The sequence below is a fragment of the Leptodactylus fuscus genome, chromosome 6, assembly GCF_031893055.1.
Source record: "Leptodactylus fuscus isolate aLepFus1 chromosome 6, aLepFus1.hap2, whole genome shotgun sequence".
NCBI classification, from domain to species: Eukaryota; Metazoa; Chordata; class Amphibia; order Anura; family Leptodactylidae; genus Leptodactylus; species Leptodactylus fuscus.
The window spans coordinates 156,661,250-156,906,196 of record NC_134270.1 but is presented as its reverse complement, the minus strand read 5'-3'; the positions used below and the strand labels follow the sequence as shown (position 1 = coordinate 156,906,196).

At 44.2% G+C, this 244,947-nt stretch overlaps 11 protein-coding genes across 13 annotated transcripts in view; 7 read left to right on the top strand and 4 right to left on the bottom strand.

Moving 5' to 3' along the window:
• The first annotated feature begins 1,807 nt into the window (after positions 1-1,807).
• IFT46 (intraflagellar transport 46) lies at positions 1,808-13,225 on the top strand. Of its 2 annotated transcripts, none has more exons than XM_075278816.1 (12): positions 1,808-1,889; positions 3,716-3,812; positions 5,151-5,230; positions 5,559-5,725; positions 6,403-6,474; positions 6,818-6,911; positions 8,649-8,777; positions 8,934-9,055; positions 9,514-9,580; positions 9,659-9,719; positions 12,187-12,272; positions 12,725-13,225. In XM_075278816.1, the coding sequence occupies exons 1-12, from the start codon at positions 1,860-1,862 to the stop codon at positions 12,818-12,820; spliced, it is 1,101 nt and encodes a 366-aa protein (XP_075134917.1). In that variant the 5' UTR covers positions 1,808-1,859; the 3' UTR covers positions 12,821-13,225. The 2 variants fall into 2 exon arrangements, with proteins under 2 accessions (XP_075134917.1, XP_075134916.1); XM_075278815.1 differs by having other exon boundaries at positions 8,931-9,055.
• A 7,105-nt stretch (positions 13,226-20,330) lies between these two features.
• On the bottom strand, positions 20,331-35,638 carry TMEM25 (transmembrane protein 25). The gene is made up of 9 exons (XM_075278814.1): positions 35,516-35,638; positions 26,746-26,825; positions 23,184-23,417; positions 22,695-22,934; positions 22,472-22,600; positions 22,361-22,388; positions 21,669-21,769; positions 21,460-21,537; positions 20,331-20,452 (listed from the first exon to the last, which is right to left on the bottom strand). The coding sequence occupies exons 2-9, from the start codon at positions 26,792-26,794 to the stop codon at positions 20,379-20,381; spliced, it is 933 nt and encodes a 310-aa protein (XP_075134915.1). The 5' UTR covers positions 26,795-26,825; positions 35,516-35,638; the 3' UTR covers positions 20,331-20,378.
• Positions 35,639-38,512: 2,874 nt separating this feature from the next.
• Positions 38,513-42,996, bottom strand: TTC36 (tetratricopeptide repeat domain 36). The gene is made up of 3 exons (XM_075278813.1): positions 42,842-42,996; positions 38,913-39,101; positions 38,513-38,814 (listed from the first exon to the last, which is right to left on the bottom strand). Exons 1-3 carry the CDS (start codon positions 42,951-42,953, stop codon positions 38,549-38,551), a joined length of 567 nt encoding a protein of 188 aa, XP_075134914.1. The 5' UTR covers positions 42,954-42,996; the 3' UTR covers positions 38,513-38,548.
• A 7,919-nt stretch (positions 42,997-50,915) lies between these two features.
• Positions 50,916-56,735, bottom strand: FOXR1 (forkhead box R1). Its single transcript, XM_075278812.1, has 6 exons — positions 56,615-56,735; positions 54,218-54,307; positions 53,877-54,067; positions 52,813-53,030; positions 51,257-51,489; positions 50,916-50,944 (listed from the first exon to the last, which is right to left on the bottom strand). The coding sequence occupies exons 1-6, from the start codon at positions 56,733-56,735 to the stop codon at positions 50,916-50,918; spliced, it is 882 nt and encodes a 293-aa protein (XP_075134913.1).
• Positions 56,736-58,660: 1,925 nt separating this feature from the next.
• On the top strand, positions 58,661-69,980 carry HMBS (hydroxymethylbilane synthase). Its single transcript, XM_075278810.1, has 14 exons — positions 58,661-58,814; positions 61,282-61,323; positions 61,808-61,880; positions 62,164-62,213; positions 62,501-62,556; positions 62,914-62,991; positions 63,975-64,052; positions 65,341-65,416; positions 66,859-66,972; positions 67,176-67,214; positions 67,391-67,510; positions 68,651-68,704; positions 68,782-68,868; positions 69,259-69,980. Exons 1-14 carry the CDS (start codon positions 58,812-58,814, stop codon positions 69,430-69,432), a joined length of 1,044 nt encoding a protein of 347 aa, XP_075134911.1. The 5' UTR covers positions 58,661-58,811; the 3' UTR covers positions 69,433-69,980.
• Positions 69,981-71,170: 1,190 nt separating this feature from the next.
• Positions 71,171-81,305, bottom strand: DPAGT1 (dolichyl-phosphate N-acetylglucosaminephosphotransferase 1). Its single transcript, XM_075278809.1, has 9 exons — positions 81,119-81,305; positions 79,264-79,384; positions 78,739-78,952; positions 78,399-78,545; positions 74,915-74,999; positions 73,640-73,828; positions 72,687-72,774; positions 72,431-72,583; positions 71,171-71,495 (listed from the first exon to the last, which is right to left on the bottom strand). Exons 1-9 carry the CDS (start codon positions 81,262-81,264, stop codon positions 71,430-71,432), a joined length of 1,209 nt encoding a protein of 402 aa, XP_075134910.1. The 5' UTR covers positions 81,265-81,305; the 3' UTR covers positions 71,171-71,429.
• A 2,425-nt stretch (positions 81,306-83,730) lies between these two features.
• On the top strand, positions 83,731-101,420 carry C2CD2L (C2CD2 like). The gene is made up of 14 exons (XM_075277679.1): positions 83,731-84,089; positions 87,199-87,294; positions 87,963-88,082; positions 89,646-89,753; positions 89,848-89,958; positions 90,041-90,143; positions 91,402-91,522; positions 91,662-91,726; positions 91,815-91,942; positions 92,782-92,953; positions 94,915-95,013; positions 96,258-96,391; positions 96,489-96,750; positions 98,186-101,420. Exons 1-14 carry the CDS (start codon positions 83,838-83,840, stop codon positions 98,392-98,394), a joined length of 1,980 nt encoding a protein of 659 aa, XP_075133780.1. The 5' UTR covers positions 83,731-83,837; the 3' UTR covers positions 98,395-101,420.
• A 14,708-nt stretch (positions 101,421-116,128) lies between these two features.
• HINFP (histone H4 transcription factor) lies at positions 116,129-126,624 on the top strand. The gene is made up of 9 exons (XM_075277678.1): positions 116,129-116,429; positions 117,397-117,623; positions 119,583-119,694; positions 119,785-119,937; positions 120,421-120,498; positions 121,319-121,439; positions 123,544-123,682; positions 124,458-124,582; positions 126,300-126,624. Exons 1-9 carry the CDS (start codon positions 116,252-116,254, stop codon positions 126,517-126,519), a joined length of 1,353 nt encoding a protein of 450 aa, XP_075133779.1. The 5' UTR covers positions 116,129-116,251; the 3' UTR covers positions 126,520-126,624.
• A 20,303-nt stretch (positions 126,625-146,927) lies between these two features.
• Positions 146,928-189,040, top strand: ABCG4 (ATP binding cassette subfamily G member 4). Its single transcript, XM_075277713.1, has 14 exons — positions 146,928-147,166; positions 148,367-148,484; positions 164,625-164,757; positions 165,210-165,260; positions 165,340-165,485; positions 172,098-172,221; positions 172,323-172,437; positions 172,529-172,659; positions 175,541-175,645; positions 176,001-176,169; positions 180,068-180,168; positions 183,265-183,423; positions 185,282-185,400; positions 188,407-189,040. The coding sequence occupies exons 1-14, from the start codon at positions 146,941-146,943 to the stop codon at positions 188,630-188,632; spliced, it is 1,923 nt and encodes a 640-aa protein (XP_075133814.1). The 5' UTR covers positions 146,928-146,940; the 3' UTR covers positions 188,633-189,040.
• Positions 189,041-197,068: 8,028 nt separating this feature from the next.
• Positions 197,069-219,587, top strand: NLRX1 (NLR family member X1). 2 transcript variants are annotated; one of them, XM_075277675.1, is made up of 8 exons: positions 197,069-197,116; positions 203,034-203,229; positions 203,320-203,408; positions 213,115-213,731; positions 214,853-216,243; positions 217,592-217,678; positions 218,075-218,326; positions 219,168-219,587. In XM_075277675.1, the coding sequence occupies exons 2-8, from the start codon at positions 203,075-203,077 to the stop codon at positions 219,472-219,474; spliced, it is 2,898 nt and encodes a 965-aa protein (XP_075133776.1). In that variant the 5' UTR covers positions 197,069-197,116; positions 203,034-203,074; the 3' UTR covers positions 219,475-219,587. The 2 variants fall into 2 exon arrangements, with proteins under 2 accessions (XP_075133776.1, XP_075133778.1); XM_075277677.1 differs by lacking the exon at positions 197,069-197,116 and adding an exon at positions 199,671-199,736.
• A 4,053-nt stretch (positions 219,588-223,640) lies between these two features.
• NHERF4 (NHERF family PDZ scaffold protein 4) overlaps positions 223,641-244,947 on the top strand; it is a 22,328-nt gene continuing 1,021 nt past the window's right edge. The window contains exons 1-10 of the mRNA XM_075278808.1: positions 223,641-223,706; positions 227,105-227,132; positions 228,770-228,834; positions 229,918-230,129; positions 235,253-235,454; positions 236,982-237,118; positions 238,323-238,524; positions 241,100-241,296; positions 241,497-241,598; positions 243,726-244,947. The exon at positions 243,726-244,947 is cut by the window's right edge and continues 1,021 nt beyond it. Of these exons, the coding sequence (XP_075134909.1) occupies positions 223,691-223,706; positions 227,105-227,132; positions 228,770-228,834; positions 229,918-230,129; positions 235,253-235,454; positions 236,982-237,118; positions 238,323-238,524; positions 241,100-241,296; positions 241,497-241,598; positions 243,726-243,794 (1,230 nt within the window). The 5' untranslated portion in view covers positions 223,641-223,690 and the 3' untranslated portion in view covers positions 243,795-244,947. The remainder of the gene's footprint in view (positions 223,707-227,104; positions 227,133-228,769; positions 228,835-229,917; positions 230,130-235,252; positions 235,455-236,981; positions 237,119-238,322; positions 238,525-241,099; positions 241,297-241,496; positions 241,599-243,725) is intronic.

Here is a 244,947-nt window from a genome sequence, read left to right as displayed (position 1 = left end):
GTCCATGGTCATGTGATGGAGAGTCCATGGTCATATGATATACAGTCCATGGTCATGTGATGGAGAGTCCATGGTCATGTGATATATGAGTCCATGGTCATATGATATACAGTCCATGGTCATGTAATGGAGAGTCCATAGTCATGTGATGTAAAGTCCATGGTCATGGTCCATGGTCAATGTGATGGAGAGTCCATGGTCATGTGATAGAGAGACCACGGTCATGTAAGAGCATGCAGATGAATCATGGGAAATGTAGTTTGTCCACAGATTCATTACATGTAAATAACAATGTTACAAGGAGCAGCAAGTAAAATAAAGCCAAGTAAAGTCTGCAGAAGGGAACAGGGAGGATTTAGCACTGCTGGGGATGTATTTGCAAATTATTACTGGAAACTGGATATTTCATTTATTTCGCTTACTTGTATAGCACCAACATATTCCGCAGCGCTTTACAGACATTGTCAGTCACTGTCCCATACAGGGCTCACAATCTACATCCCCTATCTATATGTCTTTGGTGTGTGGGAGGAAACCGGAGTAACCGGAGGAAACCCACCCAAATATGGGGAGAACATACAAACTCCTTGCAGATGTTGCAGTCTCGGCCCCTGTGGTCTACGGGGGTCCCCTACAGATCTAATATTGATAGGCCATGAATCATAGAAACCGGATAACCCCTTTACATTAATGGAGAGTCTCCTGACAAGCTCCTCATTAATATTAGTCATTGATACTACTAATGAGCCGGGTGTAAGAGAATATCCATGGGGTGACCAGGAGACTCCTGAGAATCCCGGGTGAGATGACGTCTGGTGCATTACACTGTGTGTTGTACGCAGCGCCGCACCTCCCATGAGGCAACCTGAAGCGACCGCTTCAGGCGGCACTATGCCAGGGCCCCAGGGAGGGCGGCATTTTTGCTTACCTAAGCCAGTCCAGGACAAGCTGTCCTGGACTGGCTTAGCACCGAGCGGTGGATTGGGGAGGCCGCTGGAGCAGGTCCTTTCCGTACCTGCTCTCTGCCTGCTAACGCCGCTCCGCCATGCCCCCTATGCTCCGCCTCCTCCTCCGGGGGGGGGGGGGGGCACTTTCTGTCGTCCGCCTCAGGCGGCGAAAAAGGCAGGTTCACCCCTGGTTGTACGGTATTATACTGGTCAGCAGCTACATATACAGGTTTTGTCTCCTGATGCGGGTTCAGTGCTGTTTTTTGGGTGTCAAGAGAGGACAAGTCGCTTCTTTAAATAAAAATAAATCCTGAACTCAATGGGACTGTACAGCTATATTCACACTGATGTATTTTAATTTTTTTAAGCAAGGAGGTTTTTTTAGATTTGCTGTAGATTTTGGTGCAGAAATCTGTCTAAAAAATATCTCTGTGTGAACACGCTTTGAGTCTCAGCCACACTTTGGGGGGGAAAACTGCTTTTTTGTTGCAGATTTTGCTGCAGTTCTTTGCTGCAGTGCCCGGAGATGATTCAGCGGTAGAAAAACTTCAATTATAATTCTCATTACTCTCGAAGCCACTCAAAAAACTGCTGCAAAATCTGCACCAAAAACCGCACCTTTTCGCAATGTGTGATCTCAGCCTTGGTGGACCTAAAGCGCAAATATGAACCCTCGCCAATGTCAGAGCAACAGACACTGAGTAATCATAGACTAACGCTGCGTTTTTGCGTATCTGTATTCAGTGCAATCTGCTCCTATCACCAGCAGGTGGCGCTGTTACATCGCAGTTTCCATCTGGCAGAGCCTGACAATTCTGGGCGGAAGTGACCTCAGTGGCCGGAAGCTGTCGCCGTCTCCATAGTGATAGTGTGGTTTACCTGCAGGAGACGGCTCGTGTGTATGAGCCGGGTATGGAGGAGGCAGATTCACAGGGGCTGCAGGTAACTGCTGATCATGACCAGGGGTATAACCAGGAGGGGCAGGGAGGTAACTAGAGATGAGGCCCCGGAGCCTCCAGGAGCTGCTGCTGTTCTGTGTCTAAGCCCCGACCATTGGCTGCTATGTGCTCGGCTCTTATTTATAGCCACAGTCTTCGTTGCCCATTGCAACCAATCACAGCGCAGCTTTCATTCTTGTAAAGCCCTGTTACACTTGGAAGCTGCGCTGTGATTGGTTCCTGTGGCTCCTACTTAGCTATATGGACATTATAGATGGAGGGGTGCCCCTTTATGTGCCGGAGTGATGGGCCACACCAAGGAGCGGCGCCGAGTAATGTAGAACTGACACGACATCATGGTGGTGTGCCAATTACATTATATTGGAGGGACAAGGAGCCGCCATATTAATTCTCCAGCCCTGGTGACACTGGATTATCTTGGATTACAGATGATGGATTCGCTAGTGATCAACCAAGCACCATGGCAGGCTCGTTCCTAGTCACAGACCCCATTAAAAATCTATGGGGTCCTGGGATAACCACTTTTTTAAGCAGATTTCAATGTGTTCCGTGCGTTAAATAGAACCCATTGAAGTCAATGGGAGTCTTTATATCAGCGCTGATTCTACCGCGAGTTATCATGGCCGAATCAGCGCCACTTTACTCTGTGTGAATGCCGCCTTATGTTAACAGATGCTCTTAGTCCCCATACACACAGAGGGATCCGGACCAGAAAATCTGGGCCCCACATCCACTTGATTTTCCATCCTGGACTCTGATGCAGGTCTCTGGTTGAGCTCACACTAGGAGATCCAGCCAATATATGGGCTTAGATATGTCTTTGTAAAATGGGAGGAAATCCACACAAACATGAGGAGAACATACAAACTCCTTGCAGATGTTGTTCCTGGCAGGATTTGAACCCTGGACTTCAGCACTGGAAGGTTACAGTGCTAACTACTGAGCCACAGTGTTGCCAATGGGGTTTGTATTTTCACAAAAATTGGATGCGTTTCCCTGCTGTACAGTCATATCATGGCATACATTGCAGTTACTTGTTTGCGGGATGCCTTTGTATTCCATACAGCAAAAAACAATAGTACGCCATTGTATACACTGTCACACTACAAAGGCAATGTGAAATTAGTCTATGGGTCTGTTCACACTGACATATGTCATAGGTTCTAATTTTTCAATACATATGCTATCCAGTGTCGTTTTATTTATAGGATGCCTCTTATAGAATATCTATTTCCTAAAGTTAAAGACGGTTTCCAGGACTTCATTTTTTTTCTTTTTGTTGTTGTGTTGGGTTTGCTGAACATTTTTGTAATGTACTTTATTAACCTATTGTTCTCAATATTAGCAGAAAAGAAGCTCTAAAGTAATCCCTAGCATAGCTCCAACTCCGCTTTACTATGAGAGCTGCCCAGTATACACCGTGTGCTTCCAGGATATACCACAGTGGGGAGGGGGTAGGTTGGACACGCTGAATACCTGTATCTCTGGGTTATACGACCTAGTTGTTCCGGTGTCCTATGAGAGCTGAGAGTCTCACTATTTATTTGTTACTAATATTGCCGTTCTATAACAGAACCGGGGAAATCACTAGTTATAAACACAGTTGGGAACTGTGATCTTTTGTTATTTTAGGTATAAAAACGTATACATTGGTGCTGTGAATGATTAAATACATTATAGATAAATCTGAATAAATTTACATAAAACAGCTCTTGGTAAAGCAGCAGCATGTGTATGGAGGCCGAGTTATTGTGATATGCAATAAAGTGTAATGTATTACATGTGGTCTTTTCATTTTGCCTCCTCCAGACAAGATTAGTGCAGAACCAGCCGTACGACGAAAGCCTGGAGATAAACGACTCAGAAGAGGTCGCCAGCATCCACTCTCCGACACCAAGAAAACCAGGTCAGAAGAATGGCAAAGGCCTTGGGAATTTAGGGGAGTCTTCCAGGAGATTATATTGATGATTTATCTTTAAGATTGGTTATCAATATCAGATCGTTGGGGGACCAGCACTCAGCGCTCCTACAGATCAGCTGTTTCACTGCTTATCAAGCACAGTGCTGTAATGTATATAGTGGCTGTGCTTGGTATTGCAACTCAACTGCTTGCACTTGAATAGGAAATCTGTATTTAAAGGGATCCTATCATTAAAATCACATTTTTTTCTCACTAACACATAGGAATAGCCTTAAGAAAGGCTATTCTTCTCCTACCTTTAGCTGTCTTCTCCGCGCCGCCGTTCGGTAATAATCCCAGTTTTCGTCTGTATGCAATTGAGTTCTATCGCAGCACTGGGGCCGGTTCCCAGCACTCAAAGTGATGCCTCCATCTTCTTCTGGAATGGCCTCTCTGCGCATCTTCTTCTGGAGCTGGGTTTCAATCTTCTAGTCCTCGGGCAAAGTCGACAGCACATGCCCGCTGGTCACAAGAAAATGGCCACTTACATGCACAGTCACCTTTGCCCGAGGCCTAGAAGTTTGAACCCAGCTCCGGAAGAAGACGCAGGGAGAGAGCGTTCCTGAAGAAGATGGAGGCAGCGCTGGAGAGTTCTCTCGCAACATTGGGGACGCCCAAGAGAACTCACTTGCATACAGATGAAAACCGGGCTTTATACCGAGCGGTGGCGCGGAGAAGACATCTAAAGGAAGTAGAAGGATAGCATTTCCTAAGGCTATTCCTACGTGTTAGTGAGAAAAATGTGATTTTAATGGTAGAATCCCTTTAAGTTCCAGAAAATCCCTTAAGGCTGGGTCCCTACATTGCGAAAATGCGGCGGTGTGGCTGCAGCCGAAGCATTGCGGCAAATAACTGCAGATTCTGGCTAATCTCATCCACACATTGTAGAAGAAAATCTGCAGAGGACATGACACGATGTCAAAAAAATACGCGTTCGCAAATCGCAGCATGTCAGCATTTTCCATATAGGTATAATAGAGGCAGAAAGTGCACAGAGGAGAACACAATACGTTTCTGCCACCGTCTATTCCGCAACATTTTTTGGCTGCGGCTCACTATGTGAAGCTTTCACTACAAAAGAGATGTTCTGGGGCTTCCTGGACCTCACGGCTGGAGCTGAAATCGGACAATGGTGCAACTTCATATAGACATAGTGCTAGGGGACAGTGAGGGATGGCGATGTCTAAGGGCTACTGGATATGTTGGCATAACATAAGCAAGAAATATCAATAATTCAGGATTTCTGGAAGAATTCATATTTCTTTTTTTTTTTTGCTCAATCAGTTCCTTCCAAGCGAACATCAGATAAAGCAAAAGTCATGACAGACCCAAATGTCAGCAGTGAAGATGAGGAAAGTACCACGGTAATGGGGAGGATATCCTACTAATATTATAAATGTGGGGAGGGATGAGGGAGTGATTTATTACCTGTGATATTGGAGAGGAGAGCAGGGAGATACATCATGGGAAATGTAGTTTCCGGATTCAATGATACAAGGAGTCTCAAGTAAAATAAAGCCAAGAAAAGGCTGCACAAGGGAACAGTGAGGATTTATCACTGCTGTGCATGTATTTGCAGCTAGATAACCCCTTTAATGTCCCCAATTCCGCTGACGGGTTTCCTTTCACTTTTTACTGTGTATTATATTCTTCAGAATTTACTTATTTATTTATTTTTATTTTACATCCAAGAAAAAGAGGGAATCTCGTCTTGCCCCTCACCAGAAATTAGGTGATGATGAAAATACAGAAGATTCAGAAGAGGAGGATGATGATGACGACGATGATGATGACGATGATGACGATGATGATGATGAAGAGGATGATGATAATGAAGAAAATGGTGCATCAAATGTCGGGTAAGAGATAAGTATATCAATAGGAAATTTTTTATAGGGTAGGGTGGAGCAAAGGAGCGCCCTAGGGCAGGACAGGAGATGCAATGGGGTAGGACATAAGATGTGGTGGCAGGTACAGAGGAGAGCTGCAGTTTAAAATGGAGGACTCTGGATACCGTGTAGGTTTTTGCTGTCCGCTTGAAAAGTCAGACATCTTTGGGAACGGACACCTAAGGACAGACACATACAGTAAAAGAATGCACCCGATGTCCATTTAAATCAATGCAAAATGTCACGGACACAGCTAGTGTCCGCTGCTAATGTCTGCACAAGATTTTGCACGGATATTAGCAGCGGCCACTGGCTGTCAGACACCGATAGTAGTGTGAACGCCCCCTAAGTGTCATGCTCCAGATTTAGCCACTGGCATTTTCCTGGTAAACCGCTGCAATGATGCCACATGTGTCCCTGTATTAAATAAGTTACTATACGTAGCATAGGGCATGGTTTTTGGTTTAGACTCACTCCTGGTTTTGCCGTACAAATACTTTTGACCTAAAGAGGAGCTCCAGGCAGTATGTTGTATTAGTAGGTGAAGGTTTAGAGGAATGGGCTGTGGTTTTGCAATATTGGAGAGAAGGTCAGGCTTGTAAATGATGTAACACTTTCTTACTAACGTCCTCATTCCTTTCTTACAGTTACGATCCTGCAGATTTTGAGCATCTTCCAGTAACAGCTGAAATTAAAGAATTGTTCCAATATATTACTAGGTGAGACTGATGATTTCATAAGCACATTTATGGCATATGAGCCTCTGGGACCCGCACCAATCTTGACCATGGGGGTCTGTCTTGCACCACCATGAATGTGCAGATTTCTTTATTCACTTCTATGGGAATAGCCAAATGAGCAGACATGGCTGTTCTTGGAGTTCCAAAAAATGTATAGAGAAACCAGCGCCAGTTTTCTGGTCATGGAGGGTATCAGGGGATCTTCATGCTTGAGAATGGGGTAGCCCTTTTGATTAAAGTGTTGGTAAAATTGCCACTCAGTGTATGTATATATAATATAATGTTACAACTGGAGTGAGTGTAACGTCCTGCATTGTTTCAGATACACGCCTCATGCTATTGACTTGGACCACAAGCTGAAACCTTTCATCCCAGACTTTATCCCTGCTGTGGGCGACATTGATGCGTTTCTAAAGGTAAATTTTACTTTAATGACCTTTATTACACCTAGTAAAATGCACATCATGTACATATACTGTTAAGAGGATTTTCACTTCAAGTCCAAAGGATAGACTGTAACTTGCTGATCGGTGGGTTGGGACTCCTACTGATTACAAGAACAATGGTGTTTTACACCCCAGTGTGAATGGAGCAGCAGGTAGAGCAGCAGATGCTACTCCATTCATTTCAATGGGACCGCTGGAGATAGTGAAAACTCAGAACTCCGCTACCTCCAGTCGGCCACTTCATTCAAATTTGTGATGCAAAACTGTTCTCATTAACACCGATGGTTGCAATGGTCGTAGCCCTACCAGTCCACAAAGTAACTTCATGTTACCAGAATATCCCTTTAATGTTTGGTTGCTGCTACATTACCCAGCATGCCTAGCTGACTAGTAAAACTACAATGCCAGTATGCCATGACACTGAAGCTTTTGTGGCATGCTGATGGCAATGACAAGCTACATATATAAATTTATGCATTCCTATTTATCCCCACTTGCTAAAGATTAAAAGGGTTGCCCAGGCAAGAATGGACAACCCCGTTTAGGCATAGAATGGGCAAGAGCAGTGAAACTCCCCCAAAAAAACTATACTCTCCTTTCCATGGTGCTCCGGTGCCAATCAGTGGCCTCAGCAAAGGGCCTGAGATGTCATTACCTGTGACATCACGGGTCTCTTGCTGAGGCCAATCCAGCGACTTTAGTGTAAGGGATCAGTGACATCACAGCCAGTGAAAAGTTTCACTTTGAGAAGACGACAGAGCAGAAGGACCAGAATGCGCCAAGAGGACACTGGAGTATAGAGATCAAAAAGCCAAGCACTGGGCAGCACGGTGGCTCAGTGGTTAGCACTGCAGCCATGCAGCGCTGGAGTCCTGGGTTCGAATCCTGCCTAGACAACATGTTTACGTGGGTTTCCTCCCATACTCCAAAGCCATACAAGCACTGCAGACATAAATCCTGTTAAACATGAGAGTCTTAGAAAGTGTACAGAGTTATTGGTTATCCAAGAGTTTAAAAAATGAATCCAACAGGCAAAAATGGACAACCTGTTTAAGTATAGAATGGGCAGGGGGCAGTGAAAAAAATAAATCCATACTCTCCTTTCCACAGTGCTTCGGTGCCAATCAGTGGCCTCAGCAAAGGGCCTGAAATATCACTACCTGTGACATGACGGCTCTCTTGCTAAGGCCAATCAGTAACTTGAAATGTTATACTACATATCTATGTGTGTGTGTTCTATCCCTCACTGCTATAGCACTGCTGTAATGATGTACCATACACCCACATGATCGCTGCAACGAGTCAGTGATCTCAGTGGTCATGTGATGTATATGCAAGTGTTACTGCAGAGGCCAGCGATTGGCTGAAGTCGTCACGAGGACATGTAGCGTGTCATCACTGCGGTATAATAGCTGTAGGGGAATGGTCAGGTCAGTGCTGGGTACTTTTCATTAATACCACCCCCTGCTGATAGATTTGTTTCTCTATGACAAGCCCATTAAATAGAGCTGCATATTTTTAGGTTCCCTTTTCAGTTGCCTGACAGAGATACTTGCTCCATGTTAGCTAATATGGGCGATGGGAAGAACCTTGTGGCGTAATAACGTCTGGGTTTGAGAGACGGATTGCACACACTTCTACTAATGGCTCATGGCACTCTTTGAATAAGAATATATGTTATTCTGCATCATTTTTACCTCTCGGTAGGTTCCACGACCTGACAATAAACCAGATAAGCTCGGCCTCCTGACTCTTGATGAACCGTCCACAAAACAGTCGGACCCCACAGTGATGGCGCTCTGGCTGTCAGAGAATTCCAAGCAGCACAGCGTTGCAGTAAGTCAATATACTGTGGGTTAGGAGATCCTAAAAGGCGGGAAAGCTATTAGTTCTCTCTTAGCCTGGGAAATGTTATAGACACTGTCTTGCAGATTCTCATATGAATATCTTCTATGGATTTCTTGCACTAGTTACTTGTTCTTTCTCAAGCAGCAGCAAATAAAAGTCAAAAGCTTAGAAAATGCAGAGAAGAATCAGAAAGCCATCGACGCCTGGATCGAAAGTATCAGCGAATTACATCGTTCCAAACCTCCCGCCAGCGTCCACTACACCAGGTATTGACTGGCAGTAAATATCACCAGAAACACATAAGCGCAGATTTTCTATCTAATAGTTAGACAGCATAGACTTGAGTCTAAAGTTGCTCCAGATTTATCACAGTGGTTCACGCTGGGTGGTAAATGTGGTGCAGCTTTAGGGTTAGTTCACACGGGGAGCGTTCAGGCGGATTTTGTTACCGAGAGTTACGCGGTCAAAACCCGCCTGCCATGACTGTCGCCGCTCCCCCCTCCGGAGTCGGCTCAAATGAATGGGCCAACGCCGGAGGTTTCTGCCGCGGACGCCCGCCCTACATATACCACCATTGTGAGGCGGCAGATTATGACGTGGATTACGCGCCATAATCCACCCCTGGGCCCTTAGAAACTTTAGTCTAACTTTATACCATCCATTGGTTGGCCAGAATATGCACAAGGCTTACTATATTGCTAATATTCTATTTTTCATTTTGTAGACCAATGCCTGAAGTGGAAACCCTGATGCAGGAATGGCCTCCGGAGTTTGAGGAACGTCTCGGGAAGGTGAGATTCTGATAATGGAACAATCTATGTGTGAGATTGAAGGAGCAATGCCACTAAACCTTCCTTGTGTCTTACCAGATCAGTCTGCCCACTGCAGATTTGGACTGTGACCTCCCCACTTACATTGATATGATACTGGGTAAGTTGCAATCATAGTGATCTTACAATAAACCATAAAAGTATGGTATCTGCTGAATAACATGGAAAGTCTCATAGAGACCTCAGCAGCCCTATCCTGTGGTCATGGGGTGATGAATGGTGTATATTCTTGTATACAGATTCATGTATAGGCAGTAACACGGGCAGAAATGTAGTGTTTCATGCCTTTGAGCAGATTGTTGTTGGACACCCTCATAAGCCCTGGATCTGTCAAAGTCTATCAGGTAAAGCAAGATGGCTGCCATGGGAGCCATTGTAAGTCCTCCAACTTCCATAGCAGCATATTGGCTCTCCAATGACTTCATTGACATCGACAATTTTTAATTGATGGCCTGTGCTTAGTGTACGTCATCAATTGAAGATCTGTGGGGATCCGATACCCAAGCCCTTGCAGATCAGCTGTTTACAATGGTTGCCCTGAGCACCACGTCACAAAGATGTCACATTCATCAGTCACATGGCCTACTCGTTTCTCAGTCCCATTCAAGTGAGTGAGCTGAGCTGCAATGCCAAGCACAGCCACTGTACAAATGTATGGTGTTGTACTTGGTAAATACCAAAGAAATTGTAACTCGCTTGAAACGGCGCTACAATTTGTACGGCAAGTGAGCGGCACGGCTTGCAATATTACTGAGACCCTGACTGTCTTGGTACAGGTCATCCATGTTGGTCCCCTATAGATATAAAATGAATGGCCTGTCCGTTATACTTGATAGATTGTCAATAGAAACCTTTTTTTTTTTTTTTAATAAATTCTTTATTTAAGTAAGAGCAACAACAATTACAGCACTGGGGTGGGCAAGGCCGGAAACACCGGCCCAGCCAGCCCGAGAAAAAACAACAAAAAACAAATACTAGTAAACAAAACAAACAATGCAAATACAATCACATCGTAAGTTGGACAGAGAAGAAAAGAGGGAACAGAAAAGAGAAAGAAGAGAAGAAAACAGAAAAAGAAAAAAGGAGAAAAAACTCACCATGGGGGGGGGGGGGAGAAGGGATACCAAGACTCTGAAGAAGAGAAAAACAAAAAAACAGAAAAAAAAACCCCGCAACAAGGCAGCCTCCAAGTGGGGACTCAGCCAACCAGGGTTTTGTAAGACTGAGTGCCCTGGAAAAGAAACCATGGCATCCAAGCATCCATGAAAGCCTCATGCGCGTCCCGGAGGGAAGCTGTGAGCTCCTCCATGGTCCGAATGTCCTCCACTTTATGGACCCAGTGATGGAGGGAAGGGGGGTTGGAAGATTTCCACAGGGCCGGAACACAGGCCCTGGCCGCATTTAGCATATGGCGCAGGGAGGACTTGCGGTAGTAGCGTAAGGGAAGATCCAATAAATGAAGTAAGAAAAAGGCTGGGGTGAAGGGCAGAGAGGAGTGGAACACCTGGCAAAGGACCCTGTGTACTCCAGTCCAAAAGTCCTTGAGTGCCGCACAGTCCCAAAACACATGCAAAAGGGTCCCTTCCTCCGAGCCACAGCGCCAGCATGTAGGGGAGGAGGAAGGGAACAGCTTATGCAGCGTAGAGGGCACGAGATACCAACGGGTCAGGAGTTTGTATCCCGCCTCTTGATATTTGCTGGCCACCGAGCACTTGTGGGTGAACTCAAGGATCCTTGCACATTGAGCAGCAGAAAGAGTCAGATGCAAGTCCGCCTCCCACTTAGCAAGAAAGGGAGGTTTATAGTCCGGGGAAGGGGAGATCAGGAGCGAGTACAAATCGGAGAGGGAGTGCCTGATCGGACCCGTCCCCGAGCAAGACACCTCAAATTTCGTGAGGGATCTGTCAAAAACCAAAGGATTCGGCAGTGAGGAAAGGAAATGGGTAAGTTGGAGGACCCGCCATGGACCCAGTGAAGGGAGATCTGGATCCGAGAGGAGGTGTCGATGAGACAGCCAGGAACCCGCGGAACGAAAGTGGACAGCTCTCTCACGACCCGCAGAGCTCCACTGCCTAAATGGACCCAGGGAAAGACTATCCGGGAAGGCCGGATTTCCTAGGATAGGAAAAAGAGGAGAAGGGAAGGGGGGTGAGCTGTTCCTTAGGGAAGAGCACTTTACAAACCCGAATAGTGCGAGCAATGGTGGGGTAAGACCGCAGGACAAGAGGGCAAGGGGAGTCCAGCCAGGGGAGTAGGTGCAGTGGCGTGCTATAGAAGGTAGGTTCCAGGGAGACCCACTGTTTGAGGGAGGAATGACGGCACCAATCCAGTACTCGCTGGAGCATGGAGGCCTCATAATACCTACAGAGATCAGGCCGAACCGGGTAACACTTTTATCTGATGAGCCTTTCCTAAGGATAAATCAACAGTTATTTGATGTGGAAAAGGGGGTTATGGAAGGGGGAGTGAAAGTCAGACATTCTTCCTGCCTCTATTTTTGTCGTACAGGGGGTTTTGTCAATCCTGTACCTGTATCCTGTCTTATATCCCATCACTATCTCTTTCAGCTCTGCTGGACATTCCTGTATACAAGAGCCGCATACAGTCACTACACGTCCTCTTCTCTCTCTATTCAGAGTTTAAGAACTCTCAGGTAAGTACATGGCGCCACCATTGACATGTCCGGGTGGTTGGGTTCATGTTTGATCTAGAAGGTCAAAAGTCATCAGATGTGGGCTATGGTGACTTTGAGCACGACTCCCATTGGATGACCAAGATCGGCTTTTTGCCCTGCAGTTTCATCACTAATGAGTTGTATTGTGACACAGAGGTTGCTGGTTCTTTCTACAAGTAGAAATACAGCACCACAACAATGGGGGTCGTCTAAGTCTCCTTGTGTAGCCCCAGCCTTATATTGCTGTTCTGCGTGGAGAAATATGGGGGTAATATTAAGATCTCTGTAACAAGCAGATCTATTCAGCAGTATGTTATGGTCTGGTGAGTCGGTGTGCTACATATATATCTCTTACATTGTTCTAGCGTGCATGCTTACTGCTGTGATGTAATAAGTATTGGGATCCTGACTGCAGTTTGTTCTCTTACCAGCACTTCAAAGCTTTAGCGGAGGGGGAGAAGGAGCGAATCTCCTCTGGGAAGACTGCAACACCCAGCGCTGATACCGATGGCGTACACTACAGCTGAAGATCTCCTGTCTGCCATCACACTCCATGCTACAGCCCTACACTATGTCTGTAATATTATTGTGTAGCTGGGTACCCAAAGAAACAAGCTTGCCCTATGATTTCCCAAGATGTTGCTAGGTCCATTGTAATGTATCAGTATCACAGAGAGTTGTTGTTAAAGGCGTTGTCCAGTTCTTTATGACTTATCCTCAGGAGAGGTCATCCATAAAAGGTTTGGGGGTCTAGCCCCCATAGTGGCCATGTCATGTAATTACAGTTTCATCCCATTCACTAAGGGATTAGACTGTAGCTGGCACATGAGTCCTACCGCTGACTAAAGCATTGCAGCCCCTTCAAACAGCTGATCAGCGGGGGTCCTGAGGAGAGGTCATCATTAAAAATTGGATAGCTCCATGCTTCTGTACATATATTTTTGTGCATTGTAATATACTTAATATAATTACATTTAATAAACCTTTTTAGTAAATTTTATTAACAGTTTAAATGCCTAGCTGATGTGTCATGTGTAACTGCGAGGCTCTTCCTAGTGTTTGACGCCTGATACTTTATCTTCTTTACGTACCAACAAGCCTTAAAGGGGTTGTTCAGGATAAAAACTAATCCCTAATCTAATCTAAGCACCCTTCCCCCTCAGCTTCTCTCCTCTATCATATAACCCTATATATCACAGAGCTCAGCTTCTCTCCTCTATCATATAACCCTATATATCACAGAGCTCAGCTTCTCTCCTCTATCATATAACCCTATATATCACAGAGCTCAGCTTCTCTCCTCTATCATATACCCTATATATCACAGAGCTCAGCTTCTCTCCCTCTATCATATAACCCTATATATCACAGAGCTCAGCTTCTCTCCTCTATCATATAATCCTATATATCACAGAGCTCAGCTTCTCTCCTCTATCATATAATCCTATACATCACAGAGCTCAGCTTCTCTCCTCTATCATATAACCCTATATATCACAGAGCTCAGCTACTCTCCCTCTATCATATAACCTATATATCACAGAGCTCAGCTTCTCTCCGCTATCATATAATCCTATATATCACAGAGCTCAGCTTCTCTCCTCTATCATATAATCCTATACATCACAGAGCTCAGCTTCTCTCCTCTATCATATAACCCTATATATCACAGAGCTCAGCTTCTCTCCCTCTATCATACAACCCTATATATCACAGAGCTCAGCTTCTCTCCTCTATCATATAATCCTATATATCACAGAGCTCAGCTTCTCTCCCTCTATCATACAACCCTATATATCACAGAGCTCAGCTTCTCTCCTTTATCATATAATCCTATATATCACAGAGCTCAGCTTCTCTCCCTCTATCATATAACCCTATATATCACAGAGCTCAGCTTCTCTCCCTCTATCATATAACCTTATATATCACAGTGCTCAGCTTCTCTCCTCTATCATATAACCCTATATATCACAGAGCTCAGCTTCTCTCCTCTATCATATAACCCTATATATCACAGAGCTCAGCTTTTCTCCTCTATCATATAATCCTATATATCACAGAGCTCAGCTTCTCTCCTCTATCATATAACCCTATATATCACAGAGCTCAGCTTCTCTCCCTCTATCATATAACCCTATATATCACAGAGCTCAGCTTCTCTCCTCTATCATATAATCCTATATATCACAGAGCTCAGCTTCTCTCCTCTATCATATAACCCTATATATCACAGAGCTCAGCTTCTCTCCACTATCATATAATCCTATATATCACAGAGCTCAGCTTCTCTCCTCTATCATATAATCCTATACATCACAGAGCTCAGCTTCTCTCCTCTATCATATAACCCTATATATCACAGAGCTCAGCTTCTCTCCTCTATCATATAATCCTATATATCACAGAGCTCAGCTTCTCTCCCTCTATCATATAACCCTATATATCACAGAGCTCAGCTTCTCTCCCTCTATCATATAACCTTATATATCACCGTGCTCAGCTTCTCTCCTCTATCATATAACCCTATATATCACAGAGCTCAGCTTCTCTCCTCTATCATATAATCCTATATATCACAGAGCTCAGCTTCTCTCCCTCTATCATATAATCCTATATATCACAGAGCTCAGCTTCTCTCCTCTATCATATAACCCTATATATCACAGAGCTCAGCTTCTCTCCTCTATCATATAACCCTATATATCACAGAGCTCAGCTTCTCTCCTCTATCATATAATCCTATATATCACAGCGCTCAGCTTCTCTCCTCTATCGTATAACCCTATATATCACAGAGCTCAGCTTCTCTCCCTCTATCATATAACCCTATATATCACAGAGCTCAGCTTCTCTCCCTCTATCATATAACCCTATATATCACAGAACTCAGCTTCTCTCCTATCATATAACCCTATATATCACAGAGCTCAGCTTCTCTCCTATCATATAACCCTATATATCACAGAGCTCAGCTTCTCTCCCTCTATCATATAACCCTATATATCACAGAGCTCAGCTTCTCTCCCTCTATCATATAACCCTATATATCACAGAACTCAGCTTCTCTCCCTCTATCATATAACCCTATATATCACAGAGCTCAGCTTCTCTCCTATCATATAACCCTATATATCACAGAGCTCAGCTTCTCTCCTCTATCATATAACCCTATATATCACAGCTCAGCTTCTCTCCTCTATCATATAACCCTATATATCACAGCTCAGCTTCTGTCCTCTATCATATAACCCTATATATCACAGAGCTCAGCTTCTCTCCTATCATATAACCCTATATATCACAGAGCTCAGCTTCTCTCCCTCTATCATATAACCCTATATATCACAGAGCTCAGCTTCTCTCCTATCATATAACCCTATATATCACAGAGCTCAGCTTCTCTCCTATCATATAACCCTATATATCACAGAGCTCAGCTTCTCTCCTATCATATAACCCTATATATCACAGAGCTCAGCTTCTCTCCTATCATATAACCCTATATATCACAGAGCTCAGCTTCTCTCCTATCATATAACCCTATATATCACAGAGCTCAGCTTCTCTCCTATCATATAACCCTATATATCACACAGCTCAGCTTCTCTCCTATCATATAACCCTATATATCACACAGCTCAGCTTCTATTAATATGGATTCCGTAGCGAAAAGAGAATTGTCTCAGTTGAATTTCAGAGGAACCATCCCACAGGGTAACCTTGCTGAGGATCCAAATTTCAGCAGCACATCTCTTCTACAGATTATCTTGAAATATCCAAAGCCCAGTGTAGATCATTAGCCCTTATATAGACGGCAGAGTAATATTACAGACATAATACCCTGCATGTGATAATACCTGAGTTATGTGACTTACAGTAATCTCCATATCTGGGATAGTCACATGACTAATAGACAAGTCAAAATGGCCCTGTTTGTGGATGATTTATTATGAGACTGAACTACATTTCTCCTTGGCTTCCATTGAGAAGGGCTTTGAGGTGTGGGCATTTTAAAGGCGTAATCCCATCCGGGACATTTATGGCACGTCCACGGGGTATGGTATGCCGTAACTATCTCATAGATGTGGGTCTCACCTCAGAATATGTGCATACTGTGCAAACACATCCTTAAAGTAACAGCAGAAGAGAGGGCAATGTCATTGCTCTGGGATCTGTACAACGCTAAATGGAGGGGCTACCAGTGTCATCCAGTTACGGAACGAGAAAAGCTGCGCTCCCAGCCAGACCTCCCACTATCAGTTGTATACGCCTGGCAGGTGCCGTATACTGTAGTGATGATAGAAGGTCATGGCAGAAATTGTATGGTGATGTATACTACATATCTGTATATAGGAAGGCCTCATAATACTGCAGTGATGATAATAGATCTTAGTGGAAAGTGTATAGGGTTGTATATACTACATATGTGTATATAGGAAGGACTCAGCAATGATAGTAGGTCATGGTGGAAAGTGTACAGGGATGGTACTATACATATGTGTGTATAGGAAGGACTCATAATACTGCAGCAATGATAGTAGGTCATGGCAGAAATTGTATGGTGATGTATACTACATATCTGTATATAAGAAGGCCTCATAATACTGCAGAAATGATAATAGGTCATGGTGAGAAGTGTACGGGGTTGTATATACTACATATCTGTATACAGGAAGGCCTCAGCGATGATAGTATTTTATGGTGAGAAGTGTACGGTGATGTATACTATATACAGTACAGACCAAAAGTTTGGACACACCTTCTCATTCAAAGAGTTTTCTGTAGTTTCATGACTATGACAATTGTAGATTCACATTAAAGGCATCAAAACTATGAAGTAACACATGTGGAATTATAGACTTAACAAAAAGTGTGACACAACTGAAAATCTGTTTTATATTCTCGGTTCTTCAAAGTAGCCACCTTTTGCTTTGATTCCTGCTTTGTACACTCTTGGCATCTTCTTGATGAGCTTCAGGAGGTAGTCACCGGAAATGGTTTTCACTTCACAGGTGTGACCAGTCAGGTTTAATAAGTGGGATTTCTTGCCTTATAAATGGGGTGGGACCATCAGTTGTGTTGTGCAGAAGTCAGGTGGATACACAGCTGAGAGTCCTACTGAATAGACTGTTAGAATTTGTATTATGGCAAGAAAAAAGCAGCTAAGTAAAGAAAAACGAGTGGCCATCATTACTTTAAGAAATGAAGGTCAGTCAGTCTGAAAAATTGGGAAGACTTTGAAAGTGTCCCCAAGTGCTGTTGCAAAAACCATCAAGCGCTACAAAGAAACTGGCTGACATGAGGACCGCCTCAGGAAAGGAAGACCAAGAGTCACCTCTGCTGCGGAGGATAAGTTCATCCAAGTCATCAGCCTCAGAAATCGCAGGTTAATAGCAGCTCAGATTAGAGACCAGGTGAATGCCACACAGAGTTCTAGCAGCAGACACATCTCTACAACAACTGCTAAGAGAAGACTTTGTGCAGCAGGCCTTCATGGTAAAATAGCTTCTAGAAAACCACTGCTAAGGACAGACAACAAGCAGAAGAGACTTGTTTGGGCTAAAGAACACAAGGAATGGACATTAGACCAGTGGAAATCTGTGCTTTGGTCTGATGAGTCCAAATCTGAGATCTTTGGTTCCAACCACCGTGTCTTTGTGCGATGCAGAAAAGGTGAACGGATGGATTCTACATGCCTGGTTCCCACCGTGAAGCATGGAGGAGGAGGTGTGATGGTGTGTGTGTGGGGGGCCAAGCTGGTGACACTGTTGGGGATTTATTCAAAATTGAAGGCATACTGAACCAGCATGGCTACCACAGCATCTTGCAGCGGCATGCTATTCCATCCGGTTTGCGTTTAGTTGGACCATCATTTATTTTTCAACAGGACAATGACCCCAAACACCTCCAGGCTGTGTAAGGGCTATCAGACCAAGAAGGAGAGTGATGGGGTGCTACGCCAGATGACCTGGCCTCCACAGTCACCAGACCTGAACCCAATCGAGATGGTTTGGGGTGAGCTGAACCGCAGAGTGAAGGCAAAAGGGCCAACAAGTGCTAAGCATCTCTGGGAACTCCTTCCAGACTGTTGGAAGACCATTTCAGGTGACTACCTCTTGAAGCTCATCAAGAGAATACCAAGAGTGTGCAAAGCAGGAATCAAAGCAAAAGGTGGCTACTTAGAACCGAGAATATAAGACAGATTTTTAGTTGTTTCACACTTTTTGGTTATGTATATAATTCCACATGTGTTACTTCATAGTTTTGATGCCTTCAGTGTGAATCTACAATTGTCATAGTCATAAAAATACATAAAACTTGAATGAGAAGGTGTGTCCAAACTTTTGGTCTGTACTGTATGTGTATATAGGAAGGCCTCATAATACTGCAGATAGTAGGTGATGGTGAGACACGTACAGTGATGTATATATTGCATATCTTTATACAGGACGGCCTCATGATACTGGATGTAAACACAATTCACACTGGTGTCTATGACCTGTGAGGTCCGGTTTATTCTCAGTATTTCACACAATGTTTGCATTGAATAAAACATGTCACATAAGTTCTGTAATATCGTGTGTCTTTCATGCAGTCCTGCGTAGCTCTCATATCAGCACCACAAGCTTGCACCGGATTAATAGCCTTCCATTTACCATCACCTTGACTCGGTTACATTTTCCTAGCTGGGTTATACCACTCAGCAAGCAGTTCATTGTTTTATTATCAGAGGCCGTCGTGTCGCTCGTATGCTTGCATTTGCTATATAGACTCACTAAGCTAGTATCTAGGTAAGGACAGATACGGAGCAGCAGCACAGACTATGTTACTATAGGTTTCTAGCGTCTTTACTTGTAAGTTTTTTTTGCTCTTCTTATACTTATATTTCTTATAAAAAATAATTCAGAATACATATAGCATATGTTACACTAGGTTTAGACCGGGTTTGTGTTTCCTTTCAGGTGTATACCTTTAAATGGAACCGGTGATGTTGCACATGGTGTCTGATGTTATAGAGCAGGAGGAGCTGAGCAGATTGATGTATAGGTTTCTTAGAAAACTTACAGTATAATCCATCATTTATTCTTTCTGGGTTTAGGAGTCCAGTGGGCGGGGTTATTTACTGATCGACATCCTTGTCCATATAAGTGTACATACAGAGCTAGCGATCAGTCATGAGTAGGATCGCCCACTTAACTACTAAGCCTATAGTTTGCAAAGATTAACAGTAAGATATCATTCTGCTATAGGTATTGATCATGGCATATAAAAGGTTAAATAGCTGGGACTGTTCTCTCCAATTTTGGAGAGGGATCTACCAGCCCCTTATCCGCATCCCCACTGAGGCCACATCATGTAAGCCTCTCTGCTTCCAGCACAGGAGTGAAAGGGAACTTGGACTAGACGCCTATGCTAGATTTGATTTTTTATTATTTTACGCCCACCCTGGCCAACCGACTCTGCCCTAATCCTGGACAACCCCTTTTTAAGAAATTTGTTCTACCGTAGTTCTATTTTGCGTTGGACCAGATGGGTTATAGCCTTTGTTCTCCACATGTATCACTGAGCCTTGAGCGCCCGTTACTGGTTTTCTTTCCATGGACGTTTTTGTTAGGTACTAACCATGGCATAGGATGAACACCCCACAGGACCTGACCCACTCATCTAGCCGCCATATTATGGTCCTCATCAAAGTCACTCAGATTCGTCTGCTTGCCTATTTTTCCAGCTTCCATTGCTTTGTCTCCTTGACACAAGCCATTGTCATGAAATAGTTAATATTAATTTCAATCAGTGGTTTTAATACTCATTGGTGTAAGTCCAGATGTAAAAATGTGAACTGAGCCCAAGCAGTACCTACAGCAGAACTATCAGTAAATACAGCCATCATATTATATGGCAAGCCTTCGAAATCGTATTACATCGGCCTAGGATTATTGGCGCACACCGCAAGGTGCTGGTCCAGGAAATGCAGAGAGGACTATAAGCTGAATGATTGATGGTACGTGTGGTCAGCGACCGGTCACAGTAGAAGAAACTTCAGCTAGTACTTGGAAGAAAGTTTGTTCGTCAAATAGACCGTCACAGCCAGATCTCATCACTGCTGACACTCGATGCCTTATAGATGTAGCCCACGAGAGGAAATCGATCAAGCCCTGCGGGTCAGAGACAAGATACAGCATTGTGTAAGAAATGATGCAGCTTATTCTAATGGTTCAAAAGGGTTTTGTGGATCTAAATACAAGTAAAATAGGAGATGAGGTGACTGCGCAATATAGCAGAAAATCAGAAGACATGGTATAAAAAAATCCTCTATTTTTCATGCCTAAAAGGGTCATTATAGTTCAGAAGTAGTTTGGGTTCATTTTCATGTTGCTCTGTGCAGCACCTTTGTTTTGATGCTACTAGGGCTTCCTGTGCGATTGATTTCCATGTAAAGGACTACAGTTCCTATGATTTCTATCCCCTTTCCACGTGTTACTTCTATTCTGGGTTTGAAAACTGCCTGCCGGTTTCCGTCTCCTGTCCAGTTTCTCAGGCAGAAAACGGAAACGTCAAAACGGAGACCGGGCGCAGGTGTGAACCCGCCCTTAGGCACTGCATTATTGCATGTTCATGCTGTAGTAACTCTGATATGGGACTTGTAGAGATGGCTGAGAAGACACATAGACACTACATAGAACAGAAGGTGCCTACGTGACAACTACTCCAACCAAACTCCTTTGGCATAGGGGCCAGGGATTGGTGGAGGTCTCAGTGATGGGGCCCCCAGTGATCATATATTTATCACCTACCTTGTGGATAGATAATGTTACTTATGGGATAAACTCTTCACTTTTCAAGGTTGAGGTTATTATTAGAGATTGGCAAACTGGTTTGTACCAAAAGTTTTGAAGTTTTTAGGGTAACCACCCACGATTCACTATTATACTTTGGGGTCTCTTTACACCCTAGAGTATAATAAGTGGAGGTTCAGAAGCATAAACACTGATACTCACTTTCCCTCCTCTCCTGGGCTCACTTGCAGTCCTCTCCGATTGTCTTCCGGCCTCCTCCAGCCTTCTAGGTGATGTTACGAGCCCCAGAGGACCTCTAACCCCCATGATTGGACCTCACCCATCTGTTGATTTTTGCTCCCACGCATGCACTACTTATTACTTACATGAATAGGCGCTGTCGTTAGCTGTCCCACTGGGCGCGGACACGTCCTCCTGTGTGGCACATGTAGAGTTTCCTGACCCTGTTGCACAGAATATATTAAGTATAGGAGGTGCACCAAACATGTCCACTACATGGTCTGAAAGGCTTTTTCATAATGGAAAAAAATCAGGTTTAATGTGCTTGACGAATTAAACAAAATCAGGACCTTACCCTTTGTGTGAGGTCGGAGGTCATTGAGTTGCAGGTTGGATGGCAAGGACATGTGCTCGCGAGGCAGACAACTGTTATTGAGCTTCATGTTATTGGACGTGCTGTAAAATATGTAAAGACACTTGGAAATCCAGAAGAATATTCTATACTAACTCAACATGAGGAAACTTTTTGGTAATGAGCCGGGTTCTTTATGAATTTTTCAAAAATTTCAGGTCTGGCCAAACCCAATATTTTTGGGGTTCGACAGTGACAAATCATTGTACTCTGAGGTCTCTTCAAACCCCAGAGGTCCAGGAAGGGTGCAGAGAAATAATAAACCCTTGCCTCTGCTGGGTTCGCTTGCTGCATCCGGGGGTCCTTCGTGCGCATCTTCCAGTCTTCTGGGTCACATCAATGGTCTTGAAAGACCATTGAAACCTGACATTGGGTATCCTGATGAAGTGCGGTTCATTGACATCATGATGGGGGCCACTTACATCACCCAGAAGGCCAGAAGAGGCCCAAAGAAGTCCACATAGGAGCATTGCATGCCACGAGGGAAGGCTACACTTACAATTCTGTCCAAAAAATTTGGTCCACAATGAAACAAGTTGTACTGAAACTTCCCACCAATCTATATATGAGTCTGCTCAGCTCCTCCTGCTCTATAAATAAGACGGATATGAGATATAAGACATGTCCGTTCTCACCTTAGTGTTAGCTGGGTTCCCAAATCATCTAAAAAAGAAAAAAATTGTAAGTTTCTTACGTCCTGTGTTCTGATTCCCACCCAAATTTTATCTCCTGTGACTTCTCCTTACATTTGCTTCTTCTCTTTTTCAGCACAAGACAACAGACCAAGACGTTAACCAGGAGAATCGCAGCAAGAAGTGCAGACCCCGCCACGATGAGATGCAGCAGGGGGAGCTCGATCTTCATGGAGAGGAGATCTGAGATTTAGAGGAATAAAAGAGCGCCATAATTGTACTACCATATTACCAGAATGTGGCGCTGGGACTACAAACTAGATTTAGTCCATTGTACCTGTTGACGTTACAGAGGTGTGACTGACCCCGCTTTGCTTGGTGCTGACTTTTACCCTCAGAGTACCATTGCTATCTATGTTGCGAGTGTCCAACAGAAGGAAACGGGAAGAGTTGGTGAAGAATCGTCCATCTTGATCTCGAAGATTGAAGCCAGACGGCGGCTGACTTTGGATCACCAGTAAAAGTAGGAGGGATAATCCAGAGAGATGGGGTGTGCTAACTGGGGAGTCTGGGGGGACTGGAGGGCGAGAAAAAAAACAAGCATAGTTACTTCTTTGATCCCCTACCATCGCAACACCACCGCTCCAATAGACGTGGGTTATGGTTGGAGCTGAAGTTAAAGATGTTTTGGGGATTTCCAAAAATTTAGCCCAAATCACTGAATTTGCTGAAAATTTTTTTTTATGGTAAATGGGATTCTCCATTTTGTGACCTTATTGATATCTCGCACTACTTGCCAAGGCTACCTCATATCTCCGCTACTTACAATGAATCCTCAGCAGCTCTTCATCTTTGCTTCTCGAGTCATTACAGTTTTCTCCGACTAGTTCTGAGAGGGACAGACTGCTGGTACTGCCGGGGGCTACAGGGAGCATAAATGGGGGCTCCCTACCAAGCCCGACCTCCTGCTTTACTCCATTCAAGTACCACATGAGGGAAGATCCACTGGACTCACAGGGCACCCCATGGACGTCAGCCTTCAAAACTGGCTTCCCAAAAACTGAAATAATAGGAAAGACATAGGATTCTTAATATGACAACAGCCCCATAAAATATGGATAAGAGTACTGATAATGGGGCTATAATGGGGATACATTGAATAATTAAAGGGATCCTATCACTGGATACCCTTTTTTTCTGACTAACACGTAGGAATAGCCTTAAAGGGATTCTACCACTAAAACACTTTTTTTTCTAGTTACCACGTCTGAATAGCCTTTAAAAAGGCTATTCGTCTCTTACCTGTAGAAGTGCTCTCCGCCGCGCCGTTCGTTCAAAATACCGGTTTGTACCGGTATGCTAATGAGTTCTCTCGCAGCGATGGGGGCGTCCCCATCGCAGGAGCAGCGATGGGGGCGTCCCCATTGCAGCTCGAAAACTCACCGCAGCGCCGCCTCTCCGGTCTTAGGTGTCCTCCCCTTGCCTCTTCAGCGTCTGTCGGACGCCTGCGCAGTATGCTCTCTGTTCGGCGAAGATTGCCGAACGTACTGCGCATGCGCGAAAGTTCGGTGCCCGCACTATGGCTGGGATCGCAATTTCGCGCATGCGCAGTACGTTCGGCAATCTTCGTCGAACAGAGCGTACTGTGCAGGCGTCCGACAGTACGCTGAAGAAGCAAAGGGAGGACACCGAAGACCAGAGAGGCGGCGCTGCGGTCAGTTTTCGAGCTGCAATGGGGACGCCCCCATTGCTGCTCCTGCGATGGGGACGCCCCCATCGCTGCGAGAGAACTCATTAGCATACCGGTACAAACCGGTATTTTGAACGAACGGCGCAGCGGAGAGCACTTCCACAGGTAAGAGACGAATAGCCTTTTTAAAGGCTATTCCGACGTGGTAACTAGAAAAAAAAGTGTTTTAGTGGTAGAATCCCTTTAAGTAAGGCTATTCTTCTCCTACCTTTAGATGTGTTCTCCACGCTGCCGTTCAGTAGAAATCCTGGTTTTCTTCAATATGCAAATGAGTTCTATCACAGCACTGGGGGCATCCCCAATGCTGCGAGAGAACTCTCCAGCACCGCCTCCATCTTCTTCTGGAACACCCTCCCCCTGTGTCTTCTTTCATCCTGGGTTTCAATCTTCTAGGCAAGCGGAGTCGGCTCTGCCATCGGGCCTCAGGCAGAGCCGACTGTGCATGCCCACAGCCGCAAGAAAATGGCCAATTAACATCAGCTTACTATGTAAGCGGCCACAAGAAAATGGCTGCCTACACGCTTAATGTGTAAGCGGCCACAAGAAAATGACCTCTTACACAGCTTACTGTGTAAGCAGCCATTTTCTTGTGGCCGCTTTTATGCACAGTATGCACCCGAGGCCTGATGGCAGAGACGATTGCGCTTGCCTAGAAGATTGAAACCCAGGATGGAAGAAGACACATTGAGAGGGCATTCCAGAAGAAGATGGAGGCGTCGCTGGAGATTTCTCTCGCAGCATTGGGGACACTCCCAGTGCTGTTTGAGTGCTGGGGCCCGCCCCCACTGCTGCGAGAGAACTCATTTGCATACTGAACAAAACCCGTATTTCTACTAAACGGCAGCATGGAGAAGACATCTAAAGGTAGGATAAGAATAGATTTCTTAAGGCTATTCCGACGGTTAGTCAGAAAAGAAGGGTATCCAATGCTAGGATCCCTTTAAAAAAATAAGTAAATAAAAAAATGTCCCCATATAAAATGACAAATAGATCATGTCAGTCAGGATACCATAACAGAATAAAAAATATCCCTTTCAGATATGCAGATAATAATATAACAACCCCTCCCAAATTCCTCTTGTCCCAGAGGTAAAGGTAAAAAAATAAATATAGAATATTTGGGGAATTCACCCTGTAATGGATCAAATCATCGTCTCCGACACCGTGAAATCCTCGCTGATCTGTTGCCTTGCTCTCTGGTATCTTTTAGTAGATATTGATCCAGGCTGAGAGCCGGGTAATATCATCCTGTCGTGTTTTATATTGATCTCTCTCGTCTGCCATCTGGGCCGATCAATCACTATTATCGTTCTATTCCTCTCTTTCCTGACCTTCTAGGAAGTTCTGTGAAGGTTACCAGTATATTTTTTGATTTGTGCCCTCCCCCATGCCCAGTCCCTGGGTTTATGGCTTTTGTCGCACCTCCTTTGTGTTGGTGACTCTCATGTATGTATTTCATTACAGTTTTCACAAATCCGTAACCCCATTATTGATAGTCGGTTGGTTTCACACACTGTATTTTTTTGAAAAGTTCCCGTTTTAACAAAGCCAGGAATGGATCCAGCAGGAAGAAGACGTCCTTCCTTTATATTAAACAGCCAAGGGCCAAGACCGGCCACTGGAGTTGGGAAATACTGCGAATCCAGCAGATTAACTCTCCGGATGATCCGCTCTGTATGTATGATCAAACTTTGGTACCAAGACTAAGTACAACTTGTCCCACAAATAAAGAGCCCCAACATATCTCCGTCAACAGGACAGGAAAAAAGTTATAAGGGTCAAAATACAATGACCCCAGGAAAATCCTTCACTTTCAAAAAGAAAACACATTTCTGTGTATGGATATCACAATAGAAGTGTATGGATATTACAATACACTGCAATGCATTAGCATTGCAGTGTATTGGCATAATCAGACTCCGTGGGAGGTCTCAAAATAAGAGTAAAACCCCCCACAAAAAAAACCCCTCACATATGGAAATGTAAAAAAGGTCCAGGTGTCCAAATCTGGCGACTCAAAGAAAAATGTTCTTTTTTTCAAAGTTTTGGATTTCTTTTTAAGGTTAAAATATAACCTAAACAAAACAAATTTGGTATTGCTATAATTACACAGAATATAGATACCATGTCATTTTGGACATACGGTCAACACCATAAAAACAAAACCCATAAAAAAGTGGTGCAAATGCAGGTTTTCGCTAACTCCACTCAAGTATGATTTTTTTCCCAGGTTCCCAGTACTGTGTATGGAATATTATATGGTACCATTACAAAGTACAATTTGTCCTACAAAAAATAATCCCTCACACTGCTCCCTGAAAAAATAAAAAAGTTGTGGATTTTGGAAGGAGGAGAATAAAACGCAAAAATCGAAAAATGGATGAAAAGAGGAAGGAGTTAATGGCTGTAGACCAGTGGTTCTTAACCTTGTTTGAGGTACCGAACCCACCAGTTTCATCTGCACATTCACCGAACTCTTCTTTAGAACAGATTGCCCTGCAGATATTTCAACTTTTCATGATGGGACATGGAAGAAGGAACGCAGTGGAGGAAACAAGAATGCTATACAATTTGATATACCCCAGATTGGGTTTTGAAGACCCTCATCCTTATGAAGATGAAATCTAATGTCACGTACCTCTTGGAGAGAATTGCTGGGTCAGCAGGAGAGAGAGGCTTAACAACATTTTGCAAAGGTTGGCCAAGGATCCCTCATTCCTGTAGAGAACACATATATGAGATATCAGGAGTAATAAGAACACAGACAACAAGGGTTATGGTCAGGTCAAGAAACACAGAAGATGGAGGTCGGATACAGATGGCTTGAATACGGATGTCCTTGCATTATGGACACAATAACTGGACCTCTGGTGGTCCAGTAGAAGTAGAGTTATTGCACCATAGCTGAACTGGGGATACGGCTTTATAGGTTTCTCATGAACCACTGGTAGGTGAAGGTACGTCTGTGTTACGCCCATCTGAAAGTGGCCTCAAAATCCACCTCAAATTCTGCCTCCCGTTCTTTTCCATGGGAGGAAGAAAAAATAAGCGTCCTGTTAGATCTTCAGACGGATTCCAATTTCAACGGAAATGAATGGGAGGTGGAAAATACCACGCGGAAGCTACGCAATAGAGGTGGATTATCAGCAGCAGAGCAGCGATGGAGAAGAGCACACGCCTGCCGAATTATGGAGGAGCCGTCACCCAGGAAGAGGTGTGGAGGGTAAGTATAATGGGGGGAAGTAGTAGTGACGTTCCATTTCCAGAAATGGGGAAACGGATCGTCACCGGATAATCAGAAAATGCCCCTGGGACGTTCACATGAGCCATGGATATGGGTAAATATACATTTTTGATAAATTATGTTCTTTAGAAAGTAGGAGGGGGAGGGTGTTTAGATTAGTGGACAACCCCTTTAAGGCTATGACTGTGGAAGGCGATGGTTTCCACCCGCCACTTTACATTACCGTAGCTTTTAAGATGTCTGTCTTGAAGTGCATCATTCCGATGACTGATGCATTTTCACTTGGCATATAATAATATGATACAATGCTGTGGAGCAAAGATGGCGGTAAGTTCATCCATATTAATGATTCTCCAGTCACTGGCCACTGCGGTGATATCACGGTGAATGAGTGTATGGAGATCGTCAGCTATTAGTACGGCCATTATGAGATTGTTCTTAGAATCCCTGGCAGAGACTTAACTTGGGATCTTCAAAGTCCCTTATGAGTGTGGAGGTTCCTGGTGAGGACTATTAGAAGGTATTCGGAGGTCAGGAGAGGCAAAACCGCCAACATCCTTACAGTGGGTTATCAGAATATACAGGATGGTGACTACTGGACATGGAAATGGAGGTCTGTAGTGGCTGCCAATGGGTCTGGGGAAATTCACAAGGTCTCTCTCTCCACCAGAGCCCAAATATCTGCCAATATGCAAAAAAACAACACCACTTTCCAAATTCCAGACCCTAAAATTGACACCTGGACTAACTATTTTACCGATTATCCATATAGATGAAAACCCTAAAACTGAGAACCTCTGCTGTGTCCTGTTTTCTGCAGCTCACTTTCCAGCTTTGCTGTGTAGACTGATTCAGAGTCGTGTCATTATCATTACAGGGCTGGAGGCCTAGATGTGCAGGACAGCAATGCAATATATACAGATACAGCTCTGTACGCAACAGTGGCAGACGGGAACAGCGAGGGACCCCTATATAAGAACATTTGGTAGACCAGGTAAACCCCCTCCTCTAAGTATCCATCCAGTATTTGTGAGCCATGTTGCTTTCATCTCAGAATTGGGGGCATAACCAGCAAATTTAGTGTCCAAGACACGAGAAAGGGTTGCAGTGGTATACAGAAAGGTTTTAGTCCTCAGGATTTATCATACTTACCACCATTCCCCATACGTCCAACACAGCAGCACAACAGATGGGGTATTCCTGCCCCTGCGTGCAATCAGGACAGGTGGAACTTTTACTCAATCAAAGAACCTCCCCTATAAGAGGTCACCAGACCTCCCCCTCCTCGTGTTTTTTTCTGTCCTGCGGACAGGGACAGGTGGTGAGGAGGCCTGTGGCCTCCTCCGGGATCGGAAGAAGGTGGCTGTTAGCGCCTTCTTCTTTCCCCTTCTTTCCTTCTCTTTCTTTCCTTCTGAGAGAAAGATTTAGGTTTTGTCTTACCTGCTTTGCAGGGTGTCTGATGGTTCAGCTGTGCACAGCTCATTCACTGCCCAGTAAGGTAAGCTGAGTCCTAGCTTTCCTCTGTGTTTTCTGAAAACTAAAAGCACTGATACTTTTTGCTATGGGCACTCTATTATGTTGATTGTATGTCTATTGCAATGGCCTGTATGTACCTGTCTGTGTTACAGGCAGGCATGGAATTTGTGTGAGAGCCTTGCTTCCCTTCATGCTTGGTGCATAGTGTGAGCACTCATTTCTATTGCAATGGCCTGTCTGTGTTACAGTCAGGCATGGAATTTGTGTGGAGCCTTTGCTCCCTTCATCCTTAGTGCATAGTGTGAGCACTTATGTCTATTACTGTGGCCTGTAGGTGCCTGGCTGTGTTACAGTTCACAGGCATGGAATTTGTGTGTCAGCTTCTGCTCCCTTCTTGCTTAGTGCATAGTTGTGCATGTCTATTGCGATGCCCTGTGCGATTGTTATGGCTTTACCGCACCTATCTGGCCGGGTCTTCCCGCTGCCCTAAAGCGCAGCTAATGGGAACTGCAGCCTATGAGATGGCAGTGAGTTATCCAGCAACTCCCACAGCTCTGGTGAGGTAAGCTAAGGTGCACCAAGACTACTTTTGTGAGTGAACAAGTCCCTTTAAAAAAAAAAAAAAAAAAAAAAAGGGGGAGTTTTTTTCGTGTTGCTGTCTGTAAGGAAACAGACTTTTATGTTAAGTGCACCGGGTCTAGAGTTCTATACTGTTCGTACTCTACCCGAAGGCTAGATCTGCCTTCTCCATCTGTGCCATCTGCCTGTGGGCTGCCTGACTAACGCCTACTGTGTCGGCGTCACTACAAATTTGATCATTGGGGTCCTCCCCCAAGAGTCGATATGGCTGTCTCTAAATTATCGAGGCGCACGTTAGTGCCATCAGAAGATGGCTCAAATCTCTAGGAGGCGATATACAGGCGTGCAGAGGGTTCCCTGCACCGAATTTATACTGCAGCATCTGCGCAGGCCTCCGTGGGAGTTCAACAGGAGAAGTCGTTCAGTTCCTGCGAGGTAATATATCTACTCTGTGTAGAGATATCTATACAGGTGTTCCCTGTGATGATCTTCTGGCGTTCCTATCCTCCACCTCCGTAGCAGTGGATTATTTGGCAGAAGCAGGTTTGTATCAAGTGAAGATTGCGGCGAAGGCTATCTCATTAGCCACGGCCGCAAAACGCCCCCTGTGGATGAAGCCCTGGAGGGCAGATAGTACTTCCAAATACAACTTGTGCGCACTTCCGTTTGAGCCGGGCAGACTCTTTTGGAAAGAGCTGGATACCATTATGGAGGTATAAATTGACACACCATCCGGGAGCCTGAGAAGGAGAAAACTACCTTCTGACGTCTACTCCCCCCTCCCCTTGTATCCGCTTTGCCAGTGGAAGGTCGACTTTCCCACTTCTCGGCGGCATGGAGCCGTCACATTCATGGACCCATGGGGCCTCCAGCTCGTGTATTCGAGCTACAAAATAAAGTTCACATCTCACCCACCCGACAAATTTGTGTAAACCCGCGTTTTGTGTTCAAAAGCAGATCCTTCTGGAGAACGCTGTTCAGGGATACCTGGACAAAGGCGCTCTAGAGCCAGTGCCTGGCAGAGCAATCGACCGGATTTTACTCTCCAGTGTTTTTGGGACCCAAAACATCGGGAGTCAGAGAATGGTGGTCGATTTAAGATTTCTCAACCAATACGTCCTCAAGACCCGTTTCCGGATGGGAACTATCAGGTCAGTGACACCTTTTCTGCACCGAGGAGACAGGTTTGTCACCCTAGATTTAAGGGACGCATATTTACACGTCCCGATATTTCCGCCACACAGAAGGTTCTTGAGGATCGGGGTTGTGCTAAACGGTACTCTGTGTCATCTGCAGTTCACAGCTCTTCCGTTCGGAATGTTCTCGGCCCCCCACACCTTTACAAAGGTCGTGGCCCCGGTCGTTGCAGCTCTTCGGCTCCAAGGTATATTCATCATACCGTACCTAGACGATTGGCTGTTAAAGGCCCACTCAACAGAGGTTCTCGCGGCCCACCTAAGGATCACTATCGCCTTCCTAGAAGAGTTAGGCGGGCTGATCAATGGTCAAAACTCGGCAGTCGTCCCCATCACCAGAATCCAGTTCTTGGGTTCATTGTGGACTCTCCCTCACAGTCAGAAGGAGTAGATTTGTCGGGCATTGCAACATCTGGCGGATACGCGGGAGGTTCGGGTAAGAACCTCAATGAAGGTCCTAGGTTTAATGTCAGCAGCTGCAGATGCAGTTCCATGGGCACTAGAGCATATGCGTCCACTACAGAGCGAGATCCTCAAGGTTTGGAGCCGCAGCCCCTCAGGGCTGAAGAAGCCTATCCAGTTGTCCATCAGTACCCGTCGATCACTGCAATGGTGGTCCCTATTGAAGGACGGGATGTCCACGGTCCAGCCCGACTGGACCCTGTTGACAACGGATGCCTCCTTCCATGGCTGGGGAGCGCATCGGGGGGAGACCCTGGCACAAGGGACATGGAGCCGACTGGAGACTGCTCAGTCATCGAATTGGCACGAGTCTGCGCAGTGTATTGAACCCTGCTATACTTCACCCAGGATCTACGCGGCAAGGCGGTCAGAGTCAGGACGGACAACGTCACGGTGGTCCTCTACCTGAACAAGCAGGGAGGGATGAGGTCCCCTCCCTCTTCAAGCTAACAGATCAGATTTTTTTCCTGGGCTGAGGAAAATCTAAGCCACCTCAGTGCGGTGCACATAAGGGGACATCTGAACGTGCTTGCAGACCAGCTCAGCAGGGGAGAAGCAGTGTCGGGCGAGTGGTCCCTCAACCAGGAGGTCTTTCGTCAGTTGACTCGGATGAGGGGTCTCCCCGAGGTGGATCTGATGGCCACCCAGTACAATGCCAAGGTGGAGAGGGTCTGTTCCCTCTACCAGGAGGACAACCCCTTGGCAGTAGATGCCCTATCAACACCTTGGAGGTTCAGGCTGGCATACATCTTCCCTCCACTTCCCATGGTTTCGAAGGTATTGGCCAAGATCAGTCAAGACCAGGTATGGGTGATTGCCATCATACCGTTCTGGTCAAAAAGGGCATGATTTACCCACCTCATACAGATGAGTCGAGGGAATTACTGGAGGCTTCCACTTCTTCACAACCTGGTAACCCGAAACAAGTGGCTATGCCAGGACCTGAAGAGGTTCAACCTGACAGCCTGGAGGTTGACCGCACCCTATACGGACATGGGGGATTGTCACAGGCCATGCGGACAACACTGGCCTGCTCAAGGGCAGATTCTATGAATAGAAGCTACATGAGGATTGGCAGAATTTACCAGCAATGGTGCACAGAGAATCAACGTGCAATACCAGTTATGGAGACGGTATTGGAGTTTTGGTAAAGCGGGCTGGAGAAAGCCCTCACCCCGGTGACATTAAAAGTGCATGTAGCTGCCCTTTCAGCCGTATTAGGGATAAGATTGTCTCAAGATTCGTTGGTAAATTAATCCTTAAGAGGGGCCGGTGGCTCCGACCCGCAATCCAAGTCCTAATCCCCCAATGGGATTTAGCTATGGTACTGCAGGGGCTCTGTGGGCCCCCCTTTGAACCACTACAAGACATAGGACTAAAGTTCCTCTTCTGCAAAGTGGAATTCCTCTTAGCCGTCACATCAGCTAAGCGTACTGGAGAACTGCAGGCTTTAGCAGCCTCTGAGCCGTATTTACTATTCTTCCAGACAGGGTACAATTAAGATATCTCCCGGGATTTATTCCAAAAAGTCCCGTCGACCCAGAAAACCTTTCTGGTAAGTCTTTTCAGAAAATACAAGGGGTGTAGAGCCTTGAAGGCAACATTGGCGAGATGGATCAAGGAGGCCATCTCTCAAACATTCAGTACTCAGGGCCTACTTCTGCCTGAGTTTTAAGGGCACATTCTAGTTGTGCAGTTGCCACGACATGTGGGGAGAGATATTCCATCTCCCTGGACCAGATTTGTGCGGCAGCAACCTGGAGTTCTCACTTAACTTTGTGAGACATGATAGGTTGGACGATTTTAGCGCGGAGGCGGCTGCCTTCGGTCGCTCGGTATTGACATCAGTTTGTCAGGAAGTCCCACCCTAGGGGGGGTTTCTTGCTACCTCCCCATCTGTTGTGCTGCTGTGTTGGACGTATGGGGAATGGAGGATTATGTAGATAATCTGTTTTCCCATAGTCCAAACAGCAGCACAAAGCTCCCTCCCTGTATGTTTGGCTTGTTAATTTTCTGAAGGGTTTGGAAATCTCTACTTTAGAACTAACACGAGGAGGGGGAGGTCTGGTGACCTCTTATAGGGGAGGTTCTTTGATTGAGTAAAAGTTCCACCTGTCCTGATTGCACGCAGGGGCAGGAATACCCCATCTGTTGTGCTGCTGTTTGGACTATGGGAAAACAGATTATCTACATAATCCTCCATTTCCTTTGGTTATATCTTACTCCAGAACCGGTCATGGCACTGCCCTAAACCAACCCAGATACACCTAGAACCAATAGGTCCAGCCCAAACCATATGGGACCACCCACCTTTGGGCAGGATCTAGCGACATGTCCGAATTTGACAGTATTATTTCTACAACAATAGCGGTATATGGCTGCTGCAGGCAACGGGCAGTGCTACTCAGTGATTGACAGCTATGTCTGTATGCGTGGAGTTCTGTCAATCACTGATAGGACCGCCCCCATGACTATCAGTGATTGAAAGCTATCTCTGTATGCATGGAGTTCTGTCAATCACTGATAGGACCGACCCCATGACTATCAGTGATTGAGAGCTATGTCTGTGTGCGTGGAGTTCTGTCAATCAATGATAGGACCGCCCCCTTGACTATCAGTGATTGAGAGCTATGTCTGTATGCATGGAGTTCTGTCAATCACTGATAGGACCGCCCCCATGACTATCAGTGATTGACAGCTATGTCTGTATGCATGGAGTTCTGTCAATCACTGATAGGACCGCCCCCATGACTAGATAGTATAAAGCAATATTTACACCAGTTATTAGAGTAAACTATAAGAGGGCTAAGACCTACCCACAACGCACACGCTTGTGAATGCAGGACATGATAACAACAAGTTCCAATTTTTGGGGAATTTTTAAAGCGGGGAGATTTCGGATTGGCTCACAGCAGTTACAACAAATAAATGTTATTATTTGTATAATGGGAAGTTTTATAATTTTCCAATATACTTTCTAGATCTCTGCTTACTGTCACTTATTCTGCTTACTACCAGTAGATAAAAATCATGATCATGTGATATACAGTCCTTGGTCATGTGATATACAGTCCATGATCATGTGATATACAGTCCGTAGTCATGTGATGTACAGTCCGTGGTCATGTGATATACAGTCCGTAGTCATGTGATATACAGTCCGTAGTCATGTGATGTACAGTCCGTGGTCATGTGATATACAGTCCGTGGTCATGTGATATACAGTCCGTAGTCATGTGATATACAGTCCGTAGTCATGTGATATACAGTCCGTGGTCATGTGATATACAGTCCGTGGTCATGTGATATACAGTCCGTGGTCATGTGATATACAGTCCGTGGTCATGTGATATACAGTCCGTGGTCATGTGATATACAGTCCGTAGTCATGTGATGTACAGTCCGTAGTCATGTGATGTACAGTCCGTAGTCATGTGATGTACAGTCTGTAGTCATGTGATATACAGTTCTTGGTCATGTGATATACAGTCCGTAGTCATGTGATAGTCAGTCCGTAGTCATGTGATATACAGTCCGTGGTCATGTGATGTACAGTCCGTGGTCATGTGATGTACAGTCCGTGGTCATGTGATGTACAGTCCGTGGTCATGTGATGTACACAGAGGTGCACAGCTCGTTACAGTCACAACACAGTAATCAGACATCTGCCTGGTAACAAGCTCTGCACCTGTGTGTTCATCACATGACCATGGACTCTCTATCACATGACCATGGACTGATCTTTATCCACTGGCAGTAAGCAGAACGAATGACAGCAAGCAGAGATCTAGAAAATCACAAAGAATTTATCTACAAAGTATACTGGAGAATTGTACAACTTTATATCATACAAACAATAACTTTTATTTCTTGAAACCTGACATCCCCTTTAAGAGCAAACAATGTGTCTTTTTTGGATCCCAATGCGGATCTTCACTAACACCTATAAGAGACAGGATTTTATATACAGAAATGTGAAAAAAATTAGACTCTGTTGATGGAATAGGTTATGTATAATATATAATAATAGGAGCAAAAAGCACAAAAAAGTAAAAAAAAAATAAAAATTGTCTGCCCCATGATCACTACTTTATCTCCCCTATCTCCGGTTGTGATTCCCTCCCGGTAATATCTAGATACATATTTGTCCCAGATACGAGCAGACCTTTACTCCTGGTGGACTTATCTAAGCTTTGTACTTTGGGTTTAGTGCCCCTTTAAATGTGTTGGAATATTTAAGTGTCTTGGACGAGGGATCCTTAGTTTTTGGCTATAAGCCCTGCCAGGTCTCTGCTCGCTGAGTTACAGGAGGATCATCTTGCCATATATTATAGGCAGTACGGTTACATATATATATATATATATATATAGTCTGGATTTTGACCTTGTCGGGGAATCCCGGTCGGTATTAATTATGTATCCCCTTCCCAGGACACTCCAGGTACACTCACCTAGGTTGTGCTCACTCCCAGCCTGCAAGTACTACAGAGACCATGTCGTCCTCACTCCTGGGGGGGATCTGCATCCCATCGGTGCACCTGCAGTATCAGCAGCTTCTCTGGCCTGTTCAGCCACTGCAGTATTATTCCAAGTGGCTCATATCCAGCAGATACAGCTCAGTGTATGGCCAGCAGAGGGCACATTTTACATAGCATTGCTTCCTATGGTATTTCCAGTATTCTATAGGCATGGGAATTTGTAGGGATGTCACATCATAAATCATATGTCATAAATAATGCCGGATTTGACCATATTCATTTTTAGAGATTTTTATGGTTATTATGTTGCACATACATGCGGGGGTATCCCAGCTTTGCCCTGATGGAAAATTTCGATATATTCAATTAAAATCCTCTGATTATGGCTCACAACAAAGAGCAACAGTGAGTTAGTTCTGTATATTTATTGTGCAATGGTCTGATAATGGCTGGTAACAGAGAACAACAGTGAGCCAGTGCTGCGTATATACAATCATCTGATACTGACTGATAACAGAGAGAACCATTGAATGTATATATACCGTCTTCTAATAATGGCTGATAACAGAGAATAGTGACGGAGTGCTGTAATATACCATCCACTGGTAATGGCTGATAGCAGGGAGAACCATTGAGTATATATCCTACTAATACTATAAAGGTGAAAGTTTCTGTGTTTGGATGTTTGTTCCTCAATCAGGCAAAAACCGCTTAACCGATTCGCGTGAAATTTTCCACAAACATAGTTCATAGGCAGGATTGAAAGATAGGCTACTTTTCGGAACAATCACAGACATACGTTCTTGGCAGGAGCTGCTGAAAACCAGAACTCATAGCAGCAGGTCTGCAATCCCACACACTTCTTTGCATAGCAAGCCACAAACTCCCGCGCGGAGAAGATGAGGGTGCAGGGGGTGCCGCGGCGGTGTGGCCGGGGCCATGGGAGAGAGAGCTGGGACGTGAAGGGGCATGAGCGCAGGGGACAAGGGTGGCTGCGGGGAGCCAGGAGCAGACAGTAGGTAAAAAGCCCACGGGGACAGGCGAGAAGCAAATGGGACAGGGGCGCGCAGGAGTGGACGTGGCGGCACACGGTGGATCATAACCAGTGGCGAATGCTGAAATATCAGCCGCCCAGCGCCAACTCTAACCTGTGGGCAGGTGCTAATATATATAATACAATCCTCTGGTAATGGCTGATAACAGATGGCTGATACTGTGTTTTTACACGTGTAAAAATACACGTGTAAAATGTAGTTAGCCATTGAGTTCAATGGCTTTTTCGTATAACACACGTCTTTTTGCGCGCGCATCTATGCAAAAAAACCCGCGGAAAAAGACGCGCCTTATACGAAAAAGCCATTGAACTCAATGGCTAACTACATTTTACACGTGTATATTTACACGTGTAAAATGGACAGAATACACGGAGCGTAGACAGAATACGCAGAGCGTAAACTCCGTGTGAAGGCACCCTAATACTTAGGCCCCATGCAGACAACCCAATGTGCTTCTGATGTCAAGTTGGCAGCAAAATGTACTGGGAGTGATATCCAAGTGCATTCCATTATGCATTCACGTCTATGGGGCTCCCGGACCATTCCATTCCAGTGACATGGAGCAGGATAGGACCTGCTGTATAATCATCCATGTCATGGAATGGATTGACAGCCCTCATAGACATGAATGTAGAACAGACTGTAGACAGATGACACTGGGATGTCATCTCCGAGTGCATCAGAAGCACATTCAGTTGTGCGCACGGGGCTTTATTGGACTCGGCTCTGGCATTCCCAGTCCATGCGTATTCCTCTGCTAAAGCCAAGCCCAGCACATCTTGGTTCACCGCGTGCGCACCATATGTCAAGGACATTCGAAGTGAATCAAAGTGCAATGATCTTGACTTCATAGGACAAATGAACATACACTGGAAACCCCAGAGAGGATTGATGGCCCAGGGTTAAGACCCAGTCCACACACCAATTAGCTATTTGGTACTGCTGCCAGGGCCAAAGCAGGTAGTTCTGGCCATTGTGCCATTGCTGCAGTGGGAACTGTAACCACACAGCGCGCCCAATATACAATAGATGGAGCAATCTGTTTCTGGGTCTGTACACTATATCAGAGGTGTACACAAGGGGGCAATTTGACAGTTAAAAAAAACACAGTCTTGTTCACTTGAATGATGTTTCAGGTGAGGCATGGCCTGGTATCCAATAAGCGCTTCCATTGGCAGCAGTGGGGCCCGTGACAGCGGCCGTCAGGTAACGGCTGACATTTACTACTGCCCAATCCCCGACACTTCTCAGATTCCGCACCCCACATTACCTCCTGATGCTGAACAGTCGCATCCTGACATTATCTATGTCTAGGTGTAATATGCAGCGGCAAGCTGGACAGGAGGGGGATGGGTAAATTGTCAATATCGGCCATTACCTGTTAGAATAATCCAAAAGGTAGTGGCCTAATATGTCACTGTATGGGGGTCAATACAGGGGGCAGTAAATTCTGTGGCAGTATACAAAGTGGGAGGGCAATATTCTGTATGGGGACTTGAAAAAGTGGTGTTATACTGAGCGGGGGCACGATTTGCTCCTTCCCCCACTCACTCTCAACAGCCATAACCCAAAAAAAATCACCAAAAACCTTTATAGGCTAGTGGTTTATTGTCTAAAAACCATCTGACAGGTCTCCTTTAAACAGTTAAGAGCCAATGATCTGACAGGGGTTCTCCAGTCGTATTCGTCGGCCGAATCTGACAGTGATACAACTGCATGCTGGGGAGTTGGGTTGTCCAACACTCATTGAGTATCATGTAAAGGCCCCCTTATTACAATGGGACCCATGTATGATACTCGCTGGTCATTGGACTGTGGCCGCAACAACCCAAGTGTCCAGTATGTAGTCATGTCTTCATGCCCAAACTTTCAAAATCGTCCTATTTTGTGGAGCAGGATGATCCTGTATATGAGATATAACCACCAGACCTAAGCCCAGTCTACATGACGGTCAGCAGTCCTGTGTGTCTGGCTCTCGCAGTTTCTGCACCATGTCCCTCAGCATGCGGTTACACAGAGCGGCGTATGGGTTTAGTACAACCAACTGCTGCCTGGCAAAGTCGCTCCCAAGTTGTGCTGCTCTCTGGAAGTCTTCTCTAGCTCCTTCATCGTCTCCATTGAGGCGTAGTATTAGTCCTCTCTGGACCAAGGCCTGACATCCCGCAATGCCCTTTCCATTACTCAACTCCACTGCATGGTTCAGGTCTTGGAGCGCCCCTAGTGGAAGAAAAAAACCTCAATTTAGTATGTTTTTTTACCATTATATAGGGGGCACTAGATGCACACATTGTAAAATAGTGAGGGTCTCCCTTCACCTGTCACATCCCCCTGTAGTCGCAGAGCCTGGGCCCGGTTGTTATATGCAGATGGTCGCTCAGGAAGAAGTGTAATAGCTTCCGTGAACTTCTGTACCGCCGTCTTCACGTCTCCAGATTCTGCTGCGGTTACACCATTTAGCTCTAGTTTAAGAACCGCTTCCAAAAGATCAGCTGGGAATCTGCTGTCTGTAGAAAAGTGCAGACATTAGTTCTCTAGAGACAAAGAAAATATATTCTCTACAATGCATCTACAAGGTGGAACAACTTTGCAATCGTCGTCATTTAGGATCTTGTCCGATTTTCTGTCTACAGCTCTACAGACTTCTCTCTTTGGATAAAACCACTAAAATGTCTGGCCAAAAGGGGATCACAGGACTCCTTTCTTATTGGGGTTCAGAAGTAGGCCCTCGCATATCCAGCATTTTTGCATATATAACATGGATATGCCATATATCTAAGACAGAGACCCCATTTATATAAGCAATATAGTAGCATTTAACCCTGAACCTAGACTTCAGCACAAAGAAAGGAGGGTATTCCTGTCTCAGGATAGGGGATAGCTTGCAGATTGGTGAGAGTCCGCCCACTCAGACCTCCACTCAGACCTTTACCGCTCCATTCATTTCAGTGCCAGATCAGTGTGTGGCGTGGTGTAAGTTCTGGAGTAGCAGCAGTAACAGCGGCCACAGGGCCTGGGACCTTAGGGGGCCACTGATGTACTTTTAATAGGCTGTTACCTGCTGGAGTGACCCCAGCAAGTAACGGGCCCTACTTACTTACCAATCCCCGCTCCTGCTCATGGCAACCTCTGCTTCTCGTGAGCAGATGCGGGGATTGGCAAGTAAGGCCACAGGCCCGCAGCAGTATTTGTTGGACCATTATGGGACATAATACTGTGTACAGGGGCCATTATGGGTCATAATACTGTGTGCAGGGGCCACTATGGGGCATAATACTGTGTACAGGGGTCGCTATGGGGCATAATACTGTGTGCAGGGGCCACTATGGAGAATAATACTGTGTGCAGGGGCCACTATGGGACATAATACTGTGTACAGGGGCCACTATGGGGCATAATACTGTGTGCAGGGACCACTAGAAGGTATAATACTGTGTGCAGGGACCACTAGAAGGTATAATACTGTGTGCAGGGGCCACTATGGGACATAATACTGTGTGCAGGGGCCACTATGGGGATAATACTGTGTGCAGGGCCACTAAGGGACATAATACTGTGTGCAGGGGTCACTATGGGACATAATACTGTGTGCAGGGGCCACTATGGGACATAATACTGTGTGCAGGGGTCACTATGGGACATAATACTATGTGCAGGGGCCACTATGGGGTATAATACTGTGTGCAGGAGCCACTATAGGGGTAATACTGTGTGCAGGGGCCACTATGGGACGTAATACTGTGTGCAGGGGCCACTATGGGACATAATACTGTGTACAGGGGCCACTATGGGGCATAATACTGTTTGCAGGGCCACTATGGAACATAATACTGTGGAGGGGCCACTATGGAACATAATACTGTGGAGGGGTCGTTATGGGACATTATACTGTAGAGGGGTCGCTATGGGACATTATACTGAGGAGGGGTCGTTATGGGACATTATACTGTAGAGGGGTCGTTATGGGACATTATACCGAGGAGGGGTCACTATGGGACATTATACTGTGGAGGGGTCGTTATGGGACATTATACTGTGGAGGGGTCACTATAGGGCATTATACTGTGGAGGGGCCACTATGGGACATTATACTGTGGAGGGGTCACTATAGGGCATTATACTGTGGAGGGGTCACTATAGGGCATTATACTGTGGAGGGGTCACTATGGGACATTATACTGTGGAGGGGTCACTATGGGACATTATACTGTGGAGGGGCCACTATGGGACATTATACTGTGGAGGGGTCACTATGGGACATTATACTGTGGAGGGGTCACTATAGGGCATTATACTGTGGAGGGGTCACTATAGGGCATTATACTGTGGAGGGGTCACTATGGGACATTATACTGTGGAGGGGTCACTATAGGGCATTATACTGTGGAGGGGTCACTATAGGGCATTATACTGTGGAGGGGCCACTATGGGACATTATACTGTGGAGGGGTCACTATAGGGCATTATACTGTGGAGGGGTCACTATAGGGCATTATACTGTGGAGGGGTCACTATAGGGCATTATACTGTGGAGGGGTCACTATGGGACATTATACTGTGGAGGGGTCACTATAGGGCATTATACTGTGGAGGGGTCACTATAGGGCATTATACTGTGGAGGGGTCACTATAGGGCATTATACTGTGGAGGGGTCACTATGGGACATTATACTGTGGAGGGGTCACTATGGGACATTATACTGTGGAGGGGCCACTATGGGACATTATACTGTGGAGGGGCCACTATGGGACATTATACTGTGGAGGGGTCACTATGGGACATTATACTGTGGAGGGGCCACTATGGGACATTATACTGTGGAGGGGCCACTATGGGACATTATACTGTGGAGGGGTCACTATGGGACATTATACTGTGGAGGGGTCACTATGGGACATAATACTATCTGGTGGTCACTTTCGGACATTATAGTGTGTGTAAATAGGGTGTTATACTGTTTGGAGACCTGGAAAGGGGGCAATATGCCATAGGGGGGAGCCCCAAGCCAAAAGTTTGTTGGCGAGCCCAATCTTTGCTAGTTACGCCCCTGAGTGTGTGTACACTGCCCAAGCACCACTACATTCAAAAGGAGGAACAAACCTCTCCCATCCTCCTGAGCGGTGAGGAACTGAGTGGTCGGACCCTTACGATCTACAAGTTGGATAGGGGATCATTTATTGAGATAGCAGGGCTCCTTTTGATACCTTAAAGAGAATACTGCGTAATACTTGGTTGCCGTACATGTATATATTGTGGCCTGTGTTTCCCGGCATACACCGCCTACAAATACAACCACGGACGTGAAGTCCCTGAGGCCTAAACTGATGTTGTAGTCTGAAAGCTGAGCTTCACAGAGCAAATAGCGGGTAACATAATCTGTGTACGCTGGGCAATGAGTAACCCTTTGTTTGCTCAGAATACACCGCCATACTGCTTCATTGTCCGTCATTGTGATCTTCAGCTAAGAACAACGGATGCCAGCTTAACAGATAAAAGAGGATCAGAGCAATGGACACTAAAACGGCAGTGTGACCATGATGGCCGGTCTGTTCACATGTGCTATTTTTACCCGTTTTCCCGGATCCCTGAATACACTCAAACATGTGAGGGATCCATGAGAATGGACGCCCCTTGGACGCATAAAAATGTAAATTTGCAGATCCATTTCATCCATCGGTGGTGTGGATGTAGGCTGAGCTTGTCACCAAGTTGGGTTTTTTTTGTTCTTCGGTAAAGAGGTCTCAAATGTGTTTCCGGGCTAAGAGTAAAACCCAATAGTGGCCTCAGTGGTCACGTGTGTAATATTGGGGACGTATCGGCAATGACATGTGAACACTGAGACCAGTGGTTGGTACTTGACATGGTCATGGAAGCCTCACCACTTCTGATGGGTATCGCAGGAGCAGATACAATATGATACAACCAGGAAAACTTCCCTTTCAGGAAACTGGGAAAGCTTTGTGACCACCCCGTGGGATCTGTAGTGGCGGCTCTATGATTTGTCACCCAGACAATCCAATATGATTTTAATTAAAATTCTAATATAATTTTTTTTTAAGCAGAAATGTCCTCATCGTAACGTTATGCAACTTTTTTTTACTCAAAATGGAATTTTTTTTCAGATTGCAGTCCAATATGTTATCTATACATTCGCTCTGACTCCACCTATGGACTACCACAATACATAAGCAATGAGCTATCTTCTATGTCTAGGTTTCTCTCCACGTATCGTGTATTATAACTCACCTAGATCCGGATCTTCTTGTATGTTGCTGTCTTTATCCTCTCGGATATCCCCGAATGGAGCACTTGGATTAAATATGGCATGGAGGACGGCGGTGTCATTCGGGGTGCACATTGTCCACCTGTAGTAGGAATAACACGGTCGGCTGCTAGGACAGGACTGCTGGTGACCTATGGGCGCTGTTATCTCTCTGAAGTTTAGGGAGTAGCTGCAGCGCCCAATCAGTGAGAGGGGTGGAGGCGGCCGGAGGGGCCAGATGCTGCGCACATCTGTTACTACTAAACATGGGGAGTATTAGGAGGCAGATGAGCCTTGTCCTGGACTATGGGGGCTGACTGCTCCATAGAGATGACACAGAACTAGGAACTTGTCAGCATATACAGAAGTGCTGCCCATTAGGCTATACATAGCTGATAGGGAGATGTCTGCAGACAAAGAGTCCAGACTATATTATAATGTTCTGGTCTGGAAAGGCAGACATGATTTTCCAGAAATGTGCGTCAATGTTATCTTCCTCTGTATGAGCACATAAAGTGATGATATGTTACTAAGAACTGCCGGGGTCCGACCTCTGAGAGTAAAGGGGCCACGGCATTACTCTATTCATATGAATGGGCTGGCAGCAGTTCCCCGCACAGCCAAGTGTCTGGGAGCTTAAGGGTCCATTCACACGGAGGAATTCGGTGCTGAATTAGGTGTGGTATTTTTCCGCACTTAAAAAAATGCCTGGCATTTTTTGGCGCAATGCGGTTTTGGGCGCTTTTTTTGGCGATGCAGATTTTTACGCATCCCATTGACTGCATTGGTCTTTGCAGGCAGAATCCGCCTGAAGGAAGCTTTTTTTTCCGCTAGCGAAAAAAAAAAAAAAAAAGCTAGCAGAATCCATTTTCAGCACTGATTCTGATGCGGATTCTGCGCCAAATTCAGCACCAAATTCCTCCGTGTGAATGGACCCTAAAGTGCAAGGGAAACTCGTAGCTGTGGCCCCTTCATTCTCAGCACTAGTGAGGGTCTAAGAGGTCAGACTCCTGATTATACACAAGTGATGGCACAATATAGTGATCGTCATAATTTTATGTGCGAGGAATAATGTGTAGGTCACTGTGACGATCACATTATGATAGATTGATCAAGACTGTGTACTAGCTCTACTAATCATTGGCTGCCATGACTTATCTGTGTACCCCTACTGACTCTTCCTGTCCTGACTGATACCTGTGTCCCCAAACTGATTGAACTCTGCCTGCCCTGACTGATACTTCTGTGTCTGTACTCATTTATCTCTGCCTGCCCTGACTGACACCCATGTACCTATACTGATCACACTCTGCCTTCATTATCTACAATCATTGTGCAATGTTTTAATTTGTACAAAAAAAAAACCCAAAACTATTTTCTATCATTATAGGAAATGCAGACTTGTTTTGTCATGGCCCCACTGTATGGAGAGAGCGCAGCTCTGGAGGAATCCCGCATGCTGAAGTTGAATCTCTACTTAGGCCCCCTGCAGGGAATCCTCACACAGCTGCTCTGCACGGCTGGGCATTATATGCTCTAAATAATAGTCTATGCATGTGTCTTTCCTATATTTTAGAATAAAAAGTCAGGAAATGTAGGCGCTGCTTCAGTAGTAATAGTACTAGTAGTAGTAAGAGTAGTAGTAATAGTAGTGGTAATAGCAGTGGTAGTAGTAATAGTAGTAATAGCAGTGTCAGTAGTGGTGGTGGTAGTAATAGTAGTAGTGGTAATAATAATAGCAGTAGTAGTAGTAGTAATAATAGTAGTAATAGCAGTGGTAATAGTAGTGGTGGTAGTAGTAATAATAATATTAGTAGTAGTAATTAGAGATGAGCGAGTACTGCTCATGAGAAATGAGAAACTGCCATTTCAAATAACACGCTCCCATAGGAATGAGGGGGTTAAGCAGACGGACACCAGCCCTGGCTACGTCCATTCATACCTATGGGAGCGTGCTATTCGAAACGGCAGTTTTGAATAGTACTCATTCATCTCTAGTAGTAATAGTAATTGTAGTGGTAGTAATAGCAGTAATAGTAATAGCAGTGGTAGTAGTAGTAGTAATAATAGTAGTAATTAGTGGTAGTAGTAGTAATAGTAGCAACAGTAGTAGTGATAATAGTAGTAGCAGCAGTAATAGTGGTAGTATCAGTAGTAATAGTAGTAGCTGCAGTAATAGTGGTAGTAGTACTAATAGTAGTAGTATTAATAATAACAGTAGTAGTGATAATAGTAGTAGCAGCAGTAATAGTGGTAGTATCAGTAGTAATAGTAGTAGCTGCAGTAATAGTGGTAGTAGTACTAATAGTAGTAGTATTAATAATAACAGTAGTAGTGATAATAGTAGTAGCAGCAGTAATAGTGGTAGTATCAGTAGTAATAGTAGTAGCTGCAGTAATAGTGGTAGTAGTACTAATAGTAGTAGTATTAATAATAACAGTAGTAGTGATAATAGTAGTAGCAGCAGTAATAGTGGTAGTATCAGTAGTAATAGTAGTAGCTGCAGTAATAGTGGTAGTAGTACTAATAGTAGTAGTATTAATAATAATAGTAGTAGTGATAGTAGTAGTAGCAGCAGTAATAGTAGTAGTGGTAGTACTAATAATAGTAATAGTAGTAGTAGTATTAATAATAATAGAACTCCATTCAGCAGTTCCTGCAGATTTCAGATCTTTTGCTTCCAGAAAAGATCACCTCTGTATTCTTCCATGGGACTAAGCAGCAGTGACTATATACTTATACATGCCCACATCCCGGCTGTGTTGCAGAATTTCCATCCACAAGATTTCCTGCTGATCTGGGTTGTACTTCCACTCACATCTTACAACACTAAAAACCAGTTTTCATTCTTTTAAAGGCAATTCAATACATGGGCAGTGAATGGGTAAACCGGTTTATCAGCAGACGCCATGTAATACAATTATCATTCAGGCCGAGTCATCACAATAGTAATATACACTGATTGTGTGATCTGGGAACATCTTGCTGCACATAACATGACGTCACAGCTACCGTATACATGGTATAGATTAGGGTGCCTCAAACTTTTTAAACAGGAAACAGGGGCCAGTTCATTGTCCCTCAGACCATTGGAGGGCTGAAATGTAGATTTAAAAAAAAAAAAAAAAAAAAAACTGAACAAATTCCCTCCCACACAGTATTACATGCTCCACAGTATCCCCCCCTCACACACACAATTATACTTACCTGAAGTCCCATGAAGAGTGGCCAGACTTACGTCAGTGTAGGCCGTGGTCGCACAGATATTGGCCTACACTGACAGCCTTCAGCTGTATGTGCGATCTCTTACTAACAGGGAATACTGTAGCAGATTCCCTGTTGGTGAGCGATGTGGACGACCTACTATTCTATCCAGAGGCAGCCTATGGTAATAAATGCCTTCGTATACCTTCCAATGAATATGGCAAATACACTGAACATAATCCTACTTGGTATCGCAGCTCAGTCACATTCATTTGAACTGCAGCACGGCCATGTAAGCAATGGATGTGATGTCACCAGCGAAGTGAAGATCAATAACTATGTTCCAGACAACCCCTTTAAAGGGGTTTTCCGAGAAAAAAGATGTTTTCTTTAAAAGGTGTCTATTAGTGCTATTAAATGTAACCATATACTTATTAGCATGTTTCGAGTTATTTGTGGGTGTCTGTGGGCCCCTGGTGTCTCCTGCTTTTGTTTACAATGAAACCCTCAAAAATGCATTGGATGAGGTTGCTCCCCCCTCCACTCGTAAAGTCCCACATAGGAGGCAGCAACCCTCGCACACGCCACAGACACGATTTCTTCAGCGGTGCTCTAGGTGTGCCGAACGTCTCTGGAGAAAATCACGCTCACCTGCAGATTTCCTCCACTTCAAGTTTATGCTTAAAACATATAGCTCTGCCCTTTACCTCGCCAAGCAAGACTATTTCACCCCCCTCATCTCTTCTCTCTCCAGCAACCCTAAAAGGCTTTTTGAAACCTTTCACTCCTTACTCACACCCAAGGTACAGACGCCATTCACAGACCTTAGTGCTGATGACCTGGCCATGTATTTCCATGATAAAATTGATAAGATCCGTCTGGTAATTACTGCCCAAGCCCCAGTTGGCATTGATCCCACCACCTACGATAGTACTGATCCCCTCACCAGCCGCACTTCAGACTGTCCATTCTCACCTTTTGAACCTGTTACAGAAGAGGAAGTCTCCCAGCTACTTTCTTCATCTCGCCCCACAACCTGCAGTAGTGACCCCTTCCCCTCACACCTTCTCCAATCTCTGTCCCCTGCTGTCACTACTTACCTTACTAAAATCTTTAACCTCTCTCTCTCTTCTGGAATCTTCCCATCCTCCTTCAAGCATGCTGTTATAACCCCGCTATTGAAAAAACCCTCCCTGGACCCATCCTGTGCTGCTAACTATCGACCCGTCTCTAACCTCCCCTTCATCTCTAAACTTTTGGAACATCTGGTTTATTCTCGGTTAATCCGTTATCTCTCTGCTTGACCCCTTACAATCTGGTTTCCGCGCTCTGCACTCTACTGAAACAGCTCTCACAAAAGTCTCGATCTACTAAAGGCTAAATCCAATGGTGACTTCTCTCTTCTTATTCTTCTGGACCTCTCTGCAGCTTTTGACACTGTTGACCATCAACTTCTCCTCACTATGCTCCGCTCAGTCGGCCTCAATGACACTGCGCTCTCCTGGTTCTCCTCTTATCTCTCAGACTGCACTTTCAGTGTATCATTCGCGGGCTCTGTTTCCTCCCCTCTTTCCCTTGCTGTTGGGGTTCCTCAGGGCTCGGTCCTCGGCCCCCTGCTCTTTTCTCTCTACACAGCCCCCATTGGACAAACCATCGCCAGATTTGGCTTCAGTTACCATCTTTATGCTGATGACACCCAATTATACACATCTTCCCGTGACATCACCCCTGCACTCATACAGAACACCAGTGACTGTCTCTCTGCTGTCTCTAATATCATGTCCTCGCTCTATCTGAAACTAAATCTCTCTAAGACTGAACTACTACTTTTTCCACCATCTAACAGATCTGTCCCTGATATATCCATTGCAGTCTCAGGCCTTACTATAACTCCTAGGCAGCATGCCCGCTGCCTCGGGGTCATATTTGACGCAGACCTTTCCTTCACCCCTCATATTGAATCACTCGCACGTTCATGTCACCTCCACCTCAAAAACATTTCCAGAATACACCCTTTCCTCACCAGAGATACACTAAAGACACTTATTGTCTCTCTGATTCATTCTCGCCTTGACTACTGTAACTCCTTACTAATCGGTCTTCCCCTCACTAAACTCTCCCCTCTACAATCTATTCTGAATGCAGCGGCCAGGCTCATCTATCAGGCTAGACGCTACAGCGATGCCTCCGGTCTGTGCCAGTCACTACATTGGCTGCCTATTCATTATAGAATACAATATAAAGTTATCACTCTCATCCACAAGGCGCTCCATAATGCCGCACCTCCCTACATTTCTTCCCTCATCTCTGTCTACCGCCCAATCCGTGCTCTCCGCTCACTCAATGATCTAACACTTACATCCTCTATTAGCAGAACCTCCCACGCTCGTATACAATACTTCTCCCGAGCTGCACCACTTCTCTGGAATGCTCTACCCCGGACAATCAGATTAACTCCCAACTTCTACAGTTTCAAACGCAAACTAAAGACACATCTTTTCAGACAAGCCTATCACAATTCCTAATGCACAAAATTGTCTGAACACTGTATAAGCAATGCCGCCCCTGCTACCTCTTGTGTCACCCCCTCTACCTCATAGATTGTAAGCTCTTTTGAGCAGGGCCCTCAGTCCCATTGTGTGAAATGACGTTCTTTGTTATGTTAGTCTGTATCTGAACCCTATAAATTGTACAGTGCTGCGGAATACGTTGGCGCTATATAAATAAAATGTATTATTATATTATTTACATCCTTCTGCTTTCTACTATGTAACTTGCTTACTCCTCCCTCCTTCCTAACTCCCCCCTTCCATACACCCCCTCCCTGTCTCTCTAGCTATACCGCCCTTCCCTACATAGTCAGCCCAACCCCCGACCCATATTATACACTTAGCCTGCATGCTTCTTCCTGTGAGATGGCCCCTCCTCCTGCGCTGTCTCTGTGTGCGCTTCTTCTCCAATGATGAGCCACCAAGTACTTCTGTGCATGCAGGAACACGCAGTAGAGGTGATTTTCCAGCAGCAGTACACGCACACTGCTTGGAGAAGAGCGCTCACCCCGCCAGTACAGGGAAGCCATAGATAGTAAGTATAATGGAGTGGATGGCAGGGGTTTGAGGTAGTAGTAGTGACGATCCGTTTTCAGAAACGGATTGTCACCGGATAATCAGAAAAAGTCCCTGGGGTGGTCACATGACCCAGGGATATGAGTAAATATACATTTTTTTAAATTAATAATGTTATTTAGAACGTAGGAGGGTGTAGATAAGTGTAGGGATTTCAAATTATCCCAGACAACCCCTTTAAGTCCTCATATATGGCACAGAAGTATACAGTCCAAATTGGACTTCCTGTGTAATCCATCACTGGTGTTTGCTATGGCAGCACCTAACTCGCACAGTGCCTGAATATCAAGAGCTTCCAACCTCTAAGTGAATCAGGTGCACATATATATACCCCCCCCCCTATTATCTCTAGGGAAATCGATCTCTATACAGTGCTTAACAATATATTGTATAGTCATCCCTACCCTTATGATACGTAACGCAAAACTCTCAACCGTCCCAATCGGGACAGTCCCGATATTACACTGCTGTCCAGCCGTCCCAGATAGCTTACGGTTTGTCCCGCTATGCCCCTGAAGTGTTTTGCTCTTAAACTTTGTTAGGGTAGGGTAAAGGATAAAGGGTAGGGTAACGGTAGATGCTAAAACCTAGTGAGCCAAAGGACCTTTGGTAACATCATGACCATGTCGGACTCTTGTGTGGGTGGAGCAATTTTAGATACTACGGGACAGTGCAGTGTTACACAGAAGCTGCTGGGAGGAGACTGATGGAAGGTAAGGAGGATAGAAGAGAAAGCATGTGTGAGCAAGAGGGAGGAACTGGGGGCAGATAAAGGGGGGACATTAAACTGAAAAGCAAATTAAGGGGGCAATTAAACTGGGGGCAGATGAAGGGAAGCGTAATGATCTGGAGGACCACTGATCATGAACTGGCCAAAAACACACTTCAGGTCAGCACTAGAAAATGGTGGTGAGAGAAAGCACTGGAGACTTGTAAAGTGGCAGCAATGAGTCCAGCCCTGAATCCCATAGAACACCTGTGGGGGAGGAGAGATCTCTTGATGGCAGTTTGGAGAAGGCCCCCTTCACATCTCAGGGGAGACCTGGAGCAGTTTGCCAAAGAAGAATGGTCTAAAATTCCAGCAGAGCCTTGTAAGAAACTCATTGCTGGTTACTGGAAGCGGTTGTGCGCAGTTATTGTGTCTAAAGGTTGTGCTACCAAGTATTAGGCTGAGGGGGCCAATACTTTTGTCCGGCCCATTTTTGGAGTTTTGTGTAAAATGATCAATGATTTCACTTTTTTTTTTTTCCCCATTCTCTTCTGTGTTTTTTTCATTGCAAGCAAAATAAATGAAGATATTACCAAAGAGTTTGTGATTGCAATCATTTTCTGGAAGAAACTGAGGATTATCTGACAGAATTGCAGGGGGGCCAATACCTTTGGCCAACACTGTATCTGAAAATGCTAGTTTTAAGATTCCCTATACTTAGACCCTTGCACTCTTACTAGTGTATTGTGTCTTGAAACGGTGGGTGGGTTCTCCCCTGGCCTTTTGTATATCGGCTAGGCCCGCGTGCCTTCTGTTCGTTTATATCACGTTCTTTTTCTCCCTTTATAGTGCATTTCAAAACCCTTTAATAATAAACATAAATTAAACAAAGTGCAACATTAAAGTGGCAAAAAACAACTGAGAACTCCCATAACTCATTCCTTATGTTATTAGGTGCAGCTCATTGTAGAAGGAAATCCAAAGAAAGTGCAGCCAAGACAAGAGGCGAGGGCAGGAACGTCACATCCCAAATATCAATTCCATCAGTGCTAGAAAATGAAGAAAAGATTAGTTAATAATTATCCCGTATTCTCACGATATTCTTCACTGTAGCTGACAAGGAGTTATAGGTTGTATTTTATTCCTGAAAAGTCAGCCATTCACTTGAAAGAAATTCCATGGCAGATATCTGATCTCCGCCGCAACTTACAGTGGAAATACTACACAAGAAAATGGAGTGAAAACCGAGTGTGCATGTGTATATGGAACCGCCTTATAGGCATCAATGTAGAGGTGACCTTCGGTGAAGTAGATCGCTCATACACTGTTTCTAGAATGGCCGTGGCGTTGTACACAATTACCTGGTTTGTACATACTTCTACGTAACACCCGCAGCAGCTCATCGGACAGGGAATGCATTTCTGTTCTGAACTTCCTCCTCCCTTGTCGGGTTAGTTTCCACAGACAAGAACGTCGGTGTCCATCGGCACAGACCCAACCTGCGCTCTTCTCAAAACTGCTGCTGAAGCAGAGGTTGTGCCGGATAGTGTTCTTCCAGCCATCTGGTGCAACCCGGAAGAATGGGAAATGCTCCCTGACAAGAGAAGAACAAACCAAATTACTACATATTACATCATATATTTAACCACCCATCCGCTATGGGACTATTAAAGGATTATCTTAACTTATCTTATCTTATATACCATCATAGGGAGGGGGTGGGAATAATTCTGCAGTGATGGTGCAGGAGCAGTGAGAGAGCTGTCAGGATGTACGACTATGGAAGCCACCATGTTGTGGCTTGCTCCCAGCTCATGTATCACTCACAGTAAGGGTGAATTCACACTGAGTAAACGCTAGCTTATTCTGAACGTAAAACACGTTCAGAATAAGCGGCGTCTAAAGCAGCTCCATTCATTTCTATGGGAGCGGGGATACGAGCGCTCCCCATAGAAATGAATGGGCTGCTTCTTTCACTCCGTGCAGTCCCATTGAAGTGAATGGGGAGTGCCGGCGTATACGGCAAGCTCTGCTCATGCCGGAGCGTACACGCCGGCACTCCCCATTCACTTCAATGGGACTGCACGGAGTGAAAGAAGCAGCCCATTCATTTCTATGGGGAGCGCTCATATCCCCGCTCCCATAGAAATGAATGGAGCTGCTTTAGACGCCGCTTATTCTGAACGTGTTTTACGTTCAGAATAAGCTAGCGTTTACTCAGTGTGAATGCACCCTAATAGAGTAAGGCTGAGGCCCACGTTGCAAAAACGCAACATTTTTCGTTGCAGGTTTTGCTGCGTTTTTTTGAGCATAAGTCAGTAGTGAATTTAACAGAAGCTTACTTTATTTTTTACATTTCTTTTTCAAGCCGCTCCTGTCCTTGGCTCAAAAAACTGCAGCAAAAGAAAAAAAAAATAAAAAAATAAAAAATAGTCGTGTTTCCGCAATATGCTGCCTCAACCTCAGGCCCCATTCACATACAACAATGTGTACGGTCAGTGTGCTAGACATGTTTTTCATGGCTAACAGATGACTCTTTCTATGGCCCAATACCAAGAAAGTTTTTGTATTTTTTTCACAAGTCTGTGTATGGGGCTGTGACCCTGGGCAAGACAGCAGATATCGACCATACAAATGAGATGTATCTGCAGATCACTGGCACATCCAGTTATTTTAGTAGCATCTGTTAATCTTACATGTATGACCATCATATACACGTCAGATCTAACCCAATATGGCTGGATCTGCCAGTGGCACTTCAATAGAGATTGGCCAAAACCCAGTGTACACGAACCTTTCGCAAGGCCACTCTCAAATATACTCAGAGGGGTCAACGTTACCATCTTACCTATGCAACCTACATTAATTAGAAGCTGCTATGAATGCACAAGTAAATGTATAGTTTCCATAGATTTACCTGACAAAGCTGTAAATCTGTTGCACATTCAGACTGCCTTCCTTGCTATTCCGCAGAGCCAGTGATATCAAGTTGCAGTAATTGATAGGAGGTCGAGGCCACAGCTCATATGGAGGAGATTTCTGTACTGGACACTTCTTGTACTTCACCTGACCGGCTGCTCTTTGTAGGCGAGGGGAAGGAGTGCTGGGGATAAAGCAGTGGTCGTCTTCTGTATACTGGGGGAAAGAAAGTAGACATGAAAGAGAGACTGGAATGATGAAGAACCCAAGTGTGCATGTGCTAAGGGGACAACATACGCAGAGGGGATTTATTAAGACTGGCTTGGGAAATACAAGTCTTATTCCATTCCCCAGATAGTGCAAATATCATCAGAAATATTAAGAGGCTCCGGCCTAATAACAATTCTGGTGCACCTCAGGAGGTCCTGTGCACAAGGGCTAAAATCTACTCCAGTGAGCGGAGTTTTCTGGCCTGGATTATAAGAAGTCCGGCAGGGCAAAGTACTCTTACCCTGGCTCACCAAGATTCCTCACCACCACATTTCTTAGGCCGGTTGCTGACGACCGTGTTACAATTGGCCTGCTGTGAATTAAAAACACAGTTGGCACAAGGATATTCCGCGTAAGCCACCTGTGCACAGGCCATGCGTCCGCGGCCCCTTTCATTAAATGAATAGGAGCCACGGAAGCACTGGCCACAAAATAGGACAGCAATAGGACCTGCTCTACATTATGCGGCCCAGAGTGTCAGCCTGCACATGGGACCGTGAAATTCAAAGTCGTGTGACAGTTGTGTTTATGGGCCCATAGAAAAGAATAGGTCAGTGTGCTATCCGTGAAATACACAGATAGCACACGGACCACGGCCACGGTCATCTGCAACGGGCCTTAAAGTGTAGAGAGGGCAAAAAGCGGCTGGTATATTACATGCCCAAGATGTGCCACCATTATGCAAGTGTCGGGCACAGCAGCATTACTAAATTCCCCCCACAAGTCAAGCCCCACATTTGAAGACTCTTCTGCCATTACAGGCAATACGACCTCTCATACAAGTTGTTTTACCATTTCACTGCTGGACGTTAAAGCTTCCTCATCAGAATCGTCTACGCTAGACCGGATCTTGCATTTTGGATTGAAGGTTATGTTGGAAGGGGTCACTTGAGGCTCGGGTGGTGGGGGTGTAGATACCTCAGGGTATGGAATTACAATATTTGGGTCCACAACGAGCCATAGGGTGGGACGGAAAGTGCTTTCTAGAAGGAAAAAGTAAAAGAACAACCGTATACTAGAACGGTGCAGACATCAACACAAAGTAGGGCGCTGGTGGAGTTCCATGCCTGTTATACATAATTTTATAATAATGTCATTGTACACAACTCTATAGATAAAGCGGCTCTACTTACCCTGTGGAGATCCTTCCTCTGATTTGCATGGTGAATCCTCCACACTGTCTTGTCTGTTTAAAGAGGAGTGGTCCACTTTGTCTTCAGCTCCTTACGGGATATAGAAAGGAAATGCAATTACGGTTGAGGTCTATGATTTAACTTCTTAGGGCTGACACTCAGATTAGACATTAGCGGTAACAGAACAATGGACGCAGATAGGAGGCCCCTGCTCCTCCGGTGTCTTCTTTTATAATAGGAGAAAGCTTCCACCCGATCGCTTCTTGAACATTGAAGAACATGGACTGGAAATATAAGGACCGTATTTTGCTAGTCTGAACTCAGTCAGGAGACTGGGACTGCTTGCGTCATAGTGGTCTGCCTTGTTGCAGTTCTCGTACTATGTACACTAAGGCCGGTTGCATTAAATAAATAGGGGCCACGGAAGCAGGGCCACAAAATAGGTCAGGAATAGGACCTGTTCTAGATTTTGTAGCCCACACACATGACCGTGTAATTCATGGTCATGTGTACAGGCCCATAGAAATTAACGGGTCAGGGTGCTATCCAGGCAAAACATGGATAATATACTAAACATGGCCACGGTCGTCTGCAAGAGGCCCCAGAGAGAGAGGAAGAAGGGACTCCTAGCTGCATAGGTCACTGTGATGCAAGTAGTCCTGAACTCTGCATTCACATCCAGTCCAGGAAAAATGGACAATATATGGTTTGGACTTTCTGGACAGTATCTGCCAACGTGCATGGGGCCTAGAGTTGCTCAACATGAATTTGTGTGACCAAGCCTCATGAACACAGAGCCATAATACGTTACTCCTATACGTGCCTGAAGCTTTAATGCAGCTCTATCTGCCCCAAACTTTACCAGAGTATGCCGTTACATAATGCACCTGTACCTGAGGCTTGTACGTTTTGCTGTATTCACAGGTGCCAATATTCTGGCTTTTTTTGCAGCAATTTTTACAAATAAAAATAAAAATTGAATCTATATGTCCACGTATAAGGTACACAATCTAAACTTCCTACTTGGGATAGTATTGACAAGATCTGTAAAGCGCTGCAGAATATGATGGCGCTAGATCACTAAGCAAAATATATATTTTTTAAGGCCAGGGTCATATACCGTTACATTTCCCTGTGGTAAATTCTTTACCATGTTCCTCTACAAACCATTGTAACAAAAAACAAACCCAAACCGTTTTAAAATTATCCCCCGAAAAAAATAAAAAAATAAAATCATGTGCAACAGCATCCTTGGAACGCATGTACACAGAGCAGCTAATCTACACGCTGTTTTGATGCAGTTTTTTATTTTATAGTTGAATCATTAATTAAACATTTCACCTGTAAGTTTAAGGAACCGAAACAAAACCACGTGTAGTTTTTTCTGTTACAGTTGTCACTGGACCTACACCTTCCAGCAGGGTGACAGTAACTACACGCAGATACTGGTTACCCTTTTTTATGGGTGCACTAGCCTCTGCCCGCAACTTACTCTGAGTGTTGTTGGCGTCGATGATCCACCTATATTCAGCAGATTGCTACCGGCAATGGTTTGGCTGCTCTTGCGTTTCGACAGCTCTTAAGCTGACCTGCTGCTGAACTTGTTCCTCACACCATGCCTGTGATTGTTCCGACAACTCAGCAGCTCGCTGGGATGCCATAGAACGAGTGTGTTGGTGTTGATAATCCACCTGCTCTGGCAACTGTCTGGCGCCGATGATCCCCCTCAGCTCCGCTTGAGGAGAACTCTGTGACTTCTTGCTTCCTTCATAGCTCTCGTGGTTTTAGAATTTTGCAACAAATTAGACTTTTTCCCAACATGTTTAAAAGTAGCAAGCTGCCTATTTGGATTAAAGGAGTTTTCCCATCCAGTGTGTCAGCATGTTGCCTGGAGCAGATCAGATAATATGCAAATGCATGTATACAATAGACTGAGGGTTAGCAAAGTATTTACATAGAGAGATAACAGACCTGGCTTTATCAGAACCTGAGATAAGCTGCTGCTGGAGCAGTGTAATATAGTATGTGAACATAAATTCATAACACTTGTGCATCCATGTCATTTACTGGGATAAAAAGTAGCCTATGTTTTAATCAAGGTTACAAACTATGTGCCAAATTTCATTCATATCCGTTTATCCGTAATAAAGACACAAACTTTCACATTTATAATAGTAGGATAGGATTTACACATTCAGGTTTCCTTGATGTAGTTTTTGAAGCCAAAACCAGGTGTGGACCATAATGGGAGAGCAGTATAGAGGCCAGGGGCTAATCCTACTCTTTTTGCAATCCTCTTCTGACTTTGGCTTTAAAAACTGCCCCCCCCCCCAAAAAAAAAACAAAAAAAAAAAAAAAACAAAACTGAACAAGCGAATGTCCCCTATCAAGCCTTACCAATGGAGTACTGGTCAATGGTCATACACTGCTTCATCTCCTCCGCCATGTCCCAGTCCTCCAGGGCAGTCGATAGGTGCAGGTTCTCATATCTAGCTCTGTCTGAGAAGCGCAGGTACATTGTGCCTCTCTCCTCAGGAGGTGCGCATAGTCCTCAGGTGTATGCATTCACCAGGTGATTGGGGAGCCCACCCACTCACATTTAAAGGGTTACTGCCACTTACCCTGTACCTAAAGCTCTATTCACATGACCAGTTATTCTGATGGTGTTCTTTATCAGTCTATCCTATTTTTAGCCATTTTCACCGATCCCGCAATAGACTGTAATCTACAAGGGATCCGTGAAAATGGGAATCTATTGGATATACAACGGAGCATTTTTCAGGATCGTTTTGTACCTCAGGTGTGTGAAAGCGTCCTACAGATGGCCATACACTTAACCCTTAAGTGCTAGCATGGTGTCTATCATACACCACGATCATACAAATATCATTATGATAGACACCATGGGTTAAAGGGGTTGTCCAGGATATACAACTTTTTACAAGGAGGCCATGGAAACAAACAAACAAGACCGCACATACCGATGTGACCCCGGTTCTCCCACTGAGGGCCAGTTTTGCTGCTCCCGTAGCTTCTTCCATTGGAAGTCGTCTTCTCAATCAGTGGCCTCAACGGCCTAAGGAAAAGACACGGGATGTCACAGGTGAAATAAGGTGAGTGACATCCTGATTCCTTTCCTTAGGCTGCTGAGGACTTCCACTTGAAGAAACCCCGAGAGCCGCAGGACCAGACTGGTTAGTATGGTGTTTTTTGTTTTTTTTTATATTTTTCAACTTCCTCAGCCTCCTTGCTGAAAATTGTATATTGTGGACAACCCCTTTAAGAGGGTTATGGACAGTTATGTCCTATCCACAAGACAGGGGATAAGTGTCCAATCACTGTGAGCCCAAACACCAGATCCCCCAGTGATCAGGAGACCGAAAGTCCCCCCCAAATCCTCCTTGTGAGGATTACATTACACTAGTATGACCAGGTGCTCCATTCACTTCTATAGGGCTGCCGGTGCTGTAATCTCAGCCAATAGAAATCAATGGAGCGCTGGTCTGGGCCCCCAACAATCGGGCCCTTATCTCCAGAATGTCAAAAAATGGTCATGAACGTCCCATCAAAATCGGAGGAGAGATTTCTTGATCTTCTGTTCTAATTTTTAAGTGTTAAAAAGTGACTTTTTAATCAAGAGTTACAAAAAAAACTTTGGGCAGAAAACTGGTGTGAATGATACCTCAAAATCTAGAGCGTCTCTGAGCTGGCATAGATTTCAGTGCGTGCGCCTCCTCATAAATCAGGCGCCTCCTCGGCCGCCATTAAAACGTGTTTTATAAACAGCCGTCACGCATCCGGCCATAGATCGTAGACAGCCGAAATAACTGCTTTTAGCCGACGACCGGTTATAAAAATGCCACAAATATCTATTGGAGATGTCTGACTTTTCTGCAAAAAAATAAATAAAAATTCAACAAACATTTTTGGTTATTGGTCATCTAAATTCTGCTAAATATTCGCTATTTTGAGCAAACTCTATACGTTTTATTTTTATATGTCTGGGCTGCTCTCCCGACCCATTCGCTGATGTGTATGGCGGCCTAATATGTTTATAGGATTATTGCATTTTTGTTATTTGTGTTTTTGTTTTTTTACTGTGTTTTAGTATTCAGACTTTTTTGTTCTCTTTTTCAGGTGAGACATTTATTGAACACGATTCACTTCTACAATAAAAAAAATAATAAACGACACAAAAACGCATGCAGTATTAACTGCACTGTCTGAATTCACCCTCAAACCATGAAGTACTAATCACGTGGTATATATCCCCGTATACATATAGTATATGAAACTCCTCCTCACAGGGCAGGCTGTCTACATTCATCTACTTCATATAGATCTAGTACTTGCCCAAATAGAATGAATGCAAACTGTATTAACAAAATTAGTTGATAAAGTTTAAAAAAAAAAAATTTGACAGCTTGAGGGCGGAAGTGACGTCGCAGGCGCCCTCTGCACACTGGAGTAGGTTGCAGCTTGTGGTTGTAGAGGCGCCGGTACCGGCTGTGTACTATGCCGGATGACCGGTCCCCGTCCTGCACCTCACTACAGCCGAGCCCCGAGCAGCCTAGTGCCCGCCTGAGGAGACATCATGGTGAGTGACCCGGAGCGGGGAACCTGAGAAGTTTTCTGCGGGAGTTTGAAGCTTGCTCGTGATTGGCTCCCGTCCTGTCAGAGGGCGTGGCCTCGTGTGAACCTGTGCGGATTATGTGCGCCCCGGGCTGACACCGGCCATAGTAATACCACGTGACTGCCGGGTGACACAAAGTTGCACAACTGATTATGGCCAAGTTACGTGCGACATGTAACCTGCAACCAATAATGGCGACAGTGAAGTCTTAAAGAGACTCCATTAACCCTTATAGTGCCTGGGCTACCTGGAGACTTTGGCTGTGACTACCAAAGACCGCCATGTTGCCTTGTGGCTACTTCACTTATGTAAAGGAATAGAGTCACATGGTGTCCAGTCATATCAGAGGCTGCGTCACCCGCAGGGTTACAAATGTGTCTCCCCTTATGTTCGTCAAGGAGTTGCAGGGTGACAGCGTGATATTTGGTGGCGGCCAAAGTCACCGTGCAGCCCTAGCCCGTCACAGGAGGAATGATGGCCGCACCATGCTACGATCTTGCGTTGTGGTTCTTGGATTTTTGCATTGTGTTATGTGACGCAACTCTCAACACATTCATATTGACGGAGGTGTAACTTAAAGGGGTGCACTTGGCCCAAGGACCCAAAAAGTTGTCTCCTTCCAATATGAGGAAACAAATGCAACTAGCGATACATTCTAGTTGGTGAACCTGGTACAGATTTTACACTGGGGCCCATATTACGCCTCCGCGCGTTGCCACACATTAGGTTCGCCATTGCTGTCTTTGTCATGTGATAAAATTTGGCAATTTTGGACTCGATGCCCGAAATGATCAGGCAGCTCCTGTGCAAATAGAAGACAAATTGTGCGCACATGTAAGTTATAGGGATACACTTATATCCAAGGAGAAGGAATAAGTGTCAGAGCGCTGTGACCCCCAGCAATCAGAAGAATAAGGGGGAGTTCTGACTGCCAGTGCCCTTGTGTAACCAGTGCTCTATTCACTACTATAGGGCTGCGGGCATTGACACAGATTACAGTCCAGCCCTATAGTAGTGAATGGTCACACACGTGCGCTGGAGCTCCTTCCACATTGAGGCTTTAGTGGGACTTTGGTCCCCCGTCCTTATTGCAGGAGCCCCCCAGTGATCTGACACTTATTCCCTATCCTGTCAGTAAGGGGACAAGGGTTTGTTGCAACATAGCAGCAGCTGCTCAGGATATTCTGTAACATGTGGTCTCAGACCTAAAGAGGTTTTCTAGAAGATACGTATCGATGCCCTATAATTAGGAAAGGTCATGAATCTCTGATCAGTGGGGGTCTGATAGCTGTGACCCCCACAGATCACAGGGCAGTGACATTGGATTCATTCATCACCTGACCTGTGAGTGAAATGAATGGGGCTGAGTTGTAGTAGAAAGCACAGACACTATACAGTATGGGGGACCTTGCAGGGTGACAGACCTCCACTGATTGGGTGACGGACTTCCACCGATCGGCTATCCGGGACAGGTCATCAGTATATAACCCCTTTAACAGTGTGACATGGCACATGGGCTCTCAGTATAAGACCCTATACTCTGTAACGTCTCCATTATTATTATGACCAGTAAATGTGTTTCTTAAGAAATGGTAAGAAGCTGCAGAGCGGTCACCAGCTGTATGTACCCTATATCTTTTTATATACATCAGTTTGGTATATAGGGGTCGGATGGGACAGAGCGCTCATTTCTGCAGCTCAGCACTCGCAGGGGAGTCTCCCTTCTGTGCCCAGATAAGATGTCTGCCACACGCATTTAGCTTTGCTTCAGAGACATTTCAGTCCCTCCTGAGCCCCGCTGATAACATACTTCCAGGTTGGAGTATCCAGCGGGGTGGGGTCCTAGTGTCATATCTATCCCACCCCCTGACTTTATTTTATCAGCGGGACCACATTGTCCCTCACAGATCTTAGTAACCGTCGCTGTGGTTAGGTCTGCCACTTAGAGAAGACTCACGTGTAGGGGAGAGCCGACCAGAAGACGGTGGGAAATGGAGACTAGGAATCTGCAGGTAATGCCAAGGGCTGGGGGATTGTAATGTAATATATGTTTCCAGAGCTATAGGTATAGCTCTGTCTGGCAGCCATTGAAAGTGTATGGCCTGGTTGAGATCTACAGTCAATTTCTGTCCTACAATTATTCCTAATAGCTCCTGATATCCCCTACACATGCACACTAAGCTTGGCCGAGCATGCATGTGTTCAGCGGGGAGAAGGCTGTTACTTTGTCAGCTTGTCTCTACCAAGTCTGGGGAGATGCCGGACACCTCCATACCAGCAGATAAGTCGGCCAGCTCTGCTGGGTTCAATGAATAGTTATGGCTGCCGTAACTCTGTGGAGTCAATCACTAGAGCGATGTATCTAGAATATTCTTCTGCTATCCATATTGTATCTATGAGTCTTGGATCATGTGTCTTGTTTTTCTTGCAGGAACGAAGAAATGTCATACGAGTTGGTACACGGAAAAGCCAGGTGAGATAGACCGCACCAGACTGTTAAATAAAATTAGTCCTCTATTTCCATATTTGTCCCTATTTCCTTTGTAATATGTTAAAACTTCCCCTTTACACTGTATCCTCTATGTACCATACAGTAGATAATTACTAAATTGGTGGGGGTCTCAGCGCTGAGGAGTATGGTGATCTCTTGCACTCCCATAAGGACAGTGTGGCTGGTTCTGCTCTCATTCATTGCTATGGGAGGGCTGGTGCTCAGCACAGTCCCATAGAGAATGAATGGAGGTGCATAGGAGGTCACTTAAAGTTACTGGACTATCCCTTTAATAAGGGGTATCGTTTTATTCCCTCCGTCAGTGATTATTACATGTGATCATACTGCTATAGACTTTATGCCAGCTTCTTAGTATAATATTTGCCCTTAGTAAACAGTGTATGATAGATATTCCTATCCAGTAGATGTATTTGCCTAGTGTAATATCTCTGCCCTCTGTATCCAGCTGGCGCGTATCCAGACTGACAGCGTTGTGGAGAAGCTCACCAACAAGTTCCCCCAAGCTGACTTTGAAATAGGTAAGTACATACCGGAGCTTAAAGGGGTTATCCCGTTATGGACACTTATTCCCTATGCGCAGGACAGGGGATCAGTCTCCGATTACTGGGGGGTCCTTAGTGCTCAGTACATTATCCTCTGTCCTATGGTAGGGGTAAGAGTCCGTAACGGGACAACCCCTTTAAAGGGTTATTCCCAATTTATAAAATAATGGGTCAACTCCATGATGACCTTTCACCGTAGCCTGTTGTGGATTTGTCACTACGTGTGCTTATTTTGCCTGTTTTTTTTGCATTTTTCTAGTTGCCATGTCCACAACTGGAGACAAAATATTAGATACGGCTTTATCTAAGGTAAGTGCGCCTGAATTACCTGACCTCTGCCTGAAGGCCCCTAGTACGGCACCGTACCCTGTTACCGCAGTTCAGTTGCTTTCAAGTGAATGGGGCTGGGCTGCAATACCATGCACAACCTTTGGAAAGGTGTGGCGCTGTTTTCCAATCTTTTACAACCCCTTTAAGTTAAGCGCTTCTCTATTTTAGTGTGTTTTTTTTAGGTAGTAGGAGAGAAGACCTGTCCCCATAGGGGTCGCTTGATCGGATGAGATCTCCTATATCTGTCGCTTCTTCTCTTTTCACAGATTGGCGAAAAAAGTCTATTTACAAAGGAGCTGGAGAATGCCCTGGAGAGAAACGAGTAAGCTGTGGTCCATATTGGATGTTTTCCATAGATATATTAGCTTGTACGTGTCTGTCTGTTTCCAAGGGTCCAGTTCTGATGGCTTTATAGTGTCAATTTCACATTCAGTGACAATCCATAGCAGTCGTCAGTCTCAGATTTCAGGTGCACAAATCCAGGTCTATGTGTAGAGGGTTTTTTTCCTATTTGACTGGCAGCACCTGTGTGGGGGGAGGGGACCAAAATCTATTGGACGTCATTATGCATCATTGGGATTAATTTGCATTACAAAACAAATTTTTCTTATGAGCTAGAGGTCATTGTGAGAAGAGTCTATCTGTATGTCATGTATAATGTCTTGTCTGTCTTCTTCAGGGTTGACCTCGTTGTCCATTCCCTAAAGGATTTACCGACCTCTCTACCTCCCGGTTTCACAATTGGAGCAGTATGCAAGTGAGTGAGCCTTTCCTTTATTCTGTACTCTCTTTGTACATGTATGGCGCTTGGTGCCGGGCCTTATGGTGACGCTTACAGTCCCTATAATCTCACAGGAACAGGTCGGACCACCTCATGTAACAGCAGGGACCTGGAGGAGAATATAGAAGATGTTTATTACCACTTCTGTCTTCTGCTTATCACTCTACGCAGCACTCAATGAGCACTATGTACTAGATACAGGAAGCGGAAGAGCCGCCATTGCTGTTGGGCCTGGTGATCACATGATCTCCAGGCAATCATAAGCTGTAGGAGACCCAGACCCGCTCTGCACGCTGCTAGAGACTACTGAAGTTTTCACAGACCCCATTTTCCCCATTGGGGTGAATGGGTCCATGCAAAAAAAACCCCAATAGATTCATTAAACACATTCCCAAGCTTCAGCTTGGCCGTGTGAATAGAATCCTAAAGGGGCGTTCAGGATCAGAAAACATGGCGGATTTCTTCTTACCAGGAAATTACATCACATCCATTGGTCACCTGACCGTACTGTAGCTCAGTCCCATTCATTTTAATGGGACTAAGATGTAACATGTGGCTAACGGATATGAGGCAGAAGAAGTTAGCCATGTTTTCTAATCCTGCCCAGGAAGTGACCTCATATCCGTTAGCCACATGTTACATCTTAGTCCCATTAAAATGAATGGGACTGAGCTACAGTATGGTCAGGTGACCAATGGATGTGATGTCATTTCCTGGTAAGAAGAAATCCGCCATGTTTTGTGATCCTGCACACCCCTTTAAGCTGCCACCAGTGGTGTCCTGGCATTGGCTGACTTATCTCTTATGCATATACACATGTATGGAGGGGTTGGAAGGAAGTAACAAGCTTTTGCTCAGTAGCTATCTATTATGTATAATTGACTTTATTTCTGCAGGTTGTGCGCTCTTTATTTCCTCCCCATTGTGACATATTGTTTTATGTTCTTTTTTTTCCCCAGGCGTGAAAGTCCGTACGATGCCGTTGTTTTTCACCCAAAGAATGTAGGAAATACATTGGAGAGTTTACCCACAAATAGGTGAGAGGAGCTTTGAGTTGGGGTGGTTGTTCACATTAGATATTATATCTTTCGATGGGTTTGGTCGACCATCTGATACGTATGGGGTCCCCCAGACTCCCTATCCCCACCCAAGCATGCATATGTATGGAGGAGTCATATGAGATAGCTATGGGCTCACCGTTATCTAAGGTTATGGCCGACTTTAGAGCACTTGAGGAAGCAGTTTGTTTTTGACTTGGGTCAGGCGTTCCTTTCTGACCCCAGGGAATAGTCCAGCCCTGGGTGAGATCATGGTACTCCAGTTGTCAAACCTCATCTCGCTGCAGCCACCGTATTGGAGTTTTACAGCTTGGGCATCTTCCTGCCGCTTCCTCAAAGACCCAAACCACAAAATGTAATTGACAGTGAGCAGGGAAATAAATTATTCATCACGATGTTGATATTCCACTGCAGGCCTGTGTAACGTTACAGGATTTATTATCATTCTACCATAAACAAAACCAGGTTGTCTATGTTAGGATACTTGGGTGAGTCCTTAAAGGGGTTGATGACGTATTCTTAAGACAGGTCATCAGCTGACTATCAGCAGAGTTTGACACTCCAGGACCCCTACAGATCAGCTGTTGTAATGTCAGCCACATGGCCTGTTCACAGCTGAGTCCCAATCCAGTGAAAGGGGCTGAGCTGAAATACCAAGCACAGCCACTATACAATATATGGAGCTGTGCTTGGTTTTCTGTGGAGAGGTGCTTACCCAAATCCTGCAGTTTCTTCATACAATCACCTATGCGAGTTTATTCCAACCCTGGAAACGTTTTTTTCCTCTGGGTACCCCTACCAAATGTTTACTAAAGGACAAAAAAAAAGCATCCTAAGGATGTAGATAATGTTGCATAAATGCATGTTGTCATCTTCCCAACCAGAGTGTCGCAGCCCCCTTTGGGGCTTTCCAACACACCCCTCTTTGGAATCGCTGACCTATACTAAGGGACCCAGTCTTGCAGGCTCCAAAAATCTAAGATTGCTGTATGGCCACAGTGCAGCTGCAGTTCAGTATTATGGCCATAGGACCTCATGGTTGCAGGCAGCCACTCTCGGTACAGAGCCCTATGGTAGTCTAAGCCTTATTGACTTGATTTGTGGCGGTCTGGAGGCCATATTATGGATGTGCGAATGACCGCCATCACTGACACGCTGGAGAAATAAAATTGCAGTTGTCAGAGTAGACAGATTTTATTTAGGCGTAGTAGAGTTTTCTATGTAATGACATAAGATATTAATGTTTTTTTTTTCTTATTGTTTTTAGTACAATTGGGACGAGTTCTCTTCGTAGAGCGGCTCAGCTGAAGAAGCGATACCCGCATTTACAGTTTAAAGATATTGTATCCTTTTCACTATGGGAAATTTGGCATTTTATGTGTGTGGATTTTTTTTTCTGCTTTTTAAACCTGCACCCGTGTTGTATGTATATTCTGCCAATTGGGTGCGTGTGAAAGATTTGTCTGATATTCTGGTTGGGGGAGAAGTGGTGGTGGTCGTCATCTGGATTAAAGGGAATCTGTCAGGTTTGCTTGGGGCACTAAAGCATTGATGGATCCATATGAACCAATAGTTCAGAGCCCCAAAAGCCCTATTGTAACCTTGTCCATGCCCGCAGTGATTAAAAAACAGAAGCAGTACTAGACATCTAATTAATTATACAATATTAAGAAATGTATTCTATCCTACTAATCAATCACACAAAAACGGCTGAATGGATTTGCATGAAATTTGCCACATACATAGATAGGAACCCCGATTAAAACATAGGCTACTTTTTATCCCGGTAAATAATGTCACTACACGACCACAGTGAAGGAATTTTAGGTTCAGGACCTGTGATGACATCATCACAGGTCCTTGAGCCATTCTCAGATAGGATCATGCTAGGCAGTGGGCGGAGCTACACACTATTTTGTGGGTGGAGCTATATAGGATGAAGCTGGACAGTGAAAGCTGAAGAAAATGAAGTCTCATAGAAGATCATAAGACTACAGAACATGCAGGCTGTGTGTGGGCAAGAGGAGTATATCGGGTGTAGAATTTCAGTGAGTACTACAGGGAATGTGTTGTTCTGCCTCTGATGGGGGAGGGGGGAGACCTTTAGTACATTTCAGCAACATCCATTCAGCCCTTTGTAACACAGAAGCTGCTCAGACAGTGACATAACCAAACCCGTGTAATCACAATTGCCCAATGTAGCAGAGTTTAGGCAGCGCTGTAGTACACCTCTATAGGCTCTCCATATGCAAACATGTACATACAGCTGTGTATCCTTCGCATATGCAGCGATGTAGAAGAGCTGAAACGGGAGAGCAGGCTGATCGAACTGTGACAAAATTCTGTAACATCCATTCAGCCGTTTCCAACACAGAAGCTGCTCAGACACTGACATAAGAACACACCTCTAATCCAAATGGCCAGATGTAGCAGAGCTGAGGCAGCGCTGTAGCACAGCTGAGTACGCTCTCCATATGCAGAGATGTACATACAACTGATTATGCTGCGCATATGCTGCGATGTAGCAGAGCCGAGACGCGGGAGCAGGCGGATCATCCACAACAGCAATTGGCTAAATATAAGCGGCTCAGCGCCAACACCAACCCACAGACGAAGTCATGGGCAGATGCTAGTAATCTAATAAACATTTTAATTTTTGGAACGCTATCCAAAACTGGCCCTGACTCCACAGCCCTGCCTAGAGCATCGCCTGTCAGACACTATACTTCACCTACATCTTCCCTATGAGTGCCAGTTGTGACATCCTTAATTCTGCGCTCCTCAGAGGGGTAACTTAAACACTCGCTTGAAGAAGTTGGATGAACAGAATGATTTCAGTGCCATTATTTTGGCTGCCGCTGGTCTGCGCCGCATGGGCTGGGAGAACCGAATTGATCAGGTAAGTTGTGGAATAGGTTCCTTCTCATCTATACATTGATAATTTGGCTTTCCTACCGCCATGGTTACGTACGTCAGTGGTGCTATACACGTTTTATATGTGGAGCCCATATGGCAGCCTGACATTAGACGACATGTACAGCATTACATTAGAGATAGGGACGTTCTCCATAATTGTGGGCTCATTGTCTTCTCCCCCCACAGATCCTGTCCCCTGAGCAGTGCCTGTATGCGGTGGGTCAGGTATGTATTTGTGGTGTACGTCTTACTATTCTGTTTCAGTGTTGAGGGAGAACCCCTGCCAAAGTACGGGTCACTTACAGTGGTCAGTCACCTGCTCCAAATCAATCATGCATGTGCGCGCTTATTGGCTTTAGGTCTGTGTAATGATTGGAGTCCCCTCATGTTCTCCTTTTTAGGGTGCATTGGCCATAGAGGTTAGAGCCAAAGACCAGGACATTCTGAGCATGGTCAGTGCCTTACAGGACCCGCACACTGTACTACGCTGCGTAGCCGAGCGGGCATTCATGAAGAGACTGGTAAGTCATGTGTGAGTGATGGGAACCAGTCACATCCTCCGACATGTCATAGATATGAGGCCCGATATCTCACTGGTGTAGTCTGACATTTTTGACCACCACTAAGACTTTATAAGGAGCTTATAAGGAAGGGGGGGTTGTCTAAAATAACAACTTTACTCCTACCCACAAAAACAAGACCTCACACAGCAGTGTTAATGGGGAAAATAAGTTACTGCGTTTTATTTTTATCAGTGAATGCCGAAAAAATCTTAAGAATTTCAGTTTTGCATTTCACTCTCAAATAGTTTCTATATACATTGTGTTACTGAAAATGTCCTTATTATAAGGGACAACTCTTCCCGCAAGAAATATTTTGCTCGCTCCACACTTCTCCTGGCTGAATTCTGGCGCCTCCATTCACTTCAGTGGGACTGGCGGAGATATCCGAAGTACGGCATTCAACTATCTCTGGTACTCCCATTGATGGGAATAGGAACGCCGACTATCACAAGCCCTTCCTACATTCAGCCTGGCTTGGTCCTTGTCACTTTACTTTGTGGGACAACCCCTTTAAGGAGTTAAGCTCAGGGGCACATTCCTAGGGGCATTAGCTGTCTGGCGGCTGCTGCTGAGATTTATCCTCCCCTTTCTTATGAAGTAACATATTTTATAAGTTCTGTTAAAGGGGTCTTCCAGGATGTATATACAGTATTATGGAGTGTCCTTGGGATAGGCCATCAGTATCAGAGTGTTGAGGTCTCTCTAAACACTGAAGAGACTGGCATTCATACAAGCACCACATCTGAGGGCCAAGAGTTGGACCCCCATCTATCTGATATTGATAGCTTATGATAAAGGGGTGCTCTGGGGATTTTTATTTTTTTTATGTCCTCTGGGGTTTTTTAGATGCTGCACTGAGGGGTTCTGGGTTGGTTCCGATTAGAAGCAGCACCCAGACCCCGGTTAAGGGGAAATGCAGAGCAATCTGGGGGCCAGGCACTGGTTCTGATCATGTCACCCCTAGGTACTGCTTCTATAACCTCTGAAGGAAGTTTGTATTCCCATAGCCCCAATGTCCATAGGACCAGGTTTTAACCCTTTGTCGTGTCTTGTAAGTGTCTACAATCTGGGCTCTTCTCATTGTGCTCTGTTCTTTAGGAGGGCGGCTGCAGTGTGCCCGTGGCCGTATCCACAAAGATCGAGGATTCTCAGGTAATATTCTTTGATTTCCTTGTTTTATTTCTTGCTAGTTATATTGAGATTCTGACTGTCACTCTTTATTCCCCTAGCTGTATCTTACTGGAGCTGTATACAGCCTGGACGGGTCGGACTCCCTGAAGGAGACTATGCAGACAAATGTTGTGTTCCCAAATGAGGTGAGACCACCGATCCCCATGAAAACCAATACTGCACGTGTAAGGATATTGCTCTTCTATGTATTGTACGCATACATGACATGACGTTATAGGGGTTATCCAGCATTAAAGATTGATGTCGTGTCCTTACAATAGCGTCATAGTCATGTCTGATGCTAGGAATCCTTGCTTGTCCTTGGCTCTACTGTCCCATACTGTATTTGGTAGTTTCAGGACAGTGACAGGGACTCCTAGTATTATACTGTAGATGACTGATGTTGGGATTCCTGGTCCCAGCTCAGTATTCGGTCCAAAAACTTTACTGGACATTCGTTGAGCTGTCCCAGACCAAATCCATCCACGTGCAGCCGGCCTAATACTCAGCACCACTTGTTTTTGTTTCCCCTCCAGGAGGTTGATGGACCAAACGATGACGGTCAGCATGTCGGCATTACAGCCCTTGGTGTGCCACGTAGAGCCTTGGACTCCGCCGAACATTTAGGAATAGAACTTGCCGATCTATTACTGAGCAAAGGTGCCAAGGAAATCCTGACTGTGGCAAGACAGCTCAATGACGCCAGATAATACCCGGCACTGAACATCCCCTTCTCAAATTTATTCCACATAGGCAAAATGTATTTAATTTTTTTTTCATTTTTCTATTTTCCAGGTGTCGCTGTATTGAGAACCCAAATAATGTGATGTGCCAAGGTTCTCCAGACAGCGCAGCCTGCACAATAGGAAGAGTAGAGCTAAGCCCGGCAGTAGGATTTGGTCTGGAAATCAGAATGTACTAACATGTGCAAACCTACCGTAGTATCCTACAATGTGCTGCTACCATGTGGAATGATGGTAACCAATCATGCATTAAGGGTCCTTGTATTAGGATATAGAAGCTGCTATACCAGTTACACAGCTGGAAAAGCTTCTAAAGCAATGTGCTGCAGTATTCAGGATTTTTTCAATTTTATTTCTATGGAGTTGAGAACTGTGTATAATACAGGTAGGGGGCGCTATGTTACACTATGCAGTGTTGTAAGTGTTCAAACAGGTGTAAACAGTTTCTACAGAAGTAAAGGAAATAGATGTATATTTTTGTCTGGCCTTGCCTGAGAATCTTAATAAAATTGACTTGCCTGATTCGATGTGGCTGTCATTATTTAAAGCGTCTCTCACATGTCCGATGACTTTATAGGGTAAGCTGTAGTGTGTGTCCACGAAGAGTGACACAGTCTGGCTATTATAGGACTTAGGGGCCCTTCACACGGCGTAAGCTTGCCGCTCATTTAGACACATAATACATGTGTCTGAGCGTGGCGCTTCAAAACAGAACCCATTGATTTCAATGGGAAGCATGCGTACATCGGCATATACGTGCGCTTCCCATTGAAATCAATGGGCTCTGTTTTGAAGTGCCATGATCGGACACGTGTATACGTGTCTAAATGAGCAGCGCGCTTACGCCGTGTGAAGAGGCTCTTAGATTTAGACGTATTCCATCAGTGACGCCTCGGTATGATGTCCTCCATACGCAACATATGAAGAAAACGAGATTATGCTCCATCACTGAGTCACTCACTCAGAAGCACCATATTGGATATCATAGAGAAGTATTAAACTGTACTGATTTTTATAAAACACTTCAGAGTGAGATTTAAACCTAAAGAGAGGACCTTCCACCGATTTGGGCACAGGCAGTTCTATATACTGCTGGAAAGCAGACAGTGCGCTGAATTCAGTGTACTGTCGGCTTTCCCGATCTGTGCCCCGGGTAAAGCGCTATCGGTCCCGGTACCGTAGCACTTTACAGTCAGAAGGGCGTTCCTGATAGTCTGTTAGGAACGTCCTTCTCCACAGCAGAGCCTATCGTGCTGTACAGTGTGAGCGGGGAGGAACGCCCCCTCCCCTCCTGATAATACTCATCTATGGACGAGTACTGTGAGCAAAGGGAGGGGGCGTTCCTCCCCACTCCACAGTACAGTGCGATAGGCGCTGCTTTGAAGAAGGACGTTCCTGACTGTTAGAAACGCCCTTATGACAATGAAGAGCTACGGTATCGGGACTGATAGCTCTTCACCAGGGGGAACAGATCGGGAAAGCCGACAGTGTGCTGAATTCAGCGCACTGTCTGCTTTCCAGCAGTATATAGAACTACCTGTGCCCCAAACCATGAAAGGTCCTCTTTAAAGGGGTTGGCACTCTATTCTCTTAAAAGCAAACATGGGGGAAAAAATTTTATGAAAGTTTTTTTTTTTTTTGTTGAAGGAATTTCCCTCTTAAAATATCACAAGTCTACATAAAGTGAAATAAAAAGGCAAATAAATTAAAAACATAAACCTTTTAATATCTTACAATTGACAGAATTCCTGCTTTAGTTCCTTCCAAACAGATTGGCCAACAAAACCGCACCGGTCCAGATACATGGAAAAAAAGTTTAGTGCATTGTTGAGAAAAGGAAAGATGGATCCCATAGGGAACAGGGTGATGGCTTCTCTGACAAAATGATGGTCACATCATGTCCTGGGGATGACCTTAAAGCAGCAGCTTATTGGGAACCATTCAAGTATAGTCCATGCTGGAGGTCACACGTCGTAGAAGAGTCGCACCAATTGATACCGGATTAAGAAGGCACAGCAGCTTCCAAGAACCTGCCAAAGCAAGAAACAAGTGCTGGAGTTGTTATTGTATAGTGTAAGGGTACATTCACACTAAGTATACACTGAGCTGATTCTGGACGTAACACACGTTCAGAATCAGCGCGTACAAAGCAGATCCCATTCATTTCAATGGGAGCCGGCATACGAGCGCTCCCCATTGAAATGAATGGGCTTCTTTTTTCCCTATTGGTTTCAATGTGGCATCCAAACCAAAGGGCAGGGGTTCCATAAAATGTAACCCAAAGTGGGCAGACTCTGGGCATTGCAGAAAGGTCAGGTTAGTGCGTAATGCAAATTATAGCGGTACGTTACATAAATGAATGGTACATATGAATAAGGAACTTTGTAATAGATCTTATTATAGAAATCTATTTCCTTCTGCAGTTGTCAGGCCGATCTCCTTCCTCAGTCTATTTATTTATATAGAACTGGTTTCCAGACTTGCCTCAAAACACAGAAGTCTATGGAGTGGAGAGGGGAGTAGGAGGCTGCTACCGACTTAATGGTTTACTGCCTCGATCTGTGCTCAGTCACAGTGTAGCCAATGTAGTGATTTGTGAGTCTGCCAACAGCCACCTCCATAGACTTCATAACTCAGATTAATACATGGAGAAGGAAACAAATTTATTTAATAAGATGTATTACAAAGTTTCATATATTCATCTGCAGTACTCATTTAAATTGTATTTGGAGGTACACGTTACATATGCTGAGCTTCGATGCAAACTATCAGCTTACTTCATTGTATAGCAGAAGATCTTTTATTTGTGTGTCTAACAGCAGCCTCATAGACTTCTATGTAAAAAGTAAGTCAGCCTGCTCTGGGCAGGGCACAATACGATGGACACACACATAAGATGTGGCATTGTCTGTATATACTCAGACATGGTGCTAAGAATACACAGAACCTGCTCTTATTACAGTACCTGGATCAGAAGTAAGAGTATAGTTAGGTTTTTCTCTTTAGTCGGCCCAATAATCTTCAGAACAAAGTTTATGAGGGTCAGGTTACTGATCTCTATGAATTCTGGGTCGCCCTTCTGCTGCTTGACATCAACAACGTGAAGAGCTTCAGCAACCTAGTAATAGACATAAGATAATTCACAGGATTTACAACGCCGTAGTAAAGGTTCCTGTATTTCACGTGTTGTCAGAAAGAAATGAATGGAACGTTGTACTTGCCTTTAGAAATAACGCGCCGATCGGCGACAGATCTTTTGCTTTAAACTTAGAGTAGCTCATATTGAGTTTTCCTGTGCTGGGGTCAAACCTTTAGAAATATACAGAAAACAGAGGGTTAATCATAAAGGACATGTCTTACATTTATACTGTAAAGACTTGGTGTACTCTCTCTCAGCCCTGATCATAGAGATGGGAACAGAGGATAGAGAGAACCGTGCAGCCATAACAGTGTGGTTGCAGAGTTCTCTCTATGACTTAACAAGAAAGCTCAGTTTGTCTATGTGGGTTTATCTTCTGCTTTGAGTATCAGAGTGCAGACAAATCTCATACACATATTCAACAATGCATGTAACTTGTCTACACAGTTTGTTGCTTGTACTACAGAGGCTATACCCAGCAGCATACCTATACTGACGAACTCAAGAAACACAGATGTCTTAAGACACAGAAGCCCTTACAAGTGAGCACCACAAGAGGTTGTTTCATTACAGCAAGCCCTATCCATGTATAGACGTCATAGATGGGATAGCTCTACTTAGTAAAATCAGCTGGGGCTCCAAGTTGATAGTGATGGGACAATCCCTTTAAAAGGGAATCTGTCAGGGTGATTTAGATCACTGAACCACCCACAGGTCCTTATGGACTGGGGAGGGGTTTAATATGTCCCAAATCGCCCTGTAATAAAGCCATCCATTCCGTACTAAAAATAAAATACAGTGTGTTATACTCCTCGTGCTGCTATACACCGAGCGCCAGAAGCCGGGGTGTATGTCCTCAGCGTCACTGAAGAACTGTGCAGGTGATGGGAGCACAGGCGAGTATAGAGGTTTGGTTTTTTTAACTGCAGGCATGGACGGCTTTAATACAAGGCATTTGGGACACTAAACCCCAAGTCTATAAATCAACCTGAAATAGGTCTATTAAATAATAGTGGATAAGTGATGATATGTTACCTTGGTAGGCGATGTCGTGGACATGGGATTATATTCAGTAACTGCGGCAGGGAGTATAAGAAGTTCAATACTTGTGGAATGAAGAATAACAGCATAGTTTTACTGAAGTGTCCGATGATGCCGACCACAGCAAACGTCATACCAGCAAAGTAACAGAAGGTATCACCCACAAAGACTCTGGACGGATACCTGGTGAAGACGAGAAGACATAATAAACCAACACTGAGAGGGAATAATGTTCAGGAGAAGAATACACATCTGTTCTATGTCAGTCTGTATTATATCTAGTACAAGAGTTGTAGTAAGACATGAGAAAGGCAGACATGGGAACCCTAGGGGTACGCTCAGGCAGCGAGCACAGGGTCTGCTGTGTACTCTGTGCCAAAATCCAGGCATACTCCGATTTCAATGCGAGCTCATGTCGCCATTTATGAATAAATCAGAGCAGGAGTCAGAGTTGGATTGTACAGAAACCGATGAGTTGGAGTCAGTGGTTTGGGCTAACAACTCTACAGCCCTGGGCCCAACAGAAGCCATGTTGAGTGAATAGGGGCCTATGGATACTATGAATCCTTAAATTAAAGGGTTAAAGGGATATCGTCACTCCATAGGGTGAGACCACCATTTAGGTGTGTGGAGTCTTATTAAGCCATTTGCGCTCCACTGTGCAAAGGAACATGGGAAGAATATGCAAATCTGACTTCCATAATGTAATTAGGATGCCAGTGCCTCAGTCATGCAGCCCAACAGAGGGCGATCCCTTTAACATCATGCCCAGCCGTTGCTGCTGAGAGACTGTACTTGGTAAAATCCCACATCATTGCAGCAAAGGCCTCTGGGAAGGCCAGGCATGATGTTAAAGGGAAGGCCGGGCATGATGTTAAAGGGAGCGCCCTCTATTGGTGCGCATGCTTGAGGCACTGTCTTCCTAATTACATCATGGAAGACAGATTTGCATAATCTTCCCATGTAAATTAAAGGGGTGTTCCAGAGGAAGTCCTTGCTGAACGAGACTGCTGACGCTAATCTGTTGCCTCAGTGGTGACAGGAGAGGAGACGTCACTTGCGATGACCCAGGTCCTTTCCTGGTCTCAGCAGTCATGCACAGTGAGGACTTCCACCAGAACAAGCCTCCAGGTACCATTGGACCAGAAAGTGGCAGGGACACTGGAACCCCAGGGACAGGAGAGTAAGGCTTCCGGCAATAAAATATCCTGGACAGCCCCTAAAAACATGTAGGTTAGTGCAAATTATAGACAGAAAGCCAGTTCTTACCAGTTATGGTACAGCAAGCCCAACGTGGTGAAGAAGAAAGGAATGATAAGGTAGAGGGAAAAGAGATGATCATCGCTGAAGTCACCTGAAACATAAGAGGTATAAAGCATCATGGAGGAGGCTCTCAGCAGTAACTGCACAGAAACACTGCACAATGCAAGCAAATAAGAAACTGTCCTTCACCACTTATCTGGCTCTTAATCTCCACCACCAGCTACAATGATTTTCAGTCCATCTATCTTGGCCTCCCCAAGACAGACTTAGATGTGAGGTTACTGATCAATTACACACATGGACAAAATTGTTGGTACCCTCGCTTAATGAAAGTAAAACCCACAATGGTCACAGAAATAACTTGAATCAGGGGCAACACGGTGGCACATTGGTTAGCACTGCAGCCTTGCAGCGCTGGAGTCCTGGGTTCAAATCCTGCCAGAGACAAGATCTGTAAGGAGTTTGTATGTTCTCCCCGTGTTTGCGTGGATTTCCTCCCATACACCAAAGACATACTGATAGGACAAAAAAAAAAAAAAGTGGATTGTGAACCCTATATGGGGCTCACTATCTACATAAAAATAAAATAAAAAAATAACGTGAATCTGATAGAAGTAATAATAAATAAAAATTCTGTGAAAATGAACAAATGAAAGTCAAACATTGCTTTTCGCTCCAACAGAATTTTTTAGAAAAGAAACCTCATGACACCGGCCTGGACAGAAATGATGGTTCCTATAACTTAAAGGGGCTCTATCACTGGGAAAAGTCATTTTTAACTAATCACATGCTTGCATAGGCTTTAGAAAGGCTAGTCCACACCTACCTTTAGTATGTAGATTGCCTCAGTGGTTTCTGAATAAGTCCGTTTTTATTCATATGTTATTGAGCTTCCAGCCAGCACAGGAAGTTCCCAGCAGCACTCGTCTCTGCTATTATCTCCTATGTGTGTGTGCAAACAGGAAGCTGAGTCATCATCATTATCAGCAACCTCCCATAGGAAACAATAGCAAAGGGGTGCACGATGTATCGTGCACCAGTCTAATTAGCATATGAATAAAAACAGACTTATTCAGAAACCACTGAGGCAATCTACATACTAAAGGTAGGTGTGGAATACCCTTTCTAAAGCCTATGCAAGGATGTGATTAGTTAAAAATGACTTTTCCCAGTGATAGAGCCTCTTTAATATTTTATTGCACAACCTTTTGAGGCAATCGCTGCGATCACATGATTTCTGTAACTGTCAATGAGACTTCTGCACCTCTCAGCAGGTATTTTGGCCCCCTCCTCATGAGTAAACTGCTCCAGTTGTCTCAGGTGTGAAGGTGCCTTTTCCAGATTTCAGCTCCTTCCAAGGATTTAGGTCAGGGCTCATAGAAGGCCACTTCAGAATAGTCCAATGTTTTCCTGTTAGCCATTCTTGGGTGTTTTTAGCAGTGTGTTTTGGGTCATTATCCTGTTGCAAGACCCATGACCTGCAACTGAGACCAAAGCTTTCTGACACTGGGCAGCACATTTCTCTATAGAATCCATTGATAGTCTTGAGATTTCATTGTACCCTGAACAGATTCAAGACACCCTGTGCCAGATGCAGCAAAGGAGCCCCAGAACATAACAGAGCCTCCTCCATGTTTCACTGTAGGGACAGGTTTTTTTTCAAAATATGCTTCATTTTTCCGTCTGTGTACCAAAAAGTTTGATTTTTGTCTCCTCTGTCCATAGGGCATTCTCCCAGAATATCTCATGTACAGTCCTATGAAAAAGTTTGGGCACCCCTATTAATCGTAATCATTTTTAGTTCTAAATATTTTGGTGTTTGCAGCAGCCATTTCAGTTTGATATATCTAATAACTGATGGACACAGTAATATTTCAGGATTGAAATGAGGTTTATTGTACTAATAGAAAATGTGCAATATGCATTAAACCAAAATTTGACCGGTGCAAAAGTATGGGCACCTCAACAGAAAAATGACATTAATTTTCAGTAGATCCTCCTTTTGCAAAGATAACAGCCTCTAGTCGCCTCCTGTAGCTTTTAATCAGTTCCTGGATCCTGGATGAAGGGATTTTGGACCATTTCTTTCTACAAAACAATTCAAGTTCAGTTAAGTTTGATGGTCGCCGAACATGGACAGCCCGCTCTCAAATGATCTGAAAACAAAGATTGTTCAACATAGTTGTTCAGGGGAAGGATACAAAAAGTTGTCTCAGAGATTTAACCTGTCAGTTTCCACTGTGAGGAACATAGTAAGGAAATGGAAGACCACAGGGACAGTTCTTGTTAAGCCCAGAAGTGGCAGGCCAAGAAAAATATCAGAAAGGCAGAGAAGAAGAATGGTGAGAACAGTCAAGGACAATCCACAGACCACCTCCAAAGAGCTGCAGCATCATCTTGCTGCAGATGGTGTCACTGTGCATCGGTCAACAATACAGCGCACTTTGCACAAGGAGAGGCTGTATGGGAGAGTGATGAGAAAGAAGCCGTTTCTGCACGTACGCCACAAACAGAGTCGCCTGAGGTATGAAAAAGCACATTTGGACAAGCCAGCTTCATTTTGGAAGAAGGTCCTGTGGACTGATGAAGCAAAGATTGAGTTGTTTGGTCATACAAAAAGGCGTTATGCATGGCGTCCAAAAAAAGCAGCATTCCAAGAAAAACACATGCTACCCACTGTAAAATTTGGTGGAGGTTCCATCATGCTTTGGGGCTGTGTGGCCAATGCCGGCATCGGGAATCTTGTTAAAGTTGAGGGTCGCATGGATTCCACTCAGTATCAGCAGATTCTTGAGAATAATGTTCAAGAATCAGTGACGAAGTTGAAGTTACGCCGGGGATGGATATTTCAGCAAGACAATGATCCAAAACACCGCTCCAAATCAACTCAGGCATTCATGCAGAGGAACAAGTACAATGTTCTGGAATGGCCATCCCAGTCCCCAGACCTGAATATCATTGAACATCTGTGGGATGATTTGAAGCGGGCTGTCCATGCTCGGCAACCATCAAACTTAACTGAACTTGTATTGTAAAGAGGAATGGTCCAAAATACCTTCATCCAGGATCCAGGAACTGATTAAAAGCTACAGGAAGCGACTAGAGGCTGTTATCTTTGCAAAAGGAGGATCTACTGAAAATTAATGTCACTTTTCTGTTGAGGTGCCCATACTTTTGCACCGGTCAAATTTTGGTTTAATGCATATTGCACATTTTCTGTTAGTACAATAAACCTCATTTCAATCCTGAAATATTACTGTGTCCATCAGTTATTAGATATATCAAACTGAAATGGCTGTTGCAAACACCAAAATATTTAGAACTAAAAATTATTAAGATTAATAGGGGGGCCCAAACTTTTTCATAGGACTGTATATAAAGCCCCTTCCACTTGCAGAGTTAATGCCTATATAGAGACTATCCTAGGAAGCAAAAATGTAATAAAGCATATAAATCCATGGAGTAGTGTAAGAGATGCACAAGTACTTACCATTCAGCTCTGCAATGTTAAAGATTATTATAGAGCCAGCAATGACCAATGACTGGCCGGCCTCTAGGCCATTGATTCCTGCCAGGATGTTGATGGCGTTGGTACAAAACACGGCCAGCATTCCCATGTACACGTAATAGAGGATACCTATAGATAGAGGGAAGAAGTGATATACACAAGTAAGTGGAGACCCAGACAGTAATTGTATATATATATATATATATATATATATATATATATATATATATATGCAGCAAGAAGCTCCCAGAGTATGTATCACATGTATCCATTAGGTCCCCAGACACTATATATTACATTGAATGCAGCTGAATATACTCACTCAAGTCCACGTGGAGCCCAAGAATTGGCCTGAAGGGTTTGGGCACGACAATAGTGGTGTTGCCAAAGGTGGTGAAGTAGACCATTAGCAGTGGTAGCGAGGCTGCCGTGGGCAATAGAAGTTTATGTCGCCAGCGCAGACTCAGGACATCGTCAGCAAAACCCAAAAAGATCATACAACAGATGGCGAGGAGAGATCCTATAAGAGCCACAAACTGGAAAGAAAAAACCCCACAACAAATTAGTACACAAAGGACAGCGTAACCATCAGACGAACGAGACCTTATGTGTATGGAGGGGTCCCGACTCTCTTCAGTGAGGTAAATGAAGGATCAGGCATGTTGATATCAATCTGCCTGATCCTTTGTTCCTGCAGCAGATAAGCTACGACCCCATAGCACTGGCAGAGGAGGTCATAGATGTGGATTGGTCACCTGCTGAAGTCAAGAGACCCCACACACATTATATTATAGGTTGGCCGATCCCGCTGATGTGTATGGCCAGCTTTAGAGGAGTCAGAACTCACCTCATGATGGGGGAACTCTTTACAATTCTCTTCAATGAAACAGCTCACAAATGGGATGGGAATGAAGCAAAAAAGGATGAGCAGGAACACGGCGCCGCTGATCACACCAAGAGACTCCGGGCTGTGGAGAGAATAGGTGATGAACACCATGAATCCAGGAGTAAGAACCCCAATAGCCTGTATGGCCGCTGAGCCTTATAGTCAGGGCTGCGCTGTCAGTTATGGGGGAAGTCGCAAAAAAGTTACCAACTATTATTAATTCTATTCTACAATGATTAATACTAGATAATTAGATACATAACTCGTTACATAATTACTCTCATAGGAATTCAGTCACTAGTTTTGTGAATTAGAGGAGCGTTACTGTGTCTGTCATTTATGAAGGAGTCGGAGTCAAGCGATTCAGGGCTAGTTCACACGGTATGGCGCATTTTGGTCCTGATTGTGACATGGGAAGCCGCATCACAATAGGGCCAAAATGCGCCTTCCCTCTCCGGAGTAGGCTCAAACGATTGGTCCTAGTCCGGAGGGTGCTGTTGCGAGGAGGACGCCGGGGCTGAATCAGCCGCAGAATCCGCCTGTAGACATGGCAGCTCGCTTATTTTATCCGTGAGAGGGAACATGCCACTCACAGAAAAAAGTAAGCTACTGGTCTACACAGACCTCCATTGTGAGGGGCGGTTTATGATGTTGATTCAGCGCCAAAATCCGCCCCCTTTTGACCCGTGTGAACGAGCCCTTAGAGTACACTTACACTTTCTGTTCTGTAGAGATCACTTACTCACACTCCTCTCATTAGGATTACAATGACAGATATCACTTATATATTGATATCAGTGTTGTAGCCATGTAACTGCTTCAGGGCCACAGTTTGGGGATCCCTATGCTACAGCATGCTGGGAAATGTAATCATTCAACAGCTTTAGGGCCACAGGTTGGAGATCCCTGTGCTAGTGCATGCTGGGAGTTGTAGTCTTGCAACAGCTTTAAGGCCACAGGTTGCGGATCCCTGTGCTATAGAAAGCTGGGAGTTGTAGTCATACATCTGATTTAGGGCTACATATTTAGGATGACTGCATTACTGCCTTAGGGCCAGAGTTTGGTGACCCCTGCTCTGCAGCATGCTGGGAGCTGTAGTCTTACAACAACTTTAGGGCCACAGGTTGGATATCCCGGTGTTAGTGCATGCTGGGAGTTGTAGTCTTATAACTGCTTTAGGGTCACAGTTTGGGGACCACTGCTCTGTGGCATGCAGGGAGTTGTAGTCTTGCAACAACTTTAGGGCCACAGGTTGGGGATCCCTGTTCTACAGCATGTTGGGTGTTGCAGTCATACAAATGATTTAGGGATACATGTTGGGGATGACTGCATTACTGCCTTAGGGCCACATTCTAGTGACCACTGCCCTGCAGCATGCTGGGACTTGTAGTCATACATGTGATTTAGGGCCACAGTTCGGTGACCACTGCCCCGCAGCATGCTGGGACTTGTAGTCTTACAACAGCTTTAGGGCCACTGTTTGGTGACCACTGCTCTGCAGCATGCTGGGACTTGTAGTCATACATCTGATTTAGGGCCACAGTCTAGTGACCACTGCCCCGCAGCATGCTGGGACTTGTAGTCATACATGTGATTTAGGGCCACAGTTCAGTGACCACTGCCCCGCAGCATGCTGGGACTTGTAGTCTTACAACAGCTTTAGGGCCACAGTTCGGTGACCACTGCCCCGCAGCATGCTGGGACTTGTAGTCTTACAACAGCTTTAGGGCCACAGTTCGGTGACCACTGCCCCGCAGCATGCTGGGACTTGTAGTCTTTCCGGACGCTCAGTCAGGTGAGCTGAGCACAGTCTTACATCTCCTTCTTGCTGGGCTTGTTCAGGTCTCTCCCGCACAGTCTGGCCGCGATGAAATGATCCTGGAAGGCCGGGATGAGAGCCGCAGTGGCCAGGCCCCCCAGCACGGAGAAGCCCACATTGACAAGCAGTGCTACAGCCGGCATCTTCCCCCTCTAGCCCAGCACTTCCGGCTTCCCGACAGCCGTCCTGTCCCTGCTGTAGTCTGCAGGAGCGATCCAGGATCTCATTGGCTGACTAGAGGAAAGGGCGTGGTCTATCTCACTACCGCTCCGTCATCACTGAAGCCTGGACGATAGTACCAGGCTCTCATTGGCTGGTGAGAAGAAGAGGCGTGGTCTTCCTGAGCCTTGAATTGCCACCACTATTTTCAGGACACGTGTTCTAGGCCGTCATTGGCTGACAAGACGAAGGGGCGTGGTCAACAATAAAGCTACAGTCGACACGGAAACACGCTTATGCAGAGCTCCCCCTGGTGGTGAGAGGGGGCATGTGTTCATTCTATCCCAGTACTTCCGCTTTCTTCATGGCTGCTCTGTCACATCGGTCGTGTTGACATTTTTTCCCTGCCTGTCATTGGCTGACTGAAAGGAGGGGGCGTGGTTCACGTAATGTTCCATTGTTATTGGAAGAGCGCCTCAGATCAGAGCTCCCTCTAGTGGTCAAAGGTGTCTTTGTCACACTTCTAAATGGAGGATAAAATGATTTATTTCGAGGGGCTGTCCATAAATTGGAGCCAAATATGAATTATATATATAGACCAGGCAGTCCATTGTGTGTGCATGTGTCACAGTTTGTATATGTGTATGTGCTATGCAATATGTCCATTTTCTTGACCCTGGGGGGTCAGTGCTGTGCTGTAAAAGCACATGAACCCCATAAACAAGTGTAAAAATACACGTCAAAATACACGTGTAAAATGTCATTGAAGTCAATGGGAGTCTTATTTTTACACGTGTATTTTGCCAAAATACACGCGCGTTTACTCGGTGTGAACGGGCCCTTACACTGAATAGTAAGGCTCTGTTCACATCTGCATTGGGTTAACCTTTTAATCACAGTACAGTGCTGAATGTGTTACATGAAAGACAAGAACAATGGAGGGAATTTATTAAGAATGGCTTCATTTATTGCCTGACAGGCACAAGACGCACCAGAATGACTAGAAGACCCCGACCTCATAATAAATCTGATGGATGGAGGCGCCTCCACGTTTCCTCTGTCTAGAAAAGAGCCAGCCGGGTGCAGGAGTGGAGATGTTCAATTGGGTGCCGAGCGGAGACCTGTTTTTGGCCACTTCTAGGTGCAGCCCAGTTAGTAAATCTGGGCCAATATCGTAATAATCTGTCAAACGTGAGAGAATCTGCTATGGAGGCTCTTAAAGGGGTTGTCCAGTTTTAGATCAATATTAGGAAACAAATGTTATTATTTGTAAAATGAGAAGTTGTACAATTTTCCTATATACTTAATGTATCTATTCCTCGCGGTTTCTAGATCTCTGCTTGCTGTCATTCATTCTGCTTATCCCAGTGGATCAGTCTCTGGTTATGTGATCTACAGTCCATGGTAATATGATCTATTTATACAGTATATATATATATATATATATATATATATATATATATATATATATTGGCAGGAATGCATCAACCTGTGCAATATTTTTCATATTTTTCCCACTGTTTCTGTAACATGGGGTGTTAGCCTTAGAGCCTATTCACATGATCAAGAACATTGGGCGGGCGAGTAGCACCTGTGATCCTGAGATTTTTTTGCAGGATTTTGATACAGATTACTTACTCGTGGCTGTGTCCGGTATTGCAATTCACCTGACTAGGACTACAGACAGGTGTAATATCAGACCCAGCCACTAACATATATGGCGCTGTCACTGATAAATAATAGAGGTGATGCTAGTGAATTCACTGATGGGGGGGCTGATCCTCCACCGATCTGATATAGATCACATAAAGAGGGTATCTCGGATTAGAAAAACATGGCTGCTTTCTTCTAAATATAGCGCTACACCTACCAAAAGGCTGCGCCTGGTACTGCAACATTGCCCCATTCACTTCAGTTTAGCTGGGCTGCAATACCAAACACAACCCATGGACAGGAGTGGCGCTGTTTCTGCAGGAATGCAGACATTTTTCTAATCTTGGGCATCTCTCCCAACCAACCTGGATTCAGCAAGACAGTCCTGGATTTTGGGTACGCTCCCACTGCCTCATGTAAAGGTGTAGGGGCCACAATGGAGACATATTACTTGTATGGTGGCATTATACAATGCTGGGGGCCAATAAAGGGTCTAGGAGGGATTGCCTGTAAATCTTTTGGTCTTGTGAATGTTGGATGGTATTCACATGGTGCTGTATATGAATTTTTTGCTACAATTTTTGGAATTGCTATAGAGGTGTGTGCAGTTTTTGTAACACAATCGCACTGTGTGACTAAACACCTAGGGTGTATGTATAGTCTATGTGAGGACTTACACGATCATCCTACAAAGCCCCTCAGCAGAGGGCGCCAGCACTCTCCAGCGCCCCCTATGTGCACAGTGCACGTCCTGCAGTGACAGTGTGGGGCGGGGCCTACGCAGGGGGCGTGGTGTAGACTCCTCCAGTGCAGGTGCGGGCAGTGAGGCCGGTGTATTCGGGCTGCCCCCGCCATGTCCTGAGCTCCTGTATCCGGCCTCAGTGTCTGGAGAGCTCCGGTCAGGATGGAGGGTGATCCGGGCTCCCCCGCAGAACTGCCGGCCGGCTCCGGGCTGGGCTTCGCGGCGCTGTTGCTCCTGTTTGCGGCCTCTCTGCTGACAGTGCTGGCCTGGTTACTGCAGGTGACGCGGGGGGCCCGGCCAGCACAGCCCGGGGCCCGGGGGCTTCTCACCGCCCTCTGCAGCTTCCCTTCTATCCGTGACAGCTGGAGCAGAGCCTGGGCACAAGCGCTGAACCGAGAGGCGATCAGGAGCCGGGTGAGTGGGGTGTGCCGGGCGGGGAGGGCGCTGGGCTCACTTGGCTCCTGTGTTCCGTTACACGGTGCTGGATTTGTCTCCTGGCCGCCACTGCAGGGACCACATTGACCTCTATAGGACTGATAATGGGACTGTCATTCTGCACATGTGACCGTCTTACCATAAAGGACTAAACCCCCCCTGTAGGTGCCGGAAAATCTCCAACCTAAATAACAGGTCACGTCCTCATTGACTGTCCCCGATTCCAGCACCGACGCTTGTATCCCCGCCGATATCCGATTAGTTGTCACCGGATTTCACCGCTAAGGAGGTCACATGATGACAAATGTGTCGTTTTCACATGTGACACAGAAGGGGTGGAAGCGGTGACCCTGACATAGGGGCCAGTCTATGGGGGAGTACTGTATGTTATTTAGGTTAAAGGGGTATCCTGGTCATTGCAAGTCATCCCTTGTCTTGTGATTGTTTAGGGTCCCAGTGGTAGACAAGGACTTGGTTGGGTTGGGGCGTGCAGCCCACCCCGGTCATGTTAGCGGGACCACCAGAGATGGCCGAAACCCAGCGCTCAGCTGTCTCCAGTGGCCTCCTTGTGATTGGTTGCATGCTTTCTGTTTAGCGAGGTAACCCATGTTCTTTGTAAACGTTTATATGATTTGGATAATCCCTATAAACGGGGTCTGTGGGCTCCCACTGAGGTATCCATCATTTTGATGGAGCCCCCCGATTGTAGTGTGGCCCACTAGGTGTCTGTTTCCCCTCTGTTTTGGTGTTCACTGCCTCATGTCCGTCCGTCTCTAGCAGTAGAGATACAGAAGTGAGGGGGGGGGGGGGTCTTTCATAGTCCCGGTGTCTATAACGTCACGTGCGGGGATAGAGAGACGGAGCAGCTTTGCCCCATACACGCAGCTTTGCCCCATACACGCAGCTTTGCCCCATACACGCAGCTTTGTCCCCTCGTACATGTGATGTCATAGACAGTAGTAGCAGTAAGGCCAGTGCTCTGTGCCCATCTAGGACACACAGGGTGGTTGTGGCCACAGATCATACTGGTACCTGGTTTTGAATGGGCAGGTTCAGATCTTGGAATCTAATGCAAAACTACTACCGTCCATTTATTTCAGGAATATTTCCATGGTGGATCGTTCTGCAAAATCTACTGTATGGACTCCCCCCTATAGGCTGTGCTTTTACGTAGAGATCTGTTTATCTCATATCCATATTGTATCCCATAAATACCCCTTTAAGGTTCATTGACGTAATTCGGTGATCCGCCATACTGCAGGGTGCAGAGATACTAGGGGGTGATAGACTGTGCGCTGCACCCTTGTATATGGCTGTGCCCGCTATAGGGATCCTTACAATGACATCTACATGAGATGAAGGGATTAGCAGCTCTGTAGGTTCTTGTGTTTCATGATCTCGGGATTATTATCTCCGTACCAGGCTCTGCCAGTCCTATAATCCCGGGTTATCAGAGGCTGCGGAGTCCCCTGAGACCTTCCCCGTGTGGCGGCTGACTACCAGCGTACAGAGTTCTCCCTCCTCTATATCCATTAGGGGTTAATCTTCAGCCCGTTTGTCATTTCTCTTACATTATTGGATGACTGATGACATCACCAAACCGGAATTGTTCTATGTTGTTCTTTGTATTTGTCAGTCTGCGCAAGTGCCTGGGGTTGTCTTAGTGTCGCCACGTAGATTTCCTCCACTTTGGATGACTGTTGAAGGACAATTGCAGAATTTGCAACCAAATCTGCACCTACCCTGGTTGGCCCGGACGGTTGCTGGGGGTCAGTTGTGGATTTACTTTTGTCGGTGATAGTCTTGGCACAGCAAAGTTCATTTATGGGTTTGAGAAATTGTACAATATTGGAAAAACATGGCTGCTTTCTTCCAAAAACAGCGCCACATCTGTGCACAGGTTGTGCATGGTATTGCAGATTAGCCTTAATTACCTTAGTGCAGCAGCAGTCTAAAAATTGTGCCAGTTTGCAGAATCAGGAGGATGCGGCGCCACAACCCAACCCTGAATGTAAATGCAGACCCGGGCGATTTTTAAGGGGCTGTGAGGACGCTCTTGGGACCTATAGAATGTATTATAGTCAGTCAGTCAGTATAGGGACATGTAAGAGGACACGACCAGGGGTCTCCTGATGTGTTACCTGGCGCGCTCGCTCTCTTTTTTTCACTTCAATGAATCTGTTTTTGTTAAGCAAATGACACGGCCGCCGCTTCTACTTTGCCTGCAGTTTCTCGGCGCTTTACATAACAGATCATTCTCTGATCTTTATCAGTAAACCTAGACCCCAGTATCCTGACCAGCAGGGGTCCGATTGCAGGAACCAGTCAGAATGGAGGGGCCCCAATAGTATAATGGCGATCTCTTCTGTCTATGGCGTAGAGGACTAACTTCAGTCCCTGAGTTCTGGGCTCGGCGGGAGCTGCACCAGCCATAGGCAAAACCAGAATGCCCCTTGTACTTGTGCCTATGTTAGAGCCCAGCTTGGGGTAAGCAATTAGGAGGTTTAATGGGGTCCTTCGGATAGGTCATCTGTAGCAGATCAGTAGAGGTCTAACTCCTAGGACACGCACCTGCCGCACCCAGAAACCAAGCACCCTCCAGTCCTTTTTGGCAGGAACCTAATAACCCGTCTGTGACCGTTTTCTGCATAGCTGGGTGTCAGAGGGGCACCTGGCTCTTTTTCGTGCTGAGGGTGGGGCAGAGACCAAAGGGGACCAGGTCAGGAACCCTTTACTATTGCTCCTGACTGGCATGGATTTCATTTGACACATGGCCAGAGCCTGTAAATAATTTTGGCACATCTTGTGCCAGCTGGGGACTGCTTACACTGGCTGGAATCATCATCCCTCCCTGGTTACTGCAGTCCTATTTCATGTAGGGCTGCAGTAGCCAGGTCCAGCCACTATACAGTGTGTGGCGCTGTGTACACTGTGTACTGAGCTGATTCTAGTGCCTGGCGCTCCCTGCTGGATATCAGACCCTCCGCACTATTGACCTGTCCTTAGGACAATATAGCCCTGGATAGCCCCTTTAATGGGACACTTACTTTTTTTCCTAATCTTCTTCTTTTTTTCCTTTCTGCCTCAGAGCTCGGTCCAGATGATGTTTGAAGAGAATATCAGCCTGCAGCCCACCGTGCACATCAGCCAGGTGTCGTGTACGCAGCACTCGGACAGCAGTATGGTAAGGCGGACATAATGGGTAATGGCGCTGCGGCGTGGCTTCATGGTCTTGTCACGGTGCAATGATAAATGAGAGGTGAAGCCACTCAGACTGGATGAGGATACAATATTCCTACTACTGGGCACGATGTAGGGACAAGGAGCCGCGGACCTCACTAAATGGAGGGAGCGGGTGTAATACGGTGCCTCAATGCTAAACAGGGCTCCACCCGACTGTCTATATACTCATCGGGAGGAGATCTACTACTAGGCTTGTACAAATTTCATGGCTTTATTTAGTTTATGGTTCTGGGTGTTCCCTATTTTGCAGGAACAGCATTAGGTTGTGTTCACATGTTCAAGATTTAGGTGCAGATTCTTTTTGTCCCCCTATTAAGGGATCTGGGTAAGAATCTATTAAGGGTAAGACATGAGAACCTGCCCTTTGTGTCTAGAGGGAGATGGTCTGTCTATCTTTTTAGTAGAGGATACGGGTCCTGGATCTTAGTGCACAGTGCCCGGATGGATCCACCAGTCGCATGGTCCTTCTGCAGCTCAGTCCCATTCAGGTGAATGGGACTAACCTGGGATACCAGGCACCGCCCCTGGCTCTGTACTTGGTATACAGTAAATCCCGATATCCCTTTAATCATAGGTTTCCTGTTTTCAGTATTTTCTTGTCTATTCCAGGTTTTCCTCTGCCATCTCTCTGCTGACACCGTGCGATTTCCAGTGTCCGTCACCCAGGAGTCCCATGCTGCTGTCTCCTGTGACACCTACCAGGTCTCCTTGACCATACAGAGTGCACAGGTGAGATTTTACCACCATACTGCTTTATTTTTAGACTTTTTTTTTTTTTGCCAATATTTGTGACACCATTGCAAAAAAAAAAAAAAAAAAAAAAAAAAAAGTCATTCACTTTTTTTTTTTTTTGTGGTGTAAAGTTAAAAATATTGCACACCTATCCTAAGTATAAGTCATCAATTTCAGATTAGTGGGGGTGCGACACCCTGCGTACCCTGTTATCAGCAGAGAATAGAGCAGGGAGCAGACAGTGCTGTTCTCTGTGTGGTGGTTGCCCAGTCTTTGCTGCTTAGCTCCATTTAAGTGAATGGGATCTGATCTACAGTATTCTGGACTGTCCACTACACAGAGAACGGCGCTGTCTGCTTCCTATGCCATTCTCTGTATCCACTACTCAGAACAGAGGATGCATGGTGTCAGACCCCCACCAATCTGATATAATTAGGATAGGTGTTCTGTATTTTTAGCCCAGAAACCCCCTGCAACTTTAGAAAGTCTTCACACCAGTCTCCCTTCCTCTGTGGTGATAGATCACAGTGTAGCCATATGTTTACTATGGGGTAGATTTAAAGGGGGTTTGCAGGACTTTGAAAACAGAGCTGCTTTCTTCTTCCCAGGACGTGACTTCATATCTGTTAGTTACATGGCCATACTGGAGGTGTGGTATTGCCGTGTTACCAATGGATATGCAGTCAGCCATGTTTTCAAAGTCCTGCACAAAGTCCTTTAAAGCCCAGGGTTATTCAACAGACATGCGATGCAGAACTGGAAGGAGTTTTTCCTACATGGACAGGTTAGTCACAGGTTAGCTGATCGCTGGGGACCTCTGGAATCCCCAATGATTAGTAGAACGGGGGTTCACCCCACTAAGTGACAGACTGCATGTGGCAAGTATCTGATTCCTAGGGACTGACCACCCGGACCCCCATTGATCAAGAGAAGGCGGATTACAGAGCACCTTACATGGATGGAACAGTGGTGACCCTACATGACCACTGCTCTGTATGGAGCGACAGCACTCCATTGACCCCATAGATGTGAGTGGAGTTATGATCGTGTATACTCACCACTGCTACATTCACATAGGAGATTTAGGGACCCCTGTCCTTGTGATTTTTGGGATCTTATCCATTGAATTTCCGCTTATCACTTATTCTGTTAATGTTATCGTATTATTCTGAAAACCCCTTTAACATCTACATAACAATTATATACATATGCCTTTTAATTTCTATTGCTAAAGCCTACCAAGTATAGGGCTAATCCAAAGCTGCAAGTGCTCTGAGGGCGGTCCTTCAGGCTGAAGTGCCCTCTGCATTATGGTGCTCCATAGCCCTGGGTGACAGCTGTAATATCCCATAGGGGTGTGTTAAAACTTTTACCCAGAAGAAAGGGGAGAGGATGTGGGGCACTTCAGGGTGAAGGACCGCCCTCAGTGCACTTGCAGGACCTGCAGCATGGGGACTGACTGTTCTCCAGGGCTCCTACTTAGCACAGTCAGCAGTTTTGCAGGGTGACAGCGTCCCTATTATACCAGTAACCTCATATCTACTCCGCTATTGTTTTCAGATAGAAATTCGGCTGCAGGAGTTGCAGCAGGCCGGCCTCCTGGTGTCGTGGAGTTTTAAGGAGTGTCCTGATATGCTTTTTCATGTTCTCCCCAAGCCTTCCCATCAGGTAGGTGCTGATAAGTGTTCTTCCTTCCGTGCTATCATTTGATGATTTGTTGTAGGTCCCAATAATTTTTGGAGACTGTTCTCTGTACCCGCAGAGTAGTGAAGGAGGCGCAGAACTCTGTACGGTTCAAGACCTAGTCCAGAATGCACTGCTGGCAGCCGAGCCCGCCATGATGTTCAACTTAAAGGCTCATGATAGTAATATGGTGAGTCTTGTGCTACTACTGTGCTGGATGCTGTTTGCTTCTGTATATGTCCTCATGTGGTCCTCTCCTCTGTATTCACTAGGGCATCTGTGACCGGCTCATTCAGGGATCCCCCACTAGAACAGACAGCCTGAGACTTCTTGTTCGCCAGCTGCTGCTTCGGGATGTAATACTGCAGGATCCAGGTGGGTTATCATTATATGCTTACGTGTAGATGGAGCAGATTTAGGCCTCTGCACATGGATGTTTTACCATTCAGGCCTCCATATGACTCAGGTTATTGTATATAGGGGAACATCTCCATACATAGGGTCAAAAGGAAATAGTTTGGTACTAGTGCTCCCAACCTGCTCTTGGTTTTCTTATAGAGAGCAATACTACATCCTTGACCTTTGTGCACACGGCCCTACTGCATGCATGAGTCTTTGAAGAGGACCTTTAGGGCTCCTTCGTATGGGCACAGAGGGGACGGATTATGGCGCATAATCCACGTCAAAATCCGCCCCCTCACAATGGTGGGATATATAGACCGCCAGGGTACTTTTTTCTGTGAGCGGCATGTTGCTGCTTACGGAAAAAAGAAGCGGGCTGTCCTTTCTTCAGGTGGATTCCGCGGCTCACGTGTCCACCTGGCAGCAACACTGTCTCCGGAGTCGTCCCATTCATCTGAGCCTGCTCCTGGAGGGGGAAGCCACGACAGTCGTGGCAGGCGGGTTTTGACCCAAGAGTGATACGGCTCCCCACGTCACTCAGTGCCAAAATCTGCATATACGCTCCCCGTGTGAATTTGGCCTAAATGTCCTCGGGAACATGCGGGTTTTATATAGTGCTAGAAAGCTGACAGTGCACTGAATTCTGCATACTGTTATGTGCCCCTGTGCCTTTACCAATAACTCTTCACTCTCAGAAGGGCATCCCTGACAGTCTAGCTGGGAACGCCCTTCCTGACAGTCTGTCCATAACTCTGTACTGTCTGAGGGGGCGTTCCTTACCGCCCAGCCATGGCACTGAGTGGTGAGGAACGCCCCCCCCTTCCCCTGACAGTACTCATCCAAAGACTAGTACTGGGGAGGTGTTCCTCATCCCTTAACGTCATGGCTGGAAGGTAAGGAACGCCCCGTCTGACAGTACACATCTATGGACAGACTGTCAGGAACACCCTTTTGACAGTGAATAAATGCACTGATATCTCTTCCCCCGGGGGACATAATGGGAAAGTCAACCGTCTGCTTTCTAGCTGTATATAAAACCGCATATGCCCGAGGACATGAAAGGTCCTCTTTAATTTAGCAATTGAGCAGCACTCAGCTACATGTCCCTTTAAGTGATAGGTGAAGTTCACAACACCCAGTCCCCACCATCAAAATTTTTGACACCTTACCATTGTGGGTGCTGGTGTCTTTGAACTTTCTCTTCATTCATATTCCATGCCATGTTTCGTAGATATCGAGCTGATATGTGAAGCTGAACTGGACAGCCCTTACCAGCGGAAGAAAACGCGTTGTGCCAGGATCCATAAAACAGGAGAGACCTGGAACGTCTCATGGAGTGAGGAGATGATATTGTGAGCAGGTGTAAGGGGTAACTGGGGTGTGTGGAGTAAGAGCGATTATCTATCTATCTATCTTATACTGGGACAGCTTTGGGGGGGGGGTATATGGCTACTTCTGGTGATCTGATGTAATGGCTGACTCTCCATACAGTGAGCTGACTCCTCAGAGCAAGGAACTGACTTTGAAGGTGTGGCAGACGGGAAGAAGTGCAGACAGTAAGTCATATTTGCAGCCTCTCCTCAGAATGTCCTATTTTCCCCGTCACATCTCAGTTTTCATCTGTCCTTTCTTATTTTCCTGTAGATATTCTCCTGGGTCACACCGCAGTGCCTCTGAGGTCTCCTGAAAAAGACCTGTGCGGGAAGCGGTTGTACCCACTGACCTTGTGCTCCACATTGCCAAAAATCACAGCACCATTCATATCTGTGGAGGTGAGTTGTGAGTTATCGGTAACACTTCTCAAAGGGGTTGTGCTCCAATACCGATCGGGATCCACACCAATCACAAGCACAGGGTCCTGGCTCGGGATCCTTAGGATAGGTCATCGGTAGAGGATTGGTGGGAGTCGAACACCCATGACCCCCTCTCTGGTCAGCACAGCAACCTGTACATTTATATAGCAGCTATGCTTGGTAGCACAATCCAGCCCATTCTCTTGAATGGGACTGAGCTGGACACATCATGTGACCGTTGAATGTGACATCACAGGGTCTGTGAAGCACCGCTTCAAACATCTGATCTACCAGGGTCCTGTGTGTCCGATCTCCACTGATCTTCAATTGCTGACCTATTTTAAAGATAAGACCTCAATTAGCAAAGCCCGTAATACCGCACGCACTGTCTGCAATATTATAGCGCAGCTCCATTCACTTGAGTGACAGCACACTTCTTGTGGATCCATTGCTTTCTATTAAAGACGAAAAATGGCGCTAATATGTGTGTGTATATGGTGTGTTTGTCTCCTAATAATCTATGACTTGGGCAGCACGGTGGCTCAGTGCTTAGCCCTGATACTTTGCAACTCTGGAGTCCTGGGTTCGAATCCGACCAAGGACAACATCTGCAAGGACTTTGTATGTTCGCCCCGTATTTGGGTGGATTTCCTCCGGTTACTCCGGTTTCCTCCCACACACCAAAGACGTAGTGATAGGGAATGTAGATTGTGAGCCCTGTATGGGACAGTGTTGACAGCACTGCAGAACATGTTGGTGCTATATGAGTGAGTAAAATACTAATAGTAATGACTTCTTCTTTTCCTTCCCATTTATAGTTTCACATACCAGAGGGGAATCTACCACGAGCAACCCTGGGGACACCAACTCAGAGAATTAATATTACCCCTACTAAGAAAGTGGAAATGGATCGCACGGTAATGCCAGATGGCACAATAGTGACTACAGTGACAACTATTCAGTCCAGGCCAAAGCTTGATGGTAAAATAGGTAAGTGTATATACAGTGTACTGAGCTATCACTTACTACTAGTAGTAGCCCAAGATATCCAGGATGGAGGAGTGTGAAGCAGACATGGGGAAGTTTAGAAATAATTAAGTAGAATATTTTTTTAACTATTTAAAGGGGTTCTTTGTGAGTTGGCCAAAAATTATGTCCATATGCCTACTTTGGCACCTACCTGCGTTCTCTTAGTAAGATATAGGAGCTTATTTTAGCTCTAGGGATAGGATTGGGGGGGGGGGGAATGGTCGCCTCTCCTTTTCTGGATGTAAAACCAGTCCTGGATGGTTTCCCTGCTGCTGGAGAGAAGCTGTGGTCAGGGCTTGGCATGTCGGTTTTTGCTTAGGCTGTGTGACAGCTGGTTTCTATGGACGGAACTTCTATAGTAACAGGGAGTGAACTGCAAACTGGCTAGAAGAGAGATACCAAGTGGCAGGAACTTATAAGGCAAAAAGCAGCAACATTTTTGATTAACCTTTTCGCTGCCAAGGGTCTCTGGAAATTTTGCACCTCCAGTATCAAGAGCAATTTTCACAGTTTTGAGATGGACAGATCAAACCTAAATTGCAACATTAAAAAAGCATCCAACCCCCCCCCCCATACCTATATATGGGACACCTGCAGCATTGTCAGAATGCCACTTGGTACTGTATACGATCAGGTACCTTCATGCAATTTTGATTTAAAGTGAATGTTTTATGAAAAAATGCAAATAATTGTATATTAGTTGTTAAAAGCGGAAACCAAACAAAAAAATTAAATGCACCAAACTTCCTAAAAATAAGAGTTCAACATGTGCAGAGTTCATACATATCACTATGGCCTGCACCTGCATGCATGTGTCTTCAGAAAATCGCTAGAACTGGTAGGAACAAAAATCTGCTTTGAAGCTGGAAATGTTAAAATAGTATCATCCTGTAAAATGTAGGGATTACACACCATGAAAAGTAAGTGAACCCCTAAACCCTATATATTTTTTTTGAAAGTACAAGACAACCTGAAGATTACAAATATCTTAATGGGTCATCGATAGCCACATCCACCTTCATGCAACTTTGCGACCAACACAAATAATTTTTTGAAAAAATACGCTAAAACACATATTTGCACCTAAAACTCATGTTCAATCTCAGATTCGTATACAAAATACATTTAAAATAATAGCTTAAAGGGATTCTACCATTAAAAAAACTTTTTTTTTTTAAGGTAACACGTCGGAATAGCCTTTAGAAAGGCTATTCGTCTCCTACCTTTGGAAGTGATCTCCACCGCGCCGTTCGTTTGAAATACCGGTTTGTACCGGTATGCTAATTAGTTCTCTCGCAGCGATGGGGGCGTCCCCATTGCTGCTCGAAAACCGACTCCAGCGCCGCCTGTCTTCTGCATACTCCCTCCCTTCTTCGGCTGGACGTCAGACGCCTGCGCAGTAGGGCTCTGTTCGGCGGACAATTTAGAGCTTTATATCTTTGGACTGCATTAACATATCTTGATGCTTTCAATTGCATTTTAAAGAGGAGAATCTCATCTTTAAAATGATTCTTGATGATTGAACTTAAAGTTTTGGAGAAATTCACTGTTGAAACGCTGTCGGGAATTGAGATCTGCAGTTGGATCTCAATGTCAAATAGAGTTTTCAACAGTGAATGGCTCCAAGACTGTAAGTTCAATCATCAATTTCCTAATGTAATTTTAAAGATGAGAGTCTCTTCTTTAAAATGCAATTGAAAGCATCAAGATATGTTGATGCAGTCGAGAGATATGGGCATTAGTAGGGAGGACGTAGTAATTACGTCCTCGGCTACTGAAGTGCCACCTTGGGAGCACGTATAACTACGTGCTTGGCAGCGAAAGGGTTAAAGTCCACTACACATGTTATAAGGAATGGGATTAAGTTGTCTGAAAAGTTAGTGACCATTTGGCTAATCTTCTGTTTGATGTTTTGGCTGCAGATTCTCCGGCCAGGTCACCATCTAAAGTAGAAGTGACTGAGAACAAACCAGTTTTATTTCCTCGAAGTTGCTCGCCTGGTTCTTCTCCAAGTGGCAGTGGTAAGATACCGTTCTATTTTTTTTTTTTTCTTTAAAATTCCTCTCTTATTTTTGTTACTTTTTTTATTGGTTTTAATTCACAACAATTTAATTATTTAGTGTCAGTAAATCCAGTCCTGCCCTGTTTCTCTTTTTTTATTAATTGTAATAAGAAGTAGGATGTCAGCTCACCCGTATGTGATGGTATACTACAGGGTGGGGCTGTGTTTGTCAGAGCACCCAGTGCCACGTGTGATGACCACAGGCAGAGATGCCAGGCCCAGCCACACCCTGGGTACACTGAACACTCCATGTACATTTGTATATGCAGTGTCTGAATAATTTTTGGTTCCTGATATGTTATTTAGACACTGTCATGGGTGCGGTGTCAGAAAAGGGGCGTGACTCTGAGCTCTGACACTGGCTGCCTCTGATTAGGGCTCTCAATCACGCCTCCTGCCTGACCCCGCCCATTTGACTCACAGAGCTTAAATAGCTAATCAGGTACCAAAACTACCTGCACTGGAGCTGTAATCCCTTGCAGTCGCATAGAAGTTAATGGATTGTCGCTCACACAAGCGCACTGGTACACCATTCAAGGAAAGGCTTTAGAGGGACGTTTGGTTTCTTCATCCTCCTGATCCCTGGGGGACCTGGCGATCAGACACTTATCCCCCTCTCCTGAAGCAATGCACCCTCACCGCTGTCATATGTTTTTTTCTGGAAGTATTGCTGCTTTGATGCAAAACGTAATTTAATAGGTCTCGTCGTGGGTTATTGATGGAAAATGAGGAGATAGAAATGCAAATAATTCCTACATCCAGCCTGAATATATTCACCCTGCAGAACTTTCCAGGCCTCCGGATTTGGTTATCTCTAAGCTGGTGCATTTGCAACCAGTTAACCCTCTCAGTGCTACTACATATTACATCTATGCAGCAGTAGGGGATGTGCTTCAGAGCTGACATTCCCTGACTTCAGGGAAGTATAAAGGTGGCCATCCACATATATGTGCCCCAGGGGATGTAGGGGTAGAGGAATGATCAGGCTTGTTGAATTTTAACATGCCTGATCCTCTATTGTCTAGGAGGTAAGTTGAAGCCAGAGCTGCTTGTCCGTGGCTTAGTCTCCTTACATGCATGCTTGGCTCAACTAAGTGTGCATGTGTACGCCTATGGTATTTTAAACAAATGTCTCAAGTGCTCTAGTTTTTTTGCAGCACTTACTCGCTTTCAGGATGCTAAGACTTGACCTTTTATTATCAGGTGGCTCTCCGTCATCCATCAAGCTGGATCCCGTGGCGGAGACGGCTATTAGACAACTAACAGAACCTGGCAACAAGTCATCCAAGAGGACGCCCACCAAACGTAGCACACTGATAATATCCGGAGTGTCAAAGGTATCACTGGACCGGGGGCTCATTTTTTTTTGTCATCTTTTAGTTTTTTTCCTTCCATATTTCAGTTTTTTTGTCATTTTGATCCTTTCCATTGCAGGTACCAATTGGTGAGGATGAGATGGCGCTTTCTCTGGGATATGCCGCTTCCATGGATGCCTCGCTGCAGGGCACTTCCACATGTCTTCAGGAGTCCTTAACAGAGGGCTCTGCCGAGTTTCCTTCTGAGGTGGCGGCTTCTCACAGTCAAGAAGATGATGCCACAAGGTCAGACATCTCAGACCGACCGTCCTTGGATGATGTGGAATCGGAAACTGGCTCTACTGGGGCTTTGGAGACGCGCAGCCTTAAAGACCACAAAGGTACTGATATTGTCAATATTTTATTATAATTTTTATTGGATTTTATTACTTGTTGAAACACATTGCCAAATCCTTTATATAAATACCACAAGCCTGGCATATACTTGGGGGGGGGGGGGGGCAATTTAACTAAGTAGGCCATAGATATCTGATCAGTGGGGGGCGACAGTCGCCACCCCAGATCAGTTGTTTGGGGGGGGGGTGCATCTACCCTGGGAACTACAGTGGCTGGAGGTGTAGTGCCCTGTATCATGGCCAGGTGCTGGTCTGCAGCTCGGCTCCCATTGACTTCGTGTTACTGTTGACCTACATGGAGTTCATACGTTGCAGTAGTATTCTACGTGGCCGAAAAATATTCCACTGCTTCCTCCACACCACTGCGTGTCAATAACTTTAACATATGTGCTAAGGAGATTAAAAAGATTCATTAAAATGGTGGCATCAATCTCCATAAGGATACCGCATTGTGATTGGTACAGAATGAATACTGCATGCAATTCTCAAATTCCAAGTCCTCTGCATGGTATAATAGAGGGGACGCCTAGGAAAAGATCTGACACTAGGATGGATAAAAGTTTGAGTCCCAAAGTAAGTCAGGGTCAGCTATTCAGAGTAGTGGGCAGGTCCTGCATGAATGGAGGGGCTGCCTGCACTTCATTTGAATTGATGGGTTAGCATCATATCAAAGTATTGTTTTGTTATCGAGAACCACTTCGTATCGGTACTGAAGTGAAAGTTCTTTTATTGTGACAAATTTTATTGCCGTGGAGCCAAGACATGTGGTACACTGTTGTTAGATGTGGTATGCTCAGCTTCTCCTCTATGGACGTAATAGGAACAACATGAAATAGCAAAGACCAGCTGGTCACACAAGTTCTACCCTAAGGACCGGGACTTGGGAGCAGCTTTAAAGGGGTTGTCCAGGACCTAAAGGTAATCGATACTGATGAGCTTTTCACAGGATAGGTCATCAGTATCCGATTAGTCACGGTCCCATACTCGGACTCCATCCCAGTCAAGTGTTTCCACCTTTGGAAGCCATATACTATTTATATGGTTGGGAGCAGTCCTACTGATATTGAAGTAAATGGGAGCAGGTCTGCAGTTCCAGGCGCCACCACTGGGGTCCGTATACAGTGTCGGCTCCCATTTGAGCAGGGTTCCTTCAGCCTAGTATATGGCTTCTGGCTGCTGAAACTCCTGCTCAGGCAGAGTCCTGGTGCCAGGCCCTGACCCATCTTATAGTGATGACCTAACCTGTGGATAACTCATCAGTATCCATTACCGTCAGGTCCTGGACAATCCCTTTAAGTGTTTTCCTATATTTTATATGATCTCACTATCGGCCTAATCTGCCTGTGGTTAGTCAGAGACTTCTACGTTTTGTGTGGCGAATATTCTCTATGCGCTGACATTGATTTGTTCTCTATTGCAGTCGGATTCCTTCGGAGCGGCACTAAACTCTTCTTCCGCCGACATCACCGGGAAGCCGGTCTGAGCCAATCTCACGATGACTTGACAAATTCTGCCGCCGCTTCTCGTAAGAAGAGTGGCAGCTTTCCACGGCGCCTGTTTAAGCGGTTTTCTCTTAAGTCCAAATCAAAGCCCAGTGTTAATGGGAGCGCCCAGGCCGGAGAGAAGTGATCGATCGGGAGAGTTTGCTGTTCAGGAGACCATTTGTCTACCTCTGTCCTGTTACTGCATGCCTGCCAAGCTGCCAGCCTGCGACTATGGGTGTGTCGTACAGCGCCCCCCAGGAATCAGGCATTGAGAAAAGCAAGAGCGTCTTGTAACGTATCCTGATTGTGACCGCCAGGTCAGTGTGTCGGCGCATTATATAGGAGTGCTGCTTCTTATAAGGAACTGGGATTGCAAGTTTCTGACTTGTCTTCTGGGATCTTAATACTGAACTGTAATGGGATTCTTTAGCTCTGCGCTTTGGGTGAATTTTCACGTGTCCACTATTATAAAGTACGCCTGTCAGCGGTATGGCGAGCGGGAAGAAAAAAGTCCAGCACTCAAGGAGTCAACGGGAGTCCTCCTTACTTGTCAGCTTGACGTTTTGCCCGCCAACATCTCTGTTTCCGTATGAATAGGGGCAAAGCCAGGAATGATAGACTGGTGGGAAAGCGAGGCTTCCAGTGTGAGAATAAGCCAAATTTTTATTTATTTATTTTTTTCACATTGAATATGAAGGTCTTAGAGATTTTCAAGAATATTGATGGCTCATCCTTAGGATAAGTTATCCATATGAGATCGGTGGTGGTCCAACATATAACTTCTCAACTGGTTGAAGAGATTGCAGCATTTGGTTGAGGACTGAGGTTGCTTCGCTGTATATGAAGCATGGTGACGTTCGCTCGAATTGGGACTGAACCGCGAAAAGGTCACGTGACGAATAAACCTGACCGCACTGGCCTGTGAAGTGGAAGCGGCGCTCATTCGGGTGTCACGGATAGGGCATCAATATTAAATGCTTAGAAAACCCCTTTAGGCCGCGGCCCCACGGACCGGAAACGCGAATCCCATCCCCACTTTGCGGAAAAGATCGCAGCATGTTAATTATATCTACGGAAACGCCGGTGGTTTTCCCGTAGATATAATGTTAAGAGAAAGTCCGCAGAGGAAAACTCCGTGAACTTTCTCTTAAAAGCGCTGCGGAAAGAACCACAATGCGTTCACGCCGCGGTTCTTCCCGCAGCGCTTTAGTGCTGCGGATATGGCCCGTGGGGCCTTAGCCTTAAAGAGGACCTTACACCTTTCCTGGCATGTCTGTAAATAATTGTATTCCCCACAAAATCCGGTAATAATTCTTGAGCAGATGTTCTAGTCATGGCCGTTCCTCAGTTATTCCTCCTAAAACAAAAGGGTGTTACCATTCTGTTTTCCAAAGGGGTGTGTCCCTACATTGAGCGCTGTTGGACAGTATCACTGTGCACACTCTTCATAAGAAGGAATGGTAACTCCCAGTTGTCAGTTCATCTTGTATTTCTAGGAGGAATAATAGAGGAACAGAGTCTTGTCATTCATGCTTGGCCCCTCTGACTCTTTGAGGTCACCACTGAGTGTCAGGATACACTATTTGAACAAGGACCATGGTAACGCCCAGTTGTCTGTTTAGTCATCCATTTCCAGGAGGAGCAACAGAGGAATAACACCGGTCTAGGAAAATAAGGAAAATACAACCATATAATAGACAAACATGTCAGGAGACGTGACATCCTCCGTACCGTAACTTCTAGTATAAAAATGGGAATCCTAACGCGTCGGAGCCCCCCGAATAATGATTGATTGGAGAGAAAATATTCCATCAGGTCACACTGCCTGTAAATGACGACTCCTTCCTCCTTTGCTCTGCTGGCCGGGGCACGCTGTGGGGCCTGACGTTCTAATGTGTGTATGCCTTTTTAATATGAAGTTTTCTTTGTAGTGTATTTAATGCGTAAAGAGATAAAGCTATTTATTTGCCGTATTTATTTTAGGATCTGTCGGCTAGGGGGTAAGCAGCCCGGCAGCAAAGGAACTGGCAAGTGACTAAAGGAGGATGTGCTGTAATAATATATAATGTGAAGGAAGCGGTCGCCTCCCGTATAGGTCTGAGACTGTGCAGAGATCTCCGGTGGTCTCCAGTTTACAATCTTAATGTGCGATCATGTCTGATTCTCTTCTGTGCATGACTGATGGGTTTTATACATTATAACCATTGTGCAATGCTCCTTATTAAAGGGGTTGCCCAACCACAGCAACTTGCCCCCTATACACGATTGAGGTTAACCTGGTCGGTGGGTGTCACCTCTGCTGAGAACTGGGGGTTTTGGGAGTACTTGGTCAGCATTCATTTGACAGGGGACCGCCAAAGATGGCCAAGCTCGTGATCAGCTGTCTCCGCCAGTCTCCATTTAGATGACTGCAGTGACGCACGCTGTCCAACCAAGCGCTCCTTCAGAACTGGGGTGCAAAACGCCCACCGATTAGTGATTTGCCCCCTATCCTGTGTATAGCGGGTGATTTGCTGTGGCCGGACAACCCCCTTAACTGTATCATTGGTTACTATAGGACTGGAATCGCACATGCAGGTTTTCATGCCTCCTTAAGTCTTCCCTGGTTCCTCAGGCTGGTCGGTTTTTTGAGCCCCTTCCAATGACCATGTGACTGATGCAGCCAATCACAGGCTGCTTATGTCATGTGTCAACGTGTCAATGGTGGAGCTGGAAATAAAGGCCCTTGCCGGGCGAACACGGACGTCTCGACATCGATATGGCAGTAAGTGAGTGCACTAGTAGAAAATCCACAACAATATCGGCAAAGCTTGATATGGCTTTCCCTGCAGATTCTGAGTCTGATTTGCTCCTAAATCCGACCAGTGTGAACTGAGCCCAGGACCTCCTGCAGGCCGAGGCTCATCCGATGGGGACTCTGATGCTCAATAAACTGCGCGTTTGCCGTGCAGTTCTGGTACTAGTAGTGGTTGTCACATGGATCTGTATCAAACCCTTCATCTGTATAGAAGATTTCTGATATATATTTTTTATTTATTTTGTCTTTTATGTCCAAAAATTCATGCAAACTTGTGTCCGGATAGGAATGTGCTGAAGAACAATTGTAAAGAATTGGTGAAGTGTGCGATGAAGGTTAATGTGTTGGGTAATAAAATAAAGTGAAGGATCTTTCATTCTTGTTTGATGATTATGGAGTACGTCTGTGTGCTGTTTCTGCATTCAGGGTATTGCCTGGGATCACTTGGGGCTGAGAGGTTACAGGGCATTCAGCCACATGGTCTGTTTGCAGCTCAGTCCCATTCAAGTGATGGGACTGTCCCATTTAGAGATATCTACCACTGCTCATCTCAGAGGTCTCCAACTGAATTAAGGGGGGTTTGGTTCTTCACCAAATTGGATAATATGATTGAGATCAAAAAACAGGAGAGGCATGGAAGACCATATTCAATACCTGAATACTTGGTTGTGCCTTTTGGAGTATGGCAGCGTTACTCCATCTTGTTGAAGCCAAGTACCCCCTCATGAACAGTTCCTACTTAGTACCCCCAACAGATACTGTGGTGTTGGCCATACAGGAAAGAATGGTACGAATACTGCAAAAACTGTACAAGCGTCGCCCTTTGAAGGAGGCCATCTTGTTACCATAAGGCAGCTACTCGGACTAAGGCATCACCAAATGAAAGGGAGAAAATACAAAACATTGTTGCTCTGTTGTAACAAAACCAATGGGCACATAATCCAAAATGCATAGGGAACAAGTAAATGCGTGAATGTGCACCCTACCCCAATTTCCATATTTCATACCCCATATTGAGGATTGGGGATTGGGTCTTCCTCTTAACAGCATTGCATCCAGACATCATGGCAAGATGTTCTCCTAGACCCAAGTAGCTCTACTCTTCTTATTGGACCGCACCATTGGTTTGCTATATAGAAGATTTGGTCTGTCCTTATAGAGACTTATTTCTTAAATCCCCTGCCATTGCGTTCCATACCAGTCTCCTGGATCGTCTTGTAAATGTGATCATTTCCTTTCATACAAGGCTGTTTTTGGGAAGACATTTTTCCATAACCATACACCATTAGAGCATAACGTATGGATATGGGACCGACCTTCAGTGGGTAGTAAAGAGACGCAAACCACAATAGGTAAATGATCCAAAAAAATACAAACCCAATAACCCAGAATTACTAATCGTAAATTTAGACGTATATTCTGGAAATACTCCAGATTTATCGCAGTGACTGAGGCGAGATGATAAATCTGCCGTATCTTTACACTTTCTATTCTGCATTTATACCGCACTTTAGTTGTCTTGGTTTGTACCAGAATTTTTCAACACCATTTTTGGTGCGTTGTAGCAAATTTAAGCCTCACCCCCTTTTTATGAGAATCTACGCCCATTTGTCAGAAAATTCTAGACGCACCATGTTTACACTAGTGTCTGGTCATAGCCACAATGGTAAATTTGGGCCAATGATGGGTGTCAAGTGGCCACAGCTTTATTTAAAACCAAATGATGACTGTTGCAGTAGTAGTCAAGCGAGGTGTTAGGTAAGCATCTATTGGGATTCATAGAGACGGAGAGACATTGGGGCCCAGGAGCGTCTGGTTACATCCCTGGTGCAGAAGTGTGGAAGGGGTTACAGCTGGCCATGGCCAATTCATCCAACATTCGCCCCTTAAAATACCGCAGACAAAATTAGGTCAGCAGTGTTTGGTATTTTTAGCCAGCAATTGGTCGAAAAAAATCCGTGTTTCGCACAATCGGCCAAAAGCAGCCAACCTGAGAGTCCCCATCCAAATCTAATGTGTATGACTGGCCATGAGAAGAAGACTATATGTACTACGGTCTGACCATCTGAAGGCAGTGGAAAGAAGCAGGGTGTGAACGAATAGGAAACTACTCTACAATAGAGATGAGCGAGTACTGTTTGGATCAGCCGATCCGAACAGCACGCTCCATAGAAATGAATGAATGCACCTGGTACTTCTGCTTTGATGGCGGCCGGCCGCTTAACCCCCCTGCGTGCCGGCTACGTCCATTCATTTCTATGCGAGCGTGCTGTTCGGATCGGCTGATCCGAACAGTACTCTCTCATCTCTAGTCTACAACTCTCAACCCTACAACTTCTTCAAACAGCCTATCGGTGGAGTTGCCAATAGATGAACCTCCACAAATCTAATATTGATGACCTATCTTCTATAAAATCCTGCTGATAGCCTTATAGATGACTGCTTTCTCTGAAGAGCTAATACTTTTCTTGGAGCTTGTTTATGAAGTTTTCTTAAAGGGAACCTGTCGGTGGTTTGAAACACTAAACAATCCACAGGTCCATATGGACTGGGGGTTTAGTGCCCCAAATCGCCCTATTGGAAAGTTATCTGCATCTGCTGTAAAAAATATATAAAACCTTTACACTCCCCATGCAGGCAGTGGAGTACAGCTCAGCTTCATTGCGCATGCGCCAGACCTTGGGCAGTGAAGTCATGTGGGGTACGTCCCAGCTTCACAGAAAGATTGTGCGGGCTCCATTAGCACCAAATCATCAGACTCATCTCTAGGTAAGTATAAAGGTTTGTTTTTTGTTTACAATAGGGAGAAATAGGGCACTAAGGCTGAGTTTACACAGGGTTTTATTTTGGTCCGGAACCTGAGGCGAAGGCCGCCTCAGGTTCCGGTCCAAAATACGAGTAGCTGAGATTGGATGCTGCTGCAGTACACCGGCATCCAGTCTGCACTCCGCTCCAGATTAGGCCCAAATGAATGGACCTAGTCGGGAGTGTCTTTAGGTGGACTCGCGAGGCGACTCCGCCTGAAGAATGAGCATGTCCGTTCTTTTTTCCAGGAACCGGAACAAACAGCTCCCAAAAAAAAAGAACCGACTGCCTCCCATTGATTTCAATGGGAGCCATCTTTTTGGTCAGGATTTTGAGGCTGATACGGCCTCAAAATCCTGACCAAGAAACCCTGTGTGAATTCAGTCTGATGCTCTGGTCCTCAAAGACCTGTGGGTAGTTTAGTGTCCCAAACTGACCTGACAGGATCCTTTTAAAGAGGACCTTTCATGAGTTGCGGCACATGCGGTTTTATTTACTGCTGGAAAGCTGACAGTGTGCTTAATTCAGCGCACTGTCAGCTCTCCCGCTCTGTGCCCCAGGTGAAGAGCTATCGATCCCGGTACCGTAGCTCTTCACAGACAGAAGGGTGCTCCTGACAGTCTGTCAGGTACATACATCCTTCTTCACAGCAGCGCCTATAGCGCTGTACAGTGTGAGCGGGGAGGAACACCTCCCTCCCCTCCTGATAGACGCCCCCCCCCCCCCTCCTTGTCCATAGACGAGTACTGGGGGAGGCCTTTTCCCCCGCTCACACTGTACAGCACTATAGGCGCTGCTGTGCAGAAGGACGTTCCTGACAGACTGTCAGGAATGCCTTTCTGACTGTGAAGAGCTATGGTACCGGCACAATAGCGCTTCACTGGGGGCACAGACCGTGAAAGCAGACAGTGTGCTGAATTCCCAGCGGTATATAAAACCGCATGTGCCCCTTAAGGATAGGCCATCAATATTAGATCGCAGGGGTCAGACCCCTGAAACCCCCTACAGATCACCGGTATTGAGGCAGCGTGGGAGAGCGATCCTGTAAAAACTGCAGCATTGACCCATTGAAGTAGGGCCGCTTTAACTATTGTTGCAACTGAAGCGGGCCCTATGGATGCAGGCCCCCCCCCACAGCCGCCCCAGATCAAGCGGGACAGTCCCACATTTTGGGTGTTGTCCTGCAGTTCGGGCGGCACGCAGTGATTTCACCTCCATCCTTAGGATACAGATAGAAGTTGAACACTATAGTGAGATTTTGGCTGATAATGTCTGTGCCAGGGAAGCGCAAGGAGCACCAAGCCGCAGACATTACAGTTGGAGCCTGCAGGTCTGTGGGAACGCGGTTCAGTGAGTAAGATTTCCTTCTTGTGTAGATTCTCCATATAATGTCTGCCCCCTGTACTTCTTAGGAATTATCTCTTCTTTATTTCCTCTTATTTCCAGTAGTTTGTGATTGAGACTGAGAAAATGTCGAGACTCTGCAGATTGTTTACCAATGTAAGTGACAATGAGGGGGACGCGACTTTTTGGGGAGACTGCCAGCAGTGGAGTAGGTTCCTGGTGATGTGAAGAAGCTAATAGTAAAAGGATTACACCATGAAATGACTTCTCCTCTGCCCATACATTGTTATCATGGGGTCTGGGCTGGATGGATAGCAAAGAAGTCATTTTTATGTATAATCCCTTTAACATTGCTTTTCCCACCTGCTTTGCCCCCAAATATCTTCTCCAGCAGGGGGCGTACATAGAACATAGTGGAAGGTGGAGCATGACGGGGTTCGTGTTATATGGTGGGATCTCTGCAGCCTGAGGGTGGTCACCAAGTACTATACGCAGCACATGGTATAGATGTTAGATCAGGGCCCCGAACTGCAGCCATGGTATACAGACCTGATGTTGTTTTCTTCATTTTCAGATTCTATCATTGGATTTCTACACGTTCATTCGGTAAGTACCGTAACTGCATTTTTGGTGACTGTTTCTCATACATAGATCCAAACCCCCTACAGCTACATGAAATAATTCTGGCTCCCTGGAGCCACCACTAGGGGGAGCTGACTGCATATTCATACAGCTAGTATGGACTATATAACAAAGTGAGCTCCCCCTAGAGGTAGAGTTACTAAAACTGTCTTAAAGAAATTGCCTTTGTCACCCATAACAACCAATCCCAGTGCAGCTTTCATCTCATATACCTGGCTTGAAAAGATAAAGCTGTGCTGTGATTGGTTGCTATGGGCAGCAAGAGCAGTTTTCTATCTGCCCTTAGGCATACCTCCCAACTTTTGAAGAACTGAAAGAGGGACAAAATGTGCGGCAAATTTAGCCCCGCCCACTTTTGTGTTGACTCCGCCCACTCATTAATTTTTCATGTGCCCGCACACAGTATAATCCTCCTACAGTCACCCTTAAATTATATGTCCCCCCTCTATCTCTCCCCCAGTTTCATATACACCCTTCATCTGCCCCCAGTTTCATGTCCCTCCATCTCTGCCCCCAGATTCATGTCCCCACATCTCTGCCTCCAGTGTCATGCCGTCCTCTCCTTCATCTGCCCCCAGATTCACGTTCCACCTCCACATTAAACTTACCTTCTCCTCCGCTCCCTCGCCGCTCTCTGCCCGCCTCTCTCGCTGACACATGCGGCTGAAGGAAGGAGCTGACACAGGTCAGCTCCTCGCTTCGCCGCTGCCCGCCTCTCTCCCTGACACATGCGGTTGAAGCTGCTCGCGTGCTCGCTTCGCGTCTCTCTCGCTGACACATGCGGCTGAAGCGAGGAGCTGACCTGTGTCAGCTCCTCGCTTCGCCGCTGCCGCCGGCTCCTGGCTTGTACATCGCGTCTACAAGCCAGGAGCCGGCAGCAGCGGCGAAGCGAGGAGCTGACACAGGTCACCTCCTTGCTTCAGCCACATATGTGTTCAACTCAGATCTGCGTCCTCTGGACGCAGATCTGAGTTGAAATCGGGACATACCTCCCTCCAACCGGGAGGACATACCTCCCTCCAACCGGGACCGCGGGACATGTCACCCAAATCGTGACTGTCCCGCGGAAATCGGGACGGTTGGGAGGTATGCCCTTAGGTATACTGCTAACACAATACTTCTCAGGAAAAACTCAGAAATAATGAAAGGGGATGAATAAAATGGCCGACATATAGGTTAGGGCCACATGGTGACTTTGGCCGCGACTCCCCTCACTCACCAATAGATTGCCATGTTGTCCTGAGACTCCTTCACTCATGTTCATAGTGAATGGAGTCGCATTGTGACCACAAGGGTTCAACTACTTTTTTGCACCTAAAAGTCGCGGTCATCGTATCCTCGGGATCACAAGGCGACTCCATTCACTAATGTGAATGAAAGCTTCCCAGGGCAACACAGCCATCTATGCTTACAGCCAAAGTCACCTTACGGCCCTAGCCTAACCATCATGAGCGCCCCTGAATTCAGACTGCCCACCTTGTCACAAATATGGAGGCATCCTCTGGGAGTTCCTGATCCCAAGCCATCATATATGCCGCAAAAGTACCGAACATAATGGCGATTCTGCTGCAGCCCATAGGAAGACTCACTCCCACTTAGAGAAAACTGGCAAGACTAACAATTGTGAATATTTTAGTACGAAATTGCATGTTTCAAGCGGATTCGGGGATGGAATACGGATACAGGTGTGAATCTAGCCTTCAATGTTGATAAATCTGGACCCTCTCACACTGCCTCCCTACTTAAGTGGCAAAGGGGCGCAAAAGTTAACCGCTGAGTTAACTTAATGCAAAAAAAATGGATGTATTTATGCCTTGTATGCCAGAAAACTGACACACAGGGCATCATAAATATGCCCCATGATGTCTAAAGGTGCTCCAGCAGGAGGCGCTGATATAAAGGGAGTCTGTCACCCCCAATGAGCACATGCAAGTAAACACAAGACACATCAGGGATTTTTTCATTTCCTAATCCGGGCTGCCATTGGGAAGATAACATTATAAATCTGATTATTGAAATGAGCGGTCTGAGGGCAAGGCAGCCAATCAAAACCCAGCCAGTGGGGGCAGTCTGGAGCACCGGAGACGCCCATAATATTAGTAAATATTAGTAAATCTGCTTCGATATTTCTAGATTTATGTCTGAGCTGTTCTTTGTTATGCCTAAAATAGTGAAGAAGATGAAGAGGAGGATGAGGATGAAATAATGGAGGTGGTGGTGGAAAAAGATGAAAAAATGGAGAAGGTGGAAGAAAAGCGAGTTCTGATGTAAGTGGATTGATAAAAGAGGTAATTACTAGAGAGGAATGAAACGGGTTCCTAATGAATTTTCTGTAAATTTTACGTTTGACCAAACCCACAATTTTAGATTCCAGAGTATAATAGGAGGCCCAGTGGAGGTGCGGAGAAATAATGAACAGTCATACCCATCTTCCCACACCTCTTCAGGGCTTCCTGGTAGTGTCCAATGTTGATTCCTGGGCCCAATCTCCAGTCAACAGTCAAATGTCCGAGGTTCGATATTCGTTTCGAGTAGCCCCTCAATATTCGACTACTCGAATCAAATATTGAACCCTATTATAGTCTATGGGGAGAAAATGCTCATTTCAGGGGTAGGCAACGTTCGATCAAATTATACTTACCAAGTCCACGAGTGAGGGTCGGGCTGGATCCTCCGAGCAGTCTTCTCCTTGTAGTGTCCCCGCGGCGTCTTCCGGCTCTGAATTCACTCTGCCAGGCATCGGGCCTGGGCAGAGCCGACTGCACATGCCCGCACTACAAGCAGACAAGCGAAGTCGGCTCTGCCCAGGCCCGATGCCTGGCAGAGTGAATGAAGAGCCGGAAGACGCTGCGGGGAAGCTGCGCGGAGAAGACTTCTAAAGGTAGGGGAAGACCCAGCGTTGATTGGCCAACTGTATAGCATTCGGCCAATCAATGCTGGTTCTGCATCGAACTTTTACAATCGAACAGAGAGTGGTACTCGATCGAGTACGAGTATATCGAATACCGTAGTATTCCATCGAATACCTACTCGATCGAGTACTACTCGCTCATCTCTACTCCTTATCCATTTTCTCTAATGTGATATTTTCTATTGTGTGTCTGACCGTGAGAAAACTGAAGACCAAACACAGGACAAGACAGAGTAAGTCCAAGATCCACCTCGGATGGGGTCTGATGCTTTTTGGGGGGCTCCTCATGTCTTATGGTCTTTGTTTTTTCCTCTTATTTTTAGTAAACCAAAGCCCTGGTATGAATGGCTGGTAGATAACCTGTGAGTGATATATCTTATTACTACCAAACTCCTTTTCTCTTGGGGCCCGCTCATCTCCCTTCTTGTGAATCACTCAGAGTAGACATCGTTGTCACAATGTAATGCCTCATTCACATGTCTGTTTTTGACGTCCGTATGCTCTCAGTGTTTATCATGGATGATATATGGATCCAGATTTGAAGATCGGCATTGACGCTGGTCCTCGTAAACCTCTCTCTATGTCTTTTCTTCTGTACTTGGATATTTCCCTTATGACTAATTGGTTCTCTTTTCACCAAGCAGCAGCTGTATATCTGACGATGAACAACCATCAAGGTAAGTACAAGGCGGATCCTGAAGAACATTCTGATCTTATACATTGTCCTTCCTCGAACCTTATTGAAGTTATCAGAAATCTCTACGAGAAGTAGTTATGGTCGGAGCCTTATGTTCTTGTCTTTGGGATACATCAGGAAGTAGATCTGTTATATTTGGGGGTGGCTCAGCTTTACCTGAAAATGGGAAAAGCTTAAAAATTGGGGTGGTTGGTAATATATATTTACTTGATTCCCATATCCACAGCCATTTGGAGCCCAGCTTTACATCTATACTATACAGACTCCTCCAGCCCGAGGACTTTTATTTATGACAATTTTGGTTGTGGTTCTTCTAACACCAGAAGGCGTCTCTTGTTTTTTAGATTCATGTCCATGTTCTGTTGCTGCTTCTTGACCAAGAAGTAAAACGTGAGTACATAGGGCCCTCCCCCAAGGGGGGCACTAAACCCCACATTCATTTATAGTTGGTGTACTGTATAATCCATACAATGAAGGGAATTTATTAAGACCGATCTTAATACTGTAAGCATTGGTGGCTCCAGCCTCTTAATAATTCTGGCACACCGTGGGGGTCCTGAGTGCCAGAATTGAGATTTACAACTGCTGGACTGGCGTAGATTTCAGGTATAACCCATGCCAGATTTCTGACACTTTATAGTAAATCTGTCAGGCTACTCCATCCACTTTTATCAGAACTGGTGAGAAGGGTGGAAAATGGACAAAGTGGTGCATTTTTGCTCTAAAGAACTATGTGCCAAAAATACACAACTTTTGAGCCAAAAAACTAGTGTTGTAACTTTAATAAATTTGCTCCAATGTGCTGTGACCATCATTTTCAAGAAAGTATCCTGCTCTAAACCTAAAACAACCTCTGGTTAGCATTTCTATTTTTATATATACTTTTATATATATATATTTTTGATGAGGAGCTCGTAATGGGCGGGATTGCGAGGCTAGGGAGACAGGGGAGGGTGGGTGGGTGGGATTGCAAGGCTAGGAAGACAGGGGAGGGTGGGCGGGATTGCAAGGCTAGGGAGACGGGAGGGTGGGTGGTATTGCAAGGCTAGGGAGACGGGAGGGTGGGCGGGATTGCAAGGCTAGGGAGACGGGAGGGTGGGCGGGATTGCAAGGCTAGGGAGACAGGGGAGGGTGGGCGGGATTGCAAGGCTAGGGAGACGGGAGGGTGGTCGGGATTGCAAAGCTAGGGAGACGGTAGGGTGGGTGGGTGGTATTGCAAGGCTAGGGAGACGAGAGGGTGGGCGGGATTGCAAGGCTAGGGAGACGAGAGGGTGGGCGGGATTGCAAGGCTAGGGAGACGGGAGGGTGGGCGGGATTGCAAGGCTAGGGAGACGGGAGGGTGGGCGGAATTGCAAGGCTAGGGAGACGGGAGGGTGGGCGGGATTTGCAAGGCTAGGGAGACAGGGGAGGGTGGGCGGGATTTGCAAGGCTAGGGAGACGGGAGGGTGGGCGGGATTGCAAGGCTAGGGAGACAGGGGAGGGTGGGCGGGATTGCAAGGCTAGGGAGACAGGGGAGGGTGGGCGGGATTGCAAGGCTAGGGAGACAGGGGAGGGTGGGCGGGATTGCAAGGCTAGGGAGACAGGGGAGGGTGGGCGGGATTGCAAGGCTAGGGAGACAGGGGAGGGTGGGCGGGATTGCAAGGCTAGGGAGACAGGGGAGGGTGGGCGGGATTGCAAGGCTAGGGAGACAGGGGAGGGTGGGCGGGATTGCAAGGCTAGGGAGACAGGGGAGGGTGGGCGGGATTGCAAGGCTAGGGAGACAGGGAGGGGGAGTGTAACAGAGTGAGAGGAAACTAATGTAAAATCTACACAGGAAGCTAACACCATGTAAACAAATGCAGAGGATACATCCGCAACCAGAGACACCCAGAAATCACTCCAAACACTGCTAAAGGTATATAGGTGTACTTATTAACCCATTAGTAGCACTAACAGACATTTAAAAAAAAACACAAAAAAAACCCAGAAAACCCCTTTAACAATTACACAGCAGTATCAGATCTGGAGGACAAAATATTGATGGCGAAAACCACACCTTTATTGTAATAAAAATTTATTTCCAGAAAATTAAGATCTCCAAATTACCATAGTAACTAAAACAGGAAACCGTTCCAACAATACTATATTTTTTAACAATGTCATTATTAAACCAAGTATCTGGCCATTTCTCTGCCGACCAGCTGCCATTAAAAAATGCGCCATTGCCAGAGTTACCTGCGGCGTCCGTGAATAAATTCAATGCAAAACCACAAACTCCTGTTCCAACAGCTACAACCATTAAACTTCGTTAAAGATTCTAACCCTATACATAAATCTTCCTTCAAGCGCCTTGTAAATCTAATATGCGGCCTAGGGGATTTCATACCCCTGGTTGCTAAATAAAGCTGTTTTGAAAAAACGCTTCCCATAGGGATAATTCTACATGCAACATTAAGCATGCCCAGCAGGGATTGGATTTCTTTCAAAGTGGTCTTAAGTTTGGGTAACATTGTGATTAGCAGACATTTCATTTTCTCAATCTTTTTTTCTAGACAATCTAAACTCCATACGTTCCGAATCAGTGACCATGACTAGAAACTCTACAACACGACAAGGATATGAACTGTTCTGTCTTGAGCCACGGGAATACCAAATAATTCACATATTTCAAAGAACTTATTTAACAATAAAGAACAATTCGTGGCACCAGCACAACTAATAAACAAAAAAAAAATAATCTAAAGAATGAAGAATTTTTCCCACAGCTATTTCAAACTGAACCTCCTGGTGAAGAAAAGGAGAAAAAGCTTCAAGCTTCACAGTATTGTGAGAAGATGACAGGCAGAGTGCTGGAGTCCTGCTATATCAGCCCCAGGTTTCTGACCTATGTGTGGTCCAGGGCAGGTCTGGAGTAGGCCTCAGCCCAGGTGGGGGTCACAGGCTCATTACTGGCCCATAGACTGAAGAGCTTGCACTTCAGGACACACCCAGGATGTGTGAGGAAGCGTCTGGGTCTGTCCTGATATTCTGAGACCGGTGAGACTGTATTTTGCTTATTTGTTTGTTCATGTGGCTGTTAGTAAGCCACACGTATAGTTAGCTTATTATCACTGTATAGTTAGTTGCTCAGACGAGCAGGATTTTGTTTCTTATTATGTTGCCTGAAGTTAAGGCTGTATTTTATTTTGTTCATTTTGTGCCTGAAGTCAAGGTTTATTTATTTTCCTGATTTTTTTTTTCTAAATAAACCTGTTTCTTGCATATTTTGCGTCCCTGTCTTTGACTGGTTGAGTCAGCACCACTGCTGCTACCCAGTTACCTTTCCCACATATGGTAGAGGATGCAGGCAAACCCAAGTTACACAGTCTTAAAGAGATACACACCTATTTTTTTTCCCTCTCCTATGTCCTGGGTGAAAGCTTCAGGAGAGGTTAAAAAGGAGTCCACCAGCATGGAGGACTTTGTAAAACAGTTTGCGCAGGTCGTCCTACAGCAGCAGCAAATATTGTCACAGCAGCAAAAGGCCCTGATGGAAGCTGAGAGGTGACAGCAGCAAGCCCAGCAGCAGGAGATGAACTTGCGGCTTATGGAGAAGCTGACACTACTCAGCCAGCCTTTGGTTGACCAGAGGATGGCAATGGAGAGTACTGGTGTAAGAAAGACCTAGGTTCAGCGCTGGGTTGGTCTAGCGGGACATATAAAGGTGGACCAGTTGGTGTGTTTGGTGGAACAGTACCGAGCCACTGCAGGCGTCTCCTGGATCTACTAATCCCAAAGCAGGTAAGACTGCACCTACTACTGTGGGGGTCAGAAAGGTTGTGAGGGAGGACGCTCAGGAGGGGAACAGGCAGCTGGGTCAGAAAGTGTTAAGCCCAGGTCTCAAAATGGAGACCCATATCGCCTCAGGTGTTGGCGATGTCATGAACATGGAACTGCATACTGTTCCCTGATCCCATGGACTGCAGTAGTTTCAGGCAGATGTTCCTGTTTGCTCAACCCGCTTGTTTGGCAGAAACTGCGATGGAACCTCACATGTGTACTGTGACTGTGAATGGTCTCTCCTGGACTCTGGGAGCCTAGTAACCCTGTTGCACCATGATCTGGTCGATGCTACACTGTACAATGGACAAACTATTGGGGTGTTGTGCATACATGGTGAAACCAGAGAGTATCCTATTGCAGAGGATCACTATAATAACTACCTTTGGCATCGCCTTCCTCCCAAAAAGTGAACATGGTTATGTCCCTGTTCTATAATGTGATCATAAGGAGAGATTTTCCTCTATTTTGGGATATGTGGAAAAAGCAGCGTTTAACATGTCCTAAAAACGTGAATGTAGATGATATCATGCCTAAGGTTAACCCTGAACCCTTTGATCCTGGCAGGGAAACACGAGCTGTAGGGTTGACCCAAGGTAGTAATAATTTTCCCCTGTCTGTGTTAGCTGATAATGCTGAAGGTCAGGAGGGGGTTTCTGAGATGCCGGAGCTCAAGGTGTCCCGTGACAATTTTGGGACTGCTCAAATGAGAGATCCTAATCTGGCTCATGCCAGAGGAAACGTAAAGGTGGTAAACGGTGAACCCCAATATATAGGGGCTGATAAGGAGTTCCCCTATAGGGGGTATAGGGTTATCCAAATAGGGGGAGAAATTATTGAGCAATTGGTGGTGCCAATTGGTGGCACATAAGCACGTGTTAGGAGGACACCTGGGGTACGAATAGACCAAAGAACACATTCTACAGCGTTTCTATTGGCCAGGAATTGCTAAGCATATCCAAAAGTAGTGTAACTCCTGCCCAGAGTGTCAACTAAGCGCTCCTTCAAGAGTCCTTTGTTACCCCTAACCATTATAGAAGTACCATTTGAAAGAGAGGCCATGGACTTGGTAGGTCCTATTGTAAAGTTTGCTAGGGGGCATCAGTATATAATAGTGGTGTTAGATTACGCTACATGTTACCCCTAAAACAGCAGAGAAATTCCAAAGGCTTGAAGCCAATTATTTAAAGAACGAGGCATAGTACACTTTCTATCATCATCTGAAGTTTTATCTTTTTTGTCACTGCGCACGACACGCTCCTTGGTGGATGGCAACAATGACATACCCTCAACATACTGCTAAGGTGAAACCCCAAAGGAGACTCTTCACAACTAATGGCCTCCTTGACACAGGTTTTCACCACTCCAGTACCCTTATCCAACAATGTAACATTGAAGCAAAAACTCCCACCCGTCCCAGATTCTGTGCGACAGTCCCAGATTGTGGGTCGTGTCCCGCAGTTCCGGTCGGCAGGAGATATGTCCCAAATTCAACTCATCTGCGTCTGGAGGACACAGATGAGTTGACTTCAATGATTAATGAAGCAGGAGCTATACCTCTGGACATCTCCCTCTCCTCTGTGCACTCTGGCCTCGGGAGCTGTAGGCCCGATGTAATGGCGTCATTCACATCGCGCCTACAGCTCCCAGAACACTCTGGGAGGAGACTGCAGACAGAGCGACAGGAGAGCAGGGAGATGTGAGTATCAGTGTTTTTTATGTTAAACTTTGGGCGCAAATTGAGGGGGAATATTAAATGAGGGGCAAATGAAAGGGGGCACATTAAACTGGAGGCTGATGAAGGGGGGGACATGAAACTGAGGGCAGATATAGGGGGGACATGAAACTGAGGGCAGATATAGGGGGGACATGAAACTGAGGGCAGATATAGGGGGGACATGAAACTGAGGGCAGATATAGGGGGACATGAAACTGTTTGCAGTGATGGAGGGGGAGCATTAAACTTGGGGCAGATGAAGGGGATATGAAATTGGGGGAAGATGGAGGGGGAACATTAAATTGGTGGCGGATGAATCGGGGGTTATTAAACTGGTGGAAGATGAAGGGAGGTATTAAGCTGGTGGCAGATGAAGGAGGCCATTAAACTGGTGGCAGATGAAGGGGGTGGGGACATTAAATAAGGGGAAATTAAGAAGGACATTAAATTGTAAGAGGAAGCAAACCCCCTAGGATCTAGTACAGGAGAGAGACTTCCCAACTCTCCCAGAAACTCCGGGAAGCTCCCACAAAAATGGGGTGATCTCCGCGCCCTGAGGCCTGGCGCAGTGCTCCTGCATACACCGGACTCTTGGTAATAATATCTGTTATCTGGACACTTTGTATCCGTCATATTGCAGCACCTTTCATGGCCATGTCACAAAAGGGGGTGTTTTACACAATAAAGGGGCGAGGCTTTTACAAAAGGAACGTGACCAAGTCTATTTTTATTTACATTTTGGATGTGACTCCAGTGCTGACTACAGCTCACTGTGCTAGCTTGTCACATAATACCTGATGGACTCCTTTGTATCTGCACTGTTTCTAGTTCCCTTGCTTTGCTGCTATGATAAAATAGAAAACTTGCAATACCAGTGCCAGTGTGAACCAATCCCTAAACTGGTGCTGCACCTATTCCTATATATTGGAGAGAATATTCTATTAACGATCGTATTCTACTTCCCCTTCTAATCTATTCTGGCATTGTCGCCATTTCTGACGGAACCTTTGTCCGCGCTTCATGTTTCCAAAGGGAATGTTTATGGTTGACGCACCGCTTCCTTGGAGAAGTCGCGATGCTTCCGTGTTATGGTTGTGAAGCGCTCCCTGATTGGCTGGGGCCGCTGTTGTGTCACGTGCCGTACTCTCATGACGGGTACCGTGATTGGACAAACTTATGTAAAAAGCGACTGTCTCATTGCCTATAGTGTTGTTATGAGATCGGTGGAGGGGGGACGAGATTGGTCCGTAGTCGTGCAGTGTACGGATTTGTCGGGGGCCTGTACTGACTAATGGCAGACAGTGGGATGACAGGCAGAGGGGTAAAGCGCAGTGTAAACGTCCTGCTGCAGTGTGAATGGGGCTCCTGCACCTATGTGGCTTCTAAGATGGAAGAATTCTGCGCTCATGTATCTGATCATCTGGGGGCCCGACACCTGGGGCCCGGAGAGGAGAGCATGGACTGTGAGGGTGAGCTCTCCCTGTACAATGCCACTACATCCATAGTCCTAAATCCTTTTTCATATCATTTCCCCCTTAAATAAAATAATCTTCAGCTAAAACATTAGAAGACATGGCTATTGGGTTCCAAAAACAGCGCCACACTGGTCAGCAGGTTATGTCTGGCAGTGCAGCTCATTTGTATCCCCTTCAGTAGAGTTGAGCTGCAATAACAGACACAACCTCTGGACAGATGTGGCGCTGTTTCTGAAAGAAAGCATAATATAAATCCTTGGGTTGTCCCATACCATGCCGGGGTTATGAAAAACTGGTTGCAACGTAGGTAAGGAATGATATGGCAGCCATGTCTCTTGTATCATTCAGCTTCTGAACACATAGATATATAATGGCCGCTTACAATACTGCGTAAGCGGCCATTTTCTTGTGGCCAGAGGGCATGCGCAGTCGGCTTTGCCCTAGGCCTAGAAGTTTGAAGCCAGTCCCTGGAAGAAGATGCGGTGAAGACCCCGTTCCTGAAGAAGATGGAGGCGGCACTGGAGAGTTCTCTCTGTTTGAGCATTGGGGACCGCCCCCAGTGCTGCGAGAGAACTCCTTTGCATACCGGCGGAAAACGGGATTTTAAGTGAACGGAGGGGTGGAGAAGACGTCGAAAAGGTAGAAGAAGAATAGCCTTTCTTAAGGCTATTCCGACGTGTTAGGGAGAAAAAAAAGGGTTTTAATGGTAGAATCCCTTTAAGGGTGACAGATACCTCCAGACCTTATGGACGCTGCAAAGCACAGAGTGAAAAGACTCTTAAAGGGATTTGCATATTGCTGATCTCTGATAGGTCAGGGTCTGACACCTGAGCCTGGCACTGATCCATCAGCGGTTTTCCACCATGGATTTTGAATCTGAACAAAAAAAAAATCTGCAATGTAAAAATCAATGGGTCGCACATGCCTAAACTGCAACTCTGTTCTCTCCCTTCTCTCACAGATGAGTTTTGTTGCCTGTGGCAGGCCTGTGGTTTTTTTACGCTAGAGAGCCAAGTAGAACTGTTCCGCCATGTTTATTTCCACTGTTACCACACGAAGCTGAAGCAACTGGGACTGCAGGCGTTACAGAGTCAGCCAGATCTTATCCCCTGTCAGCTGGACACCCAGAGCCGAAACATCATTCCTGAACTGCAGGAGAGCTTTATATGTATGTGGGACCAGTGTGAGGTGAGGACCCCGGACTACTAATGTGTGGCCCTACAACCATGGCTACCTTGGCAGTCCATCATCACTAACTTCTGGACCATCACTGACTACATGTCTTATCTCTTTATTTACATATTTCCAGGGTCGGTAACATAGATCAGCCATAACACTAAAACCAGGTGACATCAATAACGTTATCTGGTGACCATAGGGGGTGGGATATACAGTATACGACAGCAAGTGAATGATCTAATCATGGAAGCTGGAGAAATGTAGAAACATAAGAATCTGAGGGTCAGACTGGTAACTGGGGCAGAACATCTTGTAAATGGCATATCTTGTGGTGTCTTCCTGATATGCAGTGGTTGGTACCTACCAAAATTGATGCAAGGGAAAATAACTGGTGGCAGGATCATGGCTTGCCCATTTAGTACAAAGTCCAGTCACTGTCATTAATGTGACCACCTGACAGAATCCAGAATAACCCCCTTTGGCAGAGCGGACCGCTGAGAGACGCGCAGGAAGAGAGGGGATGTTGTGGTGATGTCACTGGGATGTTGAGCCATGCCGACTCCAGTGCCGTGGCCAGCTGCGCTAGGTTACGCGGTTGAGCATCCATGGCGCGAACAACCCGATCGAGGTGGTCCCACAGATTCTCAATTGGGTTCAAGTCCGGGGAATTTGCTGGCCAAGGGAGTACGGTAAACTCATCCTGGTGCTCCTTGAACCCCACACGTACACTGTGAGCTTTAAGACACGTCGCATTGTCCTGCTGGTAGATGCCATCATTCTGAGGAAAAACAATTCACATGTAGGGGTGAACATGGTCCGCAAGGATAGATGCATACTTGTGCTGATCCATCGTGCCTTCCACAATGATGAGTGCACCCAGATGGCTGATGACACGTGGCCTTCTGCAACTGGTTATTTAACGTTGATGTCAAAAGTAGGCGCTGGTCACATTAATATGACTGGACTGTGTGTGATCCCGCAGTAGAACTCCTGTGGTTATTATAAAAGGGTTGTCCGTATACTCTGGGCATCACAGCTTCCTGTATATGGAGCCATGTAGTCACAGACCCTGGTGACCCTTGTCTGCAGCTTGTCAGAACTGAACCATCCCACAGTGTAAGAAGTGACCCGGTGTGATAATTCACTTCTTTTACACACATGGACACCCATGTGGGTGAGGAGGAGATGGCACCAGGAGACACTATGGGAAGAAGGAATCATCAGAGGCAGTGTGGGCCATCTTCTGCCTGGAAACTTTAGGATGTTGCTTTGACATGTACCACCTACCTAAACATTGTACAGACCAAGTACCCCGTGGGGGCTTCGTGTTAGTGGTTCAGGAAAGGATGAGGAACATGACAAGGAGTTCAAGGTGTTGACTTGGCCTCCAGATTCTTACCCCATGATGGAGCGTCTCTGGAATGTTCTGGAAGAACAGCCTGACCCATGTAGGCCCCACCTCAGAACTTATACAATTGCCAAGGATCTGCTGCCAACTTCTTATACAATTGTCAGGACACCGTCAGAGGGCTTGTCGAGGCCACACCTTGAAGGGCCACAGTTGTTCTTGTGGCATAAAGGAACCATATGATATTAGGCTAGTGGTTTTAATGCTGTGGCTGATCAGGTTTACGTCTTAGAGATGAGCGAACACTATTCGGAACAGCTGTTCTGAATAGCACGCTCCCATAGAAATGAATGGAAGCGGCCGGCACGCGGGGGGGTTAAGTGGCCGGCCGCCGGCAAAGTCTGCGTGCCGCTATGTCCATTCATTTCTATGGGAGCGTGCTATTCGAAACGGCTGTTCCGAATAGTGTTCGCTCATCTTATATCATGGTTTTCAATGCACTATGTTACTTGTCATGTAACATCGACCATGTGGGAGCTTGTTCTGTTTTTGACAAGTGTCAGTGAATTCTATCCTAGTTTTGAAGCTGCCGATTTAACCCTTTCTCCCCTCCACAACAGAGCTCATTCGACAATGCTGAGTGGTACTACCGCCATGTGGACTCTCACGGTCTGAGCACAGAATATGAAGTAGCTGGTAAAGAGAACCGGGTACTGATGTGCGGCTGGAAAGGTGAGGAGAAAATGTCCCCTAGTGACCCTTGTTTGTGATTCGTACGTCACTATATCTGGTCCTGGTCACGTTTTTCCTCTCCCTCCCCAGACTGTGACTGTTCTTGTAAGAGTCGATGTAAGCTACGCGAGCACCTGCGAAGTCACACACAGGAGAAAGTGGTGTCCTGTCCAAACTGCGGCGGCATGTTTTCCAACAATACAAAATTCTACGATCACCTCAGACGACAAACATCTCTCGATCGTAAGTCTGATGTTTTACGTGCGCTCCTAAATCCTGCTAGAAATAATCCGTACAGTATTGCCATGTTATAAGTTGGTATCTTGGAAATTAAAGGGGTTGTCCAGTTTATTGATATTGATGACCTATTCCCACCAATGACAAAGATGGAAAGAAATGGCTCCGTTAATTCAGAGTTACTGCAGCTCAGCTTCCATTCACATCAGTGAGAGTTGAGCTGCAGTACCACTAAATGGCCACTACACAACAGACAGAACCGTTTACTTCTGGCTCTGTCCACTGTGTAGTTCTAGCGCTGATCTGTGGTAGTGTCAGGTGTCAGACTCCTACCAGTCTGATACCGATAGCAAGCAGGTCATCAATATCAAAGAACTGGACGGCCCTTTTAAAGGAATCTTCCCATCCCATTCCTCTTTTGTACTCTCCCTGGCATTCACTTCTATTATAGATAGATCATTTGTGTCCTGTATGCTTCCTTCCCCACAGAACATAGGTTCCAGTGCACACATTGCTCCAAGAGATTTGCAACAGAGCGCCTGCTGCGAGACCACATGCGAAACCATGGTAAGTGATAGATTTCTATTTATTAGCTGTACCGATATAGATATTGACATAAGAATTGTACCATTATTTCTATCCTATTGTTAGAATCCCCCTTTAGCTGTTTGCCTGTGTCGGTAACTTGCAGTATTGCAGGATCTTCAGTGTATCAGTTGTCAGCAGAATAGAGGTTCTCTTAAAGGGACGTGTCCTGGCAGTCCTATTTGCAAGCAGCATGTTATATAACAGGGGGACTGGGCAGCTGATATATACTTTTTTAAGAGGAGGTGTAATGTATCTTAATTATATACATGTAGACCGCTGCTCATCCTGGGTTTAGGAGTCCAGTGGGCGGTCCTAGTCAGCGACTGACAACTACATCTGTATGCACCCTGATACAAGGAAGACTGTCAATTGCCGAATACTGGCCATGTGATAGGACCGGTGAGGCGCTGTCTTTATTTCCTCCTTCAGTCTTTCACTATCGCCACCTGGTGGTATGGAGTTGTTACCATAATTCTCAGAGGGATGATTGACACTCACTCTATTGGTAGAGCCCCAGGTACATTCACTCGGGGCAGCAATTGGGCAGTGAGGTGGGTGGGAGTATAGTTGACATATTGTAGCAATGCAGAGTTGGTTAGAAGAGCTGGAATTGGCAAAGAAGGAGAAGTCCTGGATGCAAACTAAACAAATTTGTGCTGGTGGGATTTGATATATGGAGGGGGGTTTACAAAATTTTGACAGGTAATCCCCTTTAAGGACGTCATAATTTTTTCAGCACTATTAAGCATGACTCTTTTGTTGCTACATACCCTAATGTGACCTCTACCCTGTTTTGCAGTGAATCACTATAAGTGCCCCTTGTGTGATATGACCTGTCCACTTCCATCCACTTTACGGACTCACATTCGGTTTAGACATAGCGACGAGCGGCCATATAAATGTCAACATTGTGATTACAGGTGAGATATCCAAAGCTAGTCAGAAAAATTACATCTTTTTTATGTAGGTTGTGAGCCTCATATAAGCCTCACAATGTACATTTTCCCCTATCAGTATGTCTTTGGAGTGTGGGAGGAAATCCACACAAACACGGGGAGAACATACAAACTCCTTGCAGATCTTGTCCTTGGCAGGATTCGAACCCAGTGCTGCAAGGCTGTAGAGCTAATCACTGAGCCACCGTGTTGCTCCTAGAAAGATTACATCTACAGTGTTGGCCAAAAGTATTGGCACCCCTGCAATTCTGTCAGATAATCCTCAGTTTCTTCCAGATAATGATTACAAGCACAAACTCTTTGGTAATATCTTCATTTATTTTGCTTGCAATGAAAAAACACAAAAGAGAATGAAAAAAAGTCACATCATTGATCATTTTACACAAAACTCCAAAAATGGGCCGGACAGAAGTATTGGCCCCCTCAGCCTAATACTTGGTAGCACAACCTTTAGACACAATAACTGCGCACAACCGCTTCCGGTAACCAGCAATGCGTTTCTTGCAATGTTCTTCTGGAATTTTAGACCATTCTTCTTTGGCAAACTGCTCCAGGTCCCTGAGATGTGAAGGGGGCCTTCTCCAAACTGCCATCAAGAGATCTCTCCTCCCCCACAGGTGTTCTATGGGATTCAGGTCTGGACTCATTGCTGCCACTTTACAAGTCTCCAGGGCTTTCTCTCACCACCATTTTCTAGTGCTGACCTGAAGTGTGTTTTGGGTCATTGTCCTGCTGGAAGACCCCTGACCTCTGAGGGAGACCCAGCTTTCTCACACTGGGCCCTACATGATGCTGCTGCACAATGTGTTGGTAGTCTTCAGACTTCATAATGCCATGCACACGGTCAAGCAGTCCAGTGCCAGAGGCAGCAAAGCAACCCCAAACCATCAGGGACCTCCGCCATGTCTGACTGTAGGGACCGTCTTCTTTTCTTTGAAAGCCTCTTTTTTTTCCTGTAAACTCTATGTTGATGCCTTTTCCTACTTTTGTCTCATCTGACCAGAGAACATTCTTCCAAAACGTTTTTGGCTTTCTCAGGTTCTCAGTTTTGGCAAACTCCAGCCTGGCTTTTTTCTGTCTCTGGGTAAGAAGTGGGGTCTTCCTGGGTCTCCTACCATACAGTCCCTTTTCATTCAGATGCTGACGGATAGTACGGGGTGACACTGTTGTACCCTCGGACTGCAGGGCAGCTTGAACTTGTTTGGATGTTAGTCGAGGTTCTTTATCCACCATCCGCACAATCTTGCGTTGAAATCTCTCGTCAATTTTTCTTTTACGTCCACATCTAGGGAGGTTAGCCACAGTGCCAGGGGCTTTACACTTCTTGATGACACTGCGCACGGTAGAGACAGGAACATTCAGGTCTTTGGAGATGGACTTGTAGCCTTGAGATTGCTCATGTTTCCTCACAATTTTGCTTCTGAAGTCCTCAGACAGTTCTTTGGTCTTCTTTCTTTTCTCCATGCTCAATGTGGTCACACAAGGACACAGGAAAGAGGTGGAGTCAACTTTAATCTATTTCAACTGGCTGCAAGTGTGATTTAGTTATTGCCACCACCTGTTAGGTGCCTCAGGTAAGTAACAGGTGCTGTTAATTACACAAATTAGAGAAGCATCACATGATTTTTCAAACCGTGCCAATACTTTTGTCCACCCCCTTTTTTATGTTTGCTGTGGAATTATATCCAATTTGGCTTTTTGACAATTCTTTTTGTGGTTTCTCATTGAAGAAAAATTAAATGAAGATAATAATACCAAAGAATTTGTGATTGCAATCATTTTCTGGAAGAAACTGAGTATTATCTGACAGAATTGCAGGGGTGCCAATACTTTTGGCCAACACTGTATGTATGGACACTTCTATAGTAGTGTGTATACATTCCAGGAAAGATCAGGACTTCTTTTTTAGGGTACACTGTGCTATTGGCACACAGAAGTACATGTAGAAGGATCTTTGCAGCACTGACAATAGGGGACATAACCCAGCTGGCGGGCTCGCTGTACAGATAAGCTGTGTATGAACCGCTGCCGTGTGTCTTTTAATACCTTTATATCTGATATTGTATAGCTGCAAGAATCTGGTGGATCTTCGGAAACATTTGGATACCCACAGTAAGTTACCCGCGTATTGTTGTGAGTATGAAGACTGCAGCTTCAGCGCCCGCTCCCTGTGCTCCGTCAAAGCGCATTACAGAAAAGTGCACGAGGTAACACTTATCATTGTATCAGTCACTTACATTTGGCAGATTTTCAGAATTGTTAATGTTCACCTCTTTGTGTATATTTTGTATAATGTTTGAGCCTTTTACAGCAATAAAGGTAAATCTTCCTTCATATTGTGCTTTGTAAGATATTCCAATCGGGACATTTATGGCATATGCAGAGAATCGGCTATAATGTGACATAAATGCAGGTCCAATCCCTTGAATCCTCATCTGTATTGACCTTCCTCACAACACAATGTGGACGTGCCATAAACGTCTAAGATAGGAATACCCCTTTAAGTCTCTCTGCTTTTCTCCGTGACATATACATTGTTTATTTTATTTTTGTGGGATCTACCCTAGTATCAAAACTGGCACCGCTGGCACAGTCAAGTCTGATAGTTTTGTGAACCATGTCAAACCCGCCATCGGCTGCCAGTGAACCTTCCACATATTTAACTGCACCTCCTCTCGGTCCACCCATCCTTAGCTGGCATCTACTGCCGCTCCATGGAGTCATGTCAAGGCTTGTATTCTGCCTATTTTAGGATGCCTATGACTGTTTGATCAACTTTTATTCCACTTTTGGGCAGAAACAGTCATTCTCATAATATAAGAAGAAAGAAAAATCTCAATATAATTTTTTTTTTTTTAATACAATGTCAGAGGACAATTGAAGAATTTCCTTTTTGACACGTAGGTTTAAGGGAGTTTCTCATCCAATACAAGGCTGAAATCTTCTCCATCCATAACCTGATTATTTTTTCCCTTACCTCAGGGGGATTCGGCTCCCAGGTACAAGTGCCATGTGTGTGAGAAATGCTTCACCCGAGGAAACAACCTCACCGTCCACCTGCGTAAGAAGCATCATTTCAAGTGGCCGTCTGGACATCCTCGATTCAGGTATCTTAGGGCTAGTTCACTCTGAGTTTTTTGGTTGCAGATTTTGACGGCTCCCATTGACTTTTTTTTTCGCTAGCTAGTAGCGGAAATAAGAAGCGACATGCCCCTTCTTTGCGTAGGTTCCGTGGCGCGAGACTCCCTCCCAATTAGGCCCATTCATTCAGGCCTAATCTGGAGTGGAATGCCGTGACTGGATGCCGGTGCACTGCATTGGCATACAGTTGCAGCTAGCTGCGCGGTATGTTCATACCTTTATACTATTTACAATACAATTACATCCGTCTACAATATATCTTGCCTGTCCCACATGTCCAGGATAAGGCTTCAGTCACACATCATGGTCATGCTGCAATTTTTCCAAAATAACTTCAAAAACCATGCCATGTGAGTAAACCCGCTACAAAGCGCTACAGGAGAAACCACGCCAGCATCACATTGCGGTTTTTCCTGTAGCACTTTTCACAGAAAGTCCACAGAAGTCTCCACTTTCTGCTTTTATTCTACCTATATGGGAACCGATGGTGTTTCTGTAGGTATACTTGACATGCTGTGATTAACAAAACCACAACGCTTTTCGAAATTTTAGTGTGACGTCATTGCATATTTCCCGCAATATGTGAATGGGATACACTATATCTACATAGCAGGGACTGTAAAACAGTGCAGATATATCACACACAGGAAATTGTCCCTCCAGAAAATATTCTATTTATTGTTGGGAGTCATTAAACAATATTTGCCATTTATACACATTAAAAATCGATCCATTGATAAGTTATTACATTTACCGTATATACTCGAGTATAAGCCGACCCGAATATAATCTGACCCCCTTAATTTTACCACAAAAAACTGAGAAAACTTATTGACTCGAGTATAAGCCGAGGGGGGGAAATGCAGCAGCTACTGGAAAATTTCAAAAATTAAAATGGTTTTTGGGTACAGTAGTTGCTGGGGAAGGGGAGGGGGTGTTTTGGTTGTCTGTGTGCCCCTTCCCTGAGCTTGAGGACTGTTTTTTTTTTTTTTTTTTTTCTCCCCCTACCTTGAATTCAGCCTGGCTGAATATAGGGTATCTGCAGTGCTCCTATTAACCCCTTCCTGACAGAACAGGAGCCCTGCAGATCCCCTATATTCAGTAGACCGGGCACTGTCAGACACAGGGATACCTAATGTGTTTGTGTGTCACAGTCATTTTCTACTTTTATATGTATTTAGGGAAAGGAGGGATTTACAACTTTTATTTTATTTTTTTATTATATTTTTTAAAGCTTTTTTTTTTTTTTCACTATTTTATGGGAGATTCTATACATTACTATTGCAGCTGGTCATAGACCCCCCCTCAAAAAAAAAATATTTTATTTTTTTTTTTTGCTTGACTCGAGTATAAGCCGAGGGGGGCTTTTAGCACAAAAACTGTGCTGAAAAATTAGGCTTATACTCGAGTATATACGAGTGCTTACATGATATGGCGCCACCTTGTGTTCAAAGTGTATATCAATATGCACGTCCACCTATTGAGTTAAATTCTGGTGGACACACATACTCAATCATGCTGGATGCTTTTTCCTATTTTCAGTGATCCTCGTTCTTTAGCAATCCAACCGTCTGGGCATTTACTATAGACGTCAGCTTTTTGATGGCTGTCCAATAAATACACTTGTTGGGTTGACTACATGTATTATTATCTTACAATATATTATTATTATTTCTATGACAGGTACAAAGAACATGATGACGGCTTTCTACGTCTGCAGTTGGTGAGATATGAAAGTGTAGAACTGACAGAACAACTGATGAAGGAACGTGAGAAGCAGGGGGTCCCCCTGGACGACACCCCGACCTGTCTGGTATTGAGTCAAAGCTCAAGCTCAGGATCTGATGGAGCAGATTATGAGAGGACTGTGGTAGACAAGGACTACAGATTGCTGTCCGAATGACTGCTTGCTTAATACAGACGTAAGGCTTAAGAACAATGAAAGAAGAGGCCTGGATCTGGGATTGTACATTTTCTGTAGATATCTTAAACTGAAAGCCTTAAAGGAAAGGTGTCAGACATTTTTTCTTTATTTGTTTTAATTAAAAAAAATATTTATTCATTGACATAATGTATTATTTATCCGTATTTTTCGGACTATAAGACGCACCCAGGTTTTAGAGGAGAAAAATAGGGGAAAAAAATTTTCAGGCAAAAAATGGTAAAATATTTAATATATGGGAGTTGTAGTTTTGGAACAGCTGCAAGGCCACATTGACAGGTGACCCTGCAGCTGTACGGGGACGCATAGAGCGTTTTTTTTGTGGGGCCAGGTGTACTTTTTAGATATACCATTTTGGGAAATGTTTATTGCTTAGATCACCTTTTATTTAATTCAGAGGCAAAACAGAGAGAAAAACCCGGCAGTTTAGCACTTTTGATTTTGACGTTCACTGTACATAAAAATATTAGTAGACCGGGCATTTTCAGACACAGGGATACCTAATGTGTATGTTTCACAGTAATGTTATACTTTTATATGTATTCTAGGGAAAGGAGGTGAACTTTTATTTATTTTATTTTTTATTATATTTTTTTTAAGTGTTTTTTTTTTTTTTTTTTTACTATTTTATTATCCCCCGCCTAGGGGGCTTGAACCTGCAATCATTTGATTGCAAGTCCCATAGACGGCAATACAAGTGTATTGCCGTCTATGGGAGATTCTATACATTACTATCGCGGAGTGTCATAGACCAGCCGCGATAGTAATATATATCTATGACAGGCCTGGGAGCCTTCATTAGGCTCCCGGCTGTCATCGGAACAGGTCGGCTCCTGCGGCCTCGCCGTGCAGGAGCCGGCCTGCATCACTAAAGGTATGGGGCCGGTGGGGACCGGCCCCAGGGCTAACTTTAAACTGCTGGGACCTGCGGAGGAGGAGCGGATTTGCAGCATGGCCGCGCTACTGCCACCGCTGGTTTTCTTTAGCGGCAGGAGCGTGGCAATCTGCAGGCCCCGGCAGCTAAGACAGTCCCCGGCATCTGCTGTAATAGACCGGCGGATGCCGGGGAGTGTCTTAGCTGCCGGGGCCTGCAGTATAGTCATGCTCCTGCCGCTGAAGAAAACCAGCGGTGGCAGTAGCGCGGCCATGCTGCAAACCCACTCCTCCACCCACATTCAGACTATAAGACGCACTTTCATTTTCCTCCGAAATTTTGGGGAAAAAAAGTGCGTCTTATAGTCCGAAAAATATGGTACTTTATTTTGATAATTGTGGGGCTGCCATCTTTACTAGCATCTGTGTATGTGTCGCTGCAGACATGCTATATGGCATACATAGGGTCGGATACTGTACCTATACCCAATCTCCTGTGCTTGTGCCAATGTACAGTGTTGGCAAAAAGTATTGGCACCCCTGCAATTCTGTTAGATAATACTCATTTTCTTTCAGAAAATAATTGCAATCACAAATTCTTTGGTATTATTATCTTCATTTAATTTGTCTTCAATGGAAAACCACAAAAAGAATTGTCAAAAAGCCAAATTGGATATAATTCGACACCAAACATAAAAAAGGGAGTGGAAAAAAAGTATTGGCACTGTTTGAAAAATCATGTGATGCTTCTCTAATTTGTGTGATTAACAGCACCTGTTACTTACCTGAGGCACCTAACAGGTGGTGGCAATAACTAAATCACACTTGCAGCCAGTTGAAATTGATTAAACTTGACTCAACCTCTGTCCTGTGTCCTTGTGTGTACCACATTGAGCATGGAGAAAAGAAACAAGACCAAAGACCTGTCTGAGGACTTGAGAAGCAAAATTGTGAGGAAGCATGAGCAATCTCAAGGCTACAAGTCCATCTCCAAAGACCTGAATGTTCCTGTGTCTACCGTGCGCAGTGTCATCAAGAAGTGTAAAGCCCATGGCACTGTGGCTAACCTCCCTAGATGTGGACGGAAAAGAAAAATTGACGAGAGATTTCAACGCAAGATTGTGCGGATGGTGGATAAAGAACCTCGACTAACATCCAAACAAGTCCAAGCTGCCCTGCAGTCCGAGGGTACAACAGTGTCACCCCGTACTATCCGTCAGCGCCTGAATGAGAAGGGACTGTATGGTAGGAGACCCAGGAAGACCCCACTTCTTACCCAGAGACAGAAAAAAGCTAGGCTGGAGTTTGCCAAAACTGAGAACCTGAGAAAGCCAAAAACGTTTTGGAAGAATGTTCTCTGGTCATATGAGACAAAAGTAGGAAAAGGCATCAACATAGAGTTTACAGGGAAAAAAAGAGGCCTTCAAAGAAAAGAAGACGCCCCCTACAGTCAAACATGGCGGAGGTTCCCTGATGTTTTGGGGTTGCTTTGCTGCCTCTGGCACTGGACTGCTTGACCGTGTGCATGGCATTATGAAGTCTGAAGACGACCAACACATTGTGCAGCATAATGTAGGGCCCAGTGTGAGAAAGCTGGGTCTCCCTCAGAGGTCAGGGGTCTTCCAGCAGGACAATGACCCAAAACACACTTCAGGGCAGCACTAGAAAATGGTGGTGAGAGAAAGCCCTGGAGACTTGTAAAGTGGCAGCAATGAGTCCAGCCCTGAATCCCATAGAACACCTGTGGGGGAGGGGAGATCTCTTGATGGCAGTTTGGAGAAGGCCCCCTTCACATCTCAGGGGGGACCTGGAGCAGTTTGCCAAAGAAGAATGGTCTAAAATTCCAGCAGAGCCTTGTAAGAAACTCATTGCTGGTTACCGGAAGCGGTTGTGCGCAGTTATTGTGTCTAAAGGTTGTGCTACCAAGTATTAGGCTGAGGGGGCCAATACTTCTGTCCGGCCCATTTTTGGAGTTTTGTGTAAAATGATCAATGATTTGACTTTTTTTTTCATTCTCTTTTGTGTTTTTTCATTGCAAGCAAAATAAATGAAGATATTACCAAAGAGTTTGTGCTTGTAATCATTTTCTGGAAGAATACGAGTATTATCTGACAGAATTGCAGGGGTGCCAATACTTTTGGCCAACACTGTATGCTCTGTGGCTGTATTAATATTACCCAGCTTTCTGAGGTACTGAGACCTCATATAACTCAGCAGCTGGATCGATATTACACCTTAATGTAATCAGGTTACCCCTGGTCACATTAACAAGTAGGTCACGTCATGTGACCAGGGGTAACCTCATATTACTAGTGCAGGGACTCATATGTAGCTTTGGAGTCCCTTCACTAGCTTATTCAGTTCCAGCGACCTTTGAGATGAAACGGACTTCTCCTCTCCAAGTCCTCTGCACCAGAATAGTTTCTATTACTTTACGACAGAAGAAAGAAGACAACAGCAGGTGAGTATAATTTTTTTTATTTTTCATACTTTTTTTTTTTTTGTCTTTCAGAATACATTGGATAGCTTGGGTTGGTAATGTCAGGCATTTTTTTTTTTCAATTCTTTATTTTTTTTCTTGTGTTTCAGAAAAAAACAGAGATAACAAACCACAGCCTGATATTCATAGGGTGGGAAGGGCCCCAGTTTTGCCCCTTCCCAGACTAATAATACCAGCCTTTGCTTACCCATCACTTTAGGCAGCTGGGTATTGGCTGATACCAGGCTCTTCCTGGTACCACTGATGGAGTTGTGTATTCAGATAATAGTGGGGTTACTGCTACCCTTTTCACTAACACTTAGTAACAGAGTAATGTATACTGTCAATCAGACAGCAGCGGCCATTACTAAGGTGGCAGGTAATAAAGTATTAGGAAAAAAACAGACACATAAGAAATCATTGACGGAGTCCAACAAATCGGATGTGATTCAAGCGATCCAGCTTAAGCCAAAGATAAAAACACCCAAAAAACAGTATGAAAGTAAAAAAAAAGCTACTCTCCTACAGCAGGCCATAGCGGAAAAAACACTGTGGGAAAAACCACGGCGGCAACGTATCACAGTTTTTCACAAAGGCCGCAGAGGTTATCTGTAAATGCAGCGTTATTTTCTTTGGTGTTTACGCCACTGCCAAACCGCAGTGTTTTCTCCACATAGGGGCCCGGCCTTAAAGGGGCTCTATCATTGCCAAAATGTGTCTTAAGATACTGATATGCCTGAATAGGTGCTGCCATTAGTTTTTCAAAAGACACCCCCCCCCCCCTGTTTTTCTTAAATATCAGTAAATCTCATATGCTAATGAGGCTCATCAAGCAAATCCTGGGCATGCGCAGTAACGCTCCGTTCTGACCGCTACTGCACATGCCCGAGCGCCATTTTCTTGTAGCGCACTATAGAACAGCATACTGAAACACCAGTGTACGAAATGCTAGTCTTAATAAATTTGCACCATGAAATGGTGTATTAAATGGGGCCATTAAAAATACTCATTCCTGCCCGTTCTGCATCAGTATAGTGTCTCTGAGAGTAGTCCAAGACTGTGCATTCATGGCTTGTCCTTAAAGGGGTTTAGCCATTATGGACACTTCTCCCCATTGTGAACACCAGGTCCCCCAGTGATCTGGAAAATGGGAGACCGATATACAGTATGTGTATATTTATATATGTGTGTGTGTGGTTTTTTTTAAATCAAATTCTCATATATCTATATCAATGGAAAAATAAAAAAGTTCTATCTTGGAAGGCAGGGAGGACACAAAACCAGCTGTATGACAAAGGGGTTAATCTATTTACTGGTAAAGCATCCTTATATAGTCTGGACTATACGTCGTGAATTGAATTTTGTGAAAGGCGCAATAAATAATAAAAAAAAAAAAAAAGCACAAAGGATATTAAAGAATTATAGAAATATGAATGTACTGGAGAAAACTGAACTAAATACAGCAAAAAAAAAAAAAAAGGTAAATTTCCTTTGTTTGCCGATGTCCCCTTTAACTTCTCTCCTCAGTTTCTTCCATTTGATGTGAAGGTTATTTGACATGTTCTGGACTAGAACTCAACACCACAAAATCCAAAGCTCTACCGAGGTGGCGAAACTCTTAAAATTGAACTTTCATTTCGGATGGAATCAGACAAAACTTTCCTAATTGAGCATTTACTTGACCTTTTAGCTGTTCTCCACCATTGCTCTGCTCAATTTACGAAGACTTACGATCTTGGGCTACCTTGAAGGTGTCTTGGTTAGGTAGGACTTCATCAGTCAAGATGACTATATAGCCACGTCTACTCTATGCTCTCCACATGCTCCATATGCCAATGCTGGAGCAAAGCCAAAGAGAAATACTTAAGTTTATTTGGGGGGACTAAGGGAAGAGGGGTGTGATGTGGGACATTGTATGCTCCATGCCACAGAAGTGGGTTGGGAGTACCTCATAGGGTACGATATTATCAAACTAGATGGCTCAGTCCTCACACAAAATATGATACCCCATTGAAGCCTCGGTAGTTAACTTTGTGCCTCTTGATCTACCCCCTTGGCTCCTGTCTCCACGTCATCTTATGCCCAATGCTGTCACATACCCTGGCTTTTTGGGGCCGGCTGAAGGTGTGCTACTCTTTGCAATTGATTCATATGCTGGCTGCTTTGATTTTCGAAATCTGAGTTTCCCTCTTGGGATTTGACCTTCGGCATTTGATTGATGGACAAACCAGGGTTTCTTTCAGATATGTAAGTTCACTGGTGGGAACAGGGTTCAGTCTGCGGACTACTTTAGAATGATCCATGTTCTTCTTCCGTCAGGATCAGCAAAGATGAGGACAGCCTCACTGTGTCCACTACATTTGAATCCCTGTGTTTTGGAAGCTCTGTGGGTCAGGGCCTTAATTCCACTGTCTATCCTGCTAAGAATCTTCTGTATATGATGAGGTGGGACATAGGCACCATGCTTGAGCTATCAGGTTGGTCAAAAATGGTGGCAGTAATTGCAAAAGTATCAATCAACATGGCTTTGGTGAGGACAGGTTGGAAGGTCCTTCTATGATGGCCCCAACTGGCCCTGATTATTTCAGAGTTCTCATTGCTGTGCTTCTGGAGATGCGGGGGGTAGAGGGACCATTTACCATATCTGGTGGGAATGTCCACTAGTACAGCGTTTTTGAATTTGGATAAACATAAATTAAAATGGGTGATTTGGGAAATTTGAGGTGGTTTGGTCCCCCTGGGTCTCCTACCTGGAAAGCTCTGCATGAGATTGCCCAACCCATGGTTGCCATTCTGGTGGAGGTGCCACTCAGGGTGTCCTTAATCCCCCTTATTTTAACCCGATCTTTTTTCTGTGTCTGACTCTGTTTGTTCTTAGCATAAGTCCCAAGATCTATACTTGGAAATAATATGCTGAAACGAAAAGTATGGGTCCTCAGAGTAATAATCTGGGTGTAATGGTGGAGGAGGATTACTACTACGGTTAGTAGGATTACTATTATTGAGAACTTACATCATCTTCTCTATGGTATTTACACAGTAAAACTGAACGACAGATAAAATTACTAGGAGATGAGAGAAATTCTACATTAACCCCTTCATGCCAAAGCCAATTTTCGTTTTTCAATTTCCTGTTTTCCCTTCCCCCATTCCAAGAGCCCTAATCTTTTCATTTTTCCATGGTGGCTTATTGTTTGCAGGACATATTGTACTTTGTAACGGCTCCATTCAATACCCTGTACAATGTACTGGAAAGCTGGAAAAAATATTCAGAATGAGATGGAATTGGAAAAAACGCATTTGAGCCAATTTCTTATATGTTTATTTTTACGGTATTCACTAGGTGGTAAAAATGACACGTCGCCTGTATTCTATGGGTCAGTATGAACACGGCAATACCAAATTTACAAGTTTTATTAAAGGACCATACCAAATGTATATAATATTTGAAAAGTTATGATACCTTTTACTAAATTAAAAACTTTGTATAATGAAGACATTTTTTCGTGTCTCCATATGTATGGAGCTGGGTATGGTGTCTTTTTATGCGGGACAAGATGGCGGTTTTATTGATATCATTTTGGGAAGCTCTAATGGTTTGATCACTTTTTATTCCATTTTTTTTATAGGAGGCAAAATGTTGAAAAAACAGGTCTTTGGTAATTATAATTTTTTCCCTTGTTACACCATTCACTGTATGGGATCAATATTTTAATACTGTAATAGTTCAGGCATTGTTGAGCGCGGGGATCCCAAACATATGATATGAGTCAAAGGATGAGGCCGCAGCTCTCGCGAGTGTCGCTATCTCTGCAAATAACGATCGCAGGTATAAGTCATTAATATGTAAGGCCTTGAAAACCCCTTTAAGCACCAAAAAGACCAAAATCTCTTCTAAGAATTCAATAGGAGCCTCTCACCTCTACCAGGTTAGTCTTCTCTACACCGTGCTGACGAGATGCAATAACATCGAAACGGCCGTCCTCGGTTGAGAGACTATAAATGGTAATAATCCCAGCATCATTGCAAAACAAAGGCCTCTTGGAAGGTCGAGCATGACGTTAAAGGGAGCAGCCTTTATTGGGCCATATCACTGAGATTCTGTCTTCCTAATTACATCAGGGAAGACAGGCTTGCACATTCCAGTGAGCGCCCTCTATTGGTTTGCAACACTGAGGTACCTGACTTCCTAATTACATCACGGAAGACAGATTTGCACATTCTTCTCATAGTCCCTTGCAAAGTGGAGTGCTGAAGGCTTAATAAGTCTCCACACACCTATATGGTGGTCTCTCCCCAAGGAGTGACGATACCCCCCTTACCCTAAATATTCAATAGTGATGTTCCACAGAGCTGGCATATAACACATATGGTGCCAATATTTAGAAAGTAGGCCGTAGCCTCTATTGTGGGCAAAATATTTGTGGGGATTCGAAGGCCCCGTTCACACGGGGCTAGGGACCACGTATTTTGTTCCTGATTTTGACGCGGGAAGCCGCGTCAGATAGGACCAAAATGCGACTGTCGCGGCTTCCAACAGTCATGACTTTCCGCTCAAATGAATGGGCCTGGCCCAGAGAGTCTGAATCAGCCGCAGAATCTGCCTGAAGAAAGGGCAGCTCGCTTCTGTTTTTCGTGAGCGGGAACAAACTGCTCACGGAAAAAAGGAAGCTAGCAGTCTACATAGACCTCTATTGTGAGGGGGTGGATTCGGCGTCAAAATCCATCCCCTCTTACCCCGTGTGAACGAGCCCTAAGAGATACTATCCTGGAATATCCCAATGATAATATCCTTATAACAACGTATCAGTATGGGTTTATGAGGGGTCGATCCTATCTATGAAGAGGTGAGTTCTAACTTGGGTAATGTGGTGGACATAAGGTATCTGATAACCTGAATTTATAACACCATGATTCCTATGATGCCACCAGATTAGGTTATTAGACTGGCTGTCGGGATGGGATTGGCTACGCTGGCTGTGATATGAACCATAGAACTGTATTATGGCAGTCTGAATAGGGCATTACATACATTTTTATGTCCATAAGCTTAATATACTTTATATGCGATATAAGTGATATATAGGTAGACCAGTCATATACACATTATAACACAGATTATTACTTGTTTATAGATCTCCAACATATACCTTAACACTATGATATGAAGGGAAACGTCAGTAATCCCATAGACAAAACCCCTAGAATAGAGCGGAGAACCGTAGCTAAATAAAATTACAACCTAAAAGGTTCAAGAGACAAGTGGATGGAAGTGCTGCATAATGTATAATATCTGGAGAGGCAAGATACAGAAATCACAAGCCTTCTAATCCCATGTGTTAAGGAAACCATAGATGTAGTAACACTAGGGTCACACCTGTATTCAGGTTTCCATTCTTAGGATCCGCTTGTGGACCTGACAAACGTAAACCTAATCCGCTTAAAAAAGGGATTGCCCGCACAAACCTGTGGACCCCATAGACTATAATGGAGTCCACCGGGTTTCCACCCGAAAAAGATTCGGGGACAGAAACCCTGTATAGAGCCTGGGTGCAGTTGTGAACCTAGCCTACTATTCATTAAAGGGGTTGTCTAGTACCTGAAATCAATTGATACTGATCCATAGGAATCATACAGGATTGGGTCCGTCACCAGAGCCCCATAAGCTTTATACCGGGTATATGGCTGGAAGCAGTCCTGCTATATGGTGCCACTATATGCTGTATACAGCTTCTGGTCCATACGCTGTATGCCTAGTATATGGCTTCCGACGACTGAAATAGCTTGTCAGGATGGGGTCTGGATGCCGGACCCCAACTGAACTGATATTGATGACCTATCCTGTAGATAAGTCGTCAGTATAAATTATCTTCAGGTCCTGGACAGCAACTTTATCCATGTAGCTGTAATGAGACACCACAGAAGCACCAAGGTCATGCCAGCTAATACAATGGTGTAGATCAGGGCAGCTATCACCCGCTTACCCAGGATAAGTCATCAATATCAGTTCAGTTGGGATCTGATACCCAGACCCCCATCCCAATTAGCTGTTTCACTCGCCGGTGCCCATATTCTAGGCATACAGCACCACCACTAGACTATATCAGGGCAGACAGCTCCCTGCTTACTCTAAGTGCTTCCTAGTGGCCAAATAAGCACTCATACTCTTGCAGGATTTGGGTTTTCGAGATGGGCCACAGTTACAGCATCAGAATCACAAAGCCCACAGAGACATCTGCCACCCAGAGCTATCGCCATGTGTCGTACCACTTGCTTTCAGGAAGGAATTCCAAAGTTTCCAGATTCTGTGGGACTGACTCCCGGACTTCCAAAAGGTGCAGGAATACTCCTATTTATAGTGAGTATTCCCGCCCCAATGTGATGGAAACATCATGCCACTGTGTGTGTAGGTCTGTGCCATGGAAAGTACATAGAACGCAGTCCAAAGCACAACCTATAGGGCAGGGGTGCTCACACTTCTGGGGGAATCATCACACTGATATCCTTCCAAAATATGCTAGAATAGTAAGTAGTGCGGTGACCTGTCAGTGGTATTGGAGCGGTATATGCTTTGTATATCATGGGCAGCCATTCATCTAAATACTATTTCTGAATACTACATTTCCCTACAGAGAACATACCTGATGGCTGTGGCTTCATTCAGCAATTCAACTGTTGCCAGGGGGTTCACTTTGGCACTCAACATGCTGGAAAGCTCCTGGATTCCAATCATAAAAAGTTGCGAGTATACCTTTATTAGGCCCACACTTTTACTATCTTTGTACACCTATTAGGTTCTGCCTTGGGCAGGGCCTAATAGGATGGTTAAACAGTAAATGGGAAGTTGGCACTCCAAATGGTATCCAAGATTAAAACATTTCTTTAATGTCCATTATTAAAATATTTTTCCACAAAAACAGAAGACCAGTGCAAAAACTTCAAAATTTGTAAAAAAACACTTACAGCATGATGAAAAATAGACGTGCTAAGGCATAGATGTACAAGCGTTAGTTGCCTACGCGTTTCGGGGTCTTGACCCCTTCCTCATGGCGAAGTGCAGAATAAGTGAGACACACAGTATATATATATATATATGCGTGTAGCCTCCTCCCATAACAATTGGTGGAAAATTTCCTACACGTGTGTCTCACAGAGTGTGCATACAAACTAAACTAACGTCACTAAACCAACCTACATACTGAACAACACAAACTACTACATAAACAAAAAATCTATTACCTACAACCATATGTGTATGACATAAAAACAATAAAAACTAATATTTATACAGAAATACATGAGGGTGTTGTCATTCCCCCTTTCTTGGCTTTTTCTGTTCTATTTTCTTCTCTTTCCTTTCTTTCCAACTTGTTCCTGCATCGAATGTATTTGCCATTGGATGGATGCCTATGGAATACTCCCGATACTTCTATCTCCAAATATGCGGTGCCCCCATGGGGGCCCGTTTCTCACCGTCACTCGCTAATATTTATATGGCGTGGTGGGAGGAGCTTTTTTTGTATACAGAGACTAACCCGTTTGCATCGCAGATTTGCTGGTACGGCCGCTATATAGACTACCTCCTAATGGTGTGGTCGGGGGATATAGCGGCCGTACCAGCCTTTATACAATATTTAAATAACAACCACCTGAACCTAAAGTTTACTCACAATGTGCACAGTACTACAGTTGACTTTTTGGATATATTAAGGGAGATTGTGTACACAAGAAAGTCAACAGTACTCTCTACAGAAAATCTAATGTGGGCAACACAGTCTTACATGCTAATAGTAACCACCCTTTCCATACAAAAAAGGCCATTCCTATGGGGGAAATGGTGAGGGCTAGACGCACTTGCTCCGATGAAGACAGCTTTGCTTTGGAATCATCAAATATTTACCGGAGATTACAGGATAGGGGATATCCGAAGTGGTCCCTGGATAGGGCCAAAACTTTGGCTAAAAAGAGAGATAGATCAGCTCTTTTAGTTGATAACCCTAACAACAAAAATCAAAATAGATATCAAGGTTCCAATACAGGCATATATTTTTGTACCAATTTCAGCAATAACTATAGCAAAATCACAGAAATTATACGTAGACATTTGCCCATGTTGTATCAAGATGTTGCTCTCCGGGAGATAGTTCAAAAGGGGTGCAATTTTATATCCCGCAAAGGTCAGACCCTTAATAACATTCTTTCTCCCAGCGTCATACCCAAACAGCGAAAACCAATTGCAGGTACGTGGTTAGAATGCCAGGGCTTCCACAAGTGTGGGATGCCACGGTGTCAAACTTGTAAATATGCTAAAAAAACTAAAGAATTTTTCAACGCAGCATCTGATAAAAAATATCTAATACGCAGTTTTTTAAACTGCAGATCAGACCATGTGGTGTACGCAATATGGTGCAGTGTTTGTCAACTGTACTATGTTGGGTGCACCACTCGGGCATTGAAAATAAGAATAGCGGAGCACATTGCAGATTCCATCAAAACTAATCCAGCTAATGTATCGGGTGCATCTAAGCACTTTTCTCAGAAGCATCAGGGTAATACGGACACATTACAATTTTGGGCTATAGAACAGATTAGGAGACCCCTAAGAGGAGGAAATTGGAAACGTAAGTTGCTTAAAAGGGAATTTTATTGGATTCTAGAACTAGACACTAGATTCCCAAAGGATCTTAACTATAGGACAGATCTTTCATACTTCTATTAGAACACCTTAATACCATCCGAGACATGGGCCATGTAGTTTTAGCCCCCCCCCCCTTTCCTTATTATTCTGAGTAAAGGTGGCATATAGCTATGCAGTAAACATTGGTGCCATTGGATTAAGTTAGTAATTCCACTCTTTGTTTTCCAGCCCGGGGTGTGTCGGCACGGCCCGGGGAGGGATACATGACTGTTTTATAGTTGGATCCAAAATCACGGATACAACCTTTTTCCTTAATATAAATGAACTTAAATATTTAGCAGCCTTGAGCCATCTTGGCTAATGTAAAGGGGTTTATTCATAGAATGATATATATTCATGGTAACTTTATTATTATTATTATTATCAATATTAGTTTTTACCTTGCAGTGCCACATTTTCAATGGTCATAGTGCTTTATATGGAATTCTTTATCATCAGAGGTTTCGGGCACAGGTGATCTGCACAGTTTGCTGATTTATTACATCTACGGATGTGTTTGCTGCATACAGTAAGTTATATCATGCTATCATTTGCATATGACTATTGTTATTGGTCTCGCTTATGTCAGAACTATAGTTCATATAGAATCCACGAATGTAGAAGAATATCTCCTCCATTTTAGAATAGCCTATTTAGCCCGTATTTGGTAATTCTGAGATGTGTATAAGGTGCACTATATTTAGTTTACATTTTATGCAACTAGGTAACCTTGCTGTTGTTTTTGTTTACATATTTGCAATTATCATTATCGGGAATATTGCATAGGCATTCATCCAATGGCAAATACATTCGATGCAGGAACAAGTTGGAAAGAAAGGAAAGAGAAGAAAATAGAACAGAAAAAGCCAAGAAAGGGGGAATGACAACACCCTCATGTATTTCTGTATAAATATTAGTTTTTATTGTTTTTATGTCATACACAGATGGTTGTAGGTAATAGATTTTTTGTTTATGTAGTAGTTTGTGTTGTTCAGTATGTAGGTTGGTTTAGTGACGTTAGTTTAGTTTGTATGCACACTCTGTGAGACACACGTGTAGGAAATTTTCCACCAATTGTTATGGGAGGAGGCTACACGCATATATATATATATATATATATATATATACTGTGTGTCTCACTAAGTCTGCACTTCGCCATGAGGAAGGGGTCAAGACCCCGAAACGCGTAGGCAACTAACGCTTGTACATCTATGCCTTAGCACGTCTATTTTTCATCATGCTGTAAGTGTTTTTTTACAAATTTTGAAGTTTTTGCACTGGTCTTCTGTTTTTGTGGAAAAATATTTTAATAATGGACATTAAAGAAATGTTTTAATCTTGGGTACCATTTGGAGTGCCGACTTCCCATTTACTGTTTTTCCATGTGCATTGCCTGGACCGGGAGGTTATGAAGTCTTGAGCACCCAATGAGAGTATCTTTTGAAGCACCACATAAAAGCACATTCACATGGGCTGTGACTATTTTCCTATATGTTTGCTAATAGGATGGTTGTCAATGTTGTCTTGCCAACATTATTACATTACATTACACTGCAACGTATTAGAAAATAGTGGATTTCATACGATGTAGCAGTCAGTGGATTTCCTCGTTAAAATGATCCTATCATTGGATACCCTTTTGTTCTGACTAACACGTAGGAATAGCCTTAAGAAAGGTTATTCTTCTCCTACCTTTAGATGTCTTCTCCACGCTGCTGTTCGGTAGAAATCCCGGTTTTCTTCTATATTCAAATGAGTTCTCTCGCAGCACTGGGGGCGGGCCTCAGCCCTCAAACAGCACTGGAGGCGTCCCCAATGCTGCAAGAGAACTCATTTGCATACTGAAGAAAACCCGGATTTCTACTGGACAGCGGCGTTGGGAAGACATCTAAAGGTAGGAGAAGAATAGCCTTTCTTAAGGCTATTCCTACGTGTTAGTCACAAAAAGGGGTATCCAATGATAGGATCCCTTTAAGCAACCAATGTCCAAATACTTTGCACTCCTTTTATCATCATGTCAATCTTTCTATGAAATCTGGAGCTCCTTTAGATTTCAAATACCCATAAAATTGTCATAGTACGTGGGATGTCAGACCCCTGCATACTTATTATCTTCTCTCATTCCCATTAGACCTCATGCATACAACCCTTCATGGCTCTACTAGCTGTAATAAGGTACCCAAAGAGGTGCATGGGGCCTTCCCTGGTTCCTCATATGTCTTGTATTGCATACACACATGAACACATTTTCTAGAAGTGTTCCAGCGAGTATTGTCTATAGGGAGCTTTTCTACCCAAGAAGTATTAGCATTCACTTACATTATTCATGAATCCCGAAGGGCAGAAAGAAGGGAAAAAGGAGAGAAAAAAGATTAAGGCGATATATGGAGTGACATGTGAGTGCATTAATGTTCTCACCTTTATCAGGGCTTCTACGTTCATCCGAATGGACAATCATGACCTGCTTAGGAGGGGGGGCATTGGATGGCACACTTGTTCGAGTGCATGGGTCCTTATTTACTATGAAAGGCCAATATAATAGTAGATTGCCCCAAGAATATAATGGGCAAAAAGGGTGCCAGAGTTTCATCAAAAGTAAATCTATGTGTAGTAAATATGTGCAGGGTCCTGCTGGTCAGTCTGAGACTGGATAAGACTTTCACTGAAATACAAATGTGCTATCCTAACATCACGTCATAATATATACAATTTTTTATGTGTCTGTTTATATTTATATTATATATTAGATGTATGTAATAAGGTGAATAAACAACTCCTACTAATATTAGTGAATATATAGAGTATATTGAAGTATTTTATGAATACCCATAGACATTATATGCAGCCAGCACACACAATATTCCAATACTTAGCAAGTGAGCTGCGCGGTGGTAAAGGTGCACTATGTCTTTAAGAAGGGCTGTGTAGAAGCCCAGCCTCTATGCTGCCTGCCAGATGATGGATCTGCATCAGGACCAGCCTACAGAGTATGTCTGAGGTCTGAAGATCAGCATCAGCAAAAACAGTCAGTGGGACACCTCTGAATTTCCCTTTAATAAATATGGGTGGGCAAATGGTTATGCAAGGCTATGGCTTCAAGCTGCTCTCTCCTTGCTATTTTGTGTCTTCATTCTTCCCTTCCCCCTAATTCCCACAGGGTGGGCTCAAAGTCTAACTGCAGCTGGAGGAGAAAGATACAGGGGACTCACTGACCTCCCCCCAAATCTGAAGGTGAGACCCTTTGTTATTGCTATCAGTCATTCTTGTCTGTGCCTGTGTGTGATCTGCATAGTGGGACATTGTCAGGGCTGTCGCTATGCTTTATAGGGGAGGGGGACAGGGGATGGCAAATCATTAAGAGTGCAGGGTCTTGGTTGAAGTGATGCTGGATAGCCGTGGCCTGGATACAACCGGAATCTGGTGCTGCTTTATTTCTGCCATGCAGAACATATACCATGGGTGGGACCTGGGGGAGGTGTGCATTTAGTAGAAAGCCAAGAATCCAAAGCCGGAGATGGAGAGATGGTGCAAATGAATGCAGACAGACAGATCTGCGCGAAATCCAGATGGACCACCCAAAATAGACAAATGTGTGCAATACGGGGCGCGTAAGATAGCATAAAACGGAATGTAAACACACGGCGGGGCAAAAAAAAACGCTAAATCTGTTGACATAATATTTAACCCCTGAAGAGCTGGAGTTATTTTTTTAGGCAATTTCTATATTTTTACTCTAATGTATCTACTATATAGTTAGACGAGCGGATTATATTATCTGTTGTGGTTGTTATATGTATTTATTACTCTTGTTATTTGATGTTTTGTTCTATGTATTTTGTAATATGTCATATAATATAATAGGAAATCGATACGTTATGTTATATTTTATATATGAAATCGATACATTATATTATATTTTATATATGAAATCGATACGTTATATCACGTTTTATATAGGAAGGCACACAAGGGGAAAACTTTGGTTATTTGAGCTGGCCATGGGAGACGTTGGGTCGCCCCGAGGATGATGGATTCGACCGATGCCACAGATGTATCCCATATCCTATACATACTATAAGGATGTGATAGGAAATAGCCAATAGTAAATGTCCGACATGGAACAACGCAGATCTCTATATAGATCCTATTCAGTGTAATCTCTCCAGATATACCATTGGTCATGTGATCATATTATAAGCTCCAGGTAATGGCTGACTACCAACCAAGGGATGAAAATGTGAACACATTGGGGGTCATTGACTTCATAAAAGATGGTGGCCAATGGATGGGGAATAGAAGTCAGAATGGGCTATTTCGCCAAGTATTCGTCTCATGTCTATTAACATCTTTAAAGGGAACCTGTCACATTGAATACAAAGAATGACCCGTGGGCACCATGTTATAGAGCAGGAGGACCTGAGAAGACTGATGTATAGGTTTGTGGGTAAAGATTCAGTATAGTTTGTAATATATTGATTAAAATCCCTGATAATTTTGGGTTTAGGTGCCCAGTGGGTGGTCCCTTTTCTGGCATGCAGTTAGAAATAGTGGCCACTGATTAGGACCGCCCACTGGACTCTTAAACCCAGAATCAGCAGGGATTTCAATCAAAATATATTAGAAGTTACACTGAACAGGGTGACTGTATGTGATTTGTCATCCAGTGACATCATTGTGTCCAGTCATGAAATTGAATCACCCAATTTCTCTGGCACGTTGCATTGTTAACCCTTGGCTACTGTAAATATTTCACTTTACTATGTTACCCTAATTAAAAGGGTTTTCTTGTCTCAATCCTAAAGATAGGTCACTCATATCAGATTTAGCACCCCCACCAATGGAAAAAGGAATGGAGCAGGAAGTAGACAGCGCTGTTCTCTGTGTAGTGGCTAATCCAAGATACTTCAGTTTATCTCTCATTCACGTGAATGGAAGCTGATCTGCAGTACCTGGTCTGGCCACTACAGAGAACGGCGCTGTCTGCTTCCTGCTTCAATCTCTGAGGACAGCTGATCAGTGGGGGTGCCAGGTGTTGGACCCCTACTAATCTGATATTGAAGATATATCCTTAGCATAGTTCATCAATATTTTTTAGCCCAGAAACTCCCTTTAAGGGCAATGTAATATAGCTAAACGTCCACGGTGTCCACAAAAAGTATTACAAACAATACAGCAGACTCCCCACCCACATTTAAGGCAGAAAAAGATGGTGGCGATGGCAGCAAGTCCCGGCCCCAAGAGCCTCTTGTATTACTTTTATGGTCATAATCAGAGGCAGCAAATTTTTTGCAGATTTTTGGTGCAAATTCTAAAAATAATTCCAATGCATTTAAAAAATGTAAATTTTAATTTATTGCAAAGGAGTTTAGTTTATTATATCCAGAGCATAGAGAATAACTTGCAGATCGGTGATGGTCCAACTGCTCAGGTCCCCACCAATCCGGAGGAGAGGGGAGTTTTGTGCCCCTATTCTGAATGGAGAAGCGGTCAGGTAGTTCGCGTATCTCTCCATTCATTACAATAGGAGCTGAGATACGAGAAGTTATTTGATGAGGTTATCGCACTGTAGAGCTGTCCTAGCTATATGGGAATAATAATAGCTGTGCAGGATTAGCAAGGCAAACATCGATTTTTTAACCTTGCAGAGTCACAAACAATCAATAATAGATAAGTCGATTTACTACGCGATGCATAAAGTCCTTGAAGGAATCCCATTACCTTTAAGAAGGCTAAACTCTCCAAAGACTAAAATAAGGCAGTGAGCACCACTAAGGTAGACTTGGTCCAGGTCTAGGTCAGTATAGCTAAAGACCGTGCATTATATGGCCACCATTTGGGCAACTTAAAGCGTACCCATTATTTCAACCAAAACTTGTTTAAAGTCTAGAAAGTGCCCCAAATCTCATGGACGTGGGCACTGGCTTCATCCAGTCTGAGCATTCTGCCAGTACCATCCATGTTGGACTTTCCTTGCCCTCACTTCTAAGTGTGTATTCTACATCCTTCGGGATTGTGCACGTGTAATGTTCAATGGGTTAACAGCTTGAGTCTGAAACTGCTCCTCTCCGAATACGCCCAGGCTGTATGTAGGAGACTAGAGAATGCTGATGCCTTCAAGGACCCGCAACTTCCTTCCTGTAATCTGTCTTGGCATTTTGGTGCTAGAGATGGATTTGACTGGACAACAGCCAGACAGAAGGAAATCATTACATTGGTCAGGACATGAACAGAAACTGGTTGAAATGACACGAAACATTTCATTGGTTACTAATTCTTCAACAGACTTTACATGAATCAATAGTACAAGTGAATATAAGAAAGTTTGTAATATATCTTATCAGACAAAAATGCCTCTTACTCCACCTATCTGGCTACTTGTCTTTCTCCCTGCAAGTAAAGTGACATTCACTCTGAAATCCCTGCTAAACATTTCTCAGTCTTCTTAGACTGTCAGCTCATAGAAGGATCAAATTACATGTACCCATAGAAGTCTATGGAGATGGTAGAAGAAGGAGGAGCTGATAGAAAAAGCTAACAATAAGCTTTCTATCTCACCCAAATTACTTTATCCACATCGTGACTATTCCTTACTTCTCTATCACGTCTTATATGGTGCAGCTGCTGCTTCTGAGTGAGTGAGTGTAACAATGAGTTCACATGGGGTTTTTTGGACCGGATTTTGAGGCGGAGGCCGCCTACGGAATCCGGTCCAAAAAACGGCTAGCTGCGACTGGATGCCGGCCCACTGTATTGGCATCCAGTTGTGGCATTCCACTCCAGATTAAGCCCAAATTAATGGACCTAGTTGGGACAGAGTGTCGCGCCGGAGGATTCCTCCAGAATACGCGGCAAGAAAGGGCAGCTCGCTTCTTTTTTCCTGGAGCGGCAAAAGACCACTTGCGGAAAAAATAAGTGAACGGCTCCCATTGAAGTCAATGGGAGGCATTTTTTGGAGCCGTATTCTGAGGCGGATTCCGCATCGAAATCCGGTCCAAAAACCCTGTGTGAACTCAGCCTTAAAGGGATTGTACCATTAAAAACTTTTTTTTTTCTAACTAACACGTTAGAATAGCCTTAAGAAAGGCTATTCTTCTCCTACCTTTAGATGTCTTCCTCGCCCCGCCATTCGGTTAAAAATCCGTTTTTCTTCGGTATGCAAATTAGTTCTCTCACAGCACTGGGGGCGGGCCCCAGCGCTCAAACAGCACTGGGGGCGTCTCCAATGCTGCGAGAGAACTCTCTCCAGCGCTGCCTCCATCTCTGTCAGCAACGGCCTCTTCATCTTCTTCTTCCAGCGCTGGTGGTCACACTTGTGCACCTGCACAGTTGGCTCTGCCATCGGGCCGCAGGCAAAGCCGAGTGCACATGTCGGCGGCCATTTTTTTGTGGCCACTTACGCAAGCATGCTAAAAAAAAATGGCTGCCGGCATGTGCACTCAGCTCTGCCTGCAGCCCATTGGCAGAGCCGACTGCGCAGGCGCACAAGTGTGACCCCTAGCGCCGGAAGAAGAAGATGAAGAGGCCGTTGCTGACGAAGATGGAGGCGGCTCTGGAGTGAGTTATCTCGCAGCATTGTGGATGCCCCCAGTACTGTTTGAGTGCTGGAGCCCGCCCCCAGTGCTGCAAGAGAACTCATTTGCATACCGACGAAAAATTGATTTTTATCCGAACTGCGGGACGAGGAAGACATCTAAAGGTAGGAGAAGAATAGCCTTTCTTAAGGCTATTCCGACAATATTAATCCTTGTAGAGTATAATTAAATAGAATTAATAATATTATTTTGACGCCGGTAACTTTTTTCCAACTCGAACCAAAATTTGTTCCTGACTCTAACTCTGATTCTGTCACCACAGCCCTGGTGCTGTGTATGGGAGACATGATAGCAGCTAATCTTCACCCACCAGCTCAGGGAGAACCGAGGACGACAATGGGGAAACCTGCTAAAAATGCAGGTCACAAATAGTGTTACTCCTCGCCCTTACACAAGGTAGCCCATTCTAAAAAGTTTGGGTGCCCCTTTATTTGAATGCTTTGTGTTAACAGTACAGAATACACACATATTAATATAAACTGGATGCTAATGTAAAGACTGATAATTTATGCACAGAGCTTTATAACAGCGCTAAGTACACCGCCATCAAAAATTAATAAGCCAGACTTCTCAATGATGTTGAGTATCAGGAAACTGATGAATATACTGCACTGTGGGACCATAATGCACCGCGCAGCTTTGCAGTGTTGTTGCAGTGTATTGTGCACGGATCATTATGTGTTAAGCAAGTTCATGCAAAAACCAATACGTCTGCTTTAATGATTTCAGGACTGAAGTAGCGGGAGCCATCCAGCTTACATATGGCAGAGAAGGTACCTACTACAGTCCCGGACTCCAATGCAACCGAGGATGACACCTGCCAGCACCTTCAGGACACCACTCTTCTTGCCACCCACCTGAAGAAGGTGGAAAATCACATTACAGATGCAAGACGCTTCTGCCATCTTCCGAAACGGTCATCTGTGGATATTGAGTTCAAAGACTTGTCTTATTCTGTAAGAGAAGGACCATGTTGGAGGAAGAGAGGTGAGAGAAGAGGGCACGGAAGGAAGTGCTAAATACTAAGGAAAGGTCGGGAAGGAAGTCAAATACAGTGAAACCTCCTTAACACGACCATCCAAAACGGCTTCAAAAAGTGGTCTCCTAAGGGGGTGGTCTTCTCAAAGAAGATATATAAGCTATAGATGTATGCTTATATAGGAAGGAGCTGAAAATATAGGGGGAAAAGGTTGGGAATCCAAGTTGGGAGCCAAGAACACTTTAGCCTTAGGGGCCAACAAGAGGGCAGATGATATACCAAGTCCGAAAAGCCCATTGACATCCATCATCTGATCGGCACCAACATCCTGAGCATTTTAGTGTTTTGTTTATCCAAACCAGTTCAGCTATTCCACAGATATAAGCCCTTCTTTAGGCAAATTAGGGTGTTCTAGCCAAGTGGTTTCTCTGGGGGCAGGGTCCATGTGCTATTTGTCATGTAGTGTTACTGCCCACTTGGCTACTATACCCTAATTTACATCAACACCAAAAGGGCTTATATCTATGGAATAGCGGATTTGAATTAAAAAAAAGCCACCAAAATGTTCAGGGGGACAATGCCGATCAGTGGATTTTTCAGGTCCTCTTCTATTTCCTTCTCGGTGATACGGATACTAAGGTTGTACAAATATTTACACTGAGGGCCTAGCTATTGGCAGTTTTATAAGGAGCGGACTCCCTTTAAAGTAGGGTCTGTTTCTTCCTGTTAAGGACAGTAGTCAATAATGTGCATATCTAAAATGTGCCATCTTCAGTAAGTCAGGATCAAAATATATGCCTCAATATCTTTACATGTCTTCTATATTGATCTCCATCTTATCTGTTGGGTAGCAGTTTAGTTATCGAAATCACATGTCTAATTAAAGGGGTTGTCCAAGGCTGGATATTGATGGTCTCTCCTTAGGATAGGTCAATATCGCATGAGTTGAGGTCCGACAACCAGCATGCCTATTGATCAGCTGGAGGCTATTGTCGGTCAGCTCATATGAATGGAGCTGGTGCCACAATAATACGGCACGGCCACTACGCAGTATACGAGGTATACAAAACCGAGCGCTGAGTGTCCTGATCTCCACCGATCTCATACTGATGACCTATCCTAAGGAGAGGCCATTCATTTCCAGTCTTGGACAGCCCCTTTTAAAGCTTAATATATTCTATTTACAAGGCCTCGTACTGACCTTTCAGGTTACAAGACGCTCCTGAAGTGCTTGTCTGGCATGTTCTGCAATCGAGAACTTATTGGAATTATGGGCCCTTCTGGAGCAGGAAAATCCACACTAATGAACATACTGGCGGGATACAGGTAAGAAGATCAATGTGAACAAGACAAAGCATTATTCAGGTTGGCTATGAACATGGCTGATATTGTTAGGGTGGGTTCACACCTGCGCCCGAACTCCGTTATGCAGGTTTCCGTTTTCTGCCGGAAGAAGACGGAGATCTGCATTTACTGCCTGCCGGTGAGCACCTGCGAGCGTTTTGTTCTCTCCGCAGCGACACCATTTTTTTTCTTTTAATCGGACACAAAGTCCTGCATGTCCGGTTAAAAAAAAAAACGATTTCGCCACGGAGAGCACAAAACGCTCATGGGCGCTCACGGCCGGACACTTTTCAAACCCATTCAAACACAAACCTGCATAACGGAGTTCGGGCGCAGGTGTGAACCCGCCATTACCTGTATAGAAGTGCCAGATTTTTTCTAGTTCCAATCATACCAAACTTACTGATCATTCCAAGCATAGTTCTATATATTTCTTACTGTATAGTTAGAGTCATGTTCTATGTAATCTTTACTGTATAGTCCGGGTCATGTATCATATATACTTTACTGTATAGTTTGGGTCATGTATCATATATTCTTTACTGAATAGTTTGGTTATGTATCGTATATACTTTACTGTACATGTATTGTATATTTTTTACTGTATAGTTCGGGTCATGTATTGTATATTTTTACTGTATAGTCCGAGTCATGTATTGTATATTCTTTACTGTATAGTCTGGGTCATGTATCGTATATTCTTTACTGTATAGTTAGGGTCACATTTTGTATATACTTTACTGTATAGTTCAGGTCATGTTCCATATATTCTTTACTGCATAGTTCGGGTCACGTCCCATATATTCTTTACTGTATAGTTCAAGTCACGTTTAGTATATTCTTTACTGAATAGTTAGGGTCGTGTACCGTATAATCTTTACTGTATAGTTCAGATCACATACCGTATATTCAGGTCACATACCATTTACTCTTTACTGTATAGTTACAGTCATGTTCTGTATATTCTTTACTGTACAGTTCAGGCCACATACTGTATATTCTTTACTGCTTAGGTAGAGTCATGTACTGTATATTCTTTACTGCATAGTTAGGGTCATGTTCCGTTTATTCTTTACTGTATGGTTACAGTCACATTCTGTATATTCTTTACTGTATAATCACGTTCTACAGATTCTTTACTGTATAGTTACGGTCACGTTCCGTATATTCTTTATATATTCTGTACTGTATAGTTAGGGTCGTGTACTGTATAATCTTTACTGTACAGTTCAGATCACATACTGTATAATGAAGTCACGTTCCGTATATTCTTTACTGTATAGTTAGAATCATGTACTATATATTCTTTACTGTATAGTTCAGATCACGTTCCGTATATTCTTTACTGTATAGCTCAGGTCTCCTACCGTATATTCTTTACTGCATAATTAGAGTCACGTTCAGCATATTTTGTTACTGTATATATATACATATATAGTTACAGTCAAATTCCATGTATTCTTTCATGTCATGTTACATCCCTGGTCCATGTACTCTTTCATGTCATGTTGCATCCCTGTTCCATATATTAGGTCATGTATAAGTAGGTCAGTGGGACATGTATTCACTTGCACAACCTACTGCAGCTAAGTGGAGAAAAGCAGATTTAAAGGGGTATCACATTTATTTCAAGCTACTCTCTATTCACAGTTCCAGCGACTGAACCCCACTGATCACAAGAATGGGGGACCCATATATCCCCAGATGAATGGAGCATTGTACTCGGCTATCTCTGGAAATCCCATAGAGATAAATAAGTTGGTGGAGTGATAAAGGACTCAAGTTCTCATGGTCAATAAGGGGCCCAGGGACCCCAGTTCTTATGATCAGTGGGGTCCCAACAGTTGGACCATCACTCCATAGCAAGCTACCTCCTATTCTGTGGATAGGGGATAACTTGAAATAACTAGAATACCCTAAGGCTTACCTGTCCGCTCCCTGCTTCACCATTTGGCCTCTGTTTCTGTTCCCGATGTCTTGGAGCAATAGGCGCAACGTAGTGATGTCAATTACATAGCACCAGTTATGCCCTAAAGGTTCTGGGACCAGAAACAGAAGAGACCAGGGGAAAGGTGAGTATTAGGTTTTTTGTATTTATTTATTTGATCCATTGTACTGGAAGCAACTGGAGGGAGACATTATATACTATGGGGCAACTGGGGGGGGGGGGGACATTATATACTGTGGGGGACAAGAAACTGTGGGAGCAACTAGAAAGAGACAATATATACTGTGGGGCAACTGAGGGGACATTATATACTGTGGGGGGCAAGAAACTGTGGGAGCAACTGGAAAAAGACAATGTATACTGTGGGGCAACTGAGGGGACATTATATACTGTGGGGGGCAGGAAACTGTGGGAGCAACTGGAAAGAGACAATATATACTGTGGGGCAACTGGGGGGGCATTATATACTGTGGGGCAACTGGGGGACATTATATACTGTGTAGGACAAGAAACTGTGGGAGCAACTGGAGAGAGACAATATATACCGTGGGGCAAACTGGAGAGGGACAAGAAACTGTGGGGGCAACTAGAGAGGGACATTATAATATAATATCTGGGGGGTCATTTGTGGGGGATAGGTTAATGTCTGAGGGGCCACTTGGGGAGGGGACAGGTTAAAGATTGAGCAGCCATGTCGGTATACAACTTAATGTCTGAGGGGCCACTGGTGCGGACAGCTTGATGTATGAGTGGCCATTATACTATATGGGGCCACTGCAGGGGCATTTGACTGTGTGATGGGCCACTGAGGGGCATTATATTGTATGGGGCCACTAAGGAGGCATTATACTATTTGGAAGCCACTGAGGGGTCATTATAATTTGTGCAGGTCAGGTTTGTCTGGTGGTGGTGATGTGGGCGGGGATGGGGGGGGTGTCTAACAATGAAACCTTTGCATTGGGCCCACCAACATGTTTAAAGGGCACTGGCTCCATGTAGCTGTCCTCCGTTTGCTGATATACCTAGGCCTGCTTATGGGGCGGACACGTCCTCTTCTCAGCAACTTGAAAATAACAAAAGCCAATGGAAAGTCTTAGACAAAAATCAGTGTTGTTAAGACGATAAAGGGGTTGTCCAGAATTTATAGCAAATTCATGGGTGGCCAGGGTGGATGTAGATCAAAAAAAATACATACCTAACCCAATCACTCCATTCTACAGTCAGTCCACTTTCCATCCAATGCTGGGACTCACATGACAGCTGAGATCACTCAGTGACCTCATCAGTTCTTGGTAAGAATTCGGTGATGTATGTGAGTGACATCACTGGTCCCTCTTTAGTGACCGCAGAAGCTACCGGTTGAGCTTAGAGGTCATGCTTCTGATACGGCGAGTCCCTGTATGGGAAGGAAAGGGGACCAGAAGGAGACAATGGAGCACTGGGGATGGGTATTTTTTCCTCTTTATACCCACACTGTTACCCCTGAATTCACTCAAATTCATAGACAACCCATTTAAGTATACTTTGAAACTTTGCTAACTGTATCTCATGTCTATCAGTTTTGACTCTACTTACAGTCTTGTAATGCAACACCAAGTATCTTCCTTCTAGCAGATATACCAAGATAGTGTTGCAGATCTACCATAAGCCATACCATTCTCCCCTTTGGGGATACAAAATGAATATATTCCCTACAGACAAATGTTTTAGATACCAAAAATACTTGGCTGACATCTATCACTGCTTTTGGAACTGTCCACTTGTAGAAGTCTGTTGGAAAACCTCAAGCACCTCTACCACCACACGCCTCACCATTATGTACCCTAAATCCATCTTGGGCCATTCTTGGCTACATTGTTGTTGAGTAGAATTCTACATGATCTCGGCAGCAGGTTTCACCCTTCATCCCCTCCATTTAGGCATCTTTTATGATGAAAATCGCTTAGGTGGAGGCTTTGGCCAAGAAGGAAACTCATGTAAAGGTTTTTTTTTTTTTTTTTTTTTTTGGAAAGTGTTATTGCCATATTACTTTTACATATACAATTTTCCAAGCAATACTTTGAACCAACTATTTGATTCCAAGAACGAATCTTGACTGGAGACCTGCCAATTGTTTTAGAGTAGTGCTACTTTTAGCTGTCATGGAGCTTAGAAGTCCTGTATCATGGTGGCTTGCCAGAAATGGTCGATCATAGTCCTAAGGGAATCTGCTGGAATTAATGGAAATATACTGGGTCAATTTTGTTTTTGTTAGTATCGTAACACAATTGTTTTGGTTGTCATGTTTGTCTGTCCTTCTCCTTCCCCCTCCTTTTCATTCTTGACAATGGGCAATATCGATTGTTGAACTTTTTTGCTTAGGCAAATTTATTGTCTGATTACTCAAAGACTCGTCTATATGCACAGATTTATATTACTGCCTAGTGATGAGCTTGAGTGTCTTATCATTTTCGACACTATGATTACTTCTTCATTGGTGCCTTCACTTTTCCATTTTTATATGAAAATTTAAACAAAAAATTTAAAGAGGTTGTCTGGATGAAAAAAATTGAAAAAAAAAATCATAATCTGGTGTCCTCCCAGCGCGGTTCGGTCCGGCTGCTCCGGTGTCTTCTCAAACTGAAACTGCTTGCTGGCTGTGATTTCTTAGATCCCTTCCTCTTAAGCCGATGACTGGCCTCAGGAAAAGACCCCGGGATGTCACAGGTAGTGACTTCACGTGCCCTGTGCTGAGGCCGCTGATTGGCCTCAGGAAGAGACCTCGGGATGTCACAGGTAGTGACTTCACGTGCCCTGTGCTGAGGCCGCTGATTGGCCTCAGGAAGAGACCTCGGGATGTCACAGGTAGTGACTTCACGTGCCCTTTGCTGAGGCCGCTGATTGGCCGCAGGAAGAGACCTCGGGATGTCACAGGTAGTGACTTCACGTGCCCTGTGCTGAGGCCGCTGATTGGCCTCAGGAAGAGACCTCAGGATGTCACAGGTAGTGACTTAACGTGCCCTTTGCTGAGGCCTCTGATTGACCTCAGGAAGAGACCTCAGGATGTCACAGATAGTGACTTCACGTGCCCTGTGCTGAGGCCGCTGATTGGCCTCAAGAAGAGATCTCGGGATGTCACAGGTAGTGACTTCACGTGCCCTTTGCTGAGGCCGCTGATTGGCCTCAGGAAGAGATCTCAGGATGTCACAGGTAGTGACTTCACGTGCCCTTTGCTGAGGCCGCTGATTGACCTCAGTGGTCACACCTAGTGGGGACTTCTGCGGAAAGACAAAAAATTGGAAGGACAGGATTGTGCTGGGAGGCACCAGAGCATTGGGGAAAGGTATGATTTTTTTTAGATACATATATTTCACCAGCCTGGCCAGTTTAAAAAATATTTTTTATGCCTGAACATCACCTTTGAAGATAAACTAGGGATCAGGGAAGTAATAAAGATATGGTAGACAATACAGTATTGATAGAGAATAGAAACTTACTTATTAAGAAAAAATAACAACCAAGAACCTACAAATAAAATTGATGAGCTAGAATTAAGGGTATGTTCACATTGTGGAGTTTGGTACTCATTTTGAGGCCTGAAAAACAGCACCAAATTCTGCCCAGAATCTGCCTCCTAGAAATCAAAGAGGATCAAAACAGGATGCTGAAAAAATAAGGGTCCTGCTCGATTTGCCACTGATCTCATGGCTGCAGAATCCGTGATGTGCGCCACTCCACTCCACTCATTCATCAGAGCCTAACCAGTTAGCGAAAGTCACAGTGAGAAGCTGGAGGGAAGAAATGGAAGAGGGATTTGAAGCGTAAAGCCGGGTTCACACAGGATTTTTTTGGACCAAATTTTGACGCAGAGGCCGCCTCAGAATCCAGTCCAAAAATGGCTAGCCGTGATGGATGCCAGTGCAGTGTATACGGTGCACCGGCATACAGTCGCGGTGTTCCACTCCAGATTAGGCCTAAATCAATGGGCCTAGTCAGGAGGAAGTATCACGCCGTGGATGTCCGTGGCTGATTTAGCCGCGGATTCCGCTTCAAGAAAGGGCATGTCGCTTCTTTTTTCCACGAGCGGGAACAAAACTCTCGCGGAAATAGGAACCCATTGAATTCAATGGGAGGCGTTTTTTTGAGCCGGTCCAAAAAACCCAGTGTGAACCCGGCCTAAGTCCACCTCAAATTCCTCTTCTATTTCTGTTGTGTGAACATACCCCAATAATGTTTGAGGACGAGTATAAGGGTAATAACAGGCTTGGCTGGATAACAGCTAAGGCTTAGTGTGGGGAACTGGTGCTGGGTTTACACTAAAACCTGCTGCTCTGCTGCTCTTGTTGGTTGGAGGACCAGGACAATACAGCGGCAAACCGCTAAAATAGCGGTAATACACAAAGCCTGACGAGAACCCATTGACTATAAAGGGGTCCATCAGGTGTCTATTGTTTTAAAACTGAAAGCAGCAAAGGTAAAAGTCCTTTGTACAGGTCTTTTTCGTGATGTGCAGATGACGGATGACCTTGTGACAGGTCCGCCTTATATCTAAGGAGACCCCCTCATTTTGTTGGGTCATGTACCACTTGGAACAAATTGTTCCCTGGGTTGGATCGGTCACGTGACCTAGATTTGGAGTGTCGTCAGAAGAAGCTGTGAGGCGTCCACCACCTTCTTCCCCATACAATGTTGTATATTACTAAGTGTGCTTATACGGTGCAGTGAGTGCACCTAAGCAAGTGTTTATTCCCTACATAACCCCTTTAATTTTCAATAGGATGTTTTGTGCAGTAACTGCAAAAACACTTAAAGTCTGGAAGGTGAAATTCGATCAACTTAGAGACGTTCCTCTGACGGATCAGAACAATGGAAAAACAACAGCAACGTGAATGTAATGTAACTGCGACAATGTCCTCGAAAAGAGAGAACAGACGCTTAATGGGATTTTATAAAAGCATCTTAATGAGATTCTATCAAAAATGTCTCCCACACCAATAATAGTGCAATGCCGAGACCTTTAAAGGGAATGTGTCACTAGAACATGAGATATTTTCTAATACCAGTCTTGATGATTTTATTTTAACTTTCCATCTCACGATCTAGAGTTTAAAAAAGTATTATGCTCTTCAATTTTCACTCTGACCACTAAGCTTAATAATACACTGACACTTGCCAATTCTACAGGGGTTATCTTCTCCGCACAAAATTCATTTACATCACAGAATTAGGGCGGGATCACACCAGCGCCCGGTTTCCACCTTCAGGTTTCAGTCTTCTGCTCAAGAAACTGGACAGGAGATGGAGACTGGCAGTCATTTTTTAAATCCATTCATTTGAATGCGTCTGCAAAGTGTCCGCCCGTGAGCGTTTTATGGTCTCCACGGCGAAACCATTTTTTTAACCGGATACAAAGTCGGACATGCAGGACTTTGTGTCCGGTTAAAAAAAAACAGTTTTGCCGCAGAGACCACGAAACGCTCACGGGCGGACACTGTCTTCCAGGTTTCCATCTCCTGTCGGCAGAAGATGGTAACCTGAAAGCGGAGACCGAGCGCTGGTGTGAACCCGCCCTAATTCTGTGATGTAAAGGAGTTGCAGAAGCTGCGTTTCTCCAACATGGGGCCTTAGTCTTAGTTTATTATATGAATTTGAAAAAATGTGCTTCGTATTAACATATTCTGACATCCGTATCTTCTAACTAGTTACAGACCTGGTCTCTGACGTTCTCAGTATTCAGGGACACTGTGAGAGCAATCGCCCTCTCATACCTGCATCGGGCAGAGACCAATGTGTGTGGTCTGTGGTCAGGTGAATGCTGTGATTTCCTACTTAGTCACACCCACCGTACGAGATCTGACGAAGGGGTACGGTTTGCATTTCTAAAACCTGAAACGTATTATCTTCTTCCAATTACATATCCAAATTTATTATTACCCTTGGCTCCTGTTCATAATCTTGAGGAGTGCGCCGCCTGATTCTTGCTTTTTGGGAATCCTGTATCCCGTATGCTTCAACCCGTTACCCATTACTACTGTTCCTCGTGCCCCTCTCAAGCAGGTCTCTGTATTCTTCCTTGTAATGACAAATATCTCACGGTTCTATATTATTAGTATTCTACTACAGCAATATATTCTCCTTTTTTGCAAGTTCTACTTTCCCCTCGTGTTACTCCAGTGTTAGAAAGATAATAGGTTTTCAAGTTTGTCTCATAATGTTTTTTTTGTTTTTTTTTTGCCGACGAGTCCCCTCTTTTGCCTAAACCTGCAATTTCTTATTATTATAAACTGTAATTTTCTAAAATTATTCCCATAGAAACTTTGGGAAGCTAAAAAAAATGCAAATTGTATGCCCATTCAGTAAATAAAGTCCATATATTGGGTATCCTCATGCACCTGAGAAGTAGCAGAATGTGAGATGACATCAATTTTACCTCTAGTCCATTACTGTGTGTTAAAACATTAGGCATAAAATGCCATATTTACCAATTTTTTTTATTTTGTAAAAAAAAACCCCTAAAACTAGTATACAGTACAGACCAAATGTTTGGACACACCTTCTCATTCAAAGAGTTTTCTGTATTTTCATCTACAATTGTAGATTCACACTGAAGGCATCAAAACTATGAAGTATCACATGTGGAATTATATACTTAACAAAAAAGTGTGACACAACTGAAAATCTGTCTTATATTCTCGGTTCTAAGTAGCCGCCTTTTGCTTTGATTCCTGCTTTGTACACTCTTGGCATTCTCTTGATGAGCTTCAGGAGGTAGTCACCAGAAATGGTTCTCACTTCACAGGTGTGTCCTGTCAGGTTTAATAAGTGGGATTTCTTGCCTTATAAATTGGGTTGGGACCATCAGTTGTGTTGTGCTGAAGTCAGTTGGATACACAGCTGATAGTCCTACTGAATAGACTGTTAGAATTTGTATCATGGCAAGAAAAAGGCAAGAAATCCCACTTATTAAACCTGACAGGGCACACCTGTGAAGTGAAAACCATTTCAGGTGACTACCTCTTGAAGCTCATCAAGAGAATACCAAGAATGTGCAAAGCAGGAATCAAAGCAAAAGGTGGCTACTTTGAAGAACCGAGAATATAAGACTTTTTTGTTAAGTATATAATTCCACATGTGTTACTCCATAGTTTTGATGCCTTCAGTGTGAATCTACAATTTTCATAGCCATGAAAATACAGAAAACTCTTTGAATGAGAAGGTGTGTCCAAACTTTTGGTCTGTACTGTATATAACCATATATTATCGAATTAAAGCCCCATCTGTTATTTAAAAACAATGTGAAACCCAAGGACATAAATTAACCATCTGCAAAGTTATTTCCATCTAAATTAGAAAAACTGCAACATTTTTCTGGTCATTAATTTGATCCTTAACCGGTTAAACTTCTGTCTACAGAGCTTGTTTTTTTGTGGGAGGAGCCGTAGTTTCTATTGGAACCATTACAGGGTACATAGAAAGTTTGGATCACTTTTTATTCCATTTCCTGATGGGAGAGGTGACCAAAAAAACATGGATTTAGTCACTATAATTTTTTTTCCTGTTACTTTTATGTTTTAATAGCTTTGGCATTAAAATACGACATAATGTAATTCTTCTGTACTGCAGAATATTGTAATTTTACTGCCGTTCTGTGACACCCTGTCTATGGCAAGGTATAATAGAACTAGTAGCATGGCAGGTCTGGCAGCCTTGAATAGGCTGTCGGCTGCCATGACAACTGATAGGTGCCCTGTTTTGACATTGCGGGGGCGCTGATTGATGGCAGCCCCTGTGTAATTTAACAACTTAGATCCCGCAGCTGCATCTAAGTGGTTAAAGAGCTGTGATCAGAATAATCGCTTTATAAGATAGGTAGGACCTGGCACATAGAGAATAGGTTCAGGTCCTGAGTCTGCGCCATGTTGCCCCAGAGCACGTACAGTGCAGATGTCGCCAAGGGGTTTAGGCGTATTTTTAGATCCTTTTGGGGTACATAACATTGGAGCAGATTTACTAATATTGTCTAAAAGATAGACAGTGCAAATTTAGACTAGACAGTATTAAAATGTGAAAGATTTATTAGGGTGCATTCACACGGAGTAACGTGCCGCGTGACCTGGCACGTATACGCCGTGTGAGATTTTGAGCGCCATATATGCTCCCATTGATTTCAATGGGAGTCTGGATCGTATACGCCGCGTTATTTTGTGGCCGTGATTTTGCACCCCATATAGAGATCACAATGTACAAATGTACAAACCACCGCCTCAGGTTCCGTACCAAAAAACCCCGTCTGATCTTACCCTTAGTGTAAAAAAAAAAAAGCATTTGTCTGCCTCACATTGAAAACAATAGAAGGCCAGAATTTGGAGCCCAGCCTAAATCTACCACTTCAGAAGACAGTTTGGTCTAACTTTTACTATCAGTATGTCTTTGTAGAATAGGAGGAAATCCTCGCAAACACGGGGAGAACATACAAACTCCTTGCAGATGTTGTTCCTGGCAGGATTCAAACCCAGGACTCCAGCACTGCAAGGCTGCAGTGCTAACCACTGAGCCACTGTGTTGCCCTGACATGCTTGAATTTTAAGAGGAATATGAGGCAATCTTCTTCCTAAGGGTAGGTCCACATGCAGGAATTTGTCGTAGATTTGAGGGAAGAGATTGGAGCAGGACACTGAAAAAATGTGTCCTGCTCAATTTTGAGGTGGATTCCATGATTCAAGACTCCCCATTGAATAGGCCCATTAATGATCCATTCACACGGAGTAACGTGCCGCGTGATCTGGCACATATACGGTATGTGAGACTTTGCGCACCGTAAAAGCTCCCATTGATTTCAATGAGAGCCTGGATCGTATACGCCACGTTATTTTGCGGCCGTGATTTTGCGGCCATCACGCGGCACGTTACTCCGTGTGAATGGACCCTATTCGGGTCTAATCAGCAGCAGAAAGCCACACTGGAATGCCAATGTAAACCGTGGCTGAAAATGACAGAGGAAAATGAAGAGGAATTTCTCTTCATTTTCCGTTGTGTGAACATACCCTTAGATTACTCTCCAAATACAAGCTTTGAGGACCTTGTAGTGGAAAACCAGAGCAAAGCTTTAGCTTACTGATTAGCCCTAGACACAATAGGGCAACTTTAATAAGACTGGCGTATTGTACACTAGTCTTAATAAACAGCCCAACCGGTGCAGGGACCAAGAGATATATGGCACTGGCGTCGATTTCCATTGTAACTCATGGCAGAAAACTGGCGTGAATTATAAAAAATGTTGGACAACTGAATCTGCTACAGAATCCATGTGAAGATCGAGTGGGACGCTTCTTATTTTAGGGTAAGTTCACAAGGAGTTTTTTGGTCAGGATTTTGAGGCCGTATTTGCTTCAAAATCCTGAACAAAAAGACGGCTCTAATTGATTTCAATGGGAGCCACTCAGGATTTTTTTTCTGGGAGCTTGTTCCGGTTCCTGGAAAATAAAGCAGGGTGCTCATTCTTTGGCCTGAAGACACACTCTCCTCCGGACTTGGCCCATTCATTAGGTCTAGTCCTGAACGGAGTACGTGACTGGATGCCAGTGCAGTGCACCAGCTTTCAGTCGTGGCTACCCGGCTTTTGGTCCGGAACCTGAGACGGAGGCCTCCTCAGGTTCCGGACCAAAGAAGCCCGTCTGAACTTACCCTTAGTGTCCTGAAAAAAAAAAAAAAAAAAAAGCATTTGTCTGTCTCACATTCAAAACAATAGAAAGCCAGAATTTTGAGCCCAACCTAAATCTACCACTTCAGAATACGGTCTGGTCTAACTTTACACCTCCTTAGTTTATGCCAAAATTTGGTCTCATTTTTCTCAGTAGATCCCTCAATATATCGTATAACTTCTGCAAATTTTTCTTGTTTGTGCAGGGGGGGATCAGGGGGCAGATGGGATTTTAGGGATAATTTACATAGATACAACTTTTTGATAACTTTTATTCTATTTTCTGGGAGGTGAATGAACAACAATTCTGAAATTGTGATCACTGTGTGGGAGAAATAACGTAGTAATATTATGGTTCAGGTTCTTATGGATTGGTGACACCAATAATGTGCCGATTTTTAAGTGGATTTCTTTTACACTTAAAGTTTAATGCAGAGCCTAAGAGATCCTCCTATTCATCACCAGGGATCCCCACAAGTTAGTTTGGACTCCTCTGATCCCCCCCAAGTCTGGATTCGGCGTGTATTCCCTAATGACTACTGTAACTCCTTACTAATCGGTCTTCCCCTCACTAAACTCTCCCCTCTACAATCTATTCTGAATGCAGCGGCCAGGCTCATCTATTAGGCGAGACGCTACAGCGATGCCTCTGGTCTGTGCCAGTCACTACACTGGCTGCCTATTCATTATAGAATAAAATATAAAGTTATCACTCTCATCCACAAGGCTCTCCATAATGCCGCACCTCCCTACATTTCCTCCCTCATCTCTGTCTACCGCCCAACCCGTGTTCTCCGTTCACTCAATGACCTAACACTTACATCCTCTATTATCAGAACCTCCCACGCTCGTATACAAGAGTTCTCCCGAGCTGCACCACTTCTCTGGAATGCTCTACCCCGGACAATCAGATTAACTCCCAACTTCTACAGTTTCAAACGCAAACTAAAGACACATCTTTTCAGACAGGCCTATCACAATTCCTAATGCAAACCCTTCCGTTCTTGATGCCTTTTCAGCCTAACATAGTTGTCCAAGCTCTATCCACATGTTAAAGGACACGACTAGTGACGGCTCACAAAGTTTTGTATGTGTAATGACTGTAACCTCTATTACAAAATTGTCTGAACACTGTATAAGCAATGCCGCCCCTGCTACCTCTTGTGTCACCCCCTCTACCTCATAGATTGTAAGCTCTTTTGAGCAGGGCCCTCAATCCCATTGTGTGAAATGACGTTCTTTGTTATGTATGTCTGTATCTGAACCCTATAAATTGTACAGTGCTGCGGAATATGTTGGCGCTATATAAATAAAATGTATTATTATTATTATTATTATTAATGGCAGTGACCTCCTTTATTGAGATAATACATCTGCCATACCGTAAAAATTGTTCGGGAATTGTCAAGGCGTTCGTATGGCCTCCAAAATCCCCGGACCTCAGCATCTGTGGGATATGCCGAATAGACAAATCCCACCTATGGAGGCTGCATCTAGCAACTTATAAGTCCTAAAGGATCTGTTTATAAGATTTTAGTTCCAGGTAGCAGAGGATAGCTTCAGTCTTCGGGGGTCCACAGTTCTGAGCAGCCAACATGTCGACAGAGCCGATGTGACGTTACACACCATCTCTATGCAGAAATCAATTCTTATCCCTTATTTATTGACATCATGTCCTGCTGTTCTCACACAAGTTTAGATGCAGCAAATTGCAGCTTAGACTATGCCGGCCTAGCTAAATATAGCTGTGTGAGCAGGGAATGTTATCTTTAACTCCTAAAATACTGCGGAGACACGGGCACGGGATAGTTTATAAGAAATTACAAATTCTAAATCTAAAAACATTTATATAATAAACATATTTAGAATGCTATACATCAGAGAAATAAAGGAAATCTGTAGTTATTAGTTCTGACCTGTATATTGCCCCTGTGATAAGCTAAATGTTGATGTCTGAAGTAATGTTTGCTGTGTCAGAAGTCAGCAGTATATGGGCTAGTTCACAAGGGGCTAGTGACCGCGTATTTTGGTTCTGATTTTGGTCGGTCAGAATAGCACCAAAAAGCGCCTGCCCAACAGTCGCGGCTTCCTACTCCGGAGTAGGCCCAAAGGAATGATTCCGGAGGGTGCTATCACGAGGCGGACACTGCAGCTATATCAGCCTCGGAAACTGCCTGAAGAAAGGGCAGCTCACTTGTTTTTTGTGCGAGCGGGAACACACCGCTAATGTAAAAAAGAATGCTAGCGATGTACATAGACCTCTATTGCGAGGGGGCAGGTTTTGAGGTGGATTCGGCATCAAAATCCACCCCCTCTTGCCCTGTGTGAACGAGCCCTATGAAGGTTACCTTGAAGTAGGATGTAACTACCAGGGTAGTAAGTATAACAGCTGCTATGGTGGCCCACAAGTAAAGGGGTGCTGGTATTTTTTTTACTGACATTGTCTTTGCATAGACATCACTTTGTGCATTGCTCCTGTATTGTGACATGAATATGTGTATTATCCTGTACTGTGACATCACTGTGTGTATTATCCCTGTACAGTGACATCACTGTGTGTATTATCCCTGTACTGTGACATCACTGTGTGTATTATCCCTGTACTGTGACATCACTGTGTGTATTATCCCTGTACAGTGACATCACTGTGTGTATTATCCTGTACTGTGACATCACTGTGTGTATTATCCCTGTACTGTGACATCACTGTGTGTATTATCCTGTACTGTGACATCACTGTGTGTATTATCCTGTACTGTGACATCACTGTGTGTATTATCCCTGTACTGTGACATCACTGTGTGTATTATCCTGTACTGTGACATCACTGTGTGTATTATCCTGTACTGTGACATCACTGTGTGTATTATCCTGTACTGTGACATCACTGTGTGTATTATCCCTGTACTGTGACATCACTGTGTGTATTATCCCTGTACTGTGACATCACTGTGTGTATTATCCTGTACTGTGACATCACTGTGTGTATTATCCCTGTACAGTGACATCACTGTGTGTATTATCCCTGTACTGTGACATCACTGTGTGTATTATCCCTGTACTGTGACATCACTGTGTGTATTATCCTGTACTGTGACATCACTGTGTGTATTATCCCTGTACTGTGACATCACTGTGTGTATTATCCCTGTACTGTGACATCACTGTGTGTATTATCCTGTACTGTGACATCACTGTGTGTATTATCCCTGTACTGTGACATCACTGTGTGTATTATCCCTGTACTGTGACATCACTGTGTGTATTATCCCTGTACTGTGACATCACTGTGTGTATCATCCCTGTACTGTGACATCACTGTGTGTATTATCCTGTACTGTGAGATCACTGTGTGTATTATCCCTGTACTGTGACATCACTGTGTGTATTATCCCTGTACTGTGACATCACTGTGTGTATTATCCCTGTGCTGTGACATCACTGTGTGTATTATCCCTGTACTGTGACATCACTGTGTGTATTATCTCTGTACTGTGACATCACTGTGTGTATTATCCCTGTACTGTGACATCACTGTGTGTATTATCCTTGTACTATGACATCACTGTGTGTATTATCCTTGTACTATGACATCACTGTGTGTATTATCCCTGTGCTGTGACATCACTGTGTGTATTATCTCTGTACTGTGACATCACTGTGTGTATTATCTCTGTACTGTGACATCACTGTGTGTATTATCCCTGTACTGTGACATCACTGTGTGTATTATCCCTGTACTGTGACATCACTGTGTGTATTATCCCTGTACTGTGACATCACTGTGTGTATTATCTCTGTACTGTGACATCACTATGTGTATTATCCCTGTACTGTGACATCACTGTGTGTATTATCTCTGTACTGTGACATCACTGTGTGTATTATCCCTGTACTGTGACATCACTGTGTGTATTATCCTTGTACTATGACATCACTGTGTGTATTATCTCTGTACTGTGACATCACTGTGTGTATTATCTCTGTACTGTGACATCACTGTGTGTATTATCCCTGTACTGTGACATCACTGTGTGTATTATCCCAGTACTGTGACATCACTGTGTGTATTATCTCTGTACTGTGACATCACTGTGTGTATTATCCCTGTACTGTGACATCACTGTGTGTATTATCCCTGTACTGTGACATCACTGTGTGTATTATCCCAGTACTGTGACATCACTGTGTGTATTATCTCTGTACTGTGACATCACTGTGTGTATTATCCCTGTACTGTGACATCATGTCCACTAGAGACACCAAAATAATGATAAGCTTTTTATGAACCTTCTGCACAAGGCGGTCATAGTTCAGTGGGATCCCTTTAAAGGTTTTGCGTCCTCATTAGGTTTTTCTCTTTGTGGATATTGCACATCATTTTCAAAATAAAATAAAGTGACATTTGATTATGGTAAATGATAACAGTATATGTAACAGTGTTCCTCTGTATTTTAGAATGATCCCATTCATCCTCTGTATTTTCTTGTACCAGGGACAGTGGAATGACTGGAGAAATATTGGTAAATGGAAAACAGAGGGAGCTACGAACTTTCCGTAAGATGTCGTGTTACATCATGCAGGATGACATGCTACTGCCACACTTGACTGTCAAAGAAGCCATGATGGTGAGAATATCTCTGTAATAGGATTGGAATAAGATATCAAAGCTGGTGGCTTCTCATGACATAATCATATGTACTCTTTTCATGGCGGGGGTTGTAGGATTTCAGACCGACCCTGACCAAGACCAGACCAAAAATAAGCCCTAAGACTAGACCGCAATATCCATACTTTTCACTTCCACTTACTGCCACACGGTCGACCGCCTGACTCTGGCTATTGTCACTTCACATCACTATCAGGCTAGTGGGGACTGATCTGTTATATGACAGCTATAAGCAGATTCTGATGGAACGCACTGACTATGGTGAGGCCCATTGGGTTTCCTTTATGGCGGCTATCATCTTGCTAGAAGAAATAGTGCATGATTTTTTGACACACTCTACAATGGAGTCTCGTAGCGAAGAAGTGGATGTGAATGTCATCTGACTTGTGTTTTTTATTTCTGATCATACAGGTCTCTGCCAACTTGAAACTCAATGAGAAGATGGCGGTGAAGAGAAAACTGGTTAGAGTTTTTGTGCACTTCTCCATCTTTTATTTCCTCTGTCGTTCTTCACGTATTTACGGACGTGGTTATTTTACAGGTGAATGAGATCTTGACAGCTCTGGGTCTCCTTGAATGCTCTGGAACCCGTACCATGTGCCTGTCGGGGGGTCAACGAAAGCGTTTGGCCATTGCTCTGGAACTAGTCAATAACCCGCCAGTTATGTTCTTTGATGAACCTACCAGGTAAAAAAATTTATATATCTCAGATGTCTATGGTGTATGTCTCCTTTACTGCGACTATGAAGAGCTTAGGTGTGGTGTGGTTGGAAGGCCAACCAGACATGCCTAAGGACACCATATTGCACACCATCACACTGAGGCATGTGGCCAGACTGTGTACACCGATTACATCGTCACTGCTTGTTGATATTGGAGCTTTATGTATTGTAGATATCCTGTTTTTTGGACAAGAAAAACCCACCCAATATCTTCTGACGTGATTGAGACTTTATACTATTATCAAGTCTGTCAGTTCAGACCTCTAAAATCCATTAAGTGGAGCTCAGAGATTTTCATCATGGAAACTGCTAACACCACACTATAGAGAGGAGTCCACATGAATCATAGCTCTGCTTACAGTACATTGCTTCCGGCAATTCCTGAAGGGTTAATCCAATCTATACAGCAGCATTATCTCTTCTGAGAATTCCTGGTGGTCAGATGGCACAATGTGCTTTACTGACGTGTACATGCACATGCATAGCTAAAGCCTCAAGGGCCTTGGTGCAAAAATTCAGCTTGGGCCCCCTGTGCAACTTCTCACAGCTTCGGGGCCATCCACTTTCAGAAGCATGACTGGGTCTCTTAAGTGGGATTAGAAGTAAATGAACCGGTTCATAATAAACTGTATTCATTGCAAATTTTACAAAAATTTCAGTTTTGGCCAAACTGTAAATTTTTGGGGTTTGCCAAAAACCAATCATTCTTATATTGTGTGTTCTCCTCAGACTCCATCGCATAGTAAGAAGTGGTTCAGGGGATGTGCAGGGATACTTTTTGATGTAGAATAATTGCAACATTCGTCTGTCAATTATTAGCCCTGACTTTTTGTTAAATCTGCTTGGAAATCATGAATAGGAAATGAAAAACAGAATGAGATGAGCTGGTTACAGGCCTTGGGTCTACGAGGCCAAAATCAGAGACACTGGTGCAGGTTTACTATTATGGTTACAGATCAACCCTGGCATAAAATACACCAAGTGTGGGCCATTTTGGTACATCTGGCTAGAAAGCAAATTTTTGGGGGGCCTGTGTGAGTGACTTTGGAGAAAAAAAGGGAGTCATTTCATTGTGACAAAATGTGCAAAATTGGAACCAACATTTTTGTATGAAATTTTGCCCCAAAGTAAACTAATAGGTGGTGTAAACTTTTTTAGGAGGTAAATCCTGGCCCTCCATGCACCAGAAACACATATTTAGCATAGATTTGAGCTATAATTTATACTAGTTTTTGTCTCATATAATAATTATAATTTTTGCAGAACGCACCTTCATGTACTCTCCACTAAGCCCTAGCCAACACAACCCCTTTTTGGGAAATTAGGGTCCATTCACATGAAGTCAATGGGAGGCTTTTCTTACAGCGCTGAAATTCCACACCATTTTCCTCCATGTGAATGGACCCTTACAGTGTAGTTTGCAGGTTATAAAAAAAAAAAAAAAAAAAAGGCAAAAAGTCATATTTTCTTTGTTAAATGGTGTGTCAATTTTTAAAAACTTTTTGATGTCAATTTCTGGCATAAAGGCTTTAATAAATTTCCCCTATATTGTCTGGATCACAAGCGAGGTCTGCGTTATGAATCCAGTCACCCGTATAATGTGAAATCACAATCTGACAATGGCCATGGGGAAAAACCACTAAAACAACATGAAATAACCCGGGCCGCCGTAAGACCAGACCTTCATGCTGCTAACTCTTATGTGACAAGTACAGAGCAGTTCACACCGCCAACCTCCCCGAGCAGAACTCTCCTCCTTACTCATCCAATTATAGTGTGTCAGGACCATTGTAAGTGGAGATGAATGGCCGGGGTCACCCGGGGTCAGTCTTACGCTCCGGCCTCTATTCCTTCAAGGTGTCTGCAGTGTGTCCGCACAAACAAGTCTGCTGCATGAATATACCCCTAGCGGTATGACAAGAAACAGGTTTTCTGAGATCATAAACAAAATTTATTAAAAGGGACGAATAGGAATATAATAATAAAAGAAAAACAAAAGTAAACAAAGACCGATAGGAACCCCCAGAACATTGGAGCTGGAGGAGCGAGAGAATTAGAGACTATTTTTTTTATTTACTTATTAAAACCGGAAATATATGAACTATATTAAATATATAAATGAAGGCATGAAGTATATTTAAAAAAAAAAAAAAAAAAAAAGCTAATTTTTTTTTAGGCTACGGCCCCACGTAGTATCTCTCTGAACAAAAGCGCTGCAGGAAAAAAAGTGGTGGCAACGCATCGCAGTTCTTCCCGCAACGCTTTTCACTGAAAGTTTGCTGAATTTTCCTCTGCGGACTCTCTGCTTCAACTATACCTAGCATTTAAATAAATATAATTGACATGCTGAGATTTATAAAACCATTAGAGCCAGTACAACACTTACTGCTCTTCCTCTTTCTTCCATCTATGGGCTTATATATATTGGGCCATATATATATATATATATATATATATATATATATACTGTATATATATATATATATATATATTGTACACATATATATATATATATATATATATATATATATATATATATATATATATATATATAGTTTTAAATATGATGAGTCACTTATGTATCCTTGTGGGATTTATGTCTGTAATTCCAGCACAATTGGAATATTCTAATCTCCACCATTCCCAAGCAAAACAAGTGCAGTTAGTTTTGGTGCCTGTAGAAGGATCACAGTGAAACCACTGCACAGATACACCTGCAGACGCTCGCCTCAAAGCCACAAGTCCGATGATATGGTAAACCACAATAGCTTTATGGATAACATGTTTTAGTTTTGGTGCCTGATGTCCTATTTAAAGGGGTTGTCCACTTTCAGACCAATATTGAGAGAAAAATATTATGGTGTGTATAATAAAAAGTTGTACAATTTTCCAATATACTTTCTGTATCAATTCCTTACAGTTTTCTAGATCTCTGCTTGCTGTCATTCATTCTGTTATTTCTAGTGGATAAATCTCTGACCATGGTCATGTGATTTATGGTCCATGGTCATGTGATGAGCACAAATGATGAGCATAAATCACATGACCATGGTGTAACATCTCTGCCTGTTCGGGCCTCTGCGCCACCCTCTGCTCGCATGCTGTGGCGCCGGAGGCGTGTGTAGTTTGACAATTTGCTTAAGGTTTTTAGTTGCACTGTGTGAACACGGTTCTAGTCCTTAATTGGATTTGCACCACACCCGTCTTCTGCCAAGGTTGCCTCTGTTCATTAAGTGGTTAATCTGTCTTGCCTGCGATTGACAGCTTTTCTTCCTGTCAGGTTCTGGGCGGGTTCTTCCTTCCCTATTTAGTCTTGGCTCACAGTCACACTGGTGCCGGTTATTGCCCTAGCTTTCTGGTTTTTCTTGCTGTTATATTACTTGTATGCTAATCCTTGACCTCTGGCTTTCCTACTGACTATTCTCTTGACTCCGATTTGGCACTGCATCGCTCTCTTGTTACCGAACCCTGGCTACCTGACCTCCCTTTATTGTTGTACGTCTTGTCTGCGTTTTGTGTTTCACGTATTCAGGGAGGGATTGTCCTCGTGGTTGTCGCCTATCACCTAGGATAGGGTCTGGCAATAGGAAGGGAAAGCGGGGGGCTTCAGTTTAGGGCTCACTGTCCCTTGTGCCCCTCCCTCCAGGGTTCACCAGCAGCTTCTGGGGAATTATCATCTGACTATTCCTTAACAGAATAACCGGCCTAAAACCTACATCCATTGCTTCCCTACAGATAAGCATGGATCCTATCCAGTGCTTTGCAGCCAAGTTGGAGGGATTGACAGGCCTGGTAGCTGAACTTGCTAAACAGGTTCAGACCCTAACTGAGGCTGCTGCACCATCCCCAGCTGTTTTGGCACCTTATAAGGTCAAGATGCTACTCCCAGACCGTTTCTCAGGGGACCGTACAAAATTTGAAACTTTCAGGGAGTCTTGTCGCCTGTACTTCCGTGTGAATCCACATGCTACTCAGGCCCAAATGGTGGCAGTGGTTATATCTTTGCTACAGGGGGACCCACAAGCTTGGGCCCTTAAACTCCCTGCTGAGGCTGAGGAGTGGGTTGATCTGGAAAAAATTTTTAAGTCCCTGGGCTCTATTTATGCTGAACCAGACCACATTGCGCTTGCGGAAACTCAACTCCTCACCATGCGGCAGGGCAAACGCTCTGCAGAGGAGTATTGCTCTGAGTTCCGTAAGTACAGTATAACTGCAGGTTGGTGTGAGTCCGCACTAAAGGCTCACTTTAAGCAAGGCTTGTGTGATCGTGTTAAGGAGCTCTGGGTTGGTCACCCAGATCCCCCGACTCTTGAGAAGGCCATGACTTTGGCGGTCCGTATTGACCGCAAGATCCGAGAAAATTTAAAAAAGAGAGTAGGGTCTGTTGCCTCCAAGTTTTCTGTCTCTTCCTCTCTCTCCTCTGAAAAACCTACCTTTCCTCCCATCACTTCTGGTGAGGAACCCATGCAACTGGGAGCTATGGACGCCAAGACACGACGAGAGCATCGTCTCAGGAATAACCTGTGCCTGTACTGTGGTTCCTCTGGTCATGTCATCCGAGACTGCTCTATCAGACCCTGGTCACCTGCGAATAAACTTCAGTGCCTGAGTGGTAATCAGAAGAACCACTCAGGCAACCAGGTATTTGGTGGAAATAACAATAAGATGATGTTATCTGTGTCTCTGTCCTCTGGGGACAGATCTGTTTCTGGCAAGGCCCTAGTTGACTCTGGGTCTGCAGCAAATTTTATTAAATATTCAGTTGTTGAATCTTTGGGCATTGAGCTTTTGCCACTTGACACACCTATGTCTGTTGCTGGAGCGGATTCTACTCCACTGGCCAGGGGTAAAGTCAGTTTGAAAACCCCCTTGATCTCTTTGCAAGTGGGTTCTTCACATTCAGAGGTCATAAGCCTTTTTGTTATGGAGAATCTCTCTGCTGATGTTATTTTGGGGTTCCCCTGGCTGAAGCTCCATAACCCTATTTTTGATTGGGGTAAAAAGGAGTTGGTAAAGTGGGGAGATCAGTGCTCATCCCACTGTATTGCTTTACAGTCTGTTGATTGTGTCAGTGAGGAGAAGGTCTCAGCTACTAAAAGTTGGGAACGCCCCTCTGGTATTAAAACCTGGTGGTATCAGAAGCGCCAGGTGAATAAAAAATGTTTGCCTGGTTCTCAAGCATCTGTGGTTCAAGCAGAACCAAAATACAAGGCAGGGAAAACTCAGAATCCCTCTAGAACTGGTTTGTCTGGTGAGGGTCCGGTGGCCCCTCATAAAAGGGGGGGTACTGTAACATCTCTGCCTGTTCGGGCCTCTGCGCCACCCTCTGCTCGCATGCTGCGGCGCCGGAGGCGTGTGCAGTTTGACAATTTGCTTAAGGTTTTTAGTTGCACTGTGTGAATACGGTTCTAGTCCTTAATTGGATTTGCACCACACCCGTCTTCTGCCAAGGTTGCCTCTGTTCATTAAGTGGTTAATCTGTCTTGCCTGCGATTGACAGCTTTTCTTCCTGTCAGGTTCTGGGCGGGTTCTTCCTTCCCTATTTAGTCTTGGCTCACAGTCACACTGGTGCCGGTTATTGCCCTAGCTTTCTGGTTTTTCTTGCTGTTATATTACTTGTATGCTAATCCTTGACCTCTGGCTTTCCTACTGACTATTCTCTTGACTCCGATTTGGCACTGCATCGCTCTCTTGTTACCGAACCCTGGCTACTTGACCTCCCTTTATTGTTGTACGTCTTGTCTGCGTTTTGTGTTTCACGTATTCAGGGAGGGATTGTCCTCGTGGTTGTCGCCTATCACCTAGGATAGGGTCTGGCAATAGGAAGGGAAAGCGGGGGGCTTCAGTTTAGGGCTCACTGTCCCTTGTGCCCCTCCCTCCAGTGTTCACCAGCAGCTTCTGGGGAATTATCATCTGACTATTCCCTAACACATGGACCATAAATTACATGACCATGGACCATAAATCACATGACCATGGACCATAAATCACATGACCATGGACCATAAATCACATGACCATAGTCAGACTTTTATCCACTAGAAGTAACAGAATCAATGACAGCAAGCAGAGATCTAGAAAACTGTGCGGAATTGATACAGAAAGTATATTGGAAAATTGTACAACTTATTATTGTACAAACCATAAGACTTGTCTCTCAGTATTGGTCTGAAAGTGACCAACCCCTTTAAGCTGTGTAATGTCAGGTGGGCGGTGTCAGACGGGGGAGTGACTCTGAGCTACAATCAGAGGCAGCCAGTGTCAGAGCTCAGAATCATAGCCTTTGTCTGCTCCTGCCTGACACTGCCCTCCTGACACTACAGAGGCTAAATAGTATATTAGGCACCAAAACTAATAGCATTGATTGCTCAGGAATGGTGGGGGCTAGAGAAAAAAATTTCAGAACCAAAGGAGGGGCGGCTATCAATTGTCGTTGGAGGTAGTCAAAGATCCTCTTTAAGGTCATGTGAACAAATCCCATCCAGAGTACCAAGCCATGGTTGTAGAGATGTTGAAAAATCTACATTTCGTATATATCCAGTGTTGTATTCTTAATTCTTCTTTTTGCTTTTCCCAGTGGTTTAGACAGCGCTTCTTGTTTCCAGGTGGTCTCGCTGTTGAACTCTCTGGCACAAGGCGGTCGCACCATTATTTGCACCATACACCAACCGAGCGCAAAACTTTTTGAAATGTTTGACAAGGTCAGTGAGGGTTATTATATATCAGTATTATAATATTATAGCCCCATAGCCGATTATTTTTCTATCTATGACTAAAATGTTGTTCTTTCCTCTGTTTCCAGCTTTATATTCTCAGTCAGGGACAGTGCATATATCGGGGGTCTGTAACTCACCTCATCCCATATCTGAAGAGCTTAGGCTTACACTGTCCGACATATCACAATCCTGCCGATTTCAGTGAGTCGCACCTTCATGAATCCTTATATGTTCTCTGTTTCTTGCAATTCTTGTTGCAGCCTGTATCTCTTATCTCTTTCTGCCTATGTAGTCATTGAAATAGCATCAGGGGAGTATGGAGACCTAAACCCAGTGTTATTCCAGGCAGTGGAAGACGGACTGTGCCCCATCAGTAGGGAAAAAAGCAAGCCAACTATACAAGAGCTAGATCTTTGCCCTCTGGTAAGTATCTAGGCTTGGATAGCCTTCAGTATCTCAACAAAAATTTAATTGGAATAAAGTATGGTGCAGTCAAGGGCCAAATCTAAACGATAAGATAAGATAATCCTTTAATAGTCCCACAGTGGGGAAATTTCAGTATGTTACAGCAGCATAGTAATACAGATACAGGATAATACACAGTAATATATTACAGACGTAGACACACATATGCTGAGAAGAGAAGATATACTAGGAGTCCATAGCAGCTTAGGGAAAGGAAGACAAAGAAGGAAGACTTCATAGTCATAATCATTAGTTCTCTGTGCGGAGTGATCTTCGCTTGGTGTGATGTAGATTATACAGCCTGGTTGCAGTTGGAAGGAAGGACCTGCGATAGCTCCTTCTCACACTTGGGGTGAAGCAGACGGTCACTTACAGAGCTGCCAAGTCCCATCAAGGTCCCATACATGGGGTGGGATTTGTTCACCCGTGTCAGAGCTCAGAATTGCACCCCTTATTTGCTCCTACCTGACACCGCCCTCCTGACAGAGTCTAAATAGTATTTCAGGTACCAAAACTAACAGCACTGATTTCTCAGGAAAGATGGGGGTTAGATAAAAAAATTCCAACTGTTGCAGAAGCACCTATTAAATGATCTAAGGAGCTATGTATGTATGCAAGTGAGATCTTTGGAGCAATGAGACTGTTTTCATTGCTCCAAAGAGCTAAGCAGTTACACTCTCATTGCTTCAAGGAGCTTATTTGCATATTGACAAAAACAGCGATATCTTGTCTATGGAGGCCCCCGATTCACAAGAGGAAAACACCATTTGATTTAGGTGAACCTAACCTATCTATCTGTAAGGCTGGTTGATATGCTAGTTCTGCCAGTGCCGCACCTCCCATGAGGCGACCTGAAGCGACTGCTTCAGGCGGCACTATGCCAGGGCCACGGGGAGGGCGGCATTTTTGCTGACCTAAGCCAGTCCAGGACAAGCTCTCCTGGACTGGCTTAGGGTCACCGTCACTGAGCGGTGGATTGGGGAGGCCACTGGAGCAGCGCTGCTCCAGCGGCCGCCCCTCGCGCTCAGGCAGAGAGCAGGTCCTCTCCCTGCCTGCTCTCTGCCTGCTAAAGCTCAGCTCGGCCCCACCCCCCTTCTGCTAGGCCCCGCCCCCTCCGCTCCGCCCCCTCCTCGGGGGGGGGGGCTTTGTGACATCCGCTTCAGGCGGCAGAAAGCCATGGTTCACCCCTGAGTTCTGCTGACAGACTCCCTTACAGACTTCTATACTCATCCAGGTCCATATATGTTATGCTCTGTCTTAACTTTTGATTCCTTTCCCGGATTCTAAAAAAAATCAAAAAGTTTGTCTAGCTGCCATAATTATTCCTAATCTGGTTTATAAACCTCCTTGTACATGTTCAGTTTCCTGTACCCTGGAGCTATAGCGATATACCGTACAAACATCGTCTTAAAAGCCTCGATCCCCTAAACTGATGAAGCTGCTCTTTTGCTTCCTGTCTTCAGCAGTAGGACACAGGCCTTGAAGGAAAACCTTTTACATTAGGCGCATACAGCGGCATCCTCTTCATGCAAATTGCAAATGTGACCTATGTAGAGAGGAGAGGACGCCTGAAATAGTGCAGGATTTATAGCATGTTCCTCGCTCTATGGTCTCTGTCATCTCTAGAATGAAGACGTCTTAGCTTAGCTACATTATGTCTATCTTGGGGTCCGTGGTGTATGAGATAGATGGCGTGCTCCCTTACGCTCGGCCTTTCTCCTGCAGTGCTCTCTTGTTACCGATCTTCCTCTGCAGTGATAAGAAATTGATCTATTTGTCCTCAACTTCTTTACTGCCTGTCTAATAAATAACCCACATGACTGTCTCCGCCATTGAGGTGCTTAGAAAATACTATTGATTCTGTCCATAAAGAAAATGTATGTTTTTGAGATCAATTTAAAGAGACCCCTCACTGCCCCTGACATGTCAGATTTAGTAAATGCTTGAATTTCCTTTAGGGGGTCATCAGGGGGGCTGAGTTTATTGCTTGTCACTGTACCATGGTCAGTTTAGAAGAGATTGTACAGGCCCCTTGGATAACTTGGTAATACCCAGCACTTGAGACCCAATCTTCACACGACACAGTTTCGGCACCGATATCTATCCACTGTCAGAAGGACGGGCCTTACTACAATCTTCACACGACACAGTTTCGGCACCGATATCTATCCACTGTCAGAAGGACGGGCCTTACTACAATCTTCACACGACACAGTTTCGGCACCAATATCTATCCACTGTCAGAACGACGGGCCTTACTACAATCTTCACACGACACAGTTTCGGCACCAATATCTATCCACTGTCAGAAGGACGGGCCTTACTACAATCTTCACACGACACAGTTTCGGCACCGATATCTATCCACTGTCAGAAGGACGGGCCTTACTACTTAGCATCATCACCGCAGATGCCCAAGGCCCTGAAAGGTCCTCTTTAAGGACAGATCATCCATATCTGATTGGTGGGGTCTGATACCCAGGCCCTCGCAGATCAGCTGTGACCACTGTAGCTTTTGCATTGGATACTAAATGCAGCATCGTACTTTATATAGTGGCTGTGGTTGGTATTGCAGCTCAGCCATATTTACTTGAATAGGTCTAAGCAGACCGATGATGAATGAACATTATGCCGCTGGCATGTGAGGCGAAAATGGTGCTCACCCTAGCACCGCTGCTGCTTTGAGCAGCTGATCTCTTGGCACCCCCTGTGTCAGATCCCTGCTGATCAGCTATTGATGATCTGTCATAAGGATAAATGATCAGTATTCTTAGAAAACCCCTTTAACATTGAACCTTCCTTTGTCTGTAAATTTACACTAGTCCCTTCCTTTCTCCAGCAGGATGTCTCTGGCCACATCGAGAGCCATACTTTTGCTACAAGCTCCATGAACCAGTTCTGTATTCTCTTCAAACGCACATTCCTGTCAATCCTGAGGGATACGGTACGTTAAAGGAACGCGGTCAGTATAAAACGAATGGGGAGGATAGTGAAGGGCAGATATCTGGGGGCAGAATGGACAGATACCCTAAGTACTGTGGTGGCGGAGGTAAGATGGACTCTTTTCACTGGGTCATTGGTATGAATGCGATGCTCCCCTTTTGCACTCAAGGATATGTGTTGTCTGTCTTGAACCCTCCGTAACCATGAACTTTTATCTCAATTTTACCTATGTTTTCCACCCGATGAGTCTGTTTGTATCACATGATGCTGCCTGATCTGTTCTTCTTACAGGCAACATGTTCTCTCTGTATGGGGACATTACATGTGATGTTGCTTGTACTTTCCCACCCACCCAGGTCCTGACTCACCTGCGTTTCATGTCTCACCTGTGTATCGGGGTTCTGATCGGGCTGCTGTACCTGAACATTGGTGACGATGCCAGCAAAGTATTCAATAACACGGGCTTCCTGTTCTTCTCCATGCTCTTTCTTATGTTTGCAGCTCTTATGCCAACTGTGTTGACCTGTAAGAGCAACTATTCAGTCAAGAGATTTTTATTGGTATTAATATTCTAGTTATAAACCTTAAAGGTGTTTTCCAAAGAGCATAGAAGATTTATCACCTCCACCAATCACTAGTAATGGGTACCTGAGCCCGGTGGCCAATGGTCAGGCTGTTGCTATATACAACCCTCTAGAAGTTATGATAAAACCAGAGTGTCATCCACTTGGCTGCTTCTAGGGTTGTATGGAGCCAAAGGCCGACCACCGCTCCAAACTCCTCCTCACCATGGATGTGCAGGGGAACCTGGGTGGATTGATAATAAATGGTCTTTGTGAGAAAACCCCTTTAAGCTGGTCATAGTCATTAGAAAAAAGTCTGCTAATACTACAGCTGGAATTTTCACACAATCTGTATTGCCCAAGATGGTACCAGCAATATATAAAACAAAGGATGGGTCATCTCTATTGATCAATGCTGTTGCCGATATAAGATGCCTTACTAAAACTTCCTTGTCAACATGGGCATAACAAGTAACCAGTGGTCCTCATAGCAAAACTTGTAAGAGAACCTCATTCCACCATGACCAGCTTTACATTCAGTAAAAGCTTCAAATTATTACAGGGATAAGACATACAGTGATGTCACCATAAAGGGATAATACACACAGTGATGTCACCATAAAGGGATAAGACATACAGTGACGTCACCATAAAGGGATAAGGCACACAGTGATGTGACCATAAAAGAATAAGACATACAGTGATGTCACCATAAAGGGATAAGACACACAGTGATGTCACCATAAAGGGATAAGACACACAGTGATGTCACCATAAAGGGATAAGATACACAGTGATGTCACCATAAAGGGATAAGACATACAGTTATCTCACCATAAAGGGATAAGACACACAGTGATGTCACCATGAAGGGATAAGACATACAGTAATGTCACCATAAAGGGATAAGACACACAGTGATCTCACCATAAAGGGATAAGACACACAGTGATGTCACCATAAATTATGTACACAATATGTCATAGTACAGGGATAATGCACATAATGATGTCATAGTACAGGAATAAGACTTACAGTGATGTCACTGTATAGGGATAATGGCAAAGGAATATGCAAATTATGGATAGCTAGTACCACCTTTTGGAAGGTCGCTCCCTATATTCTATGAAACCTAGAGATATTGTCTGAGAATAAAGTTAAACCAGAATGTCTCTTCCAAATAGAAAAGAGACCCATCCACAGACAGCTGTTTCAGAATTATTATATCAGTGTGAAGCAGGGTACTGGTTTGGCTGAGTGAGAGGTCATCAACACGGTTCAGAAGGGGTACTATGCAGACCACATTACGGTGTGTAGAGTCTAACACCTTCCAAAAGGTGGTGATCAAATGAGTTTTCCTTTTTCCATCAAGGAGAACTTAATTGCATATTCCTTTCACCGAATTCCTAGTAGAGCATGCATGGTCTGTTAGACTCTATGCACAATAAGGAGGCCTACAAAGGTGATGTTTCCCTACATAGTACTCTGTACCTCCTGAGTACAGAGATAATGCAGCCAGTGATGTCACAGTAGAGAAATAGGACATAGAATGATGTCATAGTACAAGGCTAAGGTATACAGTGATGTTACAGTACAGGGGTAATGCACTCAGTAATGTCACAGTGCAAGGAGTAATATACACTGTGATGTCACAGCACAGGCATAAAGCATACAATGATCTCATAGTACAGATTGGACACCCAGGGACAGGGATAGTGTACCTAGTGATATTACAGTACAGGGATAATACACACAGTGATGTCACAGTACAGAGATAATACACACAGTGATGTCACAGTACAGGGATAATACACACAGTGATGTCACAGTATAGATAATGCACACACTGATGTCACAGTACAGGGATAATACACACAGTGATGTCACAGTACAGAGATAATACACACAGTGATGTCACAGTACAGGATAATACACACAGTGATGTCACAGTACTGGGATAATACACACAGTGATGTCACAGTACAGAGATAATACACACAGTGATGTCACAGTACAGGGATAATACACACAGTGATGTCACAGTATAGATAATGCACACACTGATGTCACAGTACAGGGATAATACACACAGTGATGTCACAGTACAGAGATAATACACACAGTGATGTCACAGTACAGGATAATACACACAGTGATGTCACAGTACTGGGATAATACACACAGTGATGTCACAGTATAGATAATGCACACACTGATGTCACAGTACAGGGATAATACACACAGTGATGTCACAGTATAGATAATGCACACACTGATGTCACAGTACAGGATAATACACACAGTGATGTCACAGTACTGGGATACTGCACACAGTGATGTTACATTACAGTTATAAGGCACACAATAATGTTACAGTACAAGTAGATTGTACACCATAATATCATAGCCAAGGAAAAAATGCATAATGATGTATAATGAGCATATTATATCCCAGTACAGGTATGACCTAAAGTAACATGCACATGGCAGGATAACTATGGGTCTCCATAGCAAATCCTAGAACGGGGTCACATTCAATTTTCCATCTCCCTTTCATAGTCATTACTAACTGCTTGAATGGACAGGGGCCCCATAGGTGCTGCGGTACATTTATGCCCTTACACTTGTCACTTGACTAGGCCTCTGTCTGCTCATGACAAGCAAGTCCCCAACCATTGTAAAATTGTAAAATGAAACACAGTCTTTGTGACCGGTCTGCTCACTCAAGGCAGGGGCACCTGTCACCAAAATCTCTGTTCACACATGGTTACCAAACACTACATGTTTTTTAGAGCCTGCTGTAGTTTACAAATGTGTAAAGTGTAACTAAACTTTCAGACAACTTTGGATTTTCTGGCAGTATTTGTTTCATTAATAAATATTGTAACATGTTTCATTAATAAATTGTGTCTCCTTTGTGTGAATTCCTGCATTTATTTTACTCTTTCCCGCTCAATAGAGAAACAAGGAAAAGAGAGAAAAAATGCAGGATTTCACATAAAGGAGCCAAAATTTATTAATAAAGTATATTACACAATTTATTAATGACACAAAAACTGCCAGAAAATAAAAAGTTGTTCAAAACTTTAGTTACGCTTTAAAGAGGTTTTCTGAGACTTAAATATTGCTAACCTGCCCTAAGCATCAATATTAGACCAGTGGGAATCCCATAGATGGCACCCACACATATATCAGCTATTTGAAGCCTCGGTGATGCTTAAAGAGAACCTGTCGGGTGATATTAGAACCCAAAACTGATTCCAAAAGCCTAAAGTTATTACCTTTTAGAAAATCATTTTGGCATATGCAAATTAGCCTAAGGTAGTCACAGTGGGCGACACGTCTGTGCTTCCAGTCATGGTCCTGGGCGGTTATTCTGAGCTCAAGCTTCTCCTGGTGGCCATTCATTGGCTCCTTGCTCATTGGACACCACTATGGACACAGAGCAGTGAGCTGGTGAGCGAGTGATGTGGTTTGAGGGTGGCACATGCCCACAAAGATACAAGAAGCCCAGAAGACCTTGAGCAAAGCACAAAACACTCAAGTCTCACATGTCTTTGGGGGTGTGAGCTGCATGAATGACCGATTGTCCATGAGCCAGCAGACTTTTCTCTTCTGTCTATGACAAGCTTTTGACATCTTTTTGTTCGTTCTTTTCTTCCTCTTATTTTACTTTTTCACATTACACTATGAGATTCTTATTACTAACGTCTTCTTTGGGTTCACCTCCTATACATTCCATATTTTATTTATCCTTCTGTCCATCTTTCCTTCATCTTATTCTACCATCCTACCTGAGTCTTTTACTAATTTCTTGCTATTCATCCTCTACTACAACACTGTCTATTCTTTACCCATAGTTCCTCTGGAGATGTCTGTCTTTCTCAGAGAACACTTAAATTACTGGTACAGTCTAAAGTCGTATTATCTAGCCAAGACCATGGCAGATGTCCCTTTCCAGGTAAAGAAGATTTTTCTCGTCTCTACCTCCTATGTAAATATTTTAGCAGTGTAATCAACGTAAGTGAGGCAGGGAGGGGAGGAGTCTGATATGTAGTAAAAAAAAAAAAAAAAAAAAAAAAGCAGTTTTCTGTAATAAAATATATTACAAAGTTTATTATCATCTCTTGTACTGTTAATTTATGGGAAAAAAAGAAACAGATAAAATGTGAAGAAGCAGCAACAGCATGGAGCACATGATACAGCAATATGGGTGAAATAGAACACTTACTAGAAGAAGCAGCAACAGCGTGGAGCACATGATACAGTAATATGGGTGAAATAGAACACTTACTAGAAGAAGCAAAAACAGCATGGAGCACATTATACAACAAATGGGTGAAATAGAACACTTACTAGAAGAAGCAGCAACAGCATGGGGCACATTATACAGCAATTTGGGTGAAATAGAACACTTACTAGAAGAAGCAGCAACAGTGTGGAGCACATTATACAGCAATATGGGTGAAATAGAACACTTACTAGAAGAAGCAGCAACAGCGTGGAGCACATTATACAGCAATATGGGTGAAATAGAACACTTACTAGAAGAAGCAGCAACAGCGTGGAGCACATTATACAGCAATATGGGTGAAATAGAACACTTACTAGAAGAAGCAACAGCAGCATGGAACACATGATACAGCAATATGGGTGAAATAGAACACTTACTAGAAGAAGCAGCAACAGCATGGAGAACATTATACAGCAATATGGGTGAAATAGAACACTTACTAGAAGAAGCAGCAACAGCATGGAGCACATTATACAGCAATACTGAGCAGTGGGGTGAAGTAGTACACTTACTTGAAGCAGCAGCATGTGTGTGACTGCGCTAAAATCTTGTCTCAGCTGTCTCTTGTAGGAATATTTTACAATAGAATTCAGAGTGATCAGTACAGAAGGAAGTGGGTAGAGGAGAGAAGTCTGATAAGTGGAGAAAGAAGGATTTTTCTGTAATACGATGTATTAGACAGTTCATTACCATCTCTCGTACTATTAGTTTGTGGAAAACTGATATTCTTTAATATGTGTAGAAGAGGCAGAAATAGTATTGAATACATTATATAGGAGTATTAATCAATATAGTAGTTGGATTAGGTAGAACACTTACTATAAGCAGCAGCATCTATGTGTGACTGTGCCTTTAATCTGATGCCTTGGTGAAGTTAAAATCTCACTGCTGCCTGTTGTGTAAAAATTTTACTGGTTAATTCAGAGTGAGTGATCAACGTAGGAGGCAGGGAGAATAGGAGAGAGTCTGATAAGTGGAGAAAAAAAGCATTTATATGTAATAATATACACTGTCTACCAATAAGTATTTGGACACCCATGCAAATGAAGATATCTGCGGTCGTGATGTACGTCACACCTTCCGACGTTAAATAGGAAACAGCATTGGCATTAGTCAAACACAAGATGCCACAAAGTGCAGAGTTGTTCGTTTTCGAGAAAGGGGTAATTGTCGGGTACCACAGAACTGGTCGATCCTTAAGGGACATAGCAAGTGAACTGAATTACCCAAAATCAACAGTGGCCTATGTGATTATGAAGTGGAAGGTGAACGGTGATTGTCGGAATGTGCCCCGAGTCTGCAGACCCCCAAAACTGGGAGACAGAGACCGACGAGTGCTGGCCAGAGAAACCGCACCCAACCAATGGCTCACATACACCAGGAGTGTCACCAGGCGTCCAGGAGTATCGTGTCGCTCAATACCATCCGTAAGGAAGCATCTGCTGGAGTCTACCAACTATTGGATATGAATAAATGTTGTTTTTCTATCCTACCCCAGGTGTCCAAATACTTATTGATAGACAGTGTATATTACACTAATTAAGTATATTTAAGATTATTAAATTTCTTATCAACTTTTCGGCGCAAAATTCTGATGCAAAGTCACGCGACAAATAGACAGTATAGACTTGGACTAGGCACATTGTTTAGCATCCACTACTGTGATAAATCTGGTGCATTTTTACACCGTCAAACCTAGGTTCAATTTTTTTTAGTTTGCCTATATCAAATCTTGTATGGTGCACAATCAGTTTGGTGCATCATTAAAGGGATTGTGCCATTATGAATACTTATCCCCTATCCACACAACAGGGAAAAAGTGTTGCCAGGTCCCCCGGTAATCCGGAGGATCGAAAGTCTTCTTAAATCCTCCTTGTGAATGGAGCACCAGTGCGCCTGTGTGACCGCCACTCCATTCACTACTACAGGGCTCCAGGACTGTAATCTTTGGCAGTGCCCGCAGCCCCCAGCGATGCCTATCCTGTATCCTGTAGATAAGGGATGTGGCCATAACAGCACAACCCCTTTACTCTAAAAATTCTGTCCTGAGATGTTATTCTAAAGTTTACACTACCTCTCCTGTTGGAGTATTACGTGATGAAAGTGTAGAGGCCGCTCACTCACTGGACAAATGTAGGAAATCTGGTGTCCTCAGAGTGAGAAACACAATTAAATAAAATATAAGAAAATGGATCTCTAGATGGCTAAAGATTTGTAAAGTGCTACGGAATATGTCGGTGCTATGTAAATAAATATTATTATAATTATGGTCAATAATAAGAATTATTATTTTAATTTATTATTATTATTTATTATTATTATTATTAATAATAATAATAATAATAAAGTGTTCCTTTATTATTTATGTAACATTGTTTGTGTAATATAATTGTATTTGAAAAATGTAAAAAATTCAATACAGATACGGGAGATATTGGCCATAATTTACAGAATTGGATAGTTTTAGTAAAACCGCTCTATTTTTCTTTTGTTTATTATGAGTAAATGGTAAAATTGGAACTAATATTTGCCTAAAACCTGCCTGCTATTTCTGGATATTGATAAAATGCCTTTAAGTCTGAGGCCCCATGTTGTGGAAACGCAGCTTTTTTTGTTGTTGCAGATTTTGCTTCGTTTCTGCAAGGAATGAGACTGTAGACATTAGTTTTGTTGAGTTTCTGGTAGATGGTTGTATCATTTTTAGGTTTCTCCCTAATATCTAAGGCTCATCTGAGATCAGTGTTTTATTTCATGTGTTTGCAGGTGGTTTGCCCCATCGCTTATTGCAGCATTGTATATTGGATGACGGCTCAGCCCCCGGAGGCCACTCGCTTCCTTCTCTTTTCTGCTCTCGCTACTTCTACTGCTCTTGTTGCACAATCATTGGGGCTTCTGATCGGTGCGGCTTCCAACTCTCTACAGGTAAGCTCCAGGACTTGTCTAGTTCTTCAATATGACCAAGGGATCTCCTTTGTACAGAGGTGAACCCTGAGGAGACAGACTGTGCTGGACCTGTATATAGTAAAATATTATACTTTATTGTAGACACTTCATTAACACACACGACGCTAATGGTAGCGTTTCGGGGTTACCACCCCCTTTTTCAAGTGATATGTGGTATAGATGGTAACACCATGCACTCCTATAAGATCAGCTCAGTGCCCAGATATTGTCTATAGTTTTCTAGTTCTTTATCTTACCTGCTATTTACATTAAAGAGGTTCTCCCTTCTGGGACATTTATGGCTTATCCACCTCTACGATCTGTTTTTGACTTGAGAATGGAGGTGCAGTGATCTGAGAGTACGCTGTGCATGTGCGGCTCTCTCTATTGCTTTTTATGGGACATTAGAAAACAGCCTGTGTAATAGAATATATCTGTAGTGGAATGGACTTTTTTTGGGGACTTATTTTGAAATAATTTTATCTCTAGTATTATTTTTTTATATTTTAAACTATATTATTATTATTACTATTACTATTATTATTAATAATAATAATTATTATTATTATTTATAATTTGTATCAGCTTATATGATTTTATTTTTTATTTCCATCTTTTTGTGATATATTGTTATTTTTAAATTATTTTATTTTAATTTTTTTTAATATTCATAATTTGTATTAGCTTATTATTTTTATTATTATTATTATTATTATTATTATTACGTCACAGGGAGCATAATAGTCCTGCTGTCCCCATATGATTGATAACAGTGATCACATAGTAAATGCCCATTAGATCTCGCTTAGTAGTTTATATACAAATATATGCATGTCCTCCACACAGTATGATGTCCCATAGTGGCGTGTCATGTAATATAATGTCCCATAGCAGCCCTCCACATAGTAGAATGTCCCATAGTGGCCCTTCACACAATATTATGTCCCATAGGGACCCCTCATGTAGTATAATGTCCCTTCATGCAGTAAATTGCCCATAGTGGTCCTTCATGCAGGTTAATGTCCCAAAGTGGACCGCCATGCTATGTAATGTCTCATATCAACCCTCCACATGGTGTAGTGGCCCACAGTGGCCCTCCGTGCAGTATAATGTCCCATAGTGGCCCTCCATGCAATATAATGTCCCATAGTGGCCTTTCATGCACTAAATTGCCCATAGTGGTCCTTCATACAGTTTAATGTCCCAAAGTGGACCGCCATGCTATGTAATGTCTCATAGCAACCCTCCACATGGTGTAGTGGCCCACATTGGCCCTCCGTGCAGTATAATGTCCCATAGCAGCTGCTCCACAAAGTATAATGTCCCACAGTAGCTCCTCCAAACACTATATTGTCCCATAGCAGCCCCTCCACACAGTATAATGCAAATGATCTCTTTGGAGCAATGAGGGTTTGACCATTGCTCCAAGCAGCAACACTCTCATTGCTCAGGTGACCTTAACCTATCTATTGGCAGGCTAAGTTCTGGTGACAGACTCCCTTTAAGTTCATGCATATAACACTGAGACAATTAGTATTGATGATAAGTTATTGAAATGTGTCGTATTCCAGATGAATAAAAATGAAGGACGTATAGGTATAAGTTATAGATGTGGGGACAAAAAGTGTGGCATATGGAAGAAAGAATAATGAGAAGAGTACGTAGAAAGAAAGCAGACACTAAACCCAGAACCCTCCCATCACAACTAGGTCAGTGGTGCAATAGGACCCGCAATGCTAGGTTATTCCCAAATGCGCAGATTGAAGTCATATATAATGTACAGAGTAAAGCAGTATATATATTTTGTGTTGTGTAACAAATTTTCTTTTCTCCAAAGGTTGCAACTTTCGTGGGCCCAGTAACGGCAATACCGGTGTTACTCTTCTCAGGCTTCTTTGTCAGCTTTAAGACCATTCCAACATATCTGCAATGGAGTTCATACATCTCATATGTCAGGTCAGAATGGAAAGAAAGTAAGAAATCCACGGGGTCTAGTAAAAAAGGGACCACTGATGGCTATGCCAAATCATGTAGATTGTTTTCTTATACTATGGAGTGTCTTTACCAGCACATAGATAATGTAACCTTGTTTGTCAAGGAATATACAAAGACCTCATTGGCGATAAAGAGCAACTTGCGCCACCTTTTGGAAGGTACAGTGTTAAGAAAAAGTATTTGTCCCCCTTACAGATTTATTTTGTTTTTGTCACACTTAAATGTATAACCCCTCGTTCACATCTGTGTCGGTAATCTGTTTGGGGAGTCTGCGTGGCCCCCCCCAAACGGAATACCAAATGCATTGCCGAGCGGTGTGCAGTGAAAGCACATGGACCCCATAGACTATAATGTGTGCATTCCGTACAGTGTTCGGAACATGCGGACAGAAAAGTACTTTGTGATCTACTTGTCCTACATGTCCGCATGATTTCGTGCGCTTTGACTGCACACCGCTTGGGGTCTATGTGCTTTGACTGCACACCACTTGGGGTCCATGTGCTTTGACTGCACACCGCTTGCCAGTGCGTTTGGTAGTCCGTTTGGGGGGTCCCCATGCGGACTCCGTGAACAGAATACCAAACGCAGATGTGAACGAGGGGTTAGACTATCAAATAAATTGGAATAACAGACAAAGGTAACCGGAGTGAATACAAAATCCTCCTTTTAAAAGATGATTTCATTTATTAAGGGAAAAATCTATCCAAACAACCTAGCCCTATGTCAAAAAGTAATTCCCCCTTCCCCAATGGACTAACTGATTAAACACATTTCTTGAAAAGCTGAGTTCAGTTTCACTAGTCACATCCAGGCCTGATACTGCCAAACCTGTAGAATCAAGAAGTCGTGTAAATAGAATCAGTCTGACAACATGAAGTAGATCTCAAAAACAGTATGTGATGCCCCGAGCTAAGGAAATTTGATGAACAAAGTCATTGACATCTATCAGTCTAGAAAAGGTTACAAAGCCAGTTATAAGGCTTTGGGACTCCAGTGAACCACAGTGGGAACTATTATCGACGAATGGAGAAAACATGGAACACTGGCGAAGCTTCCCAGGAGTGGCCGACCACCAAGTTACTCCAGGAGCGCATTGACAACTCATCTAGGTCACAAAAAAAAAAACCAGAATAACTTCACTGCAGTCCTCGCTTGCCTCAGCTAAGGTCAATGTTGAAGAATCAACAATAAGAGACTAGCCAACAATGGTATCCATAGGAGAGTTCCGAGGAGAAAACTGCAGCTGACCAAAAAGAACACAAAAGATCATCTCATATTTGTCAAAAAAATCCAACTTGATAATCTGCAAGACTTTTGGGAAATGGACTGATAAAACAAGAGTAGAACTATTTAGAAAGCCTGTGTCCCAATATATTGGATCGGGAATAACACGAATACAGCATTACGGAAAAAGAACATCATGGATATATTGATAGAACCATGTTACTCTCTGCCAGAAATTCCCGAAGGTGAATTCAGTTTGGGACCCTGAACACAAGTGTCCTCGGGTTCTGTAACAGGACAATGATCCGAAGCACACCAGCAAGTCCACCTCTATATGGCTGAAAAGAAAGCAAGATGAAGGTTTTGGAGTGTCCTGGTCAAAGTCCAGACAAATCCCATTGATATGCCGTGACAAGACCTAAAACAGGACTGCTCAAGCTTGAAAATCCTCCAATGTGGCTGAATTAAAAGAATTCTACAAAGAGGAGGAGACCAAAATCCCTTTATGAAAGACTCATTACCAGTTATCGCAAACTCTTGACTGCAGTTGTTGCCACCAATCATGGCCCAACCAGTTATTAGGTTTAGGGGGCAATTATTTTTTCACCTATGGCCAGCCTGCATTTTGTACTCATTCAGATTATCTTTGTCTTATATTGAAATTTGTTTTAAAATCTGAAAAATGACAAACAAGCAAAACCAAATGAAATTTGTAAGGGGCAAATACTTTTTCACAGCACTGTAGCTCCCTATAGATTAATACATGGTTTACAAAGAAACCTAAGGGCATAAACTAGGAATAATATCCAAAAGGAAGAGAGGTCCATCCATAGACCATAGAGAGGTCCATCCATAGACCATAGATAGGTCCATCCATAGACCATAGAGAGGTCCATCCATAGACCATAGAGAGGTCCATCCATAGACCATAGAGAGGTCCATCCATAGACCATAGAGAGGTCCATCCATAGACCATAGAGAGGTCCATCCATAGACCATTGAGAGGTCCATCCATAGACCATAGAGAGGTCCATCCATAGACCACAGAGGTCCATCCATAGACTCCTCTCCATAGATATGGACCCTTCTACTCATAGATATATGGTGGGAGACCGTTTTCCTCATTGTAAGGTCCCAATTGTAAGGTCCCGATCCTCAAAGTTCTCCACCTGTGTGACATTTAAGGAAATGCAATATAAAATGTTTCTGCAGGGTATATGGCTATATACAGTGTATATACAGTATATGCTTAATCTACCCCCTAGACACCTTGGTAAGAAGACTGCTAGACTATATCTTTGTCTGCACGGCAGCTAAGGCTCTTATAGCATTACGCTGGAAATGTGTTAATCCTCCTATGGCCCCTGATCTTTTAGCCCATATGAAGGATGATCGTAGCCTAGAAAATTTAACAGCAACTCTGAATAATACAGTGGAGACGGTGGAGTGGTGTGCGGTATCTATTGTATATTACAGCAGTGTGAGATGTCTCAACAAGGGTCAGAAAGTGCAATGTGTCTCATAAGTATGAGACCATGCACATCCTGCTAAGAATTCTGTGTTGGACCCCCACAGATCAGATACTGATGACCTCCCCTGTGGACAGGTCATCAATATGAAACATACAATTGGGGTCAAAAAACACCTTAAAATCCTTATACTCAGATTGGCTTCCTGTTACCAGTGGGGTACAAAAGCGGTTAGTTTTGCATTGTATAAAGTTATTTTTGGTTTGTTTTCCAGATATGGGTTTGAAGGGGTTATCCTGACTATCTATGGGATGGACCGTGCGGAATTACAGTGCGATGAAGAACCCTGCACATTCCGGGATCCTCATCAAGTCCTACAACAACTTGATGTTGAGGATGCAAAACTGTACATTGACTTTCTTGTACTGGGAGGTTTCTTTATTGGACTCCGCCTCCTAGCGTACCTTGTGCTGCGCTACCGTGTTAAGTCTGAACGGTAGAGGGCAGTATAGGACATTTCTTTGGGGACAATTATTCTAAGTATGACATATGGTACAAGGAGATAAATTCACGGACCATCTTCTATGAGTTCTCCACGTCGAAAATTGCTGTTGTCCGTCTCCCCCTCACTGTGCGTTGTTTACATCGACCATGCTGAGACTTGTACTAAGTGATTATACATGTTCAGTTCCTTTGGTCTGAAGGAAAGATGTTCTGCAAATAAGATTGTCATTTGAGCATGTTTACTATAAAGCATGAGAGATCCCTCAACATGAAAGCCAATTTCTGAAAGGGCAACTTATAAGTGGCTAGCAAAACATGAGGTGTCATTTTCTTAAAGCGACTGTCCACTCCTGAGCTCTAAAGTGACCTTTAAAGGGACGCCTACCTGTTCATAATGACCTCAGAACTTGCTGCTTGGCTGTCTTTTAGCTCTGTGACTACTGTTTAGCTGCAGTGTCTACAGGGAGTCTGAGGTAGACTGAGACACGCCCCCCCGTCTCCTTATTGGTTCAGGCTGCAGCTCTGCCTCCTCTGATTGGCTGCTGAGTATAAACACAAATCAGTCACATGCTCACCAGGAAGTTATCACATGGAGAGCTGATTTCTATGAGCGCGAGGACCGAATAAGCATAAATTACAGATTACTAACCTGCCTGTGATAATAAGAAGCTTATCGGGTAACTTCCACATGTGTACTGAGGCAAATGAGCCTTAGTAAAGTGGAACTTAGAGGGTCGCTTTAATGGCTGAGAAAGCCACATGTTGCTCTGTAAAGTAACACCGGAACTGTCCCAAGTGTCACAATTTTATTGCATGTAGAATTGTGTATAAAATCCTTTACCTACAATTCTAATTTTTTTGCTCCCGCACCTTGATCTTAATTGCAGATAATCGACCAGGACATGATAAATCTTTCTTCATTTACAGTCGCACCTATATTACATAGCACCTCCTCGCATAGCTAAGTTCTGCCACTTTTCTATCGGCCTTTATTACAATCCTGCCAATTTTTTTAATCTACATAAAATGCATGAACTTCTCCAAACTTTTTCTCTTTACTGTCCCTCTCCAAACATATTCATAGGATATAATGCCGCTTCCTCATAACATATACGGTGTGGGCAAAATATGGTAGAAAACCATTTCAAAAGCAATATAAATGGTGGTGATAATGTAATAGTCATTTTCTGTTGTTGTTTTTTTTTTTTTCCAATGTAAATCGTAGTCTACTTTATTTGGTGAACTTAAGGTGCCCATACACATTAGACCAGAGTTGCCTAAGGCGCCAAGTAAGAATAAGCCTGACAACTCTTCCTTGCAAGGTGAATTAAGGTGATATAAAGGATTGGGCATGTTGAGGATTGTCATTCAGAACACATGCATGCTCATCTGAGTTAATAGTGCATGTGTATGAAGGAAGTCTGGAGGAATAGCTGTTATCCTTAGGGTCGGTTCACATCTGCATTCGGTAATCCATTTGGGTAGTCTGCATGGGGACCCCCCGAACAGACTACTGAAAGCACACGGACCCGTAGACTATAATGGGAACAGTGTGCTTCCCGCGCAGTCTCCAGACGAGTCATGTGGACAGAACTCTTCTGTCTACATGTTCCGTGTGGACAGCGCGCGGAAAGCACACGGACCCCATTACAGTCTATGGGGTCCGTGTGCTTTTATAAGCTCACTGCTTGCTAATGCGTTTGGTAGTCCGTTCAGGGAGTTCCCATGCGGACTCCCCGAATGGATTACTGAACGCAGATGTGAACCGGGCCTAATAAGCATTTGGCCAGTAACTAGTGAATGCGTATGGGCTCCTTAAGAAATAAAACTAGTTCAATTTCATTAAAGGGGTATTCCAGGATCAGCATATCCTTAAATTAAGCCATCAATATCAGGGTCCAAATTTTGGGACCTCCACTGATTGTTTGAAGGCCTTATGGTGTTCATGTGATCGCAGCAGCCTCTGCAATGTATAAATATAATAGTGATGGTTCAAGTTATTGTAATTTCATCCTATTTCATAGAATGGGTCAAAGCTGCAATAATAGGTAGACACTGAAAAATCCTAGATCTTGAATGAGCAGCCCCTTTAAACATTTAATGGGCAGGGACATTGGGATTCCGGTCCCCGCCAGTCTAATATTGATGGCCTATCTTGAGAATACGTTGTTCTTGGAATACCCCTTAAACAAATCCATCCAAAAAATTCATTCTTCTTGCTTCTAACCAGACCGATGCTGCTCTTTGATGCCCTTGCGTTGCTATAAATAGGGCAATCTTACAAGGCCACGTACTATTCTTACCTCTTAGTATACATCCTGATCATCTTCACATTTAAGATTGCTAACCACAATTGACCTCCAAGTGGAGCAAGAAGACAAATCATTTTACATGTGAATGCTTCCATTTTATCTAGATTTTTAAATGTACACTTTTTTTGGCAAATGTGTTTATTGTATGTTTACTACTCCACTGTTCTAGGATGTATGTGAAGCCGTAGAACGTGATAATTCCACACAATATTAGATTTATAATGAAAAAAAAAAATAATTAGAAATGTTATCGGTGCAAGATATAAGGGAATCGCAATGAGGATTTTGTGCCATTTTGTATGACGGATAAAGGGAAGGTTCACTGACGCCAACCGTAGATGGAATTCCGAAGATTGATTGTAGCGTATTGTGCCGCGGTACAATGCAAAGAACCTGGGTTCGCCTCTAGGTTATGTCCACTGATGCACTCTGAAGATCTCATCCTGTGGATGTGTTTTTCATGGCAATTGAAATGCTTTTAGGAGAGCGCTCGCTCTCTCTGCTGCTCAAGAAGGAATTAAAAGTATCTTTTAATGTATTAAATAAAATTATATCAATATATCAATTCCTTTTTTGTTATGTTTTGGAAATATCAAAGTGAGAATATGCAGAAGTGATGTCACTCGCTGATTTCTTAAGAAATCTCTGGACTGTTCAAGAGAGAGAAGATATCAAGAGGGAGAAGGATTGCGCATGTTGGATTTCAACAGGTTTGTTCATGGGGAGATAAGCTGCTGTATAGGGTTGAGCCGATCTTGTGATTTCAGGATCGATTTTAAAATCCGATTTCCGATCATTTTCCAGCCAATCCCGATCGTGAAATTTGCTTGATTGCCGATCGGGATCCAATCTTTCCTGATCACGATCGCTCGACCCTATTAATGATATATACATCAATAGGGTTGAGCCGATCTGAGATAACCTCTGACCTCGATACCACTGGAAAAGATCGGGATCGGAATTCAGATCGTGATTGTGAAATTTACTCGGAATCCGATCTTTTCCGATCCCGATCGCTCAACCCTGCTGTTGCAGCCTGGTTCCATTAAAAAATACAAGTTGTCTTTTAACCCCTGAAGGACACAGCCTAAGGCTAAGGCCGACGTAGGGAGCTGCAGCCAAAAAGACACTATAAAAACGCATTGCGTTTTTTTCCGCAGTGTTTTTCACTTATAGTCTGCAGAGTTTTCCTCTGCAGGCTTTCAGCCTCTATTATATCTATACAGAAAACAGAAGCATTTCCGTAGGTATAATTGACATGCTGCAATTTACATTTCCGCTGCAGATTTTTCCACTTTGAGGCCGGGGCCCCACAAACCGGAAATGCCACAATTTGGCAAAAACGCAGCGGGAGAAATCATGATGTCTTACAGTAACTGCAAAGTGGATGGGATTCTTGTGAATCCCATGCCCACTTTGCGGTAAAAACCGCGGCGCGGAAACGCCTCGATTTCCAAAGCGGGTGCGGTTTTGGAAATCGCAGCACGTTAATTATACCTAGGGAAACGCTGGCGGCTTCCTCATAGATATAACTGTAACAGAAAGTCTGTGTTGGAAAATTCAGTGAAATTTCTGTTTAAAGCGCTGTAGGCAGAACCGCGACGTGATGCGGTCGTCCCGTGGGGCCTTACCTGCAGGTAATTTAGCCCTAAGATTAACACATTCACAAAGGGTTAAAGGAGAAAATGCATCTCACCATTTCTTAATCAATTTCTCCCAAGAACAGAAATACCCCACATGTGGATGTAAACTTATGTCTGGCCACACGGCAGTGCACGGAAGGGGAAAATGTGACACTTGGCTTTCGAAAAGCAGATTTTGCTGGAATAGTTTTCAGGTACTACATTAATGGAAACCCTCCAAAAGTGACCTCATTTTGGAAACTACACCCCTCACAAAATTCGTCAAGTGGTATATCGCCACAGCTGTTTCACAGATTTTATTAACTGTAGAATGTATAAATGAAAAATGACTAAAACACCACTTTATCCCCAAAGTTCTCATTTTTACAAGAGGTTAATGGAGAAAAAGCGCCCCACAGTTTGTTAAACAATTGCTCATGAATATGGCAATACCCCATATGTGGTTGTAGCACTATTTAGCTTTTAGAGGGCAGATTTGGCTGCAATAGTTATCAGGTGCCATCATGTCGCATTTGCAGAACCTCTAAAGTACCAATACAATGGAAAGCCTTAAAAAGTGACCCCATTTTAGAAACTACACCCTTCAATTAAGTTCTTAAGAGATATTATCATTTGTATGTAAATATCGGGCATGCACAATCGCAATGTGCATGGCCAAGCAGCCATTTTATGGTGGTCTGCCACACAGGCGGCCATTTTACGGTGGTCTTCTACACGAGGGCTCGGGTAGCAGACCATATGAAAATGGCCGCTTGGGCATGCACAGTTGGCTCTGCCCGAACCCGTAGTGGCAGAGCCAATTGCGCATGTACAATATTTTACATATGTTCAGTGCTGTGTGATGCATGTGAAATGCAGAAGTTCCGGTGAAGAGGAGGAGCAGAGTAATGAGAAGCATAAAAGTGGTGGGGGAAAGTTATGACACGGGGGGTGCTCTGTGCACTGGAGGAATGCCAGTGCTCCATGATTCTAATTTGCATAAGAGAAGAAACTGAATTTTGCAGAAATGGCATGGAGAAGCAAAGAATGAAAGGTAGGAAGAGAATAGAATTTTTAAAGGCTATTCCAACGTGCCGTTGTGTTTTTCTAATGATAGACTCCCTTTAAGTGTTATTAATTTTGCAGACATTTTGGGACATAAATCAAATTGCCATCTTCTGAGATGCATACAATTTCTATTTTTCATTTGACAGAGTTAATTGATGGCTTATCTTTTGTGGGACGACCTGTGATTGTTATTGGTACTGTTTTGTGGTACATATGACTTTTTGATCTCTGTTTATAGCATATTCCCCTCTGAGATAGAAAATGTACTGTTATCTGTAGAAGAATGTTTCTGAGTCTTTCAACATCTCACCCAGATCCTCTTGCCTTCACCTCTCCATAGACTTCTATAAACTGCAGCCCGTCTCCAGGGTATGTTCACATGGAGGAAACCAAATTCCGCTGTGTGAACTCCGCGCAGCTAGCCGCAATGGGATGCCGATGCATTGCACCAGAATTCAGTCGCGGCATTCTGCTCTTGATTAGGCATGAATGAATGGATCTAATCAGGAGGGAGTCTCAGGCCGTGGCGGTCTCAGCCGTGGAATCCATGGGAAAAAAGGGCATCTCGCTTCTTTTTCCCGCTAGTGGAAAAAAATGCTAGCGGGAAAGAAAAGCGAGTGGCTCCCATTCAAATGAATGGGAGTCTTTTTTGCAGGTGGATTCCATGTCAAAATACGCCTGCAAAAAACTCCGTGTGAACATACCCCCACTGCTCGGAGCAGTGAATTGAGCAGTTTGTCTCTATTATTCATTTATTAAAAAATGTTAAATATTTTCAAACACAATCTTACAAAGAAACTAGAAGAACTAGAATTAACACTTTTTTCAGGATGTAACAGTGATGGCCTATCCCTAGTGTTACAGCATTTTCTCTAACATCACATAAGTGTTTAAGGACGGGGCCCCACGTACTGGAAATGCCGCGATTTGCCTGCATTGGAGACGCTGCGGGAAAAATCGCGGCATTGTACAGTGCAGGCAAAGTGGATGGGATTCATGCTAGTTGCGTCTTTGCAAATTGCAGCATGTCGATTATATCTACGGAAACGCAGGTGGCTTTCCCGTAGATATAATGTTAAGAGACAGTCCGCAGAGGAAAACTCCCTGAACTTTCTCTTCAAAGCGATGCGGAAAGAACCGCAATGTGTTCACGCAGCAGTTCTTCCCGCAGCGCTTTACTGCTGCGGATACGACCCGTGGCCCCTAGCCTAAAAGAGTGAAGTGTTATCTCAAGATACATTAAGGCCCCAATCATTATTTATTTCACAAAGATATCTTGCAGCACTGTACAGATTGCCATTATTCACATCAGTCCCTGTCCCCGTTAGGGCTCACTTTCTATATTTCTAAATGCAGTTTGCCCATATGGTACTAATGCACAGAGTCTACATTGAGTCTAGGTTCAGGAAAATCACCATCTCTCTAGACCTGTTGGGGTAAGTTCACAAGGAGTTTTTTGGCCAAAATGCAGCATCCAGTCGCGCACTCCGCTACTGATTAGGCCCACATGAATGGACCTAGTCAGGAGTTAGGGTGCCTTCACACGGAGTTTACGCTTCGTGTATTCTGTCTACGCTCTGTGTAGTCTTTCCATTTTACACGTGTAAAAAGATGCGCGTTATACGAAAAAGCCATTGAACTCAATGGCTAACTACATTTTACATGTGTATTTTTACACGAGTAAAATGGAAAGAATGCATGGAGCGTAAACTCCATGTGAAGGCACCCTTAGTGTCTACAAGTGGATGTCGTGAGGCGAATCCACCTGAAAGAATGAGCAGGTAGAAAAGAATGGGCTTCTTTTTTCTGAGAGTCGGAACAAAAAAATTGATTTCAATGGGAGCTGTCTTTTTGGTCAGGATTTTGAGACAGATACGACCTCAAAATCCTGACCAAAAAACCCTGTGTGAACTTACCCTCAGGGTCCATTCACACAGAGGAAAATGGTGAGGAATTTGGTGTGGAATTTCAGTGCTGAAAAAAAAAAGCCTCCCATTGACTTCAATGGGTTCCTTTTTCTGCTAGCATTTTTTCTTCCCTTATTAAATCTATAGGGAAAGTGTTCCCAAATAATAGAAACCCAAATGTTATTGTTAACCTAGCATAAGCTGTGTGTGCAGCTCCAATATGAGCACTACATAAACATCACACACACAACTTAACAACATTGACATTGCAAACAGCAGCAATAATATTAAGTTTGCTGCTGCAACCAGATAGTCACAGTCCTATAGACAGTATGTTTACCCAACTTTCCCATTTATTTCAATGGGAGATAGTAGCAGAATCGTCATTATCTATCTTCAGGCTAATTCCATGGGATTGCTGGTATTTTTTTTTTTTTAGCTGGATTCCACCTGAAAAAATTGCCATGCAACTGCACTAAAATCTACCCAAGCACATAATTGCTGTAGATTTCAGGGTTCATTTATGCCAGAAACTGGCGTAAATCGTAGGACATTTAGCACACTGCCCACACCACACCCAAATCCCCATGTTCAGCACAAAAGAGAAAAGATGCCAATTTTTGCGCAAAACCCAGATAACTGGCATAATAAAAGTGCCCTTTTATGTCCCAATACTGAACAACGTAAAACAACACAATTGCCTGCAGAGCCCCCCGCAGCCATCACAGATCTAGTGGGAGAGCCCTGCTATTTTGCATGCCATCTTGGGCAGTGGGTGAGGGCTGTTATACCGTACGGGAGCTACTAAACGGCACTATACTATATGTAGGTTACTGCGGGGATATTATATTGTATGGTGTCCAATAAGAAGGCATTATACCAAGAGGGGTGTAATAGGAGAAACTGGGGCAGATTTATAGCAGGACTCACACCACATAAATGGGGTGCAATGCCAGTCTTCCTAAGTCTCATATTCAATATTGTATTATGTGACAGGAACTATGGCGGTCTCATGACTAAGTGTTATACAATGTGCTGGAGGACTAATAGAAATGGATAGGGTCAAAGGGGACATAGATAGGGTTAAGGACCCACAAAGTGTTAGACTGCCCCCAGTTAAAATGGCCGACATAAGTTTTTGAATAAGGACAAGTAGTATAATATACAAGACTTGTCCATGGCAACCAATCAAAGCCCTGCTTTTATTTCCTAGTCTGCTATTGAAACATGAAAGCTGTGCTGTGATTGGTTGCTACAAAGCAACAAAGAGAGTTTTACTTTCAGTTTCCTATATCTGCCCCTATGTGTGGTAAATCTACCCCATGTCTGATAAATCTGCCCCTATATGTAATAAATCTTCCCCTACATGTGATAAATCTGCCCCTGTCTCCCAGGTTTGCCCTCCCTCAGAAGCCCCCCGGCCTGCTCAGACTTTCCCGCCCTCCCGCGTTACTTTCTCTCCGCACTCCGGCCTCTAACCATAAGATTTGTCCTGGCCGCGCTGTCAGGAAGTGCCGGAGCCTGTTGAGCGGTGCGGCCGGGAGCAGCTGGAGATCGGGGCTGATAAAAGGGTAATTCTCAGTGACGGCAGCTATAGGGGTTAATGTGTAACCTGTACCCAGGAAGTGACTGCAGCCTCCTCAGCTCTGCTATGTCTGCAGCTTGTCCTGGGCTCTGTCATTTGTTCCATAGAGTTTGTTAGATGTAGCAGAGTGCACTGTGTTGTTTGCTGCAGTCAGCAATTGTATTAGCAATGCACTTGAACTTGCAGCTCTGCTACTACATCTGCATAGTGTCTGCAAATGGTGACATGTCTGGACTAGGGAGCTTTGTGTGGATTTCACAGGGCCCCAGGCATTGGGACGCTTTCCATTTTACGATAACATTGCCCTTGAAATGTGAGACAAAGTTTATAGGTGCCAAAAATAAGCAGAGGGTCCTTGTAAGTTGCGACTACGCGGGTGCTCAGTGGGAGCCGACCCGCCGTCGTTCACTTCACTCAGTAATACAGAGCCGCACGTTGCAGGGACAGCAGGTAGGTTGTTCTGCCAAGTATTGAGCCTTGTTCACACACACAGTGCAAACTGCTAATAGCAGGTGCAAGAAGCAGAGGTGTCACTATAGTGGGGTGCAGCAGTAACAGGCGCTACCAGAGCCTGGACCGTAAGGGGGTCCCAATGTCCTTGTGTCTTTATACCACCATTCTAAATAGTAGGGGCCCCGTTACAGATTTAGCATTGGGGGGCCCGGCACTTTAAGTGACGCCTCTATCAGGAAGTGACCAGCACTGGAGAGAGGTGTTTGTTCAGTCTGAATAGTAACGTGACTGCAGATCCTGACAATGTGACATCCTAGAAGAAGAGACCACACTAAATGAGTGTTCACCCCACAGCATGGCGATTTGGACAACAGATTTGCAACCTTTGCAAACATTTACAGCGGCGATGACAGGGAAGGACACCTCATTTCGGGAATTTATGTATTCATTCATTCTATTATTACATGGATGTGGAGACGTCCTGTTGGCTGTCCATAGAAGTACAGCTAGTCCTCTATGATAGAACGTCTACACCCAACAATTTTGGTGCAGTCTCCCAATTCTCTGCTAATGGCAGGTCTTGGGGGAAGTGAAGGGTCAAGTTTGTTGGATGTCAACTTTTGTTCTTGGATAGATAAAATGCCTCCAAGTGAATGGCAGTGGCTTTCTTCCCATTTAAAACACATGTACACTTGTCACAAGTCAGTGACAGGGGCCACACACTGTCAGGGCCCATTGTAAACATAATTTACCATGCAGTGCTTTTTTTTTTTCTTTTTTTTTTTTTGTTAGCAGTGGCCATCGGTATGGTGAAGTACAATCTGCTGCATTTTCCTGTAGGGTTAACCTTACGACATACATTGACCAAACAGAGGGTAAAGGACATGTCAGCTGAATGGAGCCCTGTAGATAACGTATAAGCCGAGAGCTTGGATCGATTGGAATCTGCAGCTTGACTGTTTTATAGCCAGTCCAACCAAAGCTCTGAAAAAGTTGCATGTCAGTAAGTCACACAACTGCTTGGCACTAGGTTCACTCCCGCATTGTGAAGTCCATTGCTCTGGTCCTCCGACTGGTCGCTAAGATAGAATCTATCGGTCTGTTTGTTTTATCCAAACTGCCAGATTCCAGGTGGACAACGCGATGGAGACATGAATGTAGCCTGAAACTTTTTATTGCCATGTAGCTGTAGTCTAAAGGCAGATAGGGCTACGTTCACATCTGCGCTGCTGCATTCTCTATTGCAGAAAATCGACAAAGAGAAAAAGTCCTGCATGGAGGACTTTTCTTTCGGCTGGTGTCAGTCAATAGAGTCCGCAGTGTCCTTCTGTCGCTGCTAAAACAGCAGTCCGTCTCTTTGTCGCGGGTCCCCTGGCGGACTCAAACAACGGAGAGAGTGGCGCAGATGTGAACCTAGAAGAAAGGTGGGGGTTCAAAGGCAGAAAACCATAAACTGTACAAACAAGCAAGTCCAATGAACACGTAAATGTACAAACTCTCCATAGGAGGGCACTTTAACTTAAACTTTGCATATTCCCCATGGCGGAGACAATCCTCTATTCATTTCGGCACAGTGGAGCTAGAGGTGCACTGAACCTGTATTATTAATGGAGTGGACTTCTGCAAGTGCCCGTGTTGATCAGTAAAAGGGCCTGCTAATCAGAGCAAATGGTGCCCTAATATTGTCAACTGGGTGGGACTCCCTGTTGGGCTGGCAGCGCTAGAGTCTGACATAAAAACCACTCCGCCTTGTCTAGATACGTCTGTGTCTAGCTAGGCACAAACATCTGATCTTTTTGGTGTAAATCAGTAGTAGGTGCAGATTATGCCAGAATTCTGGTCCAGGGGGGTTTAGTAAATGTGGTCCAGTGTGGGCAGAAGTCTTCAGCGACCCAGCTGGACTGGTGACATAGTTGCAGCAGATCTGCATCCAATGTGATCAATAGAAATCACTTACTATAGGAAACCCGGCTACAGCATTACTCAGCCAGTGGTTTTGCCTTTTCTTGGGACGCGTCCAGTTCCGCCTCATTATGAAATGTGAGCCTGAAATGTAGCCCAAATATGTCGCGTCATCAGAAGAGCGAAACTGTGAGAGCAGAGGCTTCATGATATGGGCACGGTGCGGAGAGGGCGAGCGGGGTGATAATTGGGTAAGTGTTTCCTGGGCTAGTTATATCTTCTGTACACTCATGTTATAGCTGCTTCCCCTTCAGCTGCAGAATACATCATCTCCAAGGACTCTCCTATCAGACTGTAAGTAGATTCCGGGAGAATACGAAGCAAGTGTCTAAGGGTTTTCTTGAGACAATTTTTTCTTTGCAAACACCCCTGGAAGTCATATCATAGCAGAAACTTCTATGACCCATCGCAATTCGGATTGCAGATTTGCAAAACGACCCCATTTATATGATTGAAATTGATTTTTTAATGTAGATTGTGAGCCCCACATAGAGCTCACAATGTACATTTTTCCCTATCAGTATGTCTTTGGAATATGGGATGGAAATCCATGCAAACACGGGGAGAACATACAAACTCCTTGCAGATGGTTTTTGCCCTTGAAAGGATTTGAACACCAGGACTCCACCGCTGCAAGGCTGCAGTGCTAACCACTGAACCACCGTGTGGCCCCATTGAAACAGATTTTTCATGACAGAAATTTCTACAACAAATTTGCCACGTGTGAATTCACCCTTACATTGCTTCTGCTTTGGGGTGGGATACGTGTTTTGTTTCCATTAGACATCTGTTGCATACATGAAAAGTAATATCATGAGTAGACGGCACTTTGTCAGAGTCCAGGTATAGGTTAAGCATTGGCAGGGATCTGACACCCACGCCCCCAGCCATTCACCTTTATGAAGGACTTACCAAGCACAGGGCCGTACATTTGTTCACTGGCTGTCCTTGGTATTTTAGCTCAGTCCCGTTCAGGTCATGACGGGTGAATGTGATGTTGCATGGCCTGTGGAGTGGAAGGGAGCGCTGCTTCAAACAGCTGATCTGCAAGGGATCCTGTATATCAGGTAGATCATCAATGGAAAAGTTCTGGGAAACCCCCTTTAGGCCGGGGGCCACATGGCATAAACAAAAAACTGCAGCGTTTTACAGTGCAAAGTGGCTGGGATTCTAGCGAATCCCATGCGCACATTGTAGAAAAATATATGCAGCGGAAATGCTGTGGTTTCCAAAACTGGCATTTTTTTTTAATCAACATATCAATTATACCTATGGAAACGCCAGTGGTTAGATATAATTGAAGCTGAAAGTTTGCAGAGGAAATCTCTGCGGATTTTCGTTGAAAAGCATTGCGAGAAAAAACGTGAGGCGTTTCCGTCACAGTTTTTCTTGCTTTTTTACTGCAGCTTTTTTTGTTGCAGATTTTGCTGTGGTTTTTTGAGCCAAAGCCAGGAATGGGTTGAGAAGGTGGAAGTATAAGAGGACTTCTAGATAGTTCCCATTCCTTTTGTAGCCATTGTTGGCTTTGGCTCAAAAAAAACCACAACAAAATCTGCAACAAAAAAAGCTGCATTTCTGCAACGTGGGGCCTTGGCCTCAATGTTGGATAGATGTGATTCACATTTTGAGTTGAACAGGTCCTTAAAAAACAACCAATGAATCCTGTTACACGGTCAGTTGTATAAGTATACACCTATAGACTACGTATGTAAATTTTTGTAGAGTTTTTTCTGACGTATAGCGTATTTTTTTAAGGATTTGTCAAAGGGATGTCTCAAACCTGGTGAAATCCATCAGATCCATAATTTCATGTTTTTCTTAACATATTTTATATATTTTCCCACATTCTCCACCATTTTGATTCACCTTTGAGCTACACGTTGACCTGGTTTTGGTCTATATGATTACTACGCAGTAAATGTATGTTTCCAGACACACCCGGCTTATACGCCATGTAAATACAGGGTGGAGAACAAAGAACTTAAAGGCAGAGAGTTCACAAAGAAAAGCTAGAATATAATAAACTTCAAAAATTTTTCATGAATTGTTGACTTAGTTTGACAGTCGCTTTTTATGTTGTGGTCCCCAGGTGACAAACTGCAGTTCCCTATTAGGACTGTCACTGGGGAAATGTAGTGTGACTGCTCGCTTGTATTTTGCAGAGACGGAACGGATTCAGACGATGCAGCGAGCTTGGGGCAGTATAGTTGGGCTGGAGTGCTGCAGCCGCGGTCACATGGTACAGTTTGGTAGACCCAGTGTTTTATATATATATATATATATATATATATATATATATATATATATATATATATATATATGTTACCTGTCCATGTAACCTTGCCTGTAATGATGTTGAGACGACTGCTGACAAGAGGTTTTTATTTTTTACTTTTTAAATATTTTTCACATTTTTTGTATTCGTTCCAAAAGCTGGCTTAAAAACAGTTACCTTGTGGTTCAGTGGTTGCCTTTCAGAGCTGGGGTCTTCTTGGATTTGGTCCAAACAAGGGAAACATGGAGTTTGTATGTTCTCCTTGAGTTTGCGCCGGTTACGTCCGGGTACTACAGTTTCCTCCCACATGCCAAAAATTTACTGACAAGGTAAACTGGGTTCCTATGTACCCTGAAGGGTGTTTGGAATGGGCACCTGTATGGCAGCCCCTACTCCATACACAGTAACATTCAGTGAGAGGCAGGAACAGCTCTCAATACAGAAGGAAGAGAGTGAAACAATACAGGATTTCACAGAAAGGAGACAACATTTGTTAATAAAGTATATTACAAAATTTATTAATGACACAAATACTGCCAGAAAATCAAAGGTTGTCCGAAAGTATAGTTGCACTTTAAGCTCCTAGTATGCCAACACTTCCTGTTCTGTAGAGATCATGTCTCAGCAGTCATCTCATTATCAGTACAGGAAGGATTACACTAACAGGTAACCAATGCTTTGGCGTTGGATGGCCAAAGCCAACTTCTCGGTTTTTTTGCACCCCGATTCTGACTTCTTCACAGATGGCTGACCGTCATGATCAGACAGAGACAGTAAAGATCCACCAATAATCAAGTGATTGATTCCCATAAATGTAACACATTAATTATTTCTAATTATTTCTATTTCTAATTTCTAACATTTCTAATTATACAATATTGATAACTGTAGAATATAATTAATTGGACTCGGTAATATTTTTGTGACTCCACCCACAATTGTTTCCAACTCCATGACCAATTCCAGGGTCCTGCAGGTAACGCCTCAATTTAAAGGACTCTGCACAAATATGGCAGCCACATTCCCAGACTCCAGACACTGCTGTGTGCATGAGGCCTAAAACCTGATGACACCATTGACACACGTCAGCCCCCCGCCCTGCACAGTGACCTCTGTAGGATATAGTAGCTATACTATGGTGCGCAGTGGTGTATGTTACACAGTTAGCTTTGTTTGCGTTTGATGTCTGTAACCTAAAACCTTGTATTTCCAGGTGTTATGTGTCCATAATATCTAAACTACGAGGGTGGAAACATGCAGTGTCGCTGCTCGGTGTCTCGCCTGGGCGCCTTTAGGCGAGGAAGGCATCTTTTCCAGGAGAAATCGTTGCATCCTGTTCGGGCAGTGAATGGACCTCGTATATGTCAGCTATATAACTGTCACTCAACTCTTAGTAAAGACTCGTACAGGTGAGGTCCTACAGGTAGTATATCATGAAATACTGGAGTTGTGTAAACGGGGCTTGACACAAATCAGGTGATATCTCTATGTCTCTGTAGATCCGATCAGCCTGTATTCCTGCTGTCAAAGTCACGTGGGTTACTTTACGCTTTTACATCTCGGAGGAGCCAGAGTGGGATAGTAGCAGGTAAGGAGCTCTTTAATTATATAAAGCCTTTCTGACAGATACAAGGATATTTATTTTCAAGCAAGGAGCCTTATACATGCTAAAATACTGGATTACAATCTTCCTGGATTCTCCAGTTGAGGTGTACGCTCAGCTCTTCCCAATGGTAATGTGGTTATAAGTGGTCACTAACTGGAGAGGTCATAGTTACATAGCGGATGAGGTTTGATGAAGACACAGGTCCATCATGTCCAACCTATAACCCTACAGTGTTGATCCAGAGGAAGACAAAACACATGAGACTGATGCCAATTGCCCCATGTCAGGTTAAAAAAAATCCCTTCCTGACTCCAAGTCTATCAATCAGTCTAATACCCTGGATCAACTTGTCTGTATGAAAAGCCTAAAACCCATAACCCGTAATATTATCAATAGACTGTTGGGCTGAGCCCATTCACAATTACTCATAAAACCTACTAAAGATATAAATCTAAGAGGAAAATTTTGTATGAACTATAAACTGTTGGGTTCTATCGGTACTAGGGTAATAAATGAGCAGTCCACTGTGTGGGGCCCAATACTGTGTTGGCGGCCAGTAAGGGGGCAAATTAATGTTTAAAGGGATCCTATCATTAAAATGAAATTTTTTGTGACTAACGTCGGAATAGCCTTAAGAAAGGCTATTCGTCTCCTACCTTTAGATGTCTTCTCCGCGTCACCGTTCGGTAGAAATCTCGTTTTTTGTCAGTATGCAAATAAGTTCTCTCGCAGCACCGGGGGCAGGCCCCAGCGCTCAAACAGTACTGGGGGCTTCCCCAATGCTGCAAGTGAACTCTCCAGCGACGCCTCCATCTTCTTCTGGAATGGCCTCTTCATGCTTCTTCTTCCGGCCTTGGCTTGAAACTTCTACGCATGCGCAAGTCGGCTCTGCTGTCGGACCATGGGCAGAGCTGACTGCGCGTGCCCATCTGGTGTAAGCAGCCATTCTCTTGTGACCGCTTACTGTGTAAGCGGCCATTTACCTGGCGGGCATGCACAGTTGGGCTCTGCCCAACGCCCGACGGCGGAGCCGACTTGCGCATACGTAGAAGTTTCAAACCAAGGCCGGAAGAAGACACGTGAAGAGGCCATTCTAGAAGAAGATGGAGGCATCGCTGGAGAGTTCTCTCGACAGAACTAATTTGCATACTGAAGAAAACCAGGATTTCTACTGAACAGCAGCACGGAGAAGACATCTAAAGGTAGGAGAAGAATAGCCTTTCTTAAGGCTATTCCTACGTGTTAGTCACAAAAAATTGCATTTTAATGATAGGATCCCTTTAAGGGCCAATAAATGGAGTGTTATACTGTATGGGAACCAGATAAAGGGGGCAGTATATCATGTGTAGGCCTGTAAAGGTATTTTGTGGGAAGCAGTATACTATAGGGGAGAGGTAAATGGGGCAATAAAGTTGTGGGGGCCAATAAAGAGTGGTGTGGGGGTCAGTAAAGAAGTAATATAGTCTGTGGGGGGCCAATAAAGAGGACAGTATACTGTGTGGCCTGTAAAGAGGGGGTGAGTGAGTAGGATTCTCAGGTCCCTGTGATACGTGTTCCCCTCTATAAGCCCTCTAAACCCCCTCCTCTGCCAAATCCTGCAGTCAGCTATATAAAAATTACCGTAACGGAGAGGGATAAATACCTTAAAGCAATTTTATTATTATTTTTGTAACTTAAATCTTAATGCACATGAGAAATAACAGTAAGTGTAGGACATATTCCTACATTACAGGGACCCGTCTTCAGATTTATCTAATACCACGGTGCGCTAGAGCTTGTGAATATTCTTCCTACAGCGTCATTTTTAAAATTGTCACCTACTTGTTCTGCAAGATAAGGTATAATTATAGCGGCCATACGACATGCTGGAGTCTATGAGTCACGGGGCGGTGTGGGGGCCCTGCCGAGTCTAGGCTGTTATTACACCCATTGCTCCATGACGGACGTCCCCCTGGGTGTGATTTCAGGCCTGTATTACTGTTCACAAGGCGTATAGCTCCATGCATTGGGGTAAACATAATAAATCTCATGACGGGTTCCCCTTAATGTGCTTTGTATTATATTATGCAAATTGGTTCCTATACCCCATAGAAGTAGAATGAGGGTTCAGGGTGGGGGCCTGCTCATATACACAGCCACAATGAGAATAGCAGGCCTGGCAATCCATTGGATATCTACAGAAACAATCATGACAAACATAGCAGAAGGAAATAACCTTAGAGTTAATATGGGAATGCAAGTGACCTATGTGCAATGTCACCCGCACCCTCTCTCCTTTCTGAGTTGTCGTCCTTCATTCATCCACATTACATTATATGCATATGACAGCCCTAAAGTTAGCGGCACGTGTGGCAACAATGGCACAGGCTACACAAGGGGAATCCAATCATCAATGTGTCATACGTGTGGTGCTCACGTGAGGACGGACATGCCCCACCTGCACTCCCAACATTTGCATGTGAACTACAAGTTGATGCACACTAGGAAATCTGGAACAGAAAATCTGGTCCTTTCATGGGTTGCAATTCCTGGCCCACCAGACCATCACACCTCCCCTAATCTATGATGCTGGGAGTCCCGGCCTGCTGGTATATAGTGTGCACAGTGTGACGGCAGGGGTAGCCAGTATTATAGAGCCATATGATGCAAGAGTCCTGGTCTCCTGAATGGAGTTCAGGATGGGAAATCCCGCCAATGCCCCCTCGGGACCCTCTGTATGTTCCTTATGATGCTATCGAGCCCTACAAGACCACACTGGTGCTTAAGTAAGGATTTTGCTCTCTTAGGACTGTAGTGGAGATCCTGATTTATATTTGCTACTAATGTGAACTGCCCATGAGACAAGCGTCCTTTACACCTAGAGATCTGGAAAATGCTCTGAAGGATTCACCACTACACAGGGGATCGGATGTCTGTGTCTGTGTCCGGCACCCTGATGACTTACACAGATGGGCTCTAGAGTAGGAGAAAATCCTTCTCTGCTGAGTTCTCATAGGTTTGCTGACCCGTTGTGGCTGATGTTCTCTCTCTTACCTGGAAGTTGAAGCACGGAGCAGTCTGACCAGAAAGTGATGCTAGCCATATATACAATCATTGCCTGGTGGGAATCACATTCAAAGGGAGTCAGTCACCAGAACAGTCCCTATCGAACTATAAGCACAGCCAAATACACAGGTTCATGTGAAGCAGCGTCTCCAAGATATTAACTTTTTCTCTGCCATGCAAATGAGCTGTTTGCCGCAACAAGGGCGTCACCGTTGCTCTCAAAGAGCTATGCTTTCCAGCACCCTGTCCCTCCATCCCATCCTCCGACCTCCATGCTTTGATTGACACACGCACTGGGTGGCCATATCAGTCAATACAGGGAGGTAGCTCTTTGTTGTGATGAGAATAACCCTGTGTTAAACTCGGTCTGTGTGTTGGCCCGGATTTACCGGCCTGAGAGGGACTCCTAGCACTATAGTTATCTAAGATACGAGGAGTCCCTGCCTCCCAGTGATCTACTGTATTGTACTATATTCACTACCAGACAGTAGGGACTCCTAGCATTGAAGTGCGTTGCACTAGTGAGCAGTGTTTTGAGTGATTTCTGTGTTTCTCTGGGAGAGTCTAGCATCTTCTGCATTTGTTTACAGGGAGTAGCTTCCTGCTGTCTTACCTAATGCAATGCATTATGTTAGTTGTAGGCTCTCACACTATCTCCCCCTCATTCATCATCCCTCCCAGTCTCCATAGCTATCCCGTCCACTACTAGCCCTTACCAACTACCTCAGCCCACTCCACTACCCCGTTATATTTACCTGTCTTCTTCCTCTTCAGACTTCCTTCTCCTCCTCTTTTGTGACTCTGCCATTGCACAGCAATCCTGACACTGTGCTTTAGCCTTTACTCCATCTCTACTGTGCAGACGTGGGCAGCTTCTTTGGGCTCCCACGCTTGCACAGTGGAGATGTAGTGTCAGCTTCAGCGCAAAGCCAGGACTCTGGCTCTTTTGTGCATGCGCGGGTAGACATCACCGAAGGAGGAGCCGTTCCCTGCAGAAGCAAGCCTGGACAGGAAGAAGATAGGCAAGTATGATGGAGTGGATGGGGGTGAAATAGTAGTGATGTTCTTTTCGTCACCAAATAATCAAAAAATGTCTCTGCCCCAGGGATATGGGTAAATATACATTCTTGCTCAATTTATTTAGAAAGTGGGTGGGAAGGGGTGTTTAGATTAGTGTAGGAATTTTAATTTTATCCCAGATAACCCCTTTAAGCCCTCATATGGCTCTGTGAACAGAAGAATAAAAAAGTTATGGCTGTGGTAGGAAGGGGTTAATAAATGTTGTAATATACTTTATAATTAGTGGATTGTAGATTCTCTCTCTGAAATCCTGAAGGAGACTTCATAGTATAATAATAGCAGTTTTGGTTCGGTCGGACGAATTGGCTGGTTCACTCAACCTTCCTGTAAAGGGGGATGTGGTTTACAAGGGACGTGGCCTAAATAATTGCCATTAATCATAATTAAGGTAAAATGCCTAAATAATCGTGTTTTTTAATTAGGTGATGATCGTCCATTCTTACTGGAAAATGATAAGTTGTTGGGTAGTTTAGGTAGGGTTATTGGGAAGCCAAGACGGCTGTGAAGCTTCTCAAATCAAATCAAATAGGCTTTATTGGCACGTCCGAATAGATATTGGGGTATAACAGTCCGTGGAGTCTCATCTTCCTCTTAGTTGGTGACCGCTATATGGGGGGGGGGTTGGTTTGGGGTATAACAGTCCGTGGAGTCTCATCTTTCTCTTGTTTGGTGACAGCTGGACACGTATTGGGCAGTGATCTCCACAGTGGTCTCTTCTTCTCCCAGTAGGGTGTAGAGTTTCCTCTTCTCATCTGCAGATGTGAAGTCTGGGATGTGGGCAGAGAGTCTTTGGAAGTAGACGGCCCTCACAGCTGAGTATTTGGTACAGTGTAGCAGTGTAGTCTCCTTGTTGGGATATGTTATGCAGGTGGTTTCTGCCCTCTAGTGGTAGAAACATCTCTGACAGTACTGTGATATAATCGCTCCTTCTGGGAGAATTATCCATGAGGATTTCCCTCGGGACACTCTCCAAGAACTCATGTTTTTGCAGACTGCTCACGTTGCGCTATACTACACTCTGCCTGGTATACAGTACAGGGTGATTCAACAAGGATGGTGCGAAAGCAGCGGCCTGAAATCAGGGGTAAATGGCCAATTACTGAAAATCAAAGCCAAAGATTAAAGTAAGACAGCAAACCCAAACACCATGACTTTAGCATTAACTTGCAGGGCAGACTGGGAGAAGTCGAGTTCACTGACAGGCCGGTATCCTGCGATGAGGATAGCGGTCACCTCGATGGAAAGATCAGTCATGCCAAAGGAATGGCTTGTACCACAGATAGATTAGGTTTAGCAGATCTTCCTCTGCCGCCAGACTGTTTGCTAAAGGTTCATTGAAACTTTACCAAAACGCTGGATCGGCTTTGCAGGTCTCCATGATCGCCCGATCAAACACCCTGCGACTTTTTTCTATAGGGTTACACCAAGGAATTAGTGTATCTGCTACCTTTCCCCCAACCACAAAATCTGAATGACCTCAGATGACGCATCAATGAAACTGTAAAGTCCATATTTGAGGATACGCTGGCATGTGTGGACAGAACTGGACTATCACTACCACATCTCCGTCACAGGTTCTAGCCCCGCCCCCAGCGTCACAAAAATAAGTGTCACCAAAGTAGCAATAACCATAACAGTGAGGGAAAACTATTTTAAATTCTTATTTAGTTGCACACGGAAAATGTGAAAAATAAGACATGTCACCTCCTTGTTTCTTTACGTTTTCTGAGATATTAAAATAAAGAAAAAACATGGAAAAACAAAAATGACATAAAACGAAATTCCCATTTGTCACTGAAAAAAGTCGCTTGCAGTGGGAGGAGTACGCTTGCATGGAAGATAGCAGACTCTGGGGTGCGGCTAACAGTGATTTTGAGATTTTGGTGAAAATCTGAATTTTGTCTCTGAAATGTCAAGTTAATTGATTCTACCATTAAAGGGATTCTATTATTAAAATATCTTTTTGTGGATAAGACGTCGGAATAGCCTTCAGAAAGGCTATTCTTCTCTTACCTTTAGATGTGATCTCCACCGCGCCGTTCCTTAGAAATACACCGGTATGTAAATTAGTTCTCTGGCAGCGATGGGGGCAGGCCCCAGTCCTGAAAATACAATGCGGGCGTCCCCACTGCTCCTCGAAAACACGATCTTGCGACGCCTCTATCTTCGGCTGGATCCTCCCCTTCTCTGTCGTCTTCCTCCTGCGTCACCTCCGACGCCTGCGCAGTTGGCTCTGCCAGTAAGACACTAGTGGAGTCGACTGCGCATGCCGGCCGGCGGCCATTTTTGGGAGGCCGCTCTTGCTCTTGTAGTTCAATGCAGGAGCAGCCTCCCAAAAATGGCCGCCGTCTTCCTCCTGGAGGTGACGCAAGAGGAAGACGACAGAGAATGGGAGGATCCAGCCGAAGATAGAGGCATCGAAGATCGTGTTCTCGAGCTGCAGTGGGGACGCCCTCATCGCATTTTCAGCGTTGTGGCCCGCCCCCATCTCTGTGAGAGAACTAATTTGCATACTGGTAAAAAATGGTATTTCTAAGGAACGGTGCGGCGGAGATCACATCTAAAGGTAAGAGATGAATAGCCTTTCTAAAGGCTATTCCGACGTCTTATCCACAAAAAAAAGAGGTTTTAATGGTAGAATCCCTTTAAAGGGGTTCTCCATTTTCTACAATTGTTGGCCTATCCTTAGATTAGGCCATAAGTATTAGATCTGTGGGTGTTCCCGGGTGTCCTATCACCGGTACTGAGGCAGCTCTACAGTCGCCGTACATACTGTAGTGGCGACTGTAGGTACTGCTCTGTTGCCCCATAGACTTCAATGGGAGAAGGAAAAATATCTTTGTACCGTGTTACCCAGTGGATATGAAATATAAAAAATTGAGAGTCTTCAGTAGTTGATACCTTTTGTAATGGCTAACTAAGATGATGACAGATTGCAAGCTTTCAAGACTCCTAGGTCTCTTCCTCAGGCAAATATTAATTGTGTTTCAAATATACCTGAGGAACAGGCCTAGGAGCCTCAAAAGCTTGCAATCTGTCATCATTATTAGTTAGCCATTACAAAAGGTATCAACTACTGAAAACTCTCAGTTTTTTATATTTCAATGGGAGAGAGGGAGCAGCATGGTTGTCTCGTGCTGCCTTGATACTGGTGATCTGCTGGGGTCCTGGGCACTGGACCCCTGCAGATTTAATATCGATTGCATCTCCTTACTTTTATCCTTTCACTACAGAGAAAAGTTAGATTATGTAACACTTGCCAAGGTTACTTACTGAGTAGGAAAATACTGGAAAAAACTGACACGAAGAAGGACTTAGGAATTTTAGGTTACATTAAACTTGATTTTTGCAACTAGTGCCAGGCAGCTGCTGCCAAAGCAAATAAGATCATGGGGTGCATCGAAAGAGGCCTGGACGTACATGACACTAACTGCTCTGCCAGTCAGAACTACATCACACCGCACAATGGATATTGTCTACAGGTTTAAACACATCTTAGAGGTTGTAAGGTGGGCAACAAAAGTAATATATAGAATGGGTGAACTACAGTATCCAGAAAGATTATCAACACTGGGTTATGTCATTTAGCACACAGATACGCAGCTTGTAACATACGGTATTGTTGGTTCACCCTGAGTTTGTTTGCCCATTTTATTATGTCATCTTGAGCTTTTATTTCCAAGTGTTAATATCCCTCCCATGGACAAGCCAGAGGATACGAGGTATATAGACTGGGTATATAGTCTGGTTTCTTGATCCTCCACCTGCCGTTTCCTGCCTGGCTGATGATAATACTGTAGTATATGGGAAGGCTAGTCGCCATCTGGTCCTAGTCCATGTAGCAGCAGCCGTTTTCTTATTGACCTTTGGACTGACTTTAGCACCTGGGAAATTGTGACTACCTACCTTATTTCATAAATTGAATTTTCATACTGATGGCCAATCTTGCATGTGATCTGTGTGGGTCCAGCACCTGCACCCCACACAGATCAGCTGTTCTAGCAGCCTAGTGGATGTTTAGCATCATTCCTATACAAGTAATAGGAGCTGCGGCACTCTTCACTGAAACCACCGCTATGCAGTGGATGGGCCTACAGGACACGTGATCTGTGCGGGGTCCAAGTGTCCATGCGCATTCTGACTGGTCACATACTGATCACATCATCACTATGAAAATTCAAAGCACTGACAAAAAAAAAAAACATTTCTGTCTTGTAAAACCAGGATCTCTTGTGTATTTTAAAGAGTACCTTTCACCTCCTCTTGCAGTGGTGGTATTATATACTGCTAGAAAGTTAACAGTGCAGTGAATTCATTTAATGTATATGCCCCAGTGCCGGAGATATCAGTGGCGTTAGTGTCGGCACCGATATCTCTCCACTGTCAGAAGGGCAGGCCTTACAGCTCAGCGTCATTGCTGAGCAGTAAGGACCACCCCAATGACAGTACACTTCCATAGCCTTGTACTGCAGAAGAGTTTGTTCCCTTTTGCCCAGCAATGACACTAAGCAGTAAGGCCCACCTTTCTGTCGGTGAAGGGATATTGGTGCTGAAACTAACTGGCGCATACAGTGAATTCAGCTATGTGACGGTATATAATACCGCCACTGCCAGAGGACATGAAAGGTCCTCTTTAAATGCAATACAACTGAATATGTGAAAGTACTCTTGGCTAGATATACTAGTCCGAATGTATTTCGGCTGAAGTGAACTTAGTATGTCGGTTCACTTCATCCAAACTGGGCTTGGGTCAGGAATACGGACTGCAACGTGAACAAGGATATGTGGAACCAGTCTAATGGAAACCCCTAAGGGGCCGGAGATCCCAGTCAGCAATGTATTATTCCCATCTGTGTGCAGAACAGAAAGCCAGTTTAGGAAACACATTGGCGTCCTGGTTTGCAGTGGGCATATGTCCTAGACCTAGAAGGATCCTCTACGTAAATGATGGTCATTTTCCTTTAAATATTTTTGACTTGTAAAAGGAGAAATCTGCTCCTAGCCTGATATTACGTTCTGCAGGGAACTGCTGATAACAAGGGCAAAGTCTATGGCGTCTTGTAAACCTCTGAAAACTCATTAAACGTCACGTCTTTAAGGCAGTCAGTTTCTAAGTAATATATTAAAATCACTTTGTCAAGTGGAAACGTCTTGTGCAATAAAAAAAAAATGTAGCTGACCAATTTCACACTTACAATAGAATCTTTTTGTTGACGCCATCAGATTGGTCTGACATTGTACAGAGTGCTGAAAATAAAGGCCGTTGGACATGGGCCAATGATCGGGCAAGTAAATGTTCATAGGATGGTTTCCAATCCTTGTCTTGTGCCGCTGAAATGAGTAGACGCTGGTTTGTCAGGTGATGGGATTGTTTTGTGGCCAAAAAATTTATTGGCGACGCCATAGAGTATGCCAACTGTATGGGGTTCGATCGATCATATAGTGCTAGATCAGTGATCGTTGTTGACTATGTAAGAAATTTATCACCAGAACCCAAATTTTCAGCGAACACAATTGAACATGTTTGGATCATTTTTGGAATTTTTTTAAAAAATTTTTTCAGATCCGATTCAGCTGCATCGCCAACGCCTGTTAGCTTGGTTCAGTGTTCTACCTGCTGAAGAAAGGCATTTCGGGCCTTCGTTTGCCCTAGACTCCATCCATGTCGATCCTGTAATCCGTGAGAGCTCTCCAGAAGATATTCTACGTCCCCTGTCCGAGCTAACCTTGGAAGCCCAACTGCAAAGCCCATTATGTCCTCAGACTATTTCTGTGTCTCAGCTGTTCAAACCCCACGCCACTGGGAAACCTGTCAGAAATGTAGTGCTTTATGGCACCGTTGGTACTGGAAAGAGCACCCTTATCCGAAAACTTGTACTAGATTGGTGTCATGGATGTAAGAGTGAGTACAAGTTGATCATTCCCCTCTCTTGTGAAGATCTATCCCAGGTCACCTCTCCGGTGTCATTTACCCGGCTCATAAGTAAGAAGTACCTTCATCTTCGAGAACTGTTACCAACGCTGCAAAGTTACTCTGGCGTGCTCTTTATACTCAACAGCTTAGAGTGGATGAATCTTGATTTCAGAATGGCCAACACGGAGTTATGTAGTGATCCAAATGAACCCATGCCGCCATCTGCTATCCTTGTAAATCTTTTGAGAGGCTACCTACTTCCAGAGGTGAGCACCACGCAGACAATGTATTATTAATAGGGGTGATCACCTGATGCTACTCATGGCATACCCAGTATATAGCCAGTTTTGCCAGAAGCCACTTCTAGACAGGCATTTCCTCTGCAATATGGTGACATCGCATACACCTACATGACCACTGCAGCCAGTTGCCAACATTAGCAGTCAATGCTATATATGCTTGTATTTGCTCGTGGTTGTATGGCACATTATCAATGCAAGATGTAAAGCCATCGGCACCAATGGAGCATTGGCATTGGAGTATTGGCACTGGAGTGGTGGAGGATAGTATAAGAGAGATTGTAAACTGTGATAAAAGGTTGAATGGCCTATCCTTAAAGCGTTTTTTTGGGCTTTGTTAATTGAGGACCAATTCTTAGGATAGGTGGTCCCAGGGCCCCCGTGGAGTTGCCACATCTACTTCACAGGTCATGTGACATCAAGTTCATCAGTTGCATGTTGCCCACTCAGTCCCATTGAAGTGAATAGGCTGAGCTGCGGTACCAAGCACTGCTACTTTACAAGTCGCTGTGCTTGGTTTTCTGTAAGGAGGCCATGGCACTCAACTGCGTTGTGGTCTCTTCAAAGAGCTACACCGTGGGGTCCAGGTTTCATAGCCCCACCAATCTTGAGTTGATGACTTATCCTAAGTAGAGATGAGCAAGTACTGTTCGGATCAGCCGATCCGAACAGCACGCTCGCATAGAAATGAATGGACGTAGCCGGCACGCGGGGGGTTAAGCGGCCGGCCGCTGTCAAAGCGGAAGTACCAGGTGCATCCATTCATTTCTATGGAGCGTGCTGTTCGGATCGGCTGATCCGAACAGTACTCGCTCATCTCTAATCCTAAGGATAGGTCATAAATTAATAAGCCTGGAAAGCCCCTTTAAGGTAGGCCACCAATTTTAGATTGCCAGAGGTCTGACTACTATGTAAGGGATGTCCAACAAATAAAAAGTTAGGGACATTAAACCACCACGTGCACAAAAACACCCCAAAAAAGCATCTGGGCCCTTTTAGGTCCAGTCATTATGGGGTTAATTTATTTATTTTTAATTAAGAAAACAAAAAAATTCAGTTATTGAAAATGTTCTAACTTTCTCTTTCAGGCGAATGTGTTGGTGACAACGCGTCCATCGGCATTAAGTCGAATCCCAGGGAAGTACGTAGGTCGGTATGCAGAGATCTGTGGATTCTCGGACATGGAGCTCCAGAAGATGTACTTCCAACTACGATTGGGCCACAAAGATGCAGATCCTCGTGAAACCGAGAACCTGGCAGAAATGTTAAACCGCAACCTGGAGCATCACAGCCAGTTGTCAGCCGCTTGTTTCCTACCTTCTTATTGTTGGCTGACTTGTGCCACATTACACTTACTGTACTATACCAAACCCGATGACCCACCTATGACACTGACTGGCATTTACACCACCTTTTTACGATTAAACTTTGCTGGCGAAGTATTGGACATAACACATCCCTCTAAAATTTCTCTGATGCTTTACGTTGCACGCACGGTGGGCAAACTGGCCTATGAAGGCTGTAATTCTAGACGTACCAAATTCACCGAAGCTGACATCATAAAGTGTTTCCATGTACAAATGAACAGCGAGGAGGAGCTCAACCTTCTCTCCGTCTTCCGATCTGACGCCTTCCGCTTTTTTCTCAATCCCAGTGTCCAGCCAGGCCAAGAAAACTTCTTTGTTTTCACCATACCTGCTATGCAGGAATACTTAGCTGCACTCTATGTAGTGTTGGGAGAAAATAAGACCATTTTGCAACGGTTGGGTAAAGAACTTTCCGAGGTTATCAGCAAAGCCGGAGAAGACGTGGTGGCTGTAGTCAACATCTTATCGAAATTTCTTCCTTTGCGCATCTTGACAATTTTTAATCTCTTACGGGTAGTACCACGTCTTTATGGCAGGGTCAGCGGACAGAGTCGTGACAATATAGCTCAAACCATGACTGCGGAAATGTTTCGCGAAGAAGACTCTTATAATGATGATGTCTTAGACCAAATAAACTCTAGCATCTTAGGTGTGGAGGGACCATTACAGCCAGCAGAGGTGAATAGTTCTACTCAAGAAACTTTCGAATTATTTCCCATTTTTATGGCAGGGCTTCTTTCCCGTCGGAATCGAGCTATGCTTAACCAACTAGGCTGCACCATTATGAGCATGGATGCCCTCAAAATCACCCGCGCGCTTAAGAAACATCTCTTGCGGTGTAGCCTTCGTAGACTTCCACCATCGGAGCTGATGGACTTTCTCTTCTTTCTATACGAGTTTCAAAATCAAAGTTTCTCGACGGGACTGGTAAATTCTCTTCGAGATCTGGACCTCTCCACCGTTCGCATGACACCACTAAAATGTAATGTGGTTTCCGCTGTCATTGGAGGGGCAGGGAAATTAATAACGGATGCCGACTTCAGCTCCTGCGACCTAGACCCTGATGCTATCCATACCTTGGCACCTGTGCTCAGAAGATGCCAGACTGTAAAGTGAGGACCATTGGAAAGGGGTTTTAATATTTCATGTGGGTGGGGTGAGACAGTACATGTTTTATAGAAGAGGGTTGTCATCAGACATTATCTCCCAATTCACCAGTCTAGGTAGGCTGGATTAACTTGGAGTGGATTGCGAGGTGGTCTCATTGGTGAGACTCCCCCTGAGGTGCAATTGGGTAGACACTACATGCTGCACACAACTTTCTTTAATTACACCAATCTCTAGTCTGGGTGAGGCCAAAACTGGATTCACATCTGCACTGGGTGTCCGAAAAGTCCTACAAATAACAGATTCCTGATGGACCTCATTGTCACTTAGGTTCCTCAGGTTCTGTTTGTGTCCTCCAACAGACAAGAAGAATGGAAACCCAGCGTAGATGTGAACTTAGCCTTAGGCTTTATGTACGCGGCAGTGCCTTACGAATCCATGTGTCCATTTGGATCTACTCAAAAAATGTTGGAACAGAAGATCGATAGGTACTCGGATTGCACACGACTGAGTGTGCATGAAGTTTACTGCCAAGAGGGGAGAGGCTCCTGCTGCAGCCTTATACAGAACAGTGATGAGGAGGATTGGAAATATGGCTGATCTCATGGAGCACATAAAGATTATATATCTCTTATTTAGAATTGAAATGGGAGATATAATGGGGTCAAAGAACTGGAGGAGAATTAGAAGGACGTATTGGGAATTTTTTTAAAAAAATTCTGTTTAGTCTTCCTGATATGTTGACGCAATTTGTAAAGTTTTGGCCCATAGTTCAGCTAAGGCTCAGTGCAACTTAATGTGTGGTTTGTCAGTGTGCTGGCCATGTTTAGCCCACTGACCCATTACTTTCTGTGGCCTCATACACATGCCTGTGTATTATAATAGATCCGTGCTATGAGGACGGTGCAAAACTCAGGTCTTATTCCTGTCCATTTTACGACCTACATGAAATCACTGTAGATGGGTATCATCTATGTGCCGTCTGTGCCATTTTCCCCTGGATTCATAGATGACCGTGTTCGTTTTCATATAGCCTAATAGTGAGGCCCGGTCACATCATCATTATAATTAACAGGCGCTGGCTGGGAAGGCAAAATGGAAGTGACAGCACACTTGTTATCAATAGAATAGAATAGAACCTGCTCCGTATTTTGTAACTCGTTCCTATGTCCCCCACATGAATCTGTAAACGTTATGGACATCGAGATGAATGGGTCCACATGCTTTCCTATTGGTGCTATGGCACCAAATAACAGCATATAGACCATTATTCCATTCATGTGTATGTGGGCTTAGTAGAAAAGAAATGGGCGTAAATTGTTTTACTCACCACATGTCCCTATTTTTTTGCAGTTTGCATATGAACTCACTAGGTCCTGATTCCTGCAGAGAAATAAAAGACCTCCTGTTACACCCGGAGTGTAGGATCAGCAGTTTACGGTAAGAAAACCTAAGGGATCTGTAAATGGATTGTCCGAAATTAAAGGGACATTATGTACAAGATCGGGGGGTGGGGGGCCTTAATAATGGTTTGACTGTTGAGTCCCCCAACAATTGTAATAATGGGGGAGACTCTTTGGCTACCTTCCTATATTCCTCTTCATTTCCTCCGATGGACCAGAAGAATGGAAGGCCGGCACAGATGTGAACCTAACCTTACTGCATTGTGCTTGGTGGTCTGTAATGCCACATGATGACCGCCCATTAGCGGCCATACCTTTCCGATACTATATTCTGATTTATATTCATACCCATTAATATACATGGATCTTTATAGTCTAGTTGACTCCACCTACTAAGTCCCGACGTATCTAAGTTTTCCTACCTTTATCCTAGGTTATGTAACAACCCCTTGGGACCAGAGGGCGCACGGTTAATAGTGGAAGGACTTGCCGGGAACAATTCACTAAAGCACCTGTCTCTGCTCCGCACTGACATTGGAGATGAAGGAGCAGAAATCCTGGCAGATAATCTTGGAAAAAATCAGCATCTCCAAGAACTAAACCTAGCCTACAATGGGATCCATGACCAGGCGGCGCTCAGGCTTGGGGAAGAGGCGTCACATCACCCAACGCTCAGCAGAGTCCAGTGAGTACCAGCTTCATAAAAAAGTTTTTGTTAGTTATTTTTGAGTTCAGCCCCATATGGATGGATATGACAAATTTTGTTTTTTTTCTGCAGCTCTAAGCCTTAAAAAATATTGATCGGCTAGAAAATCTGTTTAAGGCCGGGGCCCCCCAGGAGGTCCCGCAATACATCGCGGTTCTTCCCGCAGCCCTTTAGACAGAAAGTTTGCAGAGTTTTTCTCTGCGGACTTTCTGTTACAATTATACCTATGGGGAAACCAGCTAGCATTTCCGAAGATATAATTGGCAAGCTGTGATTTCCAAAACCGCGCCAGTTTTGGAAATTGTGGCGTGTCCGTACTGCGGCTTTTACCACAAAGTTGGCACGGGATTCGCTAGAATCCCATCCACTTTGCCCTTACTGTAAAATGCTTTTTCCCGCAGCATTTCCACCGTGGACAGATCATGGTGTATCCTGTCCGTGGGGCCCTGACCTAAGGCTGAGGCCTCACGTTGCGGAACCTCAGCTTTTTTTTGTTGCGATTTTTTTTTTTTTTTTTTGAGCCAAAGCCAAGAATGAGTAGATAAAGAATCGGAACTATATAGGGAAGTTCTTATACTTCTACCTTCTGCTCAGTCCATTCCTGGCTTTGGCTCAAAAAACTGCAACAAAATCTGCAGCAACAAAAAAGTTGCATCTCCGCAACGTGGGGCCTCAGCCTAAAACGTTCTCCGTTTTTGTTTTTTTGGTTTTTGCAAATATTTTATTTCAGAAGCTTGTATTTTTTTTTATTTTTTTTTTTGCATTTTTATTTTTTTGTCTATAGCTTGCATTCTTATGTGTCTTTATTTTATTTCCACAGCTTGTATTTTAATGAACTTTCGGACAGCGGTCTTCGTGCCTTGCAGTCTCTGGGTGACGTCAGAGTTATTGTATCCCTGACAGAAGGATCGGATGCATCACGTCATTGGTCTCTCATACTGAGGGAGCTGAAGGCTAATGCCGGGGGTTGGGATCATGCTCGTATGCGTTCTCACCTCACTTTGCTCTTACGGGATTTACAAAGCAGTCGGGCGATGACGGGAAACTTGTGGCGTAAAGCGCGGATTCTGCGTGTGGAGACAGAGGTTAAACTTATGCTGAGCCGGATACAGGAAGGGAAGCCATGAGACGGATTATTTTCCAATATGTATTGCTGGAGGAAAGTAAATCACTATTCAGTTATCCATTAACCCTATGTAAAGGTGTGTGCGCTGCACGTATAGGTCTCCTGTCCGCTGTATCGATCTGCTGCATTGTATATAAATAATAAATGTCAGCTTTGTTATTACGCTCTGATGTCCTGTGCTCTTATACTGCAGGCTTTAGAGATTTTTGTTCTATTTTTATACTATTATTTGTCCCAGGTATTTCTATTAATTTTTAATATGCATGATTGTTTTCCTAGTTAGGATTAGAGACCTGTGCTGACAAGGAAGGTGGCCCGGGCACATTGGATTAATATTGGCCAATCTCCCCAATCTCCTGTCTGAGGAAGAAGGATTGAGTTGTGGGTATTCAGCCTGCCCAATCCTTAAGTTTTCAGGAGAGACAAGGTGCGGCCAGCGCGCAGGCTGGATTCACACCTAGCAAGACTTTACTCTGGCGGACCCAATTACAGTCAATTGGGTCCATGGGTAACTGCTTTTTAGGTGGAATGGGTTTCCGTTTTTCAGGTGCCTAAGCAGACCCAAAAACTGGAAACCCGAGCATAGGTGTGAACCGATCATCTCTTCATTGCATTGGTTTCCTGTGTATAGGAGGTGGGTTGAATTGTTGTCAATGGAATAAACTTTTGGCCAGCAGGTATATGAAGTGTATGGTCGACGTTGAAGGGATTTAATCATTTTAATCCCATTTTTTTCTCCCTAACACATAGGAATAGCCTTAAGAAAGGCTATTCTTCCCCTACCTTTAGAAGTCTTCTCCGTGCCACCATTCCCTAGATATCCCAGTTTTCTTCGGTAAGTAAATGAGTTTTCTTGCAGTGCTGGGAGCGTCCCCAGTGCTGCGAGAAAACTCTCATGCCGGCCCCTGTTTTCTTCTAGCACGCCTCCCTGCGATATCTTCTTCCATCAGCTTCTTATGAATTTTAAATTCACGCACGTGCAGTCGGCTCTGCCATTGGGCAGAGCAGACTGTGTATGTCTGTGGCCATTATCTTGTGGCTGCATATACAGTACGCTTGTGTAAACAGCCATGAGCTATGCAATTGCAAATTTCTAAAGAACTTCCTTACATGTCACTTCCTAAAAGTTCTCCACTGTGCCAAGGCATTCCTTAGTCCCAAAGCAGTACTACAGTACAAGAGCTGGTTGCTCTAGGGCGTGGTCTATGTGTTGTATGTTATGTAGTGTTACCGCCCATTTGGCTATTAGAACATAACTTGCATTAATGCTAAAAGGGCTTATATCTTTGGAATAGCTGAACGGATTTGGATAAACAAAACACCAAAAGATCATTGGGATTTTTTTTTAGAGATTGTTTAGAGATTGTGCGCCCCATTCACAATGTACTTTTCTTGTTTTGTCCTATCAGTATGTCTTTGTAGAATGGGAGGAAATCCACGCAAACACGGGGAGAACATACAAACTCCTTGCAGATGTTGTTCCTGGTGGGATTTGAACCCAGGACTCCAGCGTTGCAAGGCTACAGTGCTAACCACTGAGCCACCGTGTTGCCCCGATGTCATTGGGATTTGAGACCTAGTAAAAAGATCCTCCACAAACAAGATTTATCAGATGTTCTTTGCAGTTTTTTTTTGCAGTTTATAGCTATTGAATATTGCAAATTTTGTATTTTCTTGGCCGTGGTCTTGAATTTTTCATCTGCCTCAAAATTGCCAACAAGCACACTTTAAATCTGTCTTACATTACGTTCAATAGGAGAATACCAACATTTTTGGAAAAAAACCCCCAAAAAACATGGACTGAACATCCAAAAATTGTACATTGATTAAGGCTTCTCAACAACATGAACACAAGGTTCTTAGTATACATTTTGATGAAGGTGTAGAAGTCCACTCGCCACTTCGTGGCATCCTCTGTATAGTGGTTCCTTGTTTTTCTGGGTGTAGTGCCCTGCAGAACAGCACCCACAGAAGGAGCAACCCCTCAGCACCGCTGCTGCCAGACTAAGCCCCCAAATTCTAGCCCACACCGCCCCATAGGCACAGCACTACACCAGAACAGATCTCAAAAGGTACTCCTTACCATGAGGTCTCACTTAATGGACTGAGAACGAAGGTGCAGTTCACGTCTGTGTTTGGTATTCCGTTTGGGGAGTGCACTTGGAGATCCCCCCCAAATGGAAACCTATACGCATTAAAAAGCGGTTAGCTAAGAAACCACACAGACCCTATAGACTATAATGGGGTCCGTGTGGTTTCCGCACAAACATGCGGAAAGAAGAGTGCTGCGGAAACCACACAGACCCCATTATAGTCTATAGGGTCTGTGTGGTTTCTTAGCTAACCGCTTTTTAATGCGTATAGGTTTTTATTCGGGGGATCCCTAAGCATACTCTCCGAACGGAATACCAAATGCAGATGTGAACCGGGCATCAGAGGTAAATCCCTTTTGTAATCTCCTTTTAATTAAAAATACCTGGGCCGAATGGGTGAAGTGCTGGTGCCAAGGAAAAACAAAACAATAAGGGAGACAGAAAAAACACTTGGACTCCACATTCATGGGGATGAGAAGTATAGACTATTGTACCATATCGGGGTGTCCAATCTGTCTTTTAAAAAAAAATGTGGACTCCCATTTTTGTTCTCCTCTGCGCTCCTCCCATTTGGCCCAAGTGTTTTTAAGTAGCAGGAGACTACGTCAGGGATTTACCTCTGAGCTGTTAGTTCCTTGACTGAGACCACATGGTAAGGGGCACTTTTTGAGATCTGTTCACATGTTGTGGTGCTGTGCACGTGGGGTGATGTGGCCCATAACCTGGGGGCAGGGGTCCTTTTGGGCTATGGGGTCACTCCCCTGTAGGTTCTGTGAGGTGGTTGCCTTGCGTTGCTGCACCTAGTAGTGTCGTGATCCATTTTATAGTGTCTTGTTGGCCTATACACGTGGATCAGAAGCTATACTAAGAACCTCATGTTGGGTTTTGTTTTTTTTCCAAAATGTTAATTTCAATGGGAGTCAACCTGACTTTTTTTGCTAGAGCAGTTGTTAAAGCTAGAGAAAAACAAAAGGCCCTGCCCTGTCTTGTGGCTGAAACCATACTAACAATTCCATTTAGGCTAAGGCCCCACGGGTTGACCTGCAGCTATAAGGCCGGGTTCACACCAACTCAGGTTCCGGTCCAAAATACGGGTAGCTGCGACTGGATGCCTGTGCAGTATACCAGCATCCAGTCGCGCACTCTGCTCCCGATTAGGCCCAATGAATGGGCCTAGTCCGGAGGAGAGAGTGTCTTCAGGCGAATTCGCGAGGTGACTTCGACTGAAGAATAAGCATGTCCGTTCTTTTTTCCGGGAGCTGTTTGTTTGATTTCAATGGGCGCCGTCTTTTTGGTCAGGACTTTGAGGCGGATACGTCCTCAAAATCTTGACCAAAATACCCCGCGTGAACTCCGCCTAAAGCGCTGCAGGAAAAACTGTGGTGGCAATACATCATGATTCTTCCCGCTGCACTAAACAGAAAGTTCACTGAGTTTTCCTCCGAGGACTTTCTGTAACCATTATATCTATAGGGAAACCGCAGGCGTTTCCGTAGATATAATTGACATGCTGCAATTTCCAAAACAGCGCCAGTTTTGGAAATCGCGGCGTGTCCGCGCCACGGTTTTACTGCAAAGTCATCATGGGATTTGCAAGAAACACCGCAGGAAAATCGCGGCGTTTCCCATCCATGGGGCACTGGCCTTAAACAGGAAGGTTAAAAGAGCTCCAATGTGCCTTAAAAGTGAGCAATGTAAAAAAAAAAGTCTGGATTTTACCGTGTTATAAAGAATGCAGTGTGAACATGCCCTAAGGCTTTTGATACCTGTCTGAAGCTTCTATAAAGGTGACGGTGTCTCATGCATTGCAAATGTATAATTTACACTAAAACTGGTATTTCTGTCGTTATTCTCATTAAATATCCCGTTCCATGAACAGCTGACATGACGGACCGGGTAAAGGTGTCGGCCTCCTGCCTTTCTGACGTGACACTCCCTGCCATAGGGAGGGGGGCGCTCATAACCTGCTCAGGACTGGCAGCGAAGAAACGTCTCTCTGATTGAATATTAACTTGAGTGTCTTGTTGGGAAAGGAGAGGATAAGGGGATTAGAGAAGGTGTTGACTCGAGCAGGGATGTACTTTGCACCAGCGAGAGGAACATCCAAGAAGATTTGAAGGAGAAATGAAGAAAACTTCAGGTAAAGGACATCTAGGACCTGTGATCTGTTAGTGGTGCTTTCCTTATCAAATGCTTCTGGAATATTCATATTTTTGGGATAATTCCAATGTGAGGTCATTGAATCCCGAGAATAGATCTATGGCGTAATAGGTGGTGAGCGTACGTAAGTGACGTCATACAGGTGGTCCTATAGGAACGGTTCACATTAAGGAATAATAGGCGTCTGTTTTAACATAAAACAAGATAGGATAAAATGACGTTGCTTTCAGTTCCTAGCCTGGCATTGAGCGGTGCTGTGCTTTGCACGTATAGGGATTATTACTATACAGCACCAGACTGATGTCGCAGCTTTTGTGGCCGGACTCCTCGACCATTGATGGATATTTGTTTCCATGATTTACTGACGTCTGGATGATCTAAATTGGAATATTTCGCTCTTATGCGTGAACTTTGTGACTTCCGTCTACCATTGATCCATGGAGCTCTGCCATGCATCTAATATGTACGGGTAACTTTAAGAATGGGATTGTATCTAGTGAAGGCAATGCTCTGTGAGCTCAAGCCATCAACTGCAGTGCAAAGCTCTTAGAGTTTGCTACAATGTATCAGTGCAGGTGAAACGTATCATGTGTAGTTCTTAGTATAAGTTTAGGTTCACACTAGCTTTCAGATTTCTGTTCTTCAGGACAGCTTGGGGACCCGAAAGATGGAAACCCTACCCTACGTGGAAAGATAGACTATAATGGGGTCCGCCGGGTTTCTGCAGAAAACAGCAGAGAGAAAAGTTCTCCTTACAGGACTTTTTTTTTAAGCAGAATGGGGGACAGAGAGATTTCATATGGAGAGTGAAATGCAAGTAACAGAGGATTTCAGAAACCATGTTTACTTGAGTGGGGTAACAAGTTACTGCCATAGGTGTCGGCATTACCTTATATCCTTCACTCTATTGATATGAAGCAAAATCCACCATGCCTGATCCTTCCTATCTGCCTGTATCTGCCACTGGGCAGCTGTCAGACTGATAACATAGACTGTGCATGATCTGCAGGTAACCAGTGGTTAGACCTTATGGTAGATGTATAAATGCAGCACCCAGTGGACACCACTTAATAGGCTACATTTTATTCATATAGCGCCGACCTATTCAGACAAAAAGAGGCCCGGTTCACATCTGCAATCGGTATTCCGCTTGTGGACTCCCCCCGAATGGAAACCTATACGAATTAAAAAGAGATTAGCTAAGAAACCACATGGACCCCATAGACTATAATGGAGTCCGTGTGGTTTACGCACGAAATCATGGAGAGAGAAAAGTGCTTGCAGTCATCAAGCGGAAACCACGTGGACCCCACTGTGTTATGTGTATTTACTGTTATATATGTGTTTACCCCTTTTAATGGTTTGCTATCATTTGGAGAAATTCCTGGTTTGCAGAACCCATCAGTTAGGACTTAGTTATCTCCAGGTATCTGGAATCCTAGGACTTCAGTTAATTCAGCCCCCATAGCCATAGTGAGTGAAGCAGAGACTTTATATAGTTGGAGTGGAGACAGACTCCTTATATCACCATCTTATATTCTGGGTATCCCTCATCCCAAGTCCGGGATCTGACAACACAATGGAATTGGCAACTACAATTCCCACCAAGAAGCTGCAGGAGTTATTGGTTACCACAGTGAAGTTACATCTTGGTTCAACTGCACCATTGCCTCCTAAGTCATTCCTGCGTTTATCAGCTCCATTTTTTTTTGCAAAGTTTTGGATATTTTTAAGGGGTTAAAATATAAATAAAACCATATAATTTTGGTATCCCTGGAATCGTACCGAAAAATTGAATATTTTTGACATGTCGTTTTGACTGCAGAGTGAACTCCGTAAAAATGAAGTCCGTAAGAAAGTCACACAAATGAACTTTTTCTCCAATTCCACCTAATTCAGAATTTTTTTCCAGCTTCCCAGCACATTGTACAGAATAATAAGTGGTACCATTATGGAGAACATTAAGTCCTCGGATAGCAATGTGAACAGAAAAAATATATATGTTATGGTGTTTGGAAGTCAAAAATGAAAATTGAAAAATATCAGCGGGAAAGGATTAATGTTACCCTCATAGTCTCTTCTTGTACGTAATAACATCCAAATGAGCAGGGCTTACTCCCATCTCCTGACTACGGAACAAGACAATGGCTGAATTGTAACTGGTTTAGAGCCAGTCTATTCTGGGACTCTAACTCAGACTCCTAACTTATTTATCCTCCTTCACATCAGCCACATCATCCTCCTCCTCCTGAGGAAGGAACTAACTAGAGGTTTCTCCATCAGGGTTGTACCATCAGCTCCGTTTTTCCAGTCTAAATGGTTTGCCCCATTAATGATACAATGATATACCAAACACCCAATTGGATCAATATGACATATACAATTAAATACACCTTTTGTAGGGGTCCTGGTGGGACACTACATAGACAATTATGGTTTACTCACGGGATATGGTGTAGATGTCTGAAAGGTGACGGTTCCATCTCTGGGACCCATGCTTGGCTCCAGCACAGGGACAATGCAAACTTGTAGCACTTCTATAATAGTACACTACTGGTCAAGCAACCTTTACAGAGCCCAGTAAATATTGTGCATAGGTCCTGTTATTTACAATAGGAGCAGTATATGGTCCTCACAGGGCATCGTATGGTTGTCTTAGTTGCGTCTCTGACCATTTTTAGCATTATTGTTAACTAACTTCTGCCCACATCTTCGTCTGCGTGTTGTTGGCATCTGCCTATATTCAGCAAATTGCTGCCATCAATGGTTTGCCTGCAGTTCTTAAGCTGTCCGTCTGCTGAACTTGTTCCTTGTGCTGTGCCTTTGATTGTTCTGGCAGCTCGCTGGGATGCCATATAATGAGCGTGTTGTGGTTGGCATTGATGATCCCCCTGAGCTCCACTTGAGGAGAACTCTGTGACTTCTGGCTACCTTCATAGCTGTCATTTTAGAATTTTGTGACAAATTAGATTTTCTTTTTCCAGGTATGTTTAAAAGTAGCAAACTGCCAATTCGGATTAAAGGTGTTTTCCCATCCAGTGTGTCAACACTGCCTGGAGCAGATCAGATAATATGCAAATGCTTGTACGGAAGCATAACAGACCAGGCTTTATCAGCAAACTCCAATTAGCTGAGATAAGCTGCTGCCAAGAGCAGTGTAATATAGTATGTGAACATAAATTCATAACAGTCATGAAGCCTTGTCATTTACCGGGATAAAAAGTGGCCTATGTTTTAATGAAGGTTACAATCTATCTATGTGCCAAATTACATTCTGTTCAGCCGTTTTTGAGTGATTGAGTAAGAAACAGCCAAACACACAAACATTCAAACTTTTACATTTTTAATATTAGTAAAAATTCCTATTTTCTTTTACAGGCATTCAGGACGGTCTTGAGCTAACTATGTGAGTATTTTTTTATTTTTAAGTTCAAAATATTACTATTGTAAGTATCTGAGGCTGACACTGTTCACTGTTCAGTCCCTTTAACCTTAAAGGGAATGTTTAATCAGAAAGTAACCTTTTATTTAAAGAGAACCTGTCAGGTGCATTTGGGACATGAAACCAACAGCAGGTCATAATGGACAGTGCTTTAGTGTCCCAAATCTCCAAACTGTAACAGTACATACTTGGGTTGTTTTGGAAAAAAATCTCTTATCTTCCATGAGAAATGAGTCCTTTGTACACGTTGCTCATCTGTAGTGCCCCCGACTAACCTCTAGCACTTGCATGGTGAAGGTTAGGTGAACTGACCTGGCTTTTTTGGAGAGAGCGTTTGCAATAGGTGCTCATGAGTGCACCAGAATCATCTCTCGGTGAGTTCATGGCCTTCAAGTCTACAGGATGGTCTCCATGAGGAGACACATTGCCCTCGCAACTCACATCAGTGCCCTCCCACCTAGCCAACCAGTACCCCACTCTACACTGTTAAGGGGCAAATGCCCAAACAGTGGATACTTATAGTATTTTATATGGAGAGAATACGGCCAAAATTTCTTGGGGTATTGCTACTCTTGGGGTGGTTAATGAGTTTTAATTTAATTAAAAAAATGCTAATTAATGAGCTATTTCTGTGTAAATGTGCATACAGATATACCGTATATACTCGAGTATAAGCCGACCCGAATATAAGCCGAGGCCCCTAATTTTACCACAAAAAACTGGGAAAACTTATTGACTCGAGTATAAGCCGAGGGGGGAAATGCAGCAGCTACTGGAAAATTTCAAAAATTAAAATGGTCGGAGTTTTTGGGTGCAGTAGTTGCTGGGAAAGGGGAAGGGGAGGGGGTGTTTTGGTTGTCTGTCTGCCCCTTCCCTGAGCTTGAGGACTGTGTTTTTCTTTCCCCCCCACTTGGAATTCAGCCTGGCTGAATATAGGGTATCTGCAGCGCTCCTATTAACCCCTTCCTGACGGAACAGGAGCACTGCAGGTAGCCTATATTCAGTAGACCGGGCACTGTCAGACACAGGGATACCTAATATGTTTGTGTTACACAGTAGTTTTCTACTTTTATATGTATTCTAGGGAAAGGAGGGATTTACAACTTTTATTTACTTTATTTTTTTATTATATATTTTTTAAAGCTTCTTTTTTTTCCCCACTATTTTATGGGAGATTCTATACATTACTATTGCGGCTGGTCATAGACCCCCCCCCAAAAAAAAAAAAAAATAATTTTTTTTTTTGCTTGTCTCGAGTATAAGCCGAGGGGGGCTTTTCAGCACTGTGCTGAAAAATTTGGCTTATACTCGAGTATATACGGTGACTGTCAATCACTAATTAGAACCTCCCACTTGACTCTCCAGCCCTGAATGAACAGAAATATAAAAGAATAAATTACAACGTATATTGAATATTTTCTAACAAAATATATACAGTAAAATGTCTCCAAATGATCACCTCTTTGAGAAGACCGCCCTCTAACCAAGACCAGAATTTCTGTGATGAATTTTCAGTTTCACCATACTAGCCGGTTTAAAGTAGTAGTAAATGTGAACCATTCTTTTTTATTTAAGTTACTTTTATGTTGTTTTTTTTCTAGGAAATTTCCGTTTAACCCAAAATTGGGGATTGACAATCCTGCTTTGTGCCTCGGAGAAGATCCAGGTTTGTTGTCTTGATGCTGACTTCCCTAAAGGGCTTGTCCCATAAGAACAATATATGACCTATATACTAGATGGATATGTCTTATTAGCGGAGGTCCCATTAATCACAAGAATGGGGGTTTCCTGTCCACCATTTTGAGTGTAGCAGTGGTCATATGTGCATGCTATGTGGTATCATAATGCTACTTCCAAGTCAGTTTTTTATGTTTGGGACTGGGTATAGTTGGCAATCGTTAGCATTGCCATAGAAATTAAATGAACCAGCCGCACGTGTGAAATGATCGTCATTCAATTCAAATTGGGAACCATTTTTGTGATTGATGGGGTCCAAGTGGTAAGACCGCCAGATACTTAGATGTAAGTTGTAATTCTAGAACGGCATTAAAGAGGACCTTTCACCAGATCCATCAATTCTAGCTCTTAGAATCTGTTAATAGTCGCCGCTCCACTGATTCCAGCACAGTTGGAATTTTTGCTCTAGTCTCTGCCATTCCTGAGCAATCAATGTTGTTAGCTGTGGTAACTAATATACTGTATAACCTCTGTAATGGCAGAAGGGTGGTGTCAGGCAGGGGGGGCGATGCAGATCTCCAAACAGAGGCAACCAGTGTCCGGTCTCAGAATCACACCCCTTATCTGCTACTGTCTGACACCTCCCGAAATTACAGAGCTTAAATATCAGGCAGCCAAACTAACAGAATTGATTACTCAGGAATGGTGGGGGCTAGAGAAAAATATCCAACTGTTCCAGAATCAGTGGAGCAACCTGATCACATGCTGAAAAGAGTAGAACTTGTTGGAGGAGATGAAAGTTCCTCTTTGAATAATAAAGAACACTAGTTATTGTAGTATGGACCAGTCCTCACGTGCATATTGTAGAATTCCTCTAATTTGCTCTCAGGTTTTGAAAAATTGGCAAATCTCGAATGTTAAAATTTGTTAACTCTTACAGGGAAGATGTGACCTAATATGGTCAGTTTGGATTGTGGGTTTTTTCATGCAGCGTTTCTCTTCCCATGGGTGGCTATGGTTAGTCAACCAATTTAACCGATATATAACTTATATATAAATTATTTATTTAAAGGCACAAATCCTGAGCCGGCAGCTCGAGTCTGTGTACTGAGGAAAGATGCTGACAGTACTTTCGGATTCCATATGAGAATGGAGCTGGACCGAGATGGACATGTTATACGTCAAGTTGTTCCCGGAGGACCTGCCCATCTTGCAGGACTGAAAGATGGAGACCAAGTGCTGCAGATCAATGGGGAATATGTGCACGAACAAGAGCACATCCGGGTGAGGCCATAGTGATACGTCCAGTCCAATATTCATGTCTTGTTATATGGCGCTCCATGTGCATTGTATATGACTAGTGGAAGGTACAGTATATCGTTCACTAGTTGGTACATTTGGTTGAAGCCCCCTTTGGAGGAGAAGTCCTGACAGTGCTGATCTGGTCCCCACAGGCTCAGGAATATCACATGTACTATTGTTTCAGTGTTTTATAGCGATGATGAGGATCTCCATTATAATAACCCACAGTCATAAAAAATACAGGCACGTCCTGCAGAATACATGTGACATAAGACCTCATTATCTGGTAGCCAACACTCCTCTTCTGCCTCTGGGAGATGTCTGATGTACTTTGTACAAGATATGGCCAGTGTATTTCTTATCCTAACTAACAAGAACCAGTTAATATTTTATATGGTGCTTGTATTTTTAATGAAAAGATTCACTAAAAGTTGGGAACTCTCTGCATAGAGCCATAGGCAATGTGATACATGAGATACAGAGGATTACAGCCTAGATAGTGTGACCCTTTGACAATGGAGTGCAGCCTATAAGTAAGCACAGTATGGCGGTGTCCTTATAATATACTGCACGTCCTATAATTATACACACGTGGTATTGGTATAATACTGTAATAAAGCACATCATAGAAATAAGCATATAGTATCAACAACATAATAACATGCAGCCTATAGATATACAGATACTCTAGTTATAATAAAATGCAGCCTAAAGATATACGGATACTACAGTATATATAACAGAACGCAGCCTATAGATATACGGATACTATATATAGCAGAATGCAGCCTATAGATATACGGATACTATATATAATAGATCGCAGCCTATAGATACACGGATACTATATATAGCAGAATGCAGCCTATACTGTACATATACGGATACTATATATAATAGAACGCAGCCTATAGATATACAGATACTATATATAATAGAACGCAGCCTATAGATATACGGATACTATTTATAATAGAACGCAGCCTATAGATATACGGATACTATTTATAATAGAACGCAGCCTATAGATATACGGATACTAATTATAATAGAACGCAGCCTATAGCTATATGGATACTATATATAACAGAATGCAGCCTATAGAGATAAGGATACTATATATAGCAGAATGCAGCCTATAGCTATATGGATACTATATATAATAGAACGCAGCCTATAGATATAAGGATTAGAGATGAGCGAACACTAAAATGTTCGAGGTTCGAAATTCGATTCGAACAGCCGCTCACTGTTCGAGTGTTCGAATGGGTTTCGAACCCCATTATAGTCTATGGGGAACATAAACTCGTTAAGGGGGAAACCCAAATTCGTGTCTGGAGGGTCACCAAGTCCACTATGACACCCCAGGAAATGATACCAACACCCTGGAATGACACTGGGACAGCAGGGGAAGCATGTCTGGGGGCATAAAAGTCACTTTATTTCATGGAAATCCCTGTCAGTTTGCGATTTTCGCAAGCTAACTTTTCCCCATAGAAATGCATTGGCCAGTGCTGATTGGCCAGAGTACGGAACTCGACCAATCAGCGCTGGCTCTGCTGGAGGAGGCGGAGTCTAAGATAGCTCCACACCAGTCTCCATTCAGGTCCGACCTTAGACTCCGCCTCCTCCGGCAGAGCCAGCGCTGATTGGCCGAAGGCTGGCCAATGCATTCCTATGCGAATGCAGACTTAGCAGTGCTGAGTCAGTTTTGCTCAACTACACATCTGATGCACACTCGGCACTGCTACATCAGATGTAGCAATCTGATGTAGCAGAGCCGAGGGTGCACTAGAACCCCTGTGCAAACTCAGTTCACGCTAATAGAATGCATTGGCCAGCGCTGATTGGCCAATGCATTCTATTAGCCCGATGAAGTAGAGCTGAATGTGTGTGCTAAGCACACACATTCAGCACTGCTTCATCAAGCCAATACAATGCATTAGCCAGTGCTGATTGGCCAGAGTACGGAATTCGGCCAATCAGCGCTGGCCAATGCATTCTATTAGCCCGATGAAGTAGAGCTGAATGTGTGTGCTAAGCACACACATTCAGCACTGCTTCATCAAGCCAATACAATGCATTAGCCAGTGCTGATTGGCCAGAGTACGGAATTCGGCCAATCAGCGCTGGCCAATGCATTCTATTAGCCCGATGAAGTAGAGCTGAATGTGTGTGCTAAGCACACACATTCAGCACTGCTTCATCAAGCCAATACAATGCATTAGCCAGTGCTGATTGGCCAGAGTACGGAATTCGGCCAATCAGCGCTGGCTCTGCTGGAGGAGGCGGAGTCTAAGGTCGGACCTGAATGGAGACTGGTGTGGAGCGATCTTAGACTCCGCCTCCTCCAGCAGAGCCAGCGCTGATTGGCCGAATTCCGTACTCTGGCCAATCAGCACTGGCTAATGCATTGTATTGGCGTGATGAAGCAGTGCTGAATGTGTGTGCTTAGCACACACATTCAGCTCTACTTCATCGGGCTAATAGAATGCATTGGCCAGCGCTGATTGGCCGAATTCCGTACTCTGGCCAATCAGTGCTGGCCAATGCATTCTATTAGCTTGATGAAGCAGAGTGTGCACAAGGGTTCAAGCGCACCCTCGGCTCTGATGTAGCAGAGCCGAGGCTGCACAAGGGTTCAAGCGCACCCTCGGCTCTGATGTAGGAGAGCCGAGGGTGCACTTGAACCCTTGTGCAGCCTCGGCTCTGCTACATCAGAGCCGAGGGTGCGCTTGAACCCTTGTGCACACTCTGCTTCATCAAGCTAATAGAATGCATTGGCCAGCGCTGATTGGCCAATGTATTCTATTAGCCTGATGAAGTAGAGCTGAATGTGTGTGCTAAGCACACACATTCAGCTCTACTTCATCGGGCTAATAGAATGCATTGGCCAGCGCTGATTGGCCGAATTCCGTACTCTGGCCAATCAGTGCTGGCCAATGCATTCTATTAGCTTGATGAAGCAGAGTGTGCACAAGGGTTCAAGCGCACCCTCGGCTCTGATGTAGCAGAGCCGAGGCTGCACAAGGGTTCAAGCGCACCCTCGGCTCTGATGTAGGAGAGCCGAGGGTGCACTTGAACCCTTGTGCAGCCTCGGCTCTGCTACATCAGAGCCGAGGGTGCGCTTGAACCCTTGTGCACACTCTGCTTCATCAAGCTAATAGAATGCATTGGCCAGCGCTGATTGGCCAATGTATTCTATTAGCCTGATGAAGTAGAGCTGAATGTGTGTGCTAAGCACACACATTCAGCTCTACTTCATCGGGCTAATAGAATGCATTGGCCAGCGCTGATTGGCCAGAGTACGGAACTCGACCAATCAGCGCTGGCTCTGCTGGAGGAGGCGGAGTCTAAGATCGCTCCACACCAGTCTCCATTCAGGTCCGACCTTAGACTCCGCCTCCTCCAGCAGAGCCAGCGCTGATTGGCCGAATTCCGTACTCTGGCCAATCAGCACTGGCTAATGCATTGTATTGGCGTGATGAAGCAGTGCTGAATGTGTGTGCTTAGCACACACATTCAGCTCTACTTCATCGGGCTAATAGAATGCATTGGCCAATCAGCGCTGGCCAATGCATTCTATTAGCGTGAACTGAGTTTGCACAGGGGTTCTAGTGCACCCTCGGCTCTGCTACATCAGATTGCTACATCTGATGTAGCAGTGCCGAGTGTGCATCAGATGTGTAGTTGAGCAAAACTGACTCAGCACTGCTAAGTCTCTGCATTCGCATAGGAATGCATTGGCCAGCCTTCGGCCAATCAGCGCTGGCTCTGCCGGAGGAGGCGGAGTCTAAGGTCGGACCTGAATGGAGACTGGTGTGGAGCGATCTTAGACTCCGCCTCCTCCAGCAGAGCCAGCGCTGATTGGTCGAGTTCCGTACTCTGGCCAATCAGCGCTGGCCAATGCATTCTATTAGCCCGATGAAGTAGAGCTGAATGTGTGTGCTTAGCACACACATTCAGCTCTACTTCATCAGGCTAATAGAATACATTGGCCAATCAGCGCTGGCCAATGCATTCTATTAGCTTGATGAAGCAGAGTGTGCACAAGGGTTCAAGCGCACCCTCGGCTCTGATGTAGCAGAGCTGAGGGTGCACAAGGGTTCAAGTGCACCCTCGGCTCTCCTACATCAGAGCCGAGGGTGCGCTTGAACCCTTGTGCAGCCTCGGCTCTGCTACATCAGAGCCGAGGGTGCGCTTGAACCCTTGTGCACACTCTGCTTCATCAAGCTAATAGAATGCATTGGCCAGAGTACGGAATTCGGCCAATCAGCGCTGGCCAATGCATCCCTATGGGAAAAAGTTTATCTCACAAAAATCACAATTACACACCCGATAGAGCCCCAAAAAGTTATTTTTAATAACATTCCCCCCTAAATAAAGGTTATCCCTAGCTATCCCTGCCTGTACAGCTATCCCTGTCTCATAGTCACAAAGTTCACATTCTCATATGACCCGGATTTGAAATCCACTATTCGTCTAAAATGGAGGTCACCTGATTTCGGCAGCCAATGACTTTTTCCAATTTTTTTCAATGCCCCCAGTGTCGTAGTTCCTGTCCCACCTCCCCTGCGCTGTTATTGGTGCAAAAAAGGCGCCAGGGAAGGTGGGAGGGGAATCGAATTTTGGCGCACTTTACCACGTGGTGTTCGATTCGATTCGAACATGGCGAACACCCTGATATCCGATCGAACATGTGTTCGATAGAACACTGTTCGCTCATCTCTAATAAGGATACTATATAATAGAACATTGCCTATAGATACACTAATACTATTTATAATAGATATACGGATACAATATATAACAGAATGCAGCCTATAGATATACAGATACTATTTACCATAGAACACCACCTATAGATATACAGATACTATATATAATGGCATATAGCCTATGAATAAGCACACACCGTCAGGCTATCCCCGGTGGAAAGACGGACTGCTAATACAGTGGTTATCCACAGACCCCACTGACTATAATGGGGTCCATCAGTGTCTACCATTTTCATCATCACGTGTGAACCTGGCGCGGCCCTTGTGCCCTTTTACTTTGCCATGCTATTTGTGGCACGATCCATTGACGATACTTTCTATCATCAGGTGGTCCAGAAGGTAAAAGCCAGCGGGTCTCGCCTATCTCTGACCGTTCTGGATGAGGCCAGCTATGAGAAATTACGCGCTGATAAAATGTCACCTATATCCATCCTTTCTAACTATATTCCGGAGTCTTGTCCCAGGCCAAAACTCTGCCTGGTACGGAATGAAGGGAAAGGCTTTGGGTTCACAACCAGTGCGACCGGTGGTAAGTTGTCACATTCTTATTAGTAAACTGTAAGGAGCATTATATTGCGCAACAAAAAGTATTATCAGAATCCAACACAACACAAGATTAGAAGAAAAGATGGTGCAGAATTATCAATTATTGGGGTTATTTCTTGGAGTATACTGGGGTCAGGAGATGTACTATGCCTCCTTGAGGAGACTACCCTACTACACGGTGACGTTGGTTCCTCTAAGGCAGTTGCGGCCAAAGATCGCCATCTCACCGTGTGACTCTTTCACTAGTGTAAGTGAATTGATTGACATTGAAACTCCTAGGGGGCTGCGATTAAGACTTTGTAAAATATTTCATTGAATATTGGGGCAACACCTTGGCTCAGTGGTTAGCACTACAGCCTTGCAGCACTGGAGTCCTGGGTTTGAATGCTGCCAAGGACAACATCTGCAAGGAGTTTGTATGTTCTCCCCATGTTTGCGTGAATTTCCTCCCATATTCCAAAGATAGGGGTTTTCCCACCAAAGCAAGTTATCCCTTATTCATAGAATAAGACCAGTGGGGGTCCAACCGCTTAGGAGTAGAGTGCCAGAGATAGCCAAGTGCTTTACTTCTGCTATCATCAATAGTTGGGTGCGTACAATGTCCGATCGGGCCCCATTCATATTGTAGATAAGATTAGAACTTTTTAGGATAGGTTCACATAAGTGTTGGAGTCTCCGTCTAAAATCAGAGGAAAGAAAAATCCTGCATGGAGGACATAATACCGGTGGAAACTCGATGGACACCCAGCGGGCCCCATTATAGTCTATGGGGTCAGAAGGTGTCCATGGGTATCCGAACAATGGAGAGACAAATGCTAGTGTGAACCCATCGTAAGTAGAGCAGTAAATTCACTTTTTCTAATAAATCATAAAAAAACCTTTAGTGACCCATTTTTGTTACACACCCTGAAAAATATTAAAGCTTAGATATACTTGTTCAATAAAATTTGCTTCAATTTAGAAACAGAAAGTGACTATGAATTATTCCCAATAATAGAATAGTCTTGTAGCGAATTCCGAAAGGAAAATAGCGACTTATACCATCATGGTAGACGATACGGTGTAATGTGGGCGACTCTCATCACTCCTTATACAGCAATGACGTGATGTGTGAACCAAGTCTTATCCTATCACTAGCATGTGCCCGCGACTTCGTCTGCAGGTTGGATGCGGCGCTGAGCCACTTATATGTAGCGAATTCATGGTGGCTATGATCCGCCACACTCCTTACGCCATCGGGCCCCCTCCCTATTTACGGCTTGCCCCCCATTCCCCGCGCACCAAGGCTCTTCCCCCACGCACCAGGTCCCTTCCCCCATGCACACGATACCGCGCCCATGCGCCTTCCCCCCCCGTAGGTCAGGCAGCAGCCCCACCCACTCGCAGGTTCCCCCCCCCCCCCCCCGTGCTCCGGTTCCTCACCCCCAAACATCCAAACCCACAAACTTTCACATTTATAATATTATTAGGATTTACACTGGAGTGTTTTTGTCTTCCCATTGTGTATAAGGTGTGCGGGGAACATTTCAGCTCACAGTAGAAGATGGCGGGGCTGCTCAGAAAGCTGGGGTTCCTCAAGGAGCTCGACTTCTTGAAGTCAACGGTGAAAATATTGTCAGCTTTACAATGAGTCAGCTGACGAAAAAGGTAACAACCTAATGAATCTTGTGATATAGACTTCATTGTGCAAGTGGAAAACTTGAAAAATTGTTCAAGGCTGAGACGCCTCCTTAGGGGAAAAGCAGTGTTTTTGTTGCTGATTTTGCTGCCAATTTTTGAGCCAAAACCAAGAGTGTATTGAGCAGAAGGTCGAAGTATAAAAACTTCCTATATAGTTATTATTACAGTACACGTTCTGAAGCTATCCATCTTGGTTGTTCACCCTTCCCAACTGTCCTTGGCAGTCTTGGATTTGCTTGTTACTAAATATTGTGAGTTTTTTTTGGTTTTTTTTGTAGTACCCAGGCCCAAGATTGATAAATCTGTTGTGTTTAGTGTAGGGACCTTTCAGACTTGGTCGGAACTGAACCCAACAAACTTATCAGATGTTTCACCACCTTTATCAAGTCCAGTCTTTGCATCATTGACTAGGTGCCACTCTACTGATTCTGGCTTAGTTGGAATTTTTTTTATCTAGCCTCCCGATCCCCAAGCTATTAGTTTTGGTTCCTGAGATGCTACTTAGGCTACATTCAGGTGACCGAGGTGTAAAATAGCTGTGAAAAACATCAATTTTTCACATCTGTCTGATATCGGAGTGTATATCGGATATTTGAGCGTATGGAGGGATCCATGAAAACACACAGTAATAGGACATGACCTATATTTTGACTGTGAAAATGTTAAAGGAATGATCTAGTTTTCATAAAATAAGGGCCAAATAACAGGATGCATCAATACAAAACATCATAATACATATCATGTTTAAATTTGGCACGGTTTATCAGATTAATTTCAGGTCATTGACCTCAGCTGTGATATTTTGTTTACAAGCTCACTACCCCTCCTTGTGAGCAGTGTATCCAGCAAACAAAACATCGCAGCAGCACATGACCTCGGATGTGGGAGTGATGCCTGTGATTTCATTACAGGAGAGTCTGAAGGGAGGGGTACGCCAAGTAAGAGCAGGCAGATGAATCCTGGGAAATGTAGTTTGTCCACAGATTCACTGCATGTAAATAACAGTGATACAAGAAGCAGCAAGTAAAATAAAGCCAAGCAAAGAGTGCATAAAGGGACTGTGAGGATTTAGCACTGATGTGGATGTATTTGCAGATAGCTTTTGGAAGCCTGACAACCCCTTTACATGTGTAAATGTGTGTTTAAGAAAATTAGCTTTTTTTCTTTACAGGTACAACAAAGTGGTTCTCGCGTAGTCCTCCTAGTTCTGGATTCATCTGCGTGGGGGGAGTATGAATCTCGAGGAGTTACACCAAGCCTAGCATTTGCTGAGACATCTTCCTTACTCTACCAACCCCGAAAGCTTCACTTGGTGCGGTGTCCACAGGGATATGGATTCCTTTTAAGACAGGAGAAATGTTTAGGAGGACATGGTAAGAAAACTGCAAACTTTTGTGAAGAAGTTACTTTTGTATCTCACTACAGATTGGATTTTCTGGGTAAAAATCAACCAATAGGAAACGGGGCAGACTATAAGATGACAAAAGACCAATGATCCATAAGGGATGAGCTGAGCAGGAGAGGATGAGTAAGGAAGGGTTGGGGGCATCAGAGATGGTTTTGTATTGTGACCTAAATATGAGAAAAGCTTCCATCTCACCATGTCTAGGCCAGAAGTTGATGCATCATTATAAAGAGGCTAACCAACGTCCATGCCGAGACTTGTCTACTCTGGGTTTAGAGCTTTTTTTGTGCTGTTTTTTTGGGCTCATGTGGAGATGGCTGGAAACCTTGACCAGATTAGTACAGATATCATGGACAATTCCAGAGTACTCAAGAAATAAGGCGGGTCTTCTAGAGATCTCAGAGTTGTAGACTTCCCACGCAAACAATTGGAAGGCCAACCAAAATCCCACAATCCCGGAGTAGAATTGTGCAGGGTGTGTGGTGGGAGAGGTCGGCTTGACGGTGTTGCATGCAAAAAATGGAAAAAGTTGCAAATCCTATGCCTTTTATGACAGACAATTGGCATACAAGGCATTATAACTATCACCCACTGAGCCTATGGATTTTGGAGGCTACAGGTTTTGTCCAGAGTAATAAACTGTGGGTGAGCGCCCCAATAAATTGCCAAATAGTTTCAGAATCCAGAACTGCAATCAACTCTGGTGACCTATCAATAGGGAGTTTGGTAAAGAGGTCTGAAACTCTTGTGAGTATGTGATGTAATCCGTCACAGTAGGACTTCAATATGGGACACAACCACATAACCAGAAGATGTGGAGGAGGGTACCCGGAAGACCCACATCTCTAGCAGAGAGAGGAGGTACCGGAGAATATTACATGCGGTTTGGCAGGAACACGGTACCAATGTATCAGAAGTTTATAACCTACTTCTTGATCTTTACTGGAATAGAAGATTTGTGGGTAAATTGTAAAATCCTACTGCATTGGGAGGCAGAGAAAGATAGATCAAGGTCCTCTTCCTATTTATGCAAAAAGTGCTGTGTATAGTCATGAGTGGGTGAAACCAGTGGCATGTTGGTATGTACCCATCCTGGCACAAGCCTTCTCAAAGGGAGTCAGTGGGGAGTAGGGTTGAGCCGATCTTGACTTTTCAGGATCGATTTTAATATCCTATTTCCGATCATTTTTCATTTGAATCCGATATCGATCCCAATTCCGATCCCAATGTAAGTTAGTGGGATTTTTTTTACTAATCGGAGATTGGATTTTAAAAACAATCCTATTCACTATACAGCATGGAATCTAACAATTGAACGCTTTAATTGTTAGATTCCACGCTGTGTAGTGATTTTTTTTTAATCACTAAGTAGCCAGAGGATGTTTTATTAATCCTCTGGCTACTTAGTCCCCCCTGGTGTCCACTTACCTGCAGAGATGGCTGCTCCGGTGCCCGGTGTTCTCGTTCTTCTTCGCCTCGCTGCCCCCTGCCTCCCAGGTTAGGAGAGTGTGGGCGGGTTAAGAGAGTGTGGGCGGGTACTGGGAGGAGAGACGTCACATCTCCCTGCCCTGTACCCACCCACACTCTCCTAAGCCACAAGCCCCGCCTTCTTCCTAGCTCTTTAAACACTAACCTGGGAGGCGGGGCCAGTGAGGCGAAGAAGAACGAGAACACCAGGCACCGGACCAGCCATCTCTGCAGGTAAGTAACTACTAGAGATGTTAGCTAGTCTCCCATTAGAATGAATGGACGAAGCCGGCGCACAGGGGGTTAAGGCTGTGTGCCCGCTGCTTCCATTCATTCCTATGGAAACGCAGCGGAGCCTTTACACTGAGTATACACTCCGCTCAGAATGAGTGGAGCGTATACTCAGTGTGAAGGCTAACATTGTTAGCTTTTCCCACAATGCTTGGCCAGTAGCAAAGCATTGTGGGAAATAATCACCGATCTCGATCCCACCTAAAAAGATCGTGTTCGGAATTCCGATGGCGATTGTGAAATTTTCTCGATCACTGATCAGAATCCGATCTTTTCCGAACACGATCGCTCAACCCTATTGGGGAGGCAAGAGAGGACAAAAAATGAGCCAGTTGTAAAACCCTTGAGAGGCCCCAGGGAACCAGGTCATAAGACCTCAAAAGGTCTGCATAAGGATTCCAGGACTGTTCAGAGTGTTAGTCCTTTGCTCAAAACATAGCTGCCTTGTGCTAGGAACAGAATGAGCCTGAACCCATTCCTGGTGCAAATTTAGGGTTGCCCAGGATTGGGAACATGGGCAATGGAGTAGGTGAGAGTGAGTCTCTCTGGAAAAGGGGCATCAAAGCGGCTAGTCTGGGTCCTATGGTTGGATGTGAAGAACTCTCATTTTATAGGTAATACTAGTATTTACTAAAACTAGCGTGTCAGGGGGGTCTTTAGCCTTTTCTCTTTTGAGAATGTTTTTGTTTATTTTTGGTTCTCCATTTTGTTTTTAGTGAAAAAATGCAAAAAAAAAACCTCCTCGAAATCACTTCTGAGAATTACTCTGCTTTCTTATTCTTCAGGCCAGTTTCTGCGTGAGCTGGACCCAGGACTTCCAGCGGAAGTTGCAGGAATGCGTGAGGGCGACCGTCTACTGGCTGTGAATGGACAGAATGTGGAGGGACTGGAGCACGACGACATTGTCAGCCTCATTCAAGCCAGTGGAAAACAAGTAACTCTGCTTGTCATCAGCAATGAGGGAGACAGATTTTACAGTGAGGTAAGACATGGTCTATGGAGGGGTCACAATAAGTATAATGATGGATAATAATAACAGGCGCATAATGGTGTCCAACATGGCAGTCCCAGTGGAAAAATATATACTGGACAGCTTGTGGAATAGAAAAAAGTGACCCCCCCCTCCCCCCGCCATATTCCCCCTTCTTGGTTATGTAACACTTTGTATTTTCTCTCTATTAGATTGGAACGTCACCGCTGCTTTTCTATGAAGATAAGAATCGTGACAAAGTTTCGAAGGTGGATAAAATGTCAAGAGAATTGCCCTCACCCGCTACTACACAGGTACGATATATTTTTGTCTTTGCACACAAATATTTTACACTTTTTGCAGTAATTTTTTTTCTAAGAAATAAAAATCCGCAAAAAGGAGTAAGGGGTAATAAATGGAAAAGCAAATACAGAATTAAAGCGACATCAAAAGCTGAGTAGAATCCTGAACCGCCATATTACATGAAATCGTAGGATAAGATAATTGGGAGGGGGATCCTGTCAAGTGGAAATGGGTGTGAAAGTAAAACTCTTACAAACATACATGATGGTAGAGAAGGTAATCTTATTACTGGTGACTGCACTTAATTATCCAGTCTCTTGTGGTCCTCAGCTGTGTCATGTGACCAGTAATAAGACTCCCCAACTGATACAGTTTGAAAACAGCTGATCAGTGTCGGTCCCGGGTGTAGCACTCCCACCGATTTGATGTTGAAGACCTATCCAGAGCATATATTAAAGTAGGACAAGGGGAGAGCAAGAAACACAGCCCACTTAAACTGGATAGATGGAATGAAAATATAATGTCATACACTTACTTCCTCCGAAGAAAACATGGTGCACAGGATTGAAGCTCCACGGTCCAGAGAGCTTGTTAAGCTTAGGCGAAATCCAGCAGCCATAAGTTTCTAAAATCCAGTGTTTATTAAACATATACAATTAAAACATGCAAAAAAACTTTTTGTATGGTGGTAGTAACCCCCGTGAAAAAAGAAAAAGGGAGCTTCTCCGCTGACGCGTTTCAGAACTTGGTGTCGTAGACGCAGGCTACGACTAAGGAACCAAGTTCTGAAACGCGTCAGATGAGACGCTCCCTTTTTCTTTTTTCACGGGGGTTACTACCGCCATACTAAAAGTTTTTTTGCATGTTTTAATTGTATACGTTTAATAAACACTGGATTTCAGAAACTTATGGCTGCTGGATTTTGTCTAAGAAGTATCTATCCTAAGCATAGGTCATCTATATTGAGTGATGGAAAACCTTTCACCCCACAGAGTGGGTGGTTTTGTGTTAAAAAAAAAAAAAAAAAAAAAAAGAGTGATGCTAAATTTTTATGCCAGTGGAGTTAAAAAAGTTGCACATCTGTGGATAGGAACTGTTTAATGCCAATTTAGGGAACTCCTAAATCCCCTCAGTATGTTTCTAAAGCTTATTCACACCCCTGTGTGTGGTAAATACTGGAGGTAGACTTCCTTTAAGGCTACATGCACACATGCAGATATGGGTCTGTGAAAAAACCACATGGATGGCCAATGGATGACATCTTTGTGCCGTCCACGCTCTCTGTAGACCCATACATTTCAAGTATTGAGACCAGACAGCAAAACGGACAAGAATATGACAATCTGTTTTAAGCTTTGCCTCTAGGCTCATGGGGCTCCGGCTCACTGACCTGTGATATTACCTAGCTGTGTGTGTATGGGTCCAAAGTAAAAGGTCTGTGTGCTAAACTGACAAAGTACACAGTATTGTGCACGTAGTCTAAGGGTAAGTTCACACAGAGTTTTTTGGTCAGGATTTTGAGGCCGTATTTGCCTCAAAATCCGGACCAAAAAGATGGCTCCCATTGAAATCAATGGGAGCCGCTCAGGAGTTTTTTCCGGGAGCTGACTTGTGCGAAGTGACCTTTCTTCAGGCCGTTTCGCCTCGCGATTCGGCCTGAAGACACTCCCCCCTCCGGACCAGGCCCATTCATTGAGTCTAATCCGAAGCGGAGTGCGTGGCTGGATGCCGGTGCAGTGCATTGGCTTCCAGTCGCAGCTACCTGGCTTTTTGATTGGAACCTGAAGCGGCCTCCGCCTCAGTTTCCATTCAAAAAACCCTGTGTGAACTTACTCTAAGGACTGACTTCACAAGATTGAATCGGTCTGTGAGTTATGGGGCAGATATTGGCTGTATTTCGTGTATTTCACCCTGGGTGATGCAAGAATCCGGGTCCTGGCTCATGTCTAGGAACCAAGGCCCAAATCCAGTCCAAATCTTATGGAACAAATCTGTCCACATGAAGTCGAACTAACTCTATTCAGTCCTGGATCTATATGATACATACAAAAAATAACCGGATGAGGGATATGATAATAAATCAAGGATGAAAATACTGAATATGGGAATTTCTCAAAAATGTATTTTTTTCCATGCAGGTGGAAGAAACCTCATCACATGCACGGACGGAGATAGAAAATAAAGCAGCCCAGAAGAGCGAGGAATAATATGAGAATTTATACTCCGGACACTGACCCCGATCCTGGAGGATGACAACCTTCTTGTCCATTTCTTACACTCTATTATGAGCTGCCGTTGTCAAATGAACCCAATGGGGCAGATTTACTAATTGGGATGTGCCAGAATTCGGGAATACAGGTCGTGCCCTACATTTATTAATGTACCTCCCTAGACAAGGGGGTTTGACTTAGAGGAGGAGGAGGCATGGCTTACCAGAAAGGGGTGTGACTTAAAATGACGCAAAGAAGAAAAAATTTAGAATAAGCCAGAATTTGGCATAAAGTCACGCGCCAAACTTATCCTCTAAATCTCTACTTATATGTTGTAGGGGCGGTTTGTGACATTGACACAAACAGGTATGTTCACTAAGTGTAATCCTGGTGTAGGGAAAATAACTTTTAATCCACATAAATAATCCATAATCTATGCAAAGAAATTGTTTGGCACAGCCAGGAAGTGTCCCCATATTCCATAGTGCCCATCTTCGCCTTATCCTCATGTGTGGCGACCACAGGTGAAATATGGACACCCTAGCAGATATAGGATACACAAATTTTTTTTCAAATGGATTAAAGGGATTGTCCAGGGAGTTTTTATTCACTTACTGGTCCTGGGGATACTTATGATGGACCACGTTCAGCACCCCACTTTGCTACACCCGCTCCTCCCCTGATCTCACTCCTGGGAGTCACGACATTGCCAAAACCCTGGGTCCACCAAAAGTAACCCCGGGACCAGGAAAGTGAATAAATACTCCGTGGACAACCCCCCTATAAAAGTTGAGTATGATCACTATCCTAACTAACCCTACAACAGCATATAAGAGGAAGAAGAGACTTTGATGGTGGAAGACTCTTTAAGCCATAAAAATTCCGGACAGTATTAATAAATCTGCCCCAGTGTTTGTAGAGTTGGAACCTGCACTTTATACCACATGACCCAGATCGACTTTATTATATCTTCTATTACAAAGCAACATATTTTTCTAAAAAAAACAAAAAACACTGACCGTACATATAAGCGGCGCACATCCTTACCCTTAATCCTGTTCTTCTTCTTCCGTCTAACATTGATTTTTTTGGTGATACAGGACATTACTTTTCTTTGCTTTTTGCAGGTCCAACTTGTGTTATTATATAA

Coding starts and splice junctions, on each gene's coding strand:
- IFT46 (XM_075278815.1), top strand. CDS start 1,860: ATGGAGGAGGCAGATTCACAGGGGCTGCAG. Junction 5,726..6,402: donor AATGGTGCATCAAATGTCGG/GTAAGAGATAAG, acceptor CCTTTCTTACAG/TTACGATCCTGCAGATTTTG. Junction 6,475..6,817: donor TTGTTCCAATATATTACTAG/GTGAGACTGATG, acceptor GCATTGTTTCAG/ATACACGCCTCATGCTATTG.
- TMEM25 (XM_075278814.1), bottom strand. CDS start 26,794: ATGTTGTTAAGCCTCTCTCTCCTGCTGACCCAGCAATTCTCTCCAAGA. Junction 22,389..22,471: donor GAAAAAGAGAAGAAGCAAAT/GTAAGGAGAAGT, acceptor TTTCTTTTTTAG/ATGATTTGGGAACCCAGCTA. Junction 20,453..21,459: donor TAACGACAGCGCCTATTCAT/GTAAGTAATAAG, acceptor TCTGACCCGCAG/GGCTTGATCGATTTCCTCTC.
- TTC36 (XM_075278813.1), bottom strand. CDS start 42,953: ATGTGCACCCCGAATGACACCGCCGTCCTCCATGCCATATTTAATCCA. Junction 39,102..42,841: donor ACAAGAAGATCCGGATCTAG/GTGAGTTATAAT, acceptor ACTTTTCTACAG/ACAGCAGATTCCCAGCTGAT. Junction 38,815..38,912: donor ACTACAGGGGGATGTGACAG/GTGAAGGGAGAC, acceptor TTCTTCCACTAG/GGGCGCTCCAAGACCTGAAC.
- FOXR1 (XM_075278812.1), bottom strand. CDS start 56,735: ATGTACCTGCGCTTCTCAGACAGAGCTAGATATGAGAACCTGCACCTA. Junction 51,490..52,812: donor CAGATTTACAGCTTTGTCAG/GTAAATCTATGG, acceptor TTCTCTTGTCAG/GGAGCATTTCCCATTCTTCC. Junction 50,945..51,256: donor TAGAAGTATGTACAAACCAG/GTAATTGTGTAC, acceptor TTCATTTTCTAG/CACTGATGGAATTGATATTT.
- HMBS (XM_075278810.1), top strand. Junction 62,557..62,913: donor AATGCCCTGGAGAGAAACGA/GTAAGCTGTGGT, acceptor TGTCTTCTTCAG/GGTTGACCTCGTTGTCCATT. Junction 64,053..65,340: donor GAGAGTTTACCCACAAATAG/GTGAGAGGAGCT, acceptor TATTGTTTTTAG/TACAATTGGGACGAGTTCTC.
- DPAGT1 (XM_075278809.1), bottom strand. CDS start 81,264: ATGCCGGCTGTAGCACTGCTTGTCAATGTGGGCTTCTCCGTGCTGGGG. Junction 78,953..79,263: donor AAGAGTTCCCCCATCATGAG/GTGAGTTCTGAC, acceptor TTTTCTTTCCAG/TTTGTGGCTCTTATAGGATC. Junction 75,000..78,398: donor TAACATTGCAGAGCTGAATG/GTAAGTACTTGT, acceptor CTTATGTTTCAG/GTGACTTCAGCGATGATCAT.
- C2CD2L (XM_075277679.1), top strand. CDS start 83,838: ATGGAGGGTGATCCGGGCTCCCCCGCAGAACTGCCGGCCGGCTCCGGG. Junction 91,727..91,814: donor GACGGGAAGAAGTGCAGACA/GTAAGTCATATT, acceptor ATTTTCCTGTAG/ATATTCTCCTGGGTCACACC. Junction 92,954..94,914: donor AAAGCTTGATGGTAAAATAG/GTAAGTGTATAT, acceptor TTTTGGCTGCAG/ATTCTCCGGCCAGGTCACCA.
- HINFP (XM_075277678.1), top strand. CDS start 116,252: ATGGCAGACAGTGGGATGACAGGCAGAGGGGTAAAGCGCAGTGTAAAC. Junction 119,938..120,420: donor ACGACAAACATCTCTCGATC/GTAAGTCTGATG, acceptor CCTTCCCCACAG/AACATAGGTTCCAGTGCACA. Junction 123,683..124,457: donor ATTACAGAAAAGTGCACGAG/GTAACACTTATC, acceptor CCCTTACCTCAG/GGGGATTCGGCTCCCAGGTA.
- ABCG4 (XM_075277713.1), top strand. CDS start 146,941: ATGGCAGAGAAGGTACCTACTACAGTCCCGGACTCCAATGCAACCGAG. Junction 172,222..172,322: donor TTTTTGAAATGTTTGACAAG/GTCAGTGAGGGT, acceptor CTCTGTTTCCAG/CTTTATATTCTCAGTCAGGG. Junction 172,660..175,540: donor AGCTAGATCTTTGCCCTCTG/GTAAGTATCTAG, acceptor TCCTTTCTCCAG/CAGGATGTCTCTGGCCACAT.
- NLRX1 (XM_075277675.1), top strand. CDS start 203,075: ATGCAGTGTCGCTGCTCGGTGTCTCGCCTGGGCGCCTTTAGGCGAGGA. Junction 203,409..213,114: donor CCAGAGTGGGATAGTAGCAG/GTAAGGAGCTCT, acceptor AAATTTTTTCAG/ATCCGATTCAGCTGCATCGC. Junction 218,327..219,167: donor CCAACGCTCAGCAGAGTCCA/GTGAGTACCAGC, acceptor TTATTTCCACAG/CTTGTATTTTAATGAACTTT.